This window comes from Bradysia coprophila, unplaced genomic scaffold (assembly GCF_014529535.1).
Source record: "Bradysia coprophila strain Holo2 unplaced genomic scaffold, BU_Bcop_v1 contig_350, whole genome shotgun sequence".
Lineage (NCBI taxonomy): Eukaryota > Metazoa > Arthropoda > Insecta > Diptera > Sciaridae > Bradysia > Bradysia coprophila.
Window position 1 is genome coordinate 6,771,388 of NW_023503608.1, and position 247,467 is coordinate 7,018,854.

Consider the following 247,467-nt stretch of genomic DNA (forward strand, 5'->3'; position numbering starts at 1 on the left):
GAAAAAGTTGCAATAAATGTGATATTAATATATTCGGATAACAATCTTGTATTGAAATTTGGTGAAATGCCCACCAATGCAAAAGAAGCCATAAGTGTGACATTTTCAAAGTATAAAGCTAAAGTATAAAGGTAAGTGTTCTGTTAAGTGACAGAACGATTTTTTGGAGTTCTACTATTTCAGTAGTTAACGAGAACAGCAACAGTATTAAGTAATAAACTCGGGATGAAGCGTGCCAAAATTATCGTTGGCAAAGTTTTTACTTTTTTTTATAATTTTTCTTTATAAAAGTCGACGTTAGCTGGAGCTCGTTAATAATAAGGCTCTTCAAGTCCAAATTTACATGCGGTATATAAAGAAGAAATACAAACCAAAGTGAAATGATTGATGTCGGGTGTCAGTAGACATTTTATCAACAAAAGCCAATACCATCTATCGTTTAATCTGGTGACACAAATTAATTTTCGCTGAGAAAAACTCTATCGACTACACCCCCTTCGTTATACGAACTCGTCTCTGATTCGGAAAGAAATTCCGTAACTTTTGTGTTTGACTTCGAAAACAAAAAAGGAAAACTTTTGTCAGAAAAACAAACCAAAAACAATCATAATTTTCTAATTTAGGACACTTTTTGATCCGCAAAAGTTATCGAACTGAACAAAGTTTCCATTTACTTTTATCTTTGCGGAAAAGTGATTGATGAATCAATTTCAGTTACAGTTTGTTTTTCATTCGGATACGTTTTTTTTAATAAAATCAAAAATATTACAACGCGACATTTAAACGTTGAATATCGTACAAAAAAAAGGGAAAATTAGTTTTTCAATAAATTTTCAAGCACCACCACCCGATATAAAGCAGCACGTTTGTTGTATTTTTTTTGCTTGGTTTATATACGATGGCGTTGTATGTATACATCATGGTTGTTATCGGTAACACTTTTCATACTCGTTTTATGTGGAGTTCAGAATTTGTTAAAATTATTTCCTTTGAAATGAAAATTTTTATATTTAGTTTTGGGATTTACGGACGATTAATACTAGTAATACAGCAAATAACCAACGGAAAATCGAATAATTGAACATGGAATAATAAAACACGATGATGAGCGTTTCGAGTGCATGCCGGAAGGTATTGCATATTTAGCTCTTGATTCGCAAATTAAACGAAGTAATGACATGCAAATACGTGTCCATGACAATTGAGAAATGCTAAGCTATTTCATGTATCAGTTTATAGCAAAACTGCAGACTAAGAGGGATCGACCGCACATTTCTTTGGGTAATATCGTCAATGAAGCATGAAATCTAATTTACGGAGACCAATGGAGTAGTGGAAGTTAATATATTGGATATTGTCTGTAATTGATTCCAGTTGAGAGCGTTCAAATTATTAACTTTGTTCATGCATCTGTTATCGACAGTAACGACTTGATAATGGAGCAATCGGGATAATACAAACGGATATATTAACGGTGAACATTGGCAAAGAAAATGCAGCATTGTTAAAACTTCTAAGAGGGAGTTTTGAATGTAAAGGAACGGTGGATCTTTCATAATATAAGGAACGTTACCAGAGATCTTTTCATAGTTTTTCACCATTCACTTGCATGTATCATCACAGAAAAAGAATTCTACTTTGCAATTTCATGACCAACAATTTCAGCTGCAGTAGAGTCCCAACCAATTTATTAAGATTTATCAGATAAACTCGGGAGGATTCAAAACAAATCTACGTAATCCTTCGGTCGTACGCATAGAAAGTCTATTGGAGGCTTATCGGTTTAAAGGCATTTCTTATTATCGCCTTCCACCCACTTATTCCATTTTATTACAAAGTTTTTTTTTAGGAACATCGTGCCAGTTGAAACGTTTTCGCATTTAATGAAAAGAAAAAGAGAAAAAAAATCCAAAATAAACTCGAAAGCCAATGAATCGATTCCGAAATAAATTCCAATCACTTCAACAAAGTCTTAAAACAACCACAAAGCTGGTGTGTAAAATAAAAATCTCAGATGAAAAAATCTCATTAAATCTAAATTTCGTAGAATGTATATTGGTACTCTTCGACCGTTCCCTCTGCTTTCGTTTCATTACTTTCGTAGCAATACCAGCGTAACTAAATAGAATTAATAGAGAAGAAGATTACCGTTTTTGTTTTTATCAAACGTTCCATCATATGTCACGACCTATCCCTACATTTTTGCTTTAAGTAAAGAAGGAAAAAAAATACCAATTTCATCCACAACCGAATACGTAATACAGTTTGCTTATTTTCTATTTTGTGTTTTTTTTTCACAATATACAACCGAAGAGTGTAACGCTTGCACATTTTCTACTTATTAAAGAACATGACGGAGACGTGTACACTACATTCGAGTAGAAGAGTAAACAAAAAAGGACTGGGGAAAAAAGTCCTAATTTACCGGTGGACTGGAAAATTGGTCTCAAATAAAAGGTGTTCATGTACGTGGGGTGAATTTTAAGTCCATTGTATTCTGTTTGTTCTTTTTGCACTTAATTGTAGATATGACTGGGGTTCCGATTAGATATATCCGCCTTTGTGTGTAATGTGAATTATATCCATTCGGCAATGGAAATCGCATGATTTACGAAAGGAAGCTTTGATTCAATTGTACTTATGAAAATGTTTTTTTTAGGAAGAAAATTGTTTTTCTTTTCGTTTGGTGCTCACGATTTCGTTGAAATTGAAAAACACGTTATTGCTGTGCTTTGTACGTGGGAGAATTTTGAAGTACGCTTCGTATAGGCTTAACGGATCATAAGATATATACACATGCGGTGCTAAGCCAAAACAACGCCAGCCGCAATCTGTTATCGGGGTTTTGAAAGATTTGACGAGGATTGAGCTACTTTTGAATTGTCAGAAAAATATTGGCTTAAGTTATAGCATATCAGGCAAATAAGACACGCAACGATTTCTTGTTTCTATTCTATGAGGAAAATACAGATAGATCGTGGACCAATCAGATGATAGGTCATGCCTTACGGGAGAGGAATTTACTGTGTTTTGCAATGTCTAAGCCAAAACAACTAGTCCAGTAGCGTAGCCCCAAGGGGATGTTTTGGTTGATGTTTTGGTTGAGTACCATGAAAAAGAAAAGCTCGGTGCCAAGCTGACATCCTATCAGGGGAATAAAAGCGAGAGGAACTCTGTATTGGAACGCATATTTTCAGTTTTCAATCCTTTTCGAACACTATAAACAAATATCTTTCCTGATTTTTCTTAATTTAAATGTCACCATGTAACTACGTCCAAAAAATGCTAATAATAACTAATTAAACTGATTTTTGGCGGCCAAACATGTTTCAAATGTAATTATTGAATCTTTTACTTCGTTTCGTCTAAGTATTTTAAACAAAGTGGCAGAGAATCTTTTACTTCATTAGTTGAAATGGATGACTTGCAGTGTAAGATCTCATTAGTCAGATTTAACTGCTTAGAAATTGTTGTCATCACCGTCGTTCCTCATTTTTATCATTATTTATGACTAAAATGTTACAGGAATTTCGTTCAAATCATCAAAACATTTTATTTATTATAACGGCGGGTGGGAACACAAGTTCTCATATTAGTGAACCGTGTGTACCTGACAACAGTGTCAAATGAAAATTTATTTTCCAAATTGAGAAACATGTCCTTGACTATTCGAATTACTTAGTCCATGCTGCAAAACAGCCTTTTGTGCATTAGAATTGTCTCGTCTCAATTGTGCAATGCCCTCCTGAGCATTACTATTACCCCATCCATTCTGCGAAACACTTTCCTGAACATTAGAATTGTCTCGTCTCAGTTGTGCAATGCCCTCTTGAGCATTACTATTACCCCATCCATTCTGTGAAACACTATCCTGAACATTAGAATTGCCTCGTCTCAGTTGTGCGACAGCTTCCTGGGCATTCACGTTGCCCCATCCACTTTGTGAAACACGCTCTTGAGCGTTTGAGTTCTGTCGTCGAAACTGACCGACGCCATGTTGAGCGTTCGAATTTCCCCAGCCTTTAATGCGTTCGTTTTGATTAAATTACCACCATTCAGTAAGTGAAATTCCAGTTAATCCTTACCTGACTGATCAACATTCGATTGAACATTGGAATTTTGTCTGCGACCCGGAGGCATAAATGCAGACATATCTGGCATGGCTGGCATTTCAAACATTGGCACGGCAGGCATTTCCATAAATGGAACCCGTGGAACTTCGAAAGCTGGCATTCCTGGTAATTGTGGTGTGGGAGCTGCCCAAATTACTTTAATAAGAAAAGAAAAAAAATGTTTTAGGGGGTAATGTGTGGTGGTTTTATTTAATTTTTTTCTAATTGTGTCGTTGTGAAAACGGATGCTTCAAGACTGAAAATATTTCTGTTGAAATAAAAATTTTAAATATCACTGTTGAGAATTTTCAGCACCGTTGCAAAGCTATTAAAACAAGCTACAGAGAAAAGAATTGCACCCGAGTTCTATTGTCAAGGGTAAAGAGGACAACGTTCCGAAACAGATGGCTTAGCTTGGAAATACTCTTCTTTAATTAAATTTTTAATTCGCTTTGCAACCACTCATGTTATGAACAAATTGTAAATTGAATAATTGTAAAATAAATTGTAATAAAAAATGCTAACCAGAAGCAGCAATTGCAACGAAAAATACGTGAACTTTCATCATTTCTTAATTTCAATTTAATTGTGTGGAGGTTAACTAAACACTAAATATTATACTATATACACTTCTCTATAAGTTTATCGGAAATCAAACTACCAATTATCGTACGAAATCATTGTATTTATACCAACAACCATGTTATCAATCAATTTGTTTTCTATTATGAAAAATTAACCGCCGTGAATAAGGTACGATTACCGTATAATTATAAAGTTTCTCATTCAATGGAATGGAATGTTGAAAAAAAACCTATAACATATAGAACTCATTTCATTCTCGCCAGTGAATCTTTGATACAGAATCTATTACATCATTTTTCTTAACATACGTTTATATGGCCACATTAACCGGAGGTCATTGCTCACTTGTGTCGGTGCTGACGATAACACATGATTAATCGTTTCGTAAAGGGTAAACGGATCTCTCTCAAATACGTAAATAGGATAGTAGGGTTATGCTGTCATTACTTCAGTGTTGTCGTATTCAGCACATATTTTGCGTTTTCCGTTAATCGTCAATCCCGATGCCCAATATTTCTAAGCAGTATTAAGGTAAATACTGATGAACTCTGGCTAATGAGCCACAAACTCCGTTAAGATAAATTAAGTAAAAGATTTTGATAGACTATCTTGAAAGAGAAGATTTTAATATAATCCTGCAAAACCTTATCGTCATGAATTGGAACTGAGCCAGTAGTAGGAGAAGTAAACGATATTTCTGGTAAAGAGTCGTACGTCTCACAAGAATTATCTGCTGATAATTTAATTTTTTGCATTACGAAAGGGGAGGGTTGGGGACAAGAAGGCATGCTAAATCGAAATAAAAATTTAATATTCAGATCACAAAATCTAATTTAACAGATACCTCCCTTGTTCACGTGATGAACTACTACCTCTTCGTAGCAATTGAAATGAAAAAAAAATAAATAAAAAAAAAACAAACTTAAAGCGTCAGGTTTATGCAGGGAGGAATACTGTTACTACATGAAAAAACTCTTAGACGAATAGTTCGGAATAAACTTGTGGCAATCATTTACTTACTTACTTACATGAACAACATAGAAATGTATATACACCTGACATACCGCAAAGAATCGTGTGCATAGTAAGTATTAACATGTGTCGCTTGTGTGAATCACTATGATAACTTCCTATGCAGAAATGTTTCTCAGTGCTCAGTTACGTTTAAAGTGTTATTTTATAAACATACCGATCGCAATGAATACAATGTCAGCAGAACAGCTACGAATGCTTTTTCCCTTTGCTTACTATATATAGTGTAAATACGGAATACAGGAATCACTAATTTACAAAAGAAAAAGTTGTTACATTCGCTGGTTTTTTTTTACAAGAAGAGAGAGCACTCAAGCAGAAAAATATAACGGAAATTGCCGTTACAATTTACCTTCACTTGTGTAGGACGAATGAAAAAAAAGAAACTTTCATAAAAATATTTCACGGAAACTTTGACTGAATACCAAGCCCATCCAGAACTTACATACATCCAATACGAAACCTTCATAAATCATTATTTATTATCCACGTCTATAGCAAGAAGAGGGGCATAAATGCTAGACACATATTTTTCTCGTATATAATGCTAGGAAATTTGTTATGCATTAAATTTATGTATCTGTTTCTTTGCCTTCCTAATTAGGGTGGCTGAAAATGTCACTTTGTGTTACTTGGTACTACAGCAGAGCAAGTTAATATCTTAAAATGTCGGGTCGCTCAGAGTTAGAGTTACTTATAGATCTAGTATGTAAATTTATAACTATTTTTCATGTGTCGGGGCCGAAAACGGGGGTTTCGCAGAAAGTTTGTACGGGTTTTCGGCTCCTTACATGAAAAGTTGTATACGGATCTGTTGTGGACGGTTTATTTAAGGCACTTTCGCTTGTCGCTCTCACTTCGTTCGGGCTACAACTCTCCAAATTGCCTAACAGATACGTAAATAACTGATAATTTCGTAAATACTTAAAAGTTACGAGGAAGAGGGGCAATCGTTTCCGAGTTTGCTATAAATGGAAGGAAAATCCTTAAATCCTTTGTTTAAAGTTGTCTGATGAAAAATCTTTTACTTCATTTGTTTTACAATGTATTTTCCTATATAAAAGCTTAGAGTAATTATAACTAGAGAGGAAATTTCGAACAAAATTACGTGAAATATGTGGTCCCAACATCAAATACGAAATGTTTGGTAGTATGTGTTTGCCCTCTTAATTAAGAGGGACAATTTCGGCGCATAAAATTTGAATTAAGTTACCAATCATTTTTTTTTTTTACTTTTTTCTTGTGAAAATTTTGATACAAAAATAAGTGATATAGCTGGACTGTCAGTTTCTGTGATTAAGAACAATGGCGTTTAATTTAAATTACGATCCCCCAATATCGCAAATTCGCTTGGAAATTTGGTATACAAGACAAGTTAACAGATTCTGTCGGAATTTTTTTGTATTATTTTTTAACAAAAGTAATTTTTATTCTGAAGATCCGACCTATTGCTAGTAAAGACAAAACATTGAGACAAAACGCAACCACATCCAACACGTGGATCTGTGATTATTTCTATTGATGTCACTTTCCATGAAGTCACATACTCTGGTGTGTTTGTACACATAACATTGCTGATTGTTTGATTGAAGAATTATTTATTTCCATTTCTTGCAATCGGTTTGATCAGACGGAAAACTATGTCAAAAAAAGCTGGGGAGACAACATGCAAGAATGTGGTTATGTGCACATCAATTACTAAGAAAAACTATGTTTTCTACTTCGCAGTACTTCGGGACATACACCCTTTAATAGAACAGGAATGGACCATCGCAATTTTATTTATTTTTTGTAAGTTTCACTGATGAAATTTAAAAATAAATAACATTCAACGCATAAGACTGTTTCGATGAACAACGTCAATAAATATTTTGACAGAAATCTCAAATGTTAGTGTATTGGTAGAAGCTCTACGCAAATCATTACGTAAATGTATCTTATACACATTGATGCCGGGACCGCTTTTCGTAGTGCGAATTTCCTCTCTAGGTATAATTACTCTAAGTATAAAAGAATACAAGGCGCTTATGTGACTGATTTTTTGTCGTCGATAACAAATGACTCGACGTTTCAGAAACTTAAAGGTCAATATACCTTAAATCTAAGATTGTTAGGTCTTGCTTATGTCTTAGAGCAGCTTTCAAGAATTGATATTTCATTGATAATTCTATAACTATAAATTTTCTAGTGTACAATGGACATCACTGAAATTTCGGCATAAAATTGCTTCAGCTGTTTTTCAGCTGGTCCACGCATATAAATAATCCTGCTCATACATATTTATACGTCCCCTACCACTTGAAACTATTTCACTAACATAAACAAGTGGAAGCACTTCTGTTTGTATAAGTTCACCAGATGAAAAACAGCTGAAGCGAATTGATCCCTAAAATTCACTGACGTCCACTGTATATTAATTCTCCTTATGAAGCAAAACCTCTCATCTTGTTTGCAATGTAGTGCTTGAACTTTCCACACAAACTTACGTAGGCGTAAGACTCAAAAATGTGAAGCACCCTAATTTTAGTAAAGAGAAATGGGATATCAACTGAAAGGTAAAATAATTTTCTAGGTGAAACTCAAATAACAAACAAACGAAAAACTGTACCATGTGTCTATAGATAGAGCTATATGTATCTTAGGCAAACTCATTTAATTTTTTTTTTCATTTTTACTCTTTTTTCTGATGAATAAATTTTATTCATTCGAAAATCGTGTATATCCCCCTCATTTCAAATGATCTAGGAATAAACTCTTTCTTGTTATATTGATGTTCGACATAATTTACATGTCAAACAAGAAACCTTTTAAAAAAGACTTGATTGTATAAATTTTGTGCTGGAATGGTATAACACACATAATAAGAGCGGTGAATTGTTAGTGTATTGCAAAAGCTCTTTGAAGCATAGTAATGATACCAACAAGAGGGATCTCTCGGCATCCTTTTACTTTACCGACACAAGTAGAATTTAATTGAAGTGTCGGATGTGTAAAAAAGTTTGAGTTTCAAACAGTTGTAGTGAATCGGAAAGAGAAAAAACACACAAAAGTAATTTGAGGTCGATTTTACATTTTCGTATGTGTATGATGTAATCGCTCTGAGGGAAAAAGCTTATGGTCGATTTTCCATGTAACTTTTTGCTAGCAGGTAAATTCACTATTTATGAAAGAGTTTTTTTACGTAAGTGGAACCGAATTTTACATCAAATGAGTGGCCAATTATAACATAACAAACGATGACGGTGCTGTTCAAAAAGACACCTCGAAAGGTATATGTCCAAATACTTTCAAATCACTCAACATTCTCATATGAAGAATGTTGAGGGTTGATCCGATTCTTCTTCTTTCTTGTTTTATACCTGAAATGCCTAACAAATTTGAAATAAAATCAAACAAGGCTTGCCTAAATGTGAGCTTTCAAACTTAAACGCTGTGAAAACCGATATATCTCTTTTCTGTAAGATCAAACCCATGATGATCCATCACCGTTTTTTCTCTGCTAGAGGTTATCCTTAAATTATGCTCCATTGAGACGGCGACGGACGACGGGTTATTGTATTGCTTATAGCAATTGAGGTAAAATTACTAATGGTCGGTTAGTATTTACCTCAAAGGTACGCATAATCATATAGTAAGTTACAGTTGTGCCAGAACCGTCAACTTCAGCTCGGAAATAAACAATATGGAATGTTGCACGCACAGCCCTGTTTTAGCATGAAAATAGAAAATATTCGGAGGCTGATGAAATCACAGTAGGCACTGCGTTTCTGTTGTACAGATATGACTTGCTTTCGTTGTATGAGTTAAAACATACAATACAAACAATCCTAAGCGGTAGCTCTTATCACTAAAACCTCCAAATTTGACACTTGTCAATTCAGTGTTCATGCTAGTAGCAGTGCTGTGAATGCTGCAAACACTGTCCCAATTTTTAACGTTAACTATGAATCATAATCCATGATAGATAGATGACGCAGTTTCGCATCAAATGCATTTTTCTTAGTGTCTCTAACAAGTACTGGTTTGAGACTCATGTTGAGTTCATGTTATTTAAAATTACACATTCAGCTTACAGAGAACACAGCAATTAATACTTTGAAGGTATGATTGATAGTTGGTTTCAGAGGACTTCCGATGCACATTTTTGTACTAACACCATATTAAGAAAGTATTAAAGGTTAAATCTCTTGACATGATAACTTCAGATCGATATATCAGGATGTAATTCCGTCGTTTTAAGCTAAAACGCCGTATCACATTCGTGTCTTTTTGTCTTTCGAGAGCTTTAAGCTTCTTTTGCATTCCACTGAAATATTCCTCTTTCCAATGTAATCCAAAAGTAACGCAAAGCTTTCGAAAGCTCTCAAAACGACAAAAACAATGCGATACGGTGTAACGGCTTAACAGGGCAGAATTTAAGTTGACCTGAACTTATAGAATTTACTCTCGAAGACGCTCCTGTAAATTTTGCTTCACCTGAATTTTATCTGTACTGAATACCGAAATGGAATCTTTGAGTGACAAAAACTGTCCACCATCTCGACTTAACTAACTTTCATATAAGAAACGCAATCAGCATCAAACATAGTCAAACAAAAAGATGTTTCAAGTTAATCTGCGAAAACCATCTTCACCATTGAATTTATTCACCTTATCGGATTAACTTTCAACATAAATTTCATTTATATGCGAAAATAGATTCGTCGGTATAACGGAACCATTTCAAGCAAATTTATCGATGATACGATGAACGGTTCCGTAAGTCCATCACTTAAATATTTAAAAATACTTTCGTGCCAATAAATCGTAATATAACTCCAAGATTTCGCAATGTATACGCGAGAATGTTTCCCGTCTCGAGTGGTGGTTATAAGCGGATAAGCCCACACAAAAAATAAACCAACTGATTTGCCGTGTAATTCAGTTAACGTTATTGACCTATTAAGGATGGACTGGTTAATTCACTTTTTTATTTTCATATAAGAAGGGTTTGCTTTGCTTGAGGGGGTGAGTTAATTCAAAATTTCGATACGAAAATGTGAATCAAATTCATCTCACAGAGGAATGCAGTGGATAACGATTTCGGAATATTTATGTTGCTAGCATTTCATGTTTATACGAAACATACTGTAGCGTATCCTAAATATCATTGGTATAAACGCTGGCTGGTGAAAGTTACATGGCGTTGAGTGGAATTTAATATGTCTCAAAATGTACCTTGAGGGTTGCCCGTATGGCACGAGTACAGCATTAATGTATTAAATATGTACCCTTATAGCTCCTCTGTTGACGGTTAATTGTTGTTTTAATGCTGAGTTTGGTTGTTATGTTTTAATTTGAATAAATTTGCGTTGGATGTTTTCAGTATTTAATATTAGAGATATAGATAGAGGTGTGCCGTGTTGTGTACGCATTGAACTTTGGGTTGTTTATATATATACTATAATACTCTGGAGACAGCGATTAGAAAATTTGTTTTTTCTTTGTTTCGGATTGGATCTTACATGGAAATGTGAAAATGGTGTGTCAGTCTTATTAAGCTCAAAGAGGGAAGTCGCTGTAAGAGTATATACTGTTATCAAGTTATAATGTTGAATCGCGGCAATAAAAAAAAATATTTTAAAATTCCCATCGCATTCAGTTCATTCCTACATCCAATTCAAAAACATTTTGCTCCGCAAACTTGTCGCATTGTTGAGACGTAATGAAAGAAAATGAAGAAAGCCATCGAATTTGTAACATTTTCATTCATTACCTTGTATAAATGTACATACATAAGTAACGATGATTGTATAATATAACGAATGGAAAATGTTTCCCATTTCGACATTCATGGTAAAACCTACGAGACAACGTTTTAGGTTTGAGTCGTTTTTGTTGATGGAAAGAAATAACAATAGGAAAATGAAACTCATGTGGATGAAGTGAATGTGTATGGTTGCCAGGATGGCACAATTTTTTTGTTGGTAAATTTCTGCCGGAGAACATCTTCTCACTTACAGTTATTTACCGGGAACTTTAGTTCACTGGGCTGAAGCTGAAAGTCGTCAGGAGCGCAGACACAAGAAGTGTTGAAATCAGATGCGAAATTTACGGAATCACTTTTCACAAGCACGAAGATCCATTAACTCTATTACTTTTTCTGTGTAAGGTATTTAATACAAATTCTATTACTTCATTAGTACATTCACCATACATTCACATATTTTGCTATAAAGGCAAAATTAGCCTGAAGCAATAGCTTACTTTCGTAGTCATCGTCGAAAGCAGACGACTATCCATTTACTGTTGGCAACCCTCCCATATGTACAATATATTTACAAGGAAATACCAACTTGTTTGCTACTTTCTTTTTTGAATAGAGTTTGCTCGACCTAGTACGAATGCCTATATGGAAATTGTAACATACATTCCAATGTTAAACGAAATGTAACATGAGTCTATTTGTAACAAAAAAAAGACAAAGAACTCAGGTGGAATTTGTTATACCTTTTGTTTAGTTGCAGAGACCCGTAAAAGACATTTCTGTATCACCATTAAAAAATCCGAATGATTGTTTGATTGTATTCTCTGAAATGTTGGTGAGTCACTTATATCAATTAGCATACCTCAGCCACGACTGATAGAATACAATAGAATATAAAACTGAATAAGCAGAGCTGGAAAAGCCTGCACAAAAACCGTTTTTTTATCATCATGCAATCCATACCATACTGCCTGGAGTGTAAAATAAAGTTTGTGTCAATACAAGGCAACTCTCTAGCAATATCACACCGACTTTAGAATCAATGTGATATTGCTAGAGAGCTGCCTTGGTCAATATTAATCCTTAACTGGCTTAACATCTGTCCAAAGAAAATTGGGTTCGGAAACCGGTCACTTTCAATCTGACCAATCCCAAAGAACCTGGATAAACTAACAGTGTTTTTAATTGATTTGCAGGAGACAATAAAATAAACAGACAGATGAACAAACAAACTTTTAACAAAAGAAATGTTTGTTTCATCTATTTCTATTGAGTGTGCAAATATGAAAACCTAACTCTCGTGCAACAATAATGGGATCGCAAAAAGAAAATATTACAAAATAATATGTGCAACAATAGAATCTAATTTGCTCCATTTTCTGTGTTTGCTAGTGCTTACATATAATATTGTTGATATATCTCATCCTTAGTAAAGTATATCGTTGAATTCAGTCCAGTGACGGCCATTTATTATTCCAGCTTTGCTGCGGAAGACTAAAATCACATACAAATTGTGCCTTATGCGAGTAGGCCTGTTGGAAACCAAGGCGGTGACATTTGGCGAGGATCAGGTACACAGGTGACAGTGTGATACAAGCAAAAAAATCACTTCTCTAAATGGTTATATACAGTTTATGTACAAGTTAGGAATAGGTTTCTTCCATCGTACGGTAAAAATGAATTTTGACAGACCGAATACAACCAACCGTCCAAGGTTCTGAAAGAACAGGTTAAGACACTTTCGAGTTGATCACGAAGGCGGTGTGATCAAAATTTTCCTGTAGCGAAAATTTTATATGACGATTTCAACTTAACAAAAAAAAATATGTTTTCAAGTTGACTTTTCTTACATGTCTGAATTGTCAAGATTTGTGTTTCGCCTTCGTAAGTGTCTTAAACTGTTCTTTCAGAACCTGTGATGTCATCCACAGAAGCAAACATAACAGCAACTTAAACAAATTTGTTCGTGAACACTTCAAAGTGAGGTTGTGTTGGCTTCTCTATGGATCACGATTGACATTTTCAACGGCCTTGGAAGAAACCTATAAAATTTTATGTGTAGAAGTAGGATCCTCATTTTTAGATATGTCATTTTACTTTCAGTGTTTATATACTTTCATTTTACACACTAGTGCGTAAGTATGCATATGAAATCCATTTACTCAATATACTACCATGATCGCGCACTGTCCTTACGTAAATGTGTGTTTCATAATTGACTCAATAGACATGCGAAGGGGTTAAAAGCGGTCATGGCATCACAAAGCTTATAATTAGTCAACACTAAAAAATTAAAGATTTTCCCCGGAAATGCCAACACATTCAAATAAACGCATTTGAGCCGAAAAAAATGCATTTTCAAATTAACGATCGAAATTTGTTAAGAATTTCATGTGACTTTTAATCAGTTTTACTTCCGTTGGCAACACTTTACGTTTTTCTATAGTATTGACGTTTGGTAGACGATAATCGTCTATGAAATCGTCAATTTAGAATATAAAATCTTCTTGATTTTAGATTTTTTTCCCAAACCAATTTAGACAAATCATAGGCATCTCTTGATTTTCAATTATTAACCACTTTATGCAAGAAAATCGAAGAAAATATTGATTGTGAAAGGATAAATGTGCTCAACCGTGGTACGCCACTGCGAGAATCGTTACACATATGATATGATGGATAGTAACCAATTTCACCAATTTTCGCAGAGAAAAATACACAGAATCAAAGACATTCCAATGCCATACGCTCTAGAAATATGTAGTAGATATATTGTTGTTGTGGCAGTAACGGGAAATTCTCGTAAAGCTGAAAGTGAAAATGAAAGGTTTTCCTTTTTCCCATTGTTTGTTTTGTATTCTGCTCGTTGAGGATTGTGTGTGTGTACATAATAATATGTTTTGCTGACTCTCTGTTATTGATGCGATAATATTGTATTTACGTCGATAGGCTAATGACTACAGCAAATAACGAAATGCTGGAATGCTGCTTTAATTTTAACGATGAGGTAGACGTAATAAAGGAAAAATCGAGAAAAATAATAAATAGAGACGGAAATTGAACCTCCATTGGATAATAAAAAAAGGAGAAAAATGTTTTTACTCGTGCGTTTCGCAACAATAAATATGGTGTGTGTAGGTAATTGATGAAATCCGTTATCGCATACCAGAGCATATAAATTATGAAAATTGATTGATGGTGATTGAGAGGGTGCTAAAGTGGCAACATATTATAGAGTTTGCTAACATCCCACACAGTACACTTTTTTCCAGAATTTTCCATATTTTTTTTTTTGTTTTTTGTAATAAGCGAATATGTTAGTTCACATCACTCACACCACACCGTGTTCCACAAAAAATCCATATTTTCTACAAATATCCAATCCCGACTTTATATGCATAAACATGTGTTTTCCGACTCTCAACCTATATTATGTTCGTTTTTCTATATTTTATGATGTGCTTTTTCGACTGCTTTCATCCTCCGTTTTATGTATAAAATCTCATACAGTTATTTTTTGCCTTCTTGTTTCTCGTGCATACGATGGGATAATGGGGAACGAACGGCTTCAATTTATTTACCGAAAATTGCGTTTAAATTTTGTAAAAAATAAAATTAAATTAAAAAAACCTCTCGATCAATCATCGACATACAAGAAAAATTTCTTGTAACGAGAATCGTGTGTCGCCTTTATGTGAAAAACGAAAAATTTAATCAATCGTTCTCAGACGGTAAGCATATCATCGCTATAATTATCGGGTCTGTTACTTCTTATGATCTATGTATATTCTACAATAATGCAAAATCTTTTACATCTTTTACAACAAAAATTTTGCTATATAATGCGACATCAGCCAGAATTCATCGTTTTTTGTAGTTATTTGAGGCACACACTGACAAAAAAGTTTCGAGAAACTCAGCTATTGCAGGTAACTTTGTCTCCAGGTAATCTACAATAGCTGCCACAGCTGTAGTGCCCCACACAAAAAATACAGCTGCGGCAGATAATGTAGATTACCTGGAGACAAAATTACCTGCAACAGCTGAGTTTTTCGAAACTTTTTTGTCAGTGCAGACTTTGTAATTTGTTGTACTAGTAGAGTGGCCTGACACATTACTTGACCTGACCTGACCTGACACATTCAAGCCTGATGCCTTTGCACACGACCAGAAGGGTGTGAACTCTTGAACTTTGGTAACACAGAGTGATGCTGACAGAACCTACTTTTGTCCCTCCGAGTTATAAATGAACGTGAGTCCAAGAATAACAGCGCTGGCCCGCGACTTGATATGTACAACTTATAAACTAACAACAACCACCGTTGTTCGCAGTGTGGCCGGACTAGCTACTGAATTTGTTTCAATAAAGTAATCATTTTTATTGAAATTACCTGATACCAGAGATGGGCCCGTAATATTACCCGGTAATATTACGTAAAATTACGTAATATTACCCAAAATCAGTCAACATCTTGTAAATTTTAATCATTTTCAACAGAAATTACTCGTTTTTAGCAAATTCAAGTGTATTTTATCGTATAATTTTGTTCTATTGAAACGGTAAATTGGCCTATAGCCCTTCTATTTAATTGTGAACTGCTTAACTGTCAGCCTAGTTAAACAACTTGTTCAAAAACAGTCGAGTAGTATACACATTTGAATGTGTTTCAACCGAAATTGATAATTAATAGAGCGTGGATTTTTACGATTTCTCTCAGAGTTTTCACTGAATGACGCTGTCGGCAAGTCGGTCTTCTGTCACTTCATAAGAACAATTTTTCCACGCTCTAGATCGAAAATTTAAATTTGTTAGCAAATTTCAAATTTCGTATTTTAAAAGACTGAGTTGCCAGCACTGCCATCGTTGAATATTGTGGTAGCGACATAAACAATTGTCACAATCTATGCGCAAATATCTAGCGTCATATTGAACATAAGTGCTTTCAAATTTTCGATTCGACTCGTGTACCGAGCAACAAGCTTCAGTTACTGTGTAAAATCGCTCAAGCAAGTTGCTCAAAAACACACGAGTGAGTTTCTGAGTACTACAAAATTCTTTCATAAGCAATCAATTATGTAGCAGTATCGAATGTAGTCTGGTTTACCGTCTGACACATGCGAAAGTTGAGTTTCACATAAAATTCACGAAAAATGAACAGAAAATAGTCCACAGTGTAAAGGATCATTTTCGCAAAGGGCATATTGCTTTGTAAGATTCAACTTTTGCATGAGTCTGGTAGTAAAATGTCTAATTCTTACAATTTTGTATTGGTAAATTACGTAATATTACCAAAACATCGGTAATATTGGTAATTTAATATTTCGGTAATATTACCCAATGTTACGTAATATTACCGTAATATTACGTAATATTACCGACAAGAAATAAATTACCGGTAATTTCCCATCTCTGCCTGATACATCCTTCGCTTACCTTACATTTGCTAAGTAGTTGCACAGATTAAGTCACACTCACGCCTAATCTGATCTCGTATGTCCATATCGTCCTTCCTGCACGCATTCAGTCACGAGGAGTATCGTCATAGTCAGCATTGCACATCGAAAGTGATCATGCATCAGAAAAATCCTTCCTTGGGTCTGACAAATTGTTTTCAATATTGCATCTTCAGCCTAAGTGGCAGTGGGGAGATGAACCAACTGCTCGAGCTCATGTGCTCAGAATTTTTCACGTATCGTATGAACCAAATTTTCAGGTTCGTCCTCATTATCATCTCCAACACTTAACAATCATCTTACAAATTCCTACATTCCTATATTCTCCGAAGCGCGTTTCCGTTAAAAAACTATTCGAATCGTTTTCGAAAAATGATTATAAAGCGAAGGAACAGAAATTATATTTCTTTTTTAAATATTAATTCTTACGGGCATTACCTTTACCAATATCAAAAAAAAATAGTTTTTGAAAATTGTTTATAGTGGCTCAAAATTTTTCTCTCCTAATTGACCATAGTTGTGAAACTCAGCAACACCTAAGTCACACTCATGACAATTTTTCGCAACCAAACTGCTTAATTTGGTTTTGCTGCTAAGTCTCAGCTTTTTAACAACTCCCCATTTCCTACATCTCTGGTCAACAGTGCCGTTCTATCGATTGTCTAGGTGAGATAAGTCCATCTACGACGAAATTTTGAGCATGACTTCAGAAAACAGTGGGGATGATTCGTTTGATTTGCGATTTGTAAACATAGTTATAAAAATAAAAGAAAAAAAGCAAAATAATACCGATTTTGCAAGGGTTCTCCCGAGCCGGAAAGGTCATTTAAAACAAAGTTCTTCTACGAAATGATCACCTCGAAATTCCCTATCACTATAAACGGCCAGAAACAAAAATGGTGTGTCAGATTTAAAAAAAATTTCACTTTAGTAATTATCTATCAAAAACAATTAGTTTTCGCCATGACTGCCAAAATTTAGTTTCATTATCTCAGCACATTCAGCGGGCAACTAAAAAAAATTCACTAATTACCCTAAGGTAGGAACCCTAACGCTTGGTAAATATCGCTAAACGCAGAGGGTTGTACTAGATTCGTGTAGCTTAATCTAGAAAAATTGTGTGTCGTGTGAAGCTTTCATTCGTGCTTCTCGTGATTAGTCAACGCGTATAATCAATTTTGGTTACCATGGCGGATCGTATAAGAAGTTAAATTTTAAGCTTGTTCGGAAATTCCGACTGTAAACAGAATAACAAATTCTTATCAATGTTTTTACTTCTACCACCGATTACCGATAACACTGGTACAGCTCTCACAAAAATGTATTTAGCTTATTTTAGTAGCGAAAGGTTACTGCTTGAACCACTTCCTTTTAAGCAAAGTTAAGTTGTAGCTGTGATCGTAAAGTGAAGTTCATTTCTCAGCCTTGTGAGATTTTCAGAGCTTTTAGTTAATGCTAGTTAACGCGAAACTTTCACACAAATTCCACAAAAGTAAATCATTGAAAATTCGGATTCCTCTTGTTAATTTTACCATTTCTTTAGTGATATTACTCGCAATCATTGTACCCCTTGCCAACTCTGTCATTGCAAACTGTCCAACGACAACACCTGTAGCACCCGGTCCACCAAAATGTGCAGATTATCCTGATGGCTATTTTATTAACGACTTCTCAGACTGTCAAGCTTACTATTTTTGCCCGCATCCTACCAGTCCGCCGTATCCAGGAAAGTGTTCGGCGCCATATAACTTCGATCAGACAAACCAAATGTGCAATCATCCAGATAATTATACGTGCCCATCTGATGAATGTGTTGCCATGGCTGGTAAACTTTTTAAGTGCAAATAATGTAAGAAAACTGATTTCTATTGTTGGAATGGGTTTCAGATTACACGAATGTAGCTGTTACTAACCACAATCATTATCGCAGTCATCATGGTGCACCTGACGTCAGCGCTCAAAGCTCAGATGTATAATTATGAAACTTTAGTCAAGCTTATGTTCACACATATCAAATACTCGTTCTCTCTATACATCCCAATTCACAGATAAATCGATATGCTCAAAAATGGGCTGACTACTTATCAAAGACCGATCAGTTTTATCACTCTGGTGGTCCATATGGCGAAAATCTCTATAAAATCTGGGGTGGATCTGTGGACCCAAGTGTTATAATGGCAACTGCTATCGACAGTTTCTACAGCGAGATAGCTCATTATGACTTCAACAATCCTGGCTTTTCCATGCAAACTGGTCATTTTACACAGGTTGTGTGGAGATCGTCGGTAGAGATTGGCGTTGGTATCGCCACTTATCCCGACCCAAAATATCAGCATAGAACGGTTGTTTGCATAAATTACAAGCCTCCCGGCAATGTTCAAGGACAATTTCGAGAGAATGTATTACCACCGAATGTTTCAATAGGTTCTATACTGAACAGGTTAAACTCTACTGGATTCCATGATAAAGATAAACCTAAAAAGACAATGATTTTGTGAAATTGAAGAACGGGCGTGAAGAAATTAAATGAGATTTTATGCTCAACTTCGTGGATTTCGTTCTGACTCCTTTTTCTAACTAAGAACACCTTTGTTGGTTGCTTCATTACTCTATCTTCAAACGCTGGAAATTACGAAAAAATTGTTCCGGTTGTTTAAATGTAGTTTTGCATAATATACGCGAGATATGAAGAAACTTGTCATTGTGTGCGACTATCATGCGTATATTACAGAAAATCACAAATAAACAACTTAACTGGAGCTTGGTTATTTACAGCGTTTAAAGATAGAGCAAAAAGCAACCAATAAAGATGCTCTAAGATTTAGAATCGCAAACTCTAAGCTTTATGACACTCAACTTACCCCACAAATGGATTTAATTGTTTCTGAACTACGCAAATCAGCAACAAAATTAGTGCCGTAATATTTGCACATAAGATTTAGAAGTATTATTTACATTCTTTTAGAAAAGTTACTTCAGTTAAGATCACAGTTAACTATCCTTTCACAATCGGTATATACGTTTACGTGTTACGGCATGTTTCATTTTCATTTATATTACCTAATCACATAAAGCATTGTACTTACGAGGTTCCAAGTTGTTATTTGACAAGTAGGGAATACAGCCCTCCCCTTCGGGTCGGGTTGTAACACCCCACTTATCAAATACACAACTCGGAACCTCGGAAGTAATATACTATTACATGCCACCATCGAGCCAATTACTTCTTTTGATGCAGGGATTCCAACAGATTCATACAAAATCTTTTACTTCATGGGTTTCAACATAATTTTTCTATATTAGACCGCATCAGATAAAGCTCAGCCCTTATTTTTGTTGTCGTTGTAGATGTCAGATGAGAATATGCTATCCAGGACAAGAAATATTGATGAAAGAGTTTTGAAATAGAGGTCGCTCTACTCGCAAATTTTTTGCCATTCGAAAGGGTTTACAAAACTAGTGTGGGATTATCAGTTACAGGCTTCCTCGGTTGCTTCGTAAGGGAGATATCAGTCATTCAACATGGTGCAATTTTGACTTTCAGCTGCTATTGCTCTATGAAGAAAATATAGAGAGCAATAATTTTTACACTGCAAGTCTTTGAATTTGTCCATCTATCAATTCCAATGTAAGTCTTAAGTCCTTAGTGTTTCACAAGTGGCTGACGCTGGTGCCTGTTATCAGAAACATCTCAGGGGATTTTTCTAAGACTTGTTTACTTGAATAGCACTTCCCTCCCCCAACTCACTTACGAAAAAAACCCGGGATGGAAACGTACACGTTTATTTGAAATTCCTTCAGCCTAACCGTGACTAAAAATGTTTTTTAAGATATCTTACTGTGGATTTACATAGCAACGTAAAAGTGACAGATGCAACATCTGTCACTTTTACGTTGCTATGTAAATCCACAGTAATTTGATTGGTTTTTTATCTTTGCCCAGTTCGTTATTTGAGCATTCTTATTGATGCGATCGCTTGAACTATTAGAGCCGTTAGGTAACGCTGTAAAACGAATTTTTTTTGTTTATAGTAGATTACAGCAGAGCCTATCTAAATGAGTAATACATGTGTGCGATGTTTGCGGCGTGTGAGCCGAAGGCGAAATGGAAATGTAGCGATGATTTTGTTTATGTTTGCACTTCACACAAAACACGATATAAATTAGAATTTACACAGGCACAACTATTTTTTGGTGCACTTGCCACCGATACTATTAAAAAAACACTAAAATCACCACTGAATTTACAATTTTAAACAACAAAATCAAAAAATTTTCACTGAAACTGAGAATGACAACAACGAAGAAGTCAAATAAATATAAATGGTAAGAAGTGGAAAGGTTCCGAAATGCTATTTTTATGCAAAATTGTTTCGAATTTTTCATCTTAGACAATGTAAATACAACGCACAGGATGCCTACACATTAAAGAACAGTACAGAAGAGCCTATGTGAATGAGTAATACATGTGTGCGAAATTAGGCGGCTCGCCTTTGGCTCTCCCGCCGCAAACATCGCACACATGTATTACTCATTTACATAGGCTCTGCTGTAATCTACTAAAAATACTCACTTGGTGTGTGTATTTTATTGAAATGGAGCCATTGTTTGTTGAATCAGTTGATTTTTATAAGACAGAAAATTTTTGGTTAACTTTTTATGAATCTACAATAAATTCGTAGCTGCTTCTACAATTAACTGTTCTAGATCTGTTCGCAGGAATTTAAGTTAGGTGGCAGGCTTAACTGTTCACACGTGATTCAACCAACAGTTACTAGGTTTATTTACATAGTTACAGAAATTGCAGTAGAAAGAGAATATCAAACTCAAATAAATTTTTTCGTATAAAAATTCTTGTATTTAACGATACACTATAGGTACACCGGCACAAACAAATTGAAAATCAAATCACTTTGACTCAATTTTTTAACCGAAAATCCAGAACCTTGCCATCACTGAACCTATGATAGATGATAGCACCATTTGCACAGACAACTGCAACAACCATTCCCAGCGCACTGTTATCATCACATAACTTTGTGCGAATCTGATGCAATCGCAGCAGGTTAATGTTTTCGTTGACGGTCATGGGGATGATGAAGTCGATTTTGTTGTCGTTTAACTTTTGCTTAAAATAAATGGATTGAATATCCGCATCGTAGAAATAGTCGACCAAGATTTGACCTACAAGACATATTGAATGGGATGAGAAACGAACAGCTGTGTCACCGCTACTCGACAGTGACGACGAAAATAAGAGATTATACCAGGCTTATGTGGTATTTTATAATTTTACTTCACTAGGGAGGGAATGTGCCTTTTTCCTCACTAGGGAAAAGTCTTTCCCTCGCTCGTAAAAGAAAACGCCGTTCTAAACACGTGAAAAATTTTTATATCTCGGATCACGATGAGTTAAAGTACCTCGGGCTTGTTAAAACCCTTGGATTCGTTTACTCATAGATAGGAAATATCAAATTCCTTCACTGGTATAGTAATGTACTATTATGTTTCACTCACATTCCAAAAGATCCAAATAGACTGTGTATGCGGTAGCACTTTTGTTGTCGTTTGGTTCGCCAAGGCTTTGAAACGTTTTTAACTAGTGGGGAAAAATTCAGTTGGTGATTATTTCTGTATTAAAGAATATTGAAGCGTTTTAACGCCTACCAGCTGTAATTTGTTCATTTTTTAAATATTACGAATGGTTACAATCTCTGTTAGCCGGCAAAATAACTACTGATTTAACAACAATCCAAATTCAAATAGTAAACATCAGCTGATTGTGACAGTGACATTACAAGAACGACTTTGACATAAATAGACATGAAAAGCGAAGCGGTAGAATTTGAAAATGATGTGCCCGTTGTGCCCGTTGCCGACTGGGACGAATATGAAACGAAATATATGTAATAAATTTGGTAACTGCTACAGGTGTAATTGCTGCCCTTAAAAGGTTAAAGGAGTTAACGATGTAAAATATTAAACTACGGCATCAGACGATTCTATGTAATTTAAGTTATTTTGCATCCAAAGCGATGGCAAAATAAATAAGAAGTTCTAATCTGACGTATCTGAGTATTATTATCGAGTCTATTACTTCTATCGATCAAAGTATTTTTAACCAGTTGACTTCAAATCTTGTACTTCAATTTTTTTAACAGAAATTTTACTATATAAAGAACAACATTACCCAGACCAGACCTTGTCATTATTTTTGTCGTCGTTATCGATAACAGATGAACAGCCTTATGTGACAGGTCCAGGTCATGAATCTACTTTTCGATAACGAGCGATTTGTAGAAACTGGGAAAAGGGAAAGACAATACCAAAAGGGCCACGAATGAAATCCAGAACACCGACAATTGTTTTGTTTTGATAATTAAATATATTTCTTGTTTTGTAATTGTAATATTAACTTTTCCATTCACTGTAATATAATTTTAAATACTTAAAATATTCCAATGTAATTCCTAAGAGCTTAAAGGCACCTAAACTTATTAATTTTTCTTTTTTATTGTGTGTCTGTGTATGTGTTATCTTGGGTGGCGTATAAATATTTTGTTTCATTCTATTTTCAATTTAAATTTTCCAACAAAATAATTTCGTTACATTTTCACAGAAAAAATTTTTTTCCTTAAAATTTCTTTGACAAAATTGTCATTTTGAACTGTCTATTATCCTGGCTGTATAGTAGTAACAGGGTGACTGATATGGTGCTTCAAACAGACACACCGACTTTCGACTTTTATCGCTGTCATTCCTTGTGCACTAAGTCGATACAAATTATTTCCAATCGGTCATCATTTCGTGCAATCAAGGCAATCAAGTGCTCCCACATTGATTTTATAATTATCGAAATCATTTTAGGTATTTATGTTGGGGTTCGATTGTCCTCCTTGAAAGTTGGCGGGTAGAAGAACATTGCAACATCTCAAACTGTAAACTTTTCGAGTTAGTATGACAAAAATCGATTGCGTTGACCCACTGAGCGAGCATACTATCACACAAAAATGCACTGTGGCAGATACGGAAACTTATTCCATACAGAGCAGTTTTTAAGATTTCCATGAAATAAATGTCAGAGCTTTCGGAAAATATGAAAGCTTTTGGAAAGTGTCAGAGCTTTTAGAAATGCAAAAAATTAACTGAGCAGTTTTTGAGCAGAAAAAGACTTTCTTTTGCAAAAGTTAATTCACATTGAATGTTGCAAAACAAATTGAAAGCGTCTGGTCTCTCGAATGCTATCACATAAGAGTCGAAGAAGTCGGCGTGTCACGTTACAAAAATTTGAATTAAAAATGGTTTAGTCGTTTTGTATGCTAATAAAATTAATGAGGATAGAGAGTTTATCTAAATAAGTTTTATTAATTTTATTAAATGTTCTTGCCCTCTTCTTCTTCGTTTCTCTACTCAATTCCGTGAAGTTTTTACAATTAAAAAATTGGCAGACTTTGATATAGTAATAAGTTTTTTAACATTTTTGTTGCATGTAAAAATGGTTTGGCAAATTTCTTCTTTTTTTTTGTTTAAATAATTTTACTTTCAAATTGAATTTTTAAAGCGCAATTTTTTTTACATTTGAGAAAAAGAAAAAAATAATTCGCCAAAGAAAATGCTACGTTTGAGTGTTCACGTCTTTTTTGTTATTTAATCTGTAAGTTTGGCATTCTTAACGCGTGCGCTTTACCACAATGTTTTGCAACAATTTTTATTTTAAATAAAAAATTAAATATTTTCGTTTTGTTCACTTTTTCACTGTCTCACATTTTCTAGATTTTCTTTTATGTTAATTCGGTTCCTTATTATGCTTTCCATTCAATATTTTATTATTCCTAACTAAAGTATTTCAATTCTGACGTGTTGTATAATCACAAATTTCTTTTTTTTTATTTTTTTTATTTTAAGCTTTCTTTTCTGTCAGAGCAAATTCGACTCACTTCTCCTTCTCGCTCTTTCTATCCACTGCTTCTTAACTATTCCTCAAAAGAAAAAATCATTCATCAATTACTCCGCATTCACCAGCTCATCCATCGAAGACGGAACATTCCAATGCCAGTCATCACTGGGTCAACACCAATCAGCCATATAAGTGAAATCCTTAAAGTAATTTTGTTCTTCCGTTGTTAAATGACGCGGTTCCTTTGGCGGTGTTAATTGTGGCTTTTCGGATGTGAATTCTTCATCGAAATTGGACACATCCTCCATGTGTCGCTGTAAATGGAAGTTTTGTTTGTAAATTTAGCTGTTTAGCAAACGGAAAACACCGAAAAATGTCTTACAATTGTCGGAACAAATGGTGGTTTCACTTTACGTAATAGCAGATCGTCGAATGCGATATGACGGAAGAACGCTTGCTTTTTCACATCTTCGGCATCTCGTTCGGATGAGCCCAATCGTCTTTCGGGATTTTTTCGTAATAACTGGAATGGAAGAGACGTTCAGAATTGAGACAATGGCGACAGTATGGAAATTCAAGTCGAAAGTTACCCTTCTCATAATAGCAATCGCTTCCAAAGACAAAAACCTAGGGTAACGAACTTCATCGTTGACAATCGAATCAAACACCTCCTCTTCGTCGTCACCAGGGAACGGCGACTGAAATAATAATAAGAAACGAAATTATGCCATCAGCACTTCATCACAATGTGCTTCTCGTTTAACGTACCTCTCCAACCAACATTTCAAATATTAATACGCCCAAGCCCCACCAATCCACAGCTCGCGTATATGACGTTTCAGTCAAAACTTCCGGAGCCAGAAATTCTGGCGTGCCGCAAAAAGTGCCTGTTCTATCACCGAAGCCCATGCCTTCTTTGCACAGACCAAAATCAGCGATTTTCACATAGCCCTCAGTGTCCAACAGCAAATTGTCCAGCTTCAAATCTCGGTAAATGATTTTGCTTTCGTGTAAATATTGAAGACCTAAGACAACGCAAGCTGCATAAAATACGGCTCTCGGCTCCGTAAACACGTCGGTGTGGATGTGCATCATTAAGTCACCACCTGCAGCATATTCCATGACGAAGCAAACGTGCAACTGAAATCATTTTTTGTACAGAAAATTTCTCAATCAATTTGGTCTGTTGGGTAATTTACCTCTGTTTGGAAGCATGCGAACAAATTGACAAGGAACGGATGTCTCATTGTATTAGCCACTTCAAAGATTCGCTTTTCACTCAGCAATGATTCCACCTCATCTCTGGCGATGATGTCGCCTTTCTTCAACGCCTTTATAGCAAAATATTCATCTGGAAAAGCCAAACGTCGAATTTTATATAGATCGACCACAGCAAACTCACTTCATATTCGTACCAGTGTTCTTATACTGCGACAAAATAACTTTGCCAAAATGACCTCGACCCAACACACTCAACAGCCTAAAGCTGTCCACCGACAATCCAGCTGATGAGGGTTTACGAACTTCGATCGAGTTCTCTTTGAATTGTAAACCACGTGAGACTTGTTGACGTCTCGATGCTGCCGCCGCTGCTGCCTGAGCAATTTCTAGTTGATGGTTTGACTGAGAACGTGGAACAGATGCTTGTTGTTGCTGCTGCTGTTGTTGATGAATGGATGACTGTGGCAATTGTGATGATGACGAAGATGTGTACGGATGCAACGGTGGTGGCTGTTGATGTGAATAATATTGCGGGGTAACAGGCTGTTGAATGATCGGCGATGGCGGCACGTATTGCGAATTTTTGTTAATCGATATGTTATCGAATGTTTGGACAACCTAAATGGGAGAGGGGAAAATTTTCGTTAAAATTTTGGAGATTTCTCTCTTTAATAAATACTGAAAAGGTAACTGCCAAGCAAACACCTGATGCCCTTCTTGCCCAAGCAAACAAAAGAAAAATGTTCACACAAAGTGTGTCGTTTGTCAAGACAAAATTGAAGCATTTTTCTGATGTAGGACGACAACACGAATTTTCAATCGAATAGAATTTTTAGAATGGCTGAATGTTTGCTTTTCTTTTCGTATAACTCAATGGTTGCATCGAATTTTCTCAAAGAATCGACCAATTTATGAGAAACATGTTTCGGTCATGACCGCTTGATTGATAATAAGTAATTTGTGAAGCGAAAGACAATCACGTCTTTCAGTTGTTTCAGTTTGAGAATGTCACGGAAAGGCCGAATACGATCTAGTTAGTGTCTATTCATTTTAACAGCACTAACTCTTGTCGTTCGATTCGCTACTCACTGACGAAACAACTGACGGAATACTCGAAAACGGTTCCGCAAAACACACAGACTTGAACTGTGCAAACATTAATGAGTAGGACGTTCAATAATGTTTGCATAGTTCAAGTCAATTGGTAGATAGTTTTTAAATTTTTCATCAATCTGTCACAGACGGCAAGCATATTAACAGATTCACTATCTGATCTATTACTTCATTTTCGAAGATTTTCATGGATTGATTTCAGAAATCTTTTACTTCATTTGTTTTGAACTCATTAGAGCTTGTCGTTTATTGTTGCTGTCATTGTTGAAAACATATTGACAGCCGTCTGTAACAGGTTAAAGCGGATGATATTCAAATTCATGCAATTAATGACAGTAAAACAATAACAAAAGTGGTTGCGATGCGAAAGAACATGCATTTCAACATCACGTGTTAATGTGTTGGTATTTAGTGACCCATGGTTCTACTATAATGACTAATGAGATAAAAATTCGAATTTTTTATAGGAATAAATTGTTAGTTTGAGAAATGTCCATATTGCGTTCATAGCGCCAATAACATGAATTTATAAAATTTAGCATTACGAATCTAACGAATGAGCCTAGGGAAACGATCACTCTTACATCAACCCAATTCCAAAGCGCTACACACAAAAATTATCCAAATTAAACACAATGATCGAATTTCCTCCTATTATATGTACAACGCATAGCCGAATGAATCAAATATTAAAACAAAGTTTAAAAAAAAAATTAGAAACAACAGAAAATGGTGTCACCAAAAAAAAGTTAAATTTAAAAAACCAAAAAAAAACTTTTAATCGAAAATTTATCGGTTCTGACCTCGACGTAATCATCTTCGGGAAATTCAACAAACATCATTTCGCTGGGCGCTGGCGATGGTGGCATTTCCACAATCGGACTAACCGGCATTGATCCATTATTGCCACTGGGTCCCATCAGAATAACCGGTGGCATCGACAATAACGGACGATGGTACGTATCCGGCGATATGCGAATATGCGGTCGCTGTTGGTGCATCGGTTCGGTAGTCGGCGTTGTAGAGCCACGATTCGATGCCGTCGATGACGATGTACGATCAACGTGATGGAGAAAATCGAATTCTCTTAATGCGCTCTGCAGCTGTTGGTCGTCGATAAAAGTGTGGGTCGATCAAATAAGTGGGGCGGCATTTTTTTTGTTAAATTTTTGTTTGTTGGATTAGTGAATTAAAACGAATGGGAACCGAACAGTACGGACTCAATGTCTCGGTCTCCAGTCAATATAGGATTTACGTTTCTCATTATTGCATTGCAATCGTAGAACTGGGAGTTAAGACTCATAAACCGCGGATTTTTATGCAATTGGATAATGCCCGAAATTGGGAGGAGTTTTAGAATAGTGAGTGCTTGAGAAGTGTTTTTATGAAATACTATTCAATAGCCAGCAAGCGAAGAATTGAGTCTGGTTTAGTGAAGTGGCGAGTTGAATGAAGAAATCATGATTTTATCGATTATGATGTCAAGTCAGTGATAAAGAGGAATTTTTAAAGAACTTTTGAAGGCATGTACTGCTGGAAGAGCAAACTTTCAAATCAAAATTAATAGATCGATGTAAAATATTACTTTTAAGGGTAAAAGTTACTGGCGCATATCTTTGTAGCTTTAGAATTTATTGTGATCAATATGAGAACACCAATCACGAAAAATATTTTTCCGAACCAATCGACAAAGTCAGACCATCGACTTTAACAAATTTAAAATGAACGAGTCCCGAAGCTTCTGGCTGTATTGTTCCAATAAACTTCTGCTGTCAGCGGTTCAAATTCATCGTTCTGGTCATTCATTAAATTTGAACCATCACACGAAGACATTTCGTACAATCTCGGAAAATTGGAGTATTTTTGGGAGTAAGACTTTCTCGGTGTTCCTTAAAATCCTCACTCTGTCTGCTACAAGCACCGTTTTGACTAATTGCGGCCTCGTTATCAATATTTTGAATTATTGTCACCTAACGAAACACTTGTGTATTGACCCGAAGAGAAAATTCTCGCATAAAAATCGTATAAAACTCTATCGGGCGCACGGTGAGTCCTGCTCACCGAACAATTTGCCAACATCCAACATTTTACTTGTATCAAAATTAAAGAAATTTTAAATAAAAAGAATTAAATAAAACCAAAACTACTTAATGTGTCAGGCTAACCAAAACCGTGTTCGTGTGTTTTTCATTCACTTTGTACAATGAAAATCAATAATAAAAAAAACTCCCATCCAAAACATGAAAAAAGTACGTACGGCACAGCAAATAGAATTACTTATCCCCAAAGACATGAACAATAAGTATACCGAATTCAATTTGTTAGTTTTACAAATATAGAAAAAAAACTCACTTCAGGGTCCATCCGACTAGTCTGCGGCGGTGAAGGCATCGGTGGCTTTTTCTGGCGGAAACTAGTTGGCTGTAAATTTAACGGCTTTGGCGGTAAAACAACATTATTATTTGGACTCTGTTGGTTGTTCGCTACAGGACTATCCGGTGGAAGGGTACTAACACCTTGCATTCCTGTTACAAGAAAGTTTTTTTTATTTATTATTTCGTTTGCTGTGAAACCGTGATGAAGATTGCTGTGTAAGCATCCAACCGGTGATGATGCCGGTACTTGTTTACGTAAACAAATCGAACATCTAATAAATTGGTACAAACCTAATGGACGAGCGCCACTCAAACCGATAACATTGATGTCTGGGTTCTCGCCAGGCGCCACCACGGTTTCAAAATCGTCGGATGACGTATCGAAGACAAGCTGAAGTGGTTGACCGGCTGACGTGAATCCATCAATATTTGGTGAGGTTGGTGTTGGAACGCCGGTTTCCAGACTTTTATTCGTTTGTTGCTTTTGTTTCAGTAGACGACCCCAGGTCGCGATGTTAATGTTCATTTGCTTAGCACGTGGGATATTTTTGACCTAAAAAAAAATTTGTTTTTAAAATGCCTGAACTCCACCGAAAGTTCGGTCCAAAGAAACACTCACTTGTGCTTTATTGAATATCATGCGTTGTCGCTGTAGTTTTGGCTTTCTTGAGATCATTGGATTTAAAAATTTGATTTCAGCAAACAGTAATCCTTGCGGCTCCAATTGCAATGCCATACCGTGTCGTATGTCATCGATAAAATCTTCTAAACGTAAAAAGCATACGGCACACAATGATCTCCAATCGCGCCAGTAAATTCCAATTTCTAATTCGCGGGATCGGTCTAGATCGATTGAGAAACGTTGATCCCATGCCTGTTGTGAGCACGGTTTCCATGATGTTTGAGCCACTGTTATATTATCTAATTTGATGACAGCCATAATTTCTAATGACGTCTCATCCTTAACACTATAGCTTTTTGATGAGCTGCGACCTAGTGCACAGAGGAAAAGATTGTCATTTTAACGAGCGAAGACGAAAAGAGGGTTTAATCATCAAACTCACTTGTAACGCCTTTGACAAAACTGCGTAGATCACCCGGACTGGAATTGTTGTCTTTGTCTCGTCGCGATCGTCCAGGTACTTCTTCAAGTAGTGCTTGACAGCCCATTAGTCTTACTTCTAGTTTACCGGTAACAGCAGCGCATCGGCCCAGTGACGATATACTGTGGTAGGGTTTACCTTCCATGCCAACGCGTTGAAATGGTTGAAGTGATGTGTATGCAACGGGAACCGGACTCGACGCTTGCACATTTTGAAGTTCGTGTTTGAGTTGCTGGGCGGCTGCCGAATCTGGTGGCAATTCATGCCGGCGAATGTCCAACGAGTAACGGAGTAGATCTAATTTCTTCGATGACTCGGACAGTCGCACTTGGGCCTGTTTTTGGGGTAGAGAATTTGGATTAATATCGTGAGTGTATGAAAGGTCAAGATTTAACGTTCGTTGTTGTTGTGGTCCGTCAATCTTACAATCAAGTTTCTGTCCATGAAAGTAGAAAAATTCTAAATAACCATTTTCCAATGGTGTTACGATAATTTTTCAAAACTTGGTTATACTTGCTACATCGGCAATAACAAACAAGACAACCAATTCAGCCGTCAATCTGGATTCCAGAGTTAAAGAAAAACACCGAAACTAAAAATAAATGCTTTGTGTATTTAACATTGTTTAGTCGTTCATAACAATCAACGGCCGCGCTCCATTTTATATTTACACACACATCAAGTTAGTCAATAAACATTTTCCATCAAATTAGTGGCGTTTCAACCAAAACAACGACCGATTGTACGGCTCATCGCCAACCGATAAAGTGCGACTGCGAAATTGATCACGCTCCGCCACCCATCGTCGACAGTGTTCACACTGGCAATCTGGATTTTTAGCCGGACCGAAATGATGACCGGTCTTGCGCATCGCTCCAACAACGGCACCAAATTTTCTCGCCCGTGCCCAATGCTCATTGGCACTGTCTAATATCGTTGACTGAACGGATGATGTTTGACTGCTTGGACTGTAGCTCGGAGTGAACAGAACTCTTTTATGCTTCTCGTTGGTTTGTTGTGCATCAATCGCTTGGACCGGACTCAAAACTAATTTATGAACTGAGCTTTGTGCATGGCTTGTAGGTTGTTGATGGGGTTCGTTGACCACTTGACCGCAACATACACGTTGGGCTGTTGGTAATGGTGACACTGCCTTAGCTCTATTATTCTCTTTATCAGTGGAACGTCGAACACTTTCACTACGTGCATTCTCACGTCTCTCTTCAATGAAACGTTCATTTTGGTGCATGTACTCAATCATTTTCTTCTGCTGCAACAGAAATCGTCGTTCTTTCTCCGGTGATCTCCATTTACGCGATTGCAACAAGAACTCATTTAATTCGTCGCTTTTCCATTGATCGGAGTCAGCTTTACCGGTTTCACAGTCCGTATCCTTCCAAGACGATGAATCCAAATAATCGTTAACGCTGTTACTCGATGCCAGCACTCCACTGGATATGCTGCTACACGTCATATCACGCATAGTTGAGCGTGATGAATTCGGATAAATGGAACTTAGACAATCGTCACTCTGATCGCGACGGTAGGTAAATCGATTTCGATTGCTTCCCATTGTAAATTTGGATTGTTGTTTTGATGCTTGGGCGCCGATATGTCTGTTGAACAACAGTTGTTTGGACTCGCTGATTTCATCTTTCGAAGTCGATTTGGTCAGTAAATGATTACGTGACTGAATCGGTGATGGGGAAGGAGCCTTTTCATATAACTGACTGGCGAAACGGCGGGGTAACTCATTCTTATCCGCTATTCTATGCTGAAGTTTCACTTGCTCTGAGTTGTATACTGTTTGTGGTGTGGAATTCGATTCTTCTTCGATAAAGCGATGATTGTAGGATGATGCTTCGGAGTCGTCTTCTGCACTAGAATCTTCAGCATCCGATCCGGTACAATAAACATCGATATGAACGGTGCGTGGTGATTTCTTATGATTGTTGCCTCGTGTTGATGATGATGGTGATAAAGTATTTGAGGGTGATCTGTGAGGTGATCGGGATACATGACGAGAAGGCTGTAACAAAGGAGAAGTTAACTTCGCGAAAACATTTCGATAAAAGCATGGGTCGTCTACCGAATACTGTTTTGCTTCTTCAAACAGATGAGACAACATTGATTCGGTGGTTCTTCTATAATCGTATGGTCGACGTTTTCGGCTGTCATGTGAGGGCTTTGCGGATTTGTCAGACTTTAGTTTGCTTTCGTTGTCACTGGTTTGAGAAAATGCATCTTTCACAGATAGAAAATTTACGTTTTTTATGAAGTCGGATGCGTTACTCAACCGTGGTGGCTGTAAATGCACAAGTAAATATTGCAATATAGAAAATTTCTCAGACTCGGAAATGATATTTATGATCTGAACTTACTTCCTCCGGAACAACCGTACAGGTTGCCGTTGTGTTGTACGTAATTGGATCTTCCTGGCCCTCTTCGACAGTAGTCGGAAACAAATCAGTGCATGCCGACAAAACGATACTGCAGGTACTACGAAACGGTGACTGTTTTCTCGAATTATTTGTGGTCGTACTAAATCCAGAATCTGACGGCGGCACACCAGTAGAATGGAAACTATCGTGTTTGGCCTGAAAATCAATGTTCGTAATATTTTCTCGGTTGATCGTTGGTCTCTTGTCATTTGTCACCTTGTCATTTGTATCCGATTTATGGTCAGACTTGAATGTGGCATTGGTTGAACTGAAACCACTTTTATCGTTTGATGATTCATTTTTCACGTCATCGCTGCTCCACTTGTAAACGATCGTCACTGGATTCGCCTGCGTCGGTACGTCGTCAGCAGCGTTTGACGAATCAACGTTATCATTGGAATTTGTCGGTTTATCATTTGGCCGTTTGATGGTAAGCTGAGCGTGAACGGTCCATTCAGCTGTTATATTTTCCGGCTTAACGTTTGCCATGTTCAAACCGACGTTCAAAGAATTTTCACTTATTTTTTCTCACTTTTCATTTCATATGATTCCGTGTCAATTGAGCGTTACAAAAAATTAATATTAACCGATCACATGAACAACTGGCCACCGTTCTATGCACCTGTGAACTACACACACAATATTAAACTTTCAATGGTCGAAGTTTTATTTTTGATTTCCGTCGGTCGTCTTTTTTTCATGTGAAATGTATTTTCGTAATAGCCGTTCTATTTCGGTAGGATAATAGACACAAAAGTAAAAATTTTCGTGTACATTGTTTGTACAAGCTGTGGAACAATCGACATCGAACGAATCTACAGTGAGAAATTGACTTTTTTTATGCCCACAGAAATAACATTTTCATTGAAATAAAACTTCGAGTCATTGACACAATAAAATGAATTTAGTCAAAAAAAAAACGTTGACTTTTTTGATCACAGTGATTCATTGTCCTTTAACACATAATATTTTTTGTCACCAAGAAATCACTTTGGTAGCGAAAAAAAGTCAAGAATCACTCAGCGAAAAGAAAAAGGCGAAAAAAAAGTTGTCACCAAGACCAGTGTGATATTCAAAAATTACGCAATTGCCAGCACTATTCTGTAGACAATTTTCATTAACAAAAAACAAAAATGAAAAACGAACGAAAAGCCATGTTGCGCTCCGAAAACACGAATGTTTGGATTTTCTAAAAAACTTTTTGTGCTTTTCTCAAACGATTTTTTTCTTCTTCATTTCAAGATTCGTTACCATTTATTTGACTCGCATATATTACACGTAATACGAATTTTTGTCGATGTGTGGACACACAGAACGGATAGCTGGTCTGTCGAATATTCATGTTTTTTTCCAAATGCATAACAGAGACAAAATGATTGTGTGAATTTTATAATTAGATTCGTTGATGTATTTAGCATTTGAGAAAATCAAAAAAAAATGTAAATTTATTTACTTTTCTCAATTTAAACTCTCGACGAAATGGATCATGAGCGAAAATTATGGTGAAACAATGTACAAATTTAGATCAATAGCTAATTATAATGGGGATTGATTCGGAACCAGTCAAGAGACAGGAGAGAATATCTTCTCAGCAATTTTAAGAGGAGATATAAACAAAAAAAGAGTTGTTGGCTACATTATCGAAAAAAAAGTCCGTACTGCAGTTGATGCAACTATACATCCGTCTAACTCAGACAAGCTTTCTGGCAAATATTGAGTTAACAGGTTAAAATTGTAACACTATCTCGCTTGCCTTGAACAAACTCTAAAAAAATCCAAAATCTCAAACCTTCTATACTCGGACTCGGTAGCAATAAAACCGTAAAATATTTTGATATTACAGAAAATCTAGTTGAGGATCGAAAAGGGTCCCAATTACTTTAGCAGAATTTACTGAAATCCTCACAACCTTAGTTGTTACATCGAGAATATCCTAGAAAGCTTCAGTTAAAAAAAAACGATTCAGTCCAAGCAAAAGTGATGGAAGAAACACATGAAGAAATCATTTATGACTAAGAGCATGAAGCTTCCTCTTAGTCTTCTAACTCACAACTTCATTGGAGTGTGTCCAACATAAGTAATTGATATCGCACTTTTACAATGCTATGTGTTGAGCTACTTTAAAAATCGAAAGTGTTTTCGAGTTACTTTTCCCAAAAACTTGGCATACAAAATTAATGGATTTGACATAAGCACAGTGCAGCATATGTTCTCCGTTTAATCGCATAAAACAGAACATAAAATGTAATAAGAGAATTACAAAGAAAAATCGTTCGGTCTATGTCTGTAGCCACCACATGTGCTCTGTGAACTGAATGTTCGAATATTTTGAGCTCCGTTTATTCAATATTTATAGGTCACTAGTTAATATTTTCGATGTTTTTGTTTTTCTCTTTCTTTTTTGTTGTCTAAATTACAAAGTTGAACTTTTGTTTGTTTACGAATGTCTTTGAAATGTGGTTTATAAATCAACACAAATTTTGGAGAGTGTGATTTTGTGTATACTTAAATGAGTGCATGTGGAATTCTGGAAATAGTAAATCATTGGCACAATCATCGGAGTGATGGGAAGTGAAGGAGTTTTTTTTTCACATGTTTGAAGAAAATTGTAACTTTTCAACCGGCAAAATATTTTCTGGATTTAAAATATTTTTGACGGGATACACTACGAACACATTCTTGCGTTACGCTAAGTCAATATTTTCATTAGAGCATTTTATCGGAGCTAACACAAGTTTATAAATTGTCTCAAATATGCGCACATTAACACAGAAAAATCTTTTGAAAATTATTTTTCGCTAAAGTTGCAACAATTTCAATTCAGAAATAGTTTTCAATGTGGACAGATTGGCCTACAATTCTCGTTTTTACTTTATCCATTCTACAAAGTAAATGTTTATTATTAGAAAATGTCAGTCTTGTGGATAAATATTAATAATTTAACACGCATTCATCGTGCCGCGCAATGATGAGAAGTCTGCTTTTAACGAAATTTTGTAATATTTCGTTAACAATTTGAACGATTCTTTTTACATCAATCCATCGATGAATGATTGACAATAAAAACAATTAAGCAACACAAATTCTGACTGATCATGCAAAATGTTCTGTTCGTACAACTTTCTTAGTTCTAACGAAATTGGTTGAAACATTTCTCAATTTGAGTTTTAATTATTTATCAAACGTTCAGACGATTCAAAAATGCTTCTTATTGGGAACGAAATATTATACAATTTTTAATCAGCAGGCTAATCGGCTGTCTCATCATTGCGGTACACTGAATGCATTTTATTTAAAAAATATTTATCCACAAAACTGACATTTTCTTATAATAAACATTACTTTGCTGAGTTATAAAGTAAACCAGTTGAGAATGTAGCAGGTTACGGGTACCTTAGACCGTACGAATTCGTATACCTAGTGTGGAATGTTCACCTACTGACATATAATATATCCAAGAAGTTATCGTCTTTCAAAAACGAAAAACCGTACAAAAAACTGAATAGGTATCAGCACTTGATACAGAACTAGAAAACGAGAATTGGAGGCCAGTCTGTTCACATTGAGAACTAATTTTGACTCCAAATAGTTGTAACCTCAGCAAAAAGTAATTTTCAAAGTCAAAGTCAAAAATATTAAAACTAAAAGGTTAGCTGGGCCGACATGTATTAATATATTTGATGCAAGATTGGTTTTAATGATGAAAAATATGGCAGACAGAGCAAGTCATCTGCTATCGACAGCGGTGACCAAAATAATCAATGATTTCTGGCTGATGTTGTCTAATTTAGTAAAATGAAGTAAAAGACTTCATATTAAATACTTCAACCAAAGCTGAAAGACTAAATTTGGATATAGTTAAGTTTGCAGCGCTCACAATTAAATACAGAGTCGCCTTCTATTAAATTGTAGGAATAAGAAATTTGAGAATCACCAACTGTTTTTCGTTTATTTGATACGCCGTTTGAAAACATTACTCCATGTGCACGAGCACTAAAAAAATAACTGAAAATACACACCGTCTTCCTACATACTCGATGGTTGGACAGTTGAAAAAAGGCAGTAAACGATGATGCACAACACTAAATTCGTACCGTATGACTAAACACTCATAAATTAATCAAACGACATCTCGCACAAGTTCACAGATTTTTCTTTTGCCGTCGAACACCGCTCTGTGTTATAGTTTATGATATTTTGAAACTTTAACCTCATAATAGTCAATTAATATAAACATCAGGACAGATGCCAAAATACACGGAAAACAAAAGTGAAAAATATGTCGAAGAGACACTTAAACAAAGTTTTTGAAAGAATCACGTGGAGATTAAACATTTAAGAGATATAATGGGCCACACACAACGTCGAATCATTAAAATCTAAATTTAAGTTGGACAAAATTAAATCGAATATCTTACCGCCTGCAATTGCTTTTTATCCGGCACTTTGTTGTTCTGCAAAATTCTAATCACATTTTTGGCACCTGCAACAACGGCCGCTTCAATACGCAAACGATGCAGCAACTCTTCGACGCGTTCTTCCAGTGTAGTTTCCATGCGTTGCTTTCCGTCGCCATTCTCTTCCGTTGCCTGCTTCAATTGGCGATTCTGTCTCACTTTTATTATACGCAATCGAAGGAATTCAATTTTGGCTTTTGAGTCGGCCAACATTTGTTGAGCTTCGACCAGTAATTTTTTATCACGCCCATGATGACCGATCGTTTCGATCATATTTTCGGCGCCATTTTTGACTTTCGTCTCGATGCTGAGCTGTTTTTCAAGTGATGTGAGCAATTTGTCGTTTGGAGTGGTATCGTTACCACTTGATGGTTGAAGTTGCGATTGTGGTATGTCTGCAAAGAGAAGAAGATTGATTTAAAGGTTAGAATATAGACATTTGGATAGGCTAAGAATTGAATATCGATTTCAGGAGCAACGATCAAAAACCAAGTCAAGGTCGAGGATTTTATATCTGTGCAAGTATCGTATCATTTATCATTTGCTTCTCAACATTTTTATTTACAAAAATTCATTCATGTACAGTGCAGTATGGAATCATTTGCTTAACTGGAACCCATACTACGTAATACTTAAGCAGGACAAGTAGTTCAATCAAATGCAAGAAACGAACCTATTTCAAAATCTATTGCACAAACAACTATTGTATACACTGTGCCACAGCCAAACACACAATTCGTATTTTTGCACTGTGTCTACGCTTTCAATCAGCTTCAATCTATACGATCTGCCATATGTCTATATTTGTTTATAGTTTTATGTCGTCTTGTTAAACCATAAATGTGGGCGTGTACTGTAGCACGTTTACATTTTATCAAATAATTATTATTGTCATCTCGTAAATGAATATATTTTTCATTCATGATTTTATGTTTGGCTTGAGCAAATAACGAACGATGTAGCTTCGGTAATTTATGCATCGAAATTGCTTCAAAACTTATATTATACCAACTCTTCGATACGTTTTTGCACCGCATAGACACGGAAAATTGAATGGAATCGTTCATAAGATGGCATAATAATGATACATGCTTGGCTCTATCTTGATGCTAAAATAATTGATTCTTTGCGACGGAAATTTGTTTACATTTTCCAGATGAAGATAGCGACATCGATTTTGATTTATAGAAAAACAATTTAATCAACGAAAATTGTCGACGTAAATGTGAGTCGATGGAAAATTTATTTTCTGGGAAACTGGTTTCATTCGTTTGTTACCTCCCTGTGTACACGAAATTTTCAAAACAAGTAGAGAACATGATATATGTTGACATGAGAAATTGGAGAAAAGATAAGCTGTTTATGAAGAGCTTTTTATTTAAGTAAATAAACGTTGAAACGGTGCAATAATAAGTGCGTATTAAGAAAATATTAGATGGATAGATAGCGATCAACTAAATTGTAAATAGACGGAGATAATGTGCTATGCATTTTCTCCTAAACATCTTGCTGTTAGTAATTTTTCGACCCTGAAATATAGTTGAAATTTCGTGACGGCCTGTAAATCTCAACTTTGGCTTCAAATAGGAAGAAAACTTAGCAAGAAAGCCTAACTAGGGTAAATAAACACTTCCTTTCCAATAAATAAGGAGACGAAAATGTGTTTTGTAACATTACACATCGAGCGGTCTCGAGTGACAATCTATACATCTAGTGCCTAAAGGAGCATTGATCACTTGGTGGCATAATTATTACTTGAGACATCGAGTGCAAAGCACTTAATTAGGCTCCAGATGGGTAATTATAACGCGAGGCCTCAGGCCGTGTTTTTTTTCTTTCATATGGCTTTATTACACTTAATGAATTAAATGAAATCTTGAGGCCTATAACTTGCTATTTTTGATGGTCACTAAAAACTTCTTTCTGGCAGCAGGCATACCCACAACCTCTTTGAATCCAGATGAGGGATTCTTTTGAAAAACAGCCTACCTACATCGGACGTATTTTCCAGTGGACTTTTTTATATGTGCCTAGAAAGGTATTCGACCCTAGTAGCCAAAACCACTTTCAACAAAATTCTTCGAAGTTTGTCTGGCTGGTGAAAGGTGATCAAAGACCGAAAACTTGCACTTTTCTTACGAAAATTTCTCCAGTTACACGAGCCGTACAGGGTCGTGTGGGGTCTCATTAGAAAGGTAATCACATGCACTATTGAGCCGAATAGGGACTTATTGGGTTTAAAATTCATTGACACTGAAATATGTGCAGTTAATGTTTTCAACCGAAGACTTACACTGTTCTTACTGAAATTTCTCGAGGTACACAAAACGTACATGGTCGTGTATGGTGTCACTTGACAGGTAATGTGCTTTTGGGTCAAATAGGGTCTTATGTGGTTTGGATGCATATGCGATGAAATAGAAGTTGAAATGTTTAGGTGTACATATTTCATCATAGATGCATCCAAACTTCATAAGACCCTATTTGGCCCAAAAGCACATTAAATTACCCAGCCAGACAAACTTCGAAGAATTTTTTTGAAAGTGGTTTTGGCTACTAGGGTCGAATACCTTTTCTAGCTCAAAAAGTCCACTGCTGGAAAATGCGTCCGATTTCGGAAGGCTGTTTTTCAAAAGAATCCCTCAGATATATTTCATAAAAAAATCGTTGAAACAATTAATGCTTGGCAGGACAACTGGAATTTTTTGTGCGATTCAGATGATCCAGTTTCTTCAACTGATGGAGCGAATCTAGACCATGTTTATAAATCGTTAGAAACGAAATTTTTAATGAAAATGCAGGAAAACTATATTTTCTGTAGCATCCAATCAAAGCTTCTGTTTGATTCACCGATTTATAATCAATTTTACTTAGATGTTTTAATTTTGAATGACAAATTTACGGAGCTAAATTTTTCACGTCTTACTTTGTCAAAAGTTACTATTTTTTTCAGGCCGCGTGCCATAATACCCATCGTGAGCCTAAAAAAGTACTTTGCACCGAGATTCATACAACGATTTATGCAACTTTGCAAAGAATCATAAAACTTAGTGACATATTTCTGGCCATCGCACACGATGCGTTCCTAACTCGCCTATGTTTTATATTAACAATCTAGAGCGTAAAACAACACAATTTCGATCCGTGTGTTGAAAATAACTATATCTCGACCATTATTATACGTTAACAGCTCTCAACACATAAATAACTCTGTTATCTTCCGTTAACCGTCGTAATGTCAACATCTAAAAATTCGTACGTCTTACGTTCCACAAATATTCTTGCACGCATCAACATTGGCATCGATCCAAAATACATTTTTTTTTATTAAAATAAAATTGGCGCTAATTCTTGGCATTATTAATATGAAATATTATGTCACCCAGTCACGGCACTGTGTGTCTGGTACATGCTTAAGGATTTTAAGTCAAAATTATCCTATTTTTGGATTGGAGCGATGATTAAGAAAATATTTTCGTTATTTTCAAAAATTCAAAAATACGCTGGATCAATCTATACAGGTGAACCAAGGCATGCGAACAAGTAAATTCTACAACGTAATCATCTGACCTTGCACTTGTTAAAAACAAAGAAAAAGAAGAAAAAAACGAAACATTGCAGCAAAATAAAACGAGAACCGAGTATAAGTTCAAGACAGCTCGAGTTGCATTTTCTAAATATATAACTCGGAATTGATCTATTTGCATTATGTTAGGTGCGACACTCGAAACGAAAGTAAAGTTCGTATAATTCCAGTTTTATCGGAAAGTGATATCGTCATGCAGAAAACACAACCATACATGTAAACGAAATCGGATTATCGCATATTGTACGCCGGTAAGCTCACCGCTATATGTTGAAAAAAAAAAACGAAACGAAACTGAGTATAGCACAGTGCTATTAGCACACACAGACACAAAAAACTATAAACCTCCAGGATTATTCAGCTAATGTTAACAAAGCATATGAAACGTGCGCTTACAAGAACCATGTGTATGGTTTCACCTGAATTATGGGTGTACGTTCGTCTTAAATTACCATATCGTAAATAGCCTTGCCTCGTAAAATGTTCACTTTATTTTTCGTTGAAAAGAAAATTTGTTATAATTCTTAATTAGAGCCAATTATTATGAATTGGATAATATCCATTTTATCATGAGAGTTAATGGATGATAAATTGTTCAATGTTTACTGCCATAAAGGTGCTGGGTGAGGAGTGAAAGTAAAAATTTTCTTTTCTTTTCTTTTCTATATTTTAAATACACAGCTGTTGGATGTGTAATGAGAAATTCTCGTTGCAAGTATAATTCGTTTCAGTTTAATGTACATTTAAACGGATGTAATTGCTAAGGAATTTGTAGGTTTGTTTCGATCTTAATAATGGATAATAGCTAGAAATTGCATGCTAAATAGGAGGATACAAAAATTTAATGTATATTTGATGATTTATCTTGGAAATAAAGTACCGTTGGACGTGTAACACGCGACTAGCGACAAAAATGATGTGAGAGTTTCCGAAGTAATTGGTTCTCAAAACGAAATTATGCTAAAAGAAACCTTGTAGTTGAAAGCTGGTTAATTAAACAAACATCAGCTTCAAAATCATTTGCGAATATAGAACGTAAAAACTTTGTTTTCATTCGCTTCACAGTCAGTGGCAGGTTTTTACGGATGCTCAAATTATATAAATTTTCAAGGAAAATCTAAAGCAGTCACAGAAAGCAGATTAAGCATTCAGATATAGTATAGGTAACCGGTTCACTTGGGAAAGACCTTGATGATGAAAAAGATAAAAAGAAATTGGGAAAAAATGAGGATCCGTCCGTACTAAAAACAGGATTCTCCAAAGGTGCTTCAACCGGACATGAATCGCATCTCACTGTCAAATTAATCGATTTCATTGTTAAACAATTTACAATCTTTTTCTCATTTATCACCAAAACTGTCTATGCAACAGGGTGGTCCAAATTTGTATGAATTTTTTTTTGTTATTGGCTTGTAATTATGAAAGGTCATGACGAAAGCCTAAGATCGGTATAAAAAAAACCCGAACAAGCCACGTAAACAGGTTCTTGGACCACCCTAATGCAACAGTTTCAAAGTTGGTTTATTGCATAAAATTAAACGAAAAAAACGAAAATTTCCATTAACTGTTGCGGTTCATTCAACCGTCACTACTCGTTAAACGTTACAAAAAAAAAAAAAACAGAAACAGAAAAAGGAAATGAACTTCAACGAAACAAATTAGTTTCTCGTATCCGTCAGCCAATAACGTACAGCATAGCAGAAAAATCAATTATAAACTTATCCTAGCGAAGTAGATCGATGAAAATATTACTTTTACCTTGCACCATTTTTTCTTCTGCTTCTTTTATAAGACAAACAACAACTTCCATATGAGCACACACTGATTGATTCTATAAATGGCATAATAAAAGCAATTGCAAATGTATGCTGAAAATAGAAATAACACGCACTGATCCATTACATCCAATTTAAGAGTTTGCCGTTATGATCTACAGTGGTCGTCGTCATAATAATGGAAGTGTTATTGCCTTAAATCATTTCGTTTTTTTTTTTCATTTCTCTTCCACTTGCATTATTGGATAAATTATCTTCTTAAGGATTTGCATATTGTGCAATGTAAGTGCATTGTACTACATACACGTTTTATGATCATCTTAGTGAGATTTAGATTAAGGCGCACCATGAAAATCTTTGTTCCAACAAGAAAACATCAAGAGAATTGGATTAAATTAGCAAGAAATTAACATCGTTTGTGAATGGGGTTTATTCTACTCAGCATACACACAATCACTACTTCCCAACAATTCCAACAATTGAGATTTACAGAGGCGATACGGAAACAATTCAAATGGAGGGATCGTGTTTTTTTTTCTTAGTCTCATTGGTGCATACATCGTCTTGTGCTAATCACGTTGCAGTATAAATATAACAAACATATTTTTTTTGTACTCACCTTGACCGTTGCTGACACTGTTTCCCTGGGTCAATAAAATTTGGCTTTCCAATTCACTTAGTTCAGATTTTAATTCAGCTATTTTGTTATTGCTTTTCTTAACAATGGATGCAACGTCATTGAGTGAACGTCGATCTGTCGCAACTTCTCGTAATTTTTCAGCTCCTTCTTTGATCTGTAAACGGATTTGATGCGATGAGTTTTTGTGAAGGAAATATTTCAGTGAAAGGAAAATGTAGTATTACTGACAGTGGCACATAGGTCCTGAATATGAAGCTGTAATTGACATTTAGCTCAACTCTTCAGACAAAAACTATTTAAATTCGAAATTCAAGAACAACAAAATTTCTCCCGAAATTGGAATGAGTTGCAAAGTCCAATTGAGCTTACGTAGAACGTTGAAAATATTACTTTTACCTTGCATCATTTTTTCTTCTTCTATAAGACAAACAACAACTTTCATGTGAGCACACACTGAGCGTACACTAAGTATTCGGGAATCAAATATGTATAAGCCTGATACCATCTCAGATTCATCTTTTGTGTACATAAATACAAATTATATCGCTTAATTCAGCTGTTACGTCAGGCGATTGATGTAAGGCATCAGTTTTGTAAGTCAGTCTTAAGGCTTAGTGATTTTTATCATTATTTACACATACAATCCGGAACTCCTAACTAGCCCTAACGTGTAGTCCCACATTAGAAAATTTTAAAGTTTGTCTCACCTTTAATTCCTTCCTTATTTCACGGCGAATAACTTCTTTGATTTCCTCCAAACGATTTGGAAGTGAACTCTCCGGAAAGTTATCAGGAAATCCATATTTGTGACTCAACTCATACAATACTGGATGTTTGATGTAATCGCCCTGCAACGAAAAAGAAAGAAATATTGTGAAAATGTCTTAAATTGCGTTTCAATGTGGTCACGCCAAAACAATGAACCAACTCGAATGGAAAATGTTAAGATTTGACCGAATAAAATGAGACAGACAATAGACACAAACAATTTGCTTAATCATTTTAATTGAATAAAATTTCAACTAATCGAGAGAAGACAAAAAATCCGAAAACCAGTGACTGTTAAAATTCAATTATTTTTAAATCAAATAATGAATGAAGCCCAAGATTCCCACGAAGACATCGCAATACCAAAAAATATATATTTTTTTAAATGAAATGTGTAGGACACAAACGATATAAATAGATATAGCGTTTGGTTAAAGGTGGACAAAAAGGTCAGAAAACTTTTATTTAATTCAATGTCAAGCATGTCAAACTTTCATCACAGGAATTACGGTCAATTAAATGCAAACGTAAACGTGTACAACTGACTCAGTGTAGTCACAAGCAATGTAAGTGCAATTTTGTAATAGAACGTTTTTTGCTATTGATTTTTTTATGGGTGAGTCATGGTTTGCTTGTTGTGACTTATACACAGATAAGATATTTCATTTAGGAAGTAAATCATTCAAATGCTTCGATATTGAATCAGATGTGATAATGCGGTATTATAGACCGCAATGGTGTAGTAATCGAACATCATGTCACTTGCAATTGCGTAATATCATGAAAGTAAAAATTCAACATTGATTTGAGAGAGGTTTTTATGTCGTGTCGATTGGACACAATTTAATACCAAACGAATTAGTGTTCAGTGTATATTAAATGGTATTCTGGACCGCTACACTTTTTTTGTAGTCAAGACGTAAAAGTACACATTCCTCTTGGTACTCCCAGTTTACTGATTTTATATAAATGGTTAATTGAGATTTATGGGACGGACGGTTCAGTGGTGAACGCACTGGACTGTCACTGAGAAGGCGCGGGTTCTGACAAAAGTAGGAATAATGAAATACACTTAGGCATAAGATTGTAAACTAGAAAATTAAGAACTTAATAATTGAGATCAAAAGTGTAGAGCTTCTAAAAACATAGTACAGTGTGAAGAGTTACTGATCTCCCCGATATGGAACGACGACTGTTTAAATATTTTACTTCTATTCGTAAAGCCGTAGCTATTTATCTATAGACTTGGTCTTGAGCTCGTCATTGTACTGGTCATGTTGACTACTAGAAAATCTAAAGTGTAATTTGATTTCTTTTTGAAATCTAAGATTGCTACCTCATAGTAACAGTCAAAAGATTACGTGACCGGCTTGTTTCTTGCATAGATTAAAATAGAAGAGGTGCCTTTTAACTCAGATTCTGACTCCTCATATGTCTGTATTTAAAGCTTAAAATGGTATCTTTAAATATGATACCCTTCCCATCTATCTAAATGACCGAATGACTGGATTCAACCATGTTAGATATGGATAAGCTTTAATATTTCCTTAATTAATTCCATTAAAAACTATTTCATTATCCCACCACATATTCTTCAAGTGAATAGCAATAAATTAGTATACCTTATTGGCAGCTTGAACACATTTCAGTAGCAAGTTTTTATAGCTTCTCCGTCTCTGGATTCTGTATTCCATTTTGATATTGAACTCATAAATTTATTTTAATCAATGATAATATTTTCATTTTTGTTTCATTGCTGATTCGAAACGATATTTTAACATTAAATTCACATAAATATTCAGTCAATAGATGGAATTATATATATCTAATTTCAATTGACTTGATATCGTGCGTCTCATATTGTGCACGTAGATGGGAAATGGGAATCGAATATGAATTGATGTGTGATTGTCCTTAAGTTGACTTAATGGAATGATTGGAAAATTATTTATTAAAAATTTCCTTTGAGAGACGGAATGTAATCAACGTCGTTAGATCATCATTAAATTCTTAAATATTGTAAATTGCTCTGGAGGGAACGGTATGCTGTGAATTTCACTTATTTTATTTAAATTTCAAAAATTCAAGTAATTGTCACACTGTCCTTAAGCGTCAAGCATTTTAATTAATTTAATTCGATTTAATTAAAACGGCAGTCATAGCTATATGCCAAATAAGTAAATGCTGCCATTCGAGGAACTAATGAAGCTATAATGGAATAATAAACGGATGGAAAAATTGACACAATAATTTTTCTGAATTATAGAGACATGTCGTTTCCTCGTGAAATTGAACGAAAAAAGATTTGCTATGCAATTTGTGAGTTGATTTGTAAATTATTTTCTGCAAACAATAATTTGAAATGAAAGGAATGTCAATTTCTAATTTCATATTCCATATAAAGTGGGTATGGTTGACGTATTTTTTTCCATAAAACATTTGATGTGGCTTTCTATCTATTGTGTTTATTTAAAAGCTTATTAGAGTGGTTATTTAATGCATGAAAACCAGAGAAAGGTCAAATATGCTGGTACATTGTTACAAACTGTTTTCTAATCCCGATAACGCCGGTATTAGTAATCCAATAATTGTTTCTAACAGCAGGTTCATAATGGAAAATATAGTAGGAAAGATATTTGCTCGAATCATTAATAGGGTCGACAACTGTGCACATGAGAAAAGGCTTGAAAATGTAATGTTACAGTTTGTTCAAAAATGAAATGCACAGTTTTTAGTATTTCGAGACATTTCAAAATTTCAATCTGTCAGATAGTAAAGGATGCGTTTAATTAACCGGCGCATTAACAGATTTGAAATTTGAATGGTTTTTTCCACAGCTACAGATTTTTGCATGTTAAGTTTCTTACATTTTTTGCAAATAGCATTTTAATAGTAGGAAACTTAGATTTCGTCAGAAGAATTTGCGAACGGAAAAATGTAAATTTATTTTTAGTCTGAGTATTGTTCTACATCTATAATTTCTCTTAGATCGTGTCTTTATTCAAAGAAATCGATGGTGTTGTACAGCGGCTAACTGTTCAACTTCAATTAGCAGCAAACAATCATCACGGAAAAAAATTCAATTATTCGAAGCAAATTTAATGTTGAAAATTTGGTTCGAATATTTAAATATTTGTCACAAATATTTCAAATATTTATGAGAAATACAATCGCTAAACCGAACTGGTGTGCATACGTTATTTTGCACCAGCTGGTCCCATTTGGAATTGTGTGTGACCAGCTGGTGCAAAATAACGTATGCACACCAGTTCGGTTTAGCGATTGTAAATTCAAAATTATTTGTGACAAATATTTTAAATTATTTGTCACAATTTTTTTAAAATATTTATGACAAATAATTTTGAATTTATTTCTAATAAATAATTTAAATATTTGTTGCAAATTTATAAAATATGTGTCACAAATAATTTAAATATTTGTCACAATAAATTTGGAATTTATTTGTCACAAATATTTAAAATATTTATAACAAATAATTTAAAATTATTTTATATTTTTTATATTTGTCACAAATAAATTGCGAATTTATTTGTTACAAATATTTACATATTTGTGCCAAATATTTATATATTTGTAGAAAATCATTGTTGACAAATTTTTTTTCACTGATGCTTATTCGTGTTTCCAATATCGTCACTTCAAGTGCTGATAAAACTTCTTGTAAAAAATTTGCTAAATGTATAAAGTAGACGGTCTTTCTACAGATTTGAGTATTCAAAGACCATCGATTTGTTTGAATAGAAACACGATCTAAGAGAAATCATAGATGTAGAACAATACTCAGACTCAAAATAAATTTACATTTTTCCGTCCGCGAATTCTTCCTACGAAATCTAAGTTTCCTACTATTAAAATGCTATCTGCAAAAAATGTAAGAAACTTTACATGCAAAAATATGTAGCTGTGGAAAAAATCATTCAAATTTCAAATCTTTTAATGCGCCGGGTAATTAAACACATCCTTTACTATCTGACAGATTGCAATTTTGAAATGTCTCGAAATACTAAAAACTGTGCATTTCATTTTTGAACAAACTGTAGAAGTTGTGATGACATTTATATTTGATCTATTTGTTGGGGTTATGAAGTGACATCCTTTAAACACTGATATTGAATACTTGATAATATTGTAAGGTATCTTATCGTCACAGTATTCGTTGTACTTGTATTCAAAACCTATAGCCTTTCAGTACCAGCTAATCTATTTGTTATCGAAACGACGACATAATTGGGTCTTATAAAGTGAAATGCATGGTAAAACAAATGAAGTAAAAGATTTTGTGTTTCGATACTTTAATACTATGAAGGATCAATAGTCTGATTCGAGATGGATGTTGGTGATTCATTCAATAGTCAATATGAAAAAAATAATCTCCCTTCATTTTAAAGGTTTGGGTTTAAAAGCTTCTAGCAATATTCGAGGTCAACATAAGCCCCACGCAATACGAATAAAAAAAGGAAATGTTAGTGTCAAGTGTTACTAATGTTACTATGTACACAGTATAACGCTATCTTGTAACCATAAAACCGTAATCAGTAAATGAGTAATATGTTTGTCAGAATACGAATCGCACATACACATTACATTTATTGTGATTTTCATCGATTCCAGTTGATTATTTATATCAATTTAATTGAAGCTACAAGCATATGGTTCTCACTTCTTATTGACTTAATTAGGATTAAGGTAGGTTACTATAAAGTTTGCTATATAGTCTGTAACTGCAGGAGTTGCTCATGGACTCATGAAGGTTATTGAGTACTGAATCACTTAGTTAAATTGGCGATGGTAATTTCATATCGTCACAATTTAAATACACGAAGTTCAGCTCGGTGTCAGGACTGGCAAATTTGAATTAGGAAGCGATTTAACAGAGACCATAGTCCTCTATAACTTGTAATTTGTCAAAGGTGATGTATGAGACAGAAATAGAACATTTAACTTTGTCAAAAGAATTTATTACTTTGACAACTATGAAAATTAGTCGTTAGGAAGTATTGACCGTAACTCAAAACGGTATGAACGCTCCGAAAAAACTATGAACACTTGCAAGCATAGGTGCAGAACACTTTCAAGTTAATATTCTTAATATTTTCATAACAAATCGAAACCAAATTGTTTAATGAAAAAAGAGACTCGTTTCTTATTCTCTGTTATGCAAGAAAAATTGATTAAGTTGCAGGTCAGAGTGCAATGATAGATGCTCTTGAACATTAATTCGTTGCACGATCAATCGTATTTCCACACACACAGTAACACACTAACACTTGTACAAACAATTATAGATTACTAGACAATTAGCTAAACATTGTTCGTCTGATTCATCTCACATTAACTTTCATTTCACTTGGATATACCAAAATTACGACATTTATAATTTAGTTCTATAATTTCTGATGTTTTGACGATAAAAACAGTGGTATAAGTTTCCTATATATGTATATATAGCGTTTGTGTAAACGCACACTTGTCGTACGATTGAAACTACTTTCCGTTTCCAAAAATTCTTATCAATTCTACTCCGTTCTCTATCTAAAAAGCGAATTTTATATTTAACATTCCGATTTTACACGGCCGCGGTATTGTTGCAGTTACGATATACTGAAAATTCAGCCAAACATTATATTATCGCAGAAAGAGAAACGAATAATTTTTTTCGTATGTATGTTAACTCTTATCTGCACGCTAATGTGTTTCAATTATAAAATATAAATATTAAGTTGGTTGTTTATGTGAGGAAAAAGGAGATAAGGAAATTTCGTGTGTGAGAGATTAAATTTTTGTTCGGTAAGAATTTAAGAACTCATGTAATAGGATCCGATTAAATGATAATGAAAAAAAGCAATAAAATAAAATCGTGGAACATACACAACGGTGTGTTATAATATACAAACAACAGGTTGGCTATCTATACACGCTGTAATTAGATTGGCTTGGAATTATTTTAGCGACAATTTAGGGAAAGTGACAACCATTTCGATTGAATAGGAAGAAGTACTAGTACACTGATTTTACTGACAGCTTTCGCTTCAACTTTAGAGGAATCACTGACAAATCTTTGACGAAAATAATTAATTTAAAGATTAATTAAGGAGCCTGCAGGAAGTCTACAAACTTAAAAACGAAATTTTCGTATTAGCATGATTCGACTAAATTAACATTTTCTTCTAAAGTCAAACGCTCAGCTGGTTCAACTGCCTGAGCTGTCCAACTCAATACTTACAACAACAAAAAAACCATTGAACAACTCTGTGACTGAACGGGTTAACCAATAAAATGTATGAAAACGAAAGCAGCTAAAAACAATATGAAATGACAAGCACTTAGCCGAATGCGTCAATACCGAGAATGTCTAGTAAATAATAAATAATATTCTCGCTACATGAATTGGTATTGTCGGAAAACACTATTCCGCACGAAAAAAAAAATCATTCAAAAGTACTACTCTATTACCAATATTTAGACGTTTGTTCGACGTTTCAAAAGAGAAGAGAATTGAAATTGAAATAAAAATAACAACAAAGCTCGTCATTTATATTCACATTAAAATGGAAATATAAATAAATTTGTTCAAAGAAACGTGCAGATAATAATGGTTTAGGTGACGACGTACACCATGTAAATATTGGAAATTATTATAAACAACAATATTGGATATTCACGGTATTCACATACATAAAGCTGCTCTACGACGAAACCAGATGATTCAACCGAATTAATTCTCTTTTTTTGTAAACTAAATTATTTATTAAGTAGAGGTACAGGTAGAATCAATTAACTCGAATTACTGGTACCAGTACCATGGTATGAGTTATTATTTGAATTGTCAGCTGATTACACCTTTCAAATAATGTGAATGACGTAAATTCAATTTCAAATAAGTTCAAGTCAATAAGTCTAGGTAATCATCTTTAGATTAAAAACTGTCAAAATGTTTCACTTGTTTAAATTGCACGTTATTCTGCATCTGGACTTGGAGCATATGTGGCAGCACTACATCTCACATCGGACGCACTCATCATGCGTATTAAGTTTAGTTAAAGTTTAGCAACACTGCATGTCATTATCAGCTGACAATTGGACTTTGGATATCTATTGTCTTATTTTGCATGTAAACATTACCGTATAAAACCAAGTGCTTTTCATAAATAAAATTATTCCTTCTTGTGGATTCAAGAAACTAGTTTATTCTAATATCTTCCCACAACTGGTGACCCTCGACATTTTTCGTCTTTAAAATCATTGCGCAGTGCAAACAATACGTTTCAACTGCTGTTCAGAAAATTCGTTGCTTTCAAGTTCAACTTAAATTTTCTCTATTTTCACTACACTTGCATATCTACTATGGCAGATGGTGATAACAACGATCAATCAATCGGAGAAACTCCAATGGTTGTTCCTACAGTTGGTAGTGGAGGTAACTCTGATTTAGGTAATGGAAATATTCCACCGGTTAACAATTCGGTGCAACGCATCCAGCTAAAAATACCGCCATTCTGGAAAAAGAACCCACAGCTGTGGTTCATACAGCTGGAAGCGCAGTTTACTACAACAAACATAACAACCGAACAAACCAAATTCAATCACATCGTAGGTGTAATTGAATCGGATATTCTCGATTATGTTAGTGATATTGTACTCGCTCCACCTGCGAGAAATCAGTACCAAGCAATCAAAGCCCGCCTTATCAAGCAATTCACTGCTACTGATCAACAAAAACTGAAGGCTCTCCTCGAAGAATTAACCCTCGGAGATATGAGACCCACGGATCTTTTACGTAAAATGAAAGCTCTCGCATGCAAGAAGGTAGGTGATGAATTCCTTCGCACCTTGTTTTTGCAAAGATTACCAACTACAATTCATACATTCCTCGCTACGAGTGTAGCACCTATAGAGGAACTAGCACAATTGGCAGATCAAATGTTTGAAGTTACTCAGTCTTCTTCTGTAAGTGTTCAAGAAGTCTCTAGTCCCTCAAACGACCTTCTCGACGGTTTAGTTAACGTTGTCCATAAGCTGGAAGACAAAGTCGAAACTCTCACACAGGGTTTTCGCAGGTCTTGGAATAGTAGTGGACAAAAATCACGAAACCGATCGACGACGCCGGCCAAAGCGTCGAATGTTAAACCAAATAAACTCTGTTTTTATCACAAACGTTTCGGATCCAAAGCCGATAATTGCTCTCAACCCTGTAGCTGGGTTAACAGAAAGTCTAAAGAAATCGGGCAGCCAGCAGTTCGTACACTCACTCAGGGCCCCCTCATTAATCGACTTTTTGTTACTGATAAAAACTCAAACAGAGATTTTTTGGTAGACACGGGCGCCGACATTTCTGTGGTCCCCCCAACGTCGAAAGAAAGGCTCAACGCTCCATGTCTGTTTAATCTCTTCGCAGCAAACGGCTCTAAGATTAAGACTTACGGAAGCAAATCTATAACGCTCAATCTCGGTCTTCGCCGACCGATAACTTGGTTATTTATCATTGCAGACGTGCAATCACCAATAATTGGCGCCGATTTATTAAAGAAATTTGACCTTTTAATCGATGTTAAAAATGGTAACCTAATCGATAACGTTACAACCTTGCCTATTCAAGGAAAAATCAAACAGGCTAGCATTGATATCCAAGTGAAATCTCTCACAAACATAGGAATCTATCATGAACTAGTACAAGAGTTTCCTTCGCTACTCGATCTTTCTTCTTTTAAAAACCCGTTGAAGAAACATAACGTTCGTCATCAAATCGTCACGAACTGCCAGCCTATTTTTTCTAAGCCGCGCCGGCTTAACCCAGAAAAGCTTAAAGTAGCCAAAGCCGAATTCGACAGGATGCTCGAACTTGGAATTTGCCGTCCTTCAAAAAGTCCATGGGCTTCTCCATTACATATAGCGCCCAAGCCATCCGGCGGTTGGCGTCCATGCGGTGACTACCGCCGTCTTAACGCTCAAACCTTACCCGATCGTTATCCAATTTCTCATATCCACGATTTCAGTAATTTTTTGAATGGAAAGAAAATTTTTGGAGTAGTTGATTTGGTAAGAGCTTACAATCAGATTCCAATGGCTGATGAAGACATTCAAAAAACAGCTTTGATCACTCCTTTCGGACTTTTTGAGTTCCCTTACATGACATTCGGGTTGTGCAACGCCGCTCAAACTTTCCAGCGTTTTGTCAACTCCATCATTCAAGGACTCGACTTTTGCTTTGCGTATTTGGACGATATTTTAGTCGCATCAAGAGATGAACAAGAACACCTTGAACATTTAAGAATCTTGTTCGGTAGACTAAATGATTACGGTGTCGTAATTAATGTCGACAAGTGTGTGTTCGGTCAAAAGGAGGTACGTTTTCTGGGCTATTCAATCGACGTAAACGGAACTAAACCTTTACAATCAAAAGTTTCCTCGATTGTTAATTTTCCACTACCGGAAACAATCGACAAACTCAAACGTTTCCTCGGTATGATCAATTATTACCGTCGTTTTATTCCTAAAGCAGCTCACATGCAAATTCCATTGCTAGATTGTACGAAAGGTAACAAAAAGAACGACAAATCGGTAATTGAGTGGAACCCTGAGCGCCTCGGCGCATTCGAGCTATGTAAAAAGGCTTTAGCCGACGCAGCCTTGCTCGCCCATCCGTCTCCAGACGCGAAGCTCTGTCTCATGGTTGACGCATCCGACACTGCTATCGGAGGGGTGGTAAATCAATTAGAAAATAATCACTGGAAACCTCTCGCGTTCTTTTCCAAACGCCTTTCCTCAGCTGAACGAAAGTATTCAACATATGACCGGGAGCTGTTGTCAATCTACGCTTCAATTAAACACTTCCAAAATCTGCTGGAGGCGCGTACATTCACGATTTACACAGATCATAAACCGCTCGTTTTTGCTTTCCAACAAGCCAACGAAAAAGCAACTCCCCGTCAACTTCGACACCTCGATTTGATCGGTCAGTTCTCAACAGATATTCAACATATCTCTGGAGTAGATAACGTGGTTGCTGACACTCTGTCTAGGATCAACAGCATTTCCACAGTCTCACTGTCCAGCACTGTTGATTACAAACTCATCGCCTTAAAACAATTAGAAGATGAGGAGCTGAGCCAGCTAAGGAAGCAAAAAACTAAATTAAAAATCCTCGATATTCAATTTCACGATATCATTTTGGCATGCGACGTTTCAACCACAGAACCTCGTCCATACGTTCCGTCAGAATTAAGGAAACAAGTTTTTGAAAAAGTTCATAACCTCGCTCATGCAGGGGTCAAGGCAACGCAAAAATTAATTAGCAAAAGTTTTGTATGGCCTTCAATGAGCAAAGACATCCAAGTCTTTTGTAAAAGTTGTTTAGCTTGCCAACGAACCAAAGTCAGCAAGCACAACCAAGCAGCCTTTGAGCAAATCAAAACGCCTAACGCTCGGTTCGAACATATTCATATAGATATCGTTGGAAGACTCCCGGAATCAGAAGGTTTTTCGTATTGTCTCACTATCATCGATCGATTTACTCGCTGGCCCGAGGCAATACCAATTCAAGACATGTCTGCCGAAACAGTAGCAAAGGCCATGTTTCTCAATTGGATCGCTCGTTTCGGAGTGCCCTTGAGGTTGACCAGCGATCAAGGCCGAAATTTCGAAAGTAGCTTATTCACCGAGTTAAATAAACTGCTTGGGGTCCAAAAATTCCGCACTACTGCTTATCACCCTCAAGCTAACGGAATTTTAGAAAGATGGCACCGCACACTTAAAAATTCAATCAAGTGTCACGGAAACATTCGCTGGACAGAAACACTTCCAACAGTTTTACTCGGTCTCCGTTCAGTAATTCTGCAAAATGTAAACGCATCTCCAGCAGAGTTAGTCTATGGAACAAATTTGCGTCTTCCTTATTTTTACTTCGACAAAATCAAGCCCAGCCTAGTCTCAAATGCTTCAACATTTGTCGAACGATTAAAAGATGCAATGGCTGAAATCAAACCCATTCCATCTTCTAATCATAACAAACAAAACGTTTTTGTACACAAAGACATGTCTTCATGTACTCACGTTTTTGTCCGGTCGGACGGGGTTAAAAAAGCGCTCCAGCCGACCTATACCGGCCCATTCGAAGTAATTTCACGAAATGAGAAGTTTTTCACAATCAAAATTGGAAAAATTAATAAGGTAATTTCAGTTGACCGTTTAAAACCTTCATTTGATTTCAATGAATGTGTTTCGGTGAAAAAACCACTTAAAAAGAAAGTACGTTTCGCTAAAAATCATTAAACACATCAACTGCTATAAACATAAAATTTTACAGCAAATCGCATTCATCCTACTGAAATTCTCTCATCTCATCCTTTCTACAAAAGTCTGTGGTACGAGTAACACACTACACACTACTTCAGCAAAATTTTTATTCAAAGAATCCTACAAGTCATCGTGCTTTTCACTTGCAACCAAGTCATGGCACCAAATAAGAAACTTACCGAAAACCCGGAGTGGCTCAACGCATTACAGCAAATTTTAAGGAATCAAGAGTTGGCAATCCGTGAAATCCGTATAATCGCCATGGAAAATCAACAATTTTTGCGCGGCATGCGCAATAATCCAATTCAGTCTACCAATCCGACTCAAACGCAACGCAGTTCCGGTCAATCATCTGTACCAGGTCAGCCTTTCTCAGCCAATCCATCATTTTCGGCTAGTCAAACGTCGCATCCCAGGCAATCGTCAGCAAAAAATCGCCAATCAGTCGTTCAACGTTCAGTGCAGAGAACACGTGTTTCGGTTAGGCAAGCATCGGTCGCCGTTCGTCAAGCAGCCATTCCAATCAAGCGCCCGACAAGACCGTCAGCCCAACCCGGTCGATTTTGCTGGTTTCACCGACAATTTGGTCGAGCCTCAGTGAATTGCCTACCACCTTGCGATTTTGTCGATCACATGACACAGCAGCAGTCCATGCGTAACCTGGCAACAATTCAGGTAACACCAACATCACATCCGCATCAACCGACCGTACCGATCATCGCACCAGCATTGGAAGCTCCGGCTCAACATACGTTTTCACCGCCAAAACCGACGCCAAGTACATCGGATCAAAAAGCGCCTGAAAAGTCAACCGCTATGGAAATAGTCAATGCAGCCACATCCAAAGTGGAATCCCGTTTCCCGTTGGAACGCTCTTCGAAAAGAGGACCCTCTTTCTCATCATCCGATTCTGGGCCCGAGTCACCGAGCAAAGCACAAAAACCAGACGATTGGAACGCACCGGAGGATAAAAACGACGAAGAAAGTTCATCAAGTTCATCATCCAGCTCTGAAGAAGAGAACGAAGAAAACAAATAAATTCTAGCCTTTCTCGCTACAAATTGTCTGCTTCAAATGAAAAATTTTCAATAAATTTTTCAATTCAGCACAGATAAACACAAAGTTTTTTCTTTTCTTCTCCTCAACGCTTCTTTAAAAGGGGGAATCCTGTGGCAGCACTACATCTCACATCGGACGCACTCATCATGCGTATTAAGTTTAGTTAAAGTTTAGCAACACTGCATGTCATTATCAGCTGACAATTGGACTTTGGATATCTATTGTCTTATTTTGCATGTAAACATTACCGTATAAAACCAAGTGCTTTTCATAAATAAAATTATTCCTTCTTGTGGATTCAAGAAACTAGTTTATTCTAATATCTTCCCACACATACATTGGGTGTACACCGAACACCCACACATTATAAGTACGTCAACTTACTTCCAAGGATGTTTTTGAACAATGTTTTTAAAGATTGATAAGACTTTCTTTCACGACTTCGCCTACACTATTCAGTGTTGAATGTGTCTAATAAGATTGAGTAAACACTCTCAGTATGAATTCGTTAAGCAAAAAAAAACTTTGCAAAGTGATCATTCAACTAACTTTAACAATTCCAATCAAAATTCTTCACGAACCACATAATGCATAACTCAACTCCAATCACGTCAAATCGTTCTCGGAAAAAATGGCAACCTCAATATCGCTTTTTAAAAAAATTTAATTTAATTTTAATTTGAAACCAAGTGTCATAGATACAAAATATGCGATTGCAGCAAATAAAACAAAATTATATTGGCGCCAACCAGGTCAATTCTTTTTTTCACTGAACATTTAAATAATTTATTTATACGATAGATCATCAGAGATATAATTTCTTTTTATTCGAATTTTCTGTATGTGTATCGCCTCGTCATCATCCAGAGCTGCAAATCATATCACGTACGTATCGTGTTTATTGGCATTTTATGAATGCTGAAAGGAAATAGCTAATAAAAATTGTTGCGTTTTAAACGTACAGGTAAAGTCATTATGTAGATCGAGTTAATGTTGCGATCGTATGTTCTCGTAATATAAAGTTAGAATCATCAAGGCCGGTACAGACCCATGGTTGTTGAGTTGAACGTTGCAAAGGATACAGAATTTAAAAGGTTTTTGATTATGAATTACTATGAGGATCAATACAACCCTCCCTAGTTAGAGACATAATAGACATTGCTCTACCCAAGAACATTTATCAAACCTTTCCCTTCCAACTGTAAGCTTTATTTGCATATTACTTAGTATTTCAATTATCTGTTTTATACAACACAGTTGAAATCACGATAGAAATGATTTTGAAATAAAAATTTTAACTTCGTGTTGGCTTTGACCCAATATCGTCAGATGATTTCGCACTTCTATCCTAGCATGGACATTTCCAATCAAATAAACGCTTCTCAAAAACGTTTGATAGTAGATTTTGAGCAATTTAAAGGCATTATGTTATTATGTTGCGACGCATTAACTTTACAAATTTATTTTACTTGTAAAAATGATTTAAGAAATGCTATTAACAACCTTGACGACACCAAATTGCTTAAAGGTAAAAGCCAATTTTGGTGATGGTGTCTAATAAAAACTAACTAATTTATGTCCAACCATAAATTCGGTGTAAAAATGCGTAAATACGATGTTTATTGTCACCGTTAAGCCTTTGCATTGTACCAATGATTGGGTGTCATTTTGTATATTATTTTGTTGCGAGATATTTTTTTCCATTAAGCAGATTGAATAGATTGAATTGATCAAGAAAATAATCAGATTTCATCGCATTTTCTTAATCGGATGAGGAACAAAAGACATTTTATTGATATTGGAAAATTGAATTTTGTAGAAAAAAGCAAATCATTGTAATGCTACAAGATGCGGAGTAGCGGTAAAATCTTCACGAATGTGGTAAATCATGAGAAACCGATTTAGGGAAAACTTTAACGAAAACGTATTAGAAAAATAATTTATTACTCACTCAAGGACACGGACCTTCAATTCTACAATTGTAACTCTCAAGAAGTCGTAACTCTTCTCTTGAGTCGTATAGAAGATTCAAATGATGTTTTGACTGTAAATTGAATGGGAATTTTCCATATCTCATAACAAAATAAAAACAACACGAACATGATTTCCTCCCATTATGAAACATTTGCCTTGAGAACATCGTTGTATTAACATCGTATTTATTGTACAAACATACTCATAATACATCCGATTAATTGACAAAACTTCGACAAATTAAATTTTAATTGTAATGAGCAGTTGAAGTATAAATTTGACTATTGAGCGAATGGAGAAAAATGATTACATAAAAACGACGGCAATTAATTATCATTAAAACTTACATTGAAATATCCTTTCAGTTTGGTGGTAAAATCCTTTAGAAAAACCATATTCATGGCCAAACATTTAGTGAAACGAACGTTCCCATAACTTAACAGTTCTTTATTCCGGTATTATTTATACGTTTTTGTCACAAAAAAACACTTAACAGCTCGGTTCACATAATTATTATAACTGTTTGCAATGCATCAGCACGTAGTAACAAACTTTTTTTTGTTGTTGTTGAAGAATTAAACTATCGAATTTGTGATCACAAAACTAAACGTTTATAATCGCCTTTATTGAAGTGAACACAAATGCGTGTACATTTTTTAATTTGAACGTTAAAATTTTGTTTTGAGATTTTTTTTATTTTATCTTTTTGCTTGCTTCTGGTTTAACATTCTTTGCGGTGCACATTCTTTATGGATTGTTTTTTTTTACTATACTTGTGTTGTGAACTTTTCTTCGACTTCGAAATAATTAATCAAACAAACTATGTAGTACAGGCACATTGGAATTTAAGCGGAACCAATTTTATTGTTTTCGAATTGAAATCATAAATTGTATGATATAGAAATTGTTAATCACACACTGCGAACTGCGAGAAAAATGTAAATTGTAATGTACGAGAGATTAGGATTTTTTTCTTCTCATTATTGTTGTTACTATCGAGTGATGGTATATCATTTGTAATGAAAATAAGGCGCAAAGTTATAGCATCATTGTGGAGAGGCCAGAGGCGTTGGTGTTCTTGAAACACTTTTAGCTTACACTCAGTATCAGTGTTGTGCTAAAATGATTATGTTAAAACTACAAACGAAGCAAAGGTTTGAATAAATCGGCAAGGTACAACGTCAACAAAACATTTGTAGTTTGTTAAAAGAAACCTCACCACAAATTTGGATCATAGAACTTTGGACTATTGGGTCTAAATGGAATTTATTCATTTAGTTGGAAACAATTTTTTTCTAGCGCACGCTTAAACGCGTTTTTAGTGAATTATAGATTTCCAGCACGAGCCGAAGGTGACAAAAGCTAGAAAAATATTCGTTTTTAACCTGCTACTGATTTCATACACTGTGCAAAAGGTATAAGTTAACAATCTTTATATTCGTGGTTGCCATGGAAAAAGTTTGCATAGCAGCCGAGGGACAGATATTAATAAATTTGATTGACAAAGGATTTTCAAAAAGGCAATACTCTGACGATTTTCAGAGGATTTTTTACTGATTCTGGATGAATTTTCAAAGTTTATTAAAATGTTTATTTTCAAAGGATTTTTTTTCAATTTTCAAGAATTTTGACTGACGAAATCAATATCAGCCAACCCTCCAAAAACCATTTCGTTGAAAATGACGGCTTCGGAAAATAAAAAAAAATCAACAAACACTTAGACAAGAAAACATAACAGTTAAAACGACATGGTCCATTCAATATATGGGGTACCGGGTACACAAACAACGGTTTATGTAACCGGGAAAAATTGAAGAAGTGTTTACGTTCCGAGTACCTAACTCGCACTAACAATGACACCTGTCGAATCACAACTAAAATAACCCATTCCTTCTTATCGTAGTAAAAATGTTGGCTGTGGAATTTTTTACGATATAACAAAGCAGATTGAATCAAATTGATAAACTCTAAAAATATCTTGTAAACGTACACTTAAAATACAGTTTAAAATTCATTTTCTAAGAGACAAATTATAATGGCTGTTGTATTCATTCAAGTAAAAGTTAGTAAAGAAAACATTGTCACCATTTTAATATCTTCCTACGAACAAAACAAAGCGAACCGAAATTGAGTTTACTGTGCCATTTTTACTATAGTTTTTTTCATTTGAGTTGACAAAAACAAAATCAAAATATAAAAAATGTGAATTTGAATAAACAAAAAAAAGACCACGATACCGATAAAACTAGTTTTGTATTGCCAAAAAAATATTTTTTTCCATTTATTTTTTCTCGTGTAGAATTTCACTTTGATTGTGGTATTTTGGTGACTGAGGTCACAAACTCTATAATTTTAGAATGTTTTATAAATAATTTATTTTCTTAAATCAATGCGTTCCACGCGTTTCATATGGAAAACAATTTGTTTTTTCACAGGTTCAAGGTATTAAGTTATTTTTGCAGAAATAGCCGGGAAATGATTTCTGTTCCTGGTTTTGACATTGACGAAGTATATTAGGGAAATGTGTCGCTTGACTTGAATAAATTACAAAATGTAGCTTTGTGATCAATGAGTTATTAAAGCAGGAGAGGGAAATAACTTTCTAAAAGGTCATTGATAACCATGGAATCTTCTCTCCTAATGTTGTCAGTTTATTTCCATCAAACTTCGTCGACACTGAATAGAACAGGAAAATAGAATATCTGAGTGCAATTTCCATCAATTTCTGCACAGAAACGAGTTCGAGTTCGATTCCATCATTGACATTGTAACATTTTAATTAAGTGAAAAAATTCATTCGAAGTTCATAGCTGTACCCGACTTTCAACTTGCTTTTATCAATAATTATGTTTCCACTTAAAATAAATTGTTCATTCGGCTGACTAGTCTTTCAAGGAAACGCTAATCTACACGTAATTTTACCGCTTCGTTAAATTCATGCGTTGGATTTAAAATAGCGACAGATTTATCTACAATAAATAACAAGTATAAATCGAATTCGTTTGGAAAAATTTTCATTCCTTTGAGAAATAGTGTTGTGCATGTATAGAGATTGATACATTTATGTCTCGATTTATGTTGTACATTTTCTTCTATCTTTCAAAAGTGTTCGTGCGTAAATCAGTGTAAACTATAACATCAATCACACTTCAATTCATTAGATGGTTCACTAACTTTTATTTCATATTTTTAGTAACACCTTCCCTCATACACAATTATTCCAACATTTAACCTATTACAGACTTCAAGCACATATTGCTTCCATCGATCAAAGTATGTTTAATTTGCTGACTTTAAATCTTGTACTTCAATTGTAAAGGACCTAGAGCTTGTCATTATTTTTGCCTTCCTTTTCGATAACAGATGAATAGCCGTGACAGGTTAACTCATTTCCACTAAAATTAATGGCAACAATTAATTGAATTACGTGTTTGGTTAAAAATAGAATAAAAAAACCTGCGAATAAGTTTTACGACTCATTAGGATAACATATCCGATCGATTAGTCAATTCATTAAGAAATTCATTGAAACATTGCATTATTATTCTGTCTGGAACGGAGTGGTGTATCGGAGCCTACACGTTTGCTCTTAGGTTTGTACCAGGGTTAGGATTGTGTTGTCGAACTATCAAACTCGGAAAGGTATAGTTATAGAGACTCACTAATGCGTAAAATTTTTCACAGTGAAAGGAATGTTGAGAACATTTCCCTTCTACCTACATGAGAAATCAAAATCATTTTACGAGAACACTGATATGGGACCAACAATTCTATTAAAAATTTGACTTTCACAGCTTACGAGTATGCGTAGCCATTTACATTTATAACTTTGTCAATATTTGAACGAAATGTTGTTACTACGTCGAAAATGGTAACATAAAATCGAATGTTAACGATGGAATAAATATATAAATGGTTTACATGGTTCATGGTTCATCGATTAAATGGAAATGTTTGTGAATTTAATTAAATTTAACACATTTAATCATTTAAACGAGTAGGGATGCCGCTTCGATGGCACGTTTTTCGAGTTGATGAGTGAAAAATAGTTGTTACATTTGTGAAGGTATGCAAGAATCGCCTATAAAGTAACAATGAATTTTAAATGATTTTTTACAACACCCTCACTAAGATTGGTAGAATACTCGTGGTGAATACTTAGACTTGACAATCAATTAACGTTGATGTATTACGAAAGACAGCATACAGTATGCAAGATCTGACGTCTAATTTGTAGCCTCGTTTATCTCCCTTTTCGTCGGAAGCTTTTAAGACGCTCCATTGACCCTAAAGTAACGGCGTTTCCGCCGTTTCCTTAAGGTTAAGCAGCAAGTAGAAACAGCAAAATCAGTTTAAACAACTTTTAACTCTGATATAGTTAGTAAAACGTTTATCAAAAGTAAACATGCCACTGTATGGCTAACAAATCAGTCATGGGGAATAGTATTAGTTAAGACCTTAATGACTGACTAAATAAGTCCTGAATGTATACAACTTACTAATCAAGCACCGTCTTCATAATTATAAACAAAACAAAAATAAAACTTCAGAAAATGTCGATAAACTTGTCTTGACGAAAAAATTTGTCGACACAATAAATAAACAAATCTGAAATTTCATCTTCAATCATCATCGTCAATGTCAGATTCCTTGTCATTATTACAAATAGCGTCGCAGAAGAAAAAAGAACAAAATTCAATCTCGTATCATTAATAACATGGATTCACGACCATGGACAATTCGATTATGTCAACTATGGGCGTGCTGATATTGCTTTTAAAATTGATGATTGAAGACATCAAAAGAAAATTCTCACAATTTCGGACGGTTCCGTATTTCATTTTCATGTCTTTAACGGTCTTTGCTGAATTATTTGTAAATAATTTTTTTTAGTAAAAATGTTATCTCTGGTTTACATCATGTGAGTGTCTGTTTTGTGGGTCATTGTGTGCATAAATTTTATTGACGAATTAAATTTTTTGATGTTAATTATCTTGTGCATGTTCTTGGCAGTCAACTATTTACACCGATTCTATATGAGCAGCACAAATAAAATTGGGAGCAATGAATGAGCATTTTTGATGCCGTCTGTCGCCTGGTATTGTAAGAAAAAGGTATGTTACAAGAATGACCCAGCAGTTTCTTTTTGTCAGTTCAAAACTGGGAGTGACCTTTCTCTGAAAAATTAGTCAATTTTCATTTTTGCGACAAGCAAGTTACCAAAGGTGCAAGTAACACACCGAAAACATTTTTCTTTTCGCTTATGTATCCAACTTCAAGAAAGATCAGATCTCAGATCAGATCAGAGATCAAGAAAAAACAAAAAAGAAACTTTCATTGAAATTATGTGGAAACCAATTTCACGTCTATGGATGAGAAACTCAAACCGTTGACACCGTAATAATGGAATTTTCCTTTTAAATTGTTTTAAATAAATTAAGCAAAATCTCTACAGTTATTTTAAACTCTAATTAAATTCGAATAAAGTGTGTCACCTGACGACGAACAACCAGTTGAATCTACCGAGTCTGATCTAACTGTTTTCATAAAAAAATTGAGAAAACGAAAAATTTAAGTACGCAGAAAAAAATGAACGATGAAGAATACCACTTGACAATGACGACAGTTAAACAGTTAAACAAAATTTTGTAATTTCGTATCAAATGTACCGTCACTTTGTGTACGATATTAAAAATAAATTGATGATAGAGGAGAGACGGTTTTTATTGAACGTAAGTGTTTAAGAGCAGAACAAACTATACTCTGGCGTCATCTTATTCAACAAAACCGTCGTCATACATTAAGAAACAAACAGACGCAGTAGATGTATTCAAAATGAAAAATTTCATGCAGTCACTGATCAAAATTGAGTACTCAACACTAAACGCCTTGATTTAACTGAATAACAACCCATCGTACATTCACAACTGTGACAACAATATCAAGAAAATAATTACAATTTTATTAGATTTACTGGTGCCTAATAGTCACTTGAAAAGTATCGCATGGCATAATCTATGATTATCATTGTATTATAAACGTATCTCGCGCACTACATTGAAAATGTATTGCCCGAACAGGTCGTTGTGATGAGAGTCTCTCGGGTACATAAATAAATAATCCTTTTTATCAAGATCGATGATGTAGATTTTTCTGTTGAGTTGTCAGTTGTTAGTGGAAATTAACGGAAAATAAAATTTTATTTTACACAAAATGCAATCACTTTAATTAGCCAATCGTGTTGAATGAAAAATTCACGAGCATACGAACAATGTTCAGCGTATCGAATTAAAAAGTCATTCCAAATGATCTGTTATTTCAGTCAATTGTTTCAATGTTAAAGTAATTAAATTTAGCAATTTTTTTCCACCTTAATTATACCGGGGCGAATGTCAAGCTATTGCACAAACACACGAAATTTGTTGTTAAATCCAATTACGAAAAAATATTCTTTTTCATTCAATCAAAATAATTCCCCGTTTACCAATTAAATGACGATTGATGTCAAAAAAATATTAACCGCACAACATATTTTTGTCAATAAACATTGTAAATATTCCCGGCGGTAACAGATTTTTAACCTGCGCTCGCGGACACTAGCCAAGCAACAATAAAACTTGTATTTTAATTTGATTTTCTGAAGCAAATCAAAACATTGACATCGCACACGGGGAAATCGCCACACTGGTTCGAGTATAAAATTTTATTTTACATCTTTTTTTTTTGTGTTCGCTCGTTCGTTCTGTTATATTATACATTTTCTTGGTGTTATTCCGATGCGATGTTTAATACATGGTTGAAGTATTATCAAATGGTTCGGTTGTGTTGTGTCTAGGGCAGAGGTTGAAAACTTTTTATATCTAACACATGAGTTTGTAGTAAACGAAGAATCAGCGTAAATGATGTGTTGATGTGAGTGACTTTTGATAAAGTGGGAAGAGTAATTAAGTGTTTTGATGAATTAAAAGTTACTGTTTTACCTCAATGTTTACGGATGAAAGTGAGGCACCACAGTAATTACATCTACGACACTTTTATTAACTATACGAATTCACAATATTAATATATATATTAATATATATTATCGGGTCTATCACTTCCATTGGTCAAAGTATTTTTAATCGTTTGATTTCAAATCTTGTACTTTAATTTTTTTAACATGCAAACAAGCCATCATCTGTTATTGAAAACAAATCACAGCAAAATCAATGTTAATATTATTGAAGTACTAGATTTTACATAAAATCATTTGCTTGGAACTGACTATTTAACAGATTTTTAGATTAAAGTGCGGTCGTTTATTGAAATAACTGTCAAATAACAATAGTAATGACACAATGAAATTCTGAAAAATTTTCATGATAAAGCATCAAAGCGTCGTGAAACCCCATTACCTTACTTCAATTGAGCTTTTATAACAATTCTATTTTAAGTTTGTTTGAAGTAACATTTTTACTTCACAAAATATCTACGGATCCAGGTTCAACTAGAGTTCTTATTAGACAGAGTTAATATGATTCAGACGATAAGCATAGTGTCGCGAACAGACTTCAAAACGACTTCTAAGTTCAATAAGAAAAAACTTTGAAGAAATAACGATTTACTTCAGTTGTATCTGTATCAATTAGATATAAATCAACAGAATCGCAAAATGTTCTCATCAGATTTATGTTCGTAGTACAAAGTATATACAAGCATTGTACTGTGTGAGCAGATCAGATTCAATTTAAATTTTAAAAATAACCGAGCTCAGCAGAAGACCAATTCGATAATATAAACTCTGAAAACTTAGTGCGTATATTATCGAATATAGACCATCTTATAGACAAAGTAAGTAGCATACCACTGTCGACAGTCGACAATAAACAATAAAAGCGATAAAAATCATTTGCGATTATAATTTCAATTAGGTTTAAGAGATGTAACGTAATGAGGAGGTATACGTATTGTTGCATGGCAATGTATATATTGAAGAGGGAGACAAATTAAATAATGGTACAGAGATTATATACAAAAAATAAAAGACAAACAAAAATAAGAAAACAAACACACAAACTTAACGAAGAAGATGAAGAAAAAAAAATCATTTCAACCCATCAGCCATCGAAACGTGTTATTAAATTTTCCTTCTTTTAACACTGAGAAAGTACAATAAAAGATGCAGGTTTTTTTCTTCATTTAAAAACAGAAAATATTATACGAACCAAGAAATTGCTTGCCTTTTTTTTTCAAATTTATTTGTTTCTCATTTTGTTTTTATTTATTTTATTTTAATTCCGTGCATTTTATTATTACTTTTCCAGTCAAGACTTTTGTATTATCTTTTCAGTAAAAGGGCACACGTACGGAATGTAATTCGTGCGAAACACAAATAAATTTATATCGAGAAAATATTATTTCGTTTTCTTGTGTTTTTTTCTCTCGTTTTGAAATTCATTTGTTTACAATAAGTAAAATGGTAAAACAATTATTGCTAATTTTTCACACACGATTAGTTTTTCATTTGATGGAAGAGGCCATTTACGTATGGTCATTGTGGTCCGAGGAGATAAGATTTTGAATCTCTTTTTAACTTACAAACGTATTTGGTCTGAATTACCTTTCCTAATTTTGTGTAAGAATTAAATTACATGAAGTGGCTGTAACGAAACGTATGCATCTAAGCGTCAATAGTGCCTTTCCATATCTCTACCCACACATTTTCATAGAAGTCAAATGAAACAAGTGTACTTCGGATTTTTCATTTCAAATTTGAATTAAAGCATGCAGTGCATGCTAATCCAATTATTATACATGCATTCTGTCTAATTATACCTGCATACTACATAATAATACACATGCTTACTGTTTATCCATACAGTAAGCAGATATGTTATTAAAAATCAAACTTAGAACTCATTGTAAGATAGACATTCTGTATCTATCGCTAATGCATGTCTACATTTGCTTGTTTCCGGCGCGGCGCAAAGAAGTGTTATGCTATTGAAAATCAACTTTTAGCAATGACTGTAAAATGTCTACACTTTCGAAAGCAACGACAAAACTATCATCAAAAGTGTCTACACAAATTTTCAATGAAAGATTTTATTACAGTTCTTCTTTTGTCATTCCTGGTCTTTAATTGTTTCGACAACAGTGACAAAAAAGGGATAAGTGTTGAAAGTTTTCTCTTATTTACAGCAAAAAACAAATGAAGTAAAAGATTAAAATCAGGAAGGAGACGTGAAATTTTCTCACAAAGAAGAAAAAGTCAAAAATTACGCAAGACATAAGCCGAGTGTCATCAGTTACCGAAACGGGAAACAGTCTATAAAAATGGTTTTTGAATAATAGGAGGCTCGTGTGATTTTTGTTTTAAGTGAAAATTTCAATTGTTTCGTTTTGTTAATGCGGCTAAGTAAATCAACGTCATCGTTGCTTGTATGTTGTATTTTTTTCCTTAATTTATAACTCAATTAGAATGCTAATTGGACGTTGTATTGTTATTTATAAATTGTGAAAAATTTAACTTTTCAATTGGGGGAACGGAGTACAATTTTTATAAAATTCTTAAGTGAAACATAAACATAAATCGATGAGGTCATAGTACGAGATCAGTCTTCTGGGATTACAAAAAAAAATTCTGCTGCTTAATATTGACTTTAATTTCTTGACTTCTTGGAATGAGCACCTGACGATATACCGGTTTTGTAAAACCACATTTTTTTACACACTATTTTGTATCAAATGAATTAAATTTTTGTGAATTCGAGTCTTGTCATTTTAACGTTTGGCGCCGGGTATCAAGCCGAAAAAAAATTCTTGAAAAAAAAAAACATTCGGAATTTGAATATGAATAATAAAGACTACGAACTGATCGAAGCATCTTGTATTCCGATAAGAACTGCTTAACGCCATCAAAAGTGTTTACATTGTCTTAAGCTTGTTAGTACGTCTATTCGGTAAATTGTTTGTAATTATGCCGTGTGATTCACGAATTTCATTGTTTAAGACAGATGAACAATTACGTGTGAAAAACGGTGATTATTGTTCCAACATTTTCATGCATCTTTTTAAAAAGTCAGTTAAAGCGAAATTTAATTAAATAAACAATGAAGCGCGGTTGGGATGATTCGATTTTTATTAGAACAAAAAGTCTTAAAACTTTAAATACTCAGAATTAAATAGAATTCTTGCACTTGCTCAATAAATTTTTTGAAAAAGAAGATAATTTTAAACACTGAGGATTTATAGCCGAATTCATACATTAAGAAATTCGCTCATACATGTGTGATCCTGCAGACCTAGTTACGAATATATTTTTTTCCGTATAAATATAACAATTTGTGCAATACCGGAGAATGAAGTCACTCCAAGCAAATTATACCGAGAAATGTATGAAGATGGAAATCAATTTTTATTTTTGGTTTTCGGGAAGTTTCGAGCTGGCTATCGAGAAGAAAACATTATTCGTCTGACGAAACCTTTCTTCTTTACAAACTTTTAGTTTCCATAGTTTTTTTGTAGTTCAAGAATTTAATACTTCGAGGGTTGTACCTCTCAAGTCAGACTCGAGTGCTCCATGCACTCCCATTACTTTGCATTCAATGCCTGAAACCGACCATGATCTACAAACCATAAAAATTCAAAGCAAACGTAGAAAGTTTTTGTGATACAAACTGATTATTTCCTCTCTCAAACAATGCGTTAATTTCATTCTTCTGTTACTATTCAGAAACAATGTAAGCTCTGCATATATTTGTAAATTCGAAATGTAAACAGAATAACATGTAGAGCTATGTGGTAGCGACCTTCGTATCACCTCTCTCGAATTCATATCATTTCCAAATAAAACATTGCATTATTATAGGTGTTTTGTTGATGCTAAACTTTTTTTTTTGATATGCAAAAATAAAATAATAAATCAACAGCGATAGTTTAGGTCGCATTTTTATCGCTCATTAAATTAATGAGATTTTAAAAAAACCGTTGCTCTGAACCAGCATAATACAATTTCCAAACAAAAGAGATTAAAAAAAAATTAAACAAAAAATACCTTTGCTCTTACACCTCATTATCATCCCAAAACCGCTGATAGCAACAATTTCTAATTCATAAAATTTAAATATTATTGGACCGTTGCATATAATTTATTCGAATGCATCGCTTAATGATGTGTAGAATGTCGTTTTCATTGATCAATTATATATTATAGAAATAAAATTCTTATTGTTGTGTTTACATTTGATTACATCCGATCCGAATCCATTTCAAATAGCAAGATTATTATTAACAACAACACACAAAAAATGTTGTATTCTATTATATGTTTGACGCGCTTAACGGCAAATTTGAATAACATTTCTGTTAAAAAGATATATTTATATGTGCATACCACAGTAGGAAGATTGGAAGATAGACATTAATCGGTGTAATTTCACTTTATTTTATTCAGCATCCGTTTTTGCCTTCTACAATGGCTATAATAACCACAGCAGATTTCTATGTGATTTATTCATAAAATAATATACAATTGTTGAAATTGTAGCGTGACATGACGTAACATGATCAGTAGATCAGTAAAATGTTTATAAACTTTAGATTAAAAGCCAAAGACCATGTTGTTTGCGAACATCTTTGGCATGTTCGCAGGATTTACGATATCAATGTACACATGAGATAATAATGCGAATTGTTTAAAGATGTTGTAACCACGCAAAATCATGGAGCAGTCGAATTTTTGATTAACCTGTTACAGACGGCAAACATATGACCAGTATTATTATCGGGTCTATTACTTCCATATATCAAAGTATTTTTAATCGGTTGATTTGAAATCTTGTACTTGAATTTTTTTGACATGTATTTTACTATATAAAATACCACATTACCCAGAGCTTGTCACTATTTTTGTCGTCGTTATCGATAACAAATGAATTACTTCAACAGTCTACAGTCTACAGCTGTATTTTTGATGTGAAGGTAACCCAAACAATAATCCGAAAAAAATAGTTTTGAAAACTGGTGCGAGTAGTCTATTCTCAGCTTACTTTCACTGAGTCAAAATAGTACATTTCGAACCTAGGACTAAAAGTCTTTTTTAGCGTGTGAGAATTCGCTAAAAAAGACTTTTAGTCCGTGGTTCGAATAGTATTTTTCATATTGGACCCTTCCCCTTTGAAATTGCTACAGCGTACAACTATAAGCAAGACAATGAAGTAAGTTTAATACACTATCTAAAGAGCTAAACTACAAATTTACGTATCAGTACTATTTATGCTGAGGATACCAAGACCAATTTCTCCATATAATGGTAGAATGACGTTTTTGCCGTAAGCACGCTAATTTCACTCTATAACCTTGTACACTTTTATTCGATTTTACCGGTGACATTGCAGCCGGACGCCCTTTCCTTGGGCTAAAAACTGTGCATGTACGTAAAAAAAATGCACATTCTCTCTGTGTTGCATAAACGTAACCGGAGTTGACTGTAAAATACAATGTAACAATAATTGTTATGACAATATTAAATTTCGCTATCGATTTCAGAAACGATTTGTTTTGATTAAGATGCCTACCACAACACACTTGTCAATTAAATAGAAACATGTAAACGATCCACAAATCATAACCCTGGGCAAGCATCAACCGTCACAAAATAGAAAATAAAATTGCGTCGTCTTCGAAAATATGCATTTTACATTCGGATAACACTAATTATAATGCATAACATATTGAGCTCTGTTGCGCTTTAATTCTTATTGCACTTTTTGAATTCCACTCCTTTACCAATCGAATCATCACACACACACACATGTATGTTTACATTAAATAGACTGACTTCCGTTCAAAACTTTCTTCAGATTTTATTTTTATTATTTTTTCGGTTTTTATTGCTTCATTTACTTTGGCTGGTCTCGTAGATATTATATGTACAATATAACGTCTATTCATAACTGGTAAAGAGATGCACAAAGTTATTAACTGAACATTATTTACAACCTATTCAATTCTCGAACACGCCATAGGTGAATCGTGATATCTTTGCCATATTTATTCAGAATAAAATAAATGGAAAAATTATTTTTTTTAATTATTTTTTTCTGGTTGTACAAAATTGTAGCTTACTTTACAAATTATATTTTTCTCACATTACTTGTAATAACCGTGTAGAGTAGTCTATCTTTACATCATTATTTTTTATCCTGTTCAATGGATCAGTTTGCATTATATGTAGTAGATTTTGTAACTGTGTATACTAACAACAAAAACCTGTACTTATTTTCGCCGGCTATGATTACATTTCCGGACCTTTGCATGTCTAGCACATCGTCACTGTGAGATAATTTAGTACAGATGTACACCAAGAGCGTATACAAGATATACCAAATTACATTTCAATAAAGCATTGACAGATTGATGGGAAAAATGACTAATCAGCTAACTGTATTTGTATTAACGAGCTCTTGAGATTTTTTTTCGTCTTCTAAAGATTCTTTCATGAAAATGACCAACTGCTTTTAGAAGCACGAGGAGAAACGGAACAGAATTATATTCAGGCTTCCCTCTAATTTATATTTGGCGTTATCTTCAGAAACGAATATCATCATATGTCCAGAGTCCAGATAACTGAAGTTATAGGGTCTTGAAGAATTACAATTACAGAATCGGCTATTGATAACAGGCCGGCGACAGGAATAATATATGAGCTCTGGTCAATGTATCTTAAGGTGGGTTGGGTCGTATTTTCATTTTGTTTTTATTTTAAACTTCTAGGCTTCTAGGCAATGGAAAAATTATTTTTTTGAATTTTCTTTTGATGTTTCGGATTCCTTGGTCAGTTCTAAATACAGCCTGGGGCCAGGCCTTTTAAAATAAAAACAAAATTAAAATACGACCCACCATAATGCATCTACTCTTACATTGCGAAAGTTATGATGAAAATATTGAAGTGATAGATTTTGTATCAACCATTGGGTGACATTTTAACAAAGGAAATAACAGATTTTAATGATTTTGTTCAGATACCTCTTACCATTTCTATAATGTCACGAGAACTGAAAATAAACTTTAGCTCGTTGACAGCTTATTATAATCAATTTTTTCGTTTTGGAATGAATGATTGAAACGATACATCTCGAAATTCATTATTTTTGTTTTAATTTTCTGATGAAATTATTAGAAGACGGACAAAGTCATCTTATGTAAATTCGTATGAATTTTGTTAAAATTGGGTCCATTGAAACTTCGATACGTTTAAATCAGACGTATGAGAACAGCAACATCCAGTTCAATGTTTTTGTTTGAAATAAATATTTTTCTTCTCTACAGGAAAAAAGATTGAATGGAATAGATCATCAATTCTAAAATTGTGAGTATATATTTTTAGGTTATTTTATATACATAATAATGATACGGTCGACCCACGTACGTCCACTTAAAAATAATTCACCAGTACGTTTAGCTAAAATAGCCAGACGTTTTTGCGCCGTGACATTTGTGGAATATTTCTCTTTTTTTCAGTTATATTTTAAATATAAATATTGGTATTTTTTACTGTTAAAACATGGTTACTTAAATTGTAAAAACATTTTTTTGTAAATTCAAATGAACACCGCAAACATCCTGAGTTAAATGATTTTTGTAAATTTCATTTAAAATGCATAATTGACTGAATAATTTTGTTGATAAACGTAGTCTGGGGTCTGATGTTGACGCCAGTTATACTTATCTTTGAACTACAATACTAGAATTTGTCGCTTTACTGAGAATGTAATCTTCGACGAACAATTTCAGAGTAATTTTGGTAACAAATCATTTCTGCGTTCAAAGGAAATCTTATTCAACTGAAGCAAGATATTTAGTAATTTTTGCTATACATGAAATGTGAGGGCATAATAATTGGTGAAGAGTCAAAATGGAAATGTTTGTTTGTTCACTACAAAAACGAGTTTCGAGTTAAGTATGACAAAGATTCGAAACAGTACTGACCAAAGGCCCTTAGAAAAAGTTCAGAGAGATGCTAATATGACGAATGGGTCGTTTCAACGGATTAGAGGGAATATGTCGAATGATTTTGAATTTGGTCGAAACGTCGATAGAAAATGTATTGAATTCTCTCTCAAGAAACCAGCTGTCATTCAACATATACCCTCTATCCGTCGAAACGACGTCCCAGTTGTCATATTAGCATCTATCTGGAAATTTTATGAATCGTCTTTTCAAATTCAATTATGTGACTTCACAAAATTACTGGAAAGGATAGCCTATGGGTCATCGATCGGTGCGACTTTAATTTTTGTATGGAACTTTCAATATTTTGGGTATTTTGAAATGTTTTTTGTATACATCGCCCAGTGGACCTTTCCATAGCCAGTCCAACCCATTTCAGATATTCGCAATATTTGGAAGAAATCATTCCAATAATTCGATTAACAAAACTGCTTAACACAATAAAAAGCACAGCTTACAGGCATCGATTACCGTTGGAGTACAAAGCGACCCACTCAATCTTCACTGTCTTTAAAACGTTTAATTTTTTCACTTTGAACATAATATATATAACAAAATGGATTTGCTTTCAATAATTCTTTCAATACAATAATTCTATGAGTGTTGATCTATACGAAAAGCTCAGCCAATTATTAACGGTTTGTGATATTTTAATAAAAATTATGGTCGATAAATCATTCTCCATTTCTCGATCGTTTGATTTTTTTTCGGAAAAATATATTCCCTATTACACAAAGAGCCGTTTGAAAATCGAATAATTTTTGCATATTTATGAAGATTGAGAATGTTATTTTACACAAAAAAAATAAAATATTTTCTCCAAATTTATTTGTTTTGTTCACTGTTTTGTTATTAGATAGATTTTTTGGTGTCTGTTTGATTTTGGATTATTTCAAGAAATAAATAAATAAATTAGCTCATTGTTGAACGCACACACAATAAAAACCAAAACAGTCAGTGTCAGTGATATCGTAACGAGTGTGGGTTTGTATAAAAAAAAATTGAAACTTTCCAATTTGTATAATTATGACGAAAATATTATTTATCATTTTAAAATGCGAGCAAAACTTTTAGCGTGCACCAGTACTCTTAGAATTCATCATGGTTTGTATTAGTCGGAGTTTATATTGTACCTAATTAAATCGCTCACATCCATGGGAAACGAATCAGTATTTTCAATAGAATAATTGAATTCGACAAATAATGCGAAAATCGGTGGGAAATACACACACTCATTGTTGACAAGCTATTGTTTTACGTTTTTAAAGAGCGGCAAAACATTTAACAAATATCAAAAAAAAGAAGGAAATGGGAGTATCAACTAGGAACACATCAAAAACAACTTAAATTTAGTTAATTATCTTTCGATCATCTTAGCTTTAGATAAGAAAAATTGGGAAGAATTGATTTTATTGAGGACAGTTTTCGTAAATTTTAACTTAATAAGCGTCTCTTCAAGAGCGCTAACTCGTCTTTGAAATGTTGTGCATGTGCAAATTTAGCAGTTTCACCGCTCGTTCTCTTATATTAAGCTTTTTTACGATTTTCGAAACGATTACGTGAAACGACAACAAGTAAATAGGTTGTGTCATTTGTTGTATGTTAGTCCGTATAGTCCGTATTCACTTATGGAAGCATAAAAACAATTTGTGGAAAGCAACTACAGCAATATAGCTTCAGCTCAAGATGAAGCCACAAGAGAAATGAAGACGCAAATTACTCAAGATCACTTGTGTAGACTAAAGAAGAGAATGCGAGTATCAAGAAGACGAAAAGAAGAAAAATGTGGGACGTGTCATACTGTCAACAGTAGATAATTTCAGAAAGAAAACGGATCAAGATTTTATTAAAATTTTACTGGAAGAAATGCAGTCTGAGGTCAATTGCTTCACTTAATATTGGTGCTGCGAGATCTGTGAACTTACTAAACCTTTCACATCTCAATATAGAAGTTATCGAGTGAAAATTGAAAAAAATTTGGAACGAATAACAGTATGGTAGCAAAACATCGGCCTCAAATTAAACACCGGAAAAGAACCTAAGAGAAGCAGACAGAAAAAGTCAGTAACTGCAAGAGAACTTCACTTATTTCTCGTACACCTGTACCTTTGTTGAACTCGTACTATCATTTCTGTCGTCGAGGTAAGCATATTCGTCTGTCTCAATCCCTACTTTGTTAACGTAATGTTATCCTTGAGCTTACTCATCAAGTTATGGTGTACGAAATATCGACTGATAAAAGTTGTTTTTTGTACAGAAGTAATCGATGAAAGATAAATTTATGTGTGCGTTGAATGATAAAACATACATATGGTCATACCTCAGACTTCTGCCGATTTCGGTAAAGTTTATCTTTTCTACGAAAACAAAAATTAAATCGCTTTAAGAACGTAATTATCCAACTCGTATTAATATACTTAATAAATGGATGAAATACTGTACGGTTCTCGTAACATATACGAAAAGGTAGGTATTATGTTTGGAGCGAATACAACAAAAAAACGGAACGTAAAAATTTTGAATTTGTAAAAATTGCATACATAATAAGTGACGATTTCGACGATTTAATACAAGACCAACTTTTTGCGTAAGAAAACCCGAACCATTTTTTTTGCGTATAAAAGTGGATGGCAATGAATGCGCAAACGAATTAATTTTGAATGTAGTGATCCTTCTTCAGGAAACCGAATAGATTAATGTGCAAAATAACCGGTAACAATACATTCAAGTAGACATAGAGTAGACGCAAATATGGAAATGAAAACATTTTACACTTTAAGTGCCCATCGGTAATCTGATCATCAATCAAACCGAATCAAGAACGTCAATGAAAGATTTGAAATATAATTAAAAAAAATTCTTAAGACTTACCTGATAATAGGAATCCGCCATTTTGAAAATCCTTGAAGAAGAATATAATTCTGCTTCTCAAAAGGTAATCAAAGACCCCAAATGAAAGATACCACAAAATAAACTTGTCACACAAATTAAGATTTTTAATTTGTTTTGCTAGTTTTTCACATTCACAGTTCAATTATCACTTAAGCAACACATCTGAAATGATTTTTCCACACAAAAATTCCGAAAAGAATAAATTCAATGAATACCGACGACACATTTAAAAATTCCCTTGCACGGTGTTGCTTTATGTTCTGGTTGAACAAGTGTTGTATATTGGGCAAAGCGATTTTTCTTGAATTTTTCTCACAATATATAAACACAAAACATTGACACAAATGAAACCGACGATTGTCAATTGGCACTAATTATTCTATTTGATGTTTGATGTAAGTAAATTACAGTAAATTACGAAGAAATAGAAAAAAAATTGAGAAGCAATAAATTTACATAAAATATGAAATGGATTCTACAGATTACCAACGTAACAATAACAAACTCATCAAGTTAATTGACAATTTTCAAAAACAAAAGTCGTACTGAGGTCTTTATTACTTCTTTCGCTCATCGTCTGCTACAAATTCGATCTCATGTGCAGGCTTTCCACCTTTCCACTTTCCAAGGTAATAGTATATTACTTCCGAGGTTCCAAGTTGTTTATTTGATAGGTGGGGTGTTCCTCACTTGTCAAATAACAACTTTGAACCTCGTAAGTACAATGCTTTACGTGATTAGGCAATGTAAATGAAAATGAAACATGCCGTAACACGTAAATATATATAGATTTGCCTTGCCACTTTCCACCAATCACTAAATTAATAGCGACTCAACCTCGGACTCATCACAAATAAACAAAGACTGGTAATGTGGTATGTAAAATGAATTGTTAAGCAAATGAAATAATTCATTATTCCCTTCACAGAAAGTCAGGGTCTTACACCAGAAAATAGCGAAATATGTGGGTAACAAAAAAGTTCCCTGTGATTGAAAATGTATGAAATGGTATGAAAAAACTTAAATGTGGGTAACAAAAAATCGTTGAGGACACGATAACTTGAGTAATTCTCAACCAATTTGGATGATTCTTTTTTTTTAATACGTGGAATTAAAATACTTAGGCTAAGTTCGAAGATCGGCTATGTACGATGAGGTATTTGGAAGCTATCCCAGAAAAACAGGATTTTACACTGTTGATCATAGCCTCAATCGAAATGATTACTTTGATGAAATTTGATTTTGTTGAGGAGATCATCTTAAGTTTGTTTTGGATAGTGTGCATGAAACAAGCAGGAAAAAAATTGTTAAAATTTTGATAGTTGTTAGAAAGTAAGCAAAGTTTATAACAACCGAAGTGTACAGTTTATTGTTCAAATTTACAGCCATGACGATAACTCAGATGAGTCGAATGCATGGCAGACAATAAACACTACAAACACAAAAGTGGTTTTTATTCTTTTGGTCGAGGACAGTAAGCAACACAAGGACTTGAGACCACAACATTTGTCTTAAGTATCCAATTCACGCCGTAAGTGCGGTCGAAATTCAAAATGGAAAGTGCGGAGGTCTTTCTAACGTAGCGTCATTTTCATACAAGAAAGCGTTGGAATGTATTATTCGGTTCACTTTTTCATTGAATCGTTCACTTAAAATTCAAATTTTTGGCACACTTACGGCGTGAATTGAAATCTGACTAAGAACTTGATAGTTGACTAACAAATTTGATGCGTCTACTATCAAAGAAAGAAGTTTTTTTACTCAATCATGTACACGTCTTACGGCAGAAAAATGCCTGCGATCAAATGAGCACACTACGATTGAAAAGTGCAGGAAATTTTATGAAAAGCGTTAAATGTAACCATCATTCCAATAGTATTTAATTGTAATATGTAAAAGAGGGGACGAAGAGGTGGAGTTGGAACACTTGGAACAGTACGTTTACGAACATTGTATTTATTTCAACTTAATTCGATATCATGTCTCACAAATTTAAAGACATTGTGAGCAATTTAATTCGAACGACCGTCGAACCGGCGCTAATATTCACAATATTATAATATGTACAATCTAGTACTTCATCTACGTCAACCGAACAAAAGTGTTGCATCTTGATTTGTCAAAAGTTTTGTTTTTGTTTATTTTTAAAGTAACACACAAGCAATGACTAACGAAATATTAAGAATTTTACTCAATAATTCGATGAATTGACAAAGTGCCTTCACGATCATATTCGACAGCAGCCACAAGTCGACAATTTACTGGAAACATTTGCAAATTTAATGGTTTAATGTCAACTATAAGAGTAGTTAGGTTATGTGTATGAACTCCGCCCATATTTTAACTGAAAATGCGATATTTTGAAAGATTTTTGCTAGTTTTAAGTGTTTTGTGGATAAAATGTGTGTCTGCAGAACAAGGATTTGCCATCGGTTGCTACGAAGTTTCCAATTCTAATCAAAGCAATCATCACCGTGTTAGAACTGTGGATGAATGTGTAGATCTGTGTGAGAAATCGTTTTTCGAAATTGCAGCAATATCCAATGTCTTTTGTTGGTGCACTGAGTCGATCAATGCGGTCGAACTGAACGATACCGAATGCAACATTAAATGTGTCGGTAACGCTAAACAAATCTGCGGAGGACCATCCAGTGAAAGCTATTATCAAACTGGTGTCGAGGTTGCCGGACCAGCGACTAATGTTCGACAGGTGGATAGGTCACAGACGTCAATAACAATAAAATGGGACGAACCGCAACAGAAGAAATTTCTGCGAAATTACATTGTCCGAGTGAATCCAATCAAAACATTCGCGAAATCTTTATTACCTGGCCAATGGACGGTGCCGAAAGAAAACAATCAAGTAGACTTGTCGCCGCTGCATCCTGGCACCACGTACCTCATCGAAATAGTGTCCAATTCCGATGCAGGCGAAGGTGGTGTTGCTGCAGTGACCATTGAAACGGAAATTGGTGTGCCCGAACCAGAACCTCAACAACCAACCGTTCTCAGTCGTGGCGATACGTCACTTGTGATAGAGATTAAGCCACAGACAAACATTAACGGACCGATATCCTTCTATCACGTCATCGTTTTGTATGTTGACAATGGACTGGTGCAGCAATTCGATGAGAATCTTTTGACGAACTTCAAGCAAGCACAAGAGGATGGAACAAATTATTATATAACGGCCGAATTGGAGTACCAAGACTCAGTTCGTCGGTTTACAATTGGCGATGGACGGTATTATCGTGGATACCAAAATATTGCGTTGACACCTGACAGTCATGTTCATGTATCGATTGGGATCGTAAGTAAAATGGGCAATCTAACAACCCGTCGCTATGCGTCAACTTCTCATGAGCAACATGACGTTATGATTACAATCAGAGAGGATCAAGATGAGGGTAAGAAATGGAAGTTGTCTGTTTGGGTTCACTTGACTTAAGGGATTCGTTTTAGGCCAAACAGACCTTGTCATTGTCACGTTGATTGTTGCCTGCATCATCTTTGGACTGTTACTAGTGTGCAGTATCATGTAAGCCTTCGTCGATAAACTTTCATTGATCCAACCAAATTACACAACCGTTTATTCCAGCGCATATTTCTATCTTCGTGTTCGCTTGAATCGTCGTCTACGTCGTCTTCCATCTGATCATCACGAACTGACACTGCAGGGACCCATTATTGAAGTGGTAAATTTCGTTGATATTAATTCCGCATATTTTGCAGCATAAGATTTGGGTTGTTACAGGAAAATAATGGTTACATACCGGATGATTACCTGAAAGGAAATTTCGAACAAAAGCTGAACGATTTGCTGGATAGGGTTCCTGATGCGCAGAAGTATCCACGAAATATGTTGGCTTTGGATGTCAATAACATAGTCGGTAGTGGAAATTATGGAGACGTTATTGTTGGTCACTTAAACAGGAGACGGTGTCAAGTACATGTCGTTTCTGGTAAGTCATTCATTTGGACTGTTGTAGTCGTAGTGATTTGAGTCGAATTCAAATAACCTCTGAAACGAACACAGATGACATGGAACCTCTCGACCAGATGCAATTCTTAAAAGATTTTGCTCAAATTCAACAAATTTCGTCCCATCAAAATGTGCTCGGCTTTTTGGGCATATGTCAGACACCCGATTGGTTGTACATAATGTTTGAGGAGGCAACAGTTACGTTGAAGAAACGTCTGATCGACGCTCGTGTCACACCGAATTTCGATCCGCATCGATTTTCCACTCTATCCGAAGAATTCATACTGAGACTACTTGCCGAACTGTCTGACGCTATGGACTATCTGTCGATGCACCAGGTAATTTTTTCGTAATTCATCAGTTGGACATGACAATAATTTGTTCGATTCACAGTTCGTCCATAGGAAACTATGTTCCTACAATATTTGCATGACATCGCAGGACGAAATAAAAATCTCAGCCTTCGGTGCAACGCCATTTGACGACCAACACAAGGCCATCGATCTACTACGTTGGAGTGCTCCAGAAGTGCTACGTTTCCATCACTATTCCATTAAGGGTGACGTATGGTCGTTTGCATGTTTAATGTGGGAGTGCTGTAGTTTAGGTAAAAATGCATAAAACGCGACGGTCGGTAGTTATTTACTAAAACCAACATCAATTCCAACAGGTGGAACCTTGTACGCGAACATCAGTTCGGGTGATCTGCTATCTCGAGTGATCAGTGGAGTCAAACCGGAACGCTCAGCGTTTATGTATGACGACATTTATCAGTTAATGTTAAACTGCTGGCAATTGGAACCGAGCGAACGGCCAACATTCGAAGATATCAGTCAGCAGTTGAGACAATTGCTTACCTCGCCGAAGCACACATTATCATTTGATCGACGTGACGGTGTCTTGTTACCGTACTACCTACCACTGTTAGAGCAGCAAAATTCCTAAACAGAAATGCCAGAAATTACGTAAGAAACGATCTGAAAAATGAATCTCATGTTGGTAAACTACAAATTCGTCCATTTTGTTCTTTAGAATTGTATTGAAACTATTTTAGTCGGGTTCTCTTTTGCCCGACATGTATTTATAAGCTGTTGTATGGAAAGCATACACATCAACACATGAGTGAAGCGATGATCACAATCTTTGATCATGGCGCAACACATAAATTAATCCTGCCACACGTACTCTATGCAACGTTTTCTTGTTGTGAGTGAGGAAAGTCGTCGAAATATTTGTAAAATCTAACAATCAATTTCAACTCTGGCTTTCCCACTCGATCTTTTCAACTATACATTCCATTAGCACTAAGCACTAACGATTTTGTTCTCTAACTTTCGTACTTAATCTTAAGACACTCAATGATACGCGTTATAGCAATAAAACGAAAAATTGTAAAAATAAAGTTTTGATAAATTTTGAACTGAATTGTCGTTCGTCATTTATTCATAATTAATGGTCATTCGACACTATATTGGGCAGGTGGGTTCACAAAATATTTTTTTTTTGATTCGCCTTAGTCATATGAAAATTGTGTAGGTTGAGGCGGGTTGCATGGATAAATGTTTTCATTGTTATGTAAAGCGCCTTAACCTGGCCTTTTTTTGAGAATTTTATGAAATTTCTAAGAAATCAATCCCTTTAAAGTAGGCCCTGCTACCAATGATATCCCGGAAACTTCAGAATTTTTAGAATTTTCTAAAGATCGAAAAATATTTGTTCTGGGACTGCTGATGTCTTTGAGCTATGGGATGAGAAAGCGTTTACGAGGGCAGAAAATATAATGAATAGAATGTACATTGGATCTCGATTAGAAATCTGTTGAGACATTCCCTCCAAATATCAAGCAGTTTGCGCACTGCCGTCCTACAGCTAATTAATCTGTCTGCCCACGAAAATCATTTCTTCCTCCTCATTACTTCCAAACTATCATAAAACCAGCTTTTAAAATGTGGTTACAGGTTCTTTTTTTTATGCACTCTCGAATATCGGTGGCCAATTTAACTAAACTTCATTGACCTGACACCAAGCTTCAATCGTTAATGATTCAATTGAAAGTGGTTGATGTATTGGTATCACTTCAATTTTCTGTGTCTTTTGATTGGTTTATCAGCCGTGCTCCGAGTGGTCCAGAAAATTGGCAGTTTTCTTCGGATTTTTTTTTGCAGGGAAGTTTTCGAATCTTCCTGGGTTTTTTCTCCATTTCACTTACATTCTCCATCATGAAATTTAATGAAATCTTTAAATTGTTGTACGTTGTATGGAATAATTTCAGGATACGACTATTCGTCACACCCACAAAATTGAAGACCATAGCCTAGTTGAATCCGATTTGTTTCGGCCTTAAATACTCTCCGATTTCGTCTTTCACATCACCACAAGCAATTTTAGCCGTTATCCTTCGAAAAGCGCTATTATATATTTTCCACACATACCATTTTTGTATACGCAGAAGTGTTCTACAATTTGCCATTTTTCTCGTGTAATAAAAACAGTGATGGTAATGCAAATCTTCAGCGGATCACAGAAAATACGGAACCCAAGTTTCTGGTAAACTGTGCAGCAATATTATTTCGTTTGGCAGCGCTAACGATTTTAAAAGTTTAATGGAATATGGAGTATGGTTTCCATTCAACAAAAAGTACTCCGTGAGAGAGCGAGCTGTCAAGTAAACAAAGCAAAATTTGAAAAAAATCATTTTTGTCTCTTACACAGATTACTTTTTTGGTAAGTGGAAATTAAGCCTAAGCTAGCATTAATGTTGGAAAAGTATTTGACGTATTTGAAGTACGTTGAACTAAGTTTGATATATAAATGCGTACCTCAATATCTGAATAAGTGGTAGAGTGGTTGTCTAGCAGCTACCCCTAGCTGTAAGTGTTCGGGTTCGAAATCTGCAATTTTTTAAATTCATTTTGGATTTGCTGATTCGAATTCCCTTTATAAGATATTTATCGCACTAGTGCGAAAAATACTAATACTACATTGCATACACCGTTCTACTCATAAGTACTACTCATAAACCGCATCGAAATATTGTTCGGTTTGATACAAAATTTATGGTTACAATTATAAAAACATCAGATTAATAAAACGATACCGAATATGATCGCATGAAAACCATGATTCTGCGATTAACGTAATTTCTCTTAAATATAAACAAAAATACGTTTCGTGGATCATTACCACAGCCAGTAAATTACTCAGCACATTTAGTCATTTTTAATCCATGAAAAACATTGCAGGGAAATACTATTCGACGATTTGTCACTTACGGGGTCGGTATGTATGGTAACATCTTGCGATTTCCGATAACTTTTTAACATTTTTTTTGTTTGACTTGTACATAAATTCCAAGCCCTGGATAAGACACGAGACAGGGTAGTTAGTAAACCTCAATTTTCCGTCTTACTAATGTATTATTTAGAATCAGTTACAAACATTCCGCTATTCTAATCAATATAAAGGGCATTACGTTGCACTATCAAGATATTCCGGGAAAAAAATTATTCTCAAACTAACCGGTTTCGTACAACTTAATAAACTCCTGTTCGTTTCTTGTTTTTATATGAAAGAAATATGTTCGAGGGGTAGCCCACTGATCAAAATCATGTGACACCATTTCCGTTTTCACCAATATTTCCTTTTATTTTGCCTGTATTTACCCGTAATTTCTGGAGCTGATGTGACTGTATTTGCCGGATTAACCAATATGCGGATATTTCAACAGTAACACTAAACTTTTCGACATTTAGCATAAATTCTCCTAACATTTTCTCTAGAATTTCCTTAGTTGTAATTGTTACTGCCAAGACTAGAGATGAAGATTTCAAAAATCCAGTTTCAGTGTGAACTTTACACTATGAAGCTGGTTGAGACCTTGTGGGTGAAGCCGAGGTCGAATGTCAGACGAAAACGCGAGATTTCAGTTTTTTATCGACTGACTTCCAAAACTTTCCTTACATGCTGTTCGAACTTTAGTTCCTATTTTAGACGATAGTCCTTGAAATCCCACCTCACCTAACAGTGGTTTTTCATATTGCATTTGTTCACATTTCCATGTATTATTTACCGGAGCAGATTGTCATTTCCTTCGAGCCTGTGACTCCATACTCCAATTCCTCGGATGGGTTACCCCTCGAATATTATAGTTGCTGTTTTTGTCTATTGTTGTATAGTAAACTGAATAATTACTTTGATGACGCCGGATAAAATAAAAAATTTCTTTAAGTTTTTTAAATTTTGTTAGTCTTTAAGAGTAAATCATACGAAGTTGGTCTGTTGAAAATAAACGTTGTTTACATTTCGTTCGTCGTGGTAGTGTCTTTAACATAAAATAGTTTGATTTTGCTGTATATCGTGTATAGTTATGTGCTCTTGTCAACAAACAGACAACGTCTAGACTGATTTTATTTGCTAATTGCATTTCTTAAAATTTAATTTGAGAATGTTGTCAGCTCAACATCATCACCTCGTTCCATTTGGCTTAATCTCACCTGATGGGAATGTAGGTACGTAACTTCCTTCCGGTTGGAATCGTGATAGATGGCAAACGAAAAATTGGTTTGATTCATTCCAAGTATAGAAAGCGATCATTTATTTAAATATGTGTGATGTGATCTTGCACATAATGTAGATTTCCATCAAAACACTACGTCGTAATATCAATCGTTTACACAAAAACAGAAGAAAAAAAAACAAAAACAAGAACTATACTACATGGTGATGCGATAGTAAAATTATGAATCAGCTGGTCTGCTGGAATGATCATGTTTTTCTATGTCGAGAAATGATAACGACTAATCTTGGGTGTTCTCTTAAAATGCAACTTGTTCTTATATATTGTATTTGATAGTTAATGCTCATTTCAGTTAGAAATATGATTTGAATTGTTGAATTATTATAGAACTAGCAGTAAAAGTCCAATTGCAATATTGAAAATTGTGAGAAAGTATGCTTCAAGCTTGTATCAGTTTTTGAACTATAAGAATGCAAATTGAGAGGTTAACAGGTGTTAGAGGGATATGTATCATATGAAGAGGAAGGTATCTGAAATGTATCTTAAATGACCGGAGTCGCCAACTTTTCTCTTGTATGTTCACTGCGTTAAAGACCTTTATTCAAATTATTTTGAAATTGCACCTATCGAATGATACACGTCAACAAATTTTCAATTTTACAGAAAGGAATAAGGAAAACGAGTCGAAAATAATTATGGAAGAGGAACAATCAATGACGCACTCCGAACTGGGTAAGTTGGGTTGAATCGATGTATCTGATCCGTCCATGTCTATATTGTTCTATAATATTACTTTGTTCAAAGAAAACCGTAAATGTTCACCTGAAATACAAGCCTGTGAGAAACACAGACCATATCAAATGTTGCTATGCCGAGTCAGCCGGACATATATTTTCTTTTGTCTTTGCTCTATTAATTTTACTTTTATTTTTTCAATAAATGTTGTCGTTTACCTATTTAAAATTTAAATTTTAGAAGCGAAAAGCTTTGTGGTGAATATGATTAAAAATGGAACATCAACACCATGCGATGTACCATCTAACAGTGGTACAATTTCTGCAACATTACCCCGATGGTACGATGAATTGAAATTTAAAAGGTAAGACTATCGTCGATGGTTTTCACAATAATTCGAATGCAAATCTTTTAACTCTTAGAGGTCAGAAATACTTCTTAGAAAATCGGTTCGGCATTCTATCGTCCAATCTGTGCGGTCTTCTGATACTACTAGCAGATCCGAAAGGATTAGATGTTTTGGACTCAACGAAACGATCGAGCACTGTAGAAACGGCTAAGAAAAGATACGTGTCAACGATAATGCATACAATATCATGGTATGAGATTGATCTACGGCCTGGCTCAAAGTACATAACTAGATACCAAATGTAGTTTGTGTCGTTTATAAATTTGTTTTTTTTTAGATCATGGGAATCGCTAAACACAATTCGAAAAATGCATTTGCTAGCTTCAAATAGTGCTAGTAAAAAGATGATTGGCCTAATCACTCAATCAGATCTGGTCCTCACAACATTTGGCTTTATGGGGTAAAATGTGAAAATGTCTTACTCGATTGTTGAAGGGTTTTCAGTTTTGAATCTTCATACTTCCAGTCTCGCTCTCGTTCGTCCACATTTCCTTGGTATTCGTTGTGACAATAAAGAAGACCGTGAGGGTTTCACCCATTTCTGGGCCGTTATTGGTCACATGTTGGGAGTAGAAGATCATTTTAACATGTGTTTATTCAGCTTAGAGACCATTGAGCATATTTGTTCCATCTTGATACGATACTTTTTCATACCAGTAATCCAACTGGAGACAGTGAAATTTAAAGAAATGACAAATGTTTTGCTCAACGGCTTGTCACCATTTATGCCTCACATGTCTTATGACATTCAATTGTTCTTAGTGAAACGAATTATTGGTGTTCCCGGTCATCAGTATGGAGTGGACGTGTCAAAGGAAGTAATTTGTAGATCGATTTTTAGTGCTGACGAATTAGACATGGCGAGAAAAGTTGTACGTTCGATGCATCGCGAAAATAGTCACTATTTACAGATGTACGAGATTTTCTTTAACGATGGGATTCCTGTTGCGGGGCAATCTAACCTCAAATCAGTCAAATCAAGCGTGAAATCTGAACATGGTAATAGCATTGAAATTTACGGCAAAACATTTCATTGGATTATGAAGTCGAACGATGGTGCTGAATGGCGCGAATACCTAAATGATGCTGCATTTTATGCGCTTAGTAAACGGGATCAATTGATGGTTCGCTGGATTTGTTTTCTGTTTTGGTGTTATGGGAATTTAAGATTAGCAAAATATGTTTGTGAGTGGGGTATGAATCTAATTTTGTTTTTGATGCAAAGATTCGATAAATCACTTTAACCTGTCACCATTACCATTCATCTGTTGTCGATAACGACGATAAAAATAATGACAAGCTCTGGGTAATATGGTCCTTTATATAGTAAAATGCATGTTAAAAAAATTGAAGTACAAGATTTGAAATCAACCAATTTCAAATACTTTGATTGATGAAAGTAATAGACCCGATAATAATACTGGTCATATGCTTGCTGTCTGTTCCAAGTTAAAATAAGAGAAACATGTGGAGTCTTATTCAAATGGCTTTTTATTACCCAATATATCTAACTGGATCAGTTTTTAGACTTATTTGAATTTGAATGCGTTTGTGCTTAGTTCTAGTCGGAGATATTTCGCTTAGCAAAACAAATGTACGCATTCGTTTTTGGGGTGAAGAAAATAATTTTTTGTAAGACACTATTAGATTTTTGTGACTGGCAACGTAGTAACAAATTGTGCAAACCACAGATCCTAAAGCTTCGCAAGTGATAAATTAAGGACTCAAGAAGAGTCCGAAAACGTAGCCTCTTGGTCTTAGATTTATTGTCTTTTGAGATGTGGTAATTATTTAATGTTTTTGCTTTTATCAGTTCTCCTGCTATATTGTGTGCTAGTTTTTTAAAAAAAATATTTAGTTTTAACCCTAGTTTTTAATTTTACCCCCTGAGCTCTGAAAAGGATTTTTTGTTATTCTTCGGATCCACATTGAAAGAATAATTCGATTGGACGGAGTATTTATTTTTTATAAAAAAATCTTAGAATTTACGTCATTGTACTACAATCATTATTTGGACGGACTTTGTTTGTAGTTAAAAATCTATAAAAACTCGTTACAAAAGTTACAGTAAATTCTTAATTAGAGCAACTAATGAAATTGCTAATAACCCAACCGCAGTTGATGAACTTAAATTTATTCGAGTTGATCCGTTGCATCCGTCTGTGCTGCATGTGAAAATACAAGATCTGTATTCCATTCGGTCACCTTTGTTTTGCACATAGTTGCAGTAATTTCCCAAGTCCTTGGATGAACAAAATCGTTTAGCACCGATGCCACCTATTGTGGTGTTGGAGAGAGAGAAAATGTTTCAAATTGTTCTTGATACCGTTTTTTTATTACATAAGACAAAACCGGATAATAATAGGATTAGAAAACAAGGTTGAAATAGTTGTTTGTTCACAAAGGGAAGAAAGGTTGAAAGTTACTTTTCGATAGTAGCAAGGGCTACATGTCGCCCGAGAAAATGTAACTTTTCTCACTCATAATGAAAACACACACTACATGCGTCGAGAATCGCTATTTTCATAATGTATACACTTCTTTCGACGAAGTGTTGACATGCTGAAGGTGTCAATCCCGGGTGAACATGAAAGGTCCCGTCGGCTTCGCCTCGGATCAACAAAATTCACACTAAAACTCTGCTTTTCAACTTTTTATCCCTTGTTATGTAACTAGGGATAAAAATATTAAAAGTAGAGTTTTCGTGTGAATTTTGTTGATCCGAGGCGAAGTCGAGGTCAATAAACACACGAAAATTAGACTTTTCATTTTTATCCCGAGTTATGTAATGGATTTTACATGCTGAGAGCTTCGAAAGAAATGCTTAAAACATGAAAAGTACAGTTTTCGACGCATGTAGCATGTAAATGAATATTCCACAACAAAGCACCCGAAGTTCATTCTGAGTTATGAAAAAGCAAGGTTATTAGAGCAAGAAAGCGATGGTAAACAAGTATGACAACAGTTTGTAAAATTTCTGGTATGACAAACAGGTATGGGTATTGACGAAGAGGAGGTATTTTATATGCATGATATGGTATTGCCAATACCTATCTTTTTTCGGTGTAAATTAAAACGAAGTTTTACAGTCGGCGACTTTGAAGTAAGTGACGAAATTCGATTCATCTGTTTTTCAGGTGATCCACTCATTAAAACAAAAGTGCTTTACGTCTTTAGACTACCTCGTGCGTGTGTATAACCATTTCACCCGTATAAACACGTTAAAGCACTTTTGTTTGTATGAGTGGCTCAGCTGAAACAAAATGCGTCACTTAATTCAAAGTCACCGACTGTAGTCTAAAGTTACTAAAAACAATCACAACAAATAATAGAACGACATGCACTACATCTACTTCGCTTTGTCGTTTAGTAGACAAAAATACATATGTGTAGCGTTATTTTGTGATGAATATTCATGCCAAATAGCCAAATCTATTGCAACTGAAAAATGTAGCGAGCCTACCACGTCGAAGCAAGAACTCTTTCTTCTTTAAAAAAACACTCTTGGCAATAACGAAAAATGAATTTTAACCATTTAGAGCTGTTGACTTTATGCAATACTTTGCACCATGCACTGAATCGCACTCTTCGGGCTGAATCTGGGCATCCGGCTGGGCAATCATCAAATCCGAACAATCAATTGTTTTATCGGCTGAACATTGATAGCATTTGATGGATGTTACTGTTCGCATGCGAGTTAAATAATTGTCTTTGTGTTAGTCTTTTGAAATGTTTTGATGGAAGTGAGTGAGAATTAGTATTAAAATAAAGAAAATTTGTAATATTAAAAAATTGTCGATGATTTAGTAGATGAAAAAGACCCCTAAATCAACCATTTTAGCCACAACAACCATTTAATCGTATTAGTACATGTGTAACCATTCTCTGCCACCAAACATCGCTCATAAGTACCTTCGAATCTTCCAATATGCTTGATGCAATACTTAGCCCCATGTACACCGGAACAATCTTGTGGTTCAATATCCGGTGTATCGAATCGCTCGAACCATTCACCGCATTGGAATGGCGTTGCAGAGTCCGTCGCATTGCACACATAACAATTTATTGCTGATGCTAAACATAGTATTTTACGTGTTTCAATTGGGTTGCAATTCGAATTAAAATATTCAAATAAATAATGGAATCGATACGGTGAATCCATCTGATGGTTATGATTCACCACCGTTTCTGATCGACCAAAACAATATGGAAATTGTTGGAAATTTTCAAATGTTTATTCGTTCAATGCCAATGGAATCATACCGAAATGGTAACACACGTTGAGTGAAATTAAATGGCGATTAATGATCCAGACATTAATTGCGTAGCGTCAGCTGCATAATAATTGGTACGGAGAAATATGAAACGAGCGCCATCGAGTCAATAAACAAATAAAATCTTCATCCGCTGTGTATGCACTGCATAGAATTATAGTGTAGAAGTGCTGACCGACAAATTGTTACAGCTAGGAATAATCAATGAACGTACAAACCCGGTATGGTCTGTCCATACAGATTGGAGGAAATATCGATTTCATATAAAATAACTCAGCTTTAAATGGTTTTCATTGAGAGGTGAGCTTGTTTATATGAAATCGCCATTTCCTCCAGAAAAACCGGAATTTTCGGTTCGGTTTAGACCAGCTCACCTCTGATTTCCTCCTCTCCATACAATTTTTGATATGGTCTAATACCTATAGCGTTTCATTGGGAATAATTTCGACTAGACATTTTGGAAAATCATTTTGCGAATTCGTCGCAAGCTTTTCTTCGGAATAAGTTAGAATGAGCACTCAGACAAGGATGAAATCTATGAAATTTATGAAATCTATGAAATCTTAGGAATATAATGAGATAATTGTACTGTGTGGTCATGCCAATACATTTATGCCAACCGAAATTTAAATGTCTTCGTGTAACATGAACTGTAGAAATTACTTGATCCAAAAGGAAGCTCGATTGCATTAAGATTTTAGTGTTTTTACGTCCTAATCAGTACATTCAAAAATTGTATCGGGAAGTTAACGACATTAATTTGTCACATACGGCTATTCACCTGTTATCGATAACGATGACAAAAATAATAAACAAGCTCTAGGTCCTTTATATAGCAAAGTTAATGTTCAACTAAATTGAAGTACAAGATTTGAAATCAACCGATTAAAAATACTTTGATCAATGGAAGTAATAGACCCGATAATAATACTGGTCATATGATTGCTGTTTGTAACAGGTTAACGCTAGAAATGAGCAATACCTTTGAGCTAATTATTAAGGCTTCTCCTCAATCAGTTCGAGGTAAAATCATAATTTAAACGTAATCTTTGTCAGAATTTTCTTAGGACTATGTCTCACACTCTTTCATCTATTGATCAACATCACTAACAAACATTTGAATTTGTAAGAACCTTGCGCGAAGCACCTTGCGACGTACGTAACAGTAGGAACATAAAAGAACACGACTGTGTAGTGCACAGCACACCACCTCTATTCAGGTGTATTATTATTTACCTGATCCCATAATTGAAATAACCACAGCAGCAGCAAAGGTAAGATTCATTAATGAAGTTTTCATTTTGTCGCTGTAATATTCCGCCTTGTATAAATTTGAAGATAGACTCGAACACAACACAAAACTTTAGTTGCAAAACAAATAAATGGGTGTGACGTTTGAATATCAGGTTCGAAAACAGCCAAAGTTATTGGAGTGAAATATCTTTAGCACATTATATCTGAAGTTCTCGATATTGGAACGCCTGTGCCTTTTCGATTTTGGTATTAGAAGAAGTAGCACGAAATTATTTAACAAGATAAATGACACGGAAGAACCTCACATAATTTTGTTTATTGTAACAAATATTGAATTAGCCACACGTTAATGTGCATACTCGTTTCGGACTGAAATGAATACTGGCTCACGTCGCTTAAACGTCGAAATATCCATTGATAATCGTCTCTTTCTTTCATTGAAAAATACAATCAAAAGGTGGTCGCACACTCAAGTTATTGTTTAATAAACATTATTAATGAGACAATCAGTTACATTTGTGGTGGTATGACAAACTATATACCGGCGTGTATGCATACAAACATTATGTTATGTATCCAATGTTATGAATCACAAATTTATAGTTTGTTTCATTGAAGAAGTTTAGTTTTATAGTGCTACGTCTTCAGGTGAGTTTAACATGGGTGGTTCGAAATAGTAAACGTTAGATAAATAAAATATAAAATGCACTATTGCACTATAACATCAGATCAGAAAATTTTTGTCGTATCCTTTCTCAATAATTTATATCCAAGCGTATAACAGCGGCCATACTATTCGCCTTACTAATCTGGGGAAAAAAATTCAGCTTAAATCATAAGTCCACTTTTGTTTGGTTTTAGGAAAAAAACGTAATCCTGTACGTGGATCGCGTGTATCGTCATGTCATTCGTTTATTTCATAATTTTTGCTTCTAATTGCGTTGTTTGTATACTGTGGAGAGGGGTACTATACTGTAGAAAATCCTGTTCGAAAAGGTTTCTTACGTGTTTATATTCTACAAATGAATTAACTTTACCATACATCTGCAATTAAATTCCTTCCTAAAAATTCCTGAATGAAATGTTTGAATTTTCAAGAATTTAATTCCAAACATATGCTTTGAATCTTACTCAGAGCGAGAGTTCAGACGGCAAGCATATCAGCATTTCTACAATCGGATCTATTACATTATTTGATTCAAGAAAGCGATTGAAAATCTTTTACTTCACTTTTTAAACATGCTTTTCACTATATATAAGGCCGTATTGACCAGGGCTTGTCGTTTATTTCTGCAATCGTTATCGATAACAGATGATAGGTTGTCTCCATACATTATTTTACCGACATAAAAACTTCCACTCCTAAGTTCGCCAAGAAGTTCAATTTAATGCCGAGTTTACTATTAAATGAAATTTTTATGCTGGACGCGACAATGACGAACAATCAAATTCTAACAGCAAAAATAGATTTATATCGAGCGTCTGAAAGTTCGCTTGCTCTACCGTACAGTGGACTTTACAGTAGAGAGATATATAAAGAGGTTTATACCTCATATAGCCTTTCTGAATTTAGAAATATTGTCCTCCTATAAATAAAATTTACCAGCTCCTCGATTGCATTTGAGTAAAATTACGTATTTTGGGGCTTTCAAGCGAAAAATTGGCAGTTCAGATACGAAGACCATATTTTTGATGATCACGATTCATTGTGGCATTTTCTTAATATTGAATTTAAATTGTTATGTTCATCAGTTCAAAAAAAACTGACCAAAAAAAAAGGTTTGACAGTACCACGACATATCTTGAGAAGAAGTAAAACGCAAACTTGCAAACGATAGGGAGTCATTATCATTTTATCATTGTGTAGTAAATAATACCTAAGTTTGTATAAATATTACGTGTATAAATGAAGCGCCGCCGATAAATCAGTGTGATGTGTTTTTATTAAATATAAGTAAAAGAATAACAAAACTTTGTACGATTACCATACATAGACTTAAAAGTTACCTGCTTGCCTGTGTGTTTTTTCATTATTATTAAGTTCTTCAGCTATTTTTGCTTATTTGAATTTTAGTAGTTGTTCATCGCGAACACCATAACATCGTTTTCAATGTTAATATGTGAATAGTCGGTCGCAGAAAATTTCATTTTTATTGTGTTTTTTTCTTCTTCGTTTCATTTTGTGCTATAAACAGCACTTAACGTCTATTTTCGGTGTGATTTTTGTTAGCATTTTTAATTATTTAATTGAAAGTTTATTTCGCGTCGATCACTACTTGAACAAACTGTACGCTACGCAGTATATATTGGTTGTATTACCCGATATCGACTTATATGGTTGAAATGAATATAAACGGTGGACATTGCTTGGGAATGGAAATTTTCAAAAGCTCCGACATAAACAAATAAAAAAAAAATCATAAAAACTTGTGGTGTTACAACTGTGCGGTGGAATAATTTAATGTTCGTTGCGAATTTAATGAATAATTTATCAATACAGTCGTAGTGTCGACATTCGGAAATTGGAATTTGCCCGAAAAGAGAAAGAAACGCTTTCATTTTATTGGATACGCTGAGTTGAAGAAGGTAATTTTTTGTTTGTCAATTTATATCGGGGTATCGTATTTTTTCGTGGTGTTGTTAATGTTTGAGCAGTAGAGTTTTAATAAGGAAAATTAGAACATACGTCTGATGATTTAAATGAGAGGTAGAGTAAGAATGGCCGAAGCAAAAGTCATTTTCCATCCACCAGTCTCACATCATATATTAGAAATTTAGAACTAGTTTTTTTTTGTCTGAAACTTACAATGGCTGTTCTTTCGTTAGGGAGCTGCAACAACAAATTTTAACACTGGATAGTAGAGAGGACAGTAATTCACTCAGGTTATATTTATTTGTAAATTTGATTCCACTGTTAATCAAATGCTTCTGAATAAATTCTGATAATTGTATCAGAAGACAGGTTTCAACCATTTTTGATGTAAAATTCTTTACGTGTTGCGGTGCTTTGGACATATTAAATATGCATTTACTTTGTCTAATCAAGGAAAGCGCATACGGACGTGTTAAAAAAAATATTTTCATGAGTGGGAATCCCACCCTTTCCCCTTCGGATCGGGCTATAACGTCCCGGCTCGTCAAAAATAAGAATTTTGAAGTACGGTCTCAACATACGATTATGAACTGTTTTGTTAATTTAAAATTAAGATTGGATTATAACAGTCGACTCTTCGAGCTCCTGTACGAATGTGTTAGAAAAATAATAAATGTATTAACATTTGAGAAGAGCTCACCGCCATAGCTTTGCAAGGTCTTGATACTTATCTTTTAGAAAAGACAATTACATGTTCAAACAATGACTTAATCTGTTACTTCGTTTGTTAAAAGTATAGTGTAAGTTGAAAATGGATAGAGAAAGTTGCCCAAAAATTTAGAAAAACCGAAAAACTTAATGTTCTAAAGAATTAAGCCGATTTTTTTAAAAATCATTTTTACCATATTACCGTACTTATCCGAAAGTATCCAAAGCCAGTTCAAAATATTTCAGAAACACTCTGCCATAAAGTCCTCGAATACGTTTCCACAAAAAAATATGAATTTTTATACATAATGCAAATTCAGTTGAAAAACTGAACCTTTAGACATATTTGAATCCACTAAATGTTGACAATGTCTTTTTTGCATATTAATTTAAAATTGTTGCATTTTACCACTAAAATGTAGCTCTAAGAAATGTTTGCTTTGACCTGAGCGACTGTTACATTTGACTTTAGTTTCCTGTTATTTCATTTCAACTCAACCAGCATAATTAAACATTCTATCTAATTCGTTTTAAAGTCGTGCCCCGGATTTTCGTATAATTAATATAATTAGCTTTTACACTCGCATTTGTTCCATTTTTCGTTCCATTCATTTTTCAAATTGAATAAGTGAAATGAATGGAATTATTTAACTAATAACTGCAACCTTGTAGGGGTGTCTGCTCGCAAATGTCCTTAACGGTTTTTGTTCGTATGCAATGAAAGTTAGTTAGGTTAGTTAGTAGAAGTTCGACCTCAATTAAGACAATTTTAACCACAGAACGAAATTTAAATCTTTCACTGGCAGCATCTAATTATTTTCATATCATCGGAACAGAATCTTTTACTTCATTAGTTTTGAAACATAAATTCTATTCTATTGAACCAAATAAGTGAGACGTTATCGCCCGATAACACGCGGCACACTAAAAAGTTGTATGGGTCTCAATTCAATTAACTCCAGCAACTTAGTCGTTCCGACTATTTTCTTTCTACTATATTTCAATCGACATTTTTCATGTGTAAAATCGAAATGTTTTGTCTCTTCTTTATTGTGTAGATACGACGCTTATCAGTGTACCAACACAGAATTACTCAACGTTTTATCGCAAAATTTTCATTAACACCAAATCTCTCTGCCAAAAGATTATAAGCAGACTGAAGGTGGTATTACGAAAAAGTGACAAAAAACGACAACATAAACATTGAACTAATAAGAGTCAATTCGCCAAAACTTCGAACAGTCGGGATTCAAGCCGACAGCGATTCAAACGAACTATGGCTCAAATGAATCGTCGTTCAATTCTGATAATATCGTGAAACAATTTTTTTCCCGAAATTTTTTTGTTGGGCTGTTGGCTGTTGGGCTTAGAAAAATTTTCTCCGGAGTTGTCGTGAAAAATGTTTTTTATCAATAGCTAACTTTCCCAACCGCACGCCCTTTAAAAATTTCGGTTTTATCGAGATTTTTCACTTGTTGTGGCGGCTGGGTGATACAAAAATAGAGGATCCAAATTTTCTCACGGTTGACTTGAGGCAATTGTGTAGTTTGAGAGCAACCACAGCCCTGCTTCTAGCATGAACATAGAAAATATTCGGAGGCTGATGAAATCACAGTAGGCACTGCGTTTCTGTTGTACAGATATGACTTGCTTTCGTTGTATGAGTTAAAACATACAATACAAACAATCCTAAGCGGTAGCTCTTATCACTAAAGCCTCCAAATTTGACACTTGTCAATTCAGTGTTCATGCTAGTAGCAGTGCTGTGGAGCAACTCTTCAGTGGAGAAACATTTCCTTGATCAATGATTGATCATTGAATCTGTTACTTCATATGTGTAAAGAATTTTAGATTTTTTTTGTTTTGCTTAACAATTTCTCTGTATAAAGAATGCAATGTCTAACTCTTGAATCAAATTCACAAAGTTCACTGTATTTTAGGAACACCACTTTCAAATTATATTTTTCGGAATCCGCTTTCGGAAAGTTGTCCAAATTTTTCGTTTTGAACAAATAAAAACAAAAAAAAAGTTTTGACTATTTATGTCGTTTATCAACTACTAAAAATTCATTCAATTGAAAATATCAAAATCCCAACAACAACAATAAGAATCCCAAATCGATATGACTAGTCATGAATCTAACATTTCCAATTCGAAAGAGGAGAAAAAGAGAATGAAAAGCTTGGCCAAGGAGGAGAAACGAAACAATAAACTGCTGAAAGAGGAGGAGAAGAGAAGAAGTAAGGACGAGAAAAAACGAAGTAAGGAAGAACTAAAGAGGAAGCAAAAAGAAGAAAAGGAGTTAAGTAAACGGAACAAGAACCCACCGAACATGAAAGTGGAGATAAAGAAAACAAAATCCGAAGCTCGAAGTGTAAAATCTGAGCCCAGATCGACCGACAAAGCTAACGTAGGCGCGTCTCCATTTCTCAAAAGTAGATTCGTGATGCCTCGAGGGCACAAAGGGTACGTGTTCCCGGTAACTCCAGGACCAGCCAGATATCCAGTCACCAGCATAAATTATCCAATTATGAAAGCTAGACGACAAAAAGATTTGACGAAAAAAATGTTAAATGGGCCAAGACCACCGGCTTACACAATGGGAATTAAGCACAGTGAAATACGTGAATTTTACAATAAAATTCAATAAAAGAAGTGCCGTTGATTATCGATTCAATTGATATGAAGTACATAAATTGAATGAAACCTTAATTTCTGTGTTTTCTATTTAATTTCCATTCCATGTGTCTGGCCATAGCAGATGCAATGGTCAGGCGTATTATACCACACAAGTTCTGGTGGATTTGCATTTCAGAGGTAAATAATGTTTGCGACTAACTATCGAGTCTCTGTTTAATTTAGCACGAGTTATTATTTGTTCATAAATTGATTGTGGGGTGGGGTGTTCTCTGATATTTTCTTGAGTCCCTGTGACTGACTCAAGGATAGAAAACTAAAAAAACCTAAATTAAAATTCAACATTCTTTTGAGCTCTTATTTTCGTATTCAAACTGTCTCCGCCGTCGGAGCTCATTAAAAAACCAAATCGATTTACTTTGTACAGGTCACCACACAAACTATATAGAGTTCACCACAAAAGTTGTGACGAATATATGTGGTGCTGTGATGCATTTATTCGAATGTTACTATTGCGTTTGTGTTGATAACGTAAAAAGTTTTCTTTTAAAAAAGCTCAAGAATTGCAAATGCAAATAATTCGGTGTCAATGGGTTGTGAAGGTCGTTCAATGGAAATGAAATACAAATTGATAGACAATGAAATGAGACATTCGGAAAATCTGATGCTAGTGTCACCTGTACACTATGAATTTGAAGGGATGAGGATGATGGAGTAAGTTATAAAAGAAGTTGCTTTTTTTCTCTTCATTTGAAATATATTTTTGCTACGCCTTCGACAATCTCGAATCATTGGTTTTTCAAAGCCCGGCAAACGTTCTTATATCAAAAATGTCGATATCGACTTAAGTATATCTCTTCAACAAACAAAAATGAACAACTGATTATTCGTCCGACTCTAAGTCTATTTCAAAAATTCTTTGGTATATGAATGAACGACAAGTATTTGAATTGGATGAAATCGGTCAAGTGGACCCGAAAAACTGATATCAGTATCTACAGAGTGTCTAGTAAAAAATAGATTATAATGCATGAACAAAGTGATGATGAATTGATGATGATGCAGCAAATAAATTTTTGAGCGTTGAAGTGAAATTTTCTTCACATAAGACAATAAATTATCTGATTCTGCGTTTTCATATTTTTCTTTCCAAATCTAATATTTATCTCCATATATTACGAACGAACAAGTGTCCAGGGAACAGTCAGGTCTTTGAATCATTTTCTCTTTGATCGTTTTAATGATTGGTTTCTCTACCTTTCCTTCACAGAATAATATGGCAGCCACCGAAAAGGACAGCGAAACGGGAGAGTGCGTTTCGACTGAATCCGATGACGCCAGCGACTCCTCTATGGAATATGACAACGAAACCGGCGAATTCGATGCAACGATAACGAGCCTACGGTTAAGAAAGACGGCCAAATTTTCGATTCCAAAAAATTTGATCGCCCCACAAGATGACCCACGGAAATGCTGTTGCATCGATCCGAACGACACATTCACACTAACGAAAAAGGAAGATGTTATCACATTGCAAGAGGTACGTTGATATACGATTGGACTTCGCATTGTTTTAACTCTGTTGTCTTTGTGTCTAGGAAATAATTCTCGGCTGCAATAAGACGAGCCACCGATTGTTCTTGATCGTTGCGTCGATGTTCTTTTTCACCAGAATTTGTGCGGTTTTGGCGGTGCTCATTGAATTGTCGATGCATTGCTGGGCACACAAGAAAAATAGCCGCAATTCCAATCCAAACATTTACTATCGAAGTCCGTTGCACGTATTCACGTCGCAGTTTTGCATTGTTTGCCGGCACGAAACGTCGATGGACCAGGTGATTAAGTTGCAAGATCAACGGAGCAGACATTGGCGATTGAATTTGAAAAATGTGGCAAAAAATATTTATTGAGACTTATTGGTGTGAAGGGAGTTATCACAGATGCTAGTACGTTAATAAATGCAATTTTGTATTTACATAATAGAGTACATGATAGACATATACACATGCGTTGTACCAGTTTATAAACATCTTTTCGTAAACAAAGGAAACAAATTTTCATACAGAGTCTCTCGACTTCTTGAGTCACATTACGGTGCTGATGATAATAGTGATGATGATGCTACGTTCATCACACATCGATCTGTCCCATCTTTTTCAGATCCGGCGAAACCTCGAATTCACATCCAGTACTTGTGATGATTTCTTCGATGGTTACGTCTTCGCCGATTTCCAGCAGTGTCAAACCACTCTCTTTATCAACGTCGAATACGGCCTGTGAAACAGTTTTGTCATAAAAAATCCAATGGAACGACAAAATGCTGTTATGCAATAGAAACCTTTTCCGTTATTATCATGTCCACACATCCTTTTCCCGTCAACGGCAAACTGCATTTCGATAATATCTTATGGGAGCCGTCCTTGGCATTGTGTTCCATTGTTACAATGACTTTTGTGCCTGGCGCTGATACTAAATCCATCGCACCGCCCATACCTTTGACCAGTTTACCCTGAAAAACAATGATTGATTTGACACAAATCACTACACGAACGAAGCTTGTCTTTTCTTACCGGAATCATCCAGTTAGCTAAATCTCCGAACTGCGACACTTCCATAGCGCCCAGCACTGTGACATCAATGTGACCGCCACGAATCATAGCAAAACTTTCATCCGACCCAAAATAGGATGCACCTGGTACAACCGTGACCGTTTCTTTTCCCGCGTTTATTAGATCTGGATCGACCTATTGGACGATAAAAGACTTGAGAAATTGACTCAATCGGCCAATTGCGATGAATTACATCATTCTTATACGGGAACGGACCCAGGCCGAGTATTCCATTTTCCGACTGTAACATGACATTGATACCCTTGATATAATTAGCAGACAGATTAGGAATGCCAATTCCTAAATTGGCGAACATGCCATCTTTAAATTCCAGTGCCACTCGACGGGCGATACGCTCTCGTAACTTTGCCGCTGGAGTATTTCCTACGATCGAATCTTTGGCACTTTCACTTCGAGTTTTCAGTCGTTCAATACGCTTCTCGTATTGCGATCCTTTGAATAGACGGTGCACGAATATGCCCGGCACATGTATCTGATCTGGATTTAATGAGCCGACTGGAACGATTTCTTCTACCTCGGCGATGGTGCATTTAGCCGCACGGCACATTGCTGAGTTAAAGTTGCGTGCCGATTTGTTGAAAATTAGATTTCCCATTTCGTCAGCTTTTTGTGCCTTTACCAATGCAAAATCACCGACAATTCCTTCCTCCATTATGTACGGCAGTCCGTTAAATTGTTGCACCTGTTTTGGCGAACTAGCTACTTCAACGGTTTTGTCCTTCGAATTGTATTTGATCGGTGCACCACCTTCTTGGATGAGCTAAATAGTAAAAGAAAGAGGTAAGCGAGTCGAAAACGAAAAATAAGACAAAAATGACGTACTGTTCCATAACCTGTCGGAGTGAAAAATGCTGGAATTCCTGCACCACCAGCACGAATACGTTCAGCCAGAGTGCCTTGAGGTGTGAACTCCAACTCGAGCTGTCCGGACAGATATTGACTTTCGAATTCGGCATTTTCGCCAACGTAAGACGATATCATTCGCTTTATGCGCTTCTCTTTGAGTAGCAGCCCAAGTCCGAAGTTGTCAACGCCTGGCAAGGAATAAATGTGAATTGATGAAAACTACCATCAATAATCAAGTCGCGTTAACTTTCCGAAAATATTGTGTCTATCAAGAGGAGGAAGACTTTTAGCACCGGAAATATCCCGAAAAATTCGGTAAATGAGGCATATACTCTCATGGGAAGTATAAGTAAAACGGCTCAATCAGGAGAACTTCGATTGTCTATTAACAAGCTGATAACTCGTCCGACAAAAACTGATAACAAATTGAATTCGGCGACACTTTCATTGCTGTTACTATCTTGTAAGAATGTCTCTCTAACACACACCAAGCGGCATCGCACCATTGAATCAATGCATATATCAAAATTGTCTAATATTTGCAAATTACACTGCTAATCGAAATATAAATAAACTCATGCCGTGATGGAATCTATTTCTGGACGAGAAGAAAACGATTGCGGTTGTTTGTGTGATTTAGAGAATCGAAAGATACTTAATTCGATCGTAGATTATGTGTTGGGGGTCAATCGAAATATTCACACATCACACACCCACCCACACAATGTTTTCATACACATACCTGCATTATTCGATACAACAGTCAATTTCGACGATCCTTTTGCTAGTAAAGCAGCTATCAATTTCTCTGGAATTCCGCACAAGCCAAATCCACCAACAAGTAACTTTGCTCCGTCAGGTATATCGGCAACAGTTTCCGCAATATTTTCATAGATTTTTGATGATTTTGGTGGGCAATTCGAGTATCCACAACTGAAAATCTAAAATTATTGCTGGTTATAACACACGTCAAAAGACACAGCGTAAACATGTTTTTCAAATTTTGTAAAAAATTATTTTGATTTGCATAAAATATCCATTTTTAGGTCGACTTAAAAGACTTAAAAAACGGTGTGTCTATGCGTAAAATAAATCACCAATGAACCACGTTTGTCTTATCTTTCAAGAAAACGATATGTCGTCGGTGTAACCATCGAAAGATTTAGTAACAATGAAGGTCGGATTGTTAAGTAAATATTATTATATAACACACGACTTAGTTGTAATAAAATTCGCGAACAACATTCCCAACGTCACTCACTTTTGCAACATTTACAATTCCAGGTCTTTGTAAATGAGAGTAAATCAGACGATTTTTGAAAACTGTTGCCAAATTCATGGTAATATTTTCCGGCTGGTAATAAAACCTGTCTACAGTCCAAATAGATCCAATCAACTGAATTGATTAGGTTAATAAATGTAAAATTTAAGATGAAAACGAAACAAAATGATACAGGTCTGTTTTGAAAATACGAACTGACAGATTGTGACCGTGCTGTCATACTTCTGTCATTATGACACTCCTGGTATTACTGTCATCGCAGCATCAGCCCAAATCGAGGTGCCGCAATTGAATTGAATTTAAATTATTGTGCAGTGTATTTTGTCTGAATAGCTAAATAATTTTTTACGAATATCAAAACGGATTTCACTAGTGTTTATTTACAGACGGCTACTCTGAAATAAGTTACTTATTTCGTTGCAGCTGAGTTGCATCTGTTCCACCCATGCAAGCAAAACTTTGTTTACGTCTTTATACCGTTTTTACTACGTGTAGGCGTGTAACCATTTCAGCCCTATAAACAAGTATAAGAACTCTCTTTTGCATTAGTTATGCAGCTGAGAAACAGAAACTTATTTCAGAGTCGCCGACTGTATTATTTTTATTGTGATCAAAAATTTTACCACTGGCAGTGCGATCGCATGCCAAAATTTGTGTTCAAACTAAACACAGCCAACTTCGCAAAGAGGGATAGTTTTTGAAATGTTTTATAAAAAAAAGCAGTTACATAGAAAATACTATGGAAAATTGAATTAAACAGTTTTAATAACCAAGAAATGTTAATATTTGAGGTCAAGGAAAATAGAAGCATTGAATTGCTCGAAAAAATGTTTAAAATTTGTCTCTTATCAGCCTCCAAATTTGACACTTATCAGTTCAGAGTTCATGCTAGGGGAAGTGCTGTGGGTCGATAATTACACTAGAAATCCTATTTGTTAGCCTCCTTACAATTTATTTCTCCCACTTTCTTTCTCTCTCTGTGAATTTTTTACTGCGTCCTACCGTTTTGCATTTTTTTTTGTCGCTGTAAAGATTTGGATTCGGTATGCTGACGTATACAAAAGAACCTTCTGGAACTCTAAATAGCAAGATATTCAATTCAATTCAACGATCGAGTATCTGCAATTCTAGAGGTGTTGTAACTCCCATATCGTAGTCGAGATGTGATTTTACTTCAAGGAATGTCTTAAGAGTGATACATACATTAATACATTGTGTATTTAAGCAACCTTTGTTGTTTTAATTAGTGTTTTCTTCTGATGACCGCTTATGTACAATGAGAATCACCGAATTTACCACACGAACTAATCGAACATCTAAATGTAGCCATTTATTAACAAGGTATTCTATGCGGTAGTGGTTGTTCAATGTCTACAAACGGTATGCGGTATAAGTACTACAGAAAATGCACACTGACAAAAAAGTTTCGAAACACTCAGCTGTTACAGGTAACACAGCTGTAGCGCCCCATACAAAAAATACAGCTGCAGCAGATAATGTAGATTACCTGGAGACAAAATTACCTGTAACAGCTGAGTGTTTCGAAACTTTTTTGTCGGTGCATAACTTCACAAATGGTCTTAAGGCCAGTTCATCGTCATATACATCGCAAATGTGTGTAGAGTCATGAACTGGCCCTTAACGATATACACACACATGCAATTCATACGATTCATCACACAATCACTCGCTCACAAATATTTATGCCACCCTAATATACCGGCTATCTTATCGTACGAACAACAACTCTCATTTACATTGCTCGATAGTAATTGTCTTCCACTCCACTTCTAACTAACAATTTCATCACATTAAACAATCTTCGACTATATATACTCATGAACGAACTGTTTACGAATGTATCAGTCGCTTTTTGGTAACCAACCGCATCAGTTCATTGAATTATTATTCATTGATAAATCGGCTTCAACTACAGTCACAAGTGGCACAAGTATATAACATCACAATGAAGGAATTTCCACCTACTTTTATCGAAGGCTTTCACGATAAGGAGAGTGTGCAAAAAATGGAGTACGTCGAATTGGGGAAAACAGAGCTCTTGGTCTCAAAGATATCTATGGGAACTGCAACTCTTAGTCATTTTTATGGGTTTGTGATGTGCTTTATCCGATGCTTTTGCATATAATATTTGGGTGTTGATTTCCGTACAGTTCGGTAGATGAAGACGAAGCGATAAAAACGGTTCACGAAGCAATTAAAAAAGGTATTAATTTCATTGATACTGCGCCATGGTATGGACATAGAAAATCTGAGGAATTACTTGGCCGAGCATTGAAAGGTATCCCAAGGAAATCGTACTATATCGCGACTAAAGTTGGACGATACGAAGCCGACGTGGAAAATATGTTCGATTTCAGTGGCAAAAAGACTAGAGAAAGTGTCGAGAAAAGTTTGGAACTCTTAGGAATTGAATGTATCGATGTTATCCAGGTAAATTGTTCTCAACTGATTGTTTAGCACTTTCCACTTATTGTTCTTGTAATTTTGTAGATTCATGACATTGAATTCGCTCCGGACCTAGACATTTTGCTGCATGAAACCATTCCAACTTTAGAGGAGTTACGACGTGAGGGAAAAGTTAATTTCATCGGAGTAACGGGATATCCGTTAAATGTTTTAAACAATTCTGTATTAATGGCACCGGGACGATTTTCAACTGTGTTAACTTATGCGCGCTACACATTAATTGATCAATCATTGACTAGTTATTTGGAAACATTCCACGACAATAAACTCGGCATAATTTGTGCTGCCGGTCACAGTATGGGTCTATTAACAAACAGTGGACCTCAGAGCTGGCATCCGGCTTCGGACGAAATTAAAAGTGTTTGTAAAGAAGCGTCGGACGTTTGTAAGGAAAATGGCATCGAGCTTGGTAAACTGGCAATGCACTTTTTCATTAAATTGGATGGTGTGACTACATTTTTGGTTGGCATGCAGAATTCTCAGTTGCTGAATATGAATTTAGACGTTTACTATAACGGATTGACGGAGAAAGAGGAACAGATTTTGAATGATTTACAATTGAAGTGAGTATGGGTCGGTTAATAAGTTCCCACCATTTTCAAATTCGAACCGTAATCTTATGAAGGACTTGCTTAGCCACACAGACCCTAGTGTACATGAATAATCATAATTTTCTCTTCTTTCCAGTGTTTTCTCGAAACTAGAAGACAGTGAAGCAACACACTGGGAAGACGTTGAATTGGATAACTATTGGATGGAATATTGGGATAAAAAGAAGAAAAATAAAAATTCCTCTTGAAATATGAAATCCGAGTGTTTATATTTTGATGAGACTATAAAAGACGTATACGTCCCTGAAGTACTTTCTAAAAAAAACCTCTCAATTTCAAATCTCCGTTGGTAAATAATGTATAATATTTTCCAAGGGTGTGTTACGAAAACTCTCTTTTTGTAAGGGGAGAAAATAGGAAATTCCACCAAGAGCGAAAGTTTGCCGTCAGAGCGATGTGAGAGCTGCAATTCGTTCAAGGTGGAATTTCCTATTTCTTCCCGAGTTGAACACAACGTTTTTCATGCTTTTACGAGAGCCGATAGTAGAAATGTCAATTTTGAGGGGCGAAAGTAAAGCGAATAGTATGAAGCATGAAAAACTTAATACATCACGCGAAAATGAAATGTCCTTGTGATGTAAATAACTATTTCTCCATCTCGGAATTGATAAATCAATTGGAAAATGTTTAGTTTGTCCCCTCTCAACTAGTTATTTACGTATCTGTTGTGGACGGTATATTTTCGGCAATTTCGAGGGTTGTAGCCCGAACGATGTCAGCTTTTTCATGCTTTTTAGTGGACAAAAACGATTTTCCGCTGAAAAGCACTATGAACACCTCGAAAAAATTAGGACAAATTGCAAATCGAGCAAACTTCTTTATTTTGTTGGAATTTCCCATTTGGCCTTCTTGATGACAAAAAATAACTATCTCAAGGATTCGCTACAATAAAGAATTTTAGATTTGATATAAGAGGGACCGGAAGGACCTCGAGAAGGACTTCAAAAGTCTGTGACGATATAATACGTTGCGAACCCAACCATGTAGAAGTCATGTAAACCATACCCAACTAAGGTTGAACTGTCACATCTGTCACTGGCGGCATTTTTGTGTATTTGTTTCGTTGGCGGTTAGACATTTAAGAATTTCTCAGTTTTTGAGACGAAAAGTGGTGACAGTGTTATAATTCCGGATAGACAACAATCAGCATAGATTACTGTTGATTTGGACGATGAGTTCGTCAAGCAGCAAACACGAATCATCGAATTACATTCGTGAAAAACTGAAAAAGTATTTTCGACATTCAGACTTCAAAAGCACATTGCAAAAGGAGGCAATTAAGGCGATTTTAAAGCGTTAGACAGCTGTTATGCTGATCATGACTATTGAACTAATGACATTTTCATTTTAGGCAAACAAGATGTGTACGTATCAATGCCAACCGGTTCTGGCAAATCTCTGTGTTACCACTTACCAGGGATTATGCAAGAGAACAAGATAACAATTGTCTTCTCACCACTGCTCGCTCTCATCAAAGATCAAGTCGACCATTTAACAAAATTGAAAATTCGTGCTGAGTCAATCAATTCGAAAATGGGGGCGAAGGAAAGGTCAAACGTTTTAGCCGATTTAAAGAGTAAAAAACCGGAAACGCGATTCCTGTACATTACCCCTGAGCAAGCAGCCACAGAAACGTTTAAAGATTTGATGAGAGACCTGGTTAAATACGATAAAATCGCCTATGTAGCAGTCGATGAAGCGCATTGCGTCAGTCAATGGGGGCATGACTTTCGTCCGGACTATTTAAAACTGGGGAGACTACGCGTGGAGTATCCAAAAATACCATGGATTGCGCTGACTGCAACAGCTTCGAAAGATGTGGTGGTGGATATCTTTAAGAACTTAAGTTTGAAGGAGCCGGTCGCGAAGTTCAAGACTCCATGTTTTCGAAAGAATTTATTTTACGACGTGATCTTCAAAAATTCCATTCAAGATGATTTCATTCACCTGAAGCAGTTTGCGGAAAAATGTCTGAAGAGTTCAAAGGATGAGGATGCTAAGAGTGTGAGTTTAGTTCTTAAAATTCATAGACTTTTCGGGCAACTAATCGCGTCTAGTCCTTTAGAGCTCATTCACCATACTGATACTTCCTTATAGCTATCGTCATTCTGCAACCCTTGTCAATATTGTCTATTTTCTATCATCTATCTCTTGCCATTCCAGAATAAAAAATCCTGCGGAATTATTTACTGTCGTACAAGGGATCATGTTGAAATGGTTGCAAATGGTCTAACGAAGCAAGGAATAAAAACAGTTGCCTATCATGCCGGACTAAAAGACCTTGAACGGAAACAAGTTCAAGAGGATTGGATGAGTGGGAAATATCCAGTGATCAGCGCTACAGTGAGTTTTGGCATGGGGTATGCGGTTCTTTGATTTTGAATCAACTCGTTATTGAAATGACGATTGTTTTTTAGTGTCGACAAAGCTACCGTCCGTTTCGTCGTTCACTGGGATGTACCTCAAAATACAGCTGCCTATTATCAAGAATCTGGCCGTGCTGGGCGTGATGGTCATGAATCATTTTGTCGGATTTATTTTTGTCGGAACGAAGTCAAGTCGATCGACTATTTGCTGAAAATGGACTCGCAAAAAGATCCGAAAAATCAACGAGCGAAACGAGCGCAAAAGGACTTTGAAAAGATTGTCAATTATTGCGAAAGTATCAGTTGTCGTCATCAGCTCTTCTCCAAATATTTTAACGACGACGAAATGCCGAATTGCAAGAGACGCTGCGATGTGTGCAAAGATCGAAAGAAAGTCGAAAAGGCGGTAGAGGTATACCAGCAGTTATCGATGAATTATTATTCCGAAGCAGTGATGGCAGATTCTTCTGACATGTACGGCGGTGGTCGAATGGGACTTCGACAAAACGAAGAGAGTTACAGGGAAAGTGACAACGAATATGCTGGTCCATCACGTGAGGAAGTCGCCAAAAAAGCATCCACCAACTTCATCCGAGAACAATTGGCATTGAGGAAAAATTTAGCGGCAGCCAAAGAACTGGAAATGCAACCGTCAGCGGTAATGTCACGTTGCAAACATGCAATGTCGACCAGCAACAAGATTCCCGGCTTAACAACAAAAAAACGAGAATCCAACCTAACAATGATCGCCGATTTGCTGAAGAAAAATATCGAAATTTGCGCAGAAAAGAATGAAAATCCGACCAATTCCCTCAAGTATTGTGATTTCGAAGACATTGCGGCCGATGTGGAATATCGTTGCTTTACTCCGCACAAAGCAATTAGTTTATACAATCGATCGATAGCGAAAGAATACTGTGCGCTCAAGAAACACAACACGGATGGGATAATGATCGAAGCGTTAAAGAATCACATACCGAAAAAACGTAATGTTACCGGCGGATCATCGGAGTGTATAAAACGGAAATTGGACGAATTGGAAAGTAAGGAAACGAACGGTAACAGTTCGTCACCGAAACCAGTCAGTAGTAAATTAAGCGGACCGAAGCGAATGAAGAAAGATTCATTGGAACAAACGAAAATTAATTCGTTTTTTGTTGTCAAAAAAAGTGAGGGCGAAGATTGTGGAGCATAAAAGGATGTTTGCATGGACAATCGCTTAAAAGAAAACGGGTTGTAATAAGTAACAGTGTGTTCGATGAATAAATGGTAAGTGTTATAAAAAGTTCACCACTTCGTTTGAAAAATTATTTATTTCGTTCCCTCACATTTTTACAAAATAAGAGTGATGCCGGTTAAGATCCTAGAAAAAAGAAAAAAAATCCTAAACATTCAGAAACGATGCTTACTTAATATTAAAGTCGCAGCGGACGGTTACCAAAAATTTGATTCTCCAGCTTTGTAACCGTCTCAAACCAGATATCTACTGTACCCGTCCCGTCCGCGCTTTATCGTTACACGGTAAGATCGTCGTATAATGAAATTACGTATAGCCGAATTATGATATTCCGTACGGAGATGAGTGTCTGTATCAGTCAAGCGAAAGAGTCCTACTAATAATTGTTGGTTATTTTGTTAGTCGCTCAGAATTACTCCTGGTAGTCGAACCCTATGGTGTAGAACACATGTCACTACCTTGAATTAACCTGATCTTGTACATTTTTATTCATTACTGTGAAGTCCTGTACCAAAATTTCTTTCTATTTTGACTATATCTGGGTGACGATATCCCCAGGTATCTAGAATACACACCCAGAATAAGATTGGCGCCATAAATTTCGGGTTCATTCAGTTCAGGCAGTACCATTGAATTCGGATGATGGTGAAGATCAGGTCCAGATAATCCAAAACTCGATCAAGTCGACCTGATAATGAGTCAAGCAATATATTGGTATCACTTGTTTACCTGTCATGTTTTTCGAGTTGAAGGTAGAATCTCAAATTTAGAACACCAGAAGTTTTTTGTCTTGGCCTAGATTAGGTTAGACTAGAGAAGCAGGAATCCAGATCAAAGATCATTTGGTCTTGGACATTGTAAAAAGTAGCAATTTTTTTGACTAACTTTGCTTGTCTTCGAACTTTTAGATCTACAAAATGAATGAACACTTTCGCCGACTTTCTCTAAATGGTAGTCTTGGTAGATCAGCTTTAAACAAAAGAATCTGATTATATCGTCAAACGGTCGCCTTTGTAAAAGGTTAATACTCGTGTCGTTTCTCCTATGACCTCACCTCACAGACTGGACGTTGCCTCCGCTTACATTCATTTGTACATAGCGTCAGAGGCTTCCTACGACTGATTTTTGCTTCCCTAAATTTATCGTTGACTTAAAAAATATTAAATTTTCCTAAACATTTGAACTTTACGACTAAACATTAGAACATTTCTCGCAGATGATTCGTGTTAATTAAGTCAAATTCAATGAAAATGCATTATCACATCATCCCCTACACCGATGATTCGTAAATAATAATTTGCATCACTTTGGGTGGTTCTTTCGTTATGGCTGCCTCTTTCACTTCTTGTAAAAATGCATTCGTTAGTGCGGCCAGTGCTGCAATTTCTTGTTCATGTTGCTTCTTATCCCTCGACGATGTTCCGTTCCGACGATGTGGCATCGAGACCTTATTTGACGACAAAATCAATTAATTTTCGTTAATCTTCTTTGTATTCCACTAAAACTACCGTTAAAACTCGTCTCAAATCATTCTGTAAGGCACCAACATCAATACCGCCACCACTAAGCTGCATTCGTCGTAATGTGTCGGCAAATGGTCCAGTCATAGCCTAAATAAAAAATGTTCCATCACATTTACCATTTAATCAATTAATAATTTAAATTTTTACTTGAAGCTTTTGCCAACTTTGTGCATATTGACGACGAACCAATTCAATGATTGTAGATGTTAAAGCGAGTCCGACCAGGATGTACAATGTACACCATAGCATGTACTCTGGTTTTTCTAAATAAGTTAATATAAAAGGATGTTGAGTCGATTGTTTTTAAGATTTTGGAGCATTTTCCGAGAGAAGTTTGAACTTACGTGGTACTAGATCTCCGAAACCTATTCTAGACCGCAACAAGTGGTGATAGGTTACATGAAAAGAAAATGAAAATTATTTGTTAATACGCTCGTTGTGGACAGAAGGGTAAAAAAGAAGGGTTTTCTAATTACTTTGAATCTTTTATAAAAGTGGCTCCTAGTTATCACTTATCTCATATTATGTGTATGGATTATTGAGTCACTTGAAAGTGTTCGTTCTTATAATTCTGAATTCTAAAATGACAGATTTTTTATAAGGAAAATGTCACTTTGTGAGTCTTTCTGAAACCCTCATTACCCGTCCAAATCGATAATAATCAATCGAAGAAACATACATAAATAACTATTACATGCAAAGGGACGAAAACTCGAGAAATATGTTGGGCTCTGAAGCATGTAAATATCATTTTTACGTTTGGTTGACGTCTGGTTCTCTATTTGCATCATAATAACTTGATTGCGTATATCATGTCCGGAGCGATAGCGGAGGACTTGACGCAGTCTAACTTCCAAAAAAAGAACGAAGAAATTTTTTTGAGACGCGGCAACTATATATAGGCGAGAATTTAAGATTCTTTCCTTTAGCCTGTATCACCACAAATCCTATTCTATCTTATTCGCGCTTCAAATACGAGCAAAACGAGCTATCACTCGACTATGTAACTTTAAAATTGCCGGAGATACATCGTTTTGAAGTTGGTCATTTTGATAGAAAATGCACCAAATTAACGTTTTCCAAACAATCAAAATCTTTCAACTTACTCTGTATGTTTCTATCTATCTGTCTATCTATCTGTCTATCTATCGACGGTCGATCTCGGAAACTAGTCAGCCAATCTCCATGAAATTTTGCAGGAACCTCAGGGTGGGCATAAAAATGAAAATGTGATACGCCATTACCCCAGGAAAAACCAGAATTTTGTTTTATTGACCTCGAAGTGGTTTCTGAGTGTGGTTTTCGAGGGTCGGGAACGCGTTTTCGGGTGTAGCTTAGCTGTATTGAAACCTACAGAGGCGTGCGACCCATCAAATGAAAGGTATTCGTAACACGATTCGAACAAAAAAATAATTAAAAAAATCGGGGCAGATTCGTTTGAGCTAGAGTGATTAGAGTGACCAAATTTTGAGCTACTCGAGCGTAGGATGAAAGGACTAATATTTTTTTTGGTTATGAGAGATAGAGAATTACTTTCTTCGGCAAAGTCTCAGAGTTTTACGAGTAGAACAGAGGGGCATATGTGAAAAATGTCGAAAGTTGGAAATGGGTGGGTCAATTGGGGTTTTGGAGATATTTCTTGAATGGTGGCAGATAGAGAATTACTTTCGTCAAATTTTCAAATTTCGTCAAATTTTCAAATTTCGTCAAATTTTCGAATTTCGTCAAATTTTCGAATTTCGTCAAATTTCGTCAAATTTTCCAATTTCATCAAATTTTCAAATTTCGTCAAATTTCGACCAATTTTCGAATTTCGTCAAATTTTCAAATTTCGTTAAATTTTCAAATTTCGTCAAATTTTCAAATTTCGTCAAATTTTCGAATTTCGTCAAATTTTCGAATTTCGTCAAATTTCGTCAAATTTTCGAATTTCGTCAAATTTTCAAATTTCGTCAAATTTTCGATTTTCGTAAAATTTTTGAATTAAAACTGTAAACTGTTATAAAAAGCAGTGTTGACTACACTTCTAAAACGACTGACATCCCAACAAAAATCTCTTCGAGAAAAGTGTGACGCAGTCTTTGAAATACAATTTCTAAAATGAATGATATCGCTAGAGTTGACGCTTTCAGCTTCGTTACGCAAAAATTAAATTTTACACCCAATTTTAGTTCAAACAAGCTGGCTTAGTTTTTCTCATCATCTGCCAAATAATTTTTACCAAAAAAAAATTTGACTGGAAACAACCAAAATTTTACCAAAAAAATCTGCGTCGCATGCGGCAGATAAATTTTCTTGCTGATCTGTTCCTGAACATTTGCCACTTTGCGACGCAGATTTTTTTGGTAAAATTTTGGTTGTTTCCAGTCAAATTTTTTTTTGGTAAAAATTATTTGGCAGATGATGAGAAAAACTAAGCCAGCTTGTTTGAACTAAAATTGGGTGTAAAATTTAATTTTTGCGTAACGAAGCTGAAAGCGTCAACTCTAGCGATATCATTCATTTTAGAAATTGTATTTCAAAGACTGCGTCACACTTTTCTCGAAGAGATTTTTGTTGGGATTTAGCTTATACCAGTACATTTTATCGCACATTTTGCATTCAAGTACCAACTTGAATATAATTGATTTTTTGCTTCGGATGATAACTACTAAACTTGAAAAGGCTGGTTCATACGACTGCCTCTCATTTGAATAATTGGTGGGTCTAAACTTGCCGCATATTGTAAGGTTTATTCGATTTACAACAGATCATCTAGTCCAGCAATTTCGAATCACGTAAATTTTCTCTCAAAATTGAATTATGTATATTTGTACAAATATCTATTTGTTGTGAACCTTGTGAAGTTAAAAACGCAAGAATATTTTTCATTGTTGCATCTGTAAATTCCCATACTTGCACTGGTATATGGTTTCATTAATCATTATTCTCATGAATATGAAAAAACACATCCCAAGAAAATAAACATTTCAGTGTTAAAGATTAGTATGAAAATTGCTGTGCTGTGATCGACAGAACCTGGTGCGTTTTCAGCTTCAAATGATAACGGCCTAGTAAGACCAAAGTTCTCTTACACCAACTATACTGTGATTTACTCATCTCAAATAAAACATACCTATTGTCGTCATCTGCACGAAATAGTAGATGTTGTCAATGCAAATTTGAAATGAAAGACAAAAAGAAAACATTTATGAGAGCTGTTCACATAGGCAATAAAATTGAGTGATAAAGTTACCGTAATAAAACAAAAATAGTATCCATCGGCAAAGGTCCAGCTTTCCTCAAATACCAGCAATAATCCAGCACCTACTGCCAAATACAATAGAAGAAACAAAACAGCGGCCAATGCATACAACCACTTTCGATCGGATATAATGGAAGACGGTGACTGTGCTCGACAGCATCCTTAATTGAATATAACCGAAATGTACATAATACAGCACATAAACCCAATATCCTCAATTAAATTTTTATGTTCATCAAGTTTATGTGGCAACAATATTAATCAGAACGGGTTCGTGAACGACGCGTCGCTCCACTATACTATCGCAATAAAATTACCCGGAATGATGTAAGTGATAGAAAAACTTACTTGTTAATGATGGCATATTTTTGCCCAGCGTTGATACAGCCGTTGCGAATATACGGCCTAAATCTGCTATTACAGTCAACGTTAATGGAATACCAATTAGAGCGAAAAACATGCAAAATGTTCGACCACCGGGTGTTACTGGGACAATGTTACCATAGCCTGAAATGAGAATTCTTTATTTGCAAACTTTTTTTTGTTAGTTATTTTCGTATTCCTCGAACGTATAAATTTGATATGATACAGCGACGCGACGCGACGATGAGATGGATAAATTATTTGTGCTTAAATGTTTTGTGATTGGAAGATGCGTGGGGAACAACAGAACAGACAACCCCAATGGTATCAATTCTAGAGGTAAAATTAGTATTTTTATGAATTTGCGGTAGTTACGGAAATTGACATTTTTGAAATGGTGTAGTGGACTCGACAGTATAATCATAAACGAACATTAACCTGTCACATACGTCTATTCATCTGTTATCAATAACGAAGACAAAAATAATGACCATATTACCCATCCTTTATACAGTACGCATGTTAAAAAAATTGAAGTACAAGATTTGAAATCAACCGATAGTATTGTACCCTCAGCAAGTAAAATCCATTACATAATTCGGGATAAAAATGAAAAGTTTCGTTTTCGTGTGTTCACTGACCCCGGCTACGCCTCGGGTCAACAAAATTCGAACGAAAACTCCTTTTTTCATCTTCTTATCCCTAGTCATGTAATAGTTATTTACATAACAAGGGATAAAAAGTTGAAAAGTAGAGTTTTCGTGTGAATTTCCGTGTCGAGACTTTTCACTTTTTTCCCAAGTTATGTAATATACTATTACATGATTTTGATACCTAAACTAATTTTTTTGTTTTCCCTATAAGTAATAAGCCACTTTCGAATCTAGGGGAAAAAAACAGAAAAATACTATTGATCCATGGAAGTGATCGACCCGATAATAATACTGGTCATATGCTTGCCGTCTGTAACAGGTTAATCAAATAATATTGTGCGAAAGATTCGCGTAGAAAGATTTCTCTTCAAAGAAAAGTTGTAAGAAGAGAGAAAATCGCAATTTTAATGTCACGTAATTTTACCTTACTCCTTCAAGCACATAAAGAAACGTTATTCGAACGATAGATGCTAAATTGAAGAATGCATCTGTTACTGTTTTAGCCGATTACAGACTATTTTCATACACAATTCACTATGTTGTTATTCGATGTTTTTCTGTGGAAAGGCTAGCATAAAGTGTAATGTAAAAGAAAAACAGAACGTGACTGTTTTCGCATATTTAAAAGATTAAATTATTCCAGAATAGCATCACATCACTCGCTTTAAAATTTATTTGCCAGCATTGTTATTTGGGATTCGAAAATTAGTTTAAGAAAAATATTGTTCAACCCAAGTAATTAAACATCTTCGCTAGAAGGCAAAATTTTAAGTAAATGAGTCAATTTCGTTTTTTTACTTTTATTGTAGATATACTACAGCAGTCACGTTCCGTTTTATTAACATTTCTCTTTAGTTCGAAATTTCTTTTGAAGTATCAGACAGAAAAATAATCAGCAAAAACGAGCCATCAGAACAGTCGGAGCGTTTGCTGCGACTGAGCCCCGTACAAACCCGTATATCTATTGCGTACGTGACCCTAGTGCGTCTGTCACCCTACTTTGACCGTAAGCCTATGCGCCGGTTAAAGTAGTTAAAGTAAAATTATTATGTAATGTGTACATCTTAGAAATTGCGCATAGCGCAATTACGAAGCCCCGTACGACGTTCCTTTCAAATAAAACAAAACTTTCAAATAGCACTAAAATTTTAATTTATTGAGTATAAATACACATAGGCCTAGTATCGGCCTCAGTCCGAGGATCCAAATTTTTTTTTTTTCAACTACATTCTATTCGGCCTTTGATTACCTTCCAAATGAAACAAAAAATACGAAAAACGTATGAAATTTGCTCGAGTTATATGTAAAATACACATAGGGCCCTAGTAGCGGCCTTAGTCCGAGGACCCAAATTTAATTTTTTTTCAACAACATTCTATTCGGCCTTTGATTACCTTCCAAATGAAACAAAAAATACGAAAAACGGATGAAATTTGCTCGAGTTATATGTAAAATATACATAGGGCCCTAGTAACGGCCTTAGTCCAAGGACCCAAATTTAATTTTTTTTTTCAACAACATTCTATTCGGTGTTCGATTATCTTTCAAATGAAACAAAAATTACGAAAAACGGATGAAATTTACTCGAGTTGTATGTAAAATACACATAGGGCCCTAGTAGCGTCCTTAGTCCGAGGACCCAAATTTAATTTTTTTTCAACAACATTCTATTCGGCCTTTGATTACCTTCCAAATGACACAAAAATTACGAAAAACGAATGAAATTTACTCGAGTTCAATGTAAAATACACATAGGGCCCTAATAGTGGCCTTAGTCCAAGGACCCAAATTTAATTTTTTTTCAACAACTTTCTATTCGGCGTTCGATTACCTTCCAAATGACACAAAAATTACGAAAAACGAATGAAATTTACTCGAGTTCTATGTAAAATACACATAGGGCCCTAGTAGTGGCCTTAGTCCAAGGACCCAAATTTAATTTTTTTTTCAACAACTTTCTATTCGGCGTTCGATTACCTTCCAAATGACACAAAAATTACGAAAAACGAATGAAATTTACTCGAGTTGTATGTAAAATACACATAGGGCCCTAGTAGCGGCCTTAGTCCGAGGACCCAAATTTAATTTTTTTTTCAACAACATTCTATTCGGCCTTTGATTACCTTCCAAATGAAACAAAAATTACGAAAAACGGATGAAATTTGCTCGAGTTATATGTAAAATACACATAGGGCCCTAGTAGCGGCCTTAGTCCAAGGACCCAAATTTAATTTTTTTTCAACAACATTCTATTCGGTGTTCGATTACCTTCCAAATGAAACAAAAATTACGAAAAACGAATGAAATTTACTCGAGTTATATGTAAAATACACATAGGGCCCTAGTAGCTTTTCACTTCTAAGGCCCTAACTCACGGTCCACTCACCCGATTTTAAAAAACTTTTTTTTCCTGGATTGGTATTGACAATACCTATCATTTGCCGTGTCATTTACATTTCCATCGTTTATTTTGCCATAAATATCACCAAAAGACCTTAAATCACTTAGGTGGCCCTAACTCACGAAGGGCCGACCCGAATATGCCCATCTTCGAACTTAGCCTCACTATTTTGACTATCTTTCAGGGAAAAAAAATTTTTTGAAATCGGATTTGATTTACTCAAGATATCGACGTGACGGACAGACGGACAGACGGACAGACGGACAGACGGACAGACGGCCCAAATTTTTATTGCGGATTCGTCATCTATGAACATAGGCAAACACTTTGCCCTTACCGTCTGCTTCGAATTCCATCAATTACACACGGCATCGTAATCCTATAAGCCCCTTCGTACTTCGTACGGGGCTAAAAATATTTCCAGACTGCAGGAGAGACCCGTACGAAGATAGATATTGTTGCACTAGAAACATAGAAGAGCGGTATAAAGAGATTCAATGTCTCCGGAAAATGATTCAATATCTTTCATTGCTTCAGTTGCTTGAAACGCAGTGCAAAAATATGTAATGGACTTTTCATGCGATACATTTTGAGGTAGTCGAAGACATAACCATTTTAGACAGAGGGTGCACACACTGTTTTATCTGCCGGGAACAGTGTTGCACTAAGGGGATTTTTCCAAATTAATTTATTTCAAACGTAAGGTTATCAGTATTGCAATGACTTTCAATTGGAACCCTACTATTTTAGTGAATGTCTTCTTTGTGGTTCGTATGTAGTCAACGAAATCTAAGAACATGCAAAAGAACTCAATTTCCGTAGTCCAAAATTCTCATATAAATCAGTTTTTCATTTTGGTATAATGCCACTCCATAACGGACGTTCCACACAAAATGAGGGGTTAAATGACAATTAATAAAATCTGTTTCTTTGCCAGTTCTTGTAGTAATTGGTGCACTGGCGTAATACTTGATTATTGACATAATGAGGGAAATCATCGATATTTGCCGAGGGAAACCATAAATTCCTCTGTCAATTTCAAATAATTTCTGTTTATAAGAGCTAGGACAATAAAAATCTTGGGAAACATCGCAATAAAGTTGTGTATGCGTACAACTCGGGATGAAAGTTAAAATTCAGGTTTACGTGTGACCCTGATTATTGACCTCAGATCAACAAAATTCACACGTAGACTAGTAGACTTATCCACATTTTATCCCTAGATGTAAATAACTGAAGCAGATCCAACATACTTCACAATGTTCACATATCAGCATCCAGGAGAAATGAACTAATAAAATGCCATGGGGAGAATTCCATAAGGTTTTTCATGAAAATATTCGCGATTCAATTTTGCTAAGTGTTATATGAAATATAATACGTGACTCCGGTGGGGTATGACCACTTCTGTGTACCATTTTTGGTTTTGTTTCTACTTGTATTATCAACTCTTCGGAAATGAGAAATAAAGTTACTTGCAGTGAGATTCCTAATATCATTTAAATGAATAAATTAGAACATAATTTTGATAAGTCCCTAAGATGTCCGTCGAAACAGTTTACATCTACTTTAACACTGACAAATAATTAGTCACCTATATACAAAACAGTTGTATGCCCTCTTATTCGTTCCTGTTCGGCATATTAAATGAGAATATTATTCTTTCAACAGGTTAAAACTCTCACTTTCTGGGCGTCTCTTTTTTTCATTAATAATATATTAGGGTATAGTCGAAATGGTACAGTCAACACAACATTTGTCTTTCACCTTCATCCACTTGTTTTACACGTGTTATTTAAATGAATTACCCAATTCGTCTTTTTTTTTGTGAACGTTGCAAAGGAACACCAGAACACATTGACATTTAAATTTTTAGCATTTTCACACAAAAGCCTTCCAACCTTTTTGTTTTGTTTTTCTTCTTTTTATTCGTCATACGATAAAACGCAGCAATTGACACCCTTCCTAAACAGCCCCAAAATATAATCATATAACGTATCTATTTGAATAGATGAAGTGATAAGGCGTTAAAAGGTGCGATGTGTATATCCCTAAAAGAAGTACACTCACCACGTCGTCAATGGCACTATTTTTGGGATGTGTTATTTGGTTCGAACGCATGTAAAGCGCGGTGGTGTTCTTATATGTTTACAAAAATTGTGGATAGAGAAAATCTATTTCTGCAACCGCGGTAATACAATAAAAGAAAATTGTTTTTGTTGATGGGTTTGAGGAATGAGAGAATAAATATTTATGTTACTGATGCGGTTCAATAAAAGCTCTGAAAATGTCCAACCAGATAAGATTGTAATTAATACGATTGAAAGGGGATCGCATGGATGGTTGGACACAAATCGGTATTATCGGAACTGAAAGCAAAAAGAAAAACTACTCAACCAATTTCTGCATTACCTATTGTGGTTAACACTGTCGAAGAAAAAAAGATGGCCTGGGCAAAGCTCCATTTCTTAAATTTCACAGTAAAGTTCTCTGCTAAGGATAGTTTTAGACCACCTTCGACAGCACGCTGTGAAACCTGGAACGGAATGAGTACAATTCTACGTGTGATTACCATGACAAAATTCGAAAAAAAAATTACCTCTTCGTACTTTTGCAGCTCAGTGGAAACGTATTCATCTAAATTATCTAATAGAAATATGTCGGTGCTATTCGTAATGGATAATATGAATTGATTTCGTTTTAATTTGACTTCGTTTTGAAGCGACTCAGTGAGATTTTCTTCGTGTGGCCGTTCCAATTGTTGAAAAATCTGCAAAAAAAAGAAATCATGTGTTTGGGATTACATCAAACATATATGGGTTTCTGGAAGGTGAGTGATTAGCTTTATAGCTTCTAAAAATTAACCACTCCATCCATTTAAGTCTAGCCAAGGGAAATTTTAGTATCATAAGAGGACATTTAAATATTGCGCACGCACCGTAAGGGGTAACGGTTTTTTTTCGAAAATCGTGCAGAAGCATGCGTTAGTTTTGCAATTCAGATAGTATTTCATTGATGCGATTAAACTGAAGTATAGACCACAAGTGCAATTGCAAAAAACCAATTTGTTTTGAACCGACACGGACAAAATGAGTCTTATAATGCTATAGAACGAACAAAGAAACATACGATTCGATTTCGTCAAGATCTGACATCTTTAGTCCATCGTTCGATTGTTTCGGTATATGAGCTGGCAAACTGGAAGGAATCAGATCACAGTCAAGAACACTTATATTCTAATTCAAGCCGTTTAACTTGATTATAAAATTTCCAATCCCCATCGTATATCTTCATATCCATAAAGGATATAAAGCAAGAGAAAATCACAAACAATAACAGTCAACCTAGCCATCAACTTTGTAGCCGATGTGGAAGACATCACTGATCTTGATCAGGAATATTTCTGTCATGTGAATTTAAGAATTCTTAAATTAATTGGAAAGCTGCATTTGCATAGTGCGGTTTCCTTGTTCTTTCAGAGCTTATTTCTAGATGTGCTGCTAGGTAATCAATCTGTCCATACTCTACGAACAAGTCACTACTTCACATTCATTCGCGGTCGTCATATTTATTTGTGATTGCACCGTGTACAGTTCGAAGTTCCATGAGATGCCAAAGTAAATATATAAACAAATAAAAAAGTATTCTAACAGACTGGGAAAACCATTTTTACTATACACACATTCAGTTTTGGAAAGCATTCATATTGATGTTTATTTAAACTTCAATATAACGTGCACTTTGTATATTTAATGATGTGAGAATAAATTAATTACGCCTCCAGTTGAGCGTGAAGATTTATCAACAATTAAAAATTTTCTCGTAGTGGTCGTAGTGTACCGAAAAATGTAAATGGAAAGTAAAATCTTTAAAATAAATACAAATAAATAAGCGATTTGCTTTCGATCAGTTTAAGTTTTAAGCGAAGAATTTTTATGTGAAAAATAAACGAATAAGTGTGCGTTGAATCGAAAGTGAATCGCAGCGTTATAAAAGATCTTTAGAATCCAGCAGCGAATGTCCAAATCACAGCAAGAAGCAGACAGGAAAAGGATAATAATAAACAAGGTAATGTGCTGTTGATTGGTATTTAAAGTGTCCTGTGATGCTTTGTGAATTGATTGATGTTGATGGACACATACACTCAAAATACGAATGAGGAAAAAGAAATCATAATCAATTAGAGGCGCCATTACATATATATGGCAGATTTAACACCATAACCGGCAGATTGGGTATCACAAATAATATTGCGCCGAACAAACTTGAAACAGAGCCCTGAAACAAATATTGATAAATGAAGAAAAGCTTTATTGTATACGAACCGTATCGAAAAATTTGGGAAATGTTATGAATAGCAAATTGTTTTAGATAAATCTTTTCTCTCGTTTTTATATCGCTAATAATAATCGTAAATAACTCATTTCATAATAAAACCTCACAATCGATGACTTAGTGAAAGCGGTCTATTAAGTACTATATCGAGAACATTCTGGTGTTGTTTCAATGAGATGAAGAGCTGCTATTAGGAAGTAACAAATTCAGTTGGTTCATTTATAAATCCTTTTCATATATATCCAATCAAATTTTCCTCCTATAAAGACAGTATTTGCTTACCGGAAGTTTGTTACATAGTCTAGACCCTTCATTTATTCAGGCATTTATTAAGACCCTTGTCAACAAAGAACTGGTAAAAAATAAAGGTTTTTCATCAATGAGAGTCTCAAAAAATGAATTTTTAATTTAAGCAAATTTGTTAGTATTAAAGAAAAATCGACGAAAATAGGACCTAAAAGCCTTTAAAGCAGAGGAAAAGTGCTAATGTGGTGTTGATGATGTGAAACTATATAATGACATTCCCAGTGAGGGTAGGTGTGGAAATTTAAAAAACTTGAAAAATTATTGTTTAGAATTTGTTAAAAGAAATGATGAAAATGTGGTGTCGTGTTAAATATTACATTATTTGATGTAAATAGATTTTATAGCTAATAAAGCAAACTAAACAAAACCAAACTTAAAAAGTCCCAACTACAATGACAAGACAAGTAAACTACTTAAACGGCGAATGTTGAACCATTTTATCTTAAATCTAAATTTATTAACGATAATGTCATGTTTTCCCTCATTCAATGGCTTATCTAAAATCACATAGGGTAACATGTGCCCGGACATATATGCGTAGTCGGACACCTATATTGTGAAAGATATAAACGTTTTGAAATAAAAGAACAATAGCTGTACATGTCCGGAGACTGGTATGCCCACCCTATACCATCTTATGCTCAAGGGAGCTTTTTCAATTTAGTTTTCAAAGTGATTTTGAGCGAAAATTTGTTCAAAACAATTTTTCTTCCACAGTACTTAAACCAAAAGCTTAATAAATTTACGATTCTAAAAAGAAGATGAAACGGATTGAAGATTTATTTACACGGTCTCATAATCGCTAGTTTTATATATCCCGTAAACAATTACTTGCTCCCCCATCAGTTAAGCGATTGTAATAAAAAAAAATTATTCGGCAATAATATACCCCTCTTTCATTTCCATCATAACTAAGGTACTTGCTAAAAAGAAGTCAATAAATTATACCACATTATTACGAAGAATGGAAGTTTAGACAGAGTCAAAAGTTTATTCATTCATATTTTTTTGTGTGAATAAATTAGGAATTATGAGATATGTGCGCCGGCAACTAACAATAAATTGTTACAAATTTGAAGAAAATGTTTTTCTTTTCGAAACATTTTAAAAGAATACCAAATGAGACCAAATATTTCCTGATTGTCCTTCGTAATGGTCTAATGGAATTTAATAATCTCAGAAGATTCGGCACTCTAGGAGCGAGGAGATTTTTTTTAAGGGGTGGTTTATGAGATTGATTCTACTTTTACAGGCGGTTATTTCATCTGTTATCGCAGAAGACGGCAAAATTAGCGAAACTGAGGCAATAATAGATTTTCCATCCACCTGTTCAAAAAGCTATAGTAAGTAAACGACATGTTTACTGTATTTGGAATTGTTGTGGTTTGTACATGATTCCACAAAAAAATTGTTAAACAAATGAAAATGTAGATTTTTGCAATTATTTACAACGATTTAACGATTTAAAAACAGATTTACTATTCTTGTTGCGAGCGAGTGCCGAACCAAAATTGAGAAATAAAAAATCTAGATTTTCATTTATTCAACGAAATTCTTTTCAAATCATTTACAAACCACAACAACTTCCAAATTAGAAAACATATCAAATTACCATTTTCTCTCCTTCTAAGATCAATTTGTGAAAATCTGTGAAAATTTATGTAAGAAAATGTCATCTCCAAAGAAAAGGATTGGGTTATGGCTTTCCTTATTATCAACCCTCTGGCTATCGCGACACACATTTCTAAAAAGACTAGACACTCAAATACACAACTTTCACAGTTATACTAAATAAAACTGAAGGACAAAGTATTTAACACGACTGGTAAATAATGTTATTCGTCATCCCATTCCCTACAAACATTTTTTGATGTGCTGCGGAATACATCAATAATAAATGAGCATTATTTCAATAATAACACATTTCTTTTGCTTTGCGAAACCCATTCGAATCGATGGTGTACAATAAAAACGCGAGCATATCTGGTGAACATTTACACTTAGATTCCATTGAACGATTCTTTGATTGCCAAAATATCATTTCCGCCAAGAGATACTAGTTAATGTGAAAATACTTAAAAAAAAAGTATGTCGAAAAGGGAGGAAGACAACTATGTGCCATAATTTGCTCTAATTTACAACCAAACCTACCCCCACCGAAAAAGAGCACAGTGATATTGTTAGCAAACAGCCCACCATAAATCATTTACAAATTGGCTGCTATAAAACTTATTATTATTTTGTTCTGACACGATTTCTCCTATTTTCTTTCCAATGACAATGTTTTTTATTGGATTTATTTGTGTAGAACATCCAATTATTATGTTTGGAAAGACCTTTTCTTTATTCTTTAAAATTTTTCGTTGTTGTCAGGGTTTGTTGTTTTCCTTTTCGAATCCCGAAAAAGAAAAAAACATTTTCCAAAGAGTTACGGACGAACGATTCCCCACACATCTCATAGATTGTATAATAATCTGGATGCTCATTGTCGTTGAAATGCGTAAAACATGTAAATTGTATAATAAATGGAACAAATGGATGCTTGCTTTATTATATGTTTTCGGTTGGTTGATATTAGGAGGGGTTCGTGCTCTGGTTATAACCATTTACATACTAATATGCAACACATGCATTGTCTGAGTGTTTTCAATGTAATTTTAATTCAAATAAATTTGTGATTTTTGGTGCTGCATAAACATTGTATGTAAACAATGTAGTGAGAGTGTATCAAATTGTAGATTAAATCTAATGTAGCAAATGTTTCGTATCAATCTGATGAAGATACTTATAGTGTAGTAAGAGACTCGACAATTACACTGGATGATACGCCTCGTCGACCTTTGACCTCCGCATAGACATTAATAAAACGTGAAAATACGTTAGCGATAAAAAGTAGCTTAATGGAAATGTGAAAAGCAGTCCTACGTTTGTTTAGTCGAAAAAAGTGGAGCAAATCATCAGAACGTGACTGTTAACTTCAGACAATTCAAAATTATTATTATGACCCTTAGGCAGCATACATACGTAACGAAACCTTTATTTTACGAAATTACTTTCCCGTTCTAAATTATACGCCATTCCACAAAACCATCGACAATAGCAATATTTTCGTCATTAAATTAAATTAAAAAAAAAATTCAAACCATTCCAGCAAATCCTTTAACAGCCGATTACGTATAAAATATCCTCCGAATATTTTGGATGTTGGGTGCACATTTTGGCATGATTTTATCAAAAAGTAAGTCACACTTAGTTATTGAATTGGTTCATTAATTTTGCTTGCTTTTTCCTTTACTAATTAATGAACATTTTCTGTCGAACGTGAGTCGGTGTTTTGTTTTTATATTTTACAAAACATTTAGTTCAGATGGTGCCGCGGCATGACGTTCACAACTTGTAGGCTTTTTAGCCCCGTACGAAGTACAAAGGGGCTTATAGGATTACGATGCCGTGTGTAATTGATGGAATTCGAAGCAGACGGTAAGGGCAAAGTGTTTGCCTATGTTCATAGATGACGAATCTGCAATAAAAATTTTGTCTGTCCGTCTGTCCGTCTGTCCGTCTGTCCGTCTGTCCGTCTGTCCGTCTGTCACGTCGATATCTTGAGTAAATCAAATCCGATTTCAAAAAATTTTATTTTCCCTGAAAGATAGTCAAAATAGTGAGGCTAAGTTCGAAGATGGGCATATTCGGGTCGGTCCTTCGTGAGTTAGGGCCACCTAAGTGATTTAAGGTCTTTTGGTGATATTTATGGCAAAATAAACGATGGAAATGTAAATGACACGGCAAATGATAGGTATTGTCAATACCAATCCAGGAAAAAAAAGTTTTTTAAAATCGGGTGAGTGGACCGTGAGTTAGGGCCTTAGAAGTGAAATGCTACTAGGGCCCTATGTGTATTTTACATAGAACTCTAGTAAATTTCATTCGTTTTTCGTAATTTTTGTTTGATTTGGAAGATAATCGAATGCCGAATAGAATGTTGTTGAAAAAAAATTAAATTTGGGTCCTTGGCCTAAGGCCGCTACTAGGGCCCTATGTATATTTCACATATAACTCGAGTATATTTCATCCGTTTTTCGTAATTTTTGTTTCATTTGGAAGGTAATCAAAGGCCGAATAGAATGTTGTTGAAAAAAAATTAAATTTGGGTCCTTGGACTTAGGCCACTACTAGGGCCCTATGTGTATTTTACATATAACTCGAGCAAATTTCATCCGTTTTTCGTAATTTTTGTTTCATTTGGGAGGTAATCAAAGGCCGAATAAAATGTAGTTGAAAAAAAAAATAAATTTGGGTCCTCGGACTGAGGCCGATACTAGGGCCCTATGTGTATTTTACATATAACTCGAGCAAATTTCATTCGTTTTTCGTAATTTTTGTTTCATTTGGAAGGTAATCAGAGGCCGAATAGAATGTTGTTGTAAAAAAATTAAATTTGGGTCCTTGGACTAAGGCCACTACTAGGGCCCTATGTGTATTTTACATATAACTCGAGCAAATTTCATCCGTTTTTCGTAATTTTTGTTTCATTTGGGAGGTAATCAAAGGCCGAATAAAATGTAGTTGAAAAAAAAAATAAATTTGGGTCCTCGGACTGAGGCCGATACTAGGGCCCTATGTGTATTTTACATATAACTCGAGCAAATTTCATTCGTTTTTCGTAATTTTTGTTTCATTTGGAAGGTAATCAAAGGCCGAATAGAATGTTGTTGAAAAAAAATTAAATTTGGGTCCTCGGACTAAGGCCGCTACTAGGGCCCTATGTGTATTTTACATACAACTCGAGCAAATTTCATCCGTTTTTCGTAATTTTTGTTTCATTTGGAAGGTAATCAAAGGCCGAATAGAAAGTAGTTGAAAAAAATTTTAAATTTGGGTCCTCGGACTAGGCCCTTCAAAAAAATAAAATTTTAGGGCGATTTGAAATTTTTGTTTCATTTGAAAGGAACGTCGTACGGGGCTTCGTAATTGCGCTATGCGCAATTTGTAAGATGTACATATTACATAATAATTTTACTTTAACTACATTAACCGGCGCAATAGGCTTACGGTCAAAGTAGGGTGACAGACGCACTAGGGTCACGTACGCAATAGATATACGGGTTTGTACGGGGCTCAGTCGCAGCAAACGCTCCGACTGTTCTGATGGCTCGTTAATCCTATTAAACATTCGTCCTTTTCGCTTAGAAAAATTTAGAAATTGAAGGAAATATGGCCTGGAAATCCATCGGGTCGTATTCCTATAAATTAACATTTTTAGTGATGAAGCAGTTGGTGAGTGTAATTAGTTTTTAATTTAGAAGTAGAAGGTCTGTAAGGAAAAGTAACGTTCCTTTAGTGTTTAGAGGAAATGGGATTGCTATACCACAAGTCTCTGTTCTGTTTCCCTTTCAATTAATTTATTAAATGGTTTTCCGATGGTTTGACATCGGTATGAGCAATGACCAGTGAATCAATGAACCATGATGTTGGAAATTGGAGCTGTTTACGAGCAAAAATTAATAATTATATTTCTATACAAGGCATGATATTCTCGTATATTGCTATAAAGAATACGTTAATTAATACCACAACTTTTGCTGTCAGAAAAACTTTTAATAAATTATTGCAGACAAATCAATTATTTCCGGACACAATCTTTCCGTTTTTGCTTTGTTTTGTTGTTATTATTGCCAATAATGTCACACGACCAAATAAAAGTATAATTGAAAATTATGAAAGTTTCGGAAGCAACTTTTTATAACATCAGATTGTACCCGCAAGTTCTGTAAGAACGAAATGGATCGCAATCGATGCTTTACCTATCTGAAAATAAGAGACTTTGTAACTACTGAATCCGCGGAACAAAATGATTGACTGACAAAAAAACATATCAAAGGGAATGGGATGACTGCTTCATACTTTGTCTTTGGTCAATTCACATCTAGAAATCGTAATAAGGTTCATGACTAAAAACTATTTGTTTTGTGGATTTTGCACTCCTCTCTATTCTAAAAATAAACTTTTGCCATCATATCAACATAACGCTCAGGAGTGTTTTATAGCCGGTTCATGGTTAATTCTTAGTTATTTGGAGCAATTACAATAAAATATAAATTTTCTAACGTAAAGAGAACGCAACTGACTAATCCGTACATTTTTCGTAAATATTACAGAGACCACTAATTCAAATGTTGGAAAATGTCCCAAAACTATTGCGAGGTATAATGGTAGTTTACCGTTGGATCAGCGTTTCTTATTCATAAACTCAATTCTCGTATGTTGCAAATTTTACTACACTTTCAAGTTTTTAATATATCGCAACTTGGTTTACATTCATAAAACATTGATGCTGTGAAACACACAGCTGGGAGATGCTTTTTTATCCAATTTACCCTGTTTAATGGATATGCTTCGGTGTATGTACATGATGGAACTTTATATGCTTCGTTGTATACTCTCATGTACAAATTTATTAGATTATGTTTTGGGAATTGAGTTTACGTAGGTAACATAATATTGTCGGTATAGAGAATTTTTTTTAATAAACTCCGCTCATCGATCCAAACAAATTGTCTGGTTCCTTTTCTAGCTGACCTACATCAATATAAAATACCTTTTATTCTGTCGTTGTATTCAGCTTCTTGCGGTCCTTAATACCAAATTTAATTTTTTATTCCTTTTGTATACAAAAACTTACAGAAAATTGAAGAAAAAATCATTTCGACGACATGTTCTCAATAATTTGAACACACACACAACGTGGAAGACGATTGCCAGAACGTGGTTCAATTATATTGGAAATCGTCGTTCGGAAGAGAAATGTAACAGAGAATAACTTTCAGAATTGTGTAAATGTTGCAACCGAAATTACTTTTTCTTTTCCACTTTTCTTTCCTTTGAATGGATGATGTGTTATATAGTGTATAATGTACGTGTGATACAACACACATCTCTTCGTTTCGTAGTCATGACAATACATTTTCAAATTGTAAAATGCTAATGGAAAATAACAATTTTTTTGTTTCGCTTAAGAAAACAAAAAACGGGAACAAGTAAATAGTTCTGTGGATTTGAGCATTCTTAAAGGCAAAGACTGAGGTATTTTTAGAATTTATATTTTATTTGAAATTAGTACTATAAATATTATTTTACATTTTCGTCTAAACTGTAAGATCCATTTTATCCATATTATATTCCTCATGCAGCATTCACAGTCTCTATGCATAATGTAAGTTATATATGTGTGGAATATCCTATCCTATTAATATATATATTAAAAGTAAGTAGTTTTCGAAATTTAAATAACCATTCACCATAAATAATTCGTTTAAAATTTTCTGTTAATAGAAACACACGAATGGTATACATACTACCAGTAGTAGTTGTGTTTTCTAATGTATAGGGAGTTTTTTTTTACTAAACGATACAATTCTGGCGCTAATCGAAAATGATATTTTTATGTTTTTACTCGGTGTATATCACCATTTCGCTGGATCGTACATTTAATTTGAGAGTTCGATAGAAGACGAATTGAAAGAAAAAAGCAGTAAACTTTTATCTCGACACTTTACTTAATTTTATACTTTGTTAATGTTGATTCGAAGCAATTTAATTATTTTATTTTCTTTATTTACGGTCGACATGTTGTTTGTACCATGTTAATGTTAAGAGCAATTAATTATGCATTAAATATCCCAACAACTATTTTACAGCCAGCATTATGTAAAGCTCAGTATGCAACTGAAACAAATAAAATGTTCAGAAATGTTTGTGCTTCTATCATCTATGATAATGGAATTATGAGTCGATATTTACTGACTATCAGTCGATATTTACTGATTATCAGTCGCCACTTAGTGATTATCAATCGACACTTACCGACCATCAGCCGATACTTATCGATTATCAATTATTCAATTCATATTGACTGTTTGAAAATATCGATAATCGAACATGCTTACATGAGTCATGTTTCTTGGTGCGAGTTACAACACACACCGCATGTAAGTGTACATTTACAATACAAGAAAATTTGGAAGATTTTTGACGTCAGACATAGGAGCGGTGCTATGATCAATTTTCCCGCTTCTTTTTAATGTTTCCATCACAACTACCACAACTCTAGCATTCAGAGAAATGTACGGCGTCTTACTAATAAAATTCTTTAATTTTACAGTTTGTGAAGCCGAATCCCGAGGTAGGTCTGAGATCAGAATCGACCTGTACCATGGTGCATGATAGTGATTTTTCGAGTTTTTCCGAAAATATTTTCTTTAACACGAGCCGTGAACTGATCACTGTAGCTTCTTTCGAATACACCTGGATATTACATAAGGTGTAGCTGACAGCACAAAATTTAAAAAAATAATTTTGTGATATTTTACTTGCAAAAACATTTGCAAATGAGAAAGACGCCATTCTTTGAATTCATCCGCTGTAGCTCCTTGTCTGACGACTCACACAGAAAAATAGAAAAGTGACAGCTCTCTGCTCCTGAGACGTTTCCCCTGTAAGACTCATGTCAAAGCCACTGACTGTGGGCGGTAGAAGTGTAGGATATACTGTGTGTGATTCCAAACAAATTAGCACAACCGACCGGAACGCAATGTCAAAAGAAAGCACGAATTTTAATCGATCTGGCTTCTATTTGGCAGTACGCTTTAGTGGTACTGATGGTATACAGTACGAATCACCTGAAGTTGTCCTAAGTGACATACCTTATAGAGTGATAATTGCCAAAAAATCAAATGGAATTGAAGAGATATTAAAAGTGGCATTAGTCTGTTCCTCGCCACAGTGTTGGGAACCATCGTCACAGTTTCAGTGGAGTTGTGAAGCAACAGCAACGGTGTCGACACGCTCAGTTGGTATGATTCCACCGTTGGACAAGAAAACCATACCAACGACGCAGTTTAGAAGTGAATGTTGGACTAGCAAATTTGTCGAGATCATTCGGGCACCTAATTTGACACGGTACATGCTGAATGGGCGCATCGGTTTCGATGTCCAATTGTTTGTCAACCCATTATTCATCAAAGAACCATCTCAAATCAATAATTTCCACACCAAATTTCAATTCGTTGTCGATAATGTCAGTCAACTTTGTTCGCAGCGATCATCTGATATCAATATGCGTGAAACGACTTGGTACGTGCGCGTGGATAGAACAAATAATGATGTATCAGTTTTCTTGGGACAATGTTACAGTTGAAATGAAAATTGGTCATGGAATGCGAAATGTACATTCAAATTAATATCATTTGATCAAACTGTGCGACCGATAAGCCATATTGTGCAACAAGAATTTAGTCCCGATGGAGTCTTGTGGGGAATCGCTAAATTCGTAGATTGGAATATTTTATCGAATCCAATAAACAAATTTGTACAATACGACAAGATAATTTTCGAGGTCGATTTACAAGTTGAACCGCCGAAACCGCTGTGGAACTTTGATGTTAATCGACCAGAAGAGAATAGTATAGAATGTACAATTTGTTTACAGAGCGTCAAGGGTCATTTTCCGGCTGCAACGAAATGTGGTCACGTATTCTGTTACGATTGCATCAAACTATCTGTTCAAATATCTAAGAAGTGTCCAAATTGTAAAGCTGATGCTGCAGTAAATGAAATTCGCAAACTTTTCATTTAAATAATTGAATTTGTGTGATAAACATTTTTTGAACTAATTGAATTCTAGTTTATTACGAGCTCATCTTAGATTTATTATTGTTGACTACTTGAAGTACAATTTATACAATAAAAGGAATAGATCAGCAGATAGCCTCGGAACTTGTTGTTTTCATCTAAAAAAATGTGGACATTGCCTCTTAGTTCCTAGGTGGAATTATGCTTTTGTTGATTAGTAATGATCTTAAACAGAAATTTCGCCTTTGGTATACAGGTAGGTAACAATTACAACTCGATCTTGAAATAAATCAACGCACTTCAAGCCAAAATCTCTGAAAATCTTCGATCAAATGAAATAATAATTCAGATAGTAAAATTGTTAATATGCTTGCCGTCTGTGACAGGTTCATAACCAAGCTATTACAATGAATCACGTAAAGCATTGTACTTATCAAATACACAACTTGGAACCTCGGAAGTAATATACTATTACTTTTCTTAATCGCCGCATAACGACTAAATCTAGTACTTTCTTTAGTTTAAAGTGTCGTTTAGTGTTGGATGACAAATCGTATACTCTATTTGCTTCGCTAATATATTATATTTTGATAATAAGAAAACAAACGGAGTTCGTTTGGTTGCTGTTGTCGATAACAGATGACTACCCGTTTCTGAAAGGTTAATGAGTTTCAAAGGGTATTCATTCAACGATAAGAGAAAGAGTAGATGGTATAAGATTCATTATTCAAGACAAACGGTTACTCAGTCAAAGATATCGAATTTCAATCAATTTTTCCATTTCATTCTCATCAACACTCTATTATAAAAGTATTACAATCAGGTAGTACAATCAAAGCTCTAATTCGAACACAATATACAATGAATGATGAATGAAAATAATAACTGGGGTAAGTAGTGTGGAGCCGATTTGTATGTGTGTGATTTCAGTTAATAAGAGTTATTCATAACCACGTCCTGGATTTGTAGCCAACTATTTTATGATGCAATCCCATAAATCTGGTTTCAATTTATAAAAGTTATGACGTCATTATACAAAAGAAAGTTTCTTTGGCTGAGGGCTGACTCGAATTGTGGATGTCATTCCCATAAATGTTTTCATTTCACATTTATTTCCTCGATCTGATTCAAAAGTCAGTTGGTATAGTTATTCAAAATTACGGCTGTAATCTACGAAATCGATCACGCACTGACATTGACGAAACGTTTAACTCGATAGCGAAATTTCGGAGTATTTATAAATGTTTAGTCCTTTTCAACCAACAACTTGAGATTTATTGGACATTTAAATTACATTTTTTCTGTATTTTTGAATTGAAATGTTTGTTTAATGGAAATTTGTTATGCTTTTGCTAAGGGGTGAAATAGGATATAGCCCGTTTGTGCTGTGTATAGTACTACTATGTACACAAGTTTTACGAAATGCTAATTTATCTTAACCGCTATTTATCATGGCATTTCTGTTGATAAATGAATTAATAATGATTTTATTTATCATAATTTTAAATTCATTAATTTAGATAATATTACCGCATTTATTTAAACAATGTATTGTGCAAAAGGATCAACAATTTTCCTCAGTTTGTTCTACTTCAATTGTCCCACAAATCAGAAAAAAAGTCCTTGACCGATTCCTGATTGACAGTGCCATAGAATCACGTCGTAAATTTGAAATTTAACTTAAAACACTCAGGGTAAAAGAATGTAATTACACACCTGTTCTCCGACCTCAACATTTAGTGCACAATTACTACACAAGCTATACCAAAAATTGTACGAAAGAGCAATTAATCGAATTAATTATCCCTGAGCCAGAGACGTCTTTATCCATTTTTATATATATTTTTTATGCATCGTTGCTTGCCCTTTACAATTTTTTACCTTGGCCATTACCTTCAATTCTGAATGGAATCGTTAAAAGAAGACCAGTAAAATCAAGAGATTAATTGATGAACGTAACCCTAAAATTAATTAAGTGAAACAGAGTAGTGTATTGCGTTAACTGGGCCTGATGTGTTGTTCTGTTGGTAATCCCATTGTTATTTAAACGAGGGTAATTAACGCAACAACATTAGATCGTTAAAGTGCATTAAAAACAAAAACTTTTCGAATTTTATTAGCACCGCACGATGCTGTTTATATTAAAAGCAAATCTGAAATCGTTTCTCTCGCATTTTACACTCTTAATATGATGTTTAAGAAATTGATAATCATAATATTTAGTATTTTCAAATTGCTTAACGACAATTTCTTAAGAAGGATTATCCTCTCCCATTAACAGACGACAGCGTTACATAAATTACACGGCCACCGTTTTCGTGGATATATTTATCTTCTGAAACGTTTAATAAAATATTACAAATTCTAGTGAGCCAACAACAATAATGTTTCAACTTTGAAATTTAAACGTGTAGTCAACACACCGCTCTGCTACTACTTTCAAGAAGCGCTCTATTTTAAGAGACAATAAGTGCAAAAATAGAATTTTCCTTTCACACAAAATTGAAAAATTTCATTTTATTCTTGTGAAGAAAAATATTTATTGTTCGCAACATTTTGGATATTATTTACATGTACTGGGTAACAGCGCAGTTGTTGAATACCCTGATGTTACTTGACTTGCATGTTTTATTCGCACAATGTATGAGTGTATTCAACGCGAAAGAAAAAGAAATGAAACGACCATTCGATATGGCATCCTCCCATGAGAAAATAAAATCAAAAATTTATGAGAACTGGATGATAACCACACATAATTTATGGCTTTTCAGTAACGGTATATAAACATACGTTCGGAGGACGTGTTTTCAAAGGACTGATTAAAGGATACGTTCACAATTCAAGTGGAAATTGCCCAGTGGTGATTTATATTAAGCCGAAGATTAAACTTGATTAGGTTTTTGTATGGCCGAACGGGTTTGAACTAAAACTATTCGGTTGAGTGTCTCGACATATAATTTATATTCCCCAGACATATTGTAGTCTTTTTGTTGAATACAATGCAAATATTATGAGTTGATATATGGTAAAGGCCTGAAGCTGTTCAGGATAAGTTCATGACGGATTACATTTTAAATTATTCTTATGTTTGCATCGTCATGCACTCGGTTCTACAAAAAGAGACTACAATACTTTTGAGGAAGCGAATGCGAAACTGTGCGGAATGATATACTATCACAATACATAATCTAGAGCAGTTCAGTCACAATTCATGTCTTCACGATAATCAAAAGTACATAAAGAGGACGAGGGGTATACTACGCTAGTAAACATAGGAATATTATGAAAATTCAGGGAATCGAAATGTTTGTCCAACAAAGGGGTAGAGGTTTTGAAAAAAAGTCCGACGATGTCACCATAACAATGTATCTATTTTTGTGTCAATTGGGATATTGCCATACAAATTTCATCGCTCCGAAAGTGTTGGGGAGAGGACAATAAAAAAACGAAAAACCTCCAGCAGTCTTTTATGGACAGCCTCTCAGTTTTGAGCGAAAAAGTGTTATTCTACTTGTACAGTTACTTCTACTTTTATGTAAATTGTCTCGTATTTATTGACATTACCTTCTGTTTGCTGTTATTTACTTCGACAAGCTTTTTATATTGATAGGTACTATTCGCACATGGGTACTAATAGCACAACATGCGAATAGTGAAATAAAACCCCATGTCGAATAGTCTTTATTTGACTTTCTGCAATTAGTCGAATAAAGACTAAACGTAGTCTGCGTGAATAGCCTTTTAAAGCTTCTGCTCAAATCGATAAACTGCACATAAGACACCGTTTCCCAAGGCTGTAGACTGTTTGGTAGTAGTATCAATCGCCATTTTCTTACATCTGTGTTTACGCTACCACCCCACCAGTATATAGCCTTGTCATTTCCATCTTTTACCTCATTGATAAGTGATTATTTACGGAAGTAAATTTAAAATTTCAGCAAATGAATATTTACGCACAGTAGTAAGTACATAAAATAATGTGGCTTCTGTACTGCCATCGATTTGTAACCAGTCGCATTCAGTCAAAATCGTTTACAATTACGGTCGGCATAATTATACAAGTTCTCAATTTTAAATACTTCTGGGTTATGTAATCGACCACATTCCACCAGTATGCCGTAGAATTGAACAAATTAAAAAAAAAAAGTTCAAAAGTTTTATAGATTTACGGTTACAAACGTATTCTAAATAAACTCGAAACTTTATTTGAGCTGCATTTTTGATAGGATTTAACGTTTAACGTCTTGGATATAATAATTTTCTGATTTTGCCGTTAAACAGCTTAGTAAGAAGCACATCGCGTAACGTAAAATTCGATATTCAAAAAAGTATTAATTGCCCCGCTCGTAAAATAGAAAGGAAATCGTTATTCTACGAACTTTTAACAGTTTTGAATAACAAATATCCATCAATAATATTGGCTATCGAATAAACAAATGCTATTTGATCTTAAAAAACGATTTATTTATTTAGCTTTCCTCGAACAACTTCCGATTCACAATATTGAATTGATGTGTGAATTTTTGACACGTCTGACCCAAGTAATTTCACTGGAATTGTTGAGTTGGAGGTGTAATTTATACACAAAGATTAACACGTTACCAATGTTTGATATTTCGATTGATTTGACTGACGAAAACCGGGTACATGCATTCTGGGATAATTTTCGAATTATTTTTAGAATATTATACTGGCGCAAATCACAGAAAATGAACATTGTAAATCTAATCGAGATTTTGTGATTACTCAGCAAAGTTCATTGAATCAGATATTCAGATATTTACATAAAACATATAAATTGATAAATAGGCTTCCAGATATACACAGCTTACATATTGATTTACAAGTTTTTTTTTGCGTTAAAAGAGCCAAAGTGTCAAATCAGACATTCGCATGTACACCGTAAATTGATTACCAGCATTAACTTTGAAATTTTGGTAGAGAGAATCTGTGTAGCTTTTTTCCACTCCCTACATTGGGGTACCTTATAGGTTGTCAACACAGATTTTGCGATGTCATACTGTCTAACAGGGCCAGACTCGTAAGTCAAACGTATTTTCTTACTTGTAGACTGGGTTAGTATCGACAGTCTTAAACTTTCAGCCTAGTACAGTTATCAAATCTATTACTTCATTTGATATGAGTATTTTCGACAGATTGTTTTAACATGAATTTTGCATTGCAGATAGCAGGACGACGTTAGCAGATTAATTATCTTTGGCGTCGATTTCGATAACAGCTGTGTAAGGTTAAAATTGAACTGTTATTCGTTCCGGATCAAATTTTCTTCCTCTCAGAGTTTCAGAAACTAATTTCAGGTAAAAAATATTTCCCATTCAGGGTACTGCTAATTTTCTGCCGTGCAATACATTAAAAACTGATTTATGCGTTTTATTTTGTTGTAAATTTTCAAAATTAAGGTCTTTATGCTTTTTCATGTACAAACAATGAAAATCGCAAAAAAAAAATCTAACACTGAACGCACTGAACGTCTTTTGTTTGAAAATTAGATAAAAACCTTAAGTCCGAAAATTATAGCAAATGCAAGGCATAAATACCTTTAACCTTTCAAATTCATCTGTTATCGATAACGATGACAAAAATAATGACAAACTCTGTGTAATATGGTCGTTTATATGGTAAAATGCATCTTAAAAAAATCGAAGTACAAGATTTGAAATCAACAGATTAAAAATACTTTGATCGATGGAAATAATAGACTTTAAAGCTTTTTATCTATTTTATTTTGTTATCAATTTTCAGACTAAAGGTTTTTATGCTTAAAAATTTTTGAAAATTAAAAAAAAAACATTTTGCAAGACTTTTATGCGGTGTACGTAGGTTTGTTAGAATTAGAGAAATTTTCGGGCTCTTTACGGTTAGATCAGAAGAACTAACAGCAGACATTTGGCGATTTTTAAATAAAAATTTTAAGGACCTCCGCAGGCATCAGCAAAAAATGGATCGACACTTTGAACATTGAATTTTTTAAATCCAGTCAAGGTATATAAAAAAGGAGGTACTTACACATCCACCAACACCACAGTAGATTGATAATGATAACAGTAATCCGATATGACCTAAAGCACCTTTGAGTTTTAACGATTTACAGGTCTTGGAGAACCGATCCTTTAAACTATCTTGTTCGCATTCTCCGTCAATTTTTTTCAATTGGTCTAGCAGCTCTTGACTAGCATCCTCTTCGTCACTCATGATTCAATTTTAGAATTTTAGTTAATGGTCACTCATCAACAACATCAAACATTCTGTTGCAAAAAATTAAATTTTCCACCCTTTTGGTAAATGCAATTCATTAAAAAAAATAATAATTTTGTCACAGCGTTTCGGTTTACAAATTAAATTTGTGCTCGCAATCACATGTTACATACATCGACTTTATACCGTCGAAAAAGAAAGTAAGAAAACCTCTCGTCGCTAGAGCCAGACACCGACTGATACACCATGCAGAACAACTAAAAATTCTACACATTTCCTAAAATTGGATGAAGTATGGATAGTGTGTTGTGTTGTTTTCGTCTTTTACATAGCGAAAATGTATTTAGCGATTCTGTGGCGATTTTTTTTTCTTTTTTACATTTTCTATGAAAAACGTTGGGTTATAGTAAGTTATCCGCAAAGTTATACAGTGATGATTCGAACCAATGCGCATTTCAGCATTTCTAATGTTTTCTTTATCCTTTCTCTTTTGTGTTTGTACACAATTTTTTCAGGGCTATAGACAGTCAGTATGGAACGTTTTTTATTTACTTGACTTTTCTGTTTTAAACGCATAAATTGCGGAAGTAAAAACATAGCTCAGTTTGCTTTTCTGGTTGTTTACGAACGTTTTGAGCCAATGGCAACGACAGGACATACCATAGAACAATAATTGTTCTATGGTATGTCCTGTCGTTGCTATTGGGAGGGAAAGTTTCGAGTATTATAGTCATTTTATTTGGAAACTTTTTCTTTCTTGATTTACCGGTGATTTCGATTTATGGTCAAAACGCCAAAATGTATGCTTTTCAGCAAAGCATCGATGTCTCTAAATTCATTTTCTCATTGATTTCGAATTATATACACAGTCGTTAGTTTTAGAGAAAGCTCGTTAGTACCATAAATTCTTAAATACCACTGCCTAAGCTTATGCTAATTTAATTGAAAAAAAATGAAGTCCGGAAAATTCAAAAAATGCAAATCCTGCATCGAATCCGATTAAGTTAAACATTCAAATCGATTTATAGACCCTCTTCCCGTTACACGTGTCGTTTGAGTATTCAAAACCCCGAATTATGTAAAATATTTGTTATGAGAAACGTGCATATCTATATAGACACGCGAGGGAATGTATGTATATCACAACGAAAGTTTAGTTTGTGTTTTTCTTTTCTTTTCTTTTCTTTTTTAAACTAAATTTTGATTGTGGCATAATTCCATTTCAATCGCAGGGGACCCATCCATTTTTCTTTTTTAATTAAAATTATTGGCGAAAAGTTTTTCGTCTCGTGAGTTCTTGTGAAGTGTTGTTTTTCCGACCACCAATACACAGTATACGTTGAGGAGGCTAGATAAATTATTTAACGGGATTTTTGTTTACTCCTCGAATGTATTCGAAAGCTTTGTCTTTCAAATTTCAATAATTTACATTGTAGACAACAAACGTTTTCTATGTGAATCCAAATTTCATAATTGCAACAAACTCAGAATGGGAAAAGTTTTCGCAATAAAAACTTGCAATAAAATCAAATATGGATTGCTTAACTGAATTGTAGATTAGGGGGTCCAAAAATTGTAAGAGAAAAAAAGTTTCGATAAAGGTGGGTGGAAACGAAACCTTTATGGTACACTGATAAAAAGTGAATGTAGGTGCAACTGGATCCGAGTAGATTTTTTGTCGCTAAATGACGACATGTTTGAAAAACACGAAAATCGACTTTTGAGAAATTGGACATTACTATCAGATGCTGAAGTGACTTGTCAAGATGAGTTCGTTGATTCAACCTCCGAATAGCCTCAAGGAAACTGGTTTAAAGAATTCTTTACCGTTTTTTATTTACTTGAGTTTTTTGTTTTAAACTGCGGAAGTAAAACCATAGCTCAGTTTGCTTTTTTGGTTGTTTACGAACGTACTGAGCCATTGACAGGACATACCATAAATCAATAATTGTTCGTCAAGTGTGTAGACATTGACTCAATGTTGTTCAATACATTTGACCAGTCTCAGAGTTTTTCCAGAACTTTTATTGCATGGACGTGAGATGTATTTATATAATACGATAGCTTACGGCGCGGCAGTAGCTTCAAATATATTTAAAAATGTTTTACGAAAAAATGCTCTGCTTCCTAGCAAAAATGTCAGGATCGTGAACTAAGGCAAATTTCAAAAAACTGCTACGTCAAGTTTTTGTGGGCTCGTTAGAAAGCCTGTTCTAAAAGGACTAATCACTCTTCTAAAAGGACACGATCGACGATCGACGTTCGGTGCGGAACTTGCAGCAATTAGCAATTGGATCAACGGGCGGACGAATAATCTTGCGACCGATCTAAAATTAAACGGACAAAAAATCATTTTATGGTCATGGCGCAGCTGACAAAAATGTTTTATTACCTGGACACGATCGATCGCAGCAATTCAATTGAACCGATAACTTGAAAAATGATGATAAAGATAGGGATGATGATGATGATTACATTTTAATCATTCTAACTTCGAATAGTTGTAAGTAATTTTACATGTGCAGTGTTCTGCTACAGCTGAATTCATCAGCTGTACCGTAATAACACTCACTCTTTGTTTAGTAAACAATCCGAAAACAACATGGGCAACATACAAATATACATACAAATATTGAGTGTTATTGGAAAAACTGCTGGTGAATTCAGCTTGATAAGAAAAACTCCAAAAACTGCACATCTCATACTTTAAAAGACTGTAATGTGCCTAACAGCAGACAAACTGTTTTCCATCTAACTGATTTGAACATGATGAGTTAGAGCTAATTAAAAATACGTTAAAATCCACTTGTTGCTAACGACTGTTACGACGATATCAGTTCTGTAAATAAGTTTCCAGCAAAATGGTTGTCAAAACGATTCTTCTGATTGTTACGTTATTTGTAATTTATTGCTCTGAAGCAAAGAAGGTGATTCGATAATTTATAATTTATACGGAAAAAGGAAAAATTAATTGAATTTTGATATTCAAGGAACTGTACACTATAACACCTGTAGGAATGGTGTGTCAAGTGTTAGACCCAACTATTGTCGCTAAACTTACCTGTAAATCAAAAAACTTCAATTACACCACAAATATTGGATATAAGGAAATTATATATAAGCCCGGTGTTGTATTGACAAACGTTCGCGTAAGACAATATGCGCACCGGCTGCGGTTGAAACATATTAGAAGAAATAAAATTAAAAAATTTCAGGTAAAGATTCAAGCCTATCGAAAATTTGCAACTGTCTATCGGCCTTTCCTCGTAACCCTTGATCTAGATTGGTGTTCCATGTTGAGTGACGAGAGCTCAGTTATACACAAACTTCTAAACATTGAAGACCGTCGAAAACATGGAAATTTATATGATCCTTGTCCTATGACTGTTCGGTAAACTAAACTTGTCCAAACCACATGAATATAAACTCTTATCAAATCACAGGGAACACGATATGAAAAACGACAAGCGGAATATGATAAATTTCCAGATATACTTCCGGATGGTGAATATAGACTTGAAACTATCTATTACACAGAAGTTAATGGGAAAAAACAAAATTATCTACGTATGGTTGCAATGGGAGTTATAAATCCGACCAAAGCGGAGCGATGGCGAAAATAAAACATAGATCAAACAAGGAAGAGTCTCCAAACACTTTCAAGCACAAACGTGAAATTTAAACATCAAATCTTATTCTCTTTAAGTTACGTTGGATCGTTGGAACTGACTGTCTGACTGATCTGATATTTAAAAAATTATAAGTTTTGATTTCTTCTTCTTTTTTTACTTTCCTGAACCTAAAACTCATTGCCAACATGTTTCCACTAAAATGCCGTGACCTGATCTACGTCGACCTGACCTGTTCCGATCCTTTCATGAACAACATATTAATTTGTTTGTTGCCTTTTAATGTCATGCCCGCGCGTTAGTAAGCGGGCAAGACGTAGGTCCACTACCAAAAAAATTTGTAAAAATTTTTTGGGGACGGCGGAGCATATTTACAGCAACTTTTTGACTTCTTGGCTCCAATGGCCCCCAAACTAGAATTTCTGGAATCTAGGAATCTATAACGAGTTCACACACGTTATTGTAGCTTCGAAATTGGCCGAGACATTAAACTTCGAAATATTGATGTTTGTACGAAAATAAGCAAAATTTGGAATTTTCAGATAATGCAAATCGCCTACGTCAGTTAGTTACTTACTTTGTTAGTTAGTTCCTATGGAAAATTGGTTCCAACAACTCCTAAACGTTTCTATAGATTCTCCTGAAATTTTGGTTATAGGCTAATAATGGCCCAAAAATAAGAATGGAATTTTCAAAAGTTGGAAAAAATCCATATCTCGGAGCTGGAACTTTCCAAAGTCTCCATACATATGCCATATAAAAGCCAATTTGTGTGTATGTGTGTGTTGTATATTTTGGTACATGATATGGGATGTTTTGGGATGTGTTTCTTGTTGGAAATTACTGGAATCATTAGGTATAAACTTCCACTAGGTTGGTCCCTAAATTTTGGGATGACAACCAGGGCCTATTTTTCAATTTTCCTAATGAATTTTCGTGAATTTTAATGAAATTCATGAAATCTGATGAATTTTAACGAATTTCATGAAATCTGATGAATTTTGATGAAATTCATAATATCTGATGAATTTCAAAGAATAACTTATGATTTAAACGATTTATTAGTCTGAAATATAACAGAATTTATGTTTAAAATCGAACTATTCGATTTTGTACTTTATTTTTTCTTTGATTGTCGGATGGTTGCTCAAACACGCCTTTGAACAACTCCTGTTCATGACTTTTACAATTTGATTTTTCACGTCGTTTCTTCTTGCTTAACCAATACTGTACAGAAGGCGTAGGGTCAAATTTTTCCAAAGGCCTCATGTTTGTATTTACGTACAAGTAGTCAGATCAAGTGTCTTGTGAAATTGTCGAACGATCAGGGGTTTTGAACTTGTTATACACATCTGTAAATATTATTGCTATGAACTCATGGGGAGAATGATTACTGCAACTACTTACTGATCAACCGTTCAACATCGGCTGAATGCGGCTTTGTAGCAACAATTCTCGCCAAAACAATCTTGAATATGTTGAAATCGTTCGGATTGCATTCAATCAAAGCTCGTAAAATGTCGTGGGCTGAGACAAGCTGTTTTGTGCATATACTATATGGACTGCCCAGTCTTGACTTGTGTTTCTAAGTTCAGCATTGCGTTCAAGTGGTACAAGCAATATTACAGACATAAAAAAGAACATACGAAGCCTATCAAGGTTGGGAAAAGCAGATGGCATTTCCAAACGGTAAAAGACCACTTGCTACAAAAACATGCTAACCGGCCATCTGCCGAAACTCAACGAACGTGGCAGATGAATCAGTGAACGTGGCAGATGAATCAGTGAACGTAGCAGATGAATCAGTGAATGTGGAAGATGAATCGGTAAATGTGGAAGATGAATCGGTAAATGTGGAAGACGAATCGGTAAATGTGGAAGATGAATCGGTAAATGTGGAAGATGAATCGGTGAATGTGGCAGATTAGTCACTGGGATTTGATGAAAATCAAGTCGAAGTGACTTCGATTCGAGGAAAACGGTGAAGAGGAACAACAAGTTCTGTAAATGAGGTCGTTCCTCTAAAAAGATCGAGACGAGCACGAAAACTGAAAAAATAATTCCGTTTTCCTCCTTTAGGTTTTTTTTCCGTTTCTTGACCATCAAGATGACATTTTTGTTGTATTCAAGTTGAAAATAAAGATTAATGAATTTTCATGAATTTTAAGGAATTTTAATGAAATCTGATGAAATTTGATGAATTTTAATGAAATTGATGAAATTGATGAAATTTAATGAATTTTGATGAATTCTAATGAATTTCATGAATTTTCAAGAATTTGATGAATTTAATGAATTAAAAATAGGCCCTGATGACAACTGATTCCTCTGCCACTCTGTGACGTATTTTTTCTGTAAAATTTGCTTTTTAAATTTTTTGGGCTCATCTTGTGTTGATAAATTTTTGCGTACAGGCCTCAGCGATATCAGTTATTTTGTAAAATAAATTAAGTAATACCCCCTCGGTTGATCCGTTGTAATAAGTTGTAAAATACATTGACTAATCGACCGATAAGAAAAGACATGTACACGAATTTCTTATTTGTCCGTTATATCACAATTTTCAATAATTTTTTGTAAGTTCAGGTATAGTTACATATATGCTACTCATAACGTAGACTAGAATTTGAAAAATTGTGCAAAGGACGAGTTTAACTAAGTAGATATTTGTGAGAATGGATGATGAAGCTTGGGGATGAATGACCCTGTGTGTTGATATACTATGCCTACACTTTAACGTGTTGTAATAAATTTTAACACTGCGAATCGACTTTGTTCGGTGTATAAGAAACAATTTGATTGATGAGACATTTAGATCGATGAAAAAAGTTTTACATCAAAAATGTAAAATATATATCTGAGAAGCGAACGAAGCTTTAAACATAAAGGTTTAATATTATTTCCAAGACAAAAGAGAAAACCGTCGCACGGTCGGTAAATTTTCTTAATTCGAATGTAATTGACTAGCAGACGCAGAAATGTGGAAAGAATTTAGAGATTTCCTGATCGATGGAATTTTGTATATCTCTGGAAAAGATGAGGAATGAATCTTTTCCAGAGATACGATTTAATTATACTTGATTTTCGTTGAGAATAGTGATATATCGGGCAGTGATATATTCCGGTGAGTGTTTATCACAACTACGTCCATAAATTACTTAACTCCTGAAGGGGTCTGCGGTTTTCTGACAAAGTGTGACAGTGTCGAGTAAAAAGCATTCATTTTATTAAACGACTGTAGGGTAACGTGTCCATTTTAGGCCTAATAAATCCATTTTAGAATTATGTAATTTAGGAACGACCTATGTGCATCAATTCTCTATCTAGGTGATAGAGTGTCGATTTAATGCTTATCTCTATGCAACAGATCAGAGCTGAACAGAAAGCTAATGGTTCCATTAATGACGAAAGCTGGATTAAATATTTCCAAGTGAAATATTATTTTCGCATTAGGAGTAAACCAAGAGCTTCTATCAAAATATTTGTCATCTTTTGTTGGCAATCAAGCAATAACTTCGTCTAAGGCATGTTGTATCTGGAATGCACATCTGCTCTTCTTAAAATTTATGAATTAATTGTTTAGGCCGAAAACATACGAGCAAGTTTGCGTTGATGGAATCGACAATTATTCTGCTATTTCCATTGTTTAGCCTGTGTGGAAAATGCAGCATAATTGTCGATTTCATCAACGCTCGTGTGTTTTCGCCTCAGAAATTTCGGCGATTCTGAAGAGGAGCAAAAGCACAGGTAAACTAGCGAGAACTCAGCTTCACTCAAATGTAACAATTTTTTAAGAGGAAGCTTCCAAGATTTTTGTAGCGAATGAGACCCACGTTGTACAAGTGACATAATAGTTGTTTAGACAACAATTTTCTCAAATTTTCACGATTTTCTTAAATTTTCGTGAATTTTCCCAAAAAGTTATTTGTGAAAATTTGAGAAAATCGCGAAAATTTGAGAAAATTCGTGAAAATATTTTCGCGAATATAGGCACAAGGCACTGCAACCGAGTGATAAATGCTTTTTAAGGCACTAGATGCGTAAAAAAGCATTCATCATCGAGTTGTATACAACGTTTTTCGCAATATTGGCAAAGAAAAGACCTACTTTTCGTCACTTGTTGCGAAAAACTAATTTTCAAAACCATCAAACTCACCCAATTTCCTTGCGATTAAATTTCGCTTTCTTGCGCTTAATGCCAATGAAAAATTCTGACAATTTTGCATACATACAAAGGAAGCATTTCTTCAAACTTTATTAATAATTCTCTGTCTTCATATCGTTAATGCCCAATTCGTCATTCTGCTCGTACGTCCTGGTGTACTTGGATATTTTCAATCTCTCGTCCAGCGAACCATCGTCGGTTAGTGCTTGTACATAACTGTTACCGGATGGATCGTCCAGTATGAGAGTGACATTCCGTTCACCAGACTTGATTTCATCCAATTGATTCAGGAAACTGTTCGAAAAAAAATCGTCAATTCGAAGCTAATTCCATTGAACAAACATTCGCTTACATGTCCATTCTGTTCTTCGTTTGAACATCCTCGGAATCTCTGAAAACGGCTCCCTGACTCGTTAGTTGATCCTTCATTGCCTCTAAGATACCTTCAACGGTGGTAAACCTTCCTGCTAGAGCAGATGGTCCTACATAGCAGTCCAGTTCAGGAATACTTAGGCTACAGTTGTCCGACTAGAGAAAATTTCAGTTTTCACAATTAGGAATTAGTCCACCCGAATAACGTTAATGTGGCAAAGTGCATACCTTCAACACATCTCTGCTCATGTCTTCACGGTCTTGAATAGCAATTTCAAATTTAACGCCTTTGTCTTCGATGCCTCCACCCGACTTCACTTCGTTCGTTCGACTGCCACAGGCATCGCAATTAGTGGCCATGATGACAACGTCCTTAAAGTGTGGTATCGACGTTACTTTCATGTTCGTTTCGCACGGGGCCTTACACTCGTGACATAACGTTGGAAATGACAGAACTTCGCCGTGTAATTCCTCCAGCGGCCACGAGTCCTCTGCAATCGGTTGTAAGACTGAACTTTTTTCCGGTTCCTGTTCGTAAATGCCCAGCAAGTGGTCTTGCTCTTTTGTACGGACAAAGTGTGTCGTCACGCATCCACTGTCCGTTTGTGGAGCGCTCGGATTTTCGATGAAACAATTACCGGATATATCTTCAAAGACTATGTTAAACGGTGACTCGACGAGCTTTAACGCTTTCAACGATTCAACGAAATCGTCAATTTGTTTGGCCGATTCTGGATGATCGATTCGGCGAACTGGTTGATCTTGTTCCAATCCTTGAACAGCTCGATCAATTATACCTTCTAATGTTGTCACTTCACCTCTCTGCGATTGGGCCGGAATTTCGAAGTCAACTTCGACTATTTTCACGCTCGTGAAATCCGATTTCACGATACGTCGATTCAGGTCGCTGGTGTTCTTTACGACTAAAGTCATACGGCAACCCTTTGCCTCAATTTCTCCGCCGGACTGAATTTCATTGTTAGCAAATCCGCAGGACTCGCACGAGAATGACATTAGGACAACTTCTTTGTAGAATGGGATCTTTGTCAGCAACAATCGTGTCGTGCCCTGAAAATACAGTAAAACAAAATTCGTACAATTTTAGAGTCACATTGTCATCATCTACGTCTCATTTATCGACAAGAAATTATTCAACTTTTATCGAACTTTCTGGATTCTTTGGCGGTAAATAAATAGTGTTTTCATTACGTTTTCATAGCAGTTCATGCAACATGACTCGATTTCAGTTGTTTCTGGATCGGCATCATCAGCATTCAATTCACGGAATAAAGGTGTTTGTTGTGCCATTTCTTCAAAAATAAACTTTCTAAAATTCGGATAGCAAATTAAATTCACCGCAAGGTGATTGTACAAAATGATATTTGGTACGAAAAATTATGTTTACATGTGTGGCTTTTGACACATGTGCACTGATGTGACGTTCAGTCTTACCACACGTAGAAAATAACTCGATGAAAAGTATGATTGTACAAGATTGTAGGGTGGCTCAGTTCTTCCACAACGATCATTTTAAATGGATTTGGGCTTAAGAATACACTAGAAAAGTGAAATAAACCAATAATGCTGGTTTTATGTTGATCGAGAAGTTTTCAAAATAAGGGTTGTGATGAAAGTTCATGGCTTGACCGTCGAAACTGATCGCTAGCCAATGTCAGCATTTTCTTTTTGATTTTTCACTTTAATGATCTGTTGAAATTGAGATATAGACTCAATAAACCAATTTATTCAACGTATACTACATGCCTGAAACATAAATAGTTTCACAAATTGTGTATTTACAGAGCGTCATACTGCCCTACTTTGCAAGAAAAACACATGTCTTTTATGCAATTTATTTGTTGCCATATTTCGAGAAAAAGTTTGTTATGAGATTTTCAAAATTTTGCAGTTTCCTGCATAAAAAACTTCTTACTCCTTTGTTCTAATCAAAATCGCATAAAAAAACTTCTTGGCAAGAAGTTTTTTATCGAATTTATTTGTAAGAAAGGCTTTTATGCAATTTATTTGTTGCCATTTTTCGCCAAAACGTTTTTTATGCGATTTTTTTAGGCTAAGAAGTTTTTCTTGCAAAGTAGGGCAGCATAGACCTGAAACGTTATTCTTCTTCTTGTTAGAATGGCGAAAATCAAAATCTAATGGCAAGAAAATTTAGAAGTATAGGTATGTTCCAAGTGCAAGTGCAATAGTAATTTTAGTGCAATTAAATGTCAAATTTCATCCACAGAGCCATAACCTCAACGCTTTTGCCAACATTTTGTAAACCATATTTGTTTGGTTATGGCTGTGTGGATGAAATTTGACATTTCATTGTTGCACTTGGAACATACCTATTTTAAACAGCCTCAATGAAGCGGGTAACAGTGGCAGAGACAGAAGTATGCGACAAAGCGGTCTGTTGTAAAGTTTGTATTTTCTTAGCGCAACATTTTTGAATTTGAATATTTAAGAATTCGATTTTAATTGCCTGAAAAGTTTAGGCTTCTAATTGATTGATCACAGGAACTGAATCAGAAAAAATATTATCAAATAAACTGATTTAGAAAAAATCTCTGGTCTAGAATCTAGACCGTTTAGATCACAGAGTGAGTGCTATTTTTGGTATATATCTCAATATTGCAAATTCTTTGGATCTATTCACATAAAACCAATTTTAATGTTTATGAAAGCGAGAACATTTGCCACGGATTTTATGGTTTTGAAAACATTGAACAACGATTTTAATATTTATGAGAACACTGTACACGGATGGTACATTGTTAAACAATTATTAATAATAAAATCATAATTTTGCACACTTTTTCACAAGAAAAACGAAAAATCATCAGAATCAACCACATCAAAACAAGAAATTTAATTTAGAATTTTCTCAACTGTCATTTTTTCCTTGTACCACTTTGTCGCAATATGACGCAACGACAAAACGACTCTGCCACTGTTATGCTGAAAACAAACGAGACATTCAAAGCATGTTTTGGTCCTTGTTTTCATGACGAAATTGTCGCAACTGTCAAATAAAATTAGAAATTTCTCTATCTAAAATTACGATTGCTGCATTTGTCAATGAAAACTAGGACCAAAGCACGTTTAAAATGTCTCGTTTGTTTTCAGCATTACCCGCTTCATCGAGGCTGTTTAACCCGTTTAACCTATTTGGTCGATCAAAGTCAACATCTCTCCGACTAGTTCATTGAATTCAACGTTGCCAACATAAAAACATCGAAATTGTATCTGTCAGTGATTCTCTTCATCAGAGCCAAGAATATTTTTATCCTTCCTATGCAAATTGGCGAGTGTGTTTTCTCGAGAAGAATTTGTTTAATTTCTATTAATAATGGAAGAAGAAAATAATGAATTGCCCAACGGCAACGATGTCGACGAAGTTCAAGACAAAAAGTCGAAAAAAGTTGCTAAACATGACGGTGGAGTGGCCGATCTGGAACGTGTTACAGACTATGCAGAAGAAAAGGAATTGAGCTCAGCGGATATTTCGAATGTAGGTGTTGAAGGTTCTCGTTACATTTGTGTGGGGCTGGTGTTAATAAAGTTGTTGTGATGTCCCACAGGCCATTAATATTTTCGGTGATAAAAGGAACAAGGAAGCTGCAGAGAAATTAGCCAAAGAAAGGGAACTACAGAAAATCCACGTGAAGAAGGAAGACATTGAACTAATCGTGAGTTTACTCTGTTTCATTTTGTTTGATTGTTCCATTGACAAACCGGTCTTTATTTCCAGGTAAACGAAATTTTAATATCCAGGCAACAAGCGGAAAAAGTCCTACGAGAGCATAGAGATGTTGTGTCCGCACTGGAAGCATTAATCAATTAATTTAATGAAATTTCACGAATGTAAAATTCAAAATTTTCGTTAAAAGTCAATTTTGAATTGCTGTACTGAATACACATCCGATCGTCGTTTTTCACAAAATGGTTTTCTTCTTCCAAGACCGATCAAACGGGAGCATCGATTCTGTTATTGCAATTTATTCGACAGCAAATTCTTCATCATACACAAGAACCGTCAATTCTACCAGCCCTTCACAGGTACCCAGACATCGATGATGTCGTTTCCATTCTCTTCAACAACCAAAAAGAATTCATAACAAGCAGCAGTGAGGCAGCTGTGATTAGGAATGACCCGAAACACATCGCCAACATTAACACGATCGAAATCCTCAGCCGAAACTTCTGCTATCACACTGTGCTCTTGAGCGAGTTTCACAATTTTCCAATGTGGCTTGCCAACAACCGTACCGAAACCACCTTGAGGCGCCACATCTTTAGAGAAACCCAAAGCACCACCGTCCAATAAAAGACTACCACGCTCCGGATATCGACTAGCAACTCGACACAACACAGTAACGGCCAGATCAGATTCCTTCGGTAGTTCAGTAGCAAGTTGTTGTCGATCGTTGAAAATAAATGATCCGGCATGAAGTTCAGTGATGCCATCCAGTTCAGATCGATGGACAAGTCCAGCTGCCATAACCGTAGGAGTGGCTCCAATGGAAATATTCTCGAACGGAACACCATTATCTTGTAGGTATTTCTTGTAAGCAAGCGCAGCTGTAACTTCCAATTTCAAATAGTCGGCAGAAGATTGCTCACTTCGGGATTCGTATGAATGACCGGCATGGGTGTACAGTCCAATCACGTTTAAAATCGGTGAGGAAACCAATCGTTTAGCCAGCTTGAGTGACTCTTCATTGTTAATTGCGGCTCCAGCACGTCTGATGATATAAAAGAGTCACAGAATATAAAGACATAGATTAGTATGAATGGTGTATACGACCTACCCGTATCCACACTCGACTTTCATGTAAACATTCAGCTTAACAGGAGGTTGATTCTTGAACTTCAGTTCACAATACGCCTCCAATGCGTCTAATGTCTGACCGTGATCTACGAAGGTAAGAGAGCAATTCAATGGAGATCCTAAACCACTATTTAAACCAACGAACGTTACCTATGAAAATGCAGAATTTCTCTACTTTTCCACTGAGTCGATAAACGTCGTCGAATCTATCTGGACTGACAGGAAAACCAAACAAAACGTCCTTGAGCTTGCCAGAGTGACGAGGTGAGAATCGACGACATAGTAAGCCTCAGCCAAAGTCGAAACGACAATAGCATCCGTCTTTGCGTAGTCTAATTGTATCTCAGTGGCTTCGATGGTCTAAGAAAAAACAAAAGAAATTTCCACAAAAATTCAACACTATTCTCGTAACTGTCAGTCCTCTCAGTCCCTACTCTTCTTACAATACCTTATGGGTTTTGATGTGTACACGTATCTTCTTGCCACTTTTTTCGGAGATAGCTGCTAGACGCTCACAGTTTCGCTTCACCACGGAACGATCAACGATCATTCTCGGTGTACGGACCTCATGAAGTTTCTTGCCTACATATTGCTTGACAAGATATTCCTTCGAAGGAAGTGAAAATGAAATCGCTTCTAAGGGAGTTGTCGTTTGCGGTGGCAACTTGAACATCGTATTGATTTCCCTGAATGGAGGCGATATGATCAAAAAAGCAGTTTTTTGCAGATCAACTATGTTTCAAACACTCGACGTATATACTTGTATATCAGCTGATTATGTCAACAGAAAGACTAATTCTCTGTTTAGTTTGAGATGACATATATATTATGGTTAATTGTGCGAATAATAATCTTTTCTTCACTTCTTCTTTACTACTACTTACAAAGAAGAGATAAGAATATGATTCTCGGATAGGCTAAACATCAGCTGCAAGACCAACATAAGTTTTGGCTAATGTTCCCTAATAAGATTGATTGATACACAGACGGAATACGGTCTTTTATAGCGAAGAGCATTTTCCATAAAGTAAAAGATTTGGAATTAATCTTATAGTCCAACGAAGTAATAGATCCATGCAATAGTAAAAATGCATACTTTTATATTTACGTAGGTATTTATGTCCGAAACTTCAGTTTAAGGTCATAAAACTGTAAACCAATTAGACTCTTAACATTCACTTAGGCGTGAAGACAACATCAAAAGGTGTCGTAGGTGTTGTACATACGATCTTAAGTAAGAATGTTTTTGAGTTTGTATGATGTGTATACTGATGACATGGTGAGAAATGTGTCGGTTATACTAAGCTTTCACTATAGAGGTGAACTTAAAATTTAATTGGACGGCATGTTTACATCGCGTTCTAAAGTACATAGTGGTGCTATAGTCCAGTCGCTAGTACGTTACTAATTACACAACGCCATCTGAGCAAAATTCGGTTGACAAAGTAAATTTGGGGCTTGCATTGAAAGGGAAAATTGTTTACGGCTAATAAAGACTCACCTTTTCTTCATAAAAAAATATATTCAAATCCTATTCGAAGAAAGACTCCTGATTATTTTGTATCTGCATAGATAAGGTCTGCTTATTCACTATACCTAGCAATAACGAATGGTTGAACATCACACATGGAAATCTTAATATTGAAGTTCAGGCTTAGCTTAGACAGGAACTTCAATATAATTCTCGGATACATTTCGCGACATAAAGCTGCCGACACAATGAATTTAGACCAAATCCAAATGTGCTGATAGTTTCTGACAATTAGTTGAATGTCAAAACGCTAACTTCTTGTATCAAATCCCTTTGGATAACATGCTGAGAGCATCTTGCATGTAGCGTAAATTCTTTGCATACCCATAGCTACACGCTTCGGATTAATGAAAACCAAACCAAAAATGCACTAAAAATCTTTGGACTTTTTTTGCACTCTGGTTCTTCCTTTTCAATCTTCAAAAATTAGCCTTGTGGAAAACAAGCCTTCCTCACCTTTGCAACCTATTTTAAATCTACATTAATATGTATAGGCTATGTGGAGGAGCGTCTTAGTACTTCTAAACTTTCTAAAAGTGCTAAAATGGGGCGCTTTCCCCTGCCTGATGTTTATTTGACTTTTAGATATTCAAAAATCGATTGCAACTCGACAAAAATCGACTTCCTTTGGACATTTTTGAATTGAAGTGCGGCAGATGCTTATAAAAAAAATGTCGGATCTCATGACAGACAGAAGAGGGAGAGAGAGAGTGGGTCGGATTAACTTTGACAGCATCTTATATCATTGTCAACATTGTTTACCATCATTACGCTTATGCTAGCCGGCTATTTAAACTCTCCCTTAAAGTTGCTTGTAGGGACACAAATTATTGACAAAGTTTTACGTTTTAATATTAAGAGCATCAAACATCGAACGTTCACTATTACAAAGCGGTGAGTTGCTAGAAGATGTAATTCAATGAGAAAAATACCTTGGTGCAGTGCACAGAGCGATCAAAAATCTAATACAACAACCACTGTCCAAATTGCCAGAATGAAAAGTTTATCCGACATGACATCGCCACTAGACCAAAATACCATCGACGATGTGGTGAACGATTGGGTCGATGTGACCAGAATTCCTGCAATCAGTGGCGGACATTTTGTAGAAGACAATGACTTCGTTAAGATCTCAACTAACTGGTCCGTTTTGGATTTCGCCAAGAAGGAAAATGTTTCGTTTCAACGTCACTTTTCCGTGCTGAAAAGCAGTCTGATTTGGGCAGAAGGCCAGGAAGCGCTCGTTACCGATGAGTTATTGATGGCTACCGCTGAATCGGTTCCAATTGATGCGTAAGTTTGTCGCAGCGACCAATGGGTTTTATAATGGATGTAATTGGTTCAACATTTTGATAGGAAGAAAATTTGCATTTCCTCCTGTGGAACGCGAAAGGCAATTCTTGTGGAGAAAGCAGACAAATCATCCGCGCAAAAGTCTCAAATTTTAGAGATTTGGGGAGAAAATACATTGTTGAAGTCTTATGATCTCAGCGAACTTGATAAGCACAAAAATATGTACACGACAGGTGGGTGGACTGGTGTTTCGCAGATAACAAATGACTAAAATCATTAAATAAATGCAGGATTTTTCGGGACGACAATGGTCTGGGATAAATCTGCTAAGAAGCTGGCTTATTTAGCAGAAAAGAAGGTGGCTAAAGCAAAACCATTCTTCAGTTCCAACGTCAAGACGGTTGATGATATTACAATAAACGACAAGAAAAAGGATGTGAAGGTGAAACCTCCCGATGAAAAACGAAAACTTACTCCCCGTTCCGTATATGCAACTTCTAACCATTTTAGGGCGAAGAATACGCCTTCCGTCAAACGTGGGGAGAACAATTACCAGACATGTATTTTTCCGTAATTGTTGTTCTGGACGTTGAATCCGATAAATTCGAATTGATTGAGCTGTCTCAAAATGACTCTGAATTTCCTGTTGATATACAATGGGTCGGAGACACATCAATAGTTGGCACATCGTATGCAATTCCTCCATGGCGACTTGGACTTTATGCGTGCAATAACAGACCGAGTCGAATATTCCAGGTGAATGTGGACGGAAAGAATTTAAGTAAAACAATTTTGTGAATTCATCGGCTAGTTTGTTGTAAGGAGCTTTTTATCTATTTTAGAGTTCCTAAGTACCATTGACAAAGCTGCATTTTCACCAAGAGTCCGTCCAGACTCTGAATATGTCATTTGGCAGGAGAGGGCAGTCGACGCGCCACATAATCGATCTAGAGACATTATGGGAATATCCTTGGAAGATCCGAAGGTTTAACACTTTCATCAAAGTACGAAGCAGCGATTTCTGATTTTAATGTTTGATTCTTTTAGATTCCTGAAGTGATTTATCAATCTGCTACCGAAGATATTCCCATCTATGCAGACTTTCCTAGATGCTGTTGGGCTCCGAATGGTTCCTCTTTTTTTGTAATTTCGTTCAAAGACGGTGACATGGCCTTGTTTGCTATTTCATTGTCTAAAGGTAGAACACAGGAACTCATATCCTTTCCTTATCCAAAGTCATACGAAATGTGTTGACCATTTTAGGTGAGGCAAAATTACAAACTGTTGTTGATCAATCTCCTGGAATTCGAGCACTTCTTTGGATCGGCCACAACTATTTGTTAGTATCGCGAAGCTCGACGCTATCGACACCGTTTGTCGAATTGATTACATATGGTGGCGGGGTCCAAAAACGCGCTCAAATCACTAATTCAACGTTCAGCGTACAAGGACATGATCAGTTCGAGATCAAGAAAATTTACGGCAAAGCTACAGTTCCATCAATTTATATTGGACCAAAGAAAACAGAAAACCAAGTGGTTCCGCTGGTCGTTATGCCACACGGTGGACCACATGCTGTAACTGTTGATGCGTTCAATAACGAACTAAGTTTAATCCTACGGCAAGGTGCTAAAATTAATATTGAACGTAAAAAGCCTGTCTACTAATCAACACCCTACAGGATTCGCTTTGTTGAAGGTGAACTACATTGGTAGTTTGGGATCAAAGAAAGATGAGACTGATGACCTGCTGGGAAAGATTGGTAAACTTGATGTAGAGGACTGTCACGAAATCGTTCAACAAACACTGAAATGTACGCCTTGCATCGACTCCGAACGAATTGGTCTGTATGGTGGGTCACACGGTGGTTTTCTTGCGGCACACCTTAGCGGTCAATATCCAGTTAGTTCAGACCTTCTTTTGAATTCAATTTGCCCATGACTTGTCAAATATTCGTAGGACTTCTACAAAGCAGCTGTTTTATTAAACCCTGTAATCGATTTGAATGTCATGATTGGAACATCGGACATTGTTGACTGGTAAAGAATTTCATTTTTCAAAGACACTTCAAAATTTAACTCAACTCACGACCAACTTTGTATCCTGGAAGGTGTATGGCAGAAAGTGGAATCGCTTTTCCTGATAGTACGATGAAAACATTTATTCCTGCCGCGAAAAATGTCGACGACTTTCAAAAACTTTTTGACGCCTCTCCCATCGTTCATGCATCGAAGGTGAAAGCAGCCACTTTACTACTGCTGGGAACGGAAGATCTTCGTGTACCTATGAGTCAAGGAATGAACTTCTATCGGACCTTAAAAGCCTACAACAAGACGACCGAGTAAGTAATACAAACATTCAAGTGGCAAAGTTCTCCATTTTTGCTTTCAAAATCACAGTTTTTTGAATTGCCTTTTTCTTGTCTTACAGAGTTCGAGTCTATCCGGATTGCCATTCCTTAATGTCTGGAAGTGTGGCTACTGACGTTGCGATTCAATTAGTTTTGTGGTTCAAAAGATTCTTATGGAAATGATCCAAATTAATGTCGAAATTCTTCTTCTTTTGATAAATAAATTAAATTTCTTGAATCATCCCGTCTGGATGAAGTTTTTCTTTTTGTGAAATTTTGTGTATGCTTTATGATGAATAAATATGTTCTTATCACAGTTTCATTATATTCTATTGAAGCAGAACAATTTTTGTTGCTTCAAACAATCTCCATTTAACTAACGCCAATGAAGAAGAATCAAAATAAAATTTAATTTTTCTTAATCCAAAAGCGAACTTTTCCATTTAATAAGTCTTCCAATTGATTCGTCATTGATATGAAAAGTTCGTCTCCACGTAAAAGAAGTGCAACCAAACCATCATCGTTCAGAAACATTTGAAATTCAATAACCGTAATCCACTAGCTTAAAATGATAAGCACTTCAATAATGCAATTGTCATTGAAATAAAACATTAAAATTTCCAAATTTCTTTAAAAAGCATCCAGACAATAAGCTATTGTTTTATCGACATCAATTTCATCAAATCAATCAATCCAGTCAGGTCGCGATGTGTGTTTATCAAACGTATTTTCAAAAAAAAGAAGTTTAATCTTATCAACCGTACCGTAATACCAATACGGTAAAATTGTAAGTAAACATCGAAGTCACACGAAAAAGATTATGATTTAGCTAATCTGTGCCGGACGAAGATCCACATTCGGTCTCAGCAGTTTTAATTGAACATCGACTCGCTCAAGATGTTCTACAAAGTGTTCATCATTTTAACAATATTAACGATAGTGAGCATCCATTGTGCTCCGCTGATAAGCACCAGTGAAACGGCGAACATAAACTTTCGTCTGCCGAACAATACTGTACCTGAGCATTACAAAATCAGCCTACGAACATGGATACACGAGGGTAACTTCACATTCACTGGCATTCTGAGTGTGGATGTTCGGCCAACAGAACCGACCGATTTTATCACGATTCATCAGGATGGATTCATAATTGGCGATATTCGCTTATCGTCTGAAGATGGCTTGATTCCTATTGAGCCGTTCGAATACAATTCAACGTTGGACTTCTTAACCATTCCGACCAGTGTGAATTTAAATCCAAGACAGAGATATTCGTTACGCATTGAATACACAGGCACTTTACGGGATGATGATCTTGGCTTTTATCGATCGTCGTACGTTAATGATTCTGGAGCTACCGTTTGGCTGGCAGTAATTAGACGAAAATCTCTTTACATTTTGAAGTCGGAATTAATCACTACTCTTACAACTTAGGCAACTCAATTTCAAACCGGTTCGGCTAGGCGAGCATTTCCCTGTTATGATGAGCCTGGTTGGTGAATTTTTTTGTCCATGTCGTCGTAGTCTCGTTTCTTTATAAGTTTCTATGATTTTATCAGGGTTGAAGGCTACCGTACAAGTCGACATAACTCACGATGCATCCTACGAGGCTCTATCGAATATGCCAGATACAAGCAGAGTGGAAAAGTAAATTTCATTTTCACGTTTTTCGATTATTTGTTGAAAATTAAAAATTGTTCAGTGCGGATGGATCTGTTACAACATTTTTTGAAACATCACCGCCAATTTCAACATACTTAGTGGCATTCGTTGTGTCCAACTTTCCACATTTAACCGGAAATACATCAAGACCAATATTGCAGCGAGTGTATGCTAGGCCAACGGCGATGAATCAAACCGACCTGATATTCCAAATTAGCGAACCGATGCTCGATAACATGATTGACTATTTCGGAGTGGGTTATCCACTGCCGAAATTGGATTCAATAGCACTTCCCGATTTTAGATATGGAGCGATGGAGAATTGGGGACTTATTACATATCTGTAAGTGAGAATTTTGTTCAATGAAGCGAAGGTATTGAGTAAGTGCAAGTTCAAGATTGAGAGATTGAGAGTGCAAATACGTGATCGATTTTTCTTCGGTAACTTAAGAATCTGTTTCATGTTTCACGCGTTAATATGATGTATAGACGTCCCTAAAACATTCCCTAAAAGACCTTCGTAAATCTACGGGATCTACGGGACCTACTCGATCCATTGAATCGCATGATACGATTATCACATTTCACAATTCATTTTATATTTAAAAAAGAAAAACCTCTTGCGGAACCTATATGCTTCCGTTGCTTCCTCAAAAATTACCCCATCGCCTCTCACAAAATGTTTTCTAAATGTTCCACAGCGAAGTTTTATTTTTATTCGACGAGAATACATCAACTTATGCTGACAAAATGGGTGTGGTATCTGCAGTTGCTCATGAGTACGGACATCAATGGTTCGGTAATCTCGTGTCGCCCTCATGGTGGACTTACATGTGGTATGACACTCAATAAGATAGTATTTAATTGCTTTGCGGTTAATATTTCAATCAATTGTTAACAGGCTCAATGAAGGATTCACCAGTTATTTCCAAAACAAAGCTATGGACATGGCAAGTAGTTTCCCTTTTCCATGAACACAAACACTTATGTCCTTACCTTTTAAAGGTGTTCCCAAATTGGAATACGATCGATTACTTTACTGTCCGAACATTGCAAGATACTTTCCGAAACGATGCGCTGGAGACGTCTCCTCCAATGAATATGTATATCGAACATCATGACTTAGTTACTGGACTTTTTAGTCAAATGACATCGGCTAAAGGTTATTGCCATTCAATCTGCACAGACAAACTTTCGATTTTCATTTAAAAAAAATACTTACAGCTGCCTGCATTGTTCAAATGTTCCTGCATGCTTTTACAGAGTCTACATTTTTGAAAGGATTGGAACTGTACTTAAATGACAGAGCCTTTTCCATTGCTTCGGAAGAAGATGTCTTCCGTTTCATGGAAATAGCAGTAAATGAGGATAACTCTGTTCCCGATGACATCGACGTACCAACAGTCATGTTCTCTTGGACAAGTCAAGCTGGATTTCCGCTGATTGAAGTTACCCGTAACTATGATTCCGAAATCGGAGCAAGAACTGTACGTCTGTCCCAAGAGCGGTACTATTCGGACCAATCGAATTCACCGAACAACATAACATTTTGGATACCGTTGAACTACGCTACAACAGATAATCCTAGCTCAGACGTTACTACACCAGACCTTTGGTTTCCACCAACGAGAGATATGGAGTTTACCATACCGTCACTAGGCGAAAGTGATTGGTTGTTGTTAAACAAACAGGCTAGTGGATATTATAGAGTTCTCTATGACGATACCAATTATGAACTGCTTGCCGATGCAATGGTAAGGAATATCAGTCTGTTCCATCGCCTGAATCGGGCTCAGATCATTGATGATGCATACAATTTTGCGAGAATTGATCGATTGACCTATGCCGAATTTCTCAATATTGTTCGATTTTTGGAAAACGACAACGAATACGCATCCTGGTATCCGGCAAATACCGCCTTCACAACTATCGATCGCGCATTTTCGGGACATGCAGACTATCCTCTGCTCGCTGTAAGATTTGTGACAACATTCTTGGTAAAATTGGCTGCTAATGATTTTGATTCATAGGAATTCATCAGGTCACTAGTCGAACATTTGTATGATACCGTCGGCCCTCGTGACATTCCGGACGAACCTTTGCTTCGGAAGTATTCACGACCCCTAGCTATTCAATGGGCTTGTAATTTGGGTTCAGTTCATTGTCGTAGTGATGCTGCACGTGAATTACGTGAACTTATGGTAACGGGTGTTGAATTCCATCAAAACGTCCGAAGCGTTCTTTACTGTGCCGCATTACGTAGCGGCAATTCAAATGATTTCTACTTCGTGTGGGATCGAATGTTGTCCACTGACGGTGTAACCGGTCGAAATTTACTCAGTTCAGCTTTGGGTTGTTCAACATCTCGGAGACTGTTGAGGGAATTGCTGAGATCTACTGTGGAGGGGACAAATGACAATGACATCGAATATAGACCTGGTGAGGCGTATAGAGTGTTTACATCTGTTTATCAAAACGGACTGCTAGGTTTGGAAATGGCGTTGGATTTCTTGGTGGAGAATACACAAGAAGTATTCGATGATTTTGGTTTTGCAAATTTCGAGAACGTCATCATCGGTATGTATTATTAAGCTCGTTGTAATCTCGTTTTGTACGTTATTAGGCACAGGTGATTTTCGAAGGAAATTGCTTGTATTCACGTTACACAGCCTCATACGAAGTTTCCTAGAAACTATCTCCAAGTATCCAAGTATTGGCAATGAAAGTGTAAAACAGGTATGGTCTATTGTCGGCCCAGAGGACATAAAAATTTGATTTTCGTACTTAAACGCACTCATTTTCATATTATTTTGACATAAAATGTGAGTGCGTTTAAGACGAATTCGGCGATCGACCATACCTGTTATCTACTTTCATTGAGTATTGGGGCTATCTATGTAGAAATTGAGATTACAACGAAAAATTAAATTTCAATAAACTTATTTATGCCCTTTAATGTAGGTATGTCGCAGCGTGTCAGTTTGTCAATGAGAAATAGGGTAAGCAATTATTGTAGTTATTTAAGTAAAAACGACTAGGGAGGGTAGGTGTAGATTTGTCGCTTGATAACCAATCGTTACATCTAAGTATGATACTATCAACCTTGAAGAGTACAAATTCACATCATCTTTTATCGATAGTTACAAGAAAAATAATGAGATGAGGTATGGCTCATTAGTTCAATAGTAATTTATGATGAAACTGATAAAGCATAATGTTTTGTGTTTTTTTAAAGCACCATTGTCTTGCTTTCAGTTCACTGATTTGGTCAACGCTGTCTACGAAGAAAGACTAATTGCCGACCATATTCCGTTCTACGCCAACTTGTATATGGACAACAACAAAGATTGGCTCGATCGTTATGGTGAAGATGTTTCGATCTGGTTGAGACAATTGAAGTAAACGATGTAACGAACTTTCGAAAATTTTGGTTAATTTGTCGCATCAGTTTTTTTTTCTTTTGGTAAAGAAAGTGAAAATTGTATGAAAAAATAAATTTTGTGAACTAATTTGATGAGAAACAATTGTTCATTTTTTAAAGAAGAAGTTTTGCACTGAGAACCGTTAGTTAGTTAGGTGAAAATTTATTTCTTAAGACGGAATGACAAAAATAAATTTGAAACTAATGAAGCAGACTCGATATGCTTGCAGCATATAATGAGCGAATGAGATCTCTAGTAGAGATTCTCTACTATTTGTGCCTTCTTCAACCAAGCAAAATCATTTGTAAAACGAAATGCTTTCTAATCACTAAATTCGGTAACAGCAGGAGTTCCATCAGTACTTTCATTTTTCTGAATTGGTACCGAATTTACTATGAATGATAAAATTTACTATGAATACTATGAATTACTATCTCTCGTACATAAAAATTACAGGTCCTAATTAATGACTATGTATACATTATTTGCTGAGGTGTAAAATGGATGACCGGCTCCCATAAATAGGGCGGCAACCTTAAGTTACGAAAATACGCATATTTCCCGAGTAATTATTTTTTGTCTCATAACACTGATTAATAGTGGACGTCGTTTGGATGTCCCCTTTTCCTTCCTCATTAGGAGTCAGCAGACAAAAAACAACTGGGTGCAGGACAAAACCTGACCCAAGACATTAAAAATCCGCTACATCCTACGCGTCACCTAACATTTTAAGATCTTTGTTCAAAGTTTGTTCATTATGTTTTGTTTTAGTTAAATATGAAGCAAAATTTTCTATCGTGTGCACCTGAATAAATAATGTTCAAACCGAAAAAAGCAGGTGAAAAATGGCAATGTGTACAAGTTTAGTTCAGAATTAACCATTGTTACCGTTGATCGGATCGTCAGTTAAGACTCTCTCAAGATGTTCTACAAGGCTATCTTCATATTAACAATATTAACGGCAGTCAGTATCCATTGTGCTTCATTAATAGCCACCAGTGAAACGGCGAGCCTTAATTTCCGTCTGCCCAACAATACTGTACCCGAGCATTACAACATCAGCCTGCGAACATGGATACACGAGGGTAATTTCACATTCACTGGCATTCTGAGTGTGGATGTTCGGCCAACAGAATCGACCGATTTTATCACGATTCATCAGGATGGATTCATAATTGGCGATATTCGCTTATCGTCTGAAGATGGCTTGATTCCTATTGAGCCATTCGAATACAATTCAACGTTGGACTTCTTAACCATTCCGACCAGTGTGAATTTAAATCCAAGACAGAGATATTCGTTACGCATTGAATACACAGGCACTTTACGGGATGATGATCTTGGCTTTTATCGATCGTCGTACGTTAATGACTCTGGAGCTACCGTTTGGCTGGCAGTAATTAGACGAAAATCTTTTTACATTTTGAAGTCGGAATTAATCACTACTCTTACAACTTAGGCAACTCAATTTCAAACCGGTTCGGCTAGGCGAGCATTTCCCTGTTATGATGAACCTGGTTGGTGAATTTTTTTGTCCATGTCGTCGTAGTCTCGTTTCTTTATAAGTTTCTATGGTTTTATCAGGATTGAAGGCTACCGTACAAGTCGACATAACTCACGATGCGTCCTACGAGGCTCTATCGAATATGCCAGACACAAGCAGAGTGGAAAAGTAATTTTCTTTTTCACGTTTTTCGATTATTTATTTGTTGAAAATTAAAAATTGTTCAGTGCGGATGGATCTGTTACAACAGTTTTTGAAACATCACCGCCAATTTCAACATACTTAGTGGCATTCGTTGTGTCGAATTTTCCACATTTATCCGGGAGTCCATCCAGACCAATATTGCAGCGAGTGTATGCTAGGCCAACGGCGATGAATCAAACCGACTTGATATTCCAAATTAGCGAACCGATGCTCGATAAAATGATTAACTATTTCGGAGTGGGTTATCCACTGCCGAAATTGGATTCAATAGCACTTCCCGATTTTAGATATGGAGCGATGGAGAATTGGGGACTTATCACCTATCTGTACGTAAAAGTTTAATTCACTAAAACGAAGCAAAATGAGTGAGTGGGCGAGTACAAGGTTAAGAGATGAGTTGAATATTTGGTTGAAAGTTGTTTTTTTGTTATAGTTGTTTCTGCTGTTAATAGACTAACATTAATTTTCTTTGGGGCTCTGGTATATGTTGTTTTTCAGCGCCATGGTGGAAAATTTTGTTTTTTGCTTGTTCAATAAGATTTTATGAAAATCAGTAATTTTTAGTGTAGCCGTTGTGGCAATAGTAAATTATGCAAGACAGAATAGGCTCTAGACAATTAGAAAATTATTTGTTCACTGTGTTTATGTATCTCAGTGGCCGATTGGTGAGAGACGTTGTTTGATAAGTTTTTGGTTCACCCGACATCAAGGGTGTTCAAGCTTTCAGACACGCAACTTCTATAGATATTTTTGTATATAGTTAAATTCGAGTGATAAAAACCACTTTAAACATTATGAGATACATGCATCCATGTTTGCAACGTGATGCAATATCTGTAACAGTTCAAATGTAGGTCATACATAACCAATGGAACTCAACCTGAAGTTTCTCTTAAAATCCTAAAACACTTTCCTAAAAACCCATCATGTTGACATTAAATCACATTTCAAACTACTGAATAGAATTTCACAAACGTTTTTCTTCCACTTTATGAGCCAATCTATACTTACGTTGATGTCCGTATAAACTTTCGAAGTCCTCTAAAATGACTTCTCACAAAATGTTTTCAAAAATATTCCACAGAGAAGACTTATTTTTATTCGACGAGAATACATCAACTTATGTTAACAAAATGGATGTGGTATCTGCAGTTGCTCATGAGTACGGACATCAATGGTTCGGTAATCTCGTGTCGCCCTCATGGTGGACTTACATGTGGTATGATGCTCATAAGATAATTCTCTTAATTTTTATTTGCTTTTCGATAAATCTTGTACACACAACAGGCTAAGTGAAGGATTCACCAGTTATTTCCAAAACAAAGCTATGGACATGGTAAGTAGGTTGCTCTTTACGACTACAAGCATCAATGACTTTGTACATTAAAGGTGTACCCAAATTGGAATACGATTGATTACTTTACTGTCCGAACATTGCAAGATACTTTCCGTAACGATGCGCTAGAGACGTCTCCTCCAATGAATATGTATATCGAACATCATGACTTAGTTACTGGACTCTTTGGTCAAATGACATCGGCTAAAGGTTTTTGCCATTCAATCTGCACAGACAAACTTTCGATTTTCATTTTAAAATATCCTTACAGCTGCCTGTATTGTTCAAATGTTCCTGCACGCTTTTACAGAGTCTACATTTTTGAAAGGATTGGAACTGTACTTAAATGACAGAGCCTTTTCCATTGCTTCGGAAGAAGATGTCTTCCGTTTCATGGAAATAGCAGTAAATGAGGATAACTCTGTTCCCAATGACATCGACGTACCAACCGTCATGTTCTCTTGGACAAGTCAAGCTGGATTCCCGCTGATTGAAGTTAGCCGTAACTATGATTCCAAAATCGGAGCTAGAACTGTACGTCTGTCCCAGGAGCGGTACTATTCGGACCAGTCGAATTCACCAAACAACATCACATTTTGGATACCGGTCAACTATGCTACAACAAATAATCCTAGCTCAGACGTTACTACACCAGACTTTTGGTTTCCACCGACGAGAGATATGGAGTTTACCATACCGTCACTAAGCGCAAGGAATTGGTTGTTGTTGAACAAACAGGCTAGTGGATATTATAGAGTTCTCTATGACGATACCAATTATAAACTGCTTGCCGATGCAATGGTAAGGAATATTAGGCTCTTCCATCGCCTGAATCGGGCTCAGATCATTGATGATGCATACAATTTTGTGTTAATTGATCGATTGACCTATGCTCAATTTCTCAACATTGTCCGATTTTTGAAAAAGGATAATGAATACGCATCCTGGTATCCAGCGATTACCGCGTTTACAACCATCGCCCGCACATTTTCCGGACATGCAGACTATCCTCTACTCGCTGTAAGATTTCTGGCAACAATGTTCTTGCTAAAATTGACTTCTAATGATTTTGATTCATAGGAATTCATCAGGTCTCTAATCGAGCATTTGTATGATACCGTCGGCCCTCGTGACATTCCGGACGAGCCTTTGCTTCGGAAGTATTCACGACCCCTAGCTATTCAATGGGTTGGGTATACATTTCTTACAGTCACTTCAACTTTACAAATTTTCATTTTACTGTAGGCTTGCAATTTGGGTTCATTTCGTTGTCGTCGTGATGCTTCACGCGAATTACGTAAACTAATGCTAACGGGTGTTGAATTCCACCAAAATGTCCGAAGTGTTCTTTACTGTGCTGCATTACGTAATGGCAGATTTATTGATTTCTACTTCGTATGGAATAAAATGTTGTCCACTGATGATGCAAGCGATCGAGATTTGCTAAGTGCATCTTTGGGTTGTTCAACATCTACTAGACTGTTGAACGAATTGCTGAGATCCACTGTGGATGCTACAAATAATAGTGGGATTGAATATAGACCTGGTGAAGCGTACAAAGTTTTTACTTCGGTCTATCAAAACGGTCTGCTAGGTTTAGAAATGGCGTTGGATTTCTTGGTGGAAAATACACAAGAAGTATTCGATAATTTTGGCTTTACAAATTTCGAATACGTCATCATCGGTATGTATCTTTAAGCTGGTTGAAATTTCGGTTTATGCAACAGGTAATATAACCTGGGTAATCTGGAAATCGCAGTTTCCAACTTTGTTTTTAGAAACTAGCTAGAGTCATAGAGACATAAAACGAGATTACAATGAACCATTCTACTGTTAAACTGTTCAAATCACAAATTTTTATATAAATTTCCTTCTACACGAATATAGGTATGTCGCATCTAGTCAGTTTGGCAATGAGAAATAGGGTAAGCAATCCATTTAGTTAACTATAGTTATTTACGTAGCAAGGGTTTGAGTCGTTCGAAGTGCACATTTGCACATTATTGTATTCCTATAAACCTTGTACAAGCGTGTGCAAATATTACTCTTTGGTAGAAGAGATCCTTGCTAGGTCCCATACCAGTTTATTTTCGACTGGTCTTTTGCACTTGTAATAGACGAAGTGCAACAGATTCGATAATTATACTGGTTAATGTACTTGCAGTTTACTGATTTGCTTAATGTTCTCTACGAACAAAAACTGATTGCCGACCATATTCCGTTTTATGCCAACTTGTATATGGACAATAACAAAGACTGGCTCGATCGTTATGGTGAAGAGGTTTCGATCTGGTTGAGGCAATTAAAGTAAACATTCGATATACGAACTTTCGTAAATTTTGGTTTTTTGTCGCATCAACACAGTTTTTTTCCTTTTGTAAAGAAAACAGTGAAAAATTTATGAAACAATAAATTTCTTGAACTAATTTGATGAGAAACGATTGTTCATTCTTTTTAAATCGCATTGAAAACCATTAATAGTCAGGTGAAAATTTATTTCCTAAAAATCATGAATCATGAATCGACAGAATCCTAGATGAACAACGCTTAAAGTTGTGTCTGGACAGCTGAGCCATAAGCCACTACAAAAATAAGTAATGAGCTCTATACAATGAGATCTTCCTCAAAATTAATGTTTTAACCAATGAATCAATGAATGTGCTTGCAACTTATATAAATAATGTTAAATTACAATGAATTGTTACAGTGAGACAATTTCTTAGTGAGAGTGTGTGAAGTGGATATATATGATAACGAAAAATGAAAAAGTAAATTTCTACTTCGGATGGCCGAACAAATGTGATTTTTTTCAAATTCGACGTAATAGCAAAATAAACTTTGGGCCTTTCCCGACAATTTTTGGCTAATCTCATTGTACCCATCGGAAAATGTCTCCAGACTATAAAGACAGTGTAAGAAACAAACGTCGGTCTTTTTCAAATTTTGATAAATGATAAGCTTACAATGACACAGATACGGAATAGACCGATTTTGTTTCTAACAGGTTTGTACGTAAATTATTCTCTACTCAAAAATTGCTCGGCCGGTACTCTTAAAACAAAAAATGTAAAAAATGATCAGCGGGCTCTGACGGACATGTAACACGCACACCCGCCCTGAACAAAAATAAAGTTTTACCGAAATGCACCCAAAAATTGATCGCTGTTCTGAATAGAGGGACCCTAGGGGAGTTCAAAACGATGGTCCGGTAAGCTGGACCAGATGCTTCCCCAGCCCATACAATTTTTTCCTTAGTTGTATGGGTGTGGGGAAGCATCTGGTCCAGCTTAACGGACCATCGTTTTGAACTATTTAGAACAGCAATAAATTTTTGGGTGCATTTCGGTAAAACTTTATTTTTGTTCAGGGGGGGGGGTGTGCACGATGTGATTTTTGTCAAATAATTTTTTTAAATCGATCTACCATAATTTGTAAGGCCTCAAAATAAAAAGCATTTTTACCGGGTTGATATAACGTTTTTCTCAACAAATTAATCGAAAGTTTTACTTTTCATCACAGAAATGAGAAAAAAAATGATATTTATGTTACACAAACACCTTTTTCCAATTTTTCATATCCTAAAAAATTGGTGCCCCCTTCTCACGAATCATCGAAACAGTTATCATGTTTCTTATCATTAAATTCGACAACACCTAGAATTCAGGTATTTTCCTTTCTTAGAGGCTTTTACTCTGAACGATTTAACGTACAATAAATTCGTCGCTTTTTAACAAAATTTTATTTTACAAAAGAAAATTTGATCGCACTGCTCACTTTCCTTACCACATTGTTTGTACATCAATTCCAATAACCACGAAAAAATTTTATATTTTCCTCGGAAACTAAACGATATGCGCAACCTTATTCCGGGCCTCGAACGCTCGGGCACGACCATACATAATTTTGAAGTAAATCGATGGAAATAAACTGCGTATCCAGACAATACTTATTAATTTCATCGGCACAATCTCTTTGTCACCACGTAAAACCGCCCTGAAAATATCGTTAGCACAGTCATCCGGTTTCTGTCCATTTTCAATTGCAGGTGTAGTCACTAAAAGTATTAAAAATTAACGAGAAATGCAAAAACACTAAAATTAAATTCAACGAACCACCGTAGAAACCGCCACTACCAGTGAGTGCATTTTTAATGATGTCAGTTTTAACGAATCCTGGACTTGAAACAACCACCTTTATATTGTCATCGGCGATTTCCGACCTCAAACAATCAGCGAATGCTTGTAGTGCATGTTTTGATGCCGTGTATGATGAACAATAAGGAAAAGCAAATCTCCCGACGATGCTGCTAACAAATACGATCGTTCCTTGTTTCCGTTCGATCATAGACGGAAGGAATGCTTTGGTAAATGTAATAGTCCCGAAGTAATTGACATTCATGACCCGAGTATCCACCTCCGGTTTCACAGTTCGTACACCCGATAGCATGCTAACCCCGGCATTGTTAATCAGAATATCGATCTGGGGCGATGAACTGAGGATTTGATTCGCTTTTTCGGTTAGTTGACTCAATTCATCCAGGTCCAATTGAATGATTTCCGGACGAATCGACTGAATGCCATTGCTCAATTTAGTGTTCAATAAATCACGTCGAACTCGTTCTAATTCGCCCACTCGACGTGCAGCTAGAATCACTTTACAACCGCACGAATAGAATTTGTGGGCTAGCGATTCTCCAATACCTGAACTTGAACCAGTTATCAGTACGACCTGGTGACGGCATAGAATCATTATGATTAATGTGGAGACGGAATTTGAGGAAACTTAAGTTGTGTGCATTACAGTTTAGTGAAAATTTCTACGGAACGTACCTTTCCAGCCAATTGTGCTTGACCTCTTTTGATTTTTTGCTCGTCATAAATTTTTTGACCAACCACATAGACACAGATTATAAATATTAAAACTAAAAACAAAATCCACAATACCATAATTAACAAATCGTGCAGATTTTATGTCTAGCGAACAGTAGAAACGCGAAAAGTGAACTTGGTAATAATTTAAAAAAGAAAAGAAATTAAACGAAGATGTAAGACCAAACTAACGCACAACGATACCTGATTGATTCAATAGTGGAGGTGAGTGAAATGAATGAAAGAGAAACTTTCGATTCAATTGATGCACCACATAATAATAAAGCTAAAAAGCTAAAAAAAAACCGGATAAAATCCAAATAAACAAAACGATTATATGTATCTTACACTGAGAAACACACATGTGTGGTGTATGTGGTATTACCATTCTTAAATGTATGATAACATACTTACTTACACATGCTTTCATGTTTACTCATGAATTATTAATGGTAAAACTGAATGCTGAGGAAAGGCACGAACGTTATGCTTGCCGCTTCGCTCTGATTTAATAACAATATTTAGATCACAAATTATTTATAATAAATATTATTCAATCAAGAGTAAATGTACGGTTGATATAGAGTACACTCAAATTTCCTTAATATTCCTTAAAGAAAACAAAACTATCAATTCTATCAATTAATCAGGCCAGTTTAAGACAAAACAAGAATAAGATTTCGGTCACACTATTTTTACAGAGGTGCTGTTATCACCAGTATATTATTTGAGTCTAGTTCTTCTTTTGATTTAACTATTTGAAAAAAAGACTGCTCAAATTGCACAGCCAGTAAAAAATCGATCTTTTCAGAAAACAGAAATTACAATAAATAAAAATCGTCCACTCTATTCCTTCCCAACGTTCCAAGAATACATGCTGCGTTTCCTCTTTGAATAGCAATTGAAATTCTTTGCAATAAGTAATCTGTTGAACGCTTTTCCCCTGATGCTTTTTTCATCAACGATCCTAATTTCGTGACAAATTTCTTTGTTTCTGGGCCCATGCAACCTAAAAATTCAAAATTGAAAGTAATTGATGCAATAGTATATTTCAACATACCCCAATACACACAAGATGTGTGTGCACGCGCGGGCGAAGCCCAAGCGAAAACACACATCGAGTGTGTATTGGGGTATTTTGAAAGATATTTTTCTGTAATAGTGAGAGTGTGTTGGTGCTTTCCTTCCCAACCGTTACTTTCCTTCTCGACCGTTTACTTTCCCTACCGACCGATTCATATCATAGCTCACCAATACACTCTCACGTATACAGAAAAATCTTTTACTTCGTTAGTCAACTATTTGTTGTACATTATTTGTTTATTCGTTGCCTTCGGCTCAGGTTACAACAATTCTTATTATAAATAACAAATTTCGCACAGGTGCGTAATATATACTATTACCCATCCTTCACTTAGAATGTTTTTTTGTTGTATTAAGACTGCACTGTAGAAACTGGAAATATTATGGAAGGTAAAATGATTGAATTTTTATCGAGTTCAAAAATCCAAAATTTGTACTACATTTAAGTGAAAAAAAGTTTATCGAAATCGGTTCACTAGATATATCGAAGATACGCCTAGTGATGTTGTCCACGATATTATCAGTAAGAAAATATAATTGATTTCGGGTCGAATTTGAACAATTGAACAATCTTTCAGATTGGATACCAAGAAAAACAATTTTATTTTCCTAATAGTGTTCAAATATCGCAACTTCGTCGCTTATTTACCACGTCGCTCTTTTTAGGCGTGTTTAGCGAGTTCGATTCTAGCACTCGTCTCCGTCTCGAGCTGGAAACCTCTCATTCGCAAAAAATGCATTTTAGCATGCGTTAGGAAAATAACTATTTAACGACTATCAGCCAAAAGCAAGTCTTAAACTTTCACAGACATGTCATCACATCAGTAGTTTTCCTATCGAGTCTATTACTTTGTTTGATCTGATTTTATTTATAAGACTACATTAGGCAAGGACTGTCGTCTTATATAATATAGCAAAATGTGTCTCAAAACGAATGAAGTAAAAGTATTTTTCGTACCAAGACAGGAAACGACGATTTTTTCAGCACCAGTCCTAAGTTTTCCTTACGAGCGAAGCGAGGTGCCTATTTAGACAATAACGTTACTAGGCACATACAACAAAATTTCACTGGAAAATTTGTCCGATTTCTGTAAGCTTTCAAAAGAATCCCCCTTAATTTTTTTTGATACCATAATGTAAGGTAGCGTTCGTTTCTATAAAAAAAATACGAAACACACAAAACCCATGAAGTTGTTGAAGCTATACTTTGCATTGTAATTCTCCATAAAAATGTCAAAGTCTTATTGTGATGTGTAAACATAAAAAAATTAAAGGAGTCGCAAATCTAAACGTAAACAAGAGTTTAAATTGTGCATACCCCTGAAAGTAATTCCCACGTGAAGCAAAGATATTGGATTCAGTATTAGAGTCGAAGAAAATCATTCACAGGAACGGTTGGTTGAGGAACCCTCAAAAATAAGATTCGAATTCACATTCACACAAGATGGGAGAAAACGGAGGTGGTGGTGTCTATGCTGCGGAAAAAATCATTCAGAAACGTATCCGAAAAGTAAGTTTGAATTGACTAGTGTTTTGCCATAACAAATTGGTTAAACGAAAGCTCGTTATTGTTCACATCTTATGTAAGTTTCACCTAACGATCCCTATCAATATTGTGCATTGTTTTGCAGGGGAAAGTAGAATATCGAGTAAAATGGCAAGATTGGACGCCACGCTACAACACTTGGGAGCCAGAGGAGAATATCCTTGACACCCGCCTGATTCAAATGTTCGAACGATCGAATGCCGCATCACCATTGAAACGAGGTCCAAAAAAGAAAGAACGACACTTGGAACCGGACCCAGAATCAGAAGATGACGATACGGAAACCAATGCAGATGACAATAAATCGAATGTTCCCGTCGAGAAACTTATCATCAAGCAAGGGGACAGAAAAGACCCTATGAAAGAAGTGACAGTTGAAACGGGGAAATCAAATGACGACTCAGAAAAAGACCAAGGTGAGAAACCGTCATCGAGTAAATCGCGACCAAGATCACCAATACCTGAACGTCTGCCTAACTTGAACGTAGCTGTTACCATCTCGCCTTTACTAATGGAAGGTGACACAAATTCAAATAGCAGTGAAGATCAACCGCTTCGTCAAAAAGAAGTCTGTGGCACCAAGCGTAAGGCCGAAGTCCTGTCCAAGGAATCAGGCAAAATCGGAGTTACAATCAAAACATCTCCCGAAGTGCAGCCTCCAGCCAAAATAATGAGTCTGGAAATTGCAACATCGTCAGTGACAGCACCAGCCGAATCAGCACCATTATCGCCCGAAACTCCCGCATCACATCCAGAATCGGATACCCCGCCCGAAGGGCCAACAACAGTCGCAGAAATACCAGCAAATGAAGTACGTCCGCCCGATGACGAGCATAAAGAATGCAAATCTATCAACAGAACTATTCCCCTACATCCAGTTTCGCCAAGAGCACCTCCAAGACTATGGTTCCCCAATGCACGCACATGTGATCAGATTTTCATCACCGATGTTACAGTGAATTTAGAAACGGTGACGATTCGTGAGTGCAAAAAGGAAAGGGGATTTTTTCGAGCGCGGAATTTAACAAACGATTTGTGTTAAGCAAAAGATGGTGTTGACGAGGTCGTATGTTTAAGTGGTCTGTTAGTGATAGGCATTCAACACAAAATTTTTACTTTGGGTTACAATTCGTTCAGCGAATGACAACCTTATGATGGCACTTATGGTAGGCGCATCAGTCCTGGGACATGTATGACTTGTCAGACACCTATTGTTCTCTCATTCATAAAAATGTTTATGAATGAAAGAACAATAGATCATAGATGTCTGACGCCGCATACACATGCCCGATGACTGGTTCGCTTACTACACTTTTAATCGGTTTCAATGTACAACAATTGTTTGAATTCACTTTAAATTGTGAAAGAATTTCGGATTTCAGTTTTGGCTGTATGAAGTTGGCTTCTACTATAGTGTCATGGTGCAGACAAAGTGATTGTCAAATTCATTCGAATGAACGGTTTTTAATGAACAAAAGGTAATATTTAGCTAGTTAGTTAACTTCTCAAATTTGAATTCTTAAGTTTTTTTTTAAATCTCTCTCTACTTGGAAGGATTAAATGCCTTCCAAGCATATACCATCATCATGGAATATTAATTAGAGTAGTACGATTTTCAACAGATAAAAGTCTATTGTCACAAGTCGTAAATCTCTGTAAGCACGAAACTATAATATAACAAATTATGAAATATTGGCAAAACATTCTTTGAAGGAAAAAAGACCAGTAGCACCAATTACCACAGCCAAACTTCGCTTGTTAATTAAGTTAAAATTTCCGAATTCAATACTTTAACATTTATATTTATTAAGAAAAGGACTAAATTCTAAGTTAATTTTATGGTCTACGATAAGCAATTTAAAGTAGGACTGAAGTTTTGCTGTTTTCGTAAGTTTTGTTTTGCTATACTCACAAAATCTGCAGAACATAAATCTCCTGCTAAAATTTGTATATGAAAATGGAGATACAAAATGGAAAGCTAATTTTGGGTACTTTTTAAATTGTTCACTGAAATCTTTAAGTTAAAAAAATCTTTAAAATTTTGCACAAAATGAAACGAAGAGTGTATAAAAGAAGCCGAAGCTTAAAATTGGAATAAAATCGAAAATTTAATTTGGTTTTTTTCATTTACTCAACTCAAGTTTTATAGGCTTCATTCTCCGAAATAATTTAGGCAAAGGAAGCAGAAAAGTGGTAATTATAACTGATGATACTTATGCGATAGAAGGATAAAATCTGATTTCCTCCAGCCATAAAATTTTAATTTAATTCTTATAATAACTATAATTTTGGACGCCCTTTAACACAGCACAGCGTGAAGATCGTATTTTTTATCGTCTTTGTTAATTCAAATCTTATCTCGACGTTTTGTCTGCCGTCCCATCAACGATCTCAATCATTTTCTCTTGACATTTAAAATCACTTTTTTTTACTAATTTTTCATTGAATTTATTTTTCTATTCAAATTCCACGGATGGTAAACATTTATACGAAAAAGTCTAGATTTTTATTTTCTTTTACGGCCATTCAATATCACATTTTTTACTAGAAAAAAAAATTGGTTTTGTGTACGACGACGCTTCTTGTTGTAATTATCAATGATAGCGAATGCGTTTTGTATTCGGAATAATTTGCATAAATTAAAATTTTCGTATTGAAGTCAAAATCGTTTGAAAAAAATCTCTTCCAATTTATGTATGAACGTAGCTGCACGTGGTCTGTGTAGTATTTGACCTACGAGCATAGGTCACATTAACAGATGACTTCCTTAATAACTTTTAAGACATTTTCAAGTTTAGGAGATTTAAATATGGATACGAATAGCATTGTGAAATAGTTTCCTGTATTCGATAAACTTATTTAAGCCGTGTAACAGTTTTGGCAGACATAATTATGTTTATTCGTCATTATGTAGGTGTACATCTGTGCATTATAACATGCGTTGCTGATATTCAGATTTAGTTTGAAAATGAAATGATTTTCACTTAAACTGGCTGGGTGTTTTGTATTGCTATTTTATTGTATTGACCTTCATCTGCGTAAAATATTTTGTATTTTAAAATATAATTACCATATCTTATACTTCATTTGTTTTAGCAGTTTTACAATATAAAACAAGATTGATTGATTGAGTTACTCAAGTTTCTTCTACTCCCAGTGCCCTGTTGTTCTTTTTGTTAAATTAAAACTTAAGCTTTACAGGAAGGTATTCCAAATGTAGTATCTTGTGCACCTAGTTTTAAAATATTTTTCACCACTTGCCTAATCTTTCCTTGCGAGCGCAGTGATGTGTAACACAGCGTTTCAAATATCTGAAAAAACTGCGTGAGAAGAATCTCAGGGAAAAATCAACAGATTTTCGTGACTCATTTGATGATATTCGTCACTGCAACTGGACTTGAAGAATAATTTTCGGTTGTAAACCACATACTTTGAACGGGCACAAAAGTACACAGGGAACGTCTAAGCGTAGCAAGATGGTACTCGTTTGAAAGCTACTGAAATTACCTTCGGATTGACACTAAACATGACCTGCTTAAAAATCTAACTATTTATTTATTTATCGTATGTGTAAGTTACAAAGTCGTACAATGAAAATATCACAGATTAGGAATCACGTTCGTCAAATTTTTATCGCAAATCACTAAATACGTATTACAATTGCAGGTCCAGGCGTTGCAGCCAGTCACGCACTCCAGGTGTCACTTCATGTAATTCTCTAATATTGTCTGAAAATGCCCTCAGAGTACATTCAGTGGCGATGTGTAACATTGTTTGTCTTTGGGCCCCACAGTCACAACCCGGATCGTTCGCTAGGCCCCATCTATGCATGTGAAATGAGCACTTACCATGTCCCGTTCGAATTCGGTTTAACGTGACCCATTCTTTTCTTGGCAGCTCAAAACCTGGTACTCGCATTGTTGGGTCGGTGATGAGACTATTTGGGTCGTTGTTGTTGCTTAGCCACTCCTCTTTCCATAGGTCCAATATCGAGTAGCCGTTTTGATCGAGATAGATAGCAGTTTTGAGCGACGGATTTCTCGACACCAATCTGTTCATGTGGACAACATCCATGTCTTGGTGGATAGGTAGATGAGGATTTTGTTGCATTTTCTGATACTCCTTTATTAGTGCTTGTTGTCTTCGAAAGCTTGGAGGGACAATGTTAGCAAGTACTGGGAGCCATTCAGTTGGAGTCGATTTCACAGCACCGCTAATCGTACGAAGCGTATCGTTCAATTGAACGTCCACTTTACTTGTATGTGCACTATTGAGCCAAACCGGTGCGCAATACTCCGCGGCAGAGAAGACAAGTGCGAGAGCTGAAGTACGTAGTGTTTCGGCGTCAGCACCCCAAGTAGTAAAATCTAACTGAAAAATCTGGACGTTTCTCGTATTTTCGAAATATTTTTTGACTTTGGGCCAGTGCCGGCGCCGTGACGTGAGACGTATCACACTTCTTTGTACTCTATATTATACTCCCATCTATTCCTTACACAACAAAAAAGAATCATGAAAATCGGTTGATTTTTCCGTGAAATTCATCTCACGCCATTTTTTCACTCTGATGTCAACTCCGGCTTGTGCTGGAAACATCTCATTCGCTAAAAAATCCATTTAGCATGCGTTAGGAAATGTACTATTTTGCTGTACTTTTGGGTTAAACGGGTTCGACGTTCAGTCAGGAGAGGTAAGCTAAGAATAGTCTACTTTGCATTGTATAAGGTGAACAATGTTATTACCTATGTGAAATTAGATGTGCTTCAAGCACAGTGCTTAACAGTCTGAAGTGTGAAGTTAACACTGTAAGGCTATGCCGCTTAAATTATTAAATATTGGTTCATTGTCAAGAAACATGCCATGAAATGATTGCTTGCTTAAAGTAGATTTCTTTCACGGAACCGAGTTTTACGATCCTATTTACTAAAAACAAGAAGAATCCATTGACCGATCCTAGGCCAGCTGCTTGATATTTCGTTTGAAATTAATAACAAATTTTGCCGGTAGCAAATTGAAAAAACCTTAGCACTTTGATTTTCTTTTCACATCTATAATAACCGCCACGATGTCGTAAATCAAATATTAATTCAAAATATTGGCCTTTAAAAACTGATTTTATGCAATAGAGTCGGCTACAGTACGCAAACAAAAAGTTCAATAATTTATTTTGAATCACATCTTCATCATGGTGTGATTTTATTGTCTTTTTCCAACGACCGCGTAAAAATACTGTCTTTTATGCTCATCAACGTTTTTCAACGAAAAAAAAAAACGTACGGCCTGGCTACACCGACCCGTACTAGCCGAAACGTCTGACAATAATTATTTACATATCTGTTGTGGACGCTATATTCTAGGCAATTTCGCGGGTTGTAGCCCGAACGTAGTGAGGGCGACAATCGAAAGTACCTAAAATAAACCGTCCACAACAGATGCGTATCTCATGTACTGCCTCGACATGTCATATTAAGTACGTGAAGATTTTCAGCTCGCAATACTCTCTCAATTAAGACTGGCATGTCATCAAAACTGTTACCGACAGTGTGTGAGATTGCAAATTCGAGTCGCATGCGAGTTTGGAAATAGATTGTATGCTCAAATCAACAATAACATATCGGAAAAAATAAATTTTACAATAAATAAAAATCATCTACTCTATTAGCTCTTAGTGTTCCCAAAATGCATGCTGCGTTCCCTCTTTGAATGGCAATTGAAATTTTGATGATATTTTGTAGTTTCATCCCAAACGACAAATTTAGTATTTCGAAAATAGTAACTTATATCACCTAGTGATGACTGCCTTTTTAAGCAGTAGATGTGTAGATTTTCCCTTAATTTTTCGTCACTTAGTTGAGAAACACTAAATGAAAGTCCTTTATCACATCTGTTTCAAGCATAGTGGCTTGTTTTCAAAATCTCATTTTGGGGCAGGTTAAGATGCCTTACATTTGCGATAGTTAACCGCCTTAACCTGGTCTTAACATAAATCGAATGAATCAATTTTAAAAAGTTTCAACAATTTATAAATTCTATATGGGATCAGACTGTTCTTTAGAAACGTACTTACACTTTTTCATTGCTCATACTCAGGTAATCACTTGCAAATACTCACGATATAAATTTGAATTTAACTTAAATAACACAGAGGAACGAGCAAACATTTACGCCAACGTACTACGTACGAGGCTATAAATTCGGATAGATAATACATACCGATCTTTGATATGATGAATGGCTGTGATATAACATCATAATAATCTCTGTCGATACCACCAAATGTATAGCTCTATACGATATGTAAATCGATTTTTTCGGTTATTTTGAAGATGAGTTGATCGTCTTTTTTTGTGGCAATTTATTCTTCATTTTTTTCGGTATAAATAGATTGCGGAGGTACTCTCACACCATCAGTTGTGATTAATCTATTCGACTCTAATCAAGTCTGTTTCAATCAAACACTTTTAAAAATGTTCAAATTGGTAAATGTTTTATTTTGTTGAAGATTTTGTTTTTTGATCGGTGTTTATCGATTCACCACCGTTTTCATTTCTCGGCAGTACCAAAAACGACGAGTACTTTTTCGTGATTAAAGCTGTGAGAATATGTGCCATCGTTCTATGAAATGAACACTAGTTACATGTTGTTCTGTGGAGTACATTTTAACGACAATTAAAAGGAATTCAACTGCAAATTTATCAGTTTTGAACCTATAACCACAGACGCACATTTTCTTGGCAAAAGTGTCTTAAGTACTGTGATAACATCATACATCCACGATCAAATTATTTGTTATTTTTTTACATTATTTGAAAGTTTCAGTTAGCAAGCCAAAAGGGAAGCCACTGAAACTCCGTCATAATTTTTTGTGATTTTCGTTTCGTAACGGAGTTAATTTAAGGTTCCAAAACCTAGCAAAAATCAACATTTTGATTTTAAAAGTATAAATCAAATTCTGCAACGTCCTTCGTGTTTGTAAAGGAATCATCATGAATTTTACGAAGCGTTTAAGGAATGAGGGCCTCTGTAACTGAAGAAGTTAAGGAAATAGTCAACATTTTCTTCAAACATTCCATTTCCTTCAAGTGCACGAAGGACTGCCAATTTCTTGCTCATTTCGGACATTATTCACTAATAAGTTCGAGCATTGGAAAAGGTCCAATTTTTGCACATTTCGGACACTAAGAAGCTCGAGCATAAAAAAAGCGCATTTCGAAACAAAAAAAAATGGACATGTGAATTGCAGGGTTTTTACAAAGTTTGAATTTGGTGCCAGCTCTTATTTTACTTGATTCATTAAATTTACTTGATATTACCGATTATTTGACATTCTCATAAATTAATATTTCTTACAGTTCGTTGTGCTTTCAATCTGTGTTGCGGCCATTTATGCCCAAGACCAGGATGCCGAAACCCTAAATTTCAAAAGCGTAAGTTATATCATCAATACCAGTGCTACAACGCGCCTGTCTTATTGAAAAGAAAACCAAACGGTTAATTTTCAAACCTAATGTTTAGAACAACGATCCAGACGGTACATATGAATTCGCTTACGAAACCAGCAACGGTATTTCGGGACAGGCATCCGGAATCGGTGGAGTGTCCGAAAATGGTCAAGTGAAATACACTGCCGCCGATGGAACCCCAATCGAATTCACCTACACCGCTGACGAAGGTGGCTTCAAGCCAGTCGGTGCTCACATTCCACAAGCTCCACCACACATTGCCCGTTTGATCGAATGGTTGGAATCTCATCCATCCGAAGATGACGGTTCGTACAAAGCCGACGCAGCCCCAGCCCAATAGAAATGCAATAGAAAACATCAAATATAATTTATTTTTTTAAATTTTATAATGTTAATTTTGTGTATGAAATGGGAAGCTGAGGACTGAACGAAGGGGAAAAATCAATAAATTATTTTGAAAGAAAAAAAAATTATACCAAAAAACACACAGATTTGTTTTAGTCGTGACTATCATTTTGTTTCCCAATTACATAATTATTTAAATTTTAACTTGTAACCTTGACCATTGGATTTAAACTTTTTCAAAGAAAAACCAAACCAAAAACTTCCAACTTTACTGTAAACAAAACTGATCTTTTTGTCGACTTTTATTTTTATTTGTTCAATGCGTTTCGCAATTTATGCAAATCAGTGGTCATTAATTCATGTACGATTATGAATAAATTACGATCGACTAACGAAAAAATGTTTTTTTTTCTCGTAAATTTGTTTATTCTTCGGTAGCAACTTTGTATCGACACAACGTTTTTCTCAATGAAATGTTTGTTTTTTTGTTTCTCTCATCCTCTTATTTTCTGATATAATTAACAGTAATCTCAACATTTTTTACCCAAAAATTTTTTCCACCTTAAATGACCTTTTCAATGATGTACATCATCTGATATTCCTCAACCTGCCTCGACTCGACTAAGTATACTTAATGTCTTTTTTTCGTTTTTTGTTATGTAATTTCATTTTCAATAGTCAATTGGTGTCGTAGAAGTGCTAAAATCGATGGCAATGACTTTTCGTTTTTTTTTCACACGATATTTCGGCCACTATATTGGTTCTTTTGGACTTTACAAATTATGATGAAGCTTATGCAAGATTCATCGCATTCAGTGAAAAATATAGAGTTGCAAATTGGAATTTTTGTCGATTGTCTAACCTTTCAACAGCTGCGGTCATATAAATCGACATTACAATTAAAGAAACTGTTTTTTTTTTAAATTTAGGCACGATAGACTATAGATAAATATGTAATTGTCACACGAAGAGGCAGTTTGATTATACGCATCGAGTGCCTAATGAGCAGGGTATAGCGATTTTACGTCAGAACAACTTTTTATGAAAATCAATAAAACAGGCGACGTCAATAAAATTTTGACGTGAATTTGCTTCAGCTGTTTTTCAGCTGGTGTATACAAACAAAATTCCTTATACGGCTTTAAAAGGTTTTACTGCTACCTATTTCACCCGTAAAAAGAAGTATTGTCTATATGAGTAAACCATGGAATCGCAATCGATATAAAACAAGCGAAGGAAATTCATCTCTAAATTTGAATGGCAGTCCCTAGTATTAGTAAAGAGATTGTCTTTTCAGGTTGATATATTAAAAGCTCAATTGAGCGTTAGATTATTTAAAAATTGTCGAGTAAAATTTTCATGAAATTCTCAAAATGTAACACATATGCACGGGTGTACCACTTTACCATAAAAATTGTCGTAAAATACCATCGATCTTAGGCAATTGCCGAAGACAATTAAAAGTTACTGTAACAGTAAATCGTTGTTGCTGAAAACTAATAACATTCAGAAAATTAAAAATCGAGTCGATGTTTTTGAACGATATTCAACAAAAATCAAAAATGTTCTAAGCAGCGACAATAAAAATTGTTCTAAGTTACACCCCCGTGCACATATGTCACTAAGAATACGAAAAAAAAAAATTCCAAAAGCTCATTGATCAATTGACCAAACAAGAATAGTACCGGCTAACGCCTAGTGAGTCTTTTTTCTTTTTCTTTTTGAACCTCACCATCGTTTTTGAATCTAACCATCATTCCCAACCACCTATCCCTAATCGAAACTTTCCTAAAGACTAAATGTCACTACTTTCGAGCAATAAATTATGAAAATAGGTCGGGTCTCGCATTAAGTATAGATTAAGAGCATTAAGTATGATTTCTGTTTATTGCCAGCTTGGTATTTATTCAAGTACCACTTCGGTATTCAACTAGCAAATTTTCGATTTATAAATAAGCAAGCGAGCCGATTAATATCATCAGTCGGTGTGCAGCTTTCAAACATTAAACATCTCTACAACCTCCGTATGAGTTTGGTAGTCAACTACCACTTTGGTAGTCAACTACCACTTTGGTAGTCAACTACCACTTTGGTAGTCAACTACCACTTTGGTAGTCAACTACCACTTTGGTAGTCAACTACCACTTTGGTAGTCAACTACCACTTTGGTAGTCAACTACCACTTTGGTAGTCAACTACCACTTTGGTAGTCAACTACCACTTTGGTAGTCAACTACCACTTTGGTAGTCAACTACCACTTTGGTAGTCAACTACCAAATACTCGATTTACAAATAGACCAGCAGGCAGAATAATTTCATCAGTCGGTGTGCATCTTTCGAGGAAGAAACATCTTTGCTACTAAATATTTTGGGGGTCCAACTACCAACAACTACCAAACTTTCAAATTGCGATGTCTGCTATGAGCGATCGGTTACCAGATAACAAATAATAATTGATTTGCCTGGTGTTGGTTTGCTCATAGTAGCATTGCAATTTACCAACGTGGTAGTCAACTACCAAATATTTGAGTTATAAAAAGGCAAGCAGGCAGAATAATTTCGTCATTCGGTGCGTAGCTCTCAAACGGTAAACATCTTTGCTGCAAAATATTTTGGGGGTCCAACTACCAACAACTACCAAACTTTCAAATTGCTATATCTGCTATGAGCGATTGGTTACCAGATAACAAATAATAATTGATTTGCCTGGTGTTGGTTTGTTCATAGTAGCATTGCAATTTTAACTTTTATCAATCACATTTTATTTGTGACACAGACGGACGGACGGACGGACGGACGGACAGACGGACGGACGGACGGACGGACGGACGGACGGACGGACGGACGGACGGACAGATGAAGTGCCCACAATAGGTCTTTTTTTCCTATGGAAAAAAGACCTAAAAATTACAAAAATCTTTTTGACGGCACATTAACCTGTCACGGCAAGCATATTAACAGTTTTACTATCTGATCTATTACTTCATTAGAACGGAGATTTTCAGAAAACTTTTACTTCATTTGTTTTGAACATGATTTTTGCTAAATAAGACCTCAATGTACTTTAGTCTGAGCTTGTCGTTTATTATTGCTGTCGCTGTTGATAACAGATGGTAGGAAAAAACGTTGTTCAATTGTAAAGCAACTGTTTAATAATAACGTTTGGCATTCAATTCTTTTTAAGTGTAAAATCTACATAATTTAGAAAGCGGTACGACTGTTACCCAATCCACGAGCTGGAAGACTTGCAGTTTTAGCCGTAGGATTATCACGTGCCTGTAAGCAAATAACAAAAAAAGGTGTTGGATGACTTCAGATAAATTTCAAATTTCAGTACCTGTGAATGAGCAACAACGATGCTTAAGCACTGAACCCATTCTTCTGCATTTTTCCCATCTTTAGGCTTCAAAATCAACGTTTGATCGCCAGTGAATATTTCAAAGGCTTTAGGAATGTTTCGGGCACCACGAGAACTACTCAAAACAGAAAGATCAGCGATTAGAAAACACTTAATAACAATAACCAACAGCATAGACGTACACTTTAACTGAACGTATCTGATTGACGTCGATACTTTCGCCGCCGCTCTAAGAAACATTGTGAACAAATTAGGATCTGAGTTAGACGGAACGTAATAGAAAAGAAAATTACCGATCCCTTGCACGACAGATGAGCACCAGATAGAGTAAAATATCTCGTTCGCCATCGACGAAACAGACGCCATTTCCCTTTTTTCTCTTTCAGTTGGCCTTCAATCATTGGCTGTCCCGTACCATGTAAAAATCCAACTGCTTTTTCGGGATGATTGCACAAAAAGCATCCCCATTGATATTCGAGTTCGTTGGCATTCGGCAACAAGCGATCGGTTCTGATTTAAAGAGAAGGAAACAAAAATGAAAAACGGCTCACGATATCAAATCAACATGGGGAAGAAGCCACTTACTTGCTAACTTCAAACACATCCAGGAATCCCGAGTGCCGTAACTCGTTTACAAGAGCTTCCTGTTCTTTAACCGATGGAAAATTACTTGTGACCAATTCGGTGAAACTTTTGTTTTCCGTTTTTATCATATTCCACATATTTTTCAGGTTACTAATACCTGGCTCCCGTGAACTCAATGCACAACTGTCTTTGACCTATTTTTAAAAAATATAAAAAAGACTCAATTCGGTTTCGTTTGATTTTGAAATGGCACTGATCGAACTCACGTAGTTCCTAATTTGAAAATCCAAAAACATTAAATGAATCCAAGTCTTTGGATTCCTTGTTCGCATTGTAAAACAAGTTTTTGAGTATAAACAGTGCGGACCACGAATCTGACAAGCAAAATGTAGTTTTACCACCTTTTTTGTTCGTCTCTCTAGAAAAAGGAAATTTCAAATTATTTCTAACTTCTAATTAATTCGAAAATTAGAGAAATTTTCTCGAAGTAATTTCTAAAAGAAATTGTCGACCAATCTTAAGCCCATCGTTTGAAACCAAATGTAGGTCATATTATTGTACTCGATACGAAACAAATCTGTTGTAAGGACTTTTGGATAAGCTTTAGAATGGAGGGTAGTGGAAACATAACGAAAATTCAAACTGGTAACGAGAAGCTTGCCATTATTGTCGTAGATGTCGTTAACATCCAAGAATCATTATTCGATTTCGAAAAATCAATCGCTAGAAAAACTGTTGCCAACGTAGCACCCGCGATGTTCGAGTAATAAGTCGGTTGTGCGGAATTCAAACTGTTGAATGTTGAAACGTTGTTGGTTACGGCGATATCAAGGGAAAATCAATATCGACCAAAACAAATGCAACTGCGAAGCAAATAATTTTTAGTTCGCTGATTTTCAACACAAAAACCGCAAGGAGTGCCCAATTTTCGGTATGTCGAAAGGAAATTTATTTTTGGTCCTAAACTTAGGCTGTGAAATGTTGTACGTAATCGATCAACGGCTGAAGGCCCAACGAATAACGTTGGAAAAATCAGCTCAAGGTATAGCAACGATATCAGAACAGAAGTTGAAAATCTCGTGCCACAAATCGATTCTGTTGTTTTCAGTTCTGCGTGACCTCACGTGTGTCCTTCTTGATCCGAAATTTTTGGCCCAATTTCTGCACCAACATCCTGACGAACATTTACTTACACCGCATCAGATACGTATATTGTTGAGTGACATTGCCTGTTGTTCCTTGATGCGATTAGACATCAACTCGATGGACAAATTGTGGGATTTGATGGTGATGGTGTTCAAGTGGCAGTTGACCGTTTCATCAAATGATCCTCAGCGCTTGGTGGACATAACATTCAGACATATGGACGGAGTGGGACGACTGATACCGGAAACTCGTAAAACAATGTTGATTGACTGCGGCAAACGACTAATCATCGAGTATTGGGATGAAATAACCGACAAAAATGTCGTCGTGCAAAGCGTAGCGCAATTCTTGCAACCGTTTAACGTTAAAATATCGATTTTAATTCGGTTGGGCTTTCAACGCACCGACTCCACATTTGAAACGAATATCGGTGACCGAGAACACTTCCAGTACTACGTGAACAATGTTGGTGAAAATATTTATGCGAAGCACGCCTATTCTGTCGTTCGCAGTATGGTTGATCGAACTCAAAAAGAAAAACCGGCTGAGAACAGCAGAGAAATCGATTCTTTAGTCGAACAATTGAATATAAACCGGAATAGCACTACGGTCGAATCGGATGATAGTCGGTGCGGTCACATACTGGACGATGTTAGCTTCAATTTTATGAATGAAAATTGTGCGGAAAATTCTCATCAAAGTGCGACTGCAATCGATGAAAAGTCCGAGTTCGTTCGAGTGGAAAGAAGCGTAACGGCTAATTTGGAGAGTATCATGGAACAGTTTCGACTAGAAAGTAAAGAGCACCCGGACAAGGCTGCCCAGTCAATTGATGTTACCGAAGAGTTGTTGAAAATGTTGGATGAAAATTAGTGACTTCTGTCCTTGTTCGATATTGACGGAATTGTGTAAAATAAACCGTTGCAATGGTGTCAGCCTTATACTACACGCTACTCATTTTGGTTCACATTTCTAAACAAAATAAAAATTCGTACCTTCGATGCCACATTTCAATGGTGGTGGAAGTCTTTGCGATAATTTGTCCATGTAGACCTTAATGGAAGTGAAATGTTTCTCGCAGAACTGTTGCACGGTGTCGCGCATAATTTGATATGGTTCGAACGTACTCATTCGCTGATTGATTATGCTGGTATTGGCATTGATAAGGGTAACACTCGTGTTATCCGTTCGTCTCGATGTTATCGTCATTGGACCCGATACACTAACCTCGTGATTATTCTACAAAATGAAAAAATCGTCAGTGATGAGCTGAACGAAATGTATCGCCTGAACATTACATTGGATGCGGAACTCAAAGTGGAATTGATCGGCAATGTCATTACGGACTTCTGATTTGTTGGAAATGTTGGCGACGCAGGTGATGCATGATGCACCGATATGGCATTCTGTTGTAGCCCAATCGATCCGGTTGACTGATTCAGTGCATTTCCGCTGAGTTTTCCGAGTGCACCCGTCGATCCCATCAATGTGGACGGACCCTGTGAATGTGGACGCATTCGGGGCGACGTTGTCTTGTTGTGTCTGTTATCTTTAGTGTCTAAAGTTAAAACCGTTACGCCACCAGACGTAATTTTGGTTGATGGTATGCCCCATTTGTTATGGCCTGTGATGATGACGTTACTGCTAAGTGGCGGTACTGGTGTTACGTAATTTGAGGTGCTGACACCGTTTGCTTCAAAATTTCCTGGAAGATAAGAGTTTTTAGTTAAAATATTTTCACCTAACGCTTCATGTGCTTCGCTCACCACTGGAAGTGAAATTGTTATTGACAATTGCCGCATTAGAACCACCGTTTTGATTAATTTGTTGCGACGAGCTAAGTCGAGTCATACTTTTGTGAAGACCGCCCACCGATCCGCCTGCAATAGTAAAAAAGATTCTGTCAATCGTTTTCAATCGATCACTGGGTTCGATGTACCAGCAACAATGTTCAATCGAGTCATACTTCTGTGTGTGTTTCCCGCCGAATACAAACGTCCTGTGCTTCTGGAATCACCCAGTTTGGCCCGTCTAGTGTATCCAGTGTGCGGAGCTGTTGGAGATACCACAGAAGCAGCAGTCACATTGCCGGTAGATGTTGTTCCCGTTGAAATTGGTGTTGTTGTGACGCTGGACGTATTAATTGTAACGACGTGTCCACTAGTGGTTGTATTTTGACTAGACGTGGACGCCACTGCATTTGTGCCATTTAACGTAACAGTGGACAGCACCATTTTCGCAATATTGCGACCGGGTGTTAGTGCTAAATTCGTCGACGGACTGATTTCTTGTGATGGAGAATTTAGTTTGACTATTGTGACACCACCTTTGATTTGATTGACTTCACTGTTTTGTGATGATGTCGCAGACGATTGACTGAATTGGTTCGAATTTTTATTAGTTTTGTCAAAAACGACCGACTGGGTCGGATTTCTGTGCTTTGCCATTTATTTTACCTTAATAAATTATTTCTATGACGAACGCATGCTAAAACTTTGTCAGTAAACAGAATTGGATAAGTAGAGCATAACATCGTAGCTTCATGCAATAATACTGTTTGTGATGTACGATCGGCATGCGGAAGATGCTCGAGCACAAAGTCAAGTGCGAATTGAGCTTTTTCCTGGGTATATTGAGCAAAATTTAGTTTTTTTTTCGTTAAAATTAATTAATTAAATTGAAAAAAATTCGTTTCGGGAAAAGTATCAACCAATCGAAGTTCCATGCATTTCCGACTTCTAACAATTACATCTCAATTCATAGCTCAATCAATTCAATCAATTATTATAACAGAGGACTCTCAAGTAAAATTCTGAAATGCGTAGAACTTTTTACAGGCAACGCTGGTCAATCTTTTCTTTCGGAAATTCACTTAAAACAATCAAGCGTTTGCATAGACGCACGACATGAAAAATGAGAACACTTTACAATCAATTGATCTCACAACGAAACATTTACCTTGTTCACTTTTCCAGCTGTCGATAGAATTTGTGCGGCTAACGAAATGGTTGACGGAGTTTCCTGTGTTGCTTTTTTGATTTTATCAAAATGATCTAAAACTAGTTCCGGCCGTTTATCAGTCAGCTTCAGAAGTACTTGCATCGTAGCCGCTATCGTCGATACCGTAGCTGTGTTGGTTAGATGTTCGCACAATTGAGATACACTTGTCTCAAGAACCTGAAAAGACACACGTTTAATGTAGTATCATTTCACCAGTCCGTTGCGTTGAGTTAAGTTCCATGGAATTACTTACATTGGAGTCGTTTTGCACCATTAGAGCGAACAGTTGCAGTAGCGCTAATCTCTCTTGTATATCACATACGGGTAGTAAAGAAACTAACAAAGCTGCATGAGGCGTCAGTTGTTCCGGAGACACTTCATAAATTTGTGATAGAAGGCGACAAAGTCCATAATTTCCAGCCGATATTGAATCCAAAATAGCTTGAATGTGTGAGCTTAATAAGTACGCATACTCAATGGCAGCCAGGGATAAGTAGCTGGCCAGATTTTTGCTCAGTTCCTTATTTCCTTTTCGCAAGAATTTAACCGCCACTGGTAGTGCTATTTCCATGACCGTCTTTTTATTGTAATTCTGAAATCGAAATCTTTGTAAAATCAGTTTGCACAACCGAAAAACACCCAAAATTACCAAAAATAAACTGGAAATTATGTCAGCCGAAATTTTAGCATGCGGTGGATCCTCTTTGTTCGACGATGGCTGCAAATTGTGTTTGAGGCACGTATTGAGTAAGCTGACCAAAGCATTGCAGTGTCGTTCGGCCGTTTTTGTTTCGCGTATGCAGGATAACACTCGAGTCACACATATCTCTACCACTGATTGATCGTTATTGTTTTTCAAATAGTCGGGTTGCGAAATAATCGAATCGATTTCGGTAAGCTGGAAGGATAGTTTTAATAGAATTTTGGTTGTGCTCACCGTAGCTTCACAAAAATCAAACTGTTCTTAACAAAATAATAAATTGTTACTGCAGTGAGCCTTTAAAAGCTAGTAAAGAATAGTTATTCTCCTAAAGAATGCTGAAAGGCTATTTTAGCGAATGAGAGGAATCGAATATAGTGTTATGATCGGAGCGAGACGACCGAATACCAGTTATTTAGTACTCCATGTCAAAGTATTTGGTTCTCTTTCAACATCTTACGATGAGAGCGAGAGGACCGAAGACCAGTTAATTATAACTTGCCTCTCATCATAACACTCTCTTAGCACTTAAGAACAACATTTTTCCTATACGACGTTGTGAAAGCTTTTTCTTCCCGTCGAAAAATTACGTCGCAGAGTTGCTATTTGCCAGGCATGACAATGTAGGTTTATTTGCGGTTTTTGACTTGTAGGGAAGACTACAAAAGTCGAGTCGCAGCAAGAATAGCAGATGATTAATACCACAAAAAGTTTACAAAAGTTAGTTTAGTGGATCGGACAGATTTCTATTTTATGGTTTCACTTTATCTTCGAAGCTTTTAAGTTTTGTTAGTGCTATTTTCTAAAGTCTAATTTTTAGACTCGTAATTATAGGATTTGTGAATTTTTTTATCTCTCCACACCTTGCTAAGACATATAGCAGAGCATAACAGACACACAAATTACAAAAAACAACCTTTGTAATGATATACGGAAGTAGCAGTGGCGTTAATTTCTAGTTTTATCGAAATCACATTAATAAAGTAACAGATAATTGAGGAGCCTCAATTCGAAAGCATTCGTTACTTTCGGGAAGAAGAAATTGAAGGATTTGTTACAATGAAATCGGTAGCTCTATAGCAGCCGTTGCAGGCTCAGAAACCTTGGAATAGACGCGAGAATATTTTATATCTTCGTTAAAATTCCGCGCAATTTTTTTTTGGAATGAAACAACAATTTTGAACTTAACATTCAGTCGACAGCAACGACAACAAAAATATTCCTAAGACATGTCTATTTCGGAGGTTTATTTACATTATTTTTTCGCGAGATTAAAATAATAAATTTGATAAGAAACTATGTCACTTCTCGGTAGTCACGCAAGTACTGTATATTATTTGGGTAAGGTTTACTAGTTTTTTCTCTCCGTATGGGAGATATGGATAAACAAATATTTGCGAAAAAAAAAATCTTTCAACTTACCACTTGCGTTAAATCGTTCACGATTTCATAATCAGCAACCGAAAATAGATCACCAGCTCTAGATAAGTCTCGTTTGGATAGTACTTTCGTAAACAAATCGTGCATTTTCCTGTGTGGTAAGTGTCTTTTTTGCACTTATACAGTCTTATCGGCTGTTGGCACTTATAGGATGATGATTCTCTGCAAATAATGACAAGTTTTTGTTTTATGGTATCGGTCAGGTTCAAGTATTCAATCAATTGTTGGACTGTAGCATTTTTGTTTTAAACAAGAAATTCGATTCGGGAACTGAGAAAATGAATCAATCGAAATCTCCTTACTAGTTTAGGATTTCCGGTGTTTTTGTGAGTTCAATGTTAAGATCAAGAATTATTTCTTAACTGGCTAGGCCTCAGAGACCTGATTGTTCTTTCTTATGTAGCATCTCTGAAGTGGAATTGGGCAAGACACATTGCGAGATAGACAGACGAGCGTCGGACCAAAACCATAATGAATTGGAGACCACCAATGACACGACCAATGGGCAGACCACCAGAGAAACGGAAGTACTTGAACGAGCGAATGGAGGGGACAAAACTGACAGCAAATGGCAATCATTCATAATGGAAGACAAAAGGGGGAGGCCTACATCCAGTAAGGGATATCAACAGGTTGATTAAGAAGAAGCAGAGGTCCTTTAATCAATTACTGGCACTTGGAACTTGGATAATCATCTAGTATATTAGAGATACATTTTATCCCATTGACGAGAGTTAATTTCCCTTTTTTTCTGGCTGGAATTTCTTTAGTTAAAGCTTTGGTCTTATATTTCGTCACTGAGTTAGATACGAGAATATTTAAATTTAACACATCCCTGGGGTTTGTTTTAGTTGTTTTAGTTCATTAGGGAACTATAGGTGCGTTTTGACGATTTACAAACAGACAAATTACAGTACGTCGTGAATGCAATAAATGGTTTCTGTTTCGGTGCTTCGGGTGAGATAAGTGCCGCATAATTATCTGACGATAACTCTACATGTTTCAGCTCTATGATATCAATTAATCAACCTGGAACACCGTATCAAACACCGTAAACCTATACAATTTCGAATGAGTCAATGTGACATACAGATCAACAAATTCTGAACTGAATTAAGAAAACTGGAAAATCCATTGACAATGCCACAATGGTAACCATTCATCCGAAACCACAGGTACGCCAAAATTATTAGTTTCGTACAATTGTGCGATACTTATGAATTATTAATAACAAAGAATAATATAAATTTAATGAAGTCGTCTCATTCATACCACACATAATAATCACCTTTTTAACGTTCCACATAAATAAAATATGAATGTGTCGTCCACACTGTTTGTTGTGTGTAGTCGAACAAACGATTTTCTTCGAGAATTTTTATACTTTTAACATAAATACCAATCAATCATTTCGTTCGTCAATACTTTTTCGATTTGCATAAAGCAAACGGCATACACACCGTTTTTCCACAGAAATATGTCACTGGCTGACACAGACACCAATTCAAATTTATGTAATTTTGAATTGCACATATAAATTTAGAAAATTCCTGAAATAGTTTTCAGGAAAATTCTTTACTTCTAAGAGTTATTTTCGTAATTCAAACATTCCTCACATATTATTTCACTTGATCTTTACTTGCAATACATAACTAGTTAGTTACAAGTCAACTGAAGTATGTTGGAAAAGAGCATCAAGCAAAATATAAACTAACTGTCTGTCCGCGGATGGATAGTAAAGTGTACTGACCTTTTCGTTAAAAAAGTTATTAAATCACTTTGAAAGAGATGGTTAGTGTTGATATAGTGTGCATGTGTGATGGTTGTGTGGTTGTATGGATATTCAGTTGCATATACATATCCATACATGTATGTTTCATTCAATTAAATTCAGAATTTTAAACTAACGAGTCGCATTTATGCCGGATCTCATTGAAGCAGAAGCATACATATCAAACCGAAATTAATGGACGGATTGTAATCAATGGTTTTTTGTGATGGAACATTGTAGTGCAGTTGAATTTGAAATTTTGTTAATCCTTTTCTGAAGAGAAAATTCATCGAAGGATTTACAATTTACAATTTACAATTTTGAGGGACTGTTTTAAAGCTTGGCTAGCTCAAGAACAATTTTCATTTTTTTAAAAAAGCTCGTCTAAAAGGCTATTTTATATTATCGTTGATCTTCTGTGTTAAGCCAAAAGAACGGTTAGCTTTGAAAAGCTATTGAGAGCTTTGGTATTATTATTTTTTAAATCCAATTCAGGGCCTATTTTAAGGAATTTAATCTCCAAAAATTCTTAAAATTTCACAAATTTCACAAAAATTCTTAAAATTTCAAAATTTTGTTTTCTGTTAGATCTCATTCCGAAGTAATCAGTTAAGCTCAAAGACATGAAGAACAACTAAAAAGACAGTAAAAACGATGCAATCTGTTGTGTTCTTAGATGAAATGACGAAAAGCGATGGAAAAATTTGAGAATTTTTGGAAATTTAATTTCCTTAAAATAGGCCCTGATCCAATTTGAATTCCTGGAAATTAAAAAAAATGAAACACCACACAAACATACCCAATCACTTCCCACTGATCAATAACTTTGTAAGAATTATTTTCACCGATTTATATTGTTTTTACAAAAATCCAAAATGGCGGCCGGCGGCCATTTTGTTAGGAGGTGGAAAGTAGTACGGCTACTTTACATTCGTTAGTACCTTTCAAACAAAAAAAAATTCATGAAATTTGGTCAAATTTTACTCGAGATATTAACAAAAAACAGCACCTTCACTGTACGGCCGAGTAGCCACATATAAGCTCACTCCAAGAGACCTAGCTCACGCTCCGGTGAACCGAATTTCATGAACTTTTTTTCCCTGATTGGTCAATACCTATCTAATAAAGCAAAATCTATCTAAATCCGTTCAAATTTGGCCAACGTTCAAGCAAAAACGGGTTGCCGCCCTGTACCTAGTTCACACCAAGGGGTCTAACTCACGAGTCGGTCATCCAATTTTCATTTCTTTTTTTTCGTCGATCGGTATTGTAAATACCTTTCATTTGACGTATCACTTACAAGTGTAGCCTTTAAATGGCCAGAGATATCTTCGGAAAACGTTAAATCACTTATGGGGCCCCAGCTGGGGAGAGGTCGACCCAAAATCGCCCATCTTCGAACTTAGCCTCACTATTTTGACTATCTTTCAGGGAAAAAAAAATTTTTGAAATCGGATTTGATTTACTCAAGATATCGACGTTACAGACAGACGGACAGAGGGCCCAAATTTTTATTGCGGATTCGTCATCTATGAACATAGGCAAACACTTTGCCCTTACCGTCTGCTTCGAATTCCATCAATTACACACGGCATCGTAATCCTATAAGCCCCTTCGTACTTCGTACGGGGCTAAAAACTCGGGATAGCTAGTAAGAAAACGCTATGTATTAGGACAACAAAAGAAAATCACAAAAGAAATTGGAAACTCTGACTACAGTCGAGGTCGACACTTGGCAATAAAGTTAAAATTGGTCAAATATTGAGATTGTGTTTGAAACTTCTGAATCTGATTTTTACGTAATAATGAGCGAAAAAACCACTGTCTTTACTTTAACGTCTATTGGGCCAGAACAATAAATATATTTTGTTTGCATCAATTTGGGTGAGTCTTAAAAATGTGACAATAATAAAAACAACAACAAGAGTGGGCGCAACAAGTAGAGTTCCTCCGCTTTACGTTCGCTATTAAGATACAAATGTCATACCAATAAATTATTCAAAGAACGAGTGAGTCAGAAGCATTACAACACAACAATAATGACTATATTCCCGATGACATCAAAATCTAAATATTCAACCATTCAAGTCAAAAATTTTTTGCATTAGTTCATATAATATTGAACGGAAAGCTGGTGAAGTACTTCTCGGAAATGACAAATTGTTACCAAGTAATAGCCAAAATGAGTAACGACTTTTCAGTTTTGTCTACTTGATTAACGTTGAAAACTTTAATTGGACGATCTAATCAATAAGGATCGCGAAAGGGTCATTAGTAAAACACAAACATGCTAAAAATTCGGCTTTCGCCGACAAGCAAACCTACTGCTGTCTCATTATATTTGTACATTGAATTGTTAAGAAATTTTATGTAATAAGCTTTTCAAATTCAAAGCGCCGGATTACAGTCGGCTAGAGAAATTCATAAAATATCGAAACTAATATGAAACACGAAATACAAATTTCATGATGGAAAAACCTGATTGGCTAGCTGATTGCATACACTAAATCAAGACTTTGAACATTATTGCTTTTTATCTATTTGCCAAGCAGTATATTTGCAATCAAAATTTTAAAACAAAAAATTAAAAATTTCTCGAGAACGTAACCGCCAGACATGGAAATTATATACATGGTTAATTGCCACGAACTGAAAAACTAGACTGTAAATCAAATGGAAAAAGTTTTCTCTCGTAAAATGACAAAATTTTCAACGATTAAAGAGCGCATTTGAAAAATTATCAACTTTTCTTTTGGGAAGAACCGAGGTACCTAACACATTAATATAGACACACAGAAGCGAAGCAGGTCTTAAAGATTGTAAAATATACTTATATCAACTTTCGTATAAGAATTGAACAGAGACGGATATACAGCAGCGCGTTCATACAATTTTTTTTTTCCAAATAAATTATTGTCTCGTTTAGAGTCTATATAGAAAGTTGACAGGTAGGTTTTTGTGAAGCAGGTAAATGGTAGATAGGTTTAAATACACTTTTTTGTTCCGAACAAAATGAAATTCATTCAGAAATTGTACTATATCCGATTTCGTGAAATTCATATCACCATCAATTTCTATCATATTTCAGCGGAAACACTCGAAATTTTTATTATAATCAGCACTTACAATCACATTTTATCGTTCATCTGAGTTTTATCAATCCGTCATTGCGTTTACGGCATTTATATCTTTACACAAATAAAAAAAAAATTAAACGAAAAAAAAATGAAACTTGAATGTCTCTCCGATACAGAAATAGCCAAATGGAACACGGATGAATCCGAAATTTGTATTTTTTGTTTATTTGTTACTCATAAAAATGCAACACGTAACACACTCTGTCGTTTTGTTATAAATTTTTGATTATCAGAGAGCTCCGTGTCTGCGCGCCACTTACAATATTTTATAACTAATTTTATTTTCGCACCACACTCAAACACTGACTGCTAGAGCCGAGCAGCTGATCTCCTTTAGGATGGCTTTTTCGTTGCTGATACATTCGAATTAGATTTTTTTTTATTTGGAATACGATACGATCCATCAGAGTGTTAAAATATTGTTATTATTATTGTGTCTGTGGTCGAATTCGAAAATAAATTTTGTTGTTGATTGGAAAGAGACAGGCAGATACTTCAACTGGATGATATTAATGCTGATGTTTTACACACTTGGTTCGGATTTATATTTTATCTTTTCGCTGTCGATGATGTTGTTGTTGACTCTCTTTCAAATTGTCTTTTGTTTCTATAAATGATCAACAGGTGTGCATTGGGCGATAAAGGTAACATATGTAGTAAGTATACGGTATGGAGTTTGTTGTATAGTTTACCAATTGCTTTTTGAAAAAAAGGTGGTGCTCAAAGGTAACGAGAAAATGACACAGGGTAAAAATAGTCCATCAAATAAAAGGGTTCATCAACTGATCTATGGTACCTATGGTATTCAATAAGAGAACAAGCAATCTTTTCGTGCTTCGGGCCGAAAATTACGGCAATTTTGCATTTTTTACTCGGATTTTCGGCCCTTTGCATAAAAAGTACGTATAGCACTGTCTTGGACGATTGATTTAAGGCACTTCTAAAATCAATCATCTGAGACACATGCGTAAATAACTATTAACTATTAACTAACGCATGCTTACACGTTTTTCTTTAAGGGAATCAGAGGTTTCTAACTAGGGCCGAGAGTGAGTTCTGGAACTGAATTCGCTAAAATAAAGCTTTCATCATAAGTAAGGAACAATGTTTTCTCTATAGTTAAAGAACCAATACTTATGTAAGTAGTTACATGAGTTAGATGGGTTTATAGTAGATTACAGCAGAGCCTATGTAAATGAGTAATACATGTGTGCGATGTTTGTGGCGTGTGAGCCGAAGGCGAACCGCCTAATTTACCTATGACAATTCTACTTTTAGGTGTCATTAAGAAAAAGCGATATCACGATAAAATCGACGAGCTTTCGCAAAACTAATCACACCGAATCCACTTTAATGAAATATACTTCTCAGTTAAAAAAGAAAATATTTATTCATATTTAGCCAACAATTCATTAACCAAGTCAATGTAGTCCTGCTTCGCCTTATCTTGACTTGTTCCACTTAAATCGTTCCATGCATTCCACTTAGCCTTTCCTTTCAAATCCAGAAGTCCAGGCTTACCTTTCAAAAAGTAATTTCGGTTTTGTGTGTAAAATAATCGCATTAATCGTTTAGTAGCATACTTGTGTTGTTATCGCCTATGCTTCCCTGTTTGAACAAAGCGTATACTTTCAACAGCTCATCATCAGTTGGTCGCTTCGTCAAAGTTTTAACTTGATCTGCAGCTTTGTTGAAATTCTGTTGAGTGAAGTGAAAAAGTTAGTACCGCGGTCTACTCATATTTTGTTAATATCTGCACAAAGATATGTTTATTAATTGAATATCCACCTACAGTGGAAGAATTATAAGAAGTTACATTTTCAACAATTACAATCCAATCGACGTTATTAATCCACATGCGATTTACACGTTATTAGTTTGTTATGTCACTGTTTGTAAATATTTGTTTAGGCAAGTGTGAGGTTTGCGTAACGAGCCGAGGGCGAGTGGAGTGTGGAGTAATCACACGTGCCTAAACAAGCATTTACAAGCAGTGACGTAACACATTTTTCATGTTCGTGGACGGTAAGTGCATTTTCCCTGTCACAAGCAGTGATGTAAAGTGCGCTTTACCGTGCATAAGCATGTAAAATGACGTAGCTCCTTAGAATTGTTTACATAGTGGAGCTACGCGGGTCGTTGTAATCGATATATTTTTTACGGAAAATAAATGAAATGAAATACATATACATAGTGTCGTAACGTTGGCAATGCATGTGAATTGAATAAGGAGAATTTTATTGTAAATGTAACTTCTTATAACTCCGGGACTGTATCGTATAATTGATTTTATATGGATTTCGTTATTTTCCCTACAAAATTGGAATCGTAATCAAAATTTAATTACGATTGCAATTCTATCTTTGTATGAAAAATTACGAAAATGTCGAATATGACCTAAAGTGGAAGTTTAATGAAAATTCTTTCAGACATTCTATCGATGGATTTTTCATTTTCATATTTCCGTTGAAACGGGTCACAAAAATGTAAATTGTAAATTTAAAACAAAATATTTAACCTCCACATAACAGGAAAAAAAATATTCAAACCAAATTTTGAGCAAGAAAATTCACTCATAATTTCTCTGAAGCTTTGAACACATCTCGCTGACCGTTTCATAAAACAATCAGATGAAAATTATCTAACTGAACACTTATCAATGTACCGTTCGATAATGATTGAATAAAAATAGCTACAACTAAATAGCCTCAATACGAACAACACACACTCTACGGATAATAGCGGCAGAGTCAAAATGACCCAAAATTATATCGACTAAATTTGAAGTTTTTGGACAAAATGATGTATGGACGACTTATTCATTATCAAAAATAAAGGGCACCTTCCATACATCACTTTTCGATTGGACCACGGGAACCACCCGGAACCACCTGGAAACACTTGCAAAAATCAAGCAAAATTTCGACTCTGCCGCTATTATCCGTAGAGTGTGTGTTGTTTGTATTGAGGCTATTTAGCTACAACGACGAAAGACCAATAGAGACACAATTGCACGATTTTGTTATCAGGGTCAATGTGATGTAACATATCAGGATTTCATGTTCTCAATTTGAAATTGAATAAGAACATAAGAGATGCCAAAAAAGAGGATTTTTGGTGTAGTACTAAATCAGTCGAAGTAATAAGATTAGGTGCAGAGCCTATTTTTCGGATTTTCAGTCATAAAAATTCCATAAAATTCTCACAATTTCCATAGAATTCTTAAATTTAGATTACATTTTTATGGGTTCAGAAAAATAGACAGTGATTCAGTTATATTTTCACCAATAGAGAACGTACCAAAATGAAAAATTTATTAGTCAAATTTCTGAACTCTGAACTTACCTCTTCTAGCGACATTTTTGATGATGTACGTTAATGCTTCTGAAAAGATAGTGGAAATGTTAGTACTATTTTTAGGCTAATATCAACAAAATGAGAACTGGTTCAAATCTACCAGTTCAGTGACATTAAAAAGTTTTAAAGACGAACTAAATTAACCAGTGTAGAACTACTTCGAGAATGCTAATCTGGGCGTTCAACGAGGAAGAATATGACATTGAACCATTCAGTTGAAAAAAAAAATGTATTTTCCAAACTTTCACACGTTTTCTTTCCAGCCATAGAGTGTTTCAGTTCGAACAGTTGAGGCTGTGGCCAACAATTGTGTTATAATCAACTGGAACACTCTATGCATGGATCTCTTATTTACTTATAATTTGCAACCTCGATATTACATTCATTCCTTAAAAGGAGTAACTCAACATATTACAAAATACTGAAACTGGTTCCGATATACTTCAACTGAAAGCACAGTCTCATTAAGAAAGTTCTGCTCTTGAAATAACTGTAACTGCAGAAAATATCATTGTATCCAAATGGAGAACTCGCATTGAGTTTGTTTATTTTGAATATAATTAGTTGAGACAATTGTTTGTCGTCAAAAAGTGGAACCTTCAATTGTAGTAAAAATTCACTGAACCGGTGACCTCTGACCGCTTATACATTGAAAAATACGTGCAAATAATTTAAAACGAGTCAAAGTGACTTTGACGTTGAATACATAGGGTTTTCTTCGTCGTGAAAAATGAAAGTTGCAACAACAGAAGCGGGTTTTCTGGTTTCTTTTTCTCTGCAATGTACACACGGTCTGAACTTGTAAAACATATCTATTAATATAAATCACATCGATAGCATTGGCAATTATAAAATGGATACAAAACATGGCAAATTTTTTAATGTGTAACACCAATGATTTGTAACGGTGTCTCATTAAATTAACTTCGAACCAGTGTTGCGTTTCAATTTGAAATTCGATTTTCACGCATCATCAACGCTTGTAGTTTAATTCGATGTAGAAACTTTCCAGCCCTGAGATTTATTTAATTCAAGGACGAATTTTAAAATGATAGAGGAAATTTTTTACTCGAATCTCAACCGAGATATCAGTGGAATTTGGTGATAAAAATTGCATTTATACTTTAATCCTGTTGTGCAGTCGTGCTTGATAATAAAATTTTAAAATAAAAATTAAAGTGTCGTTCACCGTACGACGTAATCGTATAAAAAATCCGAAGCTAAGAGTTCAAAAACGTCGTTCAAATAAATTACAAATTCAAATTAGGTTCCACCGCAACACATTTTCTTGCATCCAAATTATACTCATTTAACACAGCACAGCATTGACAAAAAAAGAGGATCATTGGCGGATTTTTGCAATATCTTCTTCGCTTCTGTGATTTCAAAGTACAATTTATCTCTTTGCTATATTGTTATCTTCACCTTTAATAAGTTTGAATTGATTGGCCTAATATTTTTAGCAATTTTTATCTGCACTTCTTATTCAAGTGTAATGTAATGAAATCGTACCTTTACCGCTGCCTACCAAACCACGACTGATATTGTACTGATTGTTATGAAACGGTTGTAGCTCTGCTAGTTATGAGTGGGTAATTTTATTTTCTTTTCTTTTTTTTTGCATGTTTCAGTGAAGCATTGGAGATAATTTTCCGTTGCTGTAACTAGACCGTTTTTAATTAACAATTTTATCAAAGTGTTTGTGTTGTAAGGAACTACGATATTGCCAAAATCAATGCAATATCATCGATAATTACGAATGTATTGAGTGTTATAGGGCGATTGTTAAGTTTCAATTTGAAATTAAAAATCAGCTAGATTATCTGAAAAATAATTTTGAGCATTGCAGCTTCAGACTTTGTTATTGAGTGTCAGTAAGAAGTAGTTTAGCAAGATGTACATTATGGCATAATATGCAGGAAGTACGTACATTAACATTATGCGCATTAGAGGCTGTACGAGTCGTGAACTCGCTCAGAATTATTGCAAATATTTTTGATCTTTTTACTACTGCATGAAAATGATTAAATTTCGCGATTGCTATATTACCATTACGTGCTTTACCAGAAAGATGGTCGAGTCATTTGAGCCAACACACTAACGTATTTCAAAAATCAGAACAGTGCTATCAATGTTACAGTGACTCAGAAGTTCCTTCGTATATTCTGTAGGGTGTAAGTGGATCGTAAAAATTGTTCAACCTATGAAAACCTTTTCAACCTTTTTGACTCATCGAAGCAGTAGAATCACATGCGAAGATTTTTCCGAACTTTTGCGACTTTTAAAAAGTCAAGTAGGATCGATCTCTGTGGTCCCTTCACGAAGATGTTCCCCTCAAATGATCCCTCCTATACCTATAGTCCTTGGAGAGGGGACAATACTTCTGGAAGCAGACCATCCCAAAATGTCACGACTACCAGAGGGCAGGTATTCAAACTTTTTCACGTTTGATTATTTAACTGTGCCCCTATATCTACCAACTCTCAGTCATTGATTCGACTCCTGCTTTAATTGATTAGTAGATTTTACCAATTCAACAAACACAAAAAAAAAAATATTTTTAATATTATCAAAAGACGTCGTGTGTATGTCCAGTCCATATAAACAATTATACGATAACGTTACGGGCTGCACAAATTCAAGGTTTAGGTAAATGTTTGAATATGCTAAGTAAATTGAATCGTACGATTGTAGAAATCAATTGATTTTTTTCGGTAAAAGTATTTAGTGTAGAGGTCAAAATTGCAGTGACGGGTCTCATAAGACGTTGTAAGAGTTGTTTATATTGAGTTAACTACAACATTTTTGAAATAAATAATTCGCTTCGACTGTATTTGTTATGTGGTCATGACCATAAATTATACAGCAATGGTATGATACACACAATGAATGGGTTGACACCATAAATATAAGTAAACATTGCAAAATACAGTCCGATCGGGAGCGAACCAAGAAACACTTGTATTTTGTACATTGCTTTCAGGTTTCTTTTATTTAAACCAAATTTGGTTGCTAATCAACTTCAAATCAAACGCTGGTAATATTATTCTATTACTCTTCTATTCTACCCCCCAAATCAGTCTTATTTGAAGAATACATCTTACCACGAATTGCACAAACGAAACAAAATTTTAATCTGTTATCGACAATGATGTCAAAAATAGGTGCGTTCCCTTATAGCAAAACGTTCAGTAAAACTAAGGAAGTGAAAGATTCGACATCAAAAAGATAATTGAAACAAACAAACTAACAGAACCAAGTCGCATTGCTAGTTGCATATATTTTACCTCATGCAGTAATTTGAAATATTTAACCGCCTGAATATATACATTTTCATAAAATTCATCGAGCGAATATTATTTTAAACCTTTGCGAAAGAAACTGTTATAGTAAGGTAACCCCGACATGGATTAAATGCAAAGCTGTGTTAATCAATCAGTAGCAATTATGGATTTTTGGGTCATATATTTTCGTAAATATTTTTAAGAAACAATTTTTTGATAAGGGACCGACCTTTATTGAATATTGTGTTTATGAGTGTGAAAGGGCTTGGATTTAAATGAGTCTAAGACGATTGCCGACGTGAATGACAATAAAAATACTCAAAAAATATTTGTAAAAGAATTTAAAAACGAAAAACCTCAGCTAGAAATTCTCTATTTTGCTCCAGTGTTAAAATTTTAGGTTTCTGCTGAGAAAATTAATTATGTTTAATCATTAACCTTGGAATATTTGTGTTGCCAGTAAATTTTCCACTTCTCGTGCCAGATGAACATAAACCAGTAAGTGTGACATTAATATTCATTTGTAGCTTTCGTGCAATCAAATATTAATATAGATTGGAGAGCTATTTTGTAAGGCGAACAGTTCGATTAATTGATAACGATTCGAAAAGTTTCGTTAGCCTTACCGAACCGCAGTGAGCATTATTCATTGTTCATTAAACTCGATACTTGAACACAATGCAGCACAGCAGCAGATTCTTGCAGATCTACTTTTCTTCGTGCAAAATTGTGGCAATTGGGTTAACCAAGTCTGGTTTCAATATAATCATTTTCACATTTAAAACCTAATATTCTACCGGCAATACAACTATTTGATTAGAAATGAGTTGTTATAATAAAAGTCTTTATAGAATCGGTTCACATTGAGAACGTCTTCATATCTTTACTTTATGCTTTTGCTTTTACTGATACAGGTTTATCTCGATTGATAATTATTTCGTTAGTGTTTCTATCTCATGCCATATCCGCTGTGTCCTTGAAGGAATGCGGAGTTCTTTTATTTGTCTCATGTTTCTGTTATTTTTCTGTAATTGTTTTTATTGAACTTTTTTACATTTTAGTTTAATTGGTTGGTTTATTCTTTTTACGTGTATCAGCAATGGAAATGCGCTTTACATTCGCATTGCTCTTACAAAATCTACATATAAACTGCTGAGACACGTAAAACGCAGAACGAGCTTGTTTCCAACAAAATACAGGTAAGACCTATTCCGGTCGGGCTATAACCTTTCTACTCGTCAAAATAAGAATTTAGTAACACACGAACGTAATCTACTATTATATTGTTTATAACTTACTTGTGAGATTGAGATGTAAATTAAAAAGTTACTTTGATGTTCCACTGTATCATCTTTTTAAGTGACGAGCAATGGTATGCGAAATGTTATATAAACTTTAAGAAGTTCATTTTAAAGACGATTCGTACATAATTGTGAAATTAACCTGTCATATACGGCTATTCATTTGTTATCGATAACGACGACACAAATAATGACAATATATGGGTAATATGGTCCTTTATATACTAAAATGTATGTTAGAAAGATTTGAAATCATCCGTCTAAAAATACTTTGATGGATAGAAGTAATAGACCCGATAATTATACTGTTCAGTTCATATGCTTGCCGTCTACAGGTTAAAATCTATTGCAAAATACCTCTGGTTTTTAATGCTTATTCAAGTCACGATCTTACATACAGTTGGTAACGAAGATTCAGATGCTTAAAGCACCTTGAAAGCTCTGTGTCAGTCGAAACCCAATAGAACATACATCATTTCCGACAAGATCGCCTGAGGTTGTGTAAACAGAATATCTAAGACAATTTGTCAGTACCTTAAGCAAAACTGTTTCTTTTTGAAAATTTTTATTTTCATAAACAAGGGTAATTGACACCTTAATGCTTATTAAGCATTGCTTAATGCTTATATGTAACATTGCATAATAGTTACGCAATTGATTACAATTTACTGATTTGACTTTATGTAACTACTGTTCTCGCCATAGGCCCGTTCAAGAATGTACACATTTAACTGGACAAAAATTGCCTGGAAGGTGCGTTATTTACGCATTATAACGTCAGTAGGATGTAGGATTTATTACCCGCGATATTGGAGGCAAATATCAAAATCAAAGTTTTGGATTTTCAATGCGAATTTATTGAGACTGAAATGTCAGTAAAATTCAAGTTGTTTAGGCTGCCAAGACCCTGCAAAATCATTCAGAGCGAGCATATTTCTATGAACCATATTGCCGTACGTAAAATGCCAAGAGTTAATTCACTTGTGACATGAAAGAATTAATAAACAGAAAATTACGATGCGTCGATTTTGACCTTATACAATACATGAATCAATTACTCCTAAAACCTACCGAACTACTTCTGCCCTTACATCATTAACACTATACTGACTGTGACCGTCACCCAGTTTTTGGAATGATCTGCACCTGCAGGAAGTCTGAGTGTTAAATTTCGATTCTCTAGATTCGTACGGGTCTTTCGACTTCGTAGTCATTAGCTTTGAAATTGATTATTCAGCGCAAATTAGATCTTGGTTAAAATTTAACCACCAAAAATATTGCAAAAAGTTCCGTTATTTAACAAACGAAAAAAAAATTATTTAAAGAAAAAACGTAGCACGTTACATCTTCATTATCTTCGCAAGCACATCGTAATATTTCTCAATTTCTCCCCAAGCACGTACAGCAATGAAAAATTTATGAAGCCGTCCATGCGAACAAACTGTATGATTAGATTATCACACCGGCCGATCGCAAGTGATCATAAAATATGAACCACACTGGTAAACTGGTGGGTAAATGATCGATTCTACTATACATACACACTCGTACACATATTAAATTAGCTATCGTTTGCATAATTTTCTGCTGTTAAGAATTTTTTATTGTTTAACTTTTCGGCAACATTCAGGTAACAACTTTTTATGCAAAAATATATGAGATTCGGCTGGTTTTTCACGTATACCATTGTCATTATGTCCATCTATTTGACACAAACACATTTTCAAATGTTCTAAGTTCTACTTCAACAATTGAGCATTCATCTGATTCATCTTCCAAACGAAAATAAGTTGGAGAAACGTATAGTGAGTGGATTTGTTCGCGCTCTTGGTTCGAAGTAAAAAGTTTTACCGTTGATCGAATATCTCTCCCCACCCGTTGAGGATATCCAGTAGTTTTTAAAACCAGATCGTTGTACATGCTAACTTACAGTTTAATTCATTTTGTTGACAAGCGATCACTGTTAGATTCTTTCTAAATGGTTCAACGAGATATTTGTCGTACCGAGTTTTAAGTTTTTATAAATTTATTAATTTTTGGTGATTAAAGAGTGTTGATAAAATATAGTTGTTGGACCAAGGACGTCTTCATATTTATCGAGTTTTTTTGGGATAATAAAAGGATAAAAAATGAAGTGGCTAATTGTGGTAAGTTTTATTGAATTATTAGATTTATGATTTTCATTAAAAATTCAAATTTTGGATTTCAAACAAAAAAAAAAAAATTAGACCAACAAACGGTCTTATTAAATGAAAAATTTAGGTGCATGAATTTAGTACCCATATCGTAAAAATGAATAAATCAATGAACTCAGGTTAAATAATAATAATACCTGCCTCTCACGAGTACACGAGTGTAGCAAAAAAATGCAACGCATAATTGCGGTCACACTTTTGTGATGAATGTGACTATAAGCATATGTGTATTATACAGTACAGTACAGTACCATATTTTATAGTTGAATGGTCTTGAACATGAACATGCACTGAAATGCCGGCATTTTCGACCGATTACTTTTTAATTGTAATATCCGCATAATAAGCTTTAATTCTGAATTCATTAACTTGAAATTTAAATTTTATTTTTTTGTTTACATTCATTGTTTTGGTTTACTTTCCCGAAAATATGGGTTAAATGAAAAGCAATTAAGACTTGTAAGACGATATGTTATTTTTAGTTCAAGTGATTTTTATCAATGGAATGATTGAGTGCTGAAGGAGAATGCTGTTGAAGAAAGAGCTGTTTTTTTTTTAAATGAATGAAGAAATGCTTTTTTCTTTCTAATAATTTTATGACGGATGACTGATCTTTAAATGGAAACATTTTTCGATGTTTGTTTATTAGTTGACCCAGACTGTTTTTTGTTAATTGAACTGAATTCACTAAACGAAAAAAGTGAGTGTGTTCGAACAAAGAATAAAATCCGTTGTTCATACCTAGGGCCCATACAAATTTTGGTTCATACAATTTTTTTTATTATTTTTTTCTGAAAAACTTTCTAAGAAAGTTCTTTTTGAATCTTCTTATTACACCCAGTCTTATTATTGGAAAGATTACCTGATAGGAATTTAAATCTTGATTTAAGTACATTTCATTTCAATGGAATTATTTTAAAGATTTGAACATTTAATCAATTAATTTAAGAAATTATGTGACGATCCAGAAGAAATAGGGCAAACATCAAAATGCGATTCGGGTTGAAAAAATCTAACTGAGAAATTCAAATTAGATCAGCTCAACGCTGCTCACTGCTATACATAAAACGGAAAACCTCTAAACGCTTTCAAAGTATTTATTAACAAGCCTATCGCCATATAATCATTATATAGTACATTACTATATGAGGATAGTTATAAACTAACCGTAACCGTATATATTATCAGAAAAGGAATTTGATATCTCGTATCCAGATTAGTAAAAGAATCCAAGGGGCTTTTGCACTTTTAATCATCGTGATATGAGGTATTTCAAGTGCATTCTACTTTACGAGCGAGGGAAAGGCTTTTCCCTAGTTAGGAAAAAGGCACATTCTCTCCCTGGTAAAGTAATAAATATTATGCATCTATTTCCAAATGTTTATTTTGACAAGTTGGTGATTTTGATTCTAAGCCGAGGGCGCGGATCATAAAGCCAACTCATCAAAATAAACATTTGGACATAGGTACATATAACTTTTTATGTGACGATGCAAAGATAGACCCAAACTTCCTCTCCGAGCTGATACATAATGATAGTCACATATAGACATATGAAATCTATTACTTCTTTTATTTTATCTACGTCGGAATTGTCTGTTACAAAGTCAACTATACTTCATTTGCTTTTAACATGTTTTTACTATGGGACAAGTCACTCCTCATCTCATCGCTTATTTTTACGATATTTGTCGATAACAGATACAATTTGTCCGTTTCTAATTGTTATCTCTATAGCATTTCTGATACAAGCAAAGGTGTAATAAAGGCCCGGATATTCCCCTGCAAAACAAATCACAGTGAGGTGTACTCGAATTTTTATCTGTTTTTTCATGTACCAACAAGGCCCCTATCTATTTTGTTTAATGTCTTTAAGAAACAGCATTTCAACATTCATAGAAAATAGAAAGGTATCCCTAAAAATGGTAAAGAAACTTCTATAGCAGAAAGTATGAATTTATGAAAAGTAGATTAAAGATTATTATTCACACCGGATAGCCTTTCACATTGACATTGAAACACATAATTTCCAGACTTTGGTAAATGTTTTATGAGTACAGAATCGACTTTGCCAATACGTTCCTTTTTGTTGGATTGTAAATGTGCAACATCAAATTGCAAAACACAATTATGGCCTAGATATTGACTGAAACGGGTTTTAATTCGTAAAGTGTAAGTTGACTGACTCAAATATTCCCTCGATTAAAAATTGACTCACGCGCTTAATAAGTAAACGTTGTTTGACGTATTGGATTCATTTGATGGCTCATTATAGTAATGATTGTCCAACGTTAATTGGTAACGAGTCTCTAATAGACGGAAGCTTTGGTAATCATGAGAAATATCGAAAGAAAACTCTTTTTACACGGTGCAGTCTAATTATTATCATTTCAAAAGCAAGTTTATTCTTAGAAATTATCGATTTAATCAAATCGTAACCGATAACCAGAACAAGAAATTAATATCAATTAAAGGGATCACCTCGATACTGTAATTAGCCTACACATAACGACATCACAAAACGTTGATCGATGCAAATAGTTAGTTCGATGCAAATGTGACACTTAAATAATGAAGCTGTTCTAATGAAACATTATATTCTGCGCTATCACGTTATGTGTGCCTCAATTTAATACATCATTCTGCCGATTGTTTGCGGTCAAGCAAATATCCATACCAAGCGTGGAATCTCGTGGAATCTTTGCGTACCTACTTTATTGCATAAATGTTGTTCTGTGCGGCGATTATTTCAGGTTTAATCGGATTTTTTGAACATAAATCTTTATTCACATCCGTCTTGCAGAGTAACCAACAACAAAAAAAAATGAGACACACACGACATAATTTAACACTTTAGCTCACCTGTTTAATATGAAAATGTCTTAATTTTCGATAATAAAGCCATTAGCTGAATTATTCAACAATTTAAAGTATTAAAAATTCTGATCATGCCACTTAAGCCTGTTATCGATGAACGACACATTTATTGTATAGTTTACAGATGACAAACATAGCAATTACGTTAAAATGATTGAGTATATATATATACGACGCGTATGAAAGGATAGCTTTGTGTAAAATGTATTTTTATAATTCACTTTTGAGGAACAACACAGAAACGGTCAGTCAAGGAACTCTCTAACCCATATGTTTCATGCAAACAAAGGATACATTTTCACAGACTCGAGTCATTTGTACAAACATACGAAGAAACGAATCCGTTCGTACATACATAGCGATTAGACTATCAAATATCATATCAAACTAAAGCAATTCTATTGAACGCTAGACCGACGAGTTATTTTTAATGATTAATTCTCATACCATACCTTAAAACGTATACTTTTTGCATAACTGCCATTCTTAACCATCAACCCCTGCACGCTCCACAGTCAACATCTTCAGTAACATTGTATAAGTCTGAGAAGAAAAATAAAATTCTATAATTATGTTGTCTAACTGTTGACATGAGTTTAATTGAATTCAGTGCCGGGATGTGCTATACATAAGTCAAGAGGAAATTTGTTGAAGGTGAATGTGGTTGTTCAACTTAACCTGTCACATACGGCTAATCGTTTGTTATCGATAACGACAACAAAAATAATGACAAGCTCTACATAAAAAAAAAATTGAAGTACAAGATTTGAAATCTATCGATTAAAAATACTTTATCTACGAAAGTAATTGAAAGTAATTGAAATGAAAGTAATTGATAATAATACTGGTCTCTAAAATAACAATAGATCGAAGTGCCTCCATTGTTTTTATAAACTTTTTAATGTTTTTGAGCTAAATCGTTGCATTCTGATGGTATTTTTTAAGATTAAGAAGAAGAAGAAAATGTCGGGAATTTTAAGGAATTATAAGGATTCCCTTAGATAAGCATAAATCCATTGATATCAAGCAATGATCATCGTTATTGTGAAGATTGAGCATTCGGCTTTGTAATTAACCAATACTTAATTAACATTTAACGAGTTTTTGCGTTTTATTTTAATATTTTAATTAGATCGAGAGTTGTGAAAGGTATGCGTGATTTATGGAATAAAATCGATGGTTGACGGTATTTGAAAGTCATACCAAAAAACACGGTCCTCACGTAATTAAAGGTAAAATCACTATCAGCTTTTTCGTCCACAAATCACGGTCAATTACCTTACATTCACTGTATAGAATTTGTAGCAAAATTGTAAATTAAAAACGTATAGTTGCTGAAAATATCCCTGTTATAATATAATTGTTGCTATAAGGCTTCGAGATGGGTGGACAGGTAGTCGAACTGTTAATTTACTAGAAACATATTTATAAGTGTCTGAGGTTAAGAATAAGTTAGCTTGATGTGGTACAGTTGAAAAGTTAGATCCGACACTGGTTGCGTAAATGTAAACAATATTCTCGTAAAGGGTTTTCTAGAATCAAGATGTAAAACATAATACTGCTGAAGTTTATCGCATCATGCAAAAATGCCTAGGATTTTTTATTACATCAATTAAATATCTATAGAGAAGTTATAATTAGTTATCATAAAAACATTCGCTGCTAGTTCATTGAACCATAGATCTTTAACGAGTTTGCATGCCTTTAAGTACCCATATATGTATTCAAATAACAAAACGTTTTTTTTTCTTTCGGTTTTTATTTTTGTATAAATTCTTCTCTTGTGGACATTATTATAGTCAAAGAATTAAATGGTGAAAAAAGATGTCGTTTTTGATGCAAAGATCATTACCTCACTCACGTAATATTTATTTGATTTTTTTTTTTGAATTTGGAGCTTAGAACATGATGTGAGGATAATAGACAGTTTGTGGAATTTGTCAATGGTATTCTTCAATTGCTTTGAATTTATTTATTTTTTTCATTTCGAGTAATTTACATTTCTCATTTTGCCATCTTGTAACATTGTTATATGCATATGGTCTGAGTCATTCGTTTAGGCTATGTTTGTCACTTAATCAGTTAAATCATAATTTATTCTTCCTGGCCAAACAGTGGTTGAGTTTAACGCGAGCTTACTCATTTGAATATTATCAAATCACAATCTGAACGTGACGTTGGGATTTTTTTATTCGTAATTTAATTACACCAGTTTGGTCGATTGCTTAACCTTGAATATTTAAACGAACAGGTGAATATACATTCGAAATAGGTACTTCTGTATTAGGACCCTAATGATCGAAAATAGTCAAATTTGAGTTACTGTGTTTCATTTTTGGAAGATTTTAATTTAGATCTGGCTAAATTGTGTAAATTTTACGCGAAAATAATCTTCAGAAACAGCTTATCATCAGCAACTATTACAAAAGCTCTTGGTTAAATTATCTGAGATAGTAAAAGAATTGTTACAACAAAGGAAGCAAAGGATTTTGAGTTAAACCAACGCACTTCAAGCATGAGTGATCATAGTGGTCAGATGCAGAAAGTACTCTATTTTACTTGAAAATGTTTTTACAGTGTTTTACGTTTGTATGATACACTGTCCAGTTTTAGTATTCTATTTAGAGTACAACTCATGCTTGAAAGGCATTGGTTAAAGACGAGGTGATACATTAAGCAAAAGAATTAAACGTTTTATTGACTTCTATTCATTGCTTTACCAACAACAAAAATGTGTGAATATTTAGAGCTTGTTAGGCCCCACCTAACGTTAATGTATGAGTCAATAGATGACCCCATTTTAGGGAATCACCTTCCCGATAATTCCAAAAATTCCTGAATCCTGTTTTTTCTTAAATCTTTTAAAATACCATCCGAATGTATCAATTTTTGTATCAAAACAACTAAATAACATGAAAACAACGGAGGCAATATTGTTATTTAAGAGAAACAGATAAAACGTGGCGGCAAAATTAGTGAATTTTCAGGAATTTAATTCACCAAAAATAGGCCCTGCAATAGTCAAGATGAACATTCCTATTTCAATGTCGATTCTTAGTATGTAAAGATTTCTTCAATTGCAAATGTCTTATCTATCAAACCATTGAACACTTACCAATGGTACCACAGAAAAATCCAAGTTTGTTTTCTTAACTTTCAAGCAGTGGGTCGTCCTACCTGCGGTTCGGGGCACAGAAATGTTTCCTGTTTTTATAGTCTAGACATAAAGCAAAATGTAACAAAATGAAACCAATTAAAAATTAAATCAAACATCAGTGGACTTACAAGGAATTCTTCCACAGTCGCCTGACTTCTAATGAGTTGTTACCATCTATTTTTGGTATTAATTAGTAACATACGTGATATGCCCATTTTGAACTGCTAATAGACATATCAGACATAAAATGATGAGTGTGTGTTCTAGGAATAATTTTTATCACAAAAATTTTTCTTTTCAGATCATTGCAACGCTACACCTTAGTGGAATGGCATGGAGTAAACCTGGCGTAGAGTAAGTTTTTCTTTGGTGATGTGTTACCATTCTGTGCAGCTACATTAAAGATGTTTAGCTGAGTTAATTTTTTAGAATTCAATTCTTAAATTGCTTTAAGGAATTTAATTCGGAAAAATTAATGTCATCATTTAAGTGTTCACCTATGCATCTATATCTGTTGTAAATGTTTAGCTTCTGTAACTCTTCATCTTTACTAATTTATCATTATTATTATGACAATCATGTGTTTATTGGGGTTTATTTCACCTAACGTTTATGCATTTTCATCTATCTTCATTTCTTTAAAAAAAAAACTCTGTGCTCATAAGTATCTCGTGCAATATAAACGGTTCAAAATTTAGTAAAAAATCAGATCGGATAGTTGCTGCGAAATGTTATTATAGGTAGGTCGAATATGATCCCAATAAACATATATTGGTGCCAGCACACCTAAAACCGTCAATTTATATTTCAGAATTGAAGAGCAACGGCTGCTTAGAATACCACAAAGTTATCCTAGACACCAGGCAACCGAAACGAATTCCAACACTCAAAAAATATTGAGTGAAATCGAACGAATTAACATTGAGTTCGGGTATCTAAAAAAAGAACCGCAAGTTTCACCTCGTATCGACTTGGAATCGTATTTCTATCCTCGCCCGGCATATCATCCAATCCATCAACGGTACAATAATGGTATGGTTCTGCCGCCAACAATACGGCAATTGAGCATGGACGATGAATCGTCACAATTTAATCCATTCAACACTCAAACGTTCTATTACCCGACGCCATATCTGCAGGTGCCATACGCTGAATCAGCACAACCTTTTCAGCGTGTCGACAAAAGTCAAAAATTCGGTCCTTCTTCGGCAGAAATGACAGCCGGGAATGTGGAAAATGAGTTTCTTGATTATGCGCCACAGTATGATCCAAATAGAATGCAAGGAAAGCTGGTCAGGGATTTCATCCAAGAAAAAGCTCTGGTTCAAGCAGTTAAGAAAATTGTTAGCGAAATTAAAGACAACAATAAATCGCAGCAGCTGGACACAGCTGTGATAATCAATAAAATTGAAGAAGAGAGTAGAACCAGCCACAAGCAGCATCACCACCATAGAGGTCACACTTCGACGCAAAGTCATGTGACCAAGAAACATAAAACAAAACCCGATGATGGAGAGGATTCTATTGTAATTTATGCACAACCTGTGAAGGAAAATTTAGTCACAGTAACACCTCAATTGGTAGCTACAACACCTCGATTAGTTACTACATCCTCCCAATCAACAACGATTCAAGGAAAATTTTTCACTCGACCAAAACCAAAGCCCCAGACAAACAGCACAGCAGATTTACTGTATAAAACAACTGAAAGTCCTCCACCTATAGTTAGCAACATCGAACCGTCTGCAGAAAAGGAAGAATCACCCTTGGGGAAAGGCCCATTCAGCAGTTTCCTGAACAATCAAAAAGAGCAGGTGCTTGAAGCCTTACGTGAGGGTGGCATCATAATTCAAAGACTACGGGTAAAGGAAGGAGGAATCGCAATTGCAGGACCAGGCGGAGTTGCTACTGCGGGAAGTGGCGGTACAGCCATTGTGGGCCCTGGAGGGATCGCATTGACACATCCGCGAAGTTTAGCTATTGCTGGTCCAGGTGCTAAAGTTATAGCAGTTCCAGAACATGTTGATTTGGCACGATTGGCTTTACGATCCAATGCAAGACAATTACCTATTGAAGGCGAGGTGGTCGCGACTGGTCCTATTATTTATTACAATCCACCAACGACACCGTGATAGAAGTCGTGGTGATCAGTTCACTAATTTTATCTATATTTTTGCCACAAGTACCTTAAGTTCATTGGCTATAAAAGCGTTCGTCATTATTATCAGAGGATGCGATGAGTTGATTTTTTCCGATATTAAATATCGAACACTAAATCCTGACAACACTAATTCAAGCGTTTGCTGACCATAACCAGTGTTCTAAGCCATAGTTAATCAAACAGCTCAATTCTCTCTCACTCCGAGAACTCTCACACTCACGATCAATTTTAGATTTGAAGTTACAAATCTTCCATGTCATACTACAGTAATCGGTAGTAGTAGTTCACCTACTTCTGACGCCTCATCTTCGAACTATTCGACCGATTCGTCAAAAAATACCAATTGGACCGAGATGTCTCCCTTTTTCGAAGTTACAGAAGAGTAAAGAGTCTGTTAAGTAATGCTCGTCCCGCTCATGGTCCCGCTTAAACAAGAAAATTCCTAAGTACTTTTACCCCCGTCATCTAAAATCAAATTGAAACTGTTGTGTTTAGCCATCCTCCGATAATATACCTTGTCATAACCTTTTTTTAGTCAATTTCGTTTTTTGTTTGTAAATATTTTAGTTCTTAAGAATCTTTGTTGTGCTCTTTAAATTATCGTAAATAAAAAAAAATTTAAACAAAAAAAACCTCCACGTTTAGCAGTTTAATTTTGCACGTTGTTGATTTCTCGATAGATTAACAGAATGTGACTAACATTTTCCGTAATTCAACAAATCAAAATCGCATAATAAAAGTAAACTTTTTAAAATCCACACAATAGACGGCGGCCATCAGGACCTTGGTTAATGTATCAAAGACATGGCATGCCAAGAACATACTACAGCTCATCGCAATTTTCCCCATCATCAAACCAATTACCACACCATTTACCAACGGTAAATCAATCTCGAGATCAATCCTTGTACAAAATGAGTGTAGAATTGACGACGAAGCGACCAACGAATTCACCGCTACCGTCAAACAAACCCGAAAAAGTGCAATCATTGCCGTCACAAATTGCCACAAATTTTCGATTATTTCACGCCATTCAAGTATCCAAAGATAAATTTCACATCAGACAAGTGTATCCTGTCGTATCACAGCCTTTGGCTGACGTTTCAAAACGAGACGGTTTCGCCACAGCTACATCTGTAACATCAGCAGACAATCCAGTATCCATACCGGCATTATCCGAATCGACTGTCGGAGGAGCTACGTTGATACTGGAACCGTCGTCAAAGGCAGTTGTAGGTAACGGAGGAATAGCAATTTCATCACCAGTCTCACGTGCAATTTTACGTAAAAATATGGGAACTCGTGTTCTCTATCGTCCTGAATCGGTGGCTATTGCTGGAGTCGGCGGAACCGCTCATGCCCAGTCTGATTTGATTTTAGATTATGTGGAGTAAAAGTAGGTCGACACTACCGGATCAAAAAAAAAAAGAACATGTTCTTGGATCTCTACTGGTTGCCATAAAATGATGCATTTATTATAATTTTAATTTTGATTTTTGCAATAAAATACTTCCCGCTGTACTGTACAAATTGCTTTTAGTTTTAATGCTGTAAATAAAAAAGCTTGTAAATTAATGTGACGGAAAGACTTGGGAGGCAGTTGAGACGCTGCCAATGAAGCAACCTTCGAGATAGGCTTATAAATCAGTGGTTAAGATAAACCCAGGTATTAATTTTTCTTTATTTTATTTAGAGCACAGCATATACCATAGTTCTTGACATAGTCTTAATCAATTTTCTGGATGCGAAGACATAATTTATGTCACATAAATTTAAATACATCATCACGGCAGAGTAAACTAAACCAGTCAGGATCGGTTTATTTGACAGCCCGAATTATCTAGCAGCCTTACATTTTCCAAATAAAATAAATTAATTTATGTCAGTGTTCATTTGACTTCATTTTCATACAGCGTATAGGTTCTAAAAGAAGTTCTTTTCACTTTTCAAAAATTAACCGCTACTGCCCTGGTTTATTTTACTATGCCGTGATATCATATTTTCTTTCGGTCACGTCGACTTTATTTTGGCTGATGGGTGCGAGCAGATCCGCTATAGGTACCGACTTTTTTGTATATATTTTCAAAAGTCCTCCAATGCTCACAAATATGTAATCGTAGCAGAAGTTTGCCAAAAAACAATCAATACTCTACACAGAAATTCCACAATCTTAAAATATTGAATCAGATCACAAGCGGCTAAGTCGTTTTGAGAAACTGTACTACTTCGTTAGACTTATTTAATGATGTGAATGAACAAAGCAGAGATTGGTAAACCTCTTTACCACCTTTAGAACTATAGAAATAGTATGTCACCTATAAAAGGATACCAAAAGTAAATGGAACATGTTATTTGCAACTACTCAATGGACTTCAAGCATGAGTGGTACTCTAAATAGGGTACTGAAACTTGACAGTGTGTCACACAACTGTAAAACACTCTGTAAAAATGTTTTCATGTAAAATAGAGTACTTTATGCAGCTGACCACTATGATCACTTCTACTTTCACTTTTGCTTGAAGTCCGTTGAACTACTCCAAAAGGGTGGGAACCACCTAAAGTAGGTGAAAAAATTTGTAAAATATTTTTTGCAGCCTTTGCAACTACTTCAAAGGCTCGCTACTCGCTACATTAGAAATATTTCACAAAGTAAAACCAAAGCACAGTAATGAGTTGATTGATAAATATTCAAAGAAATTATTAAACATTTTGATCAAATGATATCAATCATAGCATCTGCAACCAAGCAGTAGAACAGATTTTCTAAGAGGAGCCTGCGTGTGCAACCCTACCATGTTGTCATTATAAAAGATGAGAGTCGCCGGTGTAGCTCTAGTTGCTCTAGTGCTATGTTTCCATACCACTTATGATGATAATGAAGGTTTATTGTGGGTGCGTAGAAAAACACAGGTATAATCGACTCATAGATATTGTGTGCAAGACATAGGCATATTATACCATGCATCGGCAATGTACCATGTACGGAACAAGAAGTGTGGTAGGCAGAAATTGAAATGAGCTTATTTTAAAACTATTCGTTCACTTGCTTTGACTTTTATATATTAGCGTTAGGCTTTATTTTCATAGTGCTTCGCGCGTGAAGTTATATGTTCTTGAAAAAACAATATTATTTTGACTCATCCTACGCTAAAATAAAAATTCCGACCAACGTAACTTTACAAATAACAATGATATTTGTGGTTTTACTTTTTAGACTGCGACTCGAGCACCGTTCCGATCCGGAAGAGCTAGTCACGAATCTTCCATTTTATGGTGGCGCGAAAGGGCAAGTACTTCAAATAAGACGTAACCCCGACGGAACCATTACTACTGAAATTGTTAAACAAGACAAAGTGGAAATCGAAAAAGAAGTATCCGAGGACATGAACTCCTTTCAAGAAAATTTGGCAAGCATTCAGAAGGCCGCCTCTGAATTGGTTAATTTGCAACAAGCGATAAAAAGTTCCGGGAAATTGACCGAAGGCGACCGGAGTAAATATGCCGAGAACTTGGAAAAACTCGGAATATCTGCGCAGAATCTAGCGCACATACAACAAAACGGTGATGATGATGATTTTAGATTGTTGTTCCAAGGACCATTGTTCCATAGACAACAGAGCAATCTTAACTTAGGAAAGACTGAAGATGCTAACGATGACGAGGAGGATGTTGGAGAACAAGTAGAAGACGGAACCGTGGAAGAAGAAACACCTGATACAGATTCCATTCAAATCAGTACACCAGATGATGACGCATCAATTGCCGAAGCAAAACCAGTTGGTAAGTCAAAACCGAGATTTTTCAACAATCAGACAATTTATTGCATTCCATTTTTCATTTAAGGGTTGGCAATTGCTGGTGAAGGTGGAGTTGCTTCAAGGTAATTGTTAATTCAAATTGTTAAAAAGTTAAAAGTTAATTAAACTGTTAATTCTTCTAGTAAACCAATTGCAACAGCAGTCGTTGGGCCAGGTGGTTTGGCTATAGGTGAGATATTATGTCGATTCTTGACCCCTTTATTTATTAATCGATATTTAATATCTAATAGCGCGACCAATCGCTACTGCAATAGCTGGAATAACACCGAGTGAAGTTCAGGGGCTAGGTATACCGTTGGGAAGTCATAAGACAGGAACGAGATTTCACTCCGTCAATATTCCCACTGCTCACCGATACGGCTTAACGTCAGTTTCGAATGGAATTGGATTACTTGTTGGGCCGAGCTTCTCACACGAGTCTCGTGTTCCGGAAAAAGACATCTCGGCAGATGATTCACACAAAGAGGACAACAAGGCTGAACCCAATAATAAGAAAGACGAAAAGCCAATCGAATCAGAAACGGCAACAAACAATGAATCAAAGACTCAATCAAACAAACAACCCATGCAGAAACCTGTTATAGGACCAAATCTTAACGGAATCAACCAATTTCAAATGAGTCAACGATATCCCAATCCACAAAACTTCCTACAGCAAAACCCATTTAATATGGGACCAGCACATCACTTTCAAGCTGGACAGAGGTTTGCCCAGGGATCAAACGGACAGCAACCGCAACCTAATCAGCATCCTCACTCACCAGATGCTATTCTTCCCGGCCAATATCCGTTTATACCGCCAGTTACTCCATTCCGTTTCAATTGGGATAGCGCGCCAATTGAACCGACACAATCCTACGAACCTATTCCGTTCATGGACAACAGGGCCTTCAACCCAGCACCCGTGTATCCTTTCGTGCCACCAGTGAATCCGTATCAATTTTATCAGCATTTTAACCGGCAGTATTAGAGTTTAGTGAATGAACGCGGGCAATTAGCTTTTATTACTATTAAGGTCACAGGACCATCTACTCTGAAGGAAAGCAGATGGACTTTTTATTGCTACGGTGCAGTAAAATGGCGTATCTGCTATTGGTGGATTTGACATTTTGAATTTATTATTTTCTTTGTCGTAGAAAGAATTATACCTAATTTGAGATGTCGAATTCAGAGTAGAAATCATTACCTTATTTATTACATTTAAAATTAAGTTTTTTTTATTTCGTAGAAAATACCATTGCCCTAATTTGCCAAGTATAAATAAAGAAAATTTAAATTTATTCGTTTTGTTATTTACTGTCGTCTGAATCGAAATAATACGTCAAATCCACAATTGACTGATTTTGCTATTGATAATCCTCGAAAAAACCTAAAAACCTACACAAAGAACAATCTTTGTCAATCAAAAATTCTTTTCAAATGCTTTAAAATAAAAAGAAATTAAGAATAAGAAGAAAATCATCAAACTCAATGAAATACCTAAAAATGGGATGTAAACCCTTGAAAGTTAAAGAATATCCTGAAAACTTGATATAAAAATTCCTCTGACATCTCAAGAAAATCCACCCTAAAAATCACCTGCTGTTATTAAGATAACTTATACGTTCCACACAACGATCTTTTTCCGGAAACAGACATAAGCTCTGATTGGTATTTACTTGTGTCCATAAGATGTTACCAATAGAGAAGTAAAAGATTTTATGTGTCAATGCAGAGATAAACCCGAATTCCATCTCCGATTCGATGCATAATGAACATTTTACCACTCAGAGACACATAAAAACAACAGAGAGCCACTGACAACGACTTAAGCCACCTCTGAACCATTATACCGAGTCCTCTTTAGGGTGATTGGGTTAATTTTGTATGAACTTGAACTGAATTTAACGGTTAAATTTGAACCTGTTCCAAGCCTTTGTGTCATGACATTTTATCACCTTGACTTCTTCAATAAAAGTTTCTCTTTGACACCAGCTTTGGCAGCTTTGCAGATAGCGATCATTTATATAATGCTAAAAATGTCTAATCTGCACATAGAAAACCCTGGCCTCTGAAGCCCTCGGCTTAGGATCACAATTTCCTACTTGTCAGAATGAACATTTGGACAGAGATGCATCATATATAATGTTAGAGTAAGGAACGTATTTGAGGTTAGATCAGTAAGACCGAAAGGTGCTACTAACAAATTTTAATCTGTCTGGTTATGTTTTAAGTTGTTTACGATTTTTATTGCGAAGAAAATCATAAAACGGATTACTTCATTCTGTGTGCTGCATACCGGGCCTTATAAGCTGTTCATCTATCAACGCAAAGCTTTTTTATTGATCTTATACGCTATTGACTATTCGTATGTCCATTGTTCATTTGCCTCACCTCGCATAAATTACCCTTTATAATCGCACGGAGACGTGCATCATTATTATGTTTATGTGTACAGATCTTCTTTCTGCAAATGCTACAAACAAACGAGAAACAAAAAATGGTTATACAGCCAAAGCCAAGACCAAAGAAAATTAAGAAAATAATAAACAAGACAACGAAATGGTTTTATTACACGAGTTCAACTAGTTGCAAGATGCATAACTAAAGTACGAATAAAAAAACAGAAATAAATTGCATCGTTTAAAAGCAGATTGCACTACAATTCATGATGGTAGAAAAACGCAATAAACGAAGGATGGACTCGTTGGGCATATAGTTTATAAAAGGGCTATGCTGCATCCTCAATGGTGTTTAGTATTAAATACGCCTAGGCGGTGATAGCACTTACATTCACTGAGCAAGAAGGTAATACGAGGGAGTTGAGTGCATTTCTGAAGTGTGTGCTGTGTGACTTTTAATTAAATTTTAAATATAAGTGAATATGACTTGAGTTGTTTTTTGCTGCAATTTTAATAATCATTATTGGAGGTTGAAATTTTCTGGAAATAAAAATCGCCGGAAGTAAATTGCTTATGACGAGAGTGTGATCGCAAACTTTTTGCTTCATCTACGGTATCAAATATCAAAAAAAAAAAACTTTGCTCGATAAAACTAAGCGGATTAATTTCTCTCATTCAACAACATGATGACAATGTTTAAAATTCAAGACCGTAATAATGATACTTATTATGATAAATTAATGATAATGATGAGACTTCTAAGTTGTCTCTATACACATGGACGTGTCTAATCAATTTCTTTTGTCAAGAACAAGAGCTGTGAAAGTGATTTATTATCACCTTTTCGTGTGCAGATATTTTTAGTACAAGAACTGGTTAAATCTTACTATGAACTAGACAGCAAGCACATCACCAGTAAAGTTAGCAAATCTATTACTTCTTTCGATTTAATAAAGTTCAACGAGTTAAAACGCATTCTTTTACTTCATTAGATTTAACATACATTTTGCAATATAAGGTAACTCATTGCTTGATATGTCATCATTGTCGATATTACAAGTTTTTTTACCTTAAAAAAAGGACAAATTTAAATTTTCTAACTTCATCTGAATGTTGAAACAATCACGGAGTGGAGATTTGTGCGAGTGAATGAATGAAATGAAAATCTTGTTGAATAGACAAGCAGCAACCTTTCGATTATTGTAGTTTCCTAGATACTAGGGTACCTAGTGATTGCTTGTGAATTTGTGAAAACATATTCTTAGATTGATAAAATTTACAGCTGACAAGCTGATAATGTATTTACCCCCAATATGTTCACAGATGTTCCGAATATTAAAATTGGTATTACTGGCCGCAGCGACGAACTGTGCACCAGCCACATTTCTGCCGTTTGCAGCACCATTCGCTCAGCCATATTTCTTCATTGGACCACAACCTCAAAGTCACTTTCAATATCAACCATTGCTGAAAATTCAACAACCAGCAGTACCAGCTGCTAAGTAAGAGACTACTTTAATTGAATTTGACTTCTGGTTTTGAAATCATTACGTTTTTACATTCTTCAGAATCGATTCACCGAAAAATCAATATATTTTCTTGTATCCAAATGCACCACAATTTCCCCTAGTGGCATTGAGACAAGAAGAAGGTAATACTCCGGATTTCTTCCAGCAAATAAACAATTGGTGGAATGACTTTCAATCGGGCTTAACGCAAAGTGAGTTAAGTGATGAATGGAATCATTCTCGCTTATATCCCCATTTAATTTTACTTTCTTTTTGTTCTTTATTGAAATAGATCCATCTGGAGAACAGCCTGCTGAACCAGCGCCAGGGAACACGGAAGGTAAAATGGAAATGGCCATGGCAGAGAAAAACATGGGGAACATGCAATCGTTATTGCCTGCCTCAACAATGTCGTTGAACATGAACAAGCAACGTTTTTACTTAATAAACAGTCTGCCACAATTTTACGCACCACTTCCTGCAGCTACCATAGCCAATCCTATCCTTACGATCCAACCACTTAAAGCACGTTCCGCGATTGATTCAATTCCAGCCGAAAATGAGCAAGTTGAACAAATTCGTGCCCAGGATGTGGAGTCTGTTCAGCAGCCAGCTGTAGTGCAACCTATCCCACAAATACAACTCCGCAGTAATATTGTCGAGCCATTACAACGTCTAGAAATTAACCAGCCACAGGTACCGGTCGTTGACAATGAACCCGTTCCAGAGATGGCTTCCGAACAAATAGCTAGATTTTTGGAAGAAGCTGCTCCAAATACCGTAAAGATTAATGAGAACGAATCCAATCAATTACGAGCTGGGGAACCTTTGGAAGATATGACGAGTACTGCGCTAGCAAATCCGTCTGGAATTGCTATATCAGGTATATCTTTATAATTGAGAACGTTAACACAGTTCTAAGGCTCATGATTTCTTGTACAGGTAAAGGAGGACTGTCATCTTCGTCACCGGTAGCTACTGCCGTCACCGGTGAAAGTGGAACGGCTCAAGCATCACCAACTGCCATTTCATTGTCGGGAAATTTCGAAAACGAGGAAATGAAATTGAAACAAACGGAACCATTTGCTCCGCTTTAAGACTGATTAGCTTATGTTGTTTGTAAGACTGCTCTTGTGATCTCCTTGCTGTCCCGTTTCATTTCATTGCAAGAAACTAGATTCTGGTTTCTTATTACTTTTGTTTTTTTTTTAGTAATTTCAGGTAAAATGGTGTTGGGTAAAATTCATTTTTAGTTTTTAATTGAAAGAGTAACAAATTCTGCTAAACACAGGGCCGGATGATGTTTCCGTTTTACGTAGCTACAAACGGTCATCACTATCCATTTAGTTTCTTAGTTTCGCTTTTTTTTAAAACATCATCTCATCAACAAAAAAAATCATTCCACTCATAAAAATGTTATCATCTTCATTACCACTATAACAATGTAAAGAAAAACAACAAAAAAATACAATAAAATCAAAATGAAAAGAAAATAATTGGAGAAATATGTTTTATTAACCTACACGGAAACGATCCTCAATAAATTGATTTGGTGTCACTTGGCAGTGTCGTATAGAGCATTTCACAGATAGCAAACATATGAATCAGCTTCGTCTTTTGATAGTAATAGTACATTACTGCTATAAGGCTGTAAATAAGGGACGTGTACGTATACGAGCGTTTGCGCAAGTGATTTATCAGTGGTTGGACTAAGCCTAATCCGTCCTTTACTTCTATATACTCAGTGAAGAGTATACCCGCAGTATAACTGTATAACCACAGCGAGCTGGCGTTCCTCATCTTCATTACACAGCTGAAATGCATATCAAGATAGCTTCATTTTAAAACAAAATAAAATAAATTAGGAACAGACAGAGTTTAAACACTCTTCCCTTGCCCTGGACTCACGTTAAGTGAATGAATTGAGAAAAAGAAGGCTGTTTCGACCTCGAGAACTAGCGGCGGTCCAAAAGCTAGAGTGGGCTGACTATTTTCAGTCGTTTCCGCTAGCCTCTTACACAAGACAGCAGTAAATCTTTCAATTGAACTATAGAAAGTTAGAAAGTTTACATAAGTAATTGCCATCTGCTGATGGAAAATCTGGCTTCAAAGCTACTCTGAAACATTCCCAAAAACGTAGCACCAAAATAAGAGAAAAAATTCACACAACAAAACCACTCAAACAACAACAAAACAGAACACATACCAGAATACATATTACTGTTTTTGAGAGATTCTCGAGAGAGATCTATTTTCTTAATCTGTCACATGCAGCTATTTATCTGTTATCGATAACGACGACGAAAATCATGACAATACCAATGGTCCTTTATATAGTAAAATGCATGTTTCAAAAATAGAAGATTTCAAATTAACAGATAAAAAATACGTTGGGCGATGGATTACTTCGACTCGACCCGGGCTGCTAGGACTTCAAATTCGATCAAATTTGAAGAGTGATTGTTTACAATGAAAATTATGATTCTTTGTGCTCTTGTCTATTTCAATTCTCGGTTGGCACAAAGCATGATGTGTTACACGTATTGTAATGAGATTTTTTCAGCACACGACCCAATTTTCCTTACTCGCTCCGCTCGTACAACACAACATACTATTTTCGCAATAAAGGCAATGGAAAGTCCTACTTTTCGTCACTTGTTGCGAAAGGATATTAGTAACACTTGTCATAGCTGCTTTGTTACGTAATTTAGTTAAACGACGACTTCCACAACTACCCTATGTACGTATGACCAGAATACAATAGATTATATTAAAAAACAATAAACAGGTGAGACTACTTTTCAACATTAATTTCATTAACTTCAGTAACGGCGAAAAATTGTCTTACAAAACTTAGTATGAACCCTAGGGCTAGCGGTAGACTATAACCCGAAAAAATAATAACGAAATTTCTGGGTGTTTCGAACTCGACTGTGAGTTTAGAAATCATTGTAAGCCCTCTTACTTTAAGCATATTCTTAGACTAACTAAGACAACAACCTAAAAATTCTTAAACAAGTCAAATCTAGTCTAGTCGCGTAAAAAAAAAAAAAATGCAAAATTGTTCAAGAAATGTCAGGGATTTCAAAAAATTTGGGAAATTTCGAGTGCATTTTCGATTTGAAATTTTTCGAAGAATAACCTTAAGTCAAGGTAATTAGTGAATGAATTTCTTTTGTGATTTGTTTGATTAAATTAAATTCGATTTTAACATGTTGTTATTACCGAGAATTACAACAAAGTCTCAGCAGTAATTATTTTCGACAAATAGTAAAAGTATCCGCTCTGCACTCACTAATTATGGAATATTTCATTTATCTCGTACTTTAAAATCTAGAAATAAATTGAAGCACAACTACAAAGTTCGTCTGAAGCTGAATTTTTATTTTATTTCCATTACTTTTGCTTTACACGAATCCCGTCGCCATGAAGACAAATCAAGTTACATTGGATATAAAATTAAATAACATCAGCAGCGTAATAATTAGTTTGAATAAATTAAAAATAAATGATTACCGTTATACACAAGCACATCTTTTCTATTTAATTCTGTCATCAATATGTGCAAATAGAGGCGATCATCACTTTAAAATAGACAATGTTAGAGGAAAGATCAACTTCACTCTATACATTTCTTTTCAAAATTTTATTAACCGACAAGTGATTGCTTGAAGAGTTTTCCAATCAATTTTTACTTAATTTAAAATTGTTCTATTGGTTTATTGTTGGAAATTCATTCGTGCTTGAAGTATATGCATTTATATTCGTGGTCGATATTTGGACTGTTAATATTTGCTTTTGACCGAAAATTGCTGTTTACTTTGAAATTTTTGTCGATATTTACATTCACACAAATCAATTTTGTATCAAGTCATTGTCAACAAAATTCTTGTAAATCAAATTCATTTTGGTGAATCATAGACATAACTGATAAACAAAGTGCGACATCTGCATTTGAATACATAGAAAAGTAAGTCAAGCTCTAAGATAAACGAACGGAACGGTGCAAAATTTTCGTGAATTAGTGAGATAAATGAGTCAAAAAGGTTATAAAATTGAGTACTGGTAAGCTTTCAACTTTGTTCGACTTTGAATGCTATTTAGATCCACTGAACCAACCAGTCAGATACATTTTTGGCTCGTTATGATTTTCTGCTAGAAATAGTAGTTTTTGTACCATTTCTGGAAAAGATGATTTTTCCATCATCAGTCCTAAATTTTCAATACGAGCGGATTTTTCGGTAGCGACAATTAAAAGAAAACTTTGAAAAACTATCATGGGTGGTTGAATCATCTGTTATCGACTAGGACAAACAATCGTGACGTGGTTTTATATAGATAAATGTATGTTAAAGCTAACGAAGTAATAGATCTCGTAAATAATATTCGGATGGAAGTGGTATGTAGATTCGATTACACTCTCGGAATTTTGAAAACCGACACATTTTCTGTTTTGTGATTTATTGGTTTTCTTGTGAATTTTGCATGTATTTTTATATGGAGAAATCAGAAACTCAAGTAAAACACATGAACAGAAAATGTGTCGGTTTTCAAAATTCCGTGCTTGTACAATACTAAATTATTTTTTCCGCTTTCCGTCTGTGAAAGAATGTATAACGTCGCGACTAATCTTATGCTAATTTATCTAATAAAAATGTAATAATTCTACATCAATCACCGTCTTCTTTCAGGTACGGATAATAAAACGAACGGACTGGCAAAAAATAATGAATCGATTGAGTAAATGGATATGTGGATGGCAGACTGTACTCACTGGTTGTTTACTCGTTGCACCGGTTTTCGTTTTAAGTGCAGATCTATTTCAACCACCTAAACATAACTCTAATTTAATCATCCCAACACAATATCCACAGCGATACATTCGATTCCACCGGCAACATACCAACAATGCAAAAAACCTAGAAACCTTGAACTCGAGAAGTGTATTATCAAGCCATGACGATTTGATGCACAACACGATGATAAATGCAGAAAAACCAGTTGATGCCATACATAAAATGCATCGAATAGAGCAATTGCAGCAAAAACAAGAACCAACCATGTACAGTGATCAGCAGCTTGATGCTAAAAATAAAAATGCATTTTTTGATGAAGATGATGGTAATAATGTGATGCGGCCTCACGGTCAACCGGGTAATGTTCTTAGCACACAATTTATTGATGATGGTAATGCGGAGATGTTTAAAAGAAATCCTCCGATGAAATTCAATCGATACAAAAGAAATGTGACAAAGCCAATGTCCTTTGCCGAACATCTAATAAGTAAATTATCGGCAAGTAATGCTGCTGTGAATTATTCACAGTCATATTCGCCAGATTTGTGGCTACCATTGGATATTCAAGGTACAATATATGACTATTCAGTGGATGTGAATGAAAGAACAAGAAACAACAACAAGAACATTAGAAGCATATTTCCTCAGCAGCCGCATGTGGTCATTTTGAATGGACCACCGACTCGAATCTATGGCGCTGGAACAGAGTCAAAGTTTCCGCCATTTCTTGAGTTTTTTGTTCAAAGAATTCAAAAATATTTCTCAGTTTACAAATATGAAGATTTGTCGAGACCAGTGCTTCCATCACAAATACCGACAGATGAAGATAGTGTTTACGTTGCAGACTCAGACGATACATCGAATGTAACTGAGACAGCCTTAGAAGAAACATGAATTACTATTTCTTTGTGCGAAACATAAATTACTATTTCTTTGTGCGCTTGTTTAAATCTAACAATAGTGATGACTAGCTATCGTTTTTGTTTTGTTTTTATTTATTTATTATTGATTAAACTGAAGCTTGTACATGACAATGAATAAATCAAGAGTAAAACTGATGTGACGTCACTTCTTATAAAGTAAAACTTAAATTCAAACTTAATAGCTGCCCAACGAAAGCTCTAACCGAAAACTTATACAACAATTTTAATCTTTGCACCCCGTGCAGTTTGATGTGCAGTTTAAGTGAGTCAACACGTCAAAGGAACAACCTTCCAGGCAAGACAATACAGTATTTATCATGTTTGCGAATAGAATATGGGCAAATCTCGTTTTCAGCATAACTGGAATGACCCATTTTCCGACCGCATGTGCAATAACTTACCACTTACGTAATCATCTGTGCACTGTTATCATGATTAGTGATGCTATTCCCATTGCTATCGACGAGGGAAACAAACCTTCTACTCGCCAAGACCAAAATGTTCGATATAAGGGCTTAATGTACTGTTCTGTCTCGAGAGGTTTCATGTAACTTGACTTTGTCCCAAACTATTTCGCAAATAAAAATAATTACACCTACAATCCAGCCACACCAAACAACCGTCGGAACAGCAAATTTGCCAGTGTACGTTTCGTCTAATTTGTGTGTCTGGGAATACAAAATTGTTGCCGATATCATAACTCGTTCATTTCGTTCTTTGCTCCACTTATCGATAAATCCTGCACCATTCAACCGATGGATTATATCATTTATTTGCTCGGTGAACGGAAACTCCCGAGCAACACGATATGACACTAGAAATGGAGTCAAAAAGTGATCATCTAGCATACGATACACTTTCACAGTCAATCGTTTGTGTCTTTCCAATATTATTTGTGCCTCATATTGCTGAGCAAAAAATGCTATGGAATCGTTCAATTTCCGCACTTCTTCCTTTATTTGTTTTCGATCACACACTTCGACTTTGCCACTCCACCCACCATACATCGTTTGGTCTTCTAGCAATTCAATAACTTTGACTTTGTATTTGATTGCACTAGTCAAAATCGGAACTGATGATGCGTACAGATCTTTGAGGGTGTTGATTTGGGGCTGGTAAATTGGCGACGTAATGTAACTTTGAAAAGTTGATAAAATGCCATTCATCACAATGAATCCTGCGAACGTTAAAGGTACAGTGACGAAGACGTCTGAACGATGAAGTTTTCCATATTTGATTGCGGTGTTATCGTTTATCAAGAGATTTATGACGTCTGCAACACATTGGAATACGGATACATGCCTTTTCCGCAAATGACTAGAGGCAAATAGTAGAACCGATGACATCGCAATCACGATCAACGTGCAAACGAAGATCTGCGTCAACGTTCCATTTTTTAAATATGCCAGGAAATCAGAATATGGTTTTGCATGAGGAACCATCATTACCATTATATTTTGTCGATGGGGGTACAATTCACGATGTTGTTCATTTCCTTCAACATACTGTTCAAAATTTAAGATATCTCCATCTGACCTGTTAGTCGACGATGAAGCATTGAAGGCACAAGAAACGGTATCCCAAAATTTCTTATCAATAACATTGTTTCCATCATGGGTGAGAGAACCTAATGTAATCTCGATTCTATCCTTAAATGTCACAAGTCGAAGTGGATGCTTGTGATAATTGGGCACCCTGTCGGGAAAATAATCTATTGGGGACTTGCTTCTGGTCACATTAATTAAGTTAAATGTTCCGAATCGATCGTACTTAAAAATGTGGAATGAAGTCTCATCATCCTCAACATTCATATAAAATGCGCTAAAGATATTCACAACGCCAACACCCCAACTCCAACGGAATAATTTCTCTATGGTATCCAGAGAGGTAATGCTACAGGCAAAAAACACTCCAACTTTCACATTGATTTCAAGCTGGCGAAAGGCCTTCAGCCGAGCCAACAATTGCGAGCTATTTTCAAATTTTACACCTTCGACTACGACAACAACCAGAAATGTATTTTTACTCGTTATCGGCTTCAATGTTGCTGGTTCCGTAATGTAAAAATCACTAGCCGATACGTCGTCAAATGTATAAACTGTCTGAGTAGTAAGGTGGTTCGATTTTGTTCTGGTATACTGTATTGGAAACCAACTATTGAGATCGACTGAAGCATCCATTAAAAAAATGTGATGATCGAAACGATAATACTCATTCAGTCTATTGATTAGATTTATGTTATCAGGATGACAATGACACCAAACTATTGTCGACAGAAGGTTTACCATTATTGTCTGAACTGTCCTTAAGTTCATTTTGTTATTGGAGTAAAAGTTTCAGAAGTTGCTCTACTGAATACTATTTAACCACTGAACGAACGTAATACTATAGAATGAAATGTATTTGTTGACTCATTTTATAGGTGATGACGTGTTATAAAAAAGTTCCGTGATTGTTGGAAAAGCCCAAGAGGGATTCTTTTGAAAAACGACCTACCGAAATCGGACACATTTTCCAGTGGACTTTTTTATATGTGCCTTGATAGGTATTGGTCCCTAGGAACCAAAAATATTTTATCACATACGCGGAGATATTTCATACATTAAATGTCTTTGTACATAAACTCTAAATGGTACCTTAATAGTAGACGAAGTGGTGGCTAGCGAGCTAAATTTTTATTATACCTTTTAGGGAGTTTCATTTTACTACGCGTTTCGCTTACTTTTTAAAAAAATCAGCGACCCCAGCGAGAATCGAGCCCGATCCTCTGCGTCGAAAGCAACGATCAATCCACTGATCTAACTACATCTCTAACATGAGTGAATGTTATTGTGTACAATGAACGTCAACACAAGGTATGGTCGAATGTCAAAAATTGTATGGAGCGGAGGACATAGCGATTTCATATGAAGAAACTTACCTCTCATGAGATCGCTATGTCTTATACTTTCATTGATTGTGTAGTGTTGAGAGCATAGCAATCGGGTTCACTTTAAGTATATAAGAAAGAATCCCTCCAAGAGAAGTTTTAATTGCCGTTTAATTCATGTTGTAGATGGTCACATCCTTCTAAGTACAACGAAATGAAAAATATTTAGCTTGATAAATCATGGTAAATCACTATTTTAATTTTTGGTAAATCAAAGTGAGCAATTCCTCGGTTGCCACTTCAAGAGCTCGTTCAGGAACTCTTCGTTAAGTTTCACTGGTGAGTTTGACACTTCTTTCATATAAAATGTGTCAAAATCTTCACTTTGAGTAACGAATTTTTAGTTCCTGAACGAGTTCTTCGGTAACGAATTTTTAGTGCCTGAATGAGCTCCAAATTTTGAATTTTCAGCGGACTTATGGCGTGAGTTGATTTTCTTTTCTTTTCTTTAAATTTAAACGTTTTCATTTTTAATTGACTTTGAATATAAATTTTTGCGAGTGGGAAACCACTTAGATGATTAACATGATTTAGCAGCAATTACTGGAACAATTCCTCAAAATTAAAAAAATCAATGAAATTTTTTATTTACAAGGTAAAGTAATAAACCTGATCACTGATTGTACAAATTTATCATTGCAAATAAACGCATTTGAAAAACAGATAATGCATAAAACATGTCAATTATTTGTTGAAATTGTGTTTATATGTTCATTCCAAAATTTTCACCGTCACAAATATATATGCCACATATTATGTGGTACATGCCTGGTAAACACACAATAACTCCTTTTCATACAAAGTATAGCTTGTATATATCATCACATGTGTATTTGTATTAGTAAAACATTTCTACTGTGAATTATATTAATTTAGGGAATTTTAAAAAATGAAGAATTGACCGAATCTTCACTGTTACTATAATGAATTTTATCTGTCTAGAACGATAATCTCGAGCTTATCCCTCTAGGGAGTTTTTGTTTATCTCGATATATCTGTTCTCGACAGATAACATATGATATGCACCTATTGCCAGACTGTTATTTTGACGTGTAGGCATTATGACCCACGCCTTCGGCTAGGGCAATAATGTCCTACACGTCAAAATACCAATCTTGGCAACAGGTGCATAATATATATTACATGCTGCATGCGTTGAAAACCGTACTTTTCATGTTTCAGGCACTACTTTCAACGCTCTCAGCATGTAAAATTCATTGAATAACTCGGGATAAAAATGAAGTCTCGTTTTTGTGTGTTTATTGACCTCGGCTACGCCTTGGATGAACAAAATTCACACAAAAGCTCTATTTTTCATCTTTTTACCTCTGTCATTAGGGTGTGTCGATTTCAATTTTATTTTTTTAGTGATTTCGGATTACGACCTACCGCGATTCACCATCGCACTAGCAATAATAATCAGTAAAAGTTTTTTTTAGAAGTCAATATAAGCTTGCATCGCTGCTTTGTTTTACAAATTTTCGAGCTAAATGAGGTAGCTGGAGTGTGGGTCCGACCCAAATAAAATCTATAGATGCTTTTGCAGAGTTTTTGCAGAGTAGAGAGTCTACTATAACATATAAAAATTAGAAAAAAGTTAAAAAAATGTTTTACCATCGTTTTGGTATACCACTAAGTTTCACGGAGTTTTCAATAATTTTATAAGTGAAAAAGTCATCTCCTTTGGATGATTTTTTTTCAAACTATTGTTGTGATAGCTCATTTTGTAGGTATTTCGAAAGCGCATCCAGCAAACGTACAGTTTCGATAGGTAAAAAAAAATGGTTCCACTGTTGGAAGCTGAAGTACAATATTTGTACGGTACTCCTAAAAGCGTTTGGATCGATCCTAGACCTCGAGCAGCTCGCAATAATAGACGTTTATACATACCACCTTGGATTGTATATCCAGGGAATAGCACTTTGAACGTAAATGAAGCAAAACAGTACGAAGCAGACTTAACAACAGGAAACGGGATGTTACACGATGAGACTCTTAGAGACCTCAAAAATTATACATATGAAAAGCTTCGACCTATTCTTTGGTTTCATAAAAATCATTATAATAAATAAAACACAACAGAATAATACTACTACAGTTTTACTCCAAGCGGTGACGAGTAAAGATAAAGAATAACTGTAGTATATCTGCGTTGCCCGAGCACTCTTGCCAATACTTACAACTTAAAAAATCTTATTTCTAGAAAACATTCAGAATATATCCAAAAGGATAGTGACGAAGAAGTTGAAGAGTGGGATAACGATTCAGAAAGTGATAAAGATGATGATGATGCAGAAGAAGAAGATGACAATAGCTCAAGAGGCGCATAACCTCCCGAAAGTCAAGCTACTGACTCAGTCGATGAAGATGTTATTTGTACAGCTCAAAGAGAAATAAAAGTTGTATTTTTTTCACTACTACAAATTTGTTTTTAATAAGAAATCAATACGCCAGAGTCTTCTCTTAACCACTTCTCCGCAAGCTTTGTCAGCTTATTTTTATTAGATTTCCACTTGTCACAAAAAACATAACAATACAACATTAATTTTAAGCTCAAACGAAAAGGCAGACACAACTTGACGCAACAGAAATAGACTGTGCTGATCCTGATAAATAGAGTCCCTCTATTATTGTCTCTAAATATTGTTAAAACTGTGAAAAAGAACTATCGTTCCCATGGAACTATTCCTAAACTAAATTCTCCTTCATAGAACACATCCAGAAAACGAGCCATCAGAACAGTCGGAGCGTTTGCTGCGACTGAGCCCCGTACAAACCCGTATATCTATTGCGTACGTGACCCTAGTGCGTCTGTCAACCTACTTTGACCGTAAGCCTATTGCGGCAGTTAATCTAGTTAAAGTAAAATTATTATGTAATGTGTACATCTTAGAAATTGCACATAGCGCAATTACGAAGCCCCGTACGACGTTCCCTTCAAATGAAACAAAAATTTCAAATAGCCCTAAAATTTTAATTTATTGAGTATAAATACACATAGGGCCTCGTATCACCCTCAGTCCGAGGACCCAAATTTAAAATTTTTTCAACTACATTCTATTCGGCCTTTGATTACCTTTCACGGGTAGTTGCATACCTCGCCTTTGGCTCTACTCTTGTCAAAATAACAGTTTTCAAACCTTGGCGCTTAAACACACACTCGTGAGTTCGGCTCGTATCACAAAATTGATCCCTCATGATATGCATACTTTTCGCCGCACATAATCAAATATACTATTAGTCCGTGGTACGAATAGTATTTTTCATATTGGACGGAGAAAAAGCGCACTTTTCGGGTCCTAGGTATGAAATAGTTATTTATACAACCGAGTGATAAATGCTTTTTTAGGCACTAGATGTGTAGATTGTCACTCGAGACCGCAGGTTTTTCCCAATAAAGGCAACGGAAGGTCCTACTTTTCGCCACTTTAAAGATATCTCTGCAATAAACGGCGGCAACCCTTTAATTGAAGTTTGACAGCTAACCCAGCAACTCCAGTATTACTCTTCTGGCTCGTATCACAAAATTGATCCCTCATGTAAAGAACTACCTCCTTAGAATCCAATGTAATCTACTATTCTATTCGCCAAGACCAAAATGTTCGATATAAGGGCTTAATGTACTGCTCTGTCCCAAATTATTTCGCAAATAAAAACAATTACACCTACAATCCAGCCGCACCAAACAACAGTCGGAACAGCAAATTTGCCAGTGTACGTTTCGTCTAATTTGTGTTTCTGAGAATACAAAATTGTTGTCGCCATCATTATTCGTTCATTTCGTTCTTTGCTCCACTTATCGATAAATCCTGCACCATTCAACCGATGGATTATATCATTTATATGCTCGGTGAACGGAAACTCCCGAGCAACACGATATGACACTAGAAATGTAGTCAAAAAGTGATCATCTAGCATACGATACACTTTCACAGTCAATCGTTTGTGTATTTCCAAAATTATATGTGCCTCATATTGGTGATAAAAAAATGCTATGGAATCGTTCAATTTCCGCACTTCTTCCTTTATTTGTTTTCGATCACACACTTCGACTTTGCCACTCCACCCACCATACCTTGTTTGGTCTTCTAGCAATTCAATAATTTTAACTTTGTATTCGATTGCACTAGCCAAAATCGGAACTGATGATGCGTACAGATCTTTGAGGGTGTTGATTTGGGGCTGGTAAATTGGCGACGTAATGTAACTTTGAAAAGTTGATAAAATGCCATTCATCACAATGAATCCTGCGAATGTTAAAGGTACAGTGACGAATACGTCTGATCGATGAAGTTTTCCATATTTGATTGCGGTGTTATCGTTTATCAGGAGATTTATGACGTCTGCAACACATTGGAATACGGATACATGCCTTTTCCGCAAATGACTAGAGGCAAATAGTAGAACCGATGACATCGCAATCACGATCAACGTGCAAACGAAGATCTGCGTCCACGTTCCATTTTTTAAATATGCCAGGAAATCAGAATATGGCTTTGCATGAGGAACCATCATTACTATTATATTTTGTCGATGGGGGTACAATTCACGATGTTGTTCTTTTCCTTCGACATACTGTTCAAAGTTTAAGATATCTCCATCTGACCTGTTAGTCGACGATGAAGCATTGAAGGCACAAGAAACGGTATCCCAAAATTTCTTATCAATAACATTGGTTCCATCCAATGTCACAAGTCGAAGTGGATGCTTGTGATAATTGGGCACCCTGTCGGGAAAATAATCTATTGGGGACTTGCTTCTGGTCACATTAATTAAGTTAAATGTTCCGAATCGATCGTACTTAAAAATGTGGAATGAAGTCTCATCATCCTCAACATTCATATAAAATGCGCTAAAGATATTCACAATGCCAGCACCCCAACTCCAACGGAATAATTTCTCTATGGTATCCAGGGAGGTAATGCTACAGGCAAAAAACACTCCAACTTTCACATTGATTTCAAGCTGGCGAAAGGCCTTCAGCCGAGCCAACAATTGCGAGCTATTTTCATATTTTACACCTTCGACTACGACAACAACCAGAAATGTATTTTTACTCGTTATCGCCTTCAATGTTGCTGGTTCCGTAATGTAAAAATCGCTAGCCGATAAGTCGTCAAATGTATAAACTGTCTGAGTAGTAAGGTGGTTCGATTTTGTTCTCGAATACTGTATGGGAAACCAACTATTGAGATCGACTGAAGCGTCCATTAAAAAAATGTGATGATCGAAACGATAATACTCATTCAGTCTATTGATTAGATTTATGTTATCAGGATGACAATGACACCAAACTATTGTCGACAGAAGGTTTACCATTATTGTCTGAACTGTCATTAAGTTCATTTTGTTATTGGAGTAGAAGTTTCAGAAGTTACTCTACTGAATACTATTTAACCACTGAACGAACGTAATAGCTGTAGCATGAAATGTATTCGTTGCCTCATTTTATAGGTGATGCCGTGTTATAAAATTGTTCCGTTTTAATAGCCGTGAAGATATTCATGTTGTAGATGGTCACATTTTTTTAGTATATCGAAATGAAAATGTTAAAGTTATCATTTATTGTATCAGTATATCTTATATAAAAGCGAGGAAAAATAAGTGCGAATAAACTAGTTTTTTTTTTGCTTAATTTGATCACAACTCTTAAGAGCGTTCACCCCTTGGCAAAATTCTAGCCTACATTTGTGCGCAAAAATATTCGTCTTTTGATTGGTTTGTGGTTTGTGGGTGATAAGTTATCCCACTTGGAGAAACCTTTGCAAAATGTGTAAATTAAAGTTATGACTTACAAACCATTTTTTTCTTTAAAAGTAACACATTTTTGCATGCTTTATTGGTTTTATTTTTCAAAAAAAAAATTCGTTCAGAGAAATCATCAAAAAACGAATATTTTTGCGTACAAATGTAGGCTAGAATTTTGTCAAGGGATGAGCGCTCTTCAAGCATTCATGTAGCTACATGTGTGTCTTAATTTAGTTTATTCTGAAGTTGAACTTTTGGGTGAATCAGTGGATGAACAAATGAATTAAAAAATAAATTTCGACGCACTCTGATATTAGAGCATCGTGCATAACTCAAATTCGACGCTGCGTTTGATTTGTGATCTCCATTTCAAGGTTTGAATTTTCAGCTGACTTATGGCGTGAATTGATTTCTCTTTTCTCTTATTGAAATTTAAACTTTTTTTAATTGACTTAAATACAAATTTTTGCGAGTTAGAATTCACTGATTTAGCAGCAAATATTGGAACAATTCCAATTTAAAAAATAATGAATTTTTTTAATTTACACGGTTAAGTTATAAGCCTGATCACGTGATCACCGATTGTACAAATTTATAACTGTGAATAAGCGCATTTGAAAAACAGATAATGCATAAAACATGTTAATATTATGTTGTAATGACCGTTATTTATGCTGTACATTCCTAAATTTTCACTGTCACAAACAGTATATATGCCACATATATGGTAAACACAAAATAAGTCCTTTTCATACAGAGTATAGCTTGTATATCATCACCTTTAATGGTTTCTATTCTTTCATATTATTGTAAGACATTTCAACTGTGAATTGTATTACATATTAGCCAATTTTTTCTATTCGAAGAAAACAATGGAGTTAACGACATGAAAATAGGTTCTAAAAAGTAATTACAAAATATTAAAAGTTACTTGTTAAGGCTAGTTCATGGTCGCATCTATCGCAAAAATGTATGCGAGTATGAACTGGCCTTAATGCCATTTCATGGTCGCATCTATCGCAAAAATGTATGCGAGTATGAACTGGCCTTAAGGGATATTTAAGAAATGAAGAATTGATCTAATTTGTACTGCATGTGATAATGAATTTTACCTTACTACGGAGGTAAAAGTAGAGGGAAAACTCTTTACCTCGCTCGTAAGGTAATAGTAGATTATTTACCTCTGTCCAAAATGGTTATTTTGACGATTTGGAAGTTATGTACCGAGCCGAATGCATGGTACATAACACGAATTGTCAAAATAAACATCTGGTATAAGGCATTTCCCTCCCTAATTAAGAAATATAATGCACCTATGTCCAAATGTTTATTTTGACGAGTTGGTGATTGTGATCCTCAGCCGAAGGTGCGGATCATGATCCAACTCGTCAAAATAAACATTTGGATCATTTGGATATAGATGCATATCATTTTTTTGTGTCGATGCAAAGATAAACCCAAACTCTCTCTCCGAGCCGATGCATAATGTTGGTCGTACCACACAGAGACATATAAAATAGCATACTATGAAAAGTCTCGTTTTCGTGTGTTTATTGACCTCGGCTTCGCCTCGGATGAACAAAATTCACACGAAAACTCTATTTTTCAACTTTTTATCATGTAAAATATTATTTACGGGCGGCTGTGCCTTTCGAAGTTTAGGCTAACTTGTAGCCGGCTTATTTTGAAGGCATTCGGTAGAACATTTTTTTTGTGCATAAAATCTTGCTTTTCGTGAATTAAAAATAGTTCTGACTTATCTTTTACATGTCATCTGTTATCGAAAACAACGAGAAAATAAACGAGGAGCTTTAAGTTAATGCTAGGTTAATACGGGTCGTTTATGACATAGATCATCTTCAAGGCCATCCACGTCAAGAAATGCCATCAAGAAATGGAACGAAACATTCAACGAAACTTAAGTGAGGTTACGGCTGAAAGTACCGTATCTTGAAGATGATCTAAAAGAGATTTGAAATCAATCTCTTCAATCAAAAATCAACCAACAGATCCAATAGTAAAACTGATAATGTAAAAGGTTAAAAAGATGTATAATTGAGCTAATATCGCAGGTAACATAATCATCACTCAAAAATTCAAAGAAAATTAATTTGTAAAATTGTGATCAGCAATGATCAGGTGGCTCGGTCAACCATTTTCAAGATTCGAGTCATTTCACACGTTTAAGTTGATTTGGCTTGTTCCGCGCGTTCGTAAGTTATGATGTGCAAGGGAAGTTGTAGGGATCAACGAAAGTTTAGATGTTAAAATTGATTTATTTTCTGTAACTTATTCGATTGACATAATTCTGTAATCCGATGGTGATTGTATGCTAGACATAAAATATTCTTCTAACAAAAAAAAAATAAACAAACAAAAACACGCCCGACAGTCACCCGACACATTGCGGATCTATATTACGGATGAAATATCCTTTTCATAAATTGTGGTGTACCCAACCGCAAATGCACCATTCACTTAGAATGTCTCAACATCGGCTGTAAGTTCAAGGGAAAATGAGCGAAACCTATCATGCGAAAAGTCAGAACTACTCACCAAAATGAACACCTTCTTCGGCATCCAACGATCCACTAAACTTTGCAATTCAGCATTGGAATCGACATTTGGTTCGTCGTCTGGAGTGTTATTATATCGAATCTCAAATTCGGGCAATTCCTGCCAGCCGGCTTTCAGTGGATACAGATTAAATGATAGGTCGAACGATGATCGGGAGTAGATAGAAATGTTAAGCTGGAAAAACAGAAGAATTTTGTTGTAGTCAATAATGATACCATTTTAAGAAGCAGGGGGAAATCCTCGTTCACTCGGCTGTTGAAGTGAGGGGACTAACAAACACATTAATTGCGTTGTTTGCAACTGATGAAATTCGAAGCACAGAGAGTTTGCCCGTCCCACCTCATTTGTCTAAGTTTTTTTTTTCTACAGTGAAAGGTAAACGAAAACTAAAATGCGAAATATCGTACACCGTGAAACTAAGGGATGTCGAAAACAAAATTACAGGAAAGGTGACACTGAAAACGTACCTGAGTATTTCCAGAAATCATAAAATTCTCCGAATTTTTCATGCTCGTTCGCAATCGCATCGCCTTCACAGTTGGATTGACCAGTGTTATCTTCAGCGTCATTGGAACTTTAACATACATTTTATCATCCAGGCAACAGTGAATGTTCAACGGCGATTCGACGATTTCTGTTGGGAAAGTTCAAAGAAACATTAAATATTTGGTTCAAATCAAAATTCTGTATCAATTGATCGTACCAATGCCTTGAACGATAAGCTTCGTTTCATTTTCCTCGATGCATCCGCTTCGTCGCCATCGAACACAATAAACGCCAAACACTGGTAACGTATGGTTCATTTCGCTAAAACTGCCATCCCTCAGAAAGCCCCGACAGTAGTCGGTCAACTGGAACGAATCGATGGCCTTGTTGTAAATGGTTTTGCTAATCAATGCCGTCTTCGCATCGTCTTTGGCAGCGATGGTCTCGTTGAAACTACTGGTCAATAAATCCGAACTTTTTCCCTTGACCATATCAGCAAACGTTCGATTTTGACTGGTGTTCATTAGATTGGGAACGATGGTTGAATTGATGGGAATTTTCGACAACAAATTCGATTTGAACCGATCGTCCTTTTCGACAGCATGTGCAGGAAATGTTGCATTTTCGTGTGCCGGTCGGTCAATATTCCGGATTCGTTGGAAGAGTAAATTTTCCTTGTCGGCATTCTGCAAATGATTAGCGGACACCCACTGCGCTGTAGTTTTGTTTGCATGAAGAATTTTGATGTCCTTGATCGTTTGGCCGGTTTTGTATGGAACGGTGAATTTTCGCCGTTGCTTACTGTACGGTTTTTCGATAAGGTTGTGATCCTGTGCCGGAAAAATGATAGAAACTCAAATACAGAAACACTGGGACCAGCTACATCGATCGAAACAGATGCTTCGAATAAACTTACACAAATCAAAAACATGTCCAGGATGTCGATGTCACACCAAGCCTTCACCTCCAAATCAACGCGAAACAAAAAGTCTTCATTCCGGAAACCCTGAATCATCGCTTGCTTGTTGAGCGTAAAAAATCGCCCGCGCACCGCGAATTCCTCAACGCATGGAATGATAATTGTGTCTTCCTTCACCTTCCTAACCCCATCGTCGATGTACTCGATGTTCACATTATGTGATTTGTTGTGCTGTAGACTCGGTTTGCTAGCCTCCTTGTGCACGGGCGAGTCGACGATAACGTCGCTTTTCATATTGGTTGACGCGTTCACCGATTGAATGTTGTCGATTTGATACCACAGCTTCTGGTGTAGCTCAATGTTGCCGCCAATCAGACTGACAACATAATACTGGATTGGAACGGATGTGTTCATCTGTAGATCGCCAACATCGATTTGGATTTGCGAGTGCAGCTTTTGTCGCGTCTTGGATAGATCGACGGTGATGAAAACTGGAAATGGAGGGACGAAGAATTGATACAAACTCACGATGCCAGAACATTCATTTCTTACCTTTGTTTCGGAGATTAGGCGGAACGGTGATGCTAACACCAACTTTTTGCAGGGCTAAGTCAAAGGAATTTGTTATCACAGCTGTTGACTTAAAATACTCGTTCACGAGCATTGGTTGATTGCACAAACTATTTTGCGTAGTAAGATGAAATCTGAAATTATTTGAAAGAATAACGAAAGTGAAAGCTACATCCTCTGTATAGCAACAAAAAAACGTACGTCGGAACGATGTAGCAACTGCTATTGATGTGCACACTTTCCAGGCTGTCATCATGAGGATTATAACTTTTGAAGTTTTTAACTTTGCGTAGTGCCGCACTCTGGGTCAACACGGCATAATGCTTATCGGCGCCCATGACTATTTCCAAACGAAGAATCTGTAAACCATCATCGAAACGACTTTCAGCGACTCTGTTCTTCTCACCACAAAGGCCAAACTTACACTCAGCTCCGTGTTCTCCACAAATTTGTATTCATTGGCCGTGAACTGGAATTTGTAACACTTGTTCGGTTCCACCATAAAGTCAGCATCGATCGCCTTCGGATTACTTTCCGCATTCGATTTCACTTCAACGAACGAATGAGTTGTCAGCTTATAGTTCAGATTTGAATCGGTGAGCCAGAGCGAAAAGCTGCGCAACTTCAAAGGAACTTCCGATTTCGATCTGTGAAATATGAACGATTGTTGTGAGGTCCTTCTCTCGAGCATTCTTCTCGATGCCACAGCAGCTGTGTTCACAACCTTACCTTAGAAACAGTTGCAACTGAATTGTTTCATCAAGTTTACATTGCGGACTGTCGAATGTGACGATGCACTCAAGCAAATCAGACATTCGGTCCATGTCAATGACGATCGGTGGCTTAAAATTTGACAGAGCTGATTCCCACTGAGATTTCAGTTGTGGTGCCGTTTGCGATGGCGATATTGGCGGAACGTTCTGTATTTTATAGTCAACAAGAGATAAAAACTTTGTCTTGGTGAGTGTGCAAACGGGCGTGAACGTAAACAAACCTGAAAAACTTTCCACAAATTCTCCAGCACAACGATTCGATCTGATTTGTTCAGATTGATTTTCGGCGACAAGGCCTCGATGCTACAAGCAAAAAAATCGGCAACGGACGCTGCGAGGAACGCGGACTGTAATGTTTTCAGCAACACCTCTGTGAACACCGGATACCACATGTCGTCACGATAGTCGGAGAGCATTAAGCTGTACAGCCTAATAAAGGAGTGAAATAGAAAATTGTAATGTTGGCTGTGAGAGTTCGTATGCAGCAAATTAACGTACGTCAGAGACTTTGAAAAATCGCCACACTTCAAATATTCCTCAGCCATGTCAATGGCAAGTTTCTTCCGAAACCTTGGACACTTGTAATGCTTAAATTGAGCCATAGCCTTACTCAACTGCGTAATAATCGCGGCCTATTAAATGTCAACGGTCAATAAACTCGCAAATAAACTGAATCCAAACACTTACCGAATGATTAAAACTTTTCTCCGTCTCCTGAACCATAATGATCATCTGCTGTTCGTTCATTGGCTCGCTGAGTTTTGTTCCACGCACGCCAAAGAAGTCGCTCCAGAAGATGTTGGACAATTGATTGCCGTCCAGTACTTGGCCGTGCGATTGGGCACAGCATTGCTGGAACGCTTCTTTACGTTTGCCTAAATATTCGGCCGATTTGTGGAAGTAGAGACCGGGATGTTGAGTCTGTAATGCTGGTAGTCCAATTTTGATGGCATCACAAAATAGGTCAGCAAATGCGCTGTACCTGAAGGGAATGGAAAATGAAGGAAATTTAGTGGGATTCTTGGCTATTCTTGGCTCGAATTTTCGTTGATTTGGAATTTTTGTGATGTGGAAACTCTGGTGGAGCAACAAGACTCAGACTTACTGTGCGCTCAGCCATCCAAAATGCTCGAAAATCAGCTCTTTGAATCCGGTCCGTGTCCTGAACCGTTCGATATGACTCTTGAACTGTGTGATTGCGTCTCGCGGTGCATTCAAACGAAACATCAGTTTGCACATTTTGTAATTGAGAAAGCCTGCAACGGTTTTCATTTCAAGACAATTCGTGTCGACCACTCGTATTTCTTCCAAATTGACGTACGCCTGCGAATAGTGCCTGCTCGGAAGAGAAACATTACAACATTAAAGGACAATTTTTGCTTGGGACAGCAATCTTCGGTGGATTCACAAACTTCAATGCGGCACTGTAGTCAAATCTCATTTCCGCTATGAAGCCCAATTTGAATTGATGACGAATTTTCAGGAACTGATGCGACGTGGTCAATTGATCGCGATGTACACGCACCTGTTGGGTCATTTGCTTGTAATAGGACTGACCGAAATCAACGAACGCCGACTCTAATCGTAAAATGCAACCTAATGGTAAGCAGAAAAACGAAAGAAATGTTTTTTTAGTGAAGCCACTTCTCAACCAATGTCCATCATCACCATACCCATTAGATGTTCGTTGATTGACAGGACAAACAACATTTTCGAAGTGATGTCACATTTACTGGTCAAATTAGCCGATCGTTCAACAGCAATAACATCGGTGGAAGGAATTGGCGAATCCTTTTGAAGTAGTACGACTGCTATTCTGGTGTTTCGACCCTGTAAAAGTTGGGGGATGAATTTTTCGACGTGATCTAACAAAATTATGAAAATTAAGAAGAGTGGTTGGGTACAGCTATCTCGCGTGGTTTCAGGCGGATATAGAGCCCGACCTGAACTTTGAACGGAGGCAATATTTAGACAACATGCAGAATCTCACTTGTAACGAATTCTTCAGCGACTGGACAATGGAGGCACAATGTAGAAGTTTTTCCGACCATTGTGGATCGTTCCACTCGATATCTTGGAATAGCACTACAACGGCTGGCAAAACATGTAAATGTTTGAGCATCCAGTTTCGCTTCAAGATCCCTTTCGGATTATACCATTCGTAGGTCTGTCTCTTCGGTTTAGACACAGGAAATTCATAGTTAGGCGGCAGCAATTTGAATTGAATCTGAGCTCTGGAATGCAGAAAGTGTCAAGTGTGAATAGCGTAATAAACGAGACGGTCCGATGACTGAGAAAATGGTTTTCTCTTCTGTTAGTTTCACTTGGATGGGTTTCAAGTGTCATTTCTCGGGTGATATCAACACCAACCTGTCTGGCTTGCGATTGTTGATGAACGATTCCAGAACCGACTTATGTATTGGATTTTTATCAACATCCAGGCCTGATAAACCGATCAGTGGTAGCGGTGTTGTAATCAATTCCGATGGAAGACTGCTGGTGTCGGCAGACATTTCCGTGTCGTGTCAGTACGGCTATCAAACACTAAACGGTAAAATCACAACAGAAATATGAAAATATCCGACTGAATTTCTCATACAAAATATTTTGTGCAGAAAAATTGATGACACTTTGACAGCTTTGACATCATACGATGACATTTCGTAAAAAGTGGTTGCGTTCTTTTACATTTTTGTCATACCATTATCATTCAGCCGACTTCATTCTAATTGAAAAATTCAATAATTTTGACATGCAGCCGGTTCTTCCCATAACTTTAAGAAATCCATTCAACAGTCCAATTCTACTGTTGATTGGTAAATAACAGAGGAAAGTGTGTTCTTTGTCGTTATATAGGTTGTAGTGAGTTGCTCTCATAAATAAGTTTCATAGCGGAACGCGAACGTTTTATTATTTACGAAAACGAAAAATGGAACAGGAGAAAATTATCAAAATCTTGACAGCATTTTTCCGCAACGATACAAAACGTATTCAAGGTGCACTTGTAATCGGATCGTTTGGACGGGGAGACCAATCGCCAACGTCAGACATCGACATTCAATTGCTCTTATCGCCGAAAGTTATAGACATTCATCGTGACTTCATCAATGACCTCAAAAAATTGTTCAACGACACGGGGGATGAGTCGTTGATTGTGAAACATACGGTTTGGCTTGCTGATCAACGGAAACTAGCACTGTATCACGGACAGAAACTTTCTCTAACTGAACTTTTTCTTTATCGTGAGTTGCATGACAGTTGGGGAGTTTATTGAATTGAATTTCAATGTTCGTCTCGATCGATGAAATTTTATTTTCAGATGAGTTGTCACAGTTCGATAAATATTTTCTCGGTTCCCGTATATCGGATTGGCGTAAATGTATTTTAGTCGATCGTCATGGGGTAATTCGCCAGTATCTTGAACATATTGTAACGTTACCGTACGATGATCGGGATGGGTTGATTGACAGTCTGGTTCGAAATGTTCAATACTATTTAGAATCGTCATCGACAGCCAGGCGACGTTCCGATTCTTACAAGTTCTACTTCCTATCGAATATCACTCTACATGAACTCATTCGGCTCGACTATGTACTGAATGGGAAATTGGAGTACAATTACAATCCACCGAAATGTGCGGTCGATGTGAATTTAACATCGACAATGGATTTGGACAAAAGTGGAATGCATTTGGAGAATTTGATCAGTTTCTTCCGGAAACAACTCGATCGATGTGAAGATGCAGCGCTAGCAGCGGAGGCCCGTGCATTCTGTCAAGATCTTTTGCAGAGAGATTCGTCCTAGGTTTTATTTTAGTTACAATTTGTGCATTTTCTTTTTATAATTCTCTTTATTGCTCATTCAATGAGCCATAGTTAGAGGTACTTTGAAACTGTTTTTTCCCTCGAATAAGTTGATTGTGTAAAAATAACTTTTTTCTTATGTGTTGTAATATCATTAATTTATCAGTACAATATTGTCTAATTAACATCTTCTTCTTCAATAAATTGAAAAAAAAAAATCTTTTTCATTTTGCTGTTTATGACACCACATTAGTGCTCAACAACTAAAATAGTCCATCGGTTGAGAAATCTATTATTTCTTTTATCAAACTAAATAGGTGAAATAATAGCAGTGAAAAAGTGCTATTATTTCGGTTGCTAGGAATCTCGCGCCGTATGGGCTCGAGATTACTACGTTTATATGGTGAAAAAAGGAATCTTGCGCCGCGCGAAATTCCTACTCTAGAGTGGTAATTTCGCGCCCATACATTTTTTTGATCTGCAGTACTTTTGAACATGTGTTGTTGGAAGTCAGTGCGAACTATAAAATTCGGCGCGAATTATGGAGTTCGGTGCGAATTCCATTTATGATGGTTTTAGGCAAATTAAAAAGTTGGAAATGGGTGCGAACTCCATTTAAAGCAGTTTTGGAAAAACTGAAAGTTGGAAATGGGTGCGATCTCGATTTAGAGCATTTTCAAAGGAACTGAAAGTTGGAAATAAATTGCCTCAGTCTTTGTTAACATTTCGTAAAAGGAAAATTGCCTCAGTTTTTGTTAACATTTCGTAAAAGGAAAATTCCCTCAGTCTTTGTGAAGATTTCGTAAAAGGAAAATTCCCTAAGTCTTTGTGAAGATTTCGTAAAAGGAAAATTCACTCTTTGTTAACATTTTGTAAAAGAATAATTATCTCATTCTTTGTTAACATTTCGTAAAAAAAAAAATCAATCAGTATTTGGTAACATTTCCAAAAATGCTCTAAACCAAGTTCGCACCCATTTCCAACTTTCAGTTTTTCCAAAAATGCTCTAAATCGAGTTCGCACCCATTTCCAACGTTCAGTCTTTCTAAAAATGCTCTAAATCGAGCTCGCACCCATTTCCAACTTTCAGTTTTTCCAAATATGCTCTAAATCGAGCTCGCACCCATTTCCAACTTTCAGTTTTTCGAAAAATGCTCTAAATCGAGCTCGCACCCATTTCCAACTTTCGGTTTTCCAAAAACGCTTTAAATCGGGTTCGCACCCATTTCCAACTTTCAGTTCATTGTAAAATGTTCTAAATCGAGTTCGCACCCATTTCCAACTTTTCAATTCAAATTCGCCCCAAATTCCATAATTCGCGCTGACTTCCAACCACACATTGGCAAAAAAACTGGAGATTCAAAAAATGTATGGGCGCGAAATTACCACTCAAGAGTAGGAATTTCGCACGGCGCGAGATTCCGCGACACCTCGTCTTCGGCTCATGCAATAACTCCCCAAGTGTCTAAATAAACATGTGGACAGAGGTGAATAATCTACTATTACTTCTCTCATACATCCATAACAAAAGTATAAAGCGAAACGAGAGAAATAAGGAATTTCTAATTCAATGAACTATTGAGATGTTCAGCGCTGCAGACTCATCACCCATTGCTTTAATTCTTTGTCAAGAAAGAGCTGTCAACATTTCTCGCTGGTATGCTTGGTATGCTTCTAATATGGTATAGTTCGATGTGTTGTGAGTAGCTCTTCATTAACTTCCTATAAATTATTGCTCCCTTTGATTTGTTGACATTAAATGATCCCTTTCATTTTTTAATAACACTGAATCTGATTTTCTCAACACACAGTATACAATAATGCGCTTAGCTCATAATCTAGGGGTTGAGATGTTTAACTCCAGGTCAAAGTATTTTTTGAAATAAGTTGATTCAAAGCACTTAGCAGGATAATAGAAAAAAGCTAATGGTATTATTGATATCAAAAAAACTGCTCTATTTGACATGGTGAAACCTCTATTACAATTGGTTGATTAAAATCGAAGGTGCTTTGTTAAAATAGTATTTTTCAGAGTGAAAAAATCACATCACTTTGTTACACCATTTCTCAAAACAAATCGACCCTAGGCTAGGTAGCCACTTTCGACCCTAATGCTATAGAATTGTTAAATGTCCTGATTTGCCATTTGATTCAGGACCTATGAACTTTGTCACTCCCTCTTTCAAAGTTTCACAGATCTTCTAACAAAGTAATGAGCTTATCTTTCCATTCAATTTCAACAGTGAACAGCCAAAATCAGAACTGAAGAAGTGTATAGTTCTTTAAGTGTGTTGATTTGCAGCTGGTATATTAACAATGTGATATAACTTTGGAAGATTGAAACAATTCCATTCATCATAATTGATACTGCGAACGTTAACGGTACAGCGACAAAGACGTCTGATGTATGAAGACTTCGATACCTGATGTCTCTCGTTTATCAAAAGGTTGACGACATCAGCGATGCACTGGATGGTGCAAATAACCGGAAACAAATAGTAGAACCGATGATGTCGTAATAACAGCAAAGGCGTACACCAGCAGTAGCGTCCACGTTTTATTTTGTAAATATTCTAGGAAATCAGAATACGGTGAGCATGAGGAACGATCATTACCACCATGATTGTCGATGTGGTCAAACATTTCCACATTTACTTCATGGATAAATATGTTTCCTGGTATTCCTTCCAGGCCTGCAAAATCTATGCAAATCTTCGACATCGACGTATTGAAGACACGCAGAACCGTACCCCAAAATTTCATTTCATTATCATTGGTATCAATTTCACGAACTAATACAAATCAAATCTGATGTCTGTGATAATTGGGAACTCTGTCAGGAAAATAGTCCGCAATTGATTCACTTTTTGTTACATTAATCAAGTCAATTGCTTTGAAAGAATTGTATGTAAAAACGTTCATCGGAGATTCACCATTCTCAAATCTTAAATGAAATGCTGCAAAAATGCCTTGACCCAAGCCTGTAATTGTGATCCATTGTCAACTTTCCAACTCTCGACAACAACAACTAGAAATATTTTTTTATTTCCCTTATTGGTGTCTGTTCACGACAGAGTAAAGTTAACGGACCAGTGGAAACGACTGAAGATGGTTAGACCACGCTAACCTCTGACCGCCACTGTAAACAGCATTTCATCTCCACTTTCGCTTCACGCGATCCATGGGAAAGGGAAGAGCAATTAAGCTCTGTTTGTTTGGTCTGGTGCATTCGTTTGAACTTGATTTTTTCTGCGTATTAGATAGCACCACCCCTGGAATTAGAGTGTTTTCCAGGTAAAATAAAGTTTTGTACCTTCGGAATATTGAAGGTTTTTTTTTACTCAGCCGTGTTTCTGTTCCATTATGTTCAAATCATTGTCGCATAG

The 247,467-nt window shown here is 35.5% G+C and overlaps 28 protein-coding genes and 1 long non-coding RNA gene across 41 annotated transcripts; 16 read left to right on the plus strand and 13 right to left on the minus strand.

Moving 5' to 3' along the window:
• Nucleotides 1-3,528: 3,528 nt before the first annotated feature.
• On the minus strand, nucleotides 3,529-4,800 carry LOC119080598. Its single transcript, XM_037188992.1, has 3 exons — nucleotides 4,638-4,800; nucleotides 4,086-4,268; nucleotides 3,529-4,020 (listed from the first exon to the last, which is right to left on the minus strand). Exons 1-3 carry the CDS (start codon nucleotides 4,678-4,680, stop codon nucleotides 3,635-3,637), a joined length of 612 nt encoding a protein of 203 aa, XP_037044887.1. The 5' UTR covers nucleotides 4,681-4,800; the 3' UTR covers nucleotides 3,529-3,634.
• Nucleotides 4,801-7,596: 2,796 nt separating this feature from the next.
• LOC119080604 lies at nucleotides 7,597-19,146 on the plus strand. Its single transcript, XR_005088357.1, has 3 exons — nucleotides 7,597-7,733; nucleotides 18,010-18,013; nucleotides 19,137-19,146. It is a non-coding gene; the product is annotated as an uncharacterized LOC119080604 (long non-coding RNA).
• A 2,625-nt stretch (nucleotides 19,147-21,771) lies between these two features.
• On the minus strand, nucleotides 21,772-22,704 carry LOC119080603. The gene is made up of 3 exons (XM_037189004.1): nucleotides 22,597-22,704; nucleotides 22,447-22,528; nucleotides 21,772-22,113 (listed from the first exon to the last, which is right to left on the minus strand). Exons 1-3 carry the CDS (start codon nucleotides 22,612-22,614, stop codon nucleotides 21,848-21,850), a joined length of 366 nt encoding a protein of 121 aa, XP_037044899.1. The 5' UTR covers nucleotides 22,615-22,704; the 3' UTR covers nucleotides 21,772-21,847.
• Nucleotides 22,705-24,878: 2,174 nt separating this feature from the next.
• Nucleotides 24,879-77,016, minus strand: LOC119080599 (serine/threonine-protein kinase N). Of its 5 annotated transcripts, XM_037188994.1 has the most exons (16): nucleotides 64,609-65,268; nucleotides 58,999-59,576; nucleotides 44,245-44,385; nucleotides 43,517-43,691; nucleotides 37,498-37,931; nucleotides 30,600-30,972; nucleotides 30,155-30,528; nucleotides 29,827-30,088; nucleotides 29,513-29,685; nucleotides 27,964-28,263; nucleotides 26,242-26,665; nucleotides 26,026-26,177; nucleotides 25,595-25,966; nucleotides 25,417-25,524; nucleotides 25,209-25,349; nucleotides 24,879-25,140 (listed from the first exon to the last, which is right to left on the minus strand). In XM_037188994.1, exons 2-16 carry the CDS (start codon nucleotides 59,050-59,052, stop codon nucleotides 24,997-24,999), a joined length of 3,627 nt encoding a protein of 1,208 aa, XP_037044889.1. In that variant the 5' UTR covers nucleotides 59,053-59,576; nucleotides 64,609-65,268; the 3' UTR covers nucleotides 24,879-24,996. The 5 variants fall into 5 exon arrangements, with proteins under 5 accessions (XP_037044889.1, XP_037044890.1, XP_037044888.1 ...); XM_037188995.1 differs by lacking the exons at nucleotides 58,999-59,576; nucleotides 64,609-65,268 and adding an exon at nucleotides 76,514-77,016; XM_037188993.1 differs by lacking the exons at nucleotides 58,999-59,576; nucleotides 64,609-65,268 and adding an exon at nucleotides 45,928-46,071.
• Nucleotides 31,232-34,277, minus strand: LOC119080602 (serine/arginine repetitive matrix protein 5). Of its 3 annotated transcripts, none has more exons than XM_037189001.1 (5): nucleotides 34,141-34,277; nucleotides 33,296-33,708; nucleotides 33,020-33,235; nucleotides 32,728-32,943; nucleotides 31,232-32,667 (listed from the first exon to the last, which is right to left on the minus strand). In XM_037189001.1, exons 2-5 carry the CDS (start codon nucleotides 33,566-33,568, stop codon nucleotides 31,348-31,350), a joined length of 2,025 nt encoding a protein of 674 aa, XP_037044896.1. In that variant the 5' UTR covers nucleotides 33,569-33,708; nucleotides 34,141-34,277; the 3' UTR covers nucleotides 31,232-31,347. The 3 variants fall into 3 exon arrangements, with proteins under 3 accessions (XP_037044896.1, XP_037044895.1, XP_037044898.1); XM_037189000.1 differs by having other exon boundaries at nucleotides 34,135-34,277; XM_037189003.1 differs by having other exon boundaries at nucleotides 34,163-34,269.
• A 1,596-nt stretch (nucleotides 77,017-78,612) lies between the features above and the next one.
• LOC119080601 (putative tyrosine-protein kinase Wsck) lies at nucleotides 78,613-81,876 on the plus strand. The gene is made up of 7 exons (XM_037188999.1): nucleotides 78,613-79,941; nucleotides 79,997-80,072; nucleotides 80,133-80,229; nucleotides 80,289-80,496; nucleotides 80,571-80,854; nucleotides 80,910-81,123; nucleotides 81,187-81,876. Exons 1-7 carry the CDS (start codon nucleotides 78,885-78,887, stop codon nucleotides 81,459-81,461), a joined length of 2,211 nt encoding a protein of 736 aa, XP_037044894.1. The 5' UTR covers nucleotides 78,613-78,884; the 3' UTR covers nucleotides 81,462-81,876.
• Nucleotides 81,877-84,767: 2,891 nt separating this feature from the next.
• On the plus strand, nucleotides 84,768-87,509 carry LOC119080606. Its single transcript, XM_037189006.1, has 6 exons — nucleotides 84,768-85,024; nucleotides 85,696-85,764; nucleotides 86,008-86,131; nucleotides 86,190-86,396; nucleotides 86,454-86,576; nucleotides 86,643-87,509. Exons 1-6 carry the CDS (start codon nucleotides 84,961-84,963, stop codon nucleotides 87,418-87,420), a joined length of 1,365 nt encoding a protein of 454 aa, XP_037044901.1. The 5' UTR covers nucleotides 84,768-84,960; the 3' UTR covers nucleotides 87,421-87,509.
• Nucleotides 87,510-88,149: 640 nt separating this feature from the next.
• Nucleotides 88,150-92,095, minus strand: LOC119080609. The gene is made up of 4 exons (XM_037189011.1): nucleotides 91,687-92,095; nucleotides 90,089-90,250; nucleotides 89,709-89,858; nucleotides 88,150-88,453 (listed from the first exon to the last, which is right to left on the minus strand). Exons 1-4 carry the CDS (start codon nucleotides 91,748-91,750, stop codon nucleotides 88,239-88,241), a joined length of 591 nt encoding a protein of 196 aa, XP_037044906.1. The 5' UTR covers nucleotides 91,751-92,095; the 3' UTR covers nucleotides 88,150-88,238.
• A 145-nt stretch (nucleotides 92,096-92,240) lies between these two features.
• Nucleotides 92,241-99,670, plus strand: LOC119080607. 2 transcript variants are annotated; one of them, XM_037189008.1, is made up of 3 exons: nucleotides 92,241-92,352; nucleotides 98,914-99,183; nucleotides 99,242-99,666. In XM_037189008.1, exons 2-3 carry the CDS (start codon nucleotides 98,920-98,922, stop codon nucleotides 99,551-99,553), a joined length of 576 nt encoding a protein of 191 aa, XP_037044903.1. In that variant the 5' UTR covers nucleotides 92,241-92,352; nucleotides 98,914-98,919; the 3' UTR covers nucleotides 99,554-99,666. The 2 variants fall into 2 exon arrangements, with proteins under 2 accessions (XP_037044903.1, XP_037044902.1); XM_037189007.1 differs by lacking the exon at nucleotides 92,241-92,352 and adding an exon at nucleotides 93,515-94,290 and having other exon boundaries at nucleotides 99,242-99,670.
• Nucleotides 96,917-97,718, plus strand: LOC119080608 (regulator of nonsense transcripts 3A-like). The gene is made up of 2 exons (XM_037189010.1): nucleotides 96,917-97,072; nucleotides 97,115-97,718. Exon 2 carries the CDS (start codon nucleotides 97,129-97,131, stop codon nucleotides 97,654-97,656), a length of 528 nt encoding a protein of 175 aa, XP_037044905.1. The 5' UTR covers nucleotides 96,917-97,072; nucleotides 97,115-97,128; the 3' UTR covers nucleotides 97,657-97,718.
• On the minus strand, nucleotides 99,591-102,648 carry LOC119080605 (succinyl-CoA:3-ketoacid-coenzyme A transferase, mitochondrial). The gene is made up of 7 exons (XM_037189005.1): nucleotides 102,381-102,648; nucleotides 101,862-102,060; nucleotides 101,096-101,307; nucleotides 100,446-101,033; nucleotides 100,214-100,387; nucleotides 99,982-100,152; nucleotides 99,591-99,917 (listed from the first exon to the last, which is right to left on the minus strand). Exons 1-7 carry the CDS (start codon nucleotides 102,456-102,458, stop codon nucleotides 99,774-99,776), a joined length of 1,566 nt encoding a protein of 521 aa, XP_037044900.1. The 5' UTR covers nucleotides 102,459-102,648; the 3' UTR covers nucleotides 99,591-99,773.
• A 1,510-nt stretch (nucleotides 102,649-104,158) lies between these two features.
• LOC119080610 (L-galactose dehydrogenase-like) lies at nucleotides 104,159-105,696 on the plus strand. Its single transcript, XM_037189012.1, has 4 exons — nucleotides 104,159-104,510; nucleotides 104,573-104,852; nucleotides 104,913-105,451; nucleotides 105,576-105,696. The coding sequence occupies exons 1-4, from the start codon at nucleotides 104,368-104,370 to the stop codon at nucleotides 105,685-105,687; spliced, it is 1,074 nt and encodes a 357-aa protein (XP_037044907.1). The 5' UTR covers nucleotides 104,159-104,367; the 3' UTR covers nucleotides 105,688-105,696.
• An 827-nt stretch (nucleotides 105,697-106,523) lies between these two features.
• LOC119080611 (ATP-dependent DNA helicase Q5) lies at nucleotides 106,524-109,155 on the plus strand. Its single transcript, XM_037189013.1, has 4 exons — nucleotides 106,524-106,794; nucleotides 106,851-107,503; nucleotides 107,663-107,859; nucleotides 107,917-109,155. The coding sequence occupies exons 1-4, from the start codon at nucleotides 106,671-106,673 to the stop codon at nucleotides 109,058-109,060; spliced, it is 2,118 nt and encodes a 705-aa protein (XP_037044908.1). The 5' UTR covers nucleotides 106,524-106,670; the 3' UTR covers nucleotides 109,061-109,155.
• Nucleotides 109,156-109,162: 7 nt separating this feature from the next.
• LOC119080613 (TWiK family of potassium channels protein 7) lies at nucleotides 109,163-138,011 on the minus strand. Of its 2 annotated transcripts, none has more exons than XM_037189016.1 (10): nucleotides 137,585-138,011; nucleotides 119,886-120,056; nucleotides 119,699-119,822; nucleotides 114,218-114,376; nucleotides 113,861-114,030; nucleotides 113,746-113,753; nucleotides 110,970-110,995; nucleotides 110,773-110,888; nucleotides 110,611-110,712; nucleotides 109,163-110,549 (listed from the first exon to the last, which is right to left on the minus strand). In XM_037189016.1, exons 1-10 carry the CDS (start codon nucleotides 137,768-137,770, stop codon nucleotides 110,373-110,375), a joined length of 1,239 nt encoding a protein of 412 aa, XP_037044911.1. In that variant the 5' UTR covers nucleotides 137,771-138,011; the 3' UTR covers nucleotides 109,163-110,372. The 2 variants fall into 2 exon arrangements, with proteins under 2 accessions (XP_037044911.1, XP_037044910.1); XM_037189015.1 differs by having other exon boundaries at nucleotides 110,970-110,990; nucleotides 113,741-113,753.
• A 7,619-nt stretch (nucleotides 138,012-145,630) lies between these two features.
• Nucleotides 145,631-147,398, minus strand: LOC119080612 (zinc finger protein ZPR1). Its single transcript, XM_037189014.1, has 4 exons — nucleotides 147,149-147,398; nucleotides 146,168-147,007; nucleotides 145,920-146,095; nucleotides 145,631-145,861 (listed from the first exon to the last, which is right to left on the minus strand). The coding sequence occupies exons 1-4, from the start codon at nucleotides 147,245-147,247 to the stop codon at nucleotides 145,660-145,662; spliced, it is 1,317 nt and encodes a 438-aa protein (XP_037044909.1). The 5' UTR covers nucleotides 147,248-147,398; the 3' UTR covers nucleotides 145,631-145,659.
• Nucleotides 147,399-149,164: 1,766 nt separating this feature from the next.
• Nucleotides 149,165-149,885, plus strand: LOC119080616 (huntingtin-interacting protein K). Its single transcript, XM_037189018.1, has 3 exons — nucleotides 149,165-149,453; nucleotides 149,524-149,631; nucleotides 149,694-149,885. Exons 1-3 carry the CDS (start codon nucleotides 149,292-149,294, stop codon nucleotides 149,784-149,786), a joined length of 363 nt encoding a protein of 120 aa, XP_037044913.1. The 5' UTR covers nucleotides 149,165-149,291; the 3' UTR covers nucleotides 149,787-149,885.
• On the minus strand, nucleotides 149,810-151,674 carry LOC119080614 (D-serine dehydratase-like). The gene is made up of 4 exons (XM_037189017.1): nucleotides 151,222-151,674; nucleotides 150,924-151,133; nucleotides 150,754-150,859; nucleotides 149,810-150,687 (listed from the first exon to the last, which is right to left on the minus strand). The coding sequence occupies exons 3-4, from the start codon at nucleotides 150,774-150,776 to the stop codon at nucleotides 149,985-149,987; spliced, it is 726 nt and encodes a 241-aa protein (XP_037044912.1). The 5' UTR covers nucleotides 150,777-150,859; nucleotides 150,924-151,133; nucleotides 151,222-151,674; the 3' UTR covers nucleotides 149,810-149,984.
• A 1,360-nt stretch (nucleotides 151,675-153,034) lies between these two features.
• LOC119080617 (acylamino-acid-releasing enzyme-like) lies at nucleotides 153,035-156,210 on the plus strand. The gene is made up of 12 exons (XM_037189019.1): nucleotides 153,035-153,198; nucleotides 153,298-153,597; nucleotides 153,661-153,830; nucleotides 153,888-154,039; nucleotides 154,108-154,378; nucleotides 154,440-154,582; nucleotides 154,645-154,795; nucleotides 154,861-155,223; nucleotides 155,279-155,499; nucleotides 155,557-155,636; nucleotides 155,708-155,938; nucleotides 156,028-156,210. Exons 1-12 carry the CDS (start codon nucleotides 153,080-153,082, stop codon nucleotides 156,128-156,130), a joined length of 2,304 nt encoding a protein of 767 aa, XP_037044914.1. The 5' UTR covers nucleotides 153,035-153,079; the 3' UTR covers nucleotides 156,131-156,210.
• A 543-nt stretch (nucleotides 156,211-156,753) lies between these two features.
• LOC119081104 lies at nucleotides 156,754-166,419 on the plus strand. Its single transcript, XM_037189844.1, has 23 exons — nucleotides 156,754-157,318; nucleotides 157,382-157,439; nucleotides 157,507-157,594; nucleotides 157,650-157,952; nucleotides 158,311-158,445; nucleotides 158,511-158,559; nucleotides 158,615-158,771; nucleotides 158,834-159,582; nucleotides 159,640-160,186; nucleotides 160,571-160,608; nucleotides 160,865-161,008; nucleotides 161,942-162,427; nucleotides 162,491-162,548; nucleotides 162,616-162,703; nucleotides 162,763-163,065; nucleotides 163,824-163,958; nucleotides 164,027-164,075; nucleotides 164,129-164,285; nucleotides 164,347-165,095; nucleotides 165,156-165,263; nucleotides 165,321-165,759; nucleotides 165,963-166,000; nucleotides 166,240-166,419. Exons 1-23 carry the CDS (start codon nucleotides 156,845-156,847, stop codon nucleotides 166,384-166,386), a joined length of 5,499 nt encoding a protein of 1,832 aa, XP_037045739.1. The 5' UTR covers nucleotides 156,754-156,844; the 3' UTR covers nucleotides 166,387-166,419.
• Nucleotides 166,420-167,651: 1,232 nt separating this feature from the next.
• On the minus strand, nucleotides 167,652-169,162 carry LOC119080621 (dehydrogenase/reductase SDR family protein 7-like). 2 transcript variants are annotated; one of them, XM_037189026.1, is made up of 4 exons: nucleotides 168,905-169,162; nucleotides 168,188-168,803; nucleotides 167,894-168,129; nucleotides 167,815-167,859 (listed from the first exon to the last, which is right to left on the minus strand). In XM_037189026.1, exons 1-3 carry the CDS (start codon nucleotides 169,019-169,021, stop codon nucleotides 167,918-167,920), a joined length of 945 nt encoding a protein of 314 aa, XP_037044921.1. In that variant the 5' UTR covers nucleotides 169,022-169,162; the 3' UTR covers nucleotides 167,815-167,859; nucleotides 167,894-167,917. The 2 variants fall into 2 exon arrangements, with proteins under 2 accessions (XP_037044920.1, XP_037044921.1); XM_037189025.1 differs by having other exon boundaries at nucleotides 167,652-168,129.
• Nucleotides 169,163-171,247: 2,085 nt separating this feature from the next.
• Nucleotides 171,248-173,234, plus strand: LOC119080619 (polycomb group protein Pc-like). Its single transcript, XM_037189023.1, has 2 exons — nucleotides 171,248-171,536; nucleotides 171,658-173,234. The coding sequence occupies exons 1-2, from the start codon at nucleotides 171,471-171,473 to the stop codon at nucleotides 172,612-172,614; spliced, it is 1,023 nt and encodes a 340-aa protein (XP_037044918.1). The 5' UTR covers nucleotides 171,248-171,470; the 3' UTR covers nucleotides 172,615-173,234.
• A 4,700-nt stretch (nucleotides 173,235-177,934) lies between these two features.
• LOC119080622 (pupal cuticle protein-like) lies at nucleotides 177,935-179,495 on the plus strand. The gene is made up of 3 exons (XM_037189027.1): nucleotides 177,935-178,051; nucleotides 178,925-178,999; nucleotides 179,088-179,495. The coding sequence occupies exons 1-3, from the start codon at nucleotides 178,040-178,042 to the stop codon at nucleotides 179,373-179,375; spliced, it is 375 nt and encodes a 124-aa protein (XP_037044922.1). The 5' UTR covers nucleotides 177,935-178,039; the 3' UTR covers nucleotides 179,376-179,495.
• Nucleotides 179,496-182,507: 3,012 nt separating this feature from the next.
• LOC119080618 (protein melted) lies at nucleotides 182,508-194,859 on the minus strand. Of its 2 annotated transcripts, none has more exons than XM_037189020.1 (16): nucleotides 194,508-194,859; nucleotides 189,593-189,772; nucleotides 188,120-188,368; nucleotides 187,724-188,062; nucleotides 187,429-187,647; nucleotides 186,927-187,093; nucleotides 186,410-186,846; nucleotides 186,237-186,350; nucleotides 185,769-186,175; nucleotides 185,466-185,709; nucleotides 183,591-183,742; nucleotides 183,325-183,518; nucleotides 183,033-183,249; nucleotides 182,922-182,968; nucleotides 182,719-182,854; nucleotides 182,508-182,657 (listed from the first exon to the last, which is right to left on the minus strand). In XM_037189020.1, exons 2-16 carry the CDS (start codon nucleotides 189,695-189,697, stop codon nucleotides 182,583-182,585), a joined length of 3,102 nt encoding a protein of 1,033 aa, XP_037044915.1. In that variant the 5' UTR covers nucleotides 189,698-189,772; nucleotides 194,508-194,859; the 3' UTR covers nucleotides 182,508-182,582. The 2 variants fall into 2 exon arrangements, with proteins under 2 accessions (XP_037044915.1, XP_037044917.1); XM_037189022.1 differs by having other exon boundaries at nucleotides 186,437-186,846; nucleotides 194,508-194,858.
• LOC119080620 (protein OSCP1) lies at nucleotides 184,083-185,401 on the plus strand. Its single transcript, XM_037189024.1, has 2 exons — nucleotides 184,083-184,366; nucleotides 184,433-185,401. The coding sequence occupies exons 1-2, from the start codon at nucleotides 184,258-184,260 to the stop codon at nucleotides 185,341-185,343; spliced, it is 1,020 nt and encodes a 339-aa protein (XP_037044919.1). The 5' UTR covers nucleotides 184,083-184,257; the 3' UTR covers nucleotides 185,344-185,401.
• A 1,023-nt stretch (nucleotides 194,860-195,882) lies between the features above and the next one.
• Nucleotides 195,883-199,510, minus strand: LOC119080623 (acyl-CoA-binding protein homolog). 2 transcript variants are annotated; one of them, XM_037189030.1, is made up of 4 exons: nucleotides 199,388-199,510; nucleotides 197,864-197,902; nucleotides 196,102-196,216; nucleotides 195,883-196,039 (listed from the first exon to the last, which is right to left on the minus strand). In XM_037189030.1, exons 2-4 carry the CDS (start codon nucleotides 197,876-197,878, stop codon nucleotides 195,906-195,908), a joined length of 264 nt encoding a protein of 87 aa, XP_037044925.1. In that variant the 5' UTR covers nucleotides 197,879-197,902; nucleotides 199,388-199,510; the 3' UTR covers nucleotides 195,883-195,905. The 2 variants fall into 2 exon arrangements, with proteins under 2 accessions (XP_037044925.1, XP_037044923.1); XM_037189028.1 differs by having other exon boundaries at nucleotides 199,301-199,437.
• Nucleotides 199,511-204,370: 4,860 nt separating this feature from the next.
• Nucleotides 204,371-217,946, plus strand: LOC119081105. Its single transcript, XM_037189845.1, has 9 exons — nucleotides 204,371-204,607; nucleotides 210,991-211,043; nucleotides 211,501-212,819; nucleotides 213,118-213,232; nucleotides 213,617-214,240; nucleotides 216,065-216,630; nucleotides 216,694-216,730; nucleotides 216,791-216,837; nucleotides 216,899-217,946. The coding sequence occupies exons 1-9, from the start codon at nucleotides 204,590-204,592 to the stop codon at nucleotides 217,636-217,638; spliced, it is 3,519 nt and encodes a 1,172-aa protein (XP_037045740.1). The 5' UTR covers nucleotides 204,371-204,589; the 3' UTR covers nucleotides 217,639-217,946.
• Nucleotides 217,947-219,313: 1,367 nt separating this feature from the next.
• LOC119080625 (gamma-gliadin B-like) lies at nucleotides 219,314-222,000 on the plus strand. 2 transcript variants are annotated; one of them, XM_037189033.1, is made up of 5 exons: nucleotides 219,314-219,455; nucleotides 220,373-220,551; nucleotides 220,618-220,700; nucleotides 220,850-221,440; nucleotides 221,500-222,000. In XM_037189033.1, the coding sequence occupies exons 2-5, from the start codon at nucleotides 220,373-220,375 to the stop codon at nucleotides 221,652-221,654; spliced, it is 1,008 nt and encodes a 335-aa protein (XP_037044928.1). In that variant the 5' UTR covers nucleotides 219,314-219,455; the 3' UTR covers nucleotides 221,655-222,000. The 2 variants fall into 2 exon arrangements, with proteins under 2 accessions (XP_037044928.1, XP_037044927.1); XM_037189032.1 differs by having other exon boundaries at nucleotides 219,315-219,455; nucleotides 220,618-220,769.
• A 2,146-nt stretch (nucleotides 222,001-224,146) lies between these two features.
• LOC119080626 lies at nucleotides 224,147-226,411 on the plus strand. The gene is made up of 2 exons (XM_037189034.1): nucleotides 224,147-224,527; nucleotides 225,249-226,411. The coding sequence occupies exon 2, from the start codon at nucleotides 225,285-225,287 to the stop codon at nucleotides 226,245-226,247; it is 963 nt and encodes a 320-aa protein (XP_037044929.1). The 5' UTR covers nucleotides 224,147-224,527; nucleotides 225,249-225,284; the 3' UTR covers nucleotides 226,248-226,411.
• Nucleotides 226,412-237,215: 10,804 nt separating this feature from the next.
• Nucleotides 237,216-242,925, minus strand: LOC119080624 (trafficking protein particle complex subunit 11). The gene is made up of 17 exons (XM_037189031.1): nucleotides 242,649-242,925; nucleotides 242,269-242,512; nucleotides 241,952-242,108; nucleotides 241,691-241,874; nucleotides 241,384-241,614; nucleotides 240,966-241,260; nucleotides 240,777-240,910; nucleotides 240,500-240,707; nucleotides 240,235-240,425; nucleotides 239,930-240,152; nucleotides 239,707-239,864; nucleotides 239,488-239,639; nucleotides 238,933-239,426; nucleotides 238,234-238,846; nucleotides 237,998-238,164; nucleotides 237,510-237,704; nucleotides 237,216-237,451 (listed from the first exon to the last, which is right to left on the minus strand). Exons 1-17 carry the CDS (start codon nucleotides 242,789-242,791, stop codon nucleotides 237,428-237,430), a joined length of 3,813 nt encoding a protein of 1,270 aa, XP_037044926.1. The 5' UTR covers nucleotides 242,792-242,925; the 3' UTR covers nucleotides 237,216-237,427.
• Nucleotides 242,926-247,467: the final 4,542 nt, after the last annotated feature.

What these genes read in the sequence shown, in the direction of transcription:
- LOC119080602 (XM_037189001.1), bottom strand. Translation starts at nt 33,568, where the DNA reads ATGGCAAACGTTAAGCCGGAAAATATAACAGCTGAATGGACCGTTCAC. An exon ending in AATCGGATACAAATGACAAG is followed by an intron (nt 33,236 to 33,295) that starts GTGACAAATGAC and finishes ATTGATTTTCAG; the next exon opens with GCCAAACACGATAGTTTCCA. An exon ending in AAGAAGCAAAACAGTATTCG is followed by an intron (nt 32,668 to 32,727) that starts GTAGACGACCCA and finishes CCTTTGTTACAG; the next exon opens with CCTTCTCGTCATGTATCCCG.
- LOC119080612 (XM_037189014.1), bottom strand. Translation starts at nt 147,247, where the DNA reads ATGGCACAACAAACACCTTTATTCCGTGAATTGAATGCTGATGATGCC. An exon ending in TGAGCAGAGATGTGTTGAAG is followed by an intron (nt 146,096 to 146,167) that starts GTATGCACTTTG and finishes AATTTTCTCTAG; the next exon opens with TCGGACAACTGTAGCCTAAG. An exon ending in ACGAAGAACAGAATGGACAT is followed by an intron (nt 145,862 to 145,919) that starts GTAAGCGAATGT and finishes TTTTTCGAACAG; the next exon opens with TTTCCTGAATCAATTGGATG.
- LOC119080622 (XM_037189027.1), top strand. An exon ending in AAACCCTAAATTTCAAAAGC is followed by an intron (nt 179,000 to 179,087) that starts GTAAGTTATATC and finishes CCTAATGTTTAG; the next exon opens with AACAACGATCCAGACGGTAC.
- LOC119080618 (XM_037189020.1), bottom strand. Translation starts at nt 189,697, where the DNA reads ATGCACGATTTGTTTACGAAAGTACTATCCAAACGAGACTTATCTAGA. An exon ending in TGAACGATTTAACGCAAGTG is followed by an intron (nt 188,369 to 189,592) that starts GTAAGTTGAAAG and finishes CTATCCTTCCAG; the next exon opens with CTTACCGAAATCGATTCGAT. An exon ending in ATTGAAATGTGGCATCGAAG is followed by an intron (nt 183,743 to 185,465) that starts GTACGAATTTTT and finishes TCCTTTTTCTAG; the next exon opens with AGAGACGAACAAAAAAGGTG.
- LOC119080601 (XM_037188999.1), top strand. Translation starts at nt 78,885, where the DNA reads ATGCGATATTTTGAAAGATTTTTGCTAGTTTTAAGTGTTTTGTGGATA. An exon ending in TTACTAGTGTGCAGTATCAT is followed by an intron (nt 80,073 to 80,132) that starts GTAAGCCTTCGT and finishes CGTTTATTCCAG; the next exon opens with CGCATATTTCTATCTTCGTG. An exon ending in AGGGACCCATTATTGAAGTG is followed by an intron (nt 80,230 to 80,288) that starts GTAAATTTCGTT and finishes GGGTTGTTACAG; the next exon opens with GAAAATAATGGTTACATACC.
- LOC119080625 (XM_037189032.1), top strand. Translation starts at nt 220,373, where the DNA reads ATGTTCCGAATATTAAAATTGGTATTACTGGCCGCAGCGACGAACTGT. An exon ending in CCAGCAGTACCAGCTGCTAA is followed by an intron (nt 220,552 to 220,617) that starts GTAAGAGACTAC and finishes TACATTCTTCAG; the next exon opens with AATCGATTCACCGAAAAATC. An exon ending in GTCTGGAATTGCTATATCAG is followed by an intron (nt 221,441 to 221,499) that starts GTATATCTTTAT and finishes TTTCTTGTACAG; the next exon opens with GTAAAGGAGGACTGTCATCT.
- LOC119080598 (XM_037188992.1), bottom strand. Translation starts at nt 4,680, where the DNA reads ATGATGAAAGTTCACGTATTTTTCGTTGCAATTGCTGCTTCTG. An exon ending in CGTTGCAATTGCTGCTTCTG is followed by an intron (nt 4,269 to 4,637) that starts GTTAGCATTTTT and finishes TTCTTATTAAAG; the next exon opens with TAATTTGGGCAGCTCCCACA. An exon ending in ATCGAATGTTGATCAGTCAG is followed by an intron (nt 4,021 to 4,085) that starts GTAAGGATTAAC and finishes AACGCATTAAAG; the next exon opens with GCTGGGGAAATTCGAACGCT.
- LOC119080605 (XM_037189005.1), bottom strand. Translation starts at nt 102,458, where the DNA reads ATGAATTTGGCAACAGTTTTCAAAAATCGTCTGATTTACTCTCATTTA. An exon ending in CTCCGACAGGTTATGGAACA is followed by an intron (nt 101,034 to 101,095) that starts GTACGTCATTTT and finishes TTTACTATTTAG; the next exon opens with CTCATCCAAGAAGGTGGTGC. An exon ending in ACATGATAATAACGGAAAAG is followed by an intron (nt 99,918 to 99,981) that starts GTTTCTATTGCA and finishes ACTGTTTCACAG; the next exon opens with GCCGTATTCGACGTTGATAA.
- LOC119080607 (XM_037189008.1), top strand. Translation starts at nt 98,920, where the DNA reads ATGGCAGCCACCGAAAAGGACAGCGAAACGGGAGAGTGCGTTTCGACT. An exon ending in ATGTTATCACATTGCAAGAG is followed by an intron (nt 99,184 to 99,241) that starts GTACGTTGATAT and finishes CTTTGTGTCTAG; the next exon opens with GAAATAATTCTCGGCTGCAA.
- LOC119080621 (XM_037189025.1), bottom strand. Translation starts at nt 169,021, where the DNA reads ATGGTATTGTGGATTTTGTTTTTAGTTTTAATATTTATAATCTGTGTC. An exon ending in AAGCACAATTGGCTGGAAAG is followed by an intron (nt 168,804 to 168,904) that starts GTACGTTCCGTA and finishes TGCCGTCACCAG; the next exon opens with GTCGTACTGATAACTGGTTC. An exon ending in TAGTGGCGGTTTCTACGGTG is followed by an intron (nt 168,130 to 168,187) that starts GTTCGTTGAATT and finishes TAATACTTTTAG; the next exon opens with TGACTACACCTGCAATTGAA.
- LOC119080611 (XM_037189013.1), top strand. Translation starts at nt 106,671, where the DNA reads ATGAGTTCGTCAAGCAGCAAACACGAATCATCGAATTACATTCGTGAA. An exon ending in AATTAAGGCGATTTTAAAGC is followed by an intron (nt 106,795 to 106,850) that starts GTTAGACAGCTG and finishes TTTTCATTTTAG; the next exon opens with GCAAACAAGATGTGTACGTA. An exon ending in AGGATGAGGATGCTAAGAGT is followed by an intron (nt 107,504 to 107,662) that starts GTGAGTTTAGTT and finishes TTGCCATTCCAG; the next exon opens with AATAAAAAATCCTGCGGAAT.
- LOC119080616 (XM_037189018.1), top strand. Translation starts at nt 149,292, where the DNA reads ATGGAAGAAGAAAATAATGAATTGCCCAACGGCAACGATGTCGACGAA. An exon ending in GCTCAGCGGATATTTCGAAT is followed by an intron (nt 149,454 to 149,523) that starts GTAGGTGTTGAA and finishes GATGTCCCACAG; the next exon opens with GCCATTAATATTTTCGGTGA. An exon ending in AGGAAGACATTGAACTAATC is followed by an intron (nt 149,632 to 149,693) that starts GTGAGTTTACTC and finishes CTTTATTTCCAG; the next exon opens with GTAAACGAAATTTTAATATC.
- LOC119080603 (XM_037189004.1), bottom strand. An exon ending in CTATTTGGATCTTTTGGAAT is followed by an intron (nt 22,114 to 22,446) that starts GTGAGTGAAACA and finishes TATGTCTTGTAG; the next exon opens with GTCAAATCTTGGTCGACTAT.
- LOC119080609 (XM_037189011.1), bottom strand. Translation starts at nt 91,750, where the DNA reads ATGAAAACTTCATTAATGAATCTTACCTTTGCTGCTGCTGTGGTTATT. An exon ending in TATTTCAATTATGGGATCAG is followed by an intron (nt 90,251 to 91,686) that starts GTAAATAATAAT and finishes TACTATGTTTAG; the next exon opens with CATCAGCAATAAATTGTTAT. An exon ending in GCATATTGGAAGATTCGAAG is followed by an intron (nt 89,859 to 90,088) that starts GTACTTATGAGC and finishes GCATGCGAACAG; the next exon opens with TAACATCCATCAAATGCTAT.
- LOC119080608 (XM_037189010.1), top strand. Translation starts at nt 97,129, where the DNA reads ATGACTAGTCATGAATCTAACATTTCCAATTCGAAAGAGGAGAAAAAG.
- LOC119080620 (XM_037189024.1), top strand. Translation starts at nt 184,258, where the DNA reads ATGTCGAAAGGAAATTTATTTTTGGTCCTAAACTTAGGCTGTGAAATG. An exon ending in GTTGGAAAAATCAGCTCAAG is followed by an intron (nt 184,367 to 184,432) that starts GTATAGCAACGA and finishes TGTTGTTTTCAG; the next exon opens with TTCTGCGTGACCTCACGTGT.
- LOC119080623 (XM_037189030.1), bottom strand. An exon ending in CATAGGCGATAACAACACAA is followed by an intron (nt 196,040 to 196,101) that starts GTATGCTACTAA and finishes ACTTTTTGAAAG; the next exon opens with GTAAGCCTGGACTTCTGGAT.
- LOC119081105 (XM_037189845.1), top strand. An exon ending in CAATCCACCAACGACACCGT is followed by an intron (nt 212,820 to 213,117) that starts GATAGAAGTCGT and finishes GTCATACTACAG; the next exon opens with TAATCGGTAGTAGTAGTTCA. An exon ending in TGCCGAAGCAAAACCAGTTG is followed by an intron (nt 216,631 to 216,693) that starts GTAAGTCAAAAC and finishes TTTTCATTTAAG; the next exon opens with GGTTGGCAATTGCTGGTGAA.
- LOC119080610 (XM_037189012.1), top strand. Translation starts at nt 104,368, where the DNA reads ATGAAGGAATTTCCACCTACTTTTATCGAAGGCTTTCACGATAAGGAG. An exon ending in ACTCTTAGTCATTTTTATGG is followed by an intron (nt 104,511 to 104,572) that starts GTTTGTGATGTG and finishes ATTTCCGTACAG; the next exon opens with TTCGGTAGATGAAGACGAAG. An exon ending in AATGTATCGATGTTATCCAG is followed by an intron (nt 104,853 to 104,912) that starts GTAAATTGTTCT and finishes GTAATTTTGTAG; the next exon opens with ATTCATGACATTGAATTCGC.
- LOC119080624 (XM_037189031.1), bottom strand. Translation starts at nt 242,791, where the DNA reads ATGTCTGCCGACACCAGCAGTCTTCCATCGGAATTGATTACAACACCG. An exon ending in AACAATCGCAAGCCAGACAG is followed by an intron (nt 242,513 to 242,648) that starts GTTGGTGTTGAT and finishes TCTGCATTCCAG; the next exon opens with AGCTCAGATTCAATTCAAAT. An exon ending in GCCTAATCTCCGAAACAAAG is followed by an intron (nt 239,427 to 239,487) that starts GTAAGAAATGAA and finishes CTCCATTTCCAG; the next exon opens with TTTTCATCACCGTCGATCTA.
- LOC119080606 (XM_037189006.1), top strand. Translation starts at nt 84,961, where the DNA reads ATGTTGTCAGCTCAACATCATCACCTCGTTCCATTTGGCTTAATCTCA. An exon ending in CTCACCTGATGGGAATGTAG is followed by an intron (nt 85,025 to 85,695) that starts GTACGTAACTTC and finishes TCAATTTTACAG; the next exon opens with AAAGGAATAAGGAAAACGAG. An exon ending in ACAACATTTGGCTTTATGGG is followed by an intron (nt 86,577 to 86,642) that starts GTAAAATGTGAA and finishes TCATACTTCCAG; the next exon opens with TCTCGCTCTCGTTCGTCCAC.
- LOC119080614 (XM_037189017.1), bottom strand. Translation starts at nt 150,776, where the DNA reads ATGAAAGTCGAGTGTGGATACGG. An exon ending in AAAGTCGAGTGTGGATACGG is followed by an intron (nt 150,688 to 150,753) that starts GTAGGTCGTATA and finishes TTATATCATCAG; the next exon opens with ACGTGCTGGAGCCGCAATTA.
- LOC119080617 (XM_037189019.1), top strand. Translation starts at nt 153,080, where the DNA reads ATGCTAGCCGGCTATTTAAACTCTCCCTTAAAGTTGCTTGTAGGGACA. An exon ending in ACGTTCACTATTACAAAGCG is followed by an intron (nt 153,199 to 153,297) that starts GTGAGTTGCTAG and finishes CCAAATTGCCAG; the next exon opens with AATGAAAAGTTTATCCGACA. An exon ending in TATCCTTGGAAGATCCGAAG is followed by an intron (nt 154,583 to 154,644) that starts GTTTAACACTTT and finishes TGATTCTTTTAG; the next exon opens with ATTCCTGAAGTGATTTATCA.
- LOC119080626 (XM_037189034.1), top strand. Translation starts at nt 225,285, where the DNA reads ATGAATCGATTGAGTAAATGGATATGTGGATGGCAGACTGTACTCACT.
- LOC119081104 (XM_037189844.1), top strand. Translation starts at nt 156,845, where the DNA reads ATGTTCTACAAAGTGTTCATCATTTTAACAATATTAACGATAGTGAGC. An exon ending in TTTCGAGAACGTCATCATCG is followed by an intron (nt 160,187 to 160,570) that starts GTATGTATTATT and finishes CCTTTAATGTAG; the next exon opens with GTATGTCGCAGCGTGTCAGT. An exon ending in TCTGGTTGAGACAATTGAAG is followed by an intron (nt 161,009 to 161,941) that starts TAAACGATGTAA and finishes ATCGTCAGTTAA; the next exon opens with GACTCTCTCAAGATGTTCTA.
- LOC119080613 (XM_037189016.1), bottom strand. Translation starts at nt 137,770, where the DNA reads ATGAGTGACGAAGAGGATGCTAGTCAAGAGCTGCTAGACCAATTGAAA. An exon ending in GACAGTGTTAACCACAATAG is followed by an intron (nt 114,377 to 119,698) that starts GTAATGCAGAAA and finishes TTCTCATTTCAG; the next exon opens with GCTATGGTAACATTGTCCCA. An exon ending in AAATATGCCATCATTAACAA is followed by an intron (nt 114,031 to 114,217) that starts GTAAGTTTTTCT and finishes TATTCAATTAAG; the next exon opens with GATGCTGTCGAGCACAGTCA.
- LOC119080619 (XM_037189023.1), top strand. Translation starts at nt 171,471, where the DNA reads ATGGGAGAAAACGGAGGTGGTGGTGTCTATGCTGCGGAAAAAATCATT. An exon ending in TTCAGAAACGTATCCGAAAA is followed by an intron (nt 171,537 to 171,657) that starts GTAAGTTTGAAT and finishes ATTGTTTTGCAG; the next exon opens with GGGAAAGTAGAATATCGAGT.
- LOC119080599 (XM_037188993.1), bottom strand. Translation starts at nt 45,999, where the DNA reads ATGGAATACAGAATCCAGAGACGGAGAAGCTATAAAAACTTGCTACTG. An exon ending in GTGTTCAAGCTGCCAATAAG is followed by an intron (nt 44,386 to 45,927) that starts GTATACTAATTT and finishes TTTTCGTTGCAG; the next exon opens with GGCGATTACATCAAACATCC. An exon ending in CCGAAGATGATTACGTCGAG is followed by an intron (nt 26,666 to 27,963) that starts GTCAGAACCGAT and finishes TCTCCCATTTAG; the next exon opens with GTTGTCCAAACATTCGATAA.